The sequence below is a fragment of the Epinephelus fuscoguttatus genome, linkage group LG7 (assembly GCF_011397635.1).
Source record: "Epinephelus fuscoguttatus linkage group LG7, E.fuscoguttatus.final_Chr_v1".
Classification (NCBI taxonomy): Eukaryota; Metazoa; Chordata; class Actinopteri; order Perciformes; family Serranidae; genus Epinephelus; species Epinephelus fuscoguttatus.
Genome location: NC_064758.1, coordinates 23,405,268 through 23,645,002, shown reverse-complemented (window position 1 = coordinate 23,645,002; position 239,735 = coordinate 23,405,268). Strand labels below are relative to the sequence as shown.

The following is a 239,735-nucleotide window of genomic DNA, read 5'->3' as shown; positions in this document are numbered from 1 at the left end:
AATTCCAAATAAATCCACAGAACAAACAAACATTTCAAAGTGTTAACATTTAGTGTTTCAGCAACTTTCAATTTCTACATTTAGGACCACAAGCACAAAATGCTTAGTCTGTGAAAAGATCTAAGATTAATATAGCCAGCTTAGTCAAATGTATTTTCCACTCTGGGAGTATTTGCATACTGCTTCAACTCCACTGTGGGAATTCAAGTAAAGATAGTAAATACATGGATTTTATATTTTTGGCAACAGTCAGTGATGCAGCGTTGAATGGAAAGGTGGGCAAACTATGATCTGCAGTCAACAAACAAGAGGCAATATAAAGGATAATTGATTCAGGAAAGCATAAAAGTATAATTTCCCCTGTTGTCGTCACACATCTTGCATCACTTAATGCAACAGTAAAACTTTATGTCAGAGAGATTGATGTCAGGACAAAAATGTAGTTTAGGTTTCATTATGAAATATCTGGTAACAATACATACACACTCGCATGCACTTTTGATTTAGTTGAATTCTGCATTTTACAGTGTGACGCTGGAGTTAATCTGCATAATTCTGCTCAAGTGTGCATGGGCAGATGAGTAAATACATCGACACTAATTTAATTCATTGTTTGATTATCAGTTTTCTCCAGATGACACATAAACTTTCTGTTCTTAACGCTGCAGGCAGGCAGCTCTCCGGCCCGGCAGGCGTGAGGCTCACACACTGCGAAGACAGTAACAGTATTTTCCCTCACAAAGCTAATTGATAAAACTCAATCAAAGCCTCAGAGTTCTCACCAGTGGGTGACATGTCAAATAGGCTGCCCTGTGTGACATTCTCACATTTCAGGGTTCAAGTAGAGGCCGCTTCAGATCTGCTCCATTAAATGCAGATTGAGGCTTAATCTCATTCTGTAAGTCTGTTCACCATTACAATGTTAAGAGTTTAAATCCAGGCCGGGAACCTGTTTCTCATGTAAATTCCTAGTTCCTCACTTATCTGCTGCTCCCTGTTTCACAGACTGTGATCCTTAAATAAACATACCCCGAGGAGGAGCCAGATAAAGTTGGAAATAAATTAACTTGAAAATGCACACCTTATAATTAAGTTTGAACAGAAATGTAAAGGTTTTTGAATTCTACTTGGCTGTAATTGTTAGGAAAAAAAGGAATGAAAGCCGGTGAAGACAATCACTAAACTGTACCATTTGGTTCAGGCCTTTTTGAAGTTGCTGGTGTGAAAGCAGAGCAGGCAGTGTATCTTACAGTATGTCCTTGACAGAGAGACACCTCAGTTTGAAACAAAAGATTTCTCCAGACTCACAATGACTTCATCTGCAGCCAGCTAGCAAATCACACAGATTGTGTTTATTTTAGGTGCAGAGCAAAACTGAGCAAATCTGAAAATCTGTGTGTTGGAATTAAGAAATGATAAGAATACTTTTCCCCCAAAAATATTTACAGGACCAGATTAATTATTAGATTTAGCAAAAGCAACACAAGATGCTTTTTGATGAATTCTAATTGTCCAAATGTTTCCTAATGCCTCTGGCTTGAAATTTAACAAAATAATTTCAGAGAGGCTAAACATCTGCAGGTCCGTAGCTACTACAGTTAAAATAAGACACAAATAAAATACATAGATTTTGTATGATACAAATCCCCTCTGCAAATATTAACAAATGTGATGTAACTCCAGCAGCACTGAGGAAAGCAGTCTATTTCCAAATTAAAGTGAACATTTAGGATGAAAGAAAATGGTAGTAAAGGAAAAGAGCGCGGAGGACATGAAAATAGGAGTGTATCTTGGAGGCAGAGGTATCTCTGGTTTATTACGGAGCAGAAGTTGTTAATTACCCTGATTCTTATTTCCTGTCCCCTCTCCCCCACGCCACCCCACCCCCACTGTACTGCCTCCCAGATGAGTGGCTTTGAAGTGCAAAGTACTCTCTCCTCACTTTGAACTGTGAAAACAATGCTCATGTGGTGGTGCTTACCTTCCCCATGTTACCTCATTTAAATAGACCTGGATACTGCTTCCACAGTTTTCAAGGGAAAACTCATTTCCAGAGAAAGAGGTCCCTGTGTTCATTAAACAGCTGGTGAGATTGCTGGTAATCAGGCCCGCTCCGTCATACGTTGCAGGCTGCTCTGACTGGGTGGCTACCAGCAAATTCAACTTCAAAACTACAGGCTTAATCCCAACAAGGCGATGCAGACGCTCTCGTGTGTCTATTTCGAAAAAGAAAATACATCCAACAAAAAAAAACAAAAACAGAACAGACACTAAAACAGGTATTTTTGTGATAGTTTAATGTTCTGAAATCTCCTGATCCTGGAAGAGTTTTTGGTCCTTTTGCCCACCGTAAAAAACAAATGGTGTTGTTTACGTTGCAGACATAATCTTAAGCTCAGAACGTAGAATATGCAAGCGACTTCTCAAGCTGTTTTTATCATGCCTGGGGGGCAGTTTAAAAGCCTCAGATCACTAAATTGTCCCAGCTGTCTTGACCATCTGCACTCAAAAAGGGCAGCCACGGAGGAGAGCGGCTTTTGTACTGGTGGCCATGTCAAAAAGCCAATTTTACAGCACCGTGCTGACTCAATGGCCCTCATGTGACAAATGTGGTCTAATGGATGAGACAGACAGCATGTAAAAGCCTGCTGCTAACTGCAGTGCTTCACTCTTTAACCATTCAAATCCAAGACAGGACAAGATGGGGCGTAATTACCATGACACTCGGTCTCATTGGGATGAAGAGCAACACCAACAGCTGGACTTTACAGTGCAACAATTTGATACCTCATTCAGGAGTCTCTTTCCTGTTTCCTATTCAGTTAGAAATGTGTGTGTCTGTGTGTGAGTCTTTGAGAGGGAAGTGCAGAGAGATATATTGCAGAGAGATCGATGTTCAGGATCAGGCATCCTGTTGTAGTTCATCTTGTGTGCCTTTGCTCAGTAGTGTCTTGGAGAATTTGCAGATCACATTGATCATGACGTGATGTTGAAACTTTCCACCTCAGTCACAATGTGTCATTTCTTACGTTGTGCCACGTCATCTGTGCAGATACATGTCCTTGCACCCACCTATTTTCATGTCGGCTCATTCAGAAATTGAAACTAAAACTCATTTAAAGGTCCAGTGTGTAGGATTTACGGCGATATATTGACAGAAGTGGAATATAATATAAGAAGTATGTTTTCCTTAGTGTATAATCAAATAAGAACTGTCATGATTTTTTTTTTTTACCTTTGAATGAGCAGTTGTTATCTAGTTAGGGAGAGCATCCTGGTTCCGGAGTCCGCCATGTTTCACGGCCAATTTTCAATGGTAGCCCAGAATGGACAAACCCAGCACTGGCTCTACACAGGGCCATTTGCATTGTTGCGTCGGCCACCTTAGTTCGCAGAACCTCTGCCATGACATAAACAGTGTTGGAAAAACGGATTTTTAATGTGAAACTGCTTCATTCAGTGTTTTTACCGGCTTATATTACCAGTTCCGTTTGTTTCATAGAGGAAGAGACCTCTGAGGATTATTTGGCTCCTGGTAAAAATCTCCTGAACATCTGGATCTTACATTATCAGAGAAAAAAGGTGCGCACACATTGATGAGTGCTGGGTCAGCAGCCATCTGTGACGAGCCAAACACCATTGTAGAGACACTTCTTTTTTAACATGACCTGCTATATTAAGTTTTTTACTGGTTTAAATCACCTGAGATCTCTTTATAAAACAATGCGTAGGATCTATACTAAAAATGTACGTACTGACAAAAGCCAAAAGTGACATGTGCTAAAAATATTCAATAGTTTCTACAATCAGATTTCCACCTTACCGTCTGTGTCGCCAGTTACCCGTCTCCAAAAATGTTTGTAAGTATGAGTCAAAGTTTCTCCCATTAAGTCTGTCTTTATACATCACAACGTTGCCTCTTTCAGGCCCTGTTTTGTGCATATGCAGTGTCTAGAAATGAGACCCCTGGTTTGTTTATTGTGAAGAGGAAGAGACCTCTGCGGATAATTTGACTCCTGGTAAAAATCTCCTTAACGATGAACACTGAAGGATTCCTAACCAGGAGTTCACACTTGGAACATGGGAGAAGTTTCAGCTGGTTGAAATATGCAGTTCTCACCACCACACACTGTTCTTTTAACCTAAAAATGATCTCTGCACCTAATATCTTCCTACATATTATATTATTTGTTCCTAAGAAACATAATTTGTCTCTGAAGGTGATGAGAAAAATAAAGACCTGTCGTCTTCTTTTACTAATCACACAGGGATATTGTGCAGATATTTCAATTTAATCCGTTATATGAATACATACATTTTTGTCTCTAGGACGAGTGTTTCAATCTCCAAAAACACCTTAAACATCAACTAATAATTTATTAGGCTAATTCGTTTTTGCTTTATTTGCTTAAAGGGATTTCATGTAAGGTTTTAAGGAGATATTTTAAAATTTGAAAACAAAATAAACTGGTAAATTCTCACATGCTTACTCATAGGAAAAATTAAGGCAGAATTGCAATATTTTTGCGTTACTACTCAAGTGCCTTAATATCACAGCAGGATTCTGTGATGACTCCCACCCCTGCGCTACAGTTTACATTGCTAGGTGTGTGAGAAGTGTAAAACCACAATAATTCCCTCATCTCTTGTCCATTAGCATGTACGAAAACCCCAAAATCTCCAGTCTTGGGCAGACACAGGCAGACAGCACGCATCTCCACTTGTCAAAGAAAACTTTTATCAATACCAAGAGCACTTGAAGTTTGTTTGCATTTTGTTTTCCAGCACTCTTAACAACTTCAGAAGTCAGATCACAGGAGTATCTGATCAAAGCGCTTCGTGGTTAGTTCTGGAAACACAGGAGTGCTACGCCACGCTTTGATACTCCACATCAATATTTCAATTCAACAATCACTTGACATGCACCCATACTCCCAGAGACGAAAGACGAAAGGGGAGAGAGGGAGAGGGAGAGATCCAGGGAAGATGGAGGGGGTTTGGGAAGTACATATAAAAGAAATGGATTGAAGAAATCACTGCCTTATTCACCTTTGTGGCAATGTTATATAAAATGTACTGAGATGCCCTTCACACTACCGATGTAATCTAATGAATGTGGCAGCCCAAGTCAATAAGTTTTATCATGTAACAGATTTTAATCGACGAAATGTTAACGTGTTACCTGGCAACTTCGTGTCATAAGAGGAAACCACAAACCTGACATTTTTACTTTTTGTTTAATCGACTCCAGACTCACAATAAACTCTCTTATATATATATCAGCGCTGGAGCTAAAACACTTGTCACAGACTGAAAATTTGAGCAGAGGATGTGTTTCATGTTTTATCAAAGGAAAGTAGTACAGGAACTCTGCAGTGATAAAGATGAATACAGTCCATCTGCCAAATGTCACTTTCATAGTGCTTCATAATCATTTCATCATCTCGACAGGATATGACACGCTTTGAAGGTTTCGGCCTATAAAATATGGCGTTTGATCTGAAAAGGAGACTTGTGGCAAAGTTGCATGAAAAGACATGTAGTCAATCAAGAGATAATACGTGACACTGCTGCCAGTGAAGCCTGGAGCATGGTTTACAGCAAACTGTGTAGCAGAGAAATAAATGGAGTCATTTAGAGCCAGATAAAGGAACAGTTTCACATTTTGGGAAAAACCCTTATTTGCTTTCTTGTCAAGATGAGAAGACTGATACCACTATTCTAGTTATCTGGTCAATAAGAAGCTGGAGGCAGCTGCCGATTAGCTTAGCTTAGCATGAAGGATGGAAACAGAATGTAAAAGGTAGCTTGACTCTTGCTAAAGCTCACCAGTTAAAGGACACATATTATACTTAATTTCAGACTCTTATTTGTATATTGGGTTTCTGCTTCTACAAGAACATGTTTACATGCTTTAATATAAAAAAAAAACCCATAATTTATTTTGTCTGTGCTGGAACAAAGCAGGTCATCCTCTGTCTGACAATGACATGCTTTGTTTTAGCACCAGTATCTTTAAGCAATCCTCTTGAAATAGCCCAGTATGCTCTGATTGGTCAGTGTTTCCAGGTTTTCTAGCACCTTTGCATCGTCATTGCAGGAATGTGATCTAAAAATCAAGGAGAAATTATCAACATTGCCAACCAAGATTGCATGTTTCCCTGATGTTAGCATGTAGCTACCCATCGTAGTAGGCCTACTTGCAGCAGGGAGTGACTGCAACAGAGTATAGCAGCGCTTTCAGCCATAAAAAAAATCACTGATAAATGCTTTAAAACCTAAATCTTCATAGCTGGACATGCTCGAGCAGAAATAGGATCGGGAACAGGAGAAATTGACAACACTAGGAACCAAGAATACAGGTGTCCCTGTCATTAGCATGTAGCTACAGGCAGCAGTGTAGGTTACGCAATGTAAACACATTGCATAGCCTAGCATGCCTGGAGCAGATGATCATATAAAGAAATTTGTCACAATCTGACATAAACTCTTCTCAAAATTAGAAAAACAAAACAAAACAAAAAGGTGGATTAAGAGTCTCAGAACAGTCTGAAGAGGGGTTTGCTAGCATGGATTACTATAAGTTTACGTCAATTTTTTTTAAAACTTTGTTTAGTATGAACATCCAACATTCAACATTGTAACATTATATGACAGAAATTAAGGAAAAGCACAATGGGGCCCTTTACACAACCAAAGAGTAAACATGACACATGTTGTTTCTAGACAGTGTTTCTAGACTTTTCAAATGTTATTGGACCAAATCAAATTCCATGTAAGATTTTTTTTTTTTTTTAAGCAGTTCAGCCTTTTTTTTTTGATAGGACAACCAGGAAAGGTGGGTGAGAGAGGGCAGCCGTCATGCAGCAAAGGGCCACAGGTCAAAATCAAACCTTTACTACCATAGAAGACTTATCTTACAGGCGCACAGTCTACCAGGTGAGCTAAATATCACCCTGACAAGTCAAATTCTGATAGTGATGCAAGTCATTTCACAGGGTTGTGACGCTCAAACAATATATCCACTAATTTACGGACATCCTTCTCACAATATAAGTCTATGGGAAAAAAGTCTCTGGCCCAGTGTCATCACATGACAGAGTTGAAAGTTGTAATTCGACAGTTTGGCCTCTACAAAAATTAGCTCCATAGTGTAGCACACTTCCTGGTACACTGGTTAGCAGTATTTCTTACCTGGGAGCAGTTACTTGCCTAAATTTCTGGTTGCCTGGTAACCTCACAGTGACGAAAAGACCTCATTAAATTAAACAAACAAGATACATGTTTTGATTAGTGTGCCATAGACATTATGTTTGGTGGATTTTGTGACTTCTGGACAGAGCCCCCCTAGATGTTTCCCCTTATTTTCAGTCTTTATGCTAAGCTAAGGTAAGCTAAGCTAAGCTAAGCTAAGCTAACCAGCTGCTGGTTCCAGCTTCATGAAAAATGTACAGACAGGTTCGAGGTTTCAATCATATAAACAAACCATGTTTAAACATTTTTTTCAGCAACAATTTAATCTCTTTATAGATGCTATATGTTTGTCTAGTAGTAGTTTAGGTATATGTATATAAATGTATGTATTTTCTTTTACCTGTACATAATATCTGTCTGCTTATCTTTGTCTAACTTTGTTGTCTTTATTTAGTCATATGTGTGTATTTGTTATATTTGTGGAGTCAAATGATTTATGCTCCACATACTTAGCCATTAAAGTTGATTGTGATTGCTGTTTAATTAAAGACACTGACAGCATGTCAGATGTCTGACATCCTCTGTGAATTTCCTGTTAGTGCTTAAAGTATCCACTGTCGCACCCTTTCTGAGCACAATACATTTATGTTAATGCATATCCCCAACACAACATTTAAAATTAATGATAACTAATTTACCAGGAAAAAAATGAATTGTTTATTCATAGGGTTTGCTGTGTAAATTCCCCAAAAAGATGAATTCCCTGCAATTGCCTGTCGGTGCAATGCCACATTAAATGAATAATAAAAAAGCAAACGCAGAGACAAAAGGAAAAAAAGAAACAATGGCATGATCAATCATGAAGCGTCTCCAAACGCATTTAAACAAATATGAACAGAGGTAAATAATTAGCTGTAACACTTGACAGTGTCACTCACAGCCGTCAGCACAGTGTGGGTATTGTAGCATGCAGGGACCCTGATCTTATGGCTTTGTTCAGTGGCTGTGGGAGATGTGAGCACCTGTCACAGTGATATTGGCGTCTGATCTAAACTGTACTCAGATGGGACCGACTCCAGAAGGAAATGGAAATAAAATCACATGAGTTATCAAAAGAATGCATTCTCACTAATGCTCTGTATCATGATTGTGTTTAGCCCTGTTTAACCTCACAAGAGAAAATGACTCGCATATTATTGTTGTGTGTGCAGAGGGCCGTGAAGTAGCATTGGGAAAAGAAACCAAACCTAGAAAGTCATAGAACCCATTTCATAAATATTACCCAGGAAGCCCCAGCATGCCATCTGGGATGAGGGACTCACGTCGGTATGGTAACCGGATCTTATGGCAAGGCTCCAGCTGAAATCAGAAATGCAAAGCAGGAGCAGAGATACAAGGGCTACATGTGCAGAGGAGTGCCGCACAGCCAGAGCAGTAGATTTATTTGTAAACGTACGCCTGTGATGCCACTATCTGTTAAGCCCCTCAGTCAGCTCAGCCTGCGTAATGTGAGGGGAAGTGTCACCCTGTCACCACCATGCCAGGGATCAGCCTGCTGTTTGTGTGTACTGCGAACCAAGCCAAGCTTTGAGGAGGAGGGGAGAAAATGACACAGAGGCTCTTTCATCTAATCCTTGTGGTGTAATTTGCACCTCAGTAAGTTTAATTGATGACTACTGATCAAATGCTTGCCTTTGAAAATAAAATCTTTGGGATTGTTATTTTCCCCTTCAACCTGCAAAAAGAATTCTTAATGCACCTGATGAGAGGTTTCCAACTGATGGATCAGTTTTTGAGAGTTTGAACTTTGGTACAGTATATTGAGCAACTCCTGCCAATATCCTGTGTGTATTTCCTTTATTCAATACATTAACTTTAGAACAAACTTCATTAAGCAAACTTGGATAGGGGAGACTTTTCTTCCTCCGGCACGCAGCAGCAGTAGCATATGCACCTGGGTTCTGTGTGTGCGGCTTCCTCCAGAGATCCAACCTGAGCATCAATGTCATTCAGACAAATGGATAGTGACAGGCCAAGCTTATCAGTGTCAACGTCAGGCTGCTCTCCGGGACTTTGATTCCGCACTTTTCCCACAGCTGAACAGAAGGTTGTGCTTTGCAAAACAAACCAACAAACAGGGAACCTGAAGAGTGTGATGAAAGAGTAAACAACATGGCCCAGTAACATGCCCCACAACCATGACACTTCCTAAGTAGGTTACCATGGAGGGTAACCCAATTTAACACGTGTGTCGGATTGTAGTCAGAACATGCTGAGCACTTCAGGAAGTTCAAGCCGCCCCGGCGCAGTCAGGATGATGAAGATTGATCCGTCTCAGGACCTTGGCCTTGAAAAATCAAATGGGCCCACCACTAATGCCCCTGCACGTGTACAAAGCAGTTCATTATCAAGAAAAATTATAGGGAGTCAATCTATTGATGTTGCTTAACTAATTGTAAAGCAGGGGATTCAAAAGCAGATGTTGCATTTCAAAGCAGTTGTGAGCAAGGAGACAGGTTATGATTTATGCTAAAATGTGTGGCTTCAAAGCGTCGAACGCGGCTTCTAAACAAATTGAACAAGTCAAGCGCTATTCACCCAGGACCAGGAGGGAGCCCAGTGCATGTAGATCAGAGGCGCACGGCTGCCGCTTGTAATATCACTCAGTGGAGGAGGGGTCCCACTGGGGGGAAGCAGCACAGAGAGGCTAACACTGAGCACTGCTCGCACAGAAAGGAATTATGTACGAATGCAGCTGCAACACCTGCGCAGAAACTCCACCCCCCCCTCCGCTACCCTCCTGGAGCATCATCCACACAGGGGGGAGTGGAGAGGGGTGGGCAGCACCTTGAGACTTGACATCCTTTCTGTGGATGGCACTATTATTTGGGAGGAGATCGAAGAGTTGGTAGAAGATGCGGGGCCTATGTCAACATACTGATGCAATTTTAGTAAACATGGATAAAACCGGGTTACTTGTTGGGAAGATTGGTGGATGGGGGGAGGCTTTAAAATGTGTTTATTGCTGTTGTCTGCTAAATGAGGCAGGCTGGGTGAGATGTCTTTGGGAAAACAGATGATAACTGACTGGACTCTGATCTCTCAGTAACATCACAGGCCAAACTCAAACATTTGGAGTAATAAAGAAGGGAATTCAATAAGTGGGAATGTTGAGAATCATAATTGATGAATTGTTTTCTGTGTGTAATATATAGCCTACACTTACAAGACTGAGTATATTTGTAAATGATACATCCTGTGTGAAGAATTGCAAAAGGTGTAAAGCTTTGGTTTATCATCCTGAATTTTACATTACAGACGTGTTCCTCCTTGTTGACGTTGCCATACATGTAATAAGACAGACTGCACGGACTTCTCTCATAAGTCATTTTTCCGTCTGTTTTCTTCTATTTGATGCAGCCTAAATTGGGACGGGAGAAACGAATTGCTAAATTTTTAATTAACTTCATAACATCTGCACTTGTGCTTTGAGAGAGCAGCGAGATTTCCTTTTAACCTATTCCAGCACATTTGCACACCAAGGTAAATCTTGATGCTGGCACTCTTACAGAAAGGAAGAAAAAAAAAAATCAAAAATGGAAATGAACTCTCACTTGTGTGTGCAGATCAAAGAGGCAGAATTATTCAACTTTTTGCCATTGCTTGATCTTCAAAAAAGAAGAGAGGAAAAAGTAGGGGAGATCTAGATGGATGAATCAGTTTGAGTTAGAGTGTTCTTCAGTTGTTTTATGAGCTTTCATTTTCTCATCTGGTGTATTTACTTGTACATCATGGCTTTAATGTCTGAGTGCTGGGCTCTTTCATGGCGCAGGTAAAACAAGCATACGCTTATGTGCTGCTTGGACGATACTCCAAAGCATGTTTTTAAAAAAATTGGATTCCCTTCTCTCTCTCAATTAATTTTACTACTTTATTTTTAAGTATATAAGTTCTCCTACCACTAGTATTTGTTTAAAAAAATACTAATTAAGACTGAATGACTGGAATAAAATATTGGTGTTTATTTTGTAGAGAAAAAAGAAATGCAACTAAGTGCCCTGAATGCAATAAAATAACTTTGTGCATCATATTTTGACCAGGTATTCATGCATAGATAATTAACCAAAGTGCCAGCAGCTCTTGTGTTGGTGTAGATTTCAGGGTGGACACAGGGGACACATCCCATGCGCATTTGTCCGTCCCCTCAATAAAACCATAAGGGTAGCAGAAGACATTTATTTGGACAAAATTAAAGACATTTACACCATGAATTAATGCCGAAATTAGTGCATAAAAATTCACCATAATGCAGGAAACTGAGTGTTAAATGCTCAAAAATTTCCGACAGAGGATCCTCAAACCCTCCATTTTACATGTGTCCTCCCAATGTTGAAATAAAACCAACACCCTTGAGCACATGTATTAAACACACCCAATACAGTCTGGATGCTGTTGAAGGCAAAATGTCAGACTGCAGTGACTTTATCCTTGTACACTCATGCTGCTCATAATCTCTGCTGACAAAGACCAAAATATTGTGGTTCGCTTAATGCTGAAATGACTGCTATGAGTTTCCTTCACTGCTACTGTTAATATTACACTGATTATATTTATTTAATATGGGACATTGTGACAAATAGTTTTTGCCTCTCTGCTGTAAAATGAAGCGTTAGGTAACTGAAGGAGAATGTCATTGCTTCATTGTGCATTTGTGTAATTTGAATGTGAGTTTACTGAAGTACATCAACAGATTCAGAAGGACTTGTCATTATCGTTCCACCCAAATTCTTACTTCACGTGGTAAGGTAGCACACAGTTCATTGCCACCCCACTAGAGAGGGCTGTTGAGAAGGCAACACAAGCTACTGTGCTGTTAAAGAACAACATAGGATCACTTCCCAACAGGGGTCAAATATTTACATTTTCACATACAGATATATTTTAAGGAAGTATTGTTTGCTTCCAGTCAGCTTATTAAACGTGACTCCTGTCAGTTTTGATACCTTCCCCTCTGCTGTTACAGTCTTTCAGGGTGAAATTGGAGCAGGTAGTGAGTCCAGCCCCCCCTTCCCACCCGGTCGCAGGCATCTGCACGGGCAGTCCTGACTGATGTGGGCGATATCACAGCACACCAAAGCTCCTTTAACAAATCTCCCTTTGATACAGCACACACAATAGTGTCTCTATAGGAAACCCCCTCGCCTCTGTGTGTGTGTGTGTGGGTGTGTGTGTGTGTGCGGGGCAGAGTCTCAAACAAGAAAAGAAAATGGCACAGCAGAAAAAAGGGCCTGCTAAATGAGACAAAGCTGGGTCTGGATTTAGAGGAAAAGACAGTGGTGCATTTGCTTTACAGTATCTCTCCACAAGAGGACACTGCTCCCATACTGTATCTACTCTGCGCTGGTCTTGTGCACTGTTGCAGAATATAAACATACGCTGGTCAATAAAAAGACCAGTTGCATGTGTCACCTGATCTTAATGTAGTCTAAATAATAATTTTGTATAAAATCTTGTTGAATCAGTGTATTTCAAGGGTACCAATCCGTCTCTTAACTAGACAAATGACGTACGACATAAAAAATGATGGCTGCAGATTCGTAATGTAAAGATGTTCCCAAATAACAATCCATCAAAATAAATGAAGCTGTAATTAATGATTAGAATTATATCATGGTGTTGTTTATGCATAAAAAGACTCACATGGAAATGAACTCTAGTAACCATTAGGTTGGCAAAATCAATATGTAAGTTCCATCTCAGTCTAGTCAAGCAAGTGACGCTGATACATTACACTGGTGTCGCTCTTTCTGAGGTTTCTTCCTTTTTTTGAGGGTTTTTTATTGTAGTTCTTTTCTGAATCCAAGGTTTAAGGATGAAGGGTGTTGTGTCCTGCACAGACTGTGAAGTCCTTTCGGTTGAATTTATGATTTGCAGCTTTAGAAATAAAATTGATTCGACAGCAGAAAGTTTGAGTACTTCAGACTGGTACGAAACTGCTCAGCAGTATTTCCTGTGTATTTTTAAGGAAATCTCTTGAGTAATAAAGCTCCCACAAAACATTATTGTTCCTATTTATATACTGTGAGGCCTGTGGCTGTAAGAATTTTAGTAATGCAGATGTTGGAGAAAATCATGCAGAAAGCTTTGCTTGTTAAGAAGCTGCCGATTTTAAAAGTGACGTAGATGTCATTGAGTGAATTTAAGATGTTTTGTTAGATTGACTGATTGATTTTTATTTGTGTCACACACACTTACGTGTGCACAACCCTCATGGGATTACTCTAGACACCATTACCATGACGTTGCAGTAACAATCCAAAGTACATGTTATTTAACTACTCGGTCCAGAAACAGAATAATCCGCCCTCTATCCCAGGCCTGGCAAAGAAATCCAGCCACAAAAAGGTTCCCTTTCTGAAACAAAACTCAAATATTTCATGATCATCCAAACAAAAGAAATCAGCATAGATAGAGGTAATTTTACTGAAAAGTACATTCCTTATGTCTTCACTTAGGGTGGCGTTAAACCTTTCAGTCTCCAGATTTGGCAGATTAAAGAACAGTGTCCTTTAAGCCTCACTCATTCACTGGTTCATCCTGGCAATGTGTTCTGTGGTGCCTCTCATATATTATTCACACAAAACATCTGTCAAAGTAAATGTGAAAACAAGAAGTTTGGAGAGGTTTCAGTCATGATCAGCCTCTGGACACAAACTACATCAAAACCATAGACTGTATAAAAAGACATCTCTTAATATACAGTCTGTGATCAATCCAGTTAGCTTTGTGTGGCGTACTTGTGACTAAAACCACTATAGGGGGACTAAAATTAATGTTGCGTAAATTATAGTAATCTGGATACAGTGTCTGACAATATAATTCATTTTTTTATTAATCAATTCAGTCAAATATGAACAAACTGTACTGTTATTGGAACTCAACAAATCCACAGGCACCTGGTAGCTACACATTCTTATACCCATAGCAGCAATTTAGCAACCACAGCGTTACAACTAAACACCACATCGTTACAGTTAAACAGACATATTATAAGCCTGCCCATGACCTCTAAAGCTTTCAGCTTCATTGCTGACCCTAGCTAACATGTGTTCATATGACACAATTTCTATCATAGAGACCTTCCACTTTTCAAAGTCTGGAGGTGATGCACTCCTCCAGACTTTGAGGATCAGTTGAGCATATTTGCCATATTTTGATACATTCTGCAATGCTGTGTGGTCTCCCATAAGGCATAACCTTGGTGATTTAGGTACCATCATACCCAACCACTTGCCTATGTGATCCACAACTTTTTCCCTGAATGGATTAACCAGTTTACATTCTCAAATTCCTGTTTCCGTCTGACATTTCCAACATAAATTATTTGCTAGTAGACCCATCCTGTACAGCTTAGAGGAAGTAAAGTAAAACGTATGAATTTATTTATACTGAGTAAATTTTCCCCTCGCCTCCTTTACAGTATATATTTCCCAGTGTTTGATCACACCCTAGGTCCTTCTGCCAAATGATCCTCAGATTTTTAGAAATATCTTTTGGTAACCCACTAAAGATTCTGTAGAACATACATGTAGCTGCCCTGTGTGCTATACCAGGTAATAAAAAAAACCCATAATACTGGGTTCTTACATTGAATAAATTAACCCTTACTGATTCATTCTCTGGTTTGTAAATACTTCCAAAAATTACCTCTATAGTCCAGATTGTATTTTTGCACAAGTTCCAAAAAAGACATAAACACTCCATCTAAGTACAGGTCACTTATCTTATGAATCTCTATTATAATCCACTGATAACAGTTAACACATTTTTTGCCCATACCTATGGCTGGGTGATGTCACAAGGAGGAATATGATTATCTCAGGTGAGACACACCGCACATCCTGTGTACTTCTCTCAAGTTTATTTCTAAAAACACACAACGAAGGAAGTTTCTGTTGCCTGTTGTAGGAACTTCAATCTGGCCTTTAAGCTTGACAGGCCTGTGTCGTACTGTGCTGCCAACCCCCCTGCAGAGGGACTCTACCTAAATTTTCCCACAAAACATACAAAGTCTCCTTTGTTTGCCAGCAATTAGGCTAAATCTGCACGGTCTGGGTACAGAATCTTTACACTAAAACATTTAATGTATTTAACATCCACCTATTTTAGCAGGCTTTTTTTTTTAGCCTGCATGTCTCTCATGATGCATGTGTGTGTTATATGTTGTTGGAATCAGTGTCACTCTGTTTATATCATACATTGGACTTTACTACCACACATAATGTAAGGTTGCTGCATCATCAAGCAGAAAAAAGCTTTATTTATTTATGTCTGCTGATTGATGCTTTATTTATAAGAGAGTCATCACTCTCACTGATATGACTGTATTGCTGCTCCAGCATCTGTCACACTTAGCTGATCAGTCTACAGCCCTCATCAATATAATGTACTCAGTAATACCTTGCCTTGCATTCATCAGGTTTCTCCACATCTCTTATAACTACTCTGATCATGTCTGTGTGGTCTGCAGGCTGTGAATTCCCCTTAATTGCTCAGAAAATGTGCAGTTCTTTCATGCATCTATCAGTGTTTGCAGAGCTCCTTTCCACAGCTATGGATATGTTTAACAATAAAGAGAAAAAAAATCAGGAGAGCCTCAACACAGCCAGTACAGGGGGGTAAGGGGTGGGGGAGCCCCCAGGCTCTTGGCTTTGTCTGCCTGTTGAGTGGGGCCATCAGATAACAGCCAGGACAATGGTCCTCCATTCTGAGGGCTCTCTTAAATGAGCAGGAAGCGGCGGTGAGCGCCGAGCGCAGGCTTCTGGTGGACTCCCTGGGGTCTGCTCAGCCCTGACGGAGCACGCCACCGCTGAATGGCTGGAGAGCACAAGAGGAAATGAGAAGCTAGTGGCCACCCAGCCGGTGCCACGGGTGCCCTTTGATGCTGAATAAGTACGGATGGGAGCAAGGGAAAGGTGATGGAGAGGTAAGAGGAGAGGAGAGGAGAGGAAAATAAGGAATATGAAACAAGGCTTCCAGGAGTGGCATAATAAAAACATAGAAGCTGATAAGACACTGTACATGTATCACTTCCGAGGAGAGTCATTGTTACATACTATTGTTCACTGTCAGGTTTATCAGTGATGATTTGACCTGGACCATTTTATTTTAAATGGTGTCATGCACAGCAGTCACCTGGCCTTTGTTTGGATCATCTCTCAGCCAAGACCCTTGCAGCACACTGTTTGTGCTACTTTGGCTTGACAGTTTGAATTTCATGCATGTGACACTGGTTTAAGATAAAAAGGGATGCAGGTCTCAGGAGGTAAAAATAATACTAATAATAAAAACCTTACAGTACATCCACAATACCTTTGTTTAGTGCTTTTTGTACTGGTTCTTAATTTTAGCACAATGTAACACAAAAACAAACCCGTCTTTCTTGTTTCACTTTTGGCACGGACATTGCAGGAAGGTGGTCTGCCAATGTGCAGAGTACAGTTCCGGGTCCACGTCTGTCTGCCCTCCACCCCGCTATTCTCAGCCTGGTACGTGCTGCAGAGGGTGTCTGGTGAAGCTGCAGTCCTGTGAACCACTCTACAGAGCACTCAGGCTGATGACTGGAAAATCCAGAGTTGGAATATTACTGAATGGTATTAGTGACGATAGGGGTTACATGTGATCACAGCTCCAACAGAATACTGGCCTGCACTGTGAATATTTATTACAGGAAGATTAAAAGACTATTTTTTTTTACTTGCAATAAAATGTAATAGACAGAAAATAATGTTTTGGCTCCTCCTAGACCTCCTTACTTGGAATAAAGAATTAATTTTGGTCCGTAGATCTTCATCATATCATTAAATGGAGGGTGAGTCAAGTGTTTTGAAAGTAAGAAGTGCAGGAATATCCCTGACCACAAGCAATTTCTCATGTCTAGTGTGGGTGAGATGCTTTTATTCAGTACTTGAAGTGGTAGTCTTGAAGATTTCATAACTGGTTGATTTGGCTACACCTGTAGTTACTACTGGTGACAGAAAATAAGGTCTAATACTACAGGTCATAGAGTTCTGGGGGCAGCAAGACAGACAGTAATTAGCCTTTTTCTGTCATTTTGTCAGCAACTGTGACCTTATTTTAAGGCAGCAAATGGCATGAGTCTGCAGACAGCAGGGCACAATGAAGGAAGTTGGTTACCTCGCAAAGTGGGAGGTGTGCAGCCTGTCACGTGCAGCTATTGATCTAACAGCTTAGGGAGGCTGCCTCTGACTGTTCTCTTACTCCCTACAATATTTCAAAGTGATCAGCTGTCAAGATAATGTAGAAAGTGACCACTGTCTTGTTCTGTAGAAATATTTTTTTTTTTTCAATAAATCACGTGCCAAGCTGCTTGAAAAACACATTGCAGAGCATAGCGTTAGTTCAGGCAGGACACAAAGTCAAGCTCAGCTCACATCCCAGCTACATCAGCTGATCTCAAACAACCCAATCAACTGATGGAGCAGCTGACTGATCACATGATTCCTTTCTATGCAACACATTGGCAAATCTCATTCAGGGCACCGTAATTAAACTGCTCTGGCCTGCCTACTGCTGCTGCTTCCTCTGTAAGCTCTCCACCCCAGCTCCTCCTTTTCATGTTGCGTCTGACTTATCATTTCTCTTTGTCATTGATATTTGCTCTGTTCTGTTTCCAAGGGGGTCTTTGCTGCTGCTCTCTCTGCCTTAAGCTTTCCATGTAGGCGCATGGAAGGGCAGAGAGGTTTGCTCTCTCTGCCTCAGGCTTTTCTCGTTTGCGCATAGAAGAGGCATTCTGTGCAGGCCTAGGTAAGGCAGAGGCCCCAGAACAGAGCCATACCACAAAATATAATACTGCAAATGGAAGTTTTTTTTGACTAAAGTAATGCTAACTGAACTAACCCATATCTATGACCCTTATCACCATCGATAACAGCAATTTAATGGCCTGATAATAACATTATTACTGTGTTACATTTACATCAGAATTTAAAAGTCACAGCTGAGAATGACATCACACCCTTTTTAAATACATTCAGGTAAAACAAGTGGGAATATCAGCAGCAGCTATACAGGGTTAGTTAGTGTTACCCATTTTTAACAACACATTATGTATTCTGTTCATAGAAAAACCATAGCAACATTCCAACAGATAGAAGCTGGACAGTACTGTGTCTACAACTGATTTAATGAGACACAATCAAGACAGTGCCAATAGACAATCTATTACTGCAGCTTTCACTACTGTTGATGTGCAGAGCGGCCATCTTAGATTGTGAGGTTGGGGTTGGTGAGGTTCCTACGATTTTCTGAGTCAGAAATCCAACACCAGGGGCATTCTAATTAAACTTGGAAATTCTGACTTCCCAGTGCCAAAGGAATTCACCATATGTATGTGTTTGTCTTTTGTCTTTGTCCTCTTTGAGTTTGATGAAAACACAGCAGTGCTGAAACCTTGCTGTCTCTGTGTTTGCACAATTTGCACTGCAAATCAATATGTGTGCATCAGTCCTTTTTTTCTCCCTTGGAAGATTTGCTAGATGGCCTTTGTAGAAACATTCTGTTAGTGTTACTGCTGCCGGTAAGTAAGCTAGTTAGCTGAACATGCTAACATTTGAAGCTTACATTTGAGCAGATAAACACCCCTTAATATGCAAGAACAGACCACAAGGATCACTGTGTTGGTACATACAAATTCAAATGACAAAAAGTTGTTGAGTCAACATTTTTGGGCAATGAGCACAGAATACCTGCCGTGAACTCTGTTGAGGTGAACCTTGCTGCACCGGTGATTCTCGAGGACCCACTTCATCAGAGTCTCACGCACATGGCGAAATAATGGAGTCACTACAGTGGATCAACGCAAAATCCCATCCTCTTCAACCCCATGACTGTTTCACAGCCTTTAATATTTGGTTCTTTATGCATCTTTTCAGACAACATAAATCTGTTAGTACCCTACTATGCAGTAATTTACTTACATTTATCAACACACCACTTTCAGATGCTGTTTTCTAGCCCACTATTTTATGTGTATTGCATCTGGGACTAATTATTCTTTGCTAGTGTACATACACCAGTTGTGAAGAATTTACAGTAGGGTGTTGCCCGAGGGCTTTAAATGAAAACATGGGGAAATGTTTCTTTGCTGTGTTGAACACCAAAAGTGAATCTAGTGCTGACAGCGGTGCTGAGGTGAGGCAGACAATGCAGCAGCGGCTCTTACAATGTGGTTCAAGGCTGTGTCGCCATTGTGTACTTGAGCTGCACAATGCCTTGGCATGGGCTAGGAAGTGACACATCCCATAACCAGGGCCCTCTGTGGGTCAAAAACAGCTCCATTACATGGTTTAGTAAATCTAATTGTTATTGTGGAGATGATTAAATGGTGGAGCAGAACTGCTGTAGAGCATAATGGCAGATTTTGTACAAAGAATTACATTGCATGCCTCATCTCTCAGCAAGAGGTGCAAATGTGACTGTCAGAAGTGTCACAGATGAGACTAAACACAAGTTTGTTTTTTTCATGTGTGGTACCATATCCTGACAGTGGCCAGACAGGACAGTGACTACTAGCCAGGAAAGGGAGGTCAGATGGGATGCCAGGTCTCACCTTTTGTTCTCTTTACATGATAGACCGGCTGCTCAGGCAAGACGTTGACCTTTTAATTGTCTGTTTTGGTGTGTCTGGTCTCCAACATGGAAGAGCAGAAGAGATAGCACTCTTTAGCGTGCATTCCCTCTACCAGCAACCAGTGTTGTGAAAGTTACTGATAATAATTAGTCACAGTTACCAGTTACTTCTCTCTAAAGTAATTCAATTACTCTACCAATTACTGCACATAAAAGTAATAAATTATGTGGGAAAGTAACTTTTGCATTACTTTTTAATAGCTGCTAAAATTCTCTTATTTAGGCACGCGTAGCTATAGCATTTTTGTGTTTCTGTGGAACAGTGAGATAATACAACTGTCAAATAATATCTATGATTGCACTCAAAAAAAATATCAATAGATATGTTGTGGCCTATTAAATGTAACCTCTACAGGTACTCGGACAAACAAGTGATTGATTTAATGCTTCACGCCATTTATTGTGCTGCAGTAAAGTCGGGTGAATACTGATGTGCCAAATCAGTTGACTGGCGGGTCCTGTGGCATTCTGAATAACGTTACATTATTAAAAACTTACAGAAACACTGCATGCAACAGTCCACCTTCCACTGTCTCTTCCCCTTACTCTGTCTTTCTCTCTGCGTCTCTCTGAAACACACACAGGACAAGACAGAGGGGCTGAGCGCTGCTCACCTAAGCCGTGCATCACAGGTGATGTTATATCACAAGTGGGAAAAAATCCACTGACTTTATTGTCTTTGTCTGCCACACAAACACAGCAAGTAACCAGCCCATTTAAATTTCATTAATTGTGACAGCATTATTTATTTGAAAAAGTAATCAATTGCATTCCTGGTTTGCGCCAAAAGAATTGCAATTACAGTAACACCCACTGCTAGCAGCACAACAAGCAGTTACTGTTCATAATCCACCCTCTGCTTAATCAGAGGGAAATGATCATGTGCTTAATCAAGGTTAAAGACATGACATCCTTAAGTCATCATCTTTGTTGCTACCTTAATGAGAACATAATACTTACTTGTGGAGGATGCTTTGTGAGCGCACACTCAGACAGTTCCTTGGGGAGCCTGTGGATGTAGGCGGGTGCTGCCTTACCCGCCCAGGAGATGCACGACACAGATGTTTGATGAATGGACTTAACTAGTGCAGAGTAGGTGTGGTGGAGGTCAGGAGATGTTCATCAAGAATGAACAGGAAATCACCAACTCACTCTGAAAACTACTGGACTCACGCAAAGTTAAAAAAAAAAAAAAAAAGTAATAATACTCGAAACCTTCACGCTTTACAAGCACAGCCTCAGATGAAGAATTTTCAGTGTGAAACAGGCAGAGAATATCTCCACAGATCTTTGACAAAAAGTAATTGGATTTCAGTATGTTGCCCTGGGAAATCAAGACATGGCTAATTACAGGTACAGTAAGAACAGAAGATTTAGCAGTGTTTGAGGTTGGTTAAACAATGTAATATTTGTTTGATTATTGTATTGCCTGAATAATAGGGCCTGACAAGCTTCCATAATATATACACTTTTCAACACACATCAAAGGGCTGTTAGACAAAATCCCCGGGTTGTGCTCGGCTCTTAACCCCTGCAGAAACTTTGTACAGCGTGAGTGACAAATTACAACAAATTCATGAGCCGGCAGGAAGAATTTGTCTCAAAGACATGAATCATGACCTCAAACAATGCAAATAACTGGACAGCACTATGAGGAGAGGCACTAATTGATGGAGAGGAGCAGCTAACGGAAAGGGATGGGAGAGGTAAGGAGACAGGGACACAAGGAGAGGCTTGGCTGCCAGCGTTCAGCCTCATAGGAAAGGTCATTTCCAAAGTAGCATGCCATGGGGGGTCGGGACAAGCATCCCATAAAGCAGATAAAGAACAATAGCAGGAACTATAGGCCACAAAATGACTGGAGCCTCTCCCTGGACGAGAATAATAGAAAGACCCTGTAAGATCAGGACACACACTCAGCGTGAAGGCGACAGGGTGGATGAGATATTTTTATAATGTGATTAATGCTAATGTAACAAGCAGAGTGGGATCATGAAGTATGCTGCCAGACATAACTGCAAGCCTCACAACACTCCATAAGTGCTTTTTATGAGTCTAAGAATAATTGCTTGTCTTCCAGGAAAATGCTGCACTTCAGGAACATTAACAACACTGAAAATGAAAACAATACATACTGCGGGGTAACAGAAAAGTATTAAAGATTCTTTATGCAACATTTAGCACATTAATATAGCAGCTAACCACTATTTGCTGTCTAAAGATATAATGGAGTTATGGCGTCCTGAGCAAATAATGATATCCCGCTTCCGCTGTGTGTGTTTGAGCTAATCTAAACTTCTTTGGGGATGCCCATTCTTTAAACAGCCCAAAAATCTGAAGCCCAGTTAGTCGTAAAAATGTCCCAGTGGACTAAAAGCCCATTTCTGCAAAAGCCCATTATCCCCAAAACAAAAGCCAATTCCTCTGAAGTCCTGTTTCTCCAAAAATACACATTTACTGCAGCTAGACAACCCAGTTGCAAGAAAAAAAATGTTTGTGTTGTACATATCTGTAAACCATGGGTGTGTTACATTTGTAAGCAACACTGTGGTGACTGTGTAGTTAACGTTAGGCACAAAAAACACTTGGTTTGGGTGGGGTAAAGACCAGGTTTTGGCTTAAAATCACTCACGTTTGGTGGTACAATAGCCTGGTCGGTAAAAATACACGGGTATGGTGGCTCAAATGATGGAGAAATGTCAGCACTGTTGCTGTTGTTTAGCGCTGTTAATGGAGTTAGGATTGAAATCCGCTGCTCGGGCAGTGGCTTGCTGCGTAAGACACTGACAAAAAAAGGTGTCCTTTCATGTTGGCATAATATGCAGCTGGTCTCCGTTATAGTTTAACAGGGCCTGGCGGCGTCGAGGGAAACACGGCTGGACACGAGTGAAAATATAGGCAGCGAAAGTCTAAGTGGGGTGGGTGGGTCCAACAAACACTGACCCTCATCGGGAGTGTTGTGTTGTATCAACATAGTGCATTTATTTTGAAAGAGACTGTATGTAAACTGCAAATTTCCTGTGAAAACGGAGGTGTATTTTGAAATAAGACAATACACGTAGCAGGCAGAACTTGACACAGTGTCCCAGAACATCAGCAACCAACGCACCCGTGGTACCTCGCACGTCCTATCTGGACATGGAAAGTCCATGACCAAACGTTGATATGTGACAAGGTTGGAGTGAGAATGTGTTGTCCAGTCAGCTTATAGGCCTCTGAATTTCACATAGAGCCCCTTTACTATTCATCTGATTTTGCACGTTTAAAAGCTTGAATTGATCTCATACAGTGTGACTTCACATTTAAAATATGCATGTTCTTCAGACAAAAATGCCCAAATCACTTGACACATTTTGTGTCCACATAAAGGTGTTGATACCCTGTGTGCTGTTGCTTTCAAGATAACTGAACTCATGCTGGATTGGAGAAATGGCAGAGCTGTATACTTTGTGTCTCGGTGTGCCACTCAGGTATCCCCATTTTCATTGTTTAAATTTATAAAGAGCTGTCTGTGTTATGATGGAGCTGAAGGGTTTCGTCTAGTTTGGGGTTAACACTCCATATCCTTTTTCCATTCAACGCATTGTTCCTTTTACCACTGATTAATATCTTGTTTAAACAGCCCGCAGACACACAACGCCGTCTGTATGTGCATAAATCCTCTGGAGCTGATCAACACAATAGCCCACATTCCTGGCATTTAAAGGAAGTCCCTTATATCACTGCATCTCCTCTCCACCAGAGACATTCTAGGAATATGACACTGGAACAAAAACAACTTCTACAAGCAGGTCTGTTTATTTCATTTAGTTTAAAACATTATTAAGACAGGGACACATGACACTTAAGGTGGTGGTGGTGGTGGTGGGGGGGGGGGGGGGCCTATCCAGTGGTTTACCTTTGTAACGCATCACTGGACCTCTCACCTACACCCTGTTTGACTCCAGTTACATAATTAGCAATGTCTTCTCTCTCATGGAATAACACCATGGACAAAATCTCCTTCAGCATTAGCTGTTGTTTTTCTTTTTAATTTTAGAATCAATAATGGTCATTAAAAAGAAATGGAGACATTTATCAGGGTTAAATCATTTGACCTGACTCCAGCAATGTCGCTGTATGTGGGATTACCAAACACCCCCTGCTAATTATGGCTTCCTCTGGGCTGATGAGGTGACACATTGTGTGAAAATAAATATGATTTCATATCCGTTAGATTAAAACTGCACTAATGAAGATTTATACATTAACAATGAGTCAGAGGTCTCTCGCTGTGATGAACTCACAGTTATTATCCAACTCTGCACAGCTGTTTGTGCCCTTTTAGCTCTTATTTGATGCAAATTTGTTGTATGCTTTAGTCTCACCGCGCTCGTCAATACCATTTCCAGTGGCAGCCCAGATAAACCAACAGTATGCTCCCTGCCCAGTGCCCATTGACAGACAGACAAAGTGAGCATCCAGTTAGTTCATAAAGTCAAACATCTTCCATGTGAAGGACTCAGACATTTTTTCTCTGGAGTTAGAAGTTGGGTTACCATCCAAATGCAGTGCAAATTTTAACCGAACTAGTGGAGCGCCAGGTCAAAACATGCCTGTTTGGAACCGGCTGATTGCTTGGCTTGTAGTATTGCTGCTTGCTCATCCAAACAACTTCACACTTGATATTGCAATTCTTTGGGTCCTGAGCAATACACCTGTCACCTGCCATGACATAGTTGTATCACAAAGCCAAGTGTCATAGCTACTTGCGATCAGAAACATTGGTTAAGTACACCCTGGTTCATGGGAAAAAAACACAAAACGTCTCCTTTAAAGTAGAGTGAATATTGGACTTATATTCATCAGATATCCAGAAACACAATGCTTAATGAATGTTAATGTTCCGCATTGTCTGTTAGATGTTCAAGGTGTTTGCTTACAACTTCTTCAGGTATTGTAACGTTGGGTAAACAAACCCATGTAGAGATAGGACTTGCTGGTAGCCATGGGTCACACACGCTGGCATACACACCTCCAAAATCTTAAACTGTGCATTAAGCAAGTTAACTGGTAGATTCAGCTCCTGTTGGTTGGAAACAGATGATAACAACACAAGCATAAAAGAAACATTTGAACGTATCTGAACCTTCTTGCACACTTGCCTGTATGCAGCATAATTCCTGCTCAAGTTAAGTTCACCACAAATTTAAAAATAATATTTTTTTCCTCTTACCTGTAGTGCTATTTATCAATCCAGATTGTTTTGGTGTGAGTTGCCAAGTCTTGGAGATAGTGGCCATAGAGATGTCTGCCTTCACTCGAATACAATGGAACTAGATAGCACTATGCTCAAAGCATCAAAACATACATTTGAGAAACATTCCAGAAATCATGACCTGGTTACTCAAGATAATCCAGACCTTTTTTAAGGAGTTTCATATAGAAACAGTCTGGGGAACCAGACTCGCCAACTGTAACACAGCACAGAAGGAAGCGTGCATCTACTCACGATTGAGTGGCTTGTGCTTCTGACAGAGAGAGATGTAAGCATTAACGGCATTCTCTTTGGCTGAACTGTAATGTTAGCTAGCTCAGTGATGCTAGGTGAGCTAGCAGTAGATGCACGCTTTCTTCTGGGTGGTGATATAGTGGGAAACATTGATCATGTTTGTTGGGTTGCACCTGACAAGTTGACAATGCCAGTGAAATACACTGTGTGACTGTGTTCATGTTAGCTGGCTGGAAAGACGATAGCATCAAGGTAAATACAGATTCACAAGTGTAATATTAAATGCTTTGTCATCTTTGCTGTACATTTGAACGTGTGGTACAACACATTTTGAATGGCTTAAAATTCTCTGCCCTTTTATCCTACGTCCCATTCAAGCCAAAGTCCTTGGGCGTCATCTTGGGGAACAATAGAAAACGGTGGCATTGGCTGCACTTCCTCACGTAGCCATATGAGAGGTTCATTCACAGCACCCATTACTGGGCTTACATCAGAGATAAGTTTATTTTTATATCCACCAGTGAGACTGGACCTCTCTTGAGACTGTGATTTCCTCTCTGCCCAAGGTTTTTTCATCACGTGATGGTATCCAAGCTACATTTTGCAAACAATACGTTATGGCCAGTAGACACACATATCATGTTTAATCTTGTATTTATCCAAAGCTTCCTTGTATTCACTCTTGTCCAGCATAGAACAACATCTCACTCATCACATACAGTCTCTGATCAGAGTCAAGGTGTGGTTTGATCTATGAACCAGGCTGCCATGTGTGATTGAGTTTCACAGGGGTCTCATGGGTACCAGACTCCTTTTCCTTGTGGCTACACAGTTTAAACACCCACCCATTACAGACATCCATCCTTTTCGGAAATGAACTCCTTGCTAACAGACATGGTTTGAGGTTACACCTCGGCTCCACCAACAATAGCACTTTGATCTCTTTAGGCATTTCACAGTGGTATACATTGTATGACTTAACTGTGCCTCCTCTGAGCTTGTACCTCCCGCGTAGCTCTCTGGAGGACATAAGGGAGGGTAGGACTGTGCAGTGCAAAGGATTGTGTGTGTGTGTGTGTGTGTGTGTGTGTGTGTGTTTGGAGGGAGGGGTTGTGATTGACGGAAAGGAAGATTGCATTCCTGACTTTCTACTTTCTGTAGAAAAAAAATCCTCCCCGCAGTAGGACCCAGAGGATATTTGCAGGGAAAAAAATGGACCAGCACACCTTTATGCTGTCTGAGGCAGGACAAAGATGTGAAAAAAGTTGGCCAGCACTGTAACAAAAAAGGTTGAGCTATGAGCCATGTCATTGGCTAAGAAGAGTCTGACAGGAAAATACAATGGCTCTTGAGGTCAGGGCAGAGTCTGCTATAAATGTATTCCAACAGACAACACCTTTACTGACTCTACAAGAGTGCTTGCATGGTGAGCTGTCATTGCTCACCTCTACAGGGGAAATATGAGCGCTTCTGTGGCCGTGTACAGGGATATTTACACAGAGGACCGCTTCAAACAGGCCTATGGTTCTGATGTTAACTCAAGTGGAAGTTTACGACTCCGGGAAAAACTTGCCGGGAGTTGCAGGTGTTCGAGGCGAGCCTGCCTTCACCTGTTGAGAAAGAGAGTGCCTATTTTCAGCTGGCTGCCAAGATACAGACTAAAGAAATGGATTTTAGGAGACACTATAGCAGGACTGACTGTTGGTATTCTTCACATTCCCCAAGGTGAGTTAACATGAATATCACCAGGATCAAAGTACAGTTTATCACTTGCTGCGAGTCACACAAAAGTAAAAATAAGGCTTGTTTTCTCTTACTTTATTCCAGTATGTAAATTCTAGGGGAGACTGGGGATGGTTGATACAGACTTTATAGCAAAAAACATTGATTTTTAGGATATGACAGTCATGTTTTGGGCCAAGTCTCTATCTTGATCAGTACAGATACTGTTGAAGCTGGAATTATGTAACCTTTTAAAAGGCATAAAATCTAACCCTTATGACATCTAAACACATTTTACATATCTTACATATTTTTCAGTACGCCAATACAGTTAGTGAGAAGAACTGAGGGTTTGCTTGCACATGTAGTGAGGTGAGGCATGGAGAGGCAGTAAAGTCTGTCCCCAAAGAATACTCTGCCTCAGACACTGAGCACTGCAAGAAATTTCAAAACCTTTGAGAAACAAGATCACCTGTGTGGGCTATCACTGCAGTTGAAGTCTTCAGTGTGCAAAAGGTTGTCTTGACTGATGTCCTGACTGAGGCTGAAGACTTGTATTTTGGACTTACTCCACGTGAGGTACTGAGCATCTGACACTGTACAGGTTAACGAGTCAGACCTTAGTGGAAATTGATTACATGTGTATATATCAGTATTCCATGTGTATATTTCGCAATGGTTTTATTGTCAATTCTTCACTTGTATTGTTACAACATAGATGGTGGAAACATTGCCATTTATCGTAGATAAATACTAAATAAATAAAGATAATATAAAGAGATCAATTCTTTGTTGAGAGCTCTAACACAAAGAGTGACACAAAAATTCAACATGTTATAGCTGCTAAGACAACATGTGTTACAACCATCCCCGGTCTCCCCTAATTATTAAATCATTTAATTTTAGAATCAATTGAGCAAGGATTTTAAAAAAATATTATTAATACCTAACAATACTACTACTGCTTCTACTACTACTACTACTACTACTAATAATATTAATAATAATGAATAATTACAAAACTACACACAGCCATCATGTATATGATTGCAATTATTAATACTGATAATTAAACAAAGAATTTAGTATTTAATGACAACAACTATGAGGCTAAACTGTCAAAATTTACATTATTGTCTGTATTTGTTGTGGGGTCAGTTATTATTTTAAGTTACCTTTGCATGCATCAGCTTACATAGATACAAATGTGTTGGCTGATAAACTGTCTTTTTGAATGTCTTCCCTGAACAGGCATGGCCTTCGCCTTACTCACATCTGTCGCACCAATATTTGGCCTTTACACCTCCTTCTTCCCAGTGGTCCTCTATATGATTTTTGGCACAGGTCGTCATGTGTCCACAGGTAAGATTTGTGTCCACATAACATCTATTGTATATTCTATACATTTTAATCACCAGGGTCGATGTCTTTGCAGTATGGACAATACTATGAATGGTTATGCCTGCATCCTGAGCTCAATGTGCCAGTTCTTATGTTTTCAATTTCAATTTTGTTTATAAAGCCCAGTATCATAAATCACAATTTACCATAGAGGGTTTTACGGCATATGACATCCCACTATCCTTGGACCATCACAGCTGAAAAGGAAAAACTCTCCCAAAAAACCCTTTAACAGGGAAGAGCAACTCTTCTGGTACAGACAAACGTTTTCTACTGTCACTGAGATGATAGGTCTGTTCCCAGGTACCTTTGCTGTGGTGAGTCTGATGACTGGCTCTGTGGTGGAGCAGCTGGTTCCCACTCCTCTGGAGATGAACTCAACTTCATCTGAAGCAGCCGACTTTGAGGCCCAGAGGATTGGCGTTGCCTCAGCTGTGGCACTCCTCTCAGGAATTATCATGGTAGGAAAGCCTATGGATTAAACACAAATTCACAAAATGGAGTAATAATGCAACTAAGATTGTTTTTGTTAAGACTTAGAAGGCTTGATTCCCCCTCACAGCTCATGGTATTATGTTACTCTCTTGTGCCGCAGCTCTGTATGTTTGGTCTTCAGCTGGGCTTCCTCTCCACTTATCTGTCAGAGCCAATTGTTAAGGCTTTCACCAGTGCTGCTGCCTTCCATGTTACCGTGTCACAGCTGCAAAGCATGCTGGGGCTGCGGCTCCCTCGCTACACTGGGACCTTCTCCCTCTTCAAAGTAAGCAGCGTTACATGATGACATATTGATGGTTTAATCCAACATGCTATTATTTGGGCATTTGGTGCTGTTTGCTGACAGCTCACTGACTCATGTGTTCAGACTTTAGCATCAGTGATGGAGAACCTGCCTCACACCAACATGGCTGAGCTGCTGATCTCCGTGGTGTGTTTGGCTGTCCTGGTGCCAGTTAAGGAGATAAACATGCGTTACCGGCAGCGCCTACGTACACCTATCCCTGTGGAGATCCTCACGGTTAGTCAAGTGGATTCATGAATGTTGATGATACATTTACTAATTACAGTTTAATCAGTGTGTAACAAGTCATGGTGTTGTACTTCCTTCTTCAGGTAATTATTGCTACAGGTGTAGCCTACGCCTCATCGCTGGACTCTACTTATAACATTGAGATAGTTGGCCACATCCCAGCAGGGTAATCTTTTAAATGAAAAAGAAAAACAAACCTCAAACCACTGATGAACTCAGTAGTTTAACTTTAAATCCTCCTATCCTCAGATTCCCAAAGCCACAGATGCCTGCCTTGCACACCTTCCCTGACATTGCCGGAGACACAGTAGCCATAACATTTGTTGGTTACGCTGTGTCCGTCTCACTGGCAATGATCTACGCCGACAAACATGGATATTCCATACATCCCAACCAGGTGAAGTCTGAGAATCTCACAGCTGCTTGTGGATATATCAGATTCTCAGCAGTCTGTTAACATTTTGTGCTCGATTTCAGGAGCTCCTGGCCCATGGTATCTCCAACACTGTGTCTTCATTTTTCACCTGCTTCCCCAGCTCAGCCACTCTTGCCACCACTAATATACTTGAGAGTGCCGGAGGACACACACAGGTAGCGTACATGATATACAGCAACTCCTGTGTGTCACACTCACAAGCCACTCGTCTGTCCTTTGGACTAAAGGCACAATCTGCAATTCAAATGTAACCAGAGGGTTCACAGCAAGAAACAAACAAACAAAACTGAAGCTTCTTTGCTTATGACGTTACACATCAGTGCACTGTCCAGATGGACGGCAGCTGGAGGCAAAGACTATCAACATTGCACAAATGTCTATGATTTGCGCTGTTTATAATCAAATTGCGAAAAAAAAAACAAGGGCCACTTTATGCCCTGAAAGTAGTAGGACATAAAGAGGAGAAGTAAAAAAAAATTACTGAGAAACAGCAACAGATGTGGGCCTAAAACCTCCAGCGTCAGTCTGGAGGAATGGAGTCAACTTATTTCAAACATAACATTAACAGCATTTCACCTGATCTATGTCAATGCTTGACCTAGCAGGTAGAAAATAGTGAGTGTCAGCTGACAGCGGTGCATCCTTGTACAGAGTTGAAATATAAACAACAGTTATACTCAGGCACATTTACTCACCCAGCCAAAAGCCATCATTTTAGTTGTGGTTCCCCTATATCTGATACATGGAGTACATGGATTATTCACTTCCTGCTCTTCAACTGAATTTCACTTGTCATAATAGTCACGTAATGCGAACATGTAATTGGATTTTGGAACCTGTAATCACTCCCAAACTGATTAAAACGTCCTTTAACATACACACAAACACTAACAAGTAAATTCAAGTTAATACGTTTAGTAATGCTTTAAACACAGCAGCTGAGCAAGCCTGTTTGTCCAATTATGATCAACAGAAAATACAAAATTACATTCAATATTGTGCATATGTCTCCTCTTCATGTATGTGAATGTACCTCAGTTGTATAGGGTCAGAAAAGTATAGATTGGGGGTGTACAGGCTCCAATCCAACTGTCTCAGGATTTGCTTGCATGTTAAACTTCCATATTGTCAATGCACAAAGCTTTTGAAACACACTGGGATGTCCAGTAAGGAATGTATGTTGTGTGTGTTCCCACAGCTCTCCGGCTTGTTCACTAGCCTGGTTGTTCTGATTGTCCTGCTGCTGATTGGACCGCTCTTCTACTTTCTACCAAAGGTACGTTTTTATGTATGTATTTGTATGAGAATGAGAAAAACAGAGGGAGAGGGAAGGTTCACTCATCTCATCCTTTATCTTTCTCCTCAGGCAGTCTTGGCATGCATTAACGTCACCAGCCTCCGGCAGATGTTCCTGCAGTTCCAGGGTTTACCTGAGCTGTGGAGAATCAGCAAGATTGACTTTGTAAGCCAATAGATTAATATAGCAGTATAAAACATACAAGTGTATTTTGCAGTGTGGTCCCCATGCATGAAAACACAAGAGAATAAAAGGGAGATAGTTAATTAGCTCCCCAGCTACCATTAGGTCAACAACTGGCCCATAAAACACAGCTAATTGGGTTTTTCAGTATCTTCACATTTTGGGTTATATTATCCTGCTCAGTCTGTGGTCAGTTGCTAAACATTGAAAACTGTGCATAATTCACCTCATCTGCAGTAAAATGCTATGTGCTTTCAGCAACATTTTACCCCTACTTATCTAATTTGCAGTTTAAGTGGCAGGCAACCACTTGAAACTAGAGTTTGTTCTTGTGATCAGTTTCTTGTGATCATACTCAGTTAAGTATGCGTTATTAGTTGGTATCAGCCTCATAGATATGGGTTAGGGGGTGCTGCTACATGGAATAGTTTGTTCAGAAGACCGCGATCGGCACGTTAAATGGCTGTGTTTATTGTTATACAAAGGTGGAGAAAATCAGGTGACATAATGTTAATTTAAAGAGTAAGAGAGTTTGCATCAGGAAGTGCCAGTTGTGGTGGACAGTGCAAACACACACAGGACTTTCACCCAGTGGACTGGGGTTTGTGTTGCATATGAAACCAAGAGTCATTGAGTTTTTTTTAACCATTGTTTATTCTGGGAAAATTAACTGAGCATTAAGCTCTTTTACAGCAATGCACTGCGTTCACATTCAACGGGCTCAAGGGATGCAAATATTGCAATAAAGTGATGAAAAAGTCCACAAAAACAAATACTTAGCAGCAATGTCTATCAAGAATTATAAACAGTAATAAAAAACAGTAAAAAGACAAAAAAGTTAAATAATAAGAATAAAGTCTGCCATAAAGGACAGACACATAACAACAACAACAACAATAATTAAAAAATATGCAGAAAATCATGTCTGTCAACTGACCAAAGCAGGAACACTATAAAACAACCATATCATCTGAAACAGTGGTTCCCAACTAGTGGGTCGCTGGTCCATTTTGAATGGACCACAAGTGACTTGCGAATATGTCAAGTTTGTTAAAAATTTTTAAGTACAGTGAATTTTCAGTGCAGAGCTTTTATTTTGAAGTGCAATTTCCCTGCTGTAGAGTGAATACTTGACAGAGACAGCAAACTAGCTCAACAACAAGGCCAAACACAAGTGTGACGCGGAATATATCAAACTCTGTGGACCTTAACTAATGACTAAGGAGAAATCTGGACCCTGTGGCTGGACCAATTGGGAACCCCTTATCTAGCATACACTTGCAATGACCTAAGGACACACACCTGTCTTATTAAAATAACTCTTGTAACTTGTTCAATTTATTTGGTGCGAAAAAACTAAAAGCTAATTTATGGAGTTCAGTACTGATCTGGTGCTCAAATCTTACGCAACTTTAAGTGAATCCTAATGAAACTGCTCCTGATGCCAACATGGATTTAATGGGCTGATAACTGTGTTCTTAACTACTTCTCAGTGTAGCAATATTCTGCTAACCCATGTCTATGAGGCTGATAAGCACTAATAACACCTCTTGAATCAAATGATAACATTCAAAATGGGTGGGTTATCTGTAACACGAGTGTGTATTGGTACTGTAGCAGGAGTTTTGGGAGTTTGCCATACACTTTGACTCCTTGTTGACAAATCAATGATGCACGTGTCTTTAAACAGTAACTGCTGTGTCACAGTTGTAAACTTATGTAAAATAAACACTCTCTCAGTCAGTGAGACTTAATCAGGCCACAGGATCATGAGCTCATAGAGCATGGGTTCCACCCACTGATTGCTTGGCTGGAATTAATCATAATTTTCACTGACGTGCTTCCATTGTTAATTGTTATATGCTGACATAGAAATAAATTATTGTGGCCATGTCTTTGTGTAGATGGTTTGGGTGGTGACCTGGCTCTCTGTAGTCATACTCAACGTGGATCTTGGCCTAGCTATCGGAGTGGTTTTCTCAATGATGACCGTCATCTGCCGCACACAAAGGTACATTTTATTTCCTCTGCACAAATAATATGATTCAGTCTAGCTATTGCTCCTGCCAAATGCTTTACTGAAAGAAATACCATGTATATATAACAAACATGAACTGAGATCACTAATCTGTGGCATGTAAAAGCATCTTATAAAGCTCCAGTAACAACCAATAAAGACATTGAGAGTTTTGTGTCTGTATTTGAGCTCTAACCTAAAAGTCATTACAGAGAAATAAAGAATCACTTCATAAGTGCCATATGTTGATCATATGTTATGACTTGTTCAATTAAAATGGATGACCCATGTTTCAAACAGGGCTGGTTGTTCTGTGCTTGGTCGGGCCAGCAACACGGAAATTTACAGACCTCTGGAGAACCACAGCAAGGTGAGAGGGTGCGCCTATTGCGTAATACCTGCATTTCAACTTTAATTTGAGGCACATTTAATCCTCATTTTTTATTCCAACAAGTGATAATTATAATCTCAGACATGATGCAGCCTGTCCTAGAATGAAGTTGGAATGAATCTGTATTTTCTTTTAGTGCTATGAGGTACCTGGAGTGAAGATCTTGACTTACAACGGGCCTATTTACTACGGCAACCGCAGCTTCTTCAGGGAGGAGATGAGCAGGCTGCTGGGCCTGACGCCAGAGAAGATCCGCAGCCGGGAGAAAGCTAGGAAAGCCCTGGAGAAAAGGGAGAGAGAGACTAACGTCAACACTGTGGTACGACTACTACAATCACTGACTAGATTGAGTTTATAAATGCATAAAATTTATTATGTAATTTAGTGTACAATTTAATATTTGTGCCTTTCTTTGCTCCCTTCACTGTTGTTTAGGAAAGAGGGATTGCAAACACATCGTTTTCCTCAGAAAATGAGTTCTTTAAATCTGGTAAGTACCGACAACATTTTGGTAACTAACTAAATATGCATAGTCCCAAAAACTACAGGTTTTGAATCAGGACATATCTTATTATCTGTAAATATCATAAAGTGTGTAGACGTTATTTGACCATTGCAAATTACATTTTTGTGATTGCTCTATTTAAATGTTTTTGTAGACATGTGCTGCAAATATTTTCAGGTTAACTCTGATTATTAAAAATAATAATAATTCCCTTTTTTCTTATAATTTCAAGCTTTCAAAGTTTTGCTTTTGTTTCCTTTTTCTTCCCTGTAGAAGCATCTGAGAGCGATGTTCAGTCCGTGTTAATTGATTGCAGCAGTGTGACGTTTGTTGATGTTGCTGGAGCAAGACTCTTTATACAGGTAAGTCTGCTACAGCAAGACATCATGCCTCAACCTTCACTGCATAAGGTTCCCTCCATTTCTTTGTGCACTGTGGTAACATGGTCTGTTTCTTTTGGCTTCTTGCAGATGTGTACTGAATGCCAGAAAGCTGGAGTTCATGTATATTTGGCAAACTGCAATGGTAAGGCCTTTTCATCTCAATTATTCCTTTCCTAATGGTTGCATTCTTGGTTTATAATATTTTTTCCACTTGTGAGTACTCATCAATGATTTCTATCACCCACAGAGAGCGTCTTAAAGATCCTCACATCAAGTGGTTTAATGACCTACATGAACCCTCAGCATATTTTCGTCACAATTCATGATGCAGTGATGTTCATTCAACAGCAGAAGGTAAGCTAGAAAGCAGAAATTTCAACAAATTTACAAAAGACTGATTTTTTATTACATAGATTGTCTTCAACAAATGTTACACCTTCTGCTGTCTGCCACAGGAAAAACCTCCAGAGAACACCACAACTGTTTGGGTATGAGCCAGGAGGATACTGATGAGTCATGCTCACATCAACCGAGTGTCTCGGACTACAGCGGCAGAGGGCAGTGGGACTTACACATTTTGTTTTATAAGTAGAGACTATGTCTCTCAGCTTTATGGCAGTGCTCCAGCGTTAAGTCTAGACTTCACTATATACCAGTGTTTTGAAGACGTAGTAGCCTGTTGTAGCACAATGTCCTGAATTACTATTCTTATTTAATTATTCATTTACAGTGTTACCAGTTGTCTCACTGATATCGGACTCACCCATGGCACACTTTAATGCGATATTAATAAATGGTCATAACATCAGAGGGCTTTAAATCAGGAAGATGCCACAGACAATCTCCTGATTTTTAGTGTACAACAATAAAAATACATAATTTTTGACTTTAAAACTGTTTATGATGGATGTTAATTGTTTGTCTTTTATTGTCTCATATGCTGGTCAATTAGCACAGTGATATTTATTTAGTTTCTGTTCGTTGTTTGCAATACAGACAATTATAAAGTGCACTGAATAGTTTGTTAAAATACAATGTGTATTTATATGTTTTGAAATATGTGCTCCAATATGCAACTATGTACAGTAAATGCCACCCCATACTGTCTCAAAATGTCTTGTCTTTTAACTCCATAGAGACTGCATTGTATTGTATGAATGACTTTTGTATTTGTCAGTCACTGTTTCATCCAGTGGCTGTTTTTGACAATAAATATATCTCCAAAAACAGAACGTCTTGGTGAATCAAACAGAAATTTAATAAATGTCAGAGAAAATTGAGTTACAGGTTTCTCCATCAATACTTGGGTGCCGTGGTTATTGAGAATGAATAGGTTTTAGGGGGAAACTCAGTGTGAGGAATGAGAAGCACGCCACTCTGTCAGATTTGGAAGAGAGAAGAAGAGCAGTCTTTGTATTTGGTGAGGTACTGTGGACCTGTGTGTCTGCGCTGATATGAAAAATGAAAAATACAGGAGTCAAATGACAACAAGACATGATTTTTTTTTCCACAGCTAGGAGTAACAAGGAAAAGATCTCAGGTCATCAGTCCTGCAGAATTCTGGAATTCTATTTAACATGCAACATCTTTCTACTGCATCAGGTGACACGTTTCAATCCAGATGCCAAGTTTGTACATTGTAAAACAAGTCTGCAAAACCTACTGTTATGAGATGCTAAAGATGTGCTCCATCAGAGGTTGTAAATGCCAATATAGTAATTGAAAGTGATCTTACCTCACCACCATGCTGCCCTCTGCTGTCTGACAGTAAAAGGTTTCTGCTCCCCACTGCTCATCATCATGTTACCTTGACCTGATAAAACTATATGTAGTGTGAGTTCAAAACCAGGACGAAGAAGAAGAAAAAAAACCCTAATTATTTCCTTGCTTGATGTTGGATGGCCAAGTTATTAATTTTTTCCAGTGCATATTTCAAAGAGGCCTCTAGACACTGTACCCTTTGGGTTTTCCCTTTAAAGCTCAAGGAGTGTTTCACTAATTGGCAGGAAGTAGTCCACTTCAATTAGAACATGGTACACAAGGCTCTGGCCAAATGTTTACTAAGCCAGATTCTACTGGCAGACCTACTAACATGCACATGCACACACACACACACACATGCACATATCCAAAAAGTAACCCTGCTAACTCCTCAGGGGAAGTGAGCAATTTAATGACAAAGCTTTGATTTACCTATGAGGTAACATGTACCTGTTCTTGCAGTTATAGTAGCGGACCCAATCATAATTAAAAACAACTAAAAAATGTAACTGAAACAGTTGAATACAGTGGAGTCATATTTACAAGGGAATAAAATGAAGTATTTTTTATTCTTTTAATTGATGTAATTTGTACAGAAAAACAGCAGGCATTGAAATGTAGTGGGAAACACAGACACCGTGCTCATAATCAGTACAAAATACCACTACTGCTATTACCACTGCTACTGATTACTACTACTACTAAAATTAATGTTAATAATAACAATGTAATGTTCCTCATGACAAAGCAGAGGATCACTCAACTTGTGTGGCATTTTTTTTGATCTTTTGTTTCCATCTTGTGGTGAAACGTTGCAATGACAACAGGTTGTTTGACATGGAGGGTCACGTGACTTTCTAGTGACAGTCAGCTGACACAGTAGATTAAAAAAAAAAAAAAAGGAGGTTTAATTGCTTGGTTGCGTTGTGTATGGCACAGCTGCCAAATCATATTTAGATAAAATTGATAGAGTGGTAGATAAAGCACTGAGGATATGCACTAGGGCAATGAGGTCAACACCAATTAAGGCAATATAGGTAGAATTAGGAGAAGTACCATTAGATCTAAGAAGAGATAAAAGGTATGCTTACATATTGGAGTTAAAGAAAGAATGGGAAGAAAGTGGGATAGGACATCTAGCAAGTCATTATATAAGGCAAAAGTATTATAGTTATTTAGATATATATACAGATGGGTCCAAAGATGAAAAGGATAGAGAAGACATAGGAATATATATACCATCAATGAATATTAATATTGGAAATAGGATACCTGTTCAGATGTCAGCAGAAATGATGGCAGTCATCATAGGCCTACAGTGGGTGGAGGAAGTAAGACCTGACAGAGTAGTATTCTGTGTTGATTCAATGGCAGTCCTTCTCAGTATACAAACTACCACTTCTAACAGAGAAGATTTAATGCTGGAAATTCAGCAAAGTTTGTTCAGATTATATAGGATTAGGGTGGAAGTGCAACTTTGTTGGGTACCTGCCAATGTTGGAATAAAAGGTAATGAAGGAGCAGATAAAATAGCCAAAAAAAAAGCAATTGGAATGAGAGACATTGTAGATATACACCTTGGCAAAGGAGAAGCTAAAGCAATACTCAAAACAAGAAATAATGAAGAAATGGCAAGACAGATGGGACAGAGATAAAAGCGGAAGGAAATATTATAGTGCTCAAAAAACCATTCCTACACGGGGAGTGTATAGAGGCAATAGAAGGGAGGAGACTGTCCTAACAAGATTAAGATTTGGCCACACAGGTCTAAATAAAACAATGTTTTTGATAGGAAAAAGTACTTCAGATGAGTGTTTGGATTGTAAAATAACAGAAGATGTGGAACATATATTGATGCACTAACTAGACTAACTCAAAAGATAGGTAAGGCAAGTAGAGAGTGGAGTCTTGAGGGTATTTTGGGAACAACAGGAAATGGGGTACAGGACACACAGAAAGCTATAGTAGAATATCTGAAGGAGACAAGATAGATTATGTTATAGAATTTAAGGTTAGTTGAAGGTTTTTCTTTTTTAATTAAAAATGAAGGATTATTAGTTAGGCAACCAAAGATGTACAGTAGTTCAGTTCATACTACATACTCTGGTACCGTAGGTAGCGGTATGCACCTAATAAGCGATGGTTGCAACCCGACATGAAACCAAAAGAAGAAGAAGAAGAACGTTTAATTGCTTTATTTATCCCTGTTTAACACCCCAGTTCACTTTCATATAGTGACAGGTGACGTTCAATACAAAGTCAACAGTCAGTGTGGGTCAAAATGCCAGAACAGGTTTTTATTAAATTCAGGGTCTCTAACAGCAATATTATTAAAGCAATTAAAAGTGATCATCATGAACAACTTTCAATACATATCCAATAATTAGACATCACAGGAAACATGTCAAATCATAATCTATATTCAGTCCATGGGCTGACAGGGTTCTCAGACGGTGGATCCACGGTGTTCTCCCCTGTTACACATCCAAATGACCTGCTCTTGGGGAGAGGGTTACCTTCTCAATCCTTACATATCTTGAAGAGGAAATAGGATGATTAAATTCAACAACATGAGCTGCTACTGGAGAATTCATGTTTTTACATCTAATAGTACTTCAGTGTTCAGTGATACCAGTTTTTAATGCTCTACTGGTCTTTCCAGCATACAATTTAACACATGGGCAAGTAATCAAATACTTAACAGATTTCATAGAACATGAAATAAGTCCTTTTATTAACCAAGGAGGCCCAAAGGACAAACATCATTAAAATAAAAGGAATGCATATGGAGCCAGAGTGTGCGACACTTGTTTTCTACAATCAAGTCTACTGCCAGTGATCAGCACCTCATTAGAATTTTTGGTGTGTGTTGCATTTATATTTGTAATATTAATAAACATTCATAACTTTTCTCTGTCTCTTCCTCTGGACTGTGAGGACCCTTTACAAAAACAAACAATATGTTGTTGGCAGACCCATATATTGTAGTTGTCATTTTTGCTATTACAAATACAACAACTTCGATTTAAAAAAACCCAGTAACTCAGGGTGTGTTTGCTGCCTTAACAATGAAATCTATTTAAAACACAAGGTTTGTTTGGATTACAGGGCAAGCACGTGCACAGGGGCACTGACAGATGAAGGGTGAGGCTCTTAACAGCTCAGGCGATCTCACCTTGATTGGCCAAATTTTGTCTGGATCCCAGTGTCCTCCTGCTTCACGTGTTTGAATCAAATTCATGCACACAGCACACCATCAGAGAGACATTTAATACCTGTACTCAGATTTGTCACTTAAGTAAAAGTATCAAATCCCCATTGTACAAGGAATTCAAAATCCTACTTGAGCAAAGTAAAGAAATGTTATCAGCAATAATTACTACCAAAGGTATTCCTTAAAAAAAAAAAGCTTTTTCATTTCATTAAAATATGTTTGGCAATGCATTTTGGCCAAAGACCTTTCTGAGGGCATTAAAACTGTTACCAGAATATTATTTAATAATCAGGGATACAAAACAAAATCAAAATTCAAACAACAATAAATATCCATCCATCCATCAACCGCTTCATCCTCTTGAGGGTCGCGGGGGGGCTGGAGCCTATCCCAGCTGACATTGGGCGAGAGGCAGGGTACACCCTGGACAGGTCGCCAGACTATCACAGGGCTGACACATAGAGACAAACAACCATTCACGCTCACATTCACACCTACGGACAATTTAGAGTCACCAATTAACCTAGTCCCCAATCTGCATGTCTTTGGACTGTGGGAGGAAGCCGGAGTGCCCGGAGAGAACCCACGCTGACACGGGGAGAACATGCAAACTCCGCACAGAGGGGCTCCCACACCCAGGATCGAACCGGCAACCCTCTTGCTGTGAGGCGACAGTGCTAACCACCACACCACTGTGCCGCCCACAACAATAAATATCTGAAAGTCCAGATTTCCAGATTTTCTGTTCTGATGGCTGTTCTTTGCTCAGAAATATGGATGTTAAGAGCTCAATTAGTTTGCCCTATAGAGTCATTTCGGCAAGGATGGGTCAACATATAAACCACAATATTTCACTTTATAAGCTGTCTAATGGAAATGTTTTTTTTTCCAGATAATGGATGTTTGAAGCTCCCACAGTTATAATAAGTATATCATATTTGGCCTAATGTTCAAATCTTAAGTCACTAGAGAAGTACATCAATGAGTAATTCAGGCTTCTGGACAGATTCTACTCACATTATAAAAGGATAAAGGAGGCTCTTTAGTGATCTCCTGAAACACTCAGCATGTACGATGGGCTGTTTGAAAGCCAGTGTTTCAATATGTGATGCAAAAACATTGTTTGCAAAAACTCAAACCGTGTACCCTGCAGTTTAACCACTGCCATTTAACACCGCTGTAATCAACTCAGTGAAAATCCCGCTTTTCTGTATGTTGGACCACAAATTTTTCACGGTCCTGATACTTTGTCCTTGACCAGCCTCCAACCAACCAGCTGGACCCAGGCCTGCCCCACTTACCCTCACCCTCACCCAAAGCCTCTAATACTGTCAGCCCAGGGCGGACCCTGGATGCTGAATCAGCATTCACATCAACAAATATTATGATAACAGTTGCAAGAACAATAATGTGAATGCTGAGTGCAGAAGTCAAACCCAAAGGTCATGGTGAGAGAGACAGACTCAACGCTAGTGTAAATAATCCTGGCCAAACCTGATCATCAAGTTACATAGCTTTGTACATCTCTACCTGCAGATTCAGAGACCGTCACAGCCACCATGACATTTTCCCAGACAACCAAACATATACACAAATCATAATAGTAACAGGTTAACATCAATTATCTCTGGTATGGAGACACCTCAATGGAATGCAGGCACGGTCAAAATGTTTTGTTACTTGTTTGACCTTGTAACACTGTATGTGTGTGTGTGTGTGTGTGTGTGTGTGTGTGTGTGTGTGTGTGTTATCATGAAAAAACGTGGTTCAACAACAAAGTGACTACAGCTGTCTAAGAAACATAACACAGCTGTACTTGAGTTATACCATGGAGACGGACACCTTTATTGTTAAGCTGTAATAATTTGCAGTCCAAAACCTTTTCATATGTCTTGTTTTTTTAATTACACTGTAGTGTGCAGGAAAAGTCAGTCATACGAGGAGATATGGCACTGACATGAGAAGGCAAGGCAAGTTTATTTGTACAGCACAATTCGTACACAAAGTAATTCAAAGTGCTTTACAGAACAAGAAAATTCATTAAAATCACAATACAAAATAAAAACATAAATAATCATTATAAAATGAACTTTAAAAGAGAAGAGTGCAGATAAGATCCTTTCAGTCATATGCACAGTGAAATAGAGCTGTTTTGAGCCTAGATTTGAACATTGTCAGAGTAGAGGCCTGTCTCACATCTTCAGAAAGACTGTTCCAGATTTTAGCTGCATAAAACTGGAATCCTGATTCCCCATGTTTAGTCCTGACTCTGGGCACCAGCAGGAGGCCGGTCCCTGAGGTCCTCAGAGTCCGAGATGGTTCATATGGCACTAACATGTCAGAGATGTACTTTGGTGCTAGGCTGTGGAGAGACTTGTACACAAGCAGAGCTGCTTTAAAGTCTATTCTCTGAGCCTAGGGGAGCCAGTGTAGAGACCTGAGCACAGGACTAATGTGCTCGTACTGGCTCTGGTCAGGACCCGAGCAGCAGCATTCTGGATGTACTGCAGCTGTCTTACGGCCCGTTTGGAGAGGCCAGTGAGCAGGCCGTTACAGTAGTCTAACCTACTAGAGACAAATGCATGGATAAGTCTCTCCAAGTCAGGTTTAGACACTACACTACTGACCTGTTGGATGCAGTGACAGAGTGAATCCACTGGTCCATATTCACCTGCTGTCAGTGAAACATAGATCTGAGTGTCGTCTGCATAATTGTGGTAGGACACATTATTACTTTGTATTAACTGGCCTAAAGGCAGCATATAGAGATTGAACAGAAGGGGTCCCAGGATTGACCCTTGGGGCACCCAACAGGTCAAGGCCATGTGGTCTGAGACACAGTTACCAATTTCAACAAAGTACTTCCTGTCTTCTATATAGGACTTCAACCAATTTAGGGCAGTGCCAGAGATGTCCACCCAGTCCTCTAGTCTCTGTGAAAGGATCTCATGATTGACAGTGTCAAAAGCAGCACTCAGATCTAGCAGGACTAAAACTGAGACTTTGCCTGCGCCAGTGTTCAGGCGGATGTCATTTGTCACCTTAATAAGAGCGGTCTCAGTGCTGTGATGGGGTCTAAAACCTGACTGGAAAACATCAAAGGAGTTGTTCTTTAGGAGAAAGTCAGTAAGCTGTTGGTAAACAACTTTCTCAAGGACTTTGCCTAAAAACGGCAGATTTGAAATGGCCGGTAGTTGTTCAGTACTGTGGCATCAAGACTGCTCTTCTTTAGGAGAGGCTTTATGACCGCAGTTTTCAAGGCCTTTGGGAATGTTCCAGATTGTAGTGACATGTTAACTATGTGAGCGAGTGGTGGTAACAAACTGCTCAGCACAGACTTTAGAAATCTAGTGGGTAACACATCGAGGCAGCATGTAGACGAACTCAGACTGGTGATGATCTCTTGGACAGTTTTGTCAGTTACAGGTGCAAAATGAGTAAGCTCTAAGTGTCTAGGTGGCTGCAGGGTTGTTATTGGTGTTGTGGAACTGATGGCATTTTTAATGGTCTGAACCTTGTCGCAAAAGAATACTGCAAACTCATTACACTTAGATGTGGAGATCCGTTCCAACGGCAGTTGAGCTGGAGGGTTTGTTAATCTGTTCACTGTTGCAAATAAGACACGCAAGTTGTTACTGCAGTTTCCAATAATTTCCGAAAAGTACCTCTCCCTTGTTCTACGTAAGATCCGGTTGAACACGTACAACTTTTCTTTATAAATTTCATAATGAACATGAAGCTTCGACTTGCGCCATTTCTGTTCGGCCCTCCGGCACTCCCTTTTCTGTGCCCTGACCGAGTCGTCATTCCTCCATGGCGCCTTCTGCTTATTTTTAACCATTTTAACCTTCACAGGGGCAATGGTGTCCAGAACATTCAAAACACTCGAAGTAACAGAGTTCAACAAATCATCAACATTAGAACATGAGGCATTTTCAAAGTTTATCATTTCCATGAACAGAGCACCTGTGCTGTTATTTATGTGTCTCCTCCAAACAACTGCAGGACCAGCCAGTGGTTTGGGAGAAACAGACAGGTCAAAGAAGACACAGAAATGATCAGACAGAGCAACATCAACCACATTGACGTTTGAAATATTAACCCCCTTTGTAATGAGCAGGTCCAGAGTGTGCTGCGCTCTGCTGTGGGTGGGCTCACACACATGCTGAGACAGGCCAAAGGTTTCAAGGACAGCACTGAGCTCTTTAGCATTTCTGTCACAGACATTATCCACATGTACATTAAAATCACCTGTAATGACCAAACCATCAAAGTCTGTGCATACAATTGAAAGCATCCTGGTAAAATCATCAATAAAACTTTGACGGTGCTGGGGAGGCTTGTATATAACTACATAGAGTATGGACGGAGATTGTTTTAGCTCCATTTTAAAGGATACATACTCAAATGATGAAAACACCCCAAATGACAACCTGTGCATAACCATATGATCTCTAAATATTGCACAGACACCTCCACCCTTTTTGTTTTCTCGTGTTTCAGATTCAAATTTGTAGTTGGGTGGAGCTGATTCCGTTAGAGAAAGGACTGGGTGATGTCATTACAGCTACCACAAAGGTACACAAAAACTGAAATGAGTAAAATATTATGTAAGATAAATGTCACAGAGATGGAGAGTGTGCAGAATTTTTAAATGATACATGAACTATAATTCCAAAACAACTAGAAGGTGCAGTGGACATATTACTTTGACTTACTGCACATATGTTCATCTATTTGGCAAAAATGATTTCAATACAGAAGTCAATTACACTGGCCTGATTGGCTTCATTATTTTCTCAAATGTTACATTTAAAGAACTAAGTGCGAGCTTATCAACAGTTCAATAGCTCCATTGTACAACAGCGTAATTAAAGACTCAATTTACAACCCTTATTATCAGTTTACTTGCACAGCAAGACATGCTCACACCATTTTATCATATTGCACTTTAGAGACAAATGCACAAACACAGTATCTTTCACAACACATTCAAAGAATGTTACAAGCATAAATGTTACCTGAGTAATAAACCCTGAGAATGCCATTGGCTGTGTTCCCATGCAGACAAAATGTATTGAATTATATTAATAAGCCTGGAGCATTAAGGGGCGTTTTGAACTGTTACAACATGTTTTATATCACAAAGCTGCAAATGTAGAGGCTTATTTAAAGTTACACTGGCTCCATCACCAAGTAGTTTTAAATCTAGTCTGTCTGCAAGCCTCTTTCTTTAAAGGAACCAATGCAGCAATGTTTTACAATTCAGGAATAGGAAGATGCAGATAAAAAATAAAATCATTACAAAAACAAGGCAATTCATTTCATGTGTCATATAACCCTCCAATTTCTTATGAATATATGTATCATAAAAATAAATAAATACATAAATACATGTTGGGAAGAGGAGGAGCTAAATATGATCATTGGCAATAATTCATAATTATTAATATTAATTATGGATTATTAAAATATTTGATTAATTAATTAATAATTAATTAATTATTACATAAGCATAATAATCAAATTAGCTTACAGCGGGGCACCACCGGGAAAACCGGACCAATGATCACACATAAATTCAGTCTCAAGTTTGTTCACTTAGGGAGCTAATTCTAGGGAGATATCAGCAACTATAAGATGAACAGGAAGGAGTGGAGCTCAGGCACTGACTTTGTCAACCAGCTTCATCACAGTATACAATGAAAAACCAAAGCAACTTCTCTTTGCAGTATAACAGGGTTTATTCACACTGATGACATTAATTTACAACCAACATCAACATTGCTCTATAAACCCTATCAACTATAAAACATTACTGAATCAACCAGCAAGCATCAAGAAGGGTGTGTGTGTGTGTGTGTGTGTGTGTGTGTGTGAGAACGTGGGTGAGTGAGCGAGGATGTGTGTGTGTGTGTGTGTGTGTGTGTGAGGGAGAGAGAGGCGTGTGAGCGTAGCAAGATGGCGGCTGTGACGCAGCAAGCTACGTCACGCTATGGCGGCTCGCCAAGAAAGCACGCGACTCAGAAAAAGGGAGGGGAGCCGGTAGAGAGGGAAGTTCGAATTGCTCGGCTCCAAGTGTAGGTTAGTGGAAGAGAGGAAGAGAGAAAGTAAGCACTCAGCAGTGTGGTCACGCAGGCGGTATTGAGATGCAGTAACCCGTCTGTGTTACGCAGAGACGCGCTCGGCTCAGCTGGTGAGCGGCGTGAATCTGGACATTGAACCAACACAGCCGAAGTACTGATCAATCCCGCGTGCGGGGCGACACAATAGCGGTCCGACGAGGTCGGATCACTACGTATTACAAGCAGACACAAACGGGCAGGAGAATAACAGACAGCAGCAACACAGGCAATATTTTTACAATAACAATGCAGCCAAAATCGGACGCGGTCCGTATCAACAAGCCCTTACAAACTTAAAGAAAACACACACTAACTACTATCTGCCCAGAGCTAAAGCCTCTTACTGTTGCAGAAGGTGGAGTGATGTGTCGGTCGTTCCTTGCGCGTCCTTTGTTACGGCAGAGGTGAAGTGGTTAGCGGCTCACAGCGGCTAACGGGTCCTCGGCGAGGGGGCAAGTCTCTGACGAGGCGAGTTAATTCCGGCTCGTAGCGGGGAATCACTCGGGGAAAGAAGGGGCTCCTTGTCCTTCTTCTTGAAGCAGGCAGTCCTCGTTATCTACCAAACTTCGCATCCGCGGGCATCCGGGTGAGAGGGTCAATCCGTGGTCTCGTACCGGGCTGCTCTGTGTTCCTCGGCGCACAGAGTGAGGGAGAGGAGATCAGCTCGACCAGCGAGGGAAATCCGTAGGCCTAAAACGCGTCTAACTGTGCACAGTAATAACTCTTTCTAAAGCGTTCGCCACGTGGGACGAGTTGCTAAGCTTTAGGAACAGTTGTGGGTACTTCTATCAGCTATGAGGATCACAGCCAGAAGCGTTTCCCTCAGGTACGCTCTGTGATGATATACCCCGGCGTGACGTCACCGGTGCGGGGTTGGCCGTGGCGGATTTCACCCAATGGGAGCTGTGTATTTCAGGGGACCTCTGCTGGTCAGCTGGGGTGCTGTGTTGGGGTTGAATCAGCTGATTCACACAGAGAAAGGGGGTTGACTGATTCCTTTGTTCTTTTGGGCGCCAACATGTGGTCTCAGGCTTTGATTGTTACATGTAGGCCCAAAAGTTTATGGATAAAGTGTAGGCCTTTGTTATAAATCCTTGTACGGCACAACATACATAATATACATTTTGCAACAAGGACTACAAATGTAACTGTGACGTGACGTTTTTTTATTATGAAGCATAATTGGGTTGTGATGTTATGTTTCAGATAAGATGCATTTACTGCAGTGTTTTTTTTTTTTTGGAGGCATTTGTGTCCTGCACTAAAGTATTTTTTTTCTTGCACTTGAATATTTTTGCCTGGACAAGATGCATTCAAGAGCTCTAAATTAACTCTACATAAGTGATTCCCAACAGGGGGGATGAGAGAGCTGATAGAAATTATGATCTTCTAAAGAAAATCTAAAACACATTCACAGTAGTGATAAGATGGAAAATCAATATGATTTGTTGTCAATATGTATGTTTCCCAGTCAGTATTTGACTCAGTTACAACACCTTAACAACAAGCGGTATAAGATTCGAAATGAGCAGACAAGTTAAAATAGAACTGCTGCTTTAAGTGGCTGTAGTGCAAACGCAACCTTGAACATAGTGGGAAAATAGATCAAGTCTAAACATGAACAATTACTGGAGCACTACTTAAATCTTTTATCAATTCATGCAGCAACAGATATGTTCCACCACCACTGTCTCTTTGGTGAATTACAAATAGACAGTTCCAGGAAACCCACCTTTGAAGTCACAGTACTTATGGAAGTCAACTCAGTGCGATTAAAAACAAAAAGAAACATGATATTTTCAGTGCATTTTGTGAAGGGCAATATTTCATGTCTGCTAGAGAAAGGAGGATAGGATACTTTTTTCTATACTAAAAAATTGTAAACTGTTCATAGAACAAAATCTATCCACACAGTCTGTTTAACAGCAAGTGCTAACAAACTGTAAAACATAACATCAATTTCTGCAGTCTTAACCTGAAAACAAAAATTTCTCAAAATTCTCCAATGTCCAGGTAAAGTAAAATCTGAGGTTTCTCTCTAGACAAATTATACATGTTAGAAAATACTTGTTGAAAATGTGATCGAATTTGAACTATAGAGTGCTGCGTTGAGCTTGAGCCTGAAATCATGTCTCGATGATGCACTGCCATCTTTAACATGACCCCTTCCCAATTTTTAGAAATTATATTTAAAAAATGTTAGAGCACATAACATCAGTGTTGTTTTATTCATCCCCTGTGTGTGAGCGGTGAGTTTGCTACATTCAACAAGCCCTCTTGGCTCTTTCAGTCAAGTACAGTTTTACATGAATAAACATCTTTGTTAAATGCCACAATCTTATATACATAAAAAAAATAGCCATCACTAATGTATCTTTCAGTCTTTCAGCCTGAATTGGCAACCCTGCCTGCTAGCAGTTACTGCTCACTGCTGGAGGTGTGTGCTTAGTGCTAATGCTAGCTGCTGTTAGCTTCTGAACGAGAGTCTGTCGTAACTGCAGTGGTTCTGATTCTTCTGCTTCTTTTTTCATGATTTTAAAACCTGATTTGACATACTTTGAATTTTTTTTAATCAATCAAATTTGTCTGGGAGGTTAGTGACACATTTTCTGTGGTGTGACAAACTCATAAAACATATCTATTTTTTCTTTACCTGGACTTTAAGGCAGCAAACAGACATGTGAGGGGCCAAGTTTCAGTGACTTGTTATGCACTTGAACCTGTTCTTGAAGTAGAAGACTTCATTAGAGATGTCATTTTGGGCAGTGGATGATGCATAGCGGAATTTGTCATAGGCCTTTTGTGAGACTGTTTTACTCCAGGGTAGTTTGATCTTTGATGCGTGGCTTACGATGATGTCACTACAGGAGCCAACGTGGAGGGAGCCCAGAGCGTCGATGAAAAACTCTGCAATGCCAAAAGAAGATTTTGTTCTGGATTTACCCTCGAGTTGTTTCTTTTATATCTTTCCAGTCTGAACCAACAAAACAGTGTTATGACAGCTGTACTGCATAGAGAAAAGGGCTAACATAGCTGCTATGTTAACATTTGACAGCAGATGTTACAGTCAGACTCACCCAGATGACCGCGCCGTGCCAGGCGGGGATTAAAGCCCACCTGCTGCACCTTGTCTGTCCTCCCCATGAAGAAGTTGATGCAGGCATCAGCTACCACACAGTTGGGAAATCCCTCGATCACATGGTGGTAACCAATTCTGATATGCAAACAGTCACCGTCCTCTCCTCCTTCCTCCACAGAAATGGTGTGACGGTATGTGGCAGTGTAACCTGTAATCTCTCTCACCGCACCACCCACCTGAAAACATTCAGACAACAAGAAAGACATGGGATAAAAGCGTGTAGATAAACACTCACAGACAAAGTCATGTCACACAATGAGTGACTATAACACTGTAAAATAAAATGTGAGAAAAGAAAACAAAAGCAGCCTGTAGCCAAGAAAATGAAAGGGCTCGACACATCACTCCATGCCTGAAATATTTAGGTTGGAACAATCTGTTTGCACAGGTGGCATGACTCACTCTCTGTATTCACTTTTTTAATTCAAATACGAATAGTTACTGTGACAAGTAAGGCCAACAAGCAGTGACATGTCGAAAATACACCCAAATTTAAAACTTGGGATTAGTTCATTGACATGTATTCATTTGACAAAATGAACTGACTGATTGATGTATGTTAGGCCACTAAGCCACCGTCTGAAACAAGGCACCAATATGAGTCAACATCAGAGTTTAGTTTCATTTCTAAAGGAAACTTGACCCTTACAAAACCTTCTTACCAAATACAGAAACAAGAAAGTGGTTGATCCTCACAACACAGACTGTGGCAATGTATGTACATGCATGTACAACATTTGAACTTTCTGCTCAGATCATACGTAGCAGGACTCGCTCATATTTCTCTTTTTGGCTCTATACTCCAGCACATGGATTTGAAATGAAACAATGACTGTAAGATGTATGTGCTAACTTTACTGTATAAACATATTATGTGTGTTGGAGCATGTTCTCACCCAGGACACTGATGGCAGGACATTGATCCTAAACATACAGACAAGGCATTTAGAGGACTAAAAAAGTCCTAGTCCTCCAGAGCATGAGCAACTGAAGGCAACAGCTGTGGCATAAGGCCTGGCAGAGCTTCACCACTGAGGTTCTCAAGAATGTGCAGATATTAATAGGTTGTAAACCTCAGGCAGGTAAAAAGCAGTTCTCTCTTTTAATGTAAGGTAAAGTTTATCTACATACACCAATCAGCCAGAACATGAAAACCACTGACAGGTGAAGTGAATAGCATCGATCATTTCATTACAATGCAATGTTCTGCAGGGAAACCTATGGTCCTGGCATCCACCAGCAAGGTGAAGCACCATGCCCAACTGCAGAAACTGCTCAGGAATGATCCAAGTAACATGACATCGATCTAGCTTTCAAATTTCCCAGATCCCAATCTGATCGAGCATCTGTGGGACAAACTGGTACCCCAAGGTCCTTTGTCCAGGCCTTGATGGTTCAGGGCCAAGTCCAATCTACGGTAGAGCTTCTGACCTGTCAAGGCATTGAGACAGGACCTCTGGGGGTGTCCTGTGTTGTTTTGCACCAAGGCATTGTTGATGGATCCTTTGAGTCCTGTGGGCTGAGAGGTAAAGTACCAGCATGCCCAATGGGTGTTTGATCGGATTGGGATCTGGAGAATTTGGAGGCCAGGTTGATGCCTTTACCTCTTACTCACATATTCCAGGCCATTCCTGAGCAATTTTTATGGTGTGACATGGTAAATTGGGCACACTGCCATCAGGGAGTGCTGTTGCTATGAGGGGGCATATTGGTCTGTACTGATGTTTGGGTGGGTGGTGTATGTGTCAGGACCCAAGGTTCCTCAGAACATTGCATTGTCATAAAGTTTTTAAATGTTTAAAATTGTCCAATGAACAGCCAGCATGCTCAGTCACCTTTGGTTTTCAGTTTTGAGCATGGACTGTACAAAATAATAGATGTAGCTACCATGACACCACCCATACTTTTCAGAGTTTGGCATTTTCACTGTCGCCATCTTGGTATTTTGGAGGCAGAAGTGACCATACTTGGATACTTGGACAGGGTGGAGCTGTGTATAGGCGACAGATGGAGCTGATTCATAGACTGTTGCAATGCTGGGCAGACAGCCCGTCTCTAGCTGCCACACCTTTATCTTGCTCTGTATGTTATTTTATGCTCTGTGAGGTGACCTCGGGTGACTGACAGGTACCTTTTTAAATAAAATGTATTATCATTATTATTTAAAATGCCCAACTTTTAGCCTTTATAAAATGTAAACAGGCAAATTATATAACAATCCACTCCCTGTATAGTTATCATGAATGTTCAGAATGGCTCCAAAGACCAAAATTGTATTTGTACCAGACAGGAAACATATATTTTCTGCTGTGAAGTTGAGCAATTTAACATGGGTGTCTATAGGTACTGACTGGCTTCTGGAGCCAGCTGCAAGTGGCTCTTCAAAGACCTGCAGTTTTTTGCACTTCTATGTTGCCTTCATTTTTTTTTTGGCTCTGGAAGGTGCTGCTTAGTTTTTACCAAGGGACAAAAAGCATCAGCAGACCTTAAAGACCGGTCCTTAGAATAGGAGGTTAAAAGTTCATGAATGTATCTGGTAGCTTGTTTATGGAGAGCTTTGTAAGTGCTTAACAGAATCTCAAAATGAATTCTGTATTTTACCGGCAGCAAGTGAAGCACATGCAGGTCTAGGCATGCATGAGCTCTGTGAGAAGAGTTGCAGCAGAGCTGTGCAGTGGCTTTGTGAATTTGTGATGCTGTCAGCGTGTGGTAAAAGCTTATCAATGCAGAGTTATGTGCACATTCTTGATCCGAGTTTGTATGGTCAGGTGGGAGGGAGTAGAGGGGAGGGAACTGAGTAATTGTGCACTTTTAAGTTAGTATTTATAGATCTAATAATATGCAGTCACTATTAAAGCAGTAGACATCTGCCACACACATTGAATTGTCTCTGGGCATGCAACTCACCAGGTCCAGAGTGGTCTTCTCTAAGATGTCCACCATCCTCTCCAACTTGGTGTTTGCAGTGAAAATGAAATCATCATCCACCCAGAGCACATACTTGGTGGTCACTTGAGACACTGCTAGGTTTCTTCCTGCAAACCATCCCTGTGTACAGTAAATGAAGAGGGATGAACATATATAAACTATGTTGGTCAGTCATCACAATGCATGATTTAACAATTCTTTACCTTTCCAAAAGGCATGATGTAATGCTCAATGTGAGGCCCAGTCACTGGCTGAGGATGTTCATTATCATCTGCTATCACTATGGTGACAGTGGGATAGTGTTGTCGTATACTGTCAATGAGGTCTTTGAGTTTGTCGTAGCGTAGAAAAGTTTTGGTGGCGATGGTAACAAGAGCACTAATATTGTACTCTAAGTAGAAACAAACAAAAAAACCCACACGATCAAAAAAACATTCAATGTGGCATTCAAACATTTTCCATTAAATAAGATTAATAATGATATAACTGCTCACAAACCTCTTTGATATCCTGAGTTGTAAAGGTTAGGTATGATTCCATGTCCAACTTTAATGCTGAAATATGACTGGTGACCTTCAGTTGCAAACTGAACTGCAGAACAAAATTGTGACAAACAGATGAAGCAGTACATATTTTGGTAACACTTTACTTGAAGGTATCTACATGACACTGTCATAACTATGACATGAAACTGTCATGAGCTTGTCATAAACATTAAGTACATGTCATCAACGTTTATGACTGCTGTCATTAAGTGTCATTTGTTTTTTGTAATGACAAGTTGACATTGTGTGGGTTGTCTTGATTATGACAACTTGACATTAATTAAAGTGACTGTGATGATCCCTGTGTCATCTAGGGGTGTGTCTGCTGTGAGAGTTTGTCAGGCCTGTCTCTCCCAGGCTGACTTGATTGCAACTCAGTGCACCTGGGCCTGGTGCACTCAAAGTGATAAAAGCTGTGCTCACTCATTCACTCACCTTCTGCTTCTCCCTACAGGCCACCACTCTGGTCTGGTTTGCTAATGTTTTAGTTTCTTTGCTTTGATGCACTCTCCAACACACCCATCATTCAATACTCACACATAGCACTGATATCACTGACATTCACACCCCATATGTTATTCTTATTAGTTATTAGTTAATTTGGTCTAATTTGGTTTGATTTGCTTCTAATCAAATATCTTTTGTTAACCGTTCATCATGGTGTGTCACCCTTTTGTTATGGCCACTTGAGCCAGGTCGTAACAGTGACATTATCAGAAGTTGTCTTTGTCATGACAAGTTGACATTAAATTTGTTATTGTCAATGTATGTAATGCCACTTTGATTAATGTCAAGTTGTCATAATCAAGACAACCCAAACAATGTCAACTTGTCATTAAAAAAAACCAAAGGACACTTATTGACAGCAGTCATAAACGTTTATGACATGTATATAATGTTCATGACCGTGTCATGTCACTCTTACGTAGATACCCTCAAGTAAAGTGTTACCATTTCATGACAAGCTGTAATTACCTATGCACCGCAGTTGATGTTACTACTTTAGTTATGGTAGTTATGTTTCCAGCTAATTCAGAATGCAGCAGCACGTGTACTAACAGGAACTAAGAAACGAGATCATATTTCTCCTGTTTTAGCTTCTCTGCACTGGCTCCCTGTAAAATCCAGAATTGAATTTAAAATCCTACTGTTAACTTATAAAGCTCTAAATAGTCAAGCTCCATCATATCTTAGAGAGCTCATAGTGCCATATTATCCCACCAGAACATAAAATTAAAATTGACTGATTGATATATACTAACCAACTGACAGACATAATAGACTGTATCTGCATGTAGAATATTTCACAAATTAAAATATCCCTGTATTGCTTAATGCTTCCTTAAAGGGGACCTACTACGCTCATATTCTGGTTGTATTTTGGGTTTCTAGTAGAACATGTTTACATGCTTTAACACTTTATTTTCCTCACACTATCTGTACTGGAACACTTGTATTCACCCTCTGTCTGAAACACACCCTACCAAAAAAGCCCAGTCTGCTCTGATTGGTCAGTGTTTTTGGGTTTTCTGCATCGAACACCAGCACTGCAACGGGGTAATAACTGTAACAGAGTAAACTGAACTTTCTACAGTGAAAAATTAAGACATGTTCCAGCAGGAAGTTTACAAGTTAGCTTCTGCAAACATTTGCAGCAAGATTCTTACAGCAGACAACCACTTAAATGAACGACAATCTGATGTCATCTTGTAGCCAAAGTAAAAAACAAACACTGTTGTAAGCAAAGTGTTCAGAGTGGTTTGAGATTTTTGCTGATAGGGATTACTTATACAAACATTTACCTCATTATTTGAAACTTTGGCCACATTTAATATCAACATCCAATGTTGCAACGATATAAATATGACAGAAAATGAACACAAGCATAATATGTCCCCTTTAACCCATTACCATAATGTCTGTTGAAGTGGAAGCAGACAATGTTCTTCTGTTTTATTGCACTATGACGTGGCTATAGAAGAATGATACCATTAGCATTTACACTGGTTTCCTGAAAGCTTTGCTTTAATGCTGTCTGCCGCAGGATCTGAAAATGAAGAAGCTTAGGACGGGTGGATTCACTGCTTAAAGAGAGTGTGACCACTGAGCAACCAAAACAGAAAGATGATAGCACCTTTGTTTTCCCTGGTAGCTTTTGGTTGCTATTCCAAGTAACCATAGAGTAGTATTACTGTAAGTTCTTTGCGGTTACAATCCCATCCCCTGAACCAGAAATGGCAGATCTTGGAACAATCAAGGGAAGTGTGGTTGCTCGGCTCTGAGGAAAACAGAAAGCGACGCCAACAATAATACCTCTTGAAATTCTATGGAGATAAAGTTGAAAAATGATCTGTTTCCACTTCAATAAATTGCTTATTGGTCCAATTTGTTGTGTATTACCACTGAACCCAAGGCTTAATAGGTAAACATGACATTTTACTTTTCGTATTGAGATAGTAACCATGTAATAACTTTACCCGTGTCTGCTGTCTTCGGATGGAAAACAGTGTTTGTATAAGTGACAAACTGCAGCTGCCCGTTTAAAGCGGAGAGACTGGGACTCGACAGTGTCATGTGCTTCTCCCCTGCTCCTTTAACAGAGACCTTGTCCACTGTGGCAGCAACATCAAAAGTCCCCAGGGTTGCTGTCAAATGCACCTGTTGCAATAATCACATGGTTTTGGGGAAAAAATAAACACAACATTTAACATTTATACAAAAGTGGGTACGTTAACCACAATCAAAACGACAAACTGAAGAAATTACCGTATGGTTTGATCCTGTTTTTTCTTTAAGACCCAAACCTATGGAAAGAAAGCAGTTGTTACTGAGGACATCAAGATGGGATGATGGTGACCAACACACTTAAATAGCAAATGAAGCACTAAAAGCAGGTAAAGATGATTTGTTTCAGCTTTGATATCATGTGTAGTGTCATGGTAGATATGCTGTTACCAGGAATGATGATCGTTTTGAGGGGTCGCACCTCCACACCCTGGGTAGGATACTGAAGAGGACTGTTGGCCTCAGCAACGATAAGCACATCTGCAGGATTGTACGACCTTTACATACAGAACATGGAGAGGAAAGTACCTGCATTGCTTCGTCACTGTGAAATAAACACCTATTTATTCACTTTGAGTACCTAATTTATGCCAGGATCTCTCACTTTATTAGTGATCTAGAGGTACTGCATTAAAATCAGTATCAAGTAGCTCATACGTTGAATTGATGAAATCTTGTTACCCTTAAGTTGTACTGTGAGATTTTCTATGACCTGTATGAGAATAAGCTCTGAAATGTGAAGATTTCCTGCTTTTGTTACTTCTCTCATTGCACAGGCCCAAAGACTGTTGAACTCATGAGCCCCTGAACTCATCACTTGACACTGTCACTGATCTGTATTCCTTTTTACAATTAGGTTATTCATTTGCAATTACTGTCTACAGCAAATTTCTGTTACTTTCTTTTATATTTTATTTATGTTACATTTTATCCCAATATTTTAAAGGTCTACAGTGTAAGATTTAGTGGCATGTAGTGGTGAGGTTGCAGAACTGAAGCTTCTCTGGTGTGCCAGGTGTGTAGGAGAACTACAGTGGCCGGCTCGAGAACGAGAATGGTTCCATCTAGAGCCAGTGCTTGATATGTCCATTCTGGGCCACTGTAATACAACATGGCGGACTCTGTTGGAGAGGCACATACATTCTCTCTCTCTCCCTCCTTTTTTTTTAACTCTAGTAATGTCCTTTTCATACATATTTTATTAGCATTGTTGGTAGACGTCTCAGGTCCATAATTAGATGACAGCTTCTCTGTAAAGCCCCTTTTTCCACTGCACAAAAAACTGCTAACATCTGGCTTATTTAATCAGAGAGGTTACAATTGGCATTCACACCCACGGCATTGATAGAAACACATCACATGGGTGAACGTGTTAATTTTAGCCCTGTGATTCAGTAACATGCCACAACAAAATACTGTCTGTCTTTGTTTGATGTTTGAAAGAGAGACTAAATATGAAAGAGATATATAAAAAGTAGTAAGCACCAGTGCTTAATTTGTAAAATTAGAAGTAGGGGAACACTTTGGGCCTCTGAGAGAGCAGTGTTCTCCCACTTCCAAAAGTGGAGGAACACTTTTTTAAGCGGCACCCGAGCTGCCTCACTGCGCGACTCCGAATGGAATGGTTGTGACATCTAGTGTTGTCACCGTACCAAAATTGGGACCCACGGTACGATAGCTACCAGTGAAAGTATCACGGTTCTGAGTAGTATCAGGATACCACAGCAAAAATGAGGCAGATGTGCCTTTTGTCATTTATAAAAAGATAAATCACTTTTCTATAATACATCAATGATATTTCAATGGAATAAATTACTTACTGACTTATTCATACTTCAAAAACAGCATCAATGAGTGATTAACATAGGGGGGTCAAAATAAAATAAATAAATAAAATAAAAATCAACCAGCCACCCTCCTCCCCTGACAAGTAAATAACAGTCCCTTCATAAGTAAAGAACAGTCCCTAAAGTGCGGTGAGGTTTGTGGACCGTTACCTGCCACAGAGAGAAATGTGAACGGCTCGTTTCTCCTCTGACACGCCACATACCTGTGTGCCACCATGGCTCAGTTGTCCAGGTACTACTGGGCAGTCATGACACCAAGAAGAGGAAATTACTGGACCTGGAGTCGGACTCGCCGGTAAGCCATTATGTTGCGGCGCGGAGCACTAGGAGCCTCCGCCGTATTTGACCGCCGTATCCTGTCTGTGACCCCCGTTCAACCCACAACCAGCAGGATTTGATTTTCCTTTCTGCTGCTGAAATCTGTACTCACACAGCGAGCTGAATGATTTAATTTGCGCGCACAAAACTATTTTTAGTCGCAAATGCGAGTAAAATGCTCACAGGTAGAGCTCTGTGGAAAACAAATCACTGCCGACAAGTAAAAAGAAATAAATAATAACTTTCACTGCTCAAAGATACTCACATGCCTGGAAAACAAACCACTACAGCAGCATATTGAGTGCCAGGGACGGCGCATGGACACTCACCGTCTTGCGATTGGACTTTGAACTATCATATGTAGGCTACTGTGGAGTTTTAGTACTGCGGTCTACCATTACCAGTATATCCTGCAACACTAGTGACATCAGCCAATACTGTATGTAGTTTTTAGATGCGAAAAGTTCTAGATCCATGCAAATTAGTTCCGGAACGCACCAGGGCCTTTTCTGAAAAGATCCTGGTGCGCGTTCCAGTACGTACAAATTAAGCACTGGTAAGCACTATAAGGTTTTCACATACATCAATGCTGCTTTCTACTGTTTACTGACCGTGATGTCTAATGTCACACACCAAGGCACCAAGGCATGCTTGTTTGCTTCAGATCCTTGTGCACAGCTCTGGTCTACTGGCAATGGTACAGGAGTCTATAGCCTATTTCTTAGCAGGTTTACCTGTGTTTAAATAACCTACGTACACATGCCAATTTCTGTGGTTTAATTGTTGTGCATATGATAATAAAGAAACTGAAACCTGAATACCTTTAGGAATGCTTGTCAGACACGTCATTTTGAGTAACAGGAAATTGTGGCAACTTTCTAAATTAGTAATTGGACAACATGACATGGAAATAATTATTCGCTCCGCTAATACTGAGAATCTGGAAGGTTTACATGCACCCATGTGCATCTAACACATAATCATGAGGTTTACCAAACCAGAAGCTTCCTCGGGCTACAGGACAGATGTTTATCAAAACCCAAGTTATAGAAAGGAAGTGATGCTGTTTGTCTAACTAACTGTCAGTTTTCCAGTCATACACTTGTTTACATCGTTGCACTTGTGAGTTGGGGTCTTGGGCAACAAACAAGCTTTGTTTAGTAAATTTTGCTGAGTAGATGTCATTTGACTACTCATTGTATTATATAATGACGAAAACTCTGTCTGTGGGCGTGTCTGTGTGTGTGTCTGTTCCACGTGTTTCTCCTCACTGACTTGGTCAGTCCATGTGAAATTTGGCACAGTGGTAGAGGGTCATGGGAGGATGCAAATGAAGCAATAATACATCAATTGGCCAAAGGGGGGCGCTATAGCACCCGATTGAAATTGCAAACTCTGAATGGGCATATCTCATGCCCTGTATGTCGTAGAGACATGAAACTTTGCACAGAGATGCCTCTCCTCACGAGGAACAAATCTGCCTCATAACCCATAACTTCCAGTTATATAGATTTTCCGCCATTTTGAATTTTTTGAAAAACACTTCAAATCGATCTCTTCCTAGGAAGTTTGACCGATCTGCATGAAACTCGTTGAACATAATCTAGGGACCAATATCTAAAGTTCCCTCTTGGCAAAAGTTGGAAAACTTATTAAAACTGAGCTTCTATAAGGCAATGACTATTGCAGAGGGCGTGGCTCATCACAAAAATGTGTATAACATCTCAAGGGTTTCACCGATCACCATGCAACTTTGTAGGCATATGACCACACGTAATCTGAGGGGACCCCTCCATTATTGACCCCATCAAATAAAATGGGGGTGCCAGAGAGCTAACTTCTTATCTAGGCCTAACTGCCATATCGATTTTTACTAAACTTGGTAGATATGTAGAACAAGATGCCTCAAAGTGACTGGAGAAATTTAACTCTAATTGGCAACTGGGTGGCGCTATAACAACAGAAAAATGCTTAAAAATGGCTAAAATGCGACCGATCGCTGTGGCTCCCCCTGTGGCCCAATGTTGTTGTTTTTTTATTCTAATTTTTGGTATGACTAAGTCATGGTATGGTATGCTGTACATAATCACGGAAACTGTCAGTGTGTCATTCTGTCAGTGAGTCATTCTGTCTGTCCCACATTTTTCTACTCACTGACGTGGTCAATCTATGTGAAACTGCACACAGGCATTGAGGAGTGGCATAGGTAGAAGGTGACAAAGCTACCAATGGGTATGGACTAGTCTAACTTAATTTTGTAACTCTGATTAAAAGTTGAGAGCAACCAGTTTAAGTCCATGCAAAGCATCCACTGGATACCTATTATGCAAAGAGCATTGCAAATAATCTCTCAGTGTGAATTAACTTAGAAATACAGACCAGCAAGTGTGCAGGCAAAAAATTCAAATCAGGTGGAGACTAGGATAAGGGACAGTAACAACAGCAAAGCACATGTCAGTGTACAACTAAAAAGTGAGTGAGGCCTTTAAATAGACTGTTATGTTAGTGTATTGAAATGATAGCTGTGTGGTAGGTTAACTGTCAACTGATACTGCACAGCATGACTCAAAGGGTCTTGCCAAATTTCTGTTATCCATGACTAAACCTTGTGTGTCCATGGGAAAGTCCGTATCCTGTAAAGTAGTTAATCATTGCATTGAAGGCAAAAGTTTTATGTGGTGAGGCAGACAGTTACTTGAGTAAACAAGAGGATGTTCACTAAAAGTCATTTGTATCATCATTTGAACTTTACCTCCTCTGAAAGCTTCTGTACTCCTGAGCTCTGTGATGCTTTACGCCCTCTGGGTCAGGATGGGACTCTAAGAACGCAAGGTCAACGTTGTGGGCCCACACACGTGGAAATAGTAGATTGGCTAACGGCAGGTGAAAGGTCTCCTCATCAGCCAGACACACACATGTATTTTGAGCCAGATGACTGTCAGAAAAAAAAATGGCACTGAGTGAGGTGGTATAGATAAAAATGAGAATTCAGAGCAGAAGTTAGACATGTTGAAGAATAACACACCATGCCACATCATCCTTCAAATGGTAGGCAATGTCGTGATAGTCACTGATGGTGTCTCGCATTTTCTCTTCGAGAAGTTTTTCTATGTGACCCCTCTGTCCTGGCCGTATGTCAACGCCTGAGCTGGTCCCAGGGCTCCAGGCACAAAACAGGGCAAACAGCAGAAGCCCAGTGACCAAAATCACACACTTCTTTTTGGTGACACGCATCTGGAATGGAGAGTAAAGGAGATGTCAAAATAGTACACATGGCTAAGTAAAACCAAGGTGGGGGGTTCCTTCCTGGTGGAGCAAAAGATATGGCTGAGGACTCTAAAATCCTGGAGCCAACTCATTAGACTGCCATGTCATGTGGGGGATTTAGGTTTAGTTAGTTTTAAATTGGGTTTAGTTGCAGTTGCTGTCCATTTTGGTTACCCCTTGTGTATTACTACTCCCTCGTGCGTCATTTTGACAGGTTAGATTGTTCAGTAAACACCGACAGGGGAAGTAGAGATTAACTGTCCAACGGTGATTTTTTTAAAACAAAAAAATTGATAGGTCAGCAGGTTCGGATCAGCAGTCAGAGACCCTTCAGTCAGCTGAAATTCTTCAAGTTGAGGAGTCTTTTTTTGTGTCTGACAGTGTGCACCTGTATGGTGTACATCTGGGGACGATTTGGTCCCAGCTGCAGGTGAGCACTCCTTGCTTTCATGCTGCTCCTGTACAGGCAGCAGCGGACCCAAACCAAGGGCTGAGTCAGAGTGAGACAGAGGCAGCTTCCTGGAAGAAGAGGGGTTTGTTGCTCAGAATCCTCTGTCTTCTGCTCAGAAGTGGTGAATTTACAGCTAACAGCAACCTTATATGACATAGTCTCTGGCTTTTGCTTGATAAATAGTGTTGGCAAAAAATGGTGTTGCTCTAAACTGCACATGCAGCCACCATCTGGTACGGAGTGGGGCTGACCAAATGACAGCCGGCTCCACCTCTGCTCAGTCCCTTCCTGCTTTCTGTGATCATTTACTGTGTTGCAATTCAGTCAAATATAGTTGTTATGATTTACATATCTTTCTGTTTCTCATATGAGACAACAGAGCAAGTATGGTGCTTTCCCTTACAGGTGTGCACATATGGCAAGGCTTCTTTAAATTGCAGTACTTTGCCAGTTGAACAATGTGCTGCAACCTCCGTTTTTTTACTGGGTTGTGATGAAAGTCTAAATGACAGCTAAGCCTCAACAGAGCTTAAACCTCACTTTTTCATCATTACTTTGAAGTTTTTTTTTGTAACTTCACACAGGAAACACATACATTATAGTGACTATCCTGATTTGCATGAGCCACTCAGCTGGGTGTGGGTGAAAACCTGTTTTAAATTAAATTGAATAGGATGCTAAGACAGTATTTACTGTTGCGTGAGGTTCCTGTTTAATTAAGAATTCATGTTAGAGCTGAATTATTATAAACTGCAAATAACACTTGCGTGGTGATATAAAAACTGGCTTGGCTCTCTGGTGTGCTGTGCGAGTGATAAAAATCATGTGAACTCCCTTCACTCATGCACCTTTGCCCCACATACGTTTCTTCTGCCACACTAAACTCAGTTGCCATGCCCTATTGATTTAACTTGATTTAGGCTGGGCAAGTATAAGCAGACATAAATACAAAGACATAATTAATGGCTCCTACTGTGTTGATATGTGTTATCTGATGAGTTGCTACATCTGTCAAGCTGAGCATACAGTGTATGAGCTGAAACCTTTTTTGAGCTGCACGACTCATTTTTGAGTTCAGCTGTGTCGAGTTTTGTTTTGCTGTGCAGGGTACAGGGGAGAGCAACAACCGTTCATGGCCCACTTAACTGCTCCCGACCAGCCAGTGGACCTTGAGGTGCATTTCTGACATGTCTGCTGGCATCAGGCTTTCACACAGTTGAAGCACAGCCATGAGTCAGTGCCTTTTACTTTTTCTCAATTAGTCGTGACACACAGACCTGCAGCTCGCATCCACAGGGCAGAGGAGAGAGATGGAGAGAGCAATGTAACCTGGTTGCTACTTTTTTATAGAGTCCCAACCTCATGCTGCTAATGGCCTGGGGCTACACACCATTATCCAAAGCTTGACACCCAGAAACATCCCAAAATACTAAGAAAATGATTAAAAACAGGAAGAGGGCAGTGTCTCTGCAGATACAGACACTGCCGCACAATGCTACTGGGTCTTGTGGTACTTTTGTGTTTGTCCATTGCTACACTCGCTAGCCACTTTATTAGGTACTCCTGTTCAACTGCTCATTAACACAAACAGCTAATCAGCCAATCATGCGGCAGCAACAGTGCATCTAGGCATGTAGTAATGGTCAAGATGACCTGCTGAAGTTCAAACTGAGCATCAGATTGGGGAAGAAAGGTGATTTAAGTGACTTTGAACATGGTTGTTGGTGCAGTGTTTCAGAAACTGCTGATCTACTAGGATTTTCACACACAACCATCTCTAGGATTTACAGAGGATGGTCCGAACAAGAGAAAATATCCAGTGAGCAGCAGTTGTCTGAGTGAAAATGCCTTGTTGATGCCAGAGGTCAGAGGAGAATGGCCAGATTGATTCAAAATGATAGAAAGGCAACAATAACCCAAATAATACCTCGTTACAACCAAGGTCTGCAGAAGACCACACTGGACGCCACTCCTGTCAGCTAACAACAGGAAACTGAGGCTGTGATTCACACAGGCTCACCAACACTGGACAATAGAAGATTGGAAAATGTTGCCTGGTCTGATGAGTCTTGATTTCTGCTGCAACATTCAGATGGTAGGGTCAGAATTTGGTGTAAACAACATGAAAGCCACTTGGCCAAAGCAGCCGAAATAACGGATTTCGGGTGGCTGGGCTCAGACTTAGAAATAGGGTAAAAAGCTTGGACATCCGGAGCTTGGAGTACAGCCGCTGCTCCTTCCTGTCAAAAGGGTTCATTTTGAGGTGGTGCAGCAGTCTGTGAAGACACATAAACTTGTAGCCTATGTATAAACAACAGTTGTAGGGACCAGGGATGGGCAGTATTTCTATTACTTGTATTTAAAATATGTATTTCAATTACATTTGAGTATTTTGTAATTTGTATTTGATAAGGCCGATAAAAAGCAAATGTAATTTGTAACAAAATACTTTTGAGTGGAGTAATTTTGTATTTAAAATACTCAAAATACTTTCTCCACGAAACACTAAATAATATAGATATATGTATAGAGCTGCAGGTCGCTGCTAAAGAGAAAAAGAAAAAAAAGTATTTTCTGTATTTAAAAATACAAAATACTTGTATTTTATTTTGACACATTTTCTGGCACCAGTATTTTGTATTTTGTTTTGATATATTTATTTGAGGGGTATTTTGTATTTTGTATCAAAATACATTTTGATGTATTTTTGCCCATTTCTGGTAGGGACTACTATTTAATATATTTTGGCTGATAGAATGACTAGTTCTCAAACTCACTGGCTGACACCCTGTACATTCTAGACCTTACATTTATGCACCAAACTGTACCCCTTTAATCAAACTCTTTATTAAATACCAATTCAGTGTTATATTTTGAAGCAGTGAAAAGAAGGTGAGCCACTTGAAACCCTTTCGATTCTTCAAAAATAGCGGATCATAGCGAAATTGTCAAGAATATGACGACAAAAACCCCCGATGAAACCAGAATTATAACGCGATATGTCAGTCACAGCATTTCTTTTCATAGCACACACGCGCGCGCACACACACACACACACACACACACACACACACACACACACACAAAAAAAAGACACAAACAGAAGAAACATTTCTTACCTTTGTTGTTTCCCGTGGGATAAATATTTCCTGCGTCTTCAAGTCAACTTTTGTTCGGTTTTTCAACTGTCTTGTGACAGCTGTGTGCGTGACACTACACAGGCGTGTTCCAGTGGGTTCTTCTGGGTCCGGAGAGCTGAGGCGGCTCAGAGCCACTCCTTCTGTGCCACGCGTTGATGCTGTCACTGGCGGAATCAGAGACCAATTGTCGCGTGTTGGAGTGATATTTGTGTCACCAGTGGAAGTAGCTATAGATTCATAGTTTAGCCAGTTTTACCGGCTGACACGGAGGGATAATTTAGCTATCAACACAGACCCTCCCAGCAAAACCAGACGTATTAGGATGTGGTCCGGATGCAGCATAACAAGCCATCAGGTGTCTATGGTGCGTCCTGCGTCGTAGGTGTGGAAAGTTTAGACCTGTTTAGAAATGTCTGGAGGCCTTAGAGGCTCAAACGGCGTGCAAGTTGAAAGCCCCCTCGACTCAAAAAAATTAGATAAACTAACAATTAATACTTTTAGTTATTTAGTCGGAAGTTTTACCCCTTGACATTCATGTGGTCTTAAATTGTGTACTTACAAACATAATTTTGCGGCTACTCTTAGTCAAGATGAAAAATACCTATTCAGAATCTTGAGAATCGCATCACTGAAACATATCTCCAAAGATGGAAAAAACTATCCCCAAGATTTAATAAAACAGAATAGTATGGCTGAAGAAGTTAATTTCATGTAGAAAGTGACTCATAAAATAAAGAATAGGGAAGATGTGTTTGAGAAAAGGTGGCTTATAGAATATGGGAGACAATAACTATACTGTTATATTATGTAATGTATAAAAATGTGTACAGTTATGAGCTATTGGAATTTATTAGTTATTTTCTATTATTAGTTAACCTACATCTCTTCAACTGTTTAGCTATTATTATTTTTTATTTTTTCCCCTCTATCGTTATTATACTGTGAATGTATTGGTTGTTTAGATCTTTTATATTTTTCTTAATTTATTTTCCCATTAACTCTGATGGAAAATTTTCTTTGTAATGAACTGGAAACTAAAACGCAAATAAGCTGTATACATGAAAACAGGCTTGAAAACCCCCCCCAAACAAAAGTATAATTTTGTGGCATCACAAATAGTTTGAAAGCCAATCATGGTCCAGTTTGCAATGTGAAAACCTCCAGTGCAGATGCACTTTTTAGTGAAGTAAGAGACACCCTGTAGTGGCTAAACTTAAGAATAAACAAAATTTGCATGCTCACAGATTCACTATTTTTTTTAACTAGTCAAAGATCCACTGTGGAAAAAATATAATATAATATAATAAGTATGATTTTTGTGTACACTCACCTGAAAGTAAGAACTGTCATATTTTTGTCATTTTAGAATGAGCCTTTAATATCTACACAGATAGCAGGCCCTCGTCCTCAGAGATCGCCATGTTGCACTGCCATGTTTCTACAGTAGCCCATAACAGACAAACCAAACACTGGCTCTAGAGAGGAACATTTGTGTTCTCATGTCGGCCACTGTAGTTAGCAGCCCCTCTGCAGTGAGCAGCGTCACAAATTCCCTAATGTTTAATTAGGTGTGTAAGAGCCAAATATGTCCTTTCACTCAGCAGACATTAATTGTGTTTACCACCACTGGGTGGCGCTCTATTGGTATTTTGGGCTTAGTGTATCAAGGTAGGAAGGACATTGTAGCTGTCAGGTGTTTGACCCCAGAAGGGCAAATGGTTTTTTGACCGCTGTGGCGTGGAACAGTGTTCGACATGCTGAAAGTTGTGTGTTCGGTTTTGGCGGATAAATGAACAAATGGACATTTATTCACCTTATTGCATGCTGGTATGAATAAATGCAATAATTGTTCTGCAAATGGACCCTGCAGTTCAGTCTCTGAACACAGCACAACCAAGGAAGCTGTGGCATCAGCCGAGGCAGGCGCGTCAACCAGGTCAGGCCGGGTTAAATATATCAGCGGCTGCAAGTAATAGACTGCTCCTACAGGAGGTTTTTACTGCGGTGGTACAGTGGTCAGTATTGTCGCCTCACAGCAAGAGGGTTGCTGGTTCAAACCTAGGGTGGGGGGTTTGCAGAGATGCATGTTCTCCCCATGTCAGTGTGGGTTTTCTCCAGGTACTCCTGCTTCCTCCCACAATCCAAAGACATGCAAGTTAGGTTAAGAGGTGACTTAGAATTGGCCATAGAGGCACCATGGAGCATTTTTAGTGAATGTGAGTGTGAATGGTTGTCTGTCTCTATGTGTCAGCCATGTGATAGTCTGGCGACCTGTCCAGGATGTACCCTGCCTCTTGTCCAGTGTCAGCTGGGACAGGCTCCAGCACACCCGCGACCCCCAACAGGATAAGCGATTACAGACAATGAAACAAAAAAAGAGACCTCTGTGAATAATTTGGCTCCCGGTACAACTTCCTGAATAATGAACACTGAAGGAATCCTAACTAGAGTTCACACTTGGGACATGGTAGAAGTTTCAGGTTGCAATCTGCAGTCCTCACCAAATAAAGCAAAATCAAATCAGACACAACATATTATTTCAATCAAAGTATCTTCTTATGTCTGAAAACATGTCAGGAGGTGATCTTTTGAAAAAAATTGAAAGATTTCATAATCACACAAAAAATAGGCCATACACACACCGGCTTCCTGCAAATTAGTGTGGGTTCCACTTTCCACTTTCCACTTCTTTATACTGCAGTTGGGGCTGTTAAGACAAAATCAAGAGGGCTGCATTTAAGAGACAGCTTGCATTGATACTCTCCTCTAAGGCAGTCTTGTTACTGTACAACATTGTGAAACTTCAGTTGCAGTCAGGATTCAACCACACTTTCAAAAGATGTTTTTTTTTTTCACTTTTACCAGTGCAGCTTTCGGAACAATAATGTAATTTCTGTATCAGTGTTTAAATCAAGAGACAGTCCCTTTGGATGGGAAATTCTCTCTTCTGTTGCTTTGGGTGATTAAACAGATGCAGTCTTCCTGTTGTTGATTTTGGCCTGTGTCTTGCTCTTTTAGACTTTCCAGTTGGCCACAAACTGTGTGTGTGTGTGCCTGCCCATCCTGTCCATGTGGCTTCCTGAAAATTTGACTACGTCTCTCCTATCAGAACTATGTCGGTCAGTTCCAATGCTCCGTGCAAAGTAGAAATAGAAATACAGCATGAATGGAAACAAGAGATAAAGATGAAGATATAAATAAATACTAAAATAGACAATGAAATAAATAAAATAAAATATTAAAGTAGACATTAAAATAAAATAAAATATTAAAGTAGACAATCTGAAATAGATACAATATACAATGAAATGGTTGTAGCATTATAAATGAATTCATCTTCATGTTAGCGTTGAGATGAGCCATTTGGAATCTGTCTGTGTTTTATTATTGTTTTATTTTGCTGTTTATTTTCCAGCTCAGTCTGTGTTTTATTATGGACTCAATAAACATGAATCCTGTCTTTAGTTGACTCTGTTGTCTTGACTGTGTTTGTGTGCCAGATTGATTGATTGGTAAATATAAATCCTGCCTGCTGTGTGTACTCTATGTAAACATCCAAAAATGCCTGAAAACAGATTTTTACAATCTGGAGAAACTATATTCACAATAATAGATGGGTACAGTAAATTCTAACTGTTTAATGCACTTTATTTCATAATTAAGTTATAGAAAATTGTTAAAATGCAAATGCTGTTTTGAAGCAACACTGAACATTTTTGGTATTGTGTATTTAGGTTTATATACTGTTCAAATGCATAATTAATGGTCGTAATTTTCTTTTTTATCTCTACAAAATAACCAAGATATGTTTATAATGTTAGCCGCAATAAAGTTCAGACTATTGCACTGTATAGTTTATTATAATTGTGCACCTTGTAAGTCCTCTCTGTAGAGCAAACACAGTATGCTTGTATTTTACACACATTTTTCTTCCATTTACAGAATGAATGCAATATTATTCCATGACTCTTCAAAGATGAAGAGGGTAAAATTATCTCTCCCAGTAGGTGCCAGTGAATATTAATCAGAATTTAGTAGTTTGGAAGACAACATGCTGCTCGCAACCCAGCAGAAACAGAGCAAATGGTGGTGACATACAGTATGTCAGGAAAGATACACACCAGGAAACTAAAAGAACCCAGTCAGTTATCCATCCATTTTTGTAACAGCTTATCCTCTTGAGGGTCACGAGGGGCTGGACTCTATCCCACCTGACACTGGGCGAGAGGCAGGGTACAACCTGGATAGGTCACCAGACTATCACAGGGCTGACACATAGAGACAAACAACCATTCACACTCACATTCACACCTACAGCCAATTTAGAGTCACCAATTAAGCCTGCATGTCTTTGGACTGTGGGAGGAAGCCGGAGTGCCTGGAAAAAAAAACGCTGACACGAGGAGAACATGCAGACTCCGCACAGAGGGGCTCCCTCCTGGGATTGAACCAGGAACCCTCTTGCTGTGAGGTTACAATGCTAGCCACTGCATCACAAATAATCGAACGCTGAAATGTAACTATGATAGTTGGATAGTTGGATTTGTGTAATGTTTGCTGAAACATGCTTACTCTGTTTCATGCATTCATGGGTTGTTCCACAACAGTACAAAGTTGTCGTTCAGACAAACAAAGTTATGATTTTATTTATGTTTTTCACTTTCAAATGGCATGAATTTGAAACTGAAAAATTTTACAATATTTTCTAGGGGTACTGGATGAAATTTTATTTAAATTTAAAATTTAAATTTTGAACAGTAACCCTCTTTTTCTTACCTTTATGATATGGTGTTGCTTTAAGGTTACACAAAATATATATTTTTTGAAAATTTCTTTAAATTATGTTTACATAGTCTATTTTATTACAGAAAAAATACAAACATTTTTTCAGAAACTGGCATCATAATGTGTACCATAAAGAGGTATTTACATCAGCCATTCACCATCTATCCGTTCAATATATCATTCCTTTGCACTATTTGTATGTGTTTACAGTTCATAGACACACAACTTATATACAGATATATGTTGTTGTTGCTTTATGTATAACCTATATTTATATATACGCCTATTTATAGCATACTTTTATGTACATAATAGTTCTATGTTTGTTTTTTCATCCTTGTTCAGCTTTGTTTTTAGCTTATTTAGCTATTTCTACTGTATCTTGCTGTAGATTGTTCTTGGGTCTGTGCATCAATAGCAGTTTAAAAGTCAAAGAAGTCAAATTCCTTGTGTGTGTGTATGTACACATAGGCTACTGGGCCAGTAAAGCTGATCCTGATTCAGATTGATGCATTGTGTTTAGTGCTTGTATTGTAGTTTATATTGTGTCTGACTGGCATACACCCCCAAGGTCAGGAAATAAGCACATAACATCACAGCAGACCCTTTACACCCTGGTCACAACCTGTTTCTACTTCTCCCCTCTGGTAGGCGCTACAACACACTGTCCACCACAACAACCAGACCGAACCAGACACAGGAACAGTTGATGATGAACAGTTAAATCAGTCATATGCTGCCAATCACCCTGTAACAACACACATGCAAACCCATTATAGACTGTTATAAATTGTAATGTTATTGTCGGCAACTTCGGTCACTTTCAATATAAATCCTGCATACTGTGTAAACATGTACACATGCAGGTATTGCACATTATCATCCACTTCATACAGTGTATCATTTACTATTTATCTATTTGCACTAATTATATGCTTTGCAACATACAGAACACCTGAATAGTATTTAGACATTTTTTATTTTTTTATTTTTATAGTTGGTCTTTGATGCTTTTTATATAGCCTATATTTATATAATATTTATAGATTTATTATTATTATTATTAGTAGTAGTAGTATTTTACATAATAGTGCTGTCTATGTTCTCCTTTTATGTGTCCAGCGTTGGTGTCCTTGTTCCTGGCTGTTGCAAGTGCATGTGAAGGTGTACAGGTGGAGATATAAATTTTGTAGGCGTTGTTAGGGTGACATCTAGTGGCCAAGATTAACAAAGCAACAGCATTTCCTCTCTTTCTTTAGCTCTGTCTCTCAGCATGTTTAAATCACATATTTTTTTTATAATAATCATAACAACTACTAGTATAAATCAAACTATCAGTTAACTGCAGTTAATGCATTAGATTAAAAGAGGTGAATGGCTACTTCCGTATTACGTCACCAGCAGCCAGCCAATGAGAGCCCGCGTTTCCAGAGCTTAGCCCGTGATGCCGAGTAATGTAAAACAGTACAGTGGCTTTCTTCTCACTAATCATGCCATTTGCTGACGTAAAATCGGGACGACTTCAATCGGCAACAACACAGCGGATCAATGTGACCAGCATGTAACGACATGACTGACAGTGTTAACGCGCTTGTGCGGGTTTTTCAGAAACAGGAAATATTTCGCTTCTAAACCGAGGTGCAAGCATATCGTGCCCACAAATGACTGATGTCCCAGCAAAGGTAAATGACACACATATACGAGTGTAGCTCTTCACCATAATTTTGCAGGCGCACAGCTGCGTGTGTGTGTGTGTGTGTATTGGCACCAGCTGTATAGACAAAGGTCTGTGTTGCACATGGCCTTAATTCGCTGTCGCAGCACACTCAGTCATGTGTCTCTGGTATAAATGGATGTTATGGCTTGACTAGGGCGACTGGATTGTCGCCTTTTTTTATTTATCGTCAGGATAATGAAGGGAAGCATAAACTATGTAGAGTATATTTCTGTCAAAAACATCTGTTGTTATGTTAATCGTTAATATATGTCTCAGGGCTGGGGTCTTTAACCTCATCCGTGAGGCAACAGTTAGATGAGATGTGGCAGTGACACACTGACACAGTGTCAAGTGTGAAGTCCATGTCCACAAAGGACTTATCTTAAGTCCTCGTGCTAAACTAAAATAAACTGTGAAGGACTTTATTAAAATCATATATTGACTCATTAAAAAGTAGGCCTAATCCCTCTTAATCAAGTGTGCCATCTGCCAATAGGTGTAGATTTCAGGGGACGCAGAGGACACATCTCCCCCTAATATTTAGAACATGTGCATTTGCCCCCTGCAAATACAAAAACACAAAAGAAGCAGAGGACTTTTATTCTGACAAAATGAAAGACTTTTACATCTCGGATTGGTGCAGAAAAGGCACAAAATGGTGCATGCAAATTAACCAGGATGGAGAAAATCAGGGGTCTCCTTTATAAACATTGCCTAAGCACAAAGCAATTGCTGGGAGAAACTTTGAGCCACACTTACAAACATTTTTGTGACAAGAAGTTGGGCAATGCAGATGGTGAGGTGGAAGCCTGACTGTTGAAATTGTTGAATATTTACACCATTTCTGCCTTTTGTTCATACATACATTTTTTAAAGCTCTTTTTTTTCATCAGCATTCTATACAAGCAATACAGTTGTTACATAGCTCACACTGTAAATATTACTTTGACCATTGTACAAAGTTTTAAGCTGATGTAACATCTATAACATCTATAAACATACCTGTTTGACTACATGTGCACTCACGAGTAAATAGAGAAGAGAAAAAGGAGGATATTGATGTTAGAGTTCCCTTACTGCATTAACAAACTCATCACAGGACTCCACCTCATTACAAATTTTGCTTTTTGCAACCTCAGTGCACATGTGATTTGTTCCATCTCATACAGTCCCCATATTTTTTTAATCCAGATGTACATTGGAGTTTTAGAATTCAATTATTTAATTGTGATATATTTAATTGCAGCCCCCAAGAGGATTTGTAATAGATTCATTTTTGCTCTCCCCTCAAACCCTTCAGGGATTGCTCCGAGAAGAATCACCCTTGGATCTCTGGGAATATTTTGTTGAAACACTGCTCTCAGGCCATCTAACACATCCTTTGGACCAAAAATATGAATGTGGTTTCCAGTTTGTGGGCCACATTTTCTCCAACACTTGTCTGAATTGGAGGAGCCCCTTTAGCTGTTACTTGTGGGGTCCAGAAATATCTTGTTATACAGATATTGGAATTAGTTGTCAACTGTGCGTCACTACAAATTTCCCTCCAGGTGTCTCATATGTACATTTATAGTATGGATCCTACGCATTGTTTTATAAATGAGACCCCAGGTGTTTGATGCTCAAAATTTTCTGGCAGACAACCCCCAACCCCTGTTTCATATGGTCCTCCTCAACGTTGAAATGAACCTATGTGTTTTCTTATTTCTTCCTTTATTTGGTGTGTTCGGGATGTTACTTAGTACAGCGTGCAGATGAGGTTGGGACTTCGTATTTAGGTAGCGACCAGTCAACCAGTACTTAGAGGAAGCTACAAAAATTGCAGATATTCATTAATGTGTTAAATCACTGTTACAACACCATTTTACTGGAGGACACTTTCTGATTTACAGTAAGTCAAGTGAAAGTAATTTAGGCTGGGAACAGAAATTCATATTCACATTAACAGAATCAGTCACTAGCTCAGTGTCCGTGTATTGACTCTAACACTCTTCAGTCGAGACACTTTCCATCTTAGTGACACAGTTGTCTGTTGTTTTAGATTTTCCTGTCCAAATGTATTTCACTAATGCACTTTAGTTTGTTTAAAGGCAACATGTCTGTCTGAATATGAGAGGGCGAGATTAGGCTCCAGGGAGCAATGCTTAAAACATATTGAAGTCTGGGTTTAAAAAGTGCATCCAATATCATTTGAGTGAAGTCGAACCACATCAAGTCTTTTCATTCTTTATGCACACATGAAACACATGTCTCATTGTGGCAGCACCATTAGAGTTTATTGTCTTTTCTGACTCGATGATTTGTAAAATAATATTAAAGCTACATTAAGAGACACATTTCGGGTTTGTCAGTCCATCATATCGATCCTGTTGTGTTGTTGTGTTCCCATGTAGACATGCTGTAACTGGGACATCACGGTGCTGGAGACAGTCTCACCATGAAGGGCTCCAGCTCCAGATGGGCCTTCTCCCTGGGCTTCTTGGTGGGGGGCTGCAGCATGTACTTCTTCCTGCGCCAGGTGTGGTTTGAGAGGAGCTACCCCTTGCTGTCAGAGACTCAGGGAAAAGCCACAGCGGTGTCGGAGAGAACAACCATCTGGAGGAAGGAGGGAGGTGCTCTAATCAGCCTGCTCCACCCTCACCATGCAGGTGCTTTACACTCCCTCACACTGGAACTCTGCAGATAAATAATTAAATACATATGAGGTGACAAATAGAGTTTATTGAGCGTATATACTGTATGTACGGTCTTTCTATGTTAGATAGACAAACAGACAGACAGATAGATAGACAGACAGATACTATATTCATTCCTAGGGGAATATTTGCATGTCATTTGCATGGCTGAACTCATGGGATTTGATATCAAAGCCAGAGGTGGGACCAAGTTATTGTTCTGCAAGTCACAAGTTGTCTCAAGTCTTTGCAATCAAGTCCCAAGTCAAGACAGGCAAGTCTCAAGTGACGTCCTAAATTAAGACTTACAAGTCCCAAGTGACGTCTTGTGTGTTTTTGTATACAAACAAAATTATCTTTCGTCATTTTTCTAACTGGCACTCAGTAAGGCAAAGTCAGTTCTTCTTGGTTCTCCTCCACAACTTGATTGGATGGTGTCGTCTTTTTAATCTGTGGGCTTGGGGGAAAAATATCACGTATTTTCAAGTTCAAGTGAAGTCCCCAGTCATTGGTGTTAAAGTCCAAGTCAAGTTGCAAGTCTGATTTTGTCAAGTCTAAAGTCATCAAATCTGTGACTCGTGTCTGCCTCGAATCCAAGTCATGTCACTCATGAGTCGTGAGTCCACACTTCTGATCAAAGCTGAATTACATCTAAGCTAATTCCCTCTCAATTAAAACCTTGTACCCATCATAGCTGGATGTAAGATCCATCTAATCTTGTTGTCAACCGATGACTGAGCCATTTGAGGTCCTGGATGCTCGTGATGATGGCAGTGGGGAAGTGGAGAAAAGACACTAATAGACACTGACAGAGAAGATAGGGTGTATATTATTGGCATGGATGCTTTGATTGATTTGGAAGTAGCCTTGGCAGAAGATGAAAATGTACACGGAGGCCAAAAAGAGAGGGGTCTTGACTGATCCTTGCCCATTCTTAGTTACTCTTATACTGTTACTCTTATACTTGCAGGTTTTCAACCAGTTTTAAATCAAAAACAACGTGGGCAATATGTGTCAATGAACTGTGGTAAAACTTCCCTTCATCTTACCAGTGCTGAGATCTCCCTGCTCATCTCACTGCTCAAATCTGATAACAGCATCTAGCGGATTTTTGCTGGCTCTCGGGCTGTTGTTTGAAATACAGATTGTACCTCCACATTCTTGCATGCCTGCTACCTTGGACACAAAGAGTATAGAAGGGGATCAAGAGAGAGAGATGTCCTCTTCTCTCTCAAACTCAAACCAAAATGAGATCCAACTGTAAAATTAGGCAGCACTGATTAAAAAAACCAACTAATTCTGTTACTGTATTGCCTTTTTCTTACCAAAGATATCTTCAGAAACATATTTTAGTGCACTGTTCGTTTGTAAAAATTGAGACTGAAATACTGAGATCAAATTATAAAACTAAGCAGCGCTGATCAAATATGAACTAAGATTCTGACTTGACCTGACTTGACAAGGTTATCAGAGTTTTTTTTTTTCAACTTTCATACCTGTTTCAAAAGGCAATGAAGGGGAAAAAAACACAGGATGAATGTGGGGTACACTGGATGGACATGGAGAAGTCATGCTGATGTGTGAGGTGTGCCATACCTGATAAAACTACACATACAATTGGTCCCCTGCACACCAGTTAACATTATGTACTGTTCTGCTTGCTGTGTCCCTCCAGATGAAGACAGCCGGGCGGCAGATCTGTTGTATCAGAAGGTACGTGTTCTCTGTTGGGTGATGACAGCGCCGTATAACCTGCAGAGCAGGGCCCGCCATGTCAGGGCTACCTGGAGTCGCCACTGCAACATGGTGGTGTTTATGAGCTCTGAGGAGGACCCAGACTTCCCCGCTGTGGGCCTGGGCACCAGGGAGGGCCGTGACCAGCTCTACTGGAAGACCATTCGAGCCTTCCATTATGTTTACGAGCACCATGCGAGTGAAGCAGATTGGTTCCTTAAAGCAGACGATGACACCTTTGTGGTGGTGGACAACCTGCGTTGGATTCTGTCCAACCACACCCCTGAAGAGCCCATCTACTTCGGCAAACGCTTCAAACCCTACACCAAGCAAGGCTACATGAGTGGAGGGGCAGGCTATGTGCTGAGCAGAGAGGCCCTCAAGAGGTTTGTGGAAGGTTTTCGGACCAAAGTGTGCTCACACACCACACCTGTGGAGGACCTAGCGCTGGGGCAGTGTTTGGAGAAGATGGGCGTTCTGGCGGGGGACTCCAGGGACACTTTGCAGCGAGAAACATTCCACCCGTTTGTGCCAGAGCACCATCTGACTGGCAAGTTCTCCAAGAGCTTCTGGTACTGGAGCTATTGTTACTACCCCATTGTTGAGGCAAGTCTTTTCACTTGTGTTTTATTTGTGAGTTATAGTGCTGTGAGATGGCACTACAGTATGAGTTGATAGAGATGGTAAAAGCAAACAAATAATATCATACCTTTGCTTGAAATGCTTTAGAATGAGGCGCTCAGGGGAGTAAAGCTGCTTTCACACTGCGACGCAGTAACTTGTCACCTCGAGTTATTTCAATGAGGAGAAGGCAGCAGAGGGGAGGCAGTTTCCAACACAGCAGTAGGGGTATGAAGCGGCTGCTGCCCACATGCACACGCACAGATTTTGCTCTGCCATGCTGAGTTCACCGTGTTGAACTTCTGCCGGTTGCTGTGGCTTTGGCTGACCAAATAGCGGGTGTCATGATAGCAGAAAGAAGACAAAATGGAGGAGCTGATGATGTTGGTGTCTGAATACCCAGAGTTACAGTGCCAGCAATTTATGAGGACAACCAGAAGAAAAATAGCACCTGGGTTAACCTTTCCACCAAACGACAGATGACTGGTAAATTGTCCAAATATGTATTTCAGTGACACCTGCCAGCATTGTCCAAGGCACCTGCCTGTCATCACAGCCAGGGACTGAAGTGGCAGCAGCCAATTTAAAAAATACTTTGCTCCTTGAAGAATCTCCCTTGCAGGTTGGCGGTTGTCAGGGCGGTTACCACACCGCAGTATGAAAGCAGCTTAATGGTTAAGATGCATACCACATAGCCGCAACATGACTAATGCGAGGGAACTTTTGTTGCATCTCATACCACTGTCTTTCCCCATATTTCTTATGGTATTGTATTGTAACAATGTGAGAAGTATGTGTCAGTGAGCTGCGACAAACTTCCCTCCATCTTATAGCGCCCAGATCTCCCTGCTCACCTCTCAGTTCAAATTTGTCCACCAAGGACACAGAGTACAGAAGCCATTTGAGAGAGCCACCTCCCCCTCTCTCTCAAATGCTGTCCAAACTGAGATCAAACTATAAAACTAAGCAATGCTGATCAAATATAAACTAAGATTATGCTACTGTATTGCCTATTTCTTGCCTAAAATGTGTTCAGAACCATACTTTAGTGCACTTTTTTCTGTTGTAGGTTTTCTACCTCATGTAGCACCAATGTCAACATTATTTGCATCTTTCTACTGCATACACAGCCCAGTTTTATAAAAAAAAAAAAGACCATCTCCCCAGCAGTGAAATACTTCTTTAAAGCACAAGGTGGTTCACAAATAGCTCCGTGATAAGACAGACATCCTGTGGAGTGGATTAGCCTCATTAGAAAGGTACAAGTCAGGTTAGCCAGACATGCTACAGAGGGGGTGAACCTTTTAGTTGAAAATCCTTTAATATAATTAGTGTACATCAGCACAAGTGAGACAAATTATTCTTTTATTTTGAAATGTACGGCAGGGCCCTATTCACTACCTGAAAATGAATATTGTGCAATTCACTGCTTATTTAGCTTTTGAAGACTTAAACAAGATGTAGGTGTTTGTATACCCGACTCATCAGAGGGATAATAACCAAATAAATTAATATGTGATTATCTCGCATAGTCAAAGAGAGTGAGTGAATTGAAACAGAAATGAGTATGTTTTAAAGTAGATGATTGCAGCAGAGACAATGTCCTGTCAACAAAGGGAAAATTGGTCAATTTGTTGCAGATTATGCAACTAATTTATTGTACTTTGCAATTAAAATGAGACAGGTTCATTACTGATCCTGTCACATCCTGACTGTCAGTGTATGGAGCGTCTTTGTGTTCTGTCTGTGAAAGAGAAACAAGAAAACAAATTGTTTTTTGATACTAAAGTAATTAGTTTTTTTTTTTATCAGACTGTACAAATGGAAATTTGTGTTTTTAGAAATGTCAGCATGTGACACTTTATAAGGACTTGAAGGTGTGGTGGCTCAGGAGGTAGAGCAGGTCGTCCACTAATTGGCAGATCAGTGGTTCGATCCCCAGCTCCTTGTGTGTCCACGGGCAAAATACTGAAAATTGCTCCCAATACAATCGGTGTATGAATGTACCGTCTGTGTATTATTGTGTGTGAATGATTAGCCGGCGGCACCTTGCACAGCAGCCTTGGCCACCAATGCATAAATGTGTGTGGGAAGACGAGAAAGGAGCTGTATAAAAGCGGTCCATTTACCATAAGGCTGCTGATGTTATATATTCCTCTCCTTGTGATCAAAAACAAAAAGACCAAAGCAATAACTTTGTGTCACAAAAACAAAGAACTTAAAAATGAGTCACACTGTTGCACTGGGTAACAGCCTTCATCAGGGTGAACGTCGCTACTTTAAACTTACATATTTGGTCCTGCTGCTGTCGCGTGTATCATCCCTTGGCTGAAAATAGTTCCCAACAAATTGTTGTTTGCATAACATTTGCTAAAAACCTCAGTGCCCAGATGTTTTCGGAAAATTACACTGTATTTAGCCATATTTAGTCAGGTGTGCTGCAGGCTTAAAGCTGAGTGAACTAATATATTATTGGTTTTGTTTTTGATTTCTAGAATGATCTCAGTCTTATTCATTAAATCAATGCTAATGGAAAATGCAGTCATGTGAGAGGTGCTACATAGAATAGATAATAATAATTATCATTATTTTTTACATGGATTTGCATAGTAATTGCAACAATTTAGGGAATTGTTAGACTTGTCATGCCAGTGGAATTGTTAGCACTTCATAAAATGGAGACCATATTTACTTACAAAATGTTCTTGAATCTCTCCCTCGGGTTACATTAGTTTGAAGTTGTCAGTGGGACTGTTCACTTTACAGGCAGCTTCTTTGTAGTTTATTATTACTTAGTTTCTTTTTGTGCTGGAAAGTAATGTCAGTAAAATCAGTGAAATCTGATTGCAGTTTGTCGGATGTCTCAGATGTCTAAATGTCTCATGATTATTATTGCCAAACTGCACCATGTAGCATATGTGGCAATCAGATCTTGTTTTAAACTTGTATCTTTACGTGTGTGTGTGTGTGTATGTGCCATCCTGTGTGCTCACGTGTTTTTCTGTGTGTTTGCATGTGTGTTATTCCTCAGGGTCCACAGTGCTGCTCTGATCTAGCAGTATCTTTCCATTATGTCGAAGCAGAGCTGATGTACACACTGGAGTACTACACTTATCACCTGAGAGCGTACGGCTACAGGCCACGCTACCGGCCCCCCTTACGCCCGGGTCTGAGCCTCGGCCCACTGGCAAAGACAGCCGTGACGGTGGGACCTAAACGAGTCCAGGAGGTGACAGATGGAAGGAATCGCTCATCTCCAGCAATCTCTGGTGGTGGAAACCAAACTAAAGCAAAGACTGAGCCAGTGAAAGTGGCGAATGTGAGCTCTCTCATCACTGAGAACAGGACGGCAGTGACTCAAGGCAGGCACCGCTGACTCTGTGTTTCAGTCGGGGGTGATTGTACATGATTGTGCCAGAGAGGTGTAACCTATTGCCCTGCACATCATGTCAGCTAGTGTTTTCTTCTGACAGGTCTTCCTTGATCCGATCATGATATTTTCCAGCCAGTTTGACACTGTCAGCACTCACAGTGAGAGTTTGACAATGATTCAGTGGCAGCTCTGTATGGCTTCGCTATTTCAACCAAGGTAAACTTTTGGTTTAATTGTGTTTGACATAACCAGCATTTTAATGTGTGAATTTATGATGTTACACAGTCACAGATGTGTGTTTGAAGAGAAGCAGGAGGAGGCACATAGAATTTTATTTTAATGTATTTCACCAGCACCTGGTCTAAGCCAATAGATTTTATCATTTTTAATTCATTGTTTTATTTTTCTTGAAATGGAAAGCGGCAACAAATGTCAGTGTGTGTGTCAAAACTGAACCCCTTTTCTTCATGGCCTCTTTGCTTCTCTGGTGTTAAATCTGATGTTCTGGTTTTCAACATTTGAAATTAATAAATTTAATTAGTTGAAATTAAAAGTTCATTGTTTTTTTTCCCTTTGTGACTGTTTGCATATTTTCTTTTTGATTTCCTTTTAAACCCTCTGCGGTTAAAATACAGCAGACTCTAAATCCACAGCAAGCAGTGAGACATACTTTTTTTAAAAAGAGAAATGCAACAACTGTGCTTTGAAAAATGTGTCTTATTTTTACTTTTGAGTGATGTGTGATGCTCTAATGTAGAAGTGCGCACTTGAAACCACCTGTAGTTCTTTCTGAGAGCACTGTTGCTTCTGATGAACACAGTATTGTACAAAACTACAATGAATCCCTCCTGTCAAGTGATTTTATATAACTCAAAAATAAACAACGTAGCAGGTGTGATTAAACGTCACTGTCGAGCTCGATGAATCACTCATGAACAGCTGCAGGAAAATGCACCGACATTTGAAATGAGTAGATGATGTATAAAAAATTATGTTTATTTTGAACGTTTGAAGAAAAGAGAATAAGATGATCAACAAACAATGTATCGGCTGTCACTACTAATCAGGTTTGTCAGTGAAAAACAAAATACAATCTGTGTAGTTTATGGTCACTTTCATTAAGCCAGCTGGCAGGTTTACAGTGTGAATCACGCCATGTAGTCATTTCCATCAGACATGTAGTTCACTGTGTGTGTTCGCTGTGATCTTCTGTCAGTGTAACCAGATGAGAGAGTTGCTTTGGTATGAATGTCTACAGCCCCTGAAGAAACCTGCAACAAAACACATCACATTTGTATATAAGTATTATGCCTGCACTCATGCATTATGTGAAACAACACGGCAAAAACCAGGCCAACTGGAGCGTCACCTTTTAGTAATGAAAAGCATACAGTGGAAATATATATAAAAAAAATGTAATATGAGTGAGCAGTGCTTTTAAGACTTGAACACTTCTGTGGTTTCATTTCTTAGTAGCCAGGTTAAGTGTTAACTTTATTTTTCCAAGTAGTGGAGGTTTTCCTTATACTGAGTGAAAAAGAAGAGGCACTCACCTCAGCCTGCACTTGTTGAGAAAAATGCCTCTCCTTTCTGGATACTCTCTCCTCCAGGGACCATTATCTGTGAGAGCAGACATAGCCCCATGAAGACATTTTCTCTGCATGATGAATACCAGGGTAAATCTTGAATCTGAATGCCCACAAAAGCCGAAAGGGCTACTATGGATACTTGATGTTTGTAAATTACCACACTCACCAGACTCTGAGTTTCTCCTTCCCATTAGACCAACAAAAATGTCATGCATTTCCCCTGAAGAGAAGAATGAGATCCATTCAGTCTTATGTTTTATGATTTTAGGTAATTTAAAGTAAGCAAGCATTTCATACAATCACTAAATCACAGAGCTCTTACTTTTTTGTGGCGACTCTACTTCATTTGCATCTGATAAAAAAAAATGGAAAAGAAAAAAGAAAACAAAGCTTTGGTGATCATAAATTACTAAGTCCAAAAAACAGAGCATTTACAAGACAAAGTAAATTGCATTTTTAATCTTATTTTTATTTTTCTATTGTTTGTTAATTGTTCCCGTTAATTGTAGTTTGTTTTATTAATAATTACTATTTTAAACTTCTAAATGTAGTCAGTGGGAGACTCACCGGCATTTCTTCTTCCCATCAGACCCACAAAGCTGTCATAATCCAAATCGCTATACCTCTTCAGAATGTTCCGCTTGAGGTTATCCAAGCCTGTGGTCTGCTGCAATTATGAGAGGCGAAAATAAACACATAAATTAACACACAAATAAATAATCAGTTTCTGTTAATAGATGCTGTGAAAATCAACTCTGTCATTACGCGCCAGAAAAACCTACATCTGATGATGATCTGCGCGATGCGGGCTCCTCGCATCTGGACTGGCTGCATCGAAGTTTCATGATGAGGAACAGAGTGACCAGCAGCAAACCTCTCCTCATTTTCTAAGCAGCACCTGTGTGAGAAAATGTACAGTTATTCTGTTTTAACCATACAGGCATAAATATCGCTGAACATCAGGACCCAATTGTACCTGTTGCGCACAGCTCGCTGCGTAATTGGTGCGTAAAAGCGCGCGGTTGCTAATGATAGTTCATGAAAGGCATTTTTAATGTAAGTAGTAAATGAGTCTTTTGATTCTCTTTATGTATCCAGCCAATATAGGAAAAAAAAGACAATTATGTCACGCAGTCCCCTTGTGTTTCCTCTCCAAAAAGTCATGATAAAACCCTTAAATCCACTTCGTCATGACAGAAAAAGAAAACTGTTGAAACTAGAATAAATCTAACATTTTACCTTAAGTATTTTTGAAAAGTATTTTTTCTTTACCTGTTTTCTGTCGAGCAGATAGTTTGGTAAGAGAGTCAGCTGCGTGCGCCCTGGTGCAGAGGAAAGTGGGAACGGATAGATCCTGCACTGAGATCCGGTCAGTATAAATGAGGCGTCCACGCTTTGGGCTAATAAATGATAGCTGGATACCTACGTAACGCCAATCAGCAACTGGAGCGTAGGTGGAGTATCAGGGCTTATATCACGTTGTGCTGAAGGCTACGTAGAATACTTATTGATGGTCATGATGCTGCTGCTGAGAGCTGTTGCCTCCTCACCAAACGCATGCACACACCATAAAAACGTCTGGGCAACGTCACGAGGACAAAGGTTCGTGGTCTCCAGCCCGTCTATCAACATATTTCGGAATTTTCTTAAACATTAGGCTCCAAACGCAGAGGGCTTTGGCAAAGAGGAGAACAAAGAGACATGACAGTAATGACAACTAATGATATTGTTTGACTTAATACCTCAACTTGTATGTTCAAAGTACAGCAGTTTGATTTATCCACCTCTTTGTCACTGTATGCTGTAGTTTATCGACACAAATAAGATAGGGTCAAATAGCAAACCAGCCTATAAAGCCACAAATGTATGAGCACTGCATCTTTAAGCTTCCCTTTTTTCTTTTTACATCTATCTGTATGCTGAACAAGGGTGGAGGTGTCATTTCAAAATTGGGCTGGACACATTAAAGTGGGATTTTGGAGTCCTCCCCCAGGAAATTAGAGCATCAAAAGATTAATTTTCTGCATTCTGGTGAATTTTAATGCATCAATTTGTGCCTTTTCCTGGATCAATTCATGGTGAAAATGCCTTTAATTTTGTCAAAGTTAAACTCCTCTGCCACTTTAATGTTTTTATTGAGGGAGACAATTTCACATGTTTTAAATATAAAGTGGGATTCTGGTGATTTAGTGAGCACACTGAGTGGAACAATAAGAAAGTTCTCTTTTCTAATCTTAGAGTTAAAGTGAGTCAGGTTTATGACATTGCTCCAAGATGCTTCTATGGTGATGGCAAGAATAACCTGCATGCCAGTATCTTTAAAGTCAATCACCCTCATACATGAATTATACACTAATAATTTTACGCATGATCCATGATGATGAGGATACAGAAAAATAGAGGTCCATGACAAAAATAGCAAATTTTCAATCTGATTTACAAAGCATGTTTTCAGGGGAGCTCATGTTTTATGATGAGGAGCCAAGCTTCCCCTGGCTCCCCTGTAGTTGACATCATCCTCACATGCTCCTTTAGGTGCCCTCCGCTCCATTGACCAGTCAGCATGGTCACTGTCAAGATACTGATCTTTTTAGGAAGCAATTATATAGAAAGCAGCTGCCTCTGCATGTCACTATAGATGACGGTGATGTATGTGACTAGATAGGCTGTGTGTGTTTGACGTGGACTGGTCAATACCCGTTCATACAGATAATGTGAAATGAAACATTTGTCATCAACATCTGGGCAGGTTTTGGTTAGTTAATGGAATAACAGGCTCGTTTGTCACAATGCTGTCTGAATTGAAATGAATTAAAATGAAAATTAAAATGTGTTTGAGACAACATTGAAGAGCATGACTCAGTATATGGTGTGTTTTTATAATAATTTTATTACTTACAAAATAAAACATCATTGTGAGCTAAGGACTCAAATCAACAAGTGAATATTATCAGGACAGATAGACAGGCTGAGTTGTCACTTATGACTAAAATGCAGATGTGATGTTTGGACTGACGCATCATCATCATCATCATCATCATCATCATCATACCAGCACTGACACAATGAGTAACACGAGATTCAGAGGGTCACTTGAAATCGTTTTCATGGCTGCTAAATTCTCTGCTAAACAGCTTTGACAAGTGATGAGATGACATGTCTGTTTTGTTGTTGAGTGTGTGACACTTCTTTGAAATACATTTACCTCCGAGCAGCACAACGTGATTTAGCTGCTCTGGCATTGTACGAAGGTACTGTATCATAAACACAGGCTGGAGAATGACATTTAGTATTCATCTAAATCCTGAAAAGATGTTTCTGTGCGTCATGAAAAAAGTATTTTCCCTACATCATTAACAACTGGAAACAACTCAAATTTAATGCTCCTACCAAAACCTATCATTTTTTATTGCAATTACACAAGCAATTACTCTTGTGCTTGTGTTTGCGCACACGTTCAGAATGCAAAGAAGCATGAATATTTCAGCAAAGCAAAGTTTGAGATCATAGCTGTAAAACAGGCATGGGGAACTACTGCAGATATCAATGGCTGGTGGCCTCTGGAGCCTGAGGCCTGATAGAAGAGGGTATGTCACCAACAACAAAGCACCAGGCATGAATCCAAACAGTGCATTTCACAAAAGGTTAACACTGCTATGTTTTAATAATGACTTCCCATTTCTATATTTGTCCTGTTCCTGTATGTAGTAGCGTGGGGTTTGCAACAGTGCAGGGGTTCGGGTTGGGAGATCTGACAGAGGTGGGGGAAGTCATTAATTGCATTTTTACATTATTGATGAGTGTTTTTTAAATCCCAGTTGGTAATCAAAGCAACCCTGTTTTTGGACTAACAGAGCACATGGAAAGAGTGCCAGGGGCCGTTTATCCACAATGTGCCATGACAGGGGAAGCTTCTCATCCGACTGAAAGGCGAATGCATATTGGGTCGGATGTGCTGCAGGGTTAGATAGACGTCCTGCCATACATCACAGGTAACCACATGCCTTACGCACTACTGAACAATATGACATGCACCCTCTGGTGTATTGCATTTGCATGTCAGTCATTACCTGGACACTGCACACTTCTTATGCCACCCCTCAGAGCTGTGGGCAGCTGTGTAGGTGCTGACAGGTCAGCAGCATGTTCACGGTTGGCTTATGCACAGCAGGTAGACCATGGTGGCTATAGGTAGACCAGTATGAGACAAGAAAAAAAAAAAAAAAGACACAGCTCAGCCTCGAGCTAAGATGATTTCAAATGAAGGAAAACTGCTGCTGATGGGCGACCAACACATTCTCACCCCAAATCATTATGCTCTATATTGCTGCTTTATCAGCGACCTTTCACATCTACATATTATACGCTAGGTTCCCCTCTGCACCTGCTGTTGGTGTTTCGGGATCCCACAACCAACACTGGGACATCAACAGAGGCACATAGTTAAGTTTAGAAATAAACATCATGGTTTGGATCTATATTCATATGAGCCCGGTGTCACTTTGAAGTCGTCGAAATCTGGCACTTGAGCAGTAAAGGCAAATGTCCGAGTCGGGTGGGATTGATGGTGGATGGGTCCAACAAACCACAACTTTCCCCCGAGAGAGTGGTGATTGCGTCCTGTGAGATTATAAAGCCAAACCCCTAATCACCTGCTTTTGCTGCCTAAACCCTCTGTGTGTTTGTCGCTGAAGAACAAAAATGTCATTTCGCAGCGTTAAACCGACGTAGTGTGTTTATTTTGAAAGCGACTGTATGTAAACGTTAAATTTCCTGTGAAAACTGAAGTGTATTTTGAAAGAAGACAATGCATGTAACAGGAAGAACTTGACACAGTGTCCCAGAACGTCGTCATATGTGAATGTGGAAACCAAAGGTCAATATATGACGAGGTCGGAGTGAGAATGTGTTTGTTCATACGGGGAACAAACACTGGGCTCCCAGGTCATAGTCTGGAGTTTGTTGGACCCATCCACCATCCCTCCCCCCTGCCTTTTCCAACTTCTTACTGTATATTACATCAGCCCCTTTTACACTGCCAGATTTTTGGCGAATGTTGGGCTGTTTTGCAGACAAGCTGCGAGCGTTTAGACACACAGAGCTGGATTGGCGAATTGATCCGAGGTGCCCAATTTTCTGCCTTGCAGGGTAGACATATTGGCGGAACCTTTACCCAGGTACTGCCCTTCAAAATATGAACTGATGCTGCCTGTCCGCGTGTCATACTGCCACGACTGCCATCCAGCTGACCAGCAGTGTATCATAACACTGATACACTGTAACACAAAAGGTTACGTCTGGCCATGTTACAAACTGATGCCACCTGGCGACATCTGACGCTGACATCACTGATAAAGCAGCGGTATCCGACAACTTCGGAATGGGAACGGGCGGTGTGACATAATGCAGCTTGGCTGTGTTTGACACAGGAAACAATATGGCGACTGACTGGTACAAATGATCTCAAAATACAGTTTAATTGTAAGTGAAGATATGTTTCAGATGTTTGTTTTTAAGTGAGAAAAAGCCAACACAGTAACAGAGTCTTGATTCACATTTTATCACTGCTGCTTAGTTTTAATGTTTGATCTCAGTTTTTTAAGCCTCTGTTCAGGGCACTGAAATATATTTCTGAAGACATTTTAGGCAAGAAATAGGCAACACAGTAACTGAATTTTGGTTTATGTTTGATCAGTGCTGCCTAGTTTTACTGTTTGATCAGAGTTTGGTCGGAGGTAAGAGACAGTGAGAGAGGGACGGGTCTCTCTCTCTTGATCCGCTTCCATGTGCCTTCTGTCTGTGGTGGCGGGCATAGAAAAATGTGGAAATAAAATATGTTGTCCGAAGAACAGCCCTAGAGCCAGTGAAAATTGTTTGAGTTGGGAGACAAGCAGGGAGATCTGGGTGCTGGTAAGATGGAGGTAAGTTTACCACAGTTTATTTACACATACTACCCACACTATGATGATACAAAGCTGGTTAAAAACATCAGTGTGTCTCTTTTAATGTTGTAAAAATGTCAAATAATGTCATTCGACAATTCAGATGTTTCTCAAACATTTATCTGCATGTGTGTAAAGAGCAGGCTGTCTGAATATCAGCATCATATAATATTTCCTCTGGTTTGACTCCTACCTATTTATGCTGCTTCATTAAATCAATTTGCCCATTAATCCTCTTATTCCTGTGGTTGCTTATTGAATTAGCTGGCTCAATAGATTAAAATAACCTTGCCTGGAAAACATATGAGAGAGAAATAAAAAGGACCCAGACTGAGGCAGAAGGATATATTTTCTCTGTGTGTCTTTATGGACACATCATGTTTGTTTATCTTACATCATTCATTTATTTCCCCAACATGGCTGTGACTGTAGAGGCCCACAAAAACAGAAATCACAGTCTGGCAATCCAGTTTGTTTACTGTCCATGTAAGGGCATGAGAATGCAGATTAATTATTCTGTGTATATGTGTGTCTGATGGAGGAGAGCAGCAGATAAAGCCTGAAGTACAGTCACACTGTTATCCCTCTCCTGTCTCTCTAATGGAGCTGCCAATCATCCATTTGTGCAGGCTTTCATGGCCTGAGAGGGAGAAGACAAAGTAAGTTCCACCCTGGAGTTGAGAGGGGACAATGACGCGACCACCCTTATATGGAAGAGACGTTATGAAAGAAAAAGCGACCAGAGGGAGACGAAAAAGGAGAGTGTGCGAGGGTGAGAGAAGAGAGTGAGATCGCAATTACGTGTGAGAAATTGCAGGGTGTAGATCTAGCTATATTTGTATACAGGCTGGGGTCGGATGCACAGCTTGCAATCTCTGGCCAAAAAGTCCAAAGGGGATTCTGCATGTGTGAACACAGTAACAAGGAAACAGTGCTTCACACCGTCAGCAGCCGTCCCTGCTGTTCACTGTTGCTTGTGGCGACATGAGGACTAAAATAAGCAGATCTAGACGATTCCAGGCCTCTCCACGGTAGATCATGAGATGTACCTGTCAATAATTGAGTTAATGGGCTCTAATCTAATGGGGGAATTTAAGTTAGAGTCCACTTTATACTTCTCCTTGGGGCGTGCAAAATGACTTTGATGGATGCAGTTTTTTTATTCCACCCACTCCTCCCTGATCTCTGACTCGCCAGGTCCTGAAGTGTCACTTCCATCTAAATGTTAATTTGAAGTCTGTTTCTTTAAGACTGGCATGGATGCTGACATGCTTTGAAAGTCTATTTGCATTAGACCACGTTGGGTGTGTGAAACTGTGAGTTGTGTTGCTGCTAAACCAAAACACATTCTTTTTTTTCCCAGTGTTTTCAAAAGAGCTCCTAAAAGTGTTTTTCTGCTCCCTCCTTGTCAAAAGCTTTTTGTCCCCTTTAATCTTCTCTCTGTGACGATGGTTGGCACTGAGGATCATGGGAGAAAAAAAGACTCTGATGCTGTTTAGGCTCTTGAATCTCTGTTCTGGCCTGTCTTATAACAGTATTGCCTATTTTCTACTCCTCATGCAGTGAAAATACTCTAAAAGATACATTAGCATCCTGTTCATCACAGAGGCAATCACTCTGTTACACTGTGTCCTGCCTACATCCTTTTATTTGTGCTGCAGCTGATCAAAATGGGCGCAATCAGATGCTTCAGTTGTGTTTTCAGCACTAGAGATGTGTTCTGTATCCTGAGAAGGTGTCATTCTAAGTTTGTTGAAGAATTTCTGCTTGTTGCCAAAAGTTTTTGCTTTTTAATTTGACAGTTTATTATGAAACAACGTTCAAAATGTTTCCTTTGCTGAGGGGTGCTAAATGTTGCGGTGACTGCTTCATACAAATTTATTTTCTCTGCCATTTGGTCATTACTCTACTGCCCACTTTTATTTTTAATCTTGAATACTGAATTTATATATGTATATATACATACATATATATATATATATATATAGTGAACAAAATGAAATTCAAACAGTGGTGACACTGGTATGAAGGACTAAAGCAGAATTCACTTTAATGACAGCCATAACAGGTAAGTAATCACAAACAGATCAATGACTGACAGAGAAGTCCTCAAACATATCCTTACAAGCTGACTGGATGATCATTGAGAGGGACAGATTTGCTGTTGTTGTTGAAGAAATACATTTTACATTTTTCCTGCTTGAACTTTAAAATGTTATATTTATGTTTATGTCTGAATGCAGTGCTAACAACCAATGCTTAATGTGCAGTCCTCCCACTTAGTTGTGTTACATGGTCAAGAGAAAATAATTTGGTTGTAGAGATGTTCAGTACCTGTACAAGGAAGTGTTTTACACAGAATCCATCACCGCCTGTTCAGCACATTTATTTGTTATATTGCCTTTGTTTTTATAGATTGCATGTTTTATTGTTTGATTGCTTGATTGTATTTTGTGCAGCACTTTGTGAATTTCATTTCTGTGAAAGCTGCTATATCAAATAAATGTTGGACTTTCACACAGGAGCCTGCTGTTTGTTTCCTGTGTGATTTATAAGCCAAACTGTAATGTTTCTTTTTCAAACCTAGCCATGTGCTTGTGTTGCCTATCCCTAACCTAAAATAAACCTAAAAACAAAGTGTTTGACCTATGTGGTAATTTTATTTTAAAAAGGGCTGTATGCATGAAACTATACATTTCCTGTGAAAACGCAATTGTATTTTGAAAAGACGCCATGCATGTAAAATGCGTAAAATGACTCGCTGTCCCTGAACTTCCAAAACAGACCCAGGAGGGTACCCAGCACGTCATATTAAGATGTGTAAGTTCACTATCAAAGCAATGATATTTGACAAGTTGGAATGGGAGTGTGCTGGACTGCTGCATTACCTCATGTTACCTGTGTCTTGGCCAAAAGGTTGCACCTGAACACACCACAAAGACTACAGCCATTTCATCTCCATTCCTGCATGACAGGAAATAACTCTCCATACTAGCAGGCGGCGGTAGTCTGTATTTGTCAGTCAGAAAGGGAAAAATAGGAAATTTAACGGGATGCATTTAAGATGCTAGTTAGCCAGTTAGCACACTAAGATTGTTTTGATCTCCTCTCGACTTTAGCCGTTTGTTTGCTTTCCTCACTTCTGTTTCTTTTCTGTGGCACTGAACTGAACAGCCAATGAGAGAGATTTCATTCTTTGACAGGCTCCGCCATCTCTGACAACAAGAAAAAAAGTCGATAAGGACCAACAAGGGCTGACTCGTCCCAAAGGTGCAGGACACACTGCCAAAACTGGGACAATGGACTCTCACCAACGGCCCAACGCTGACCCGGCTGACTACTTGGTATATCAGGGCTCTTTGAGCTGAACTGAATAAAACAATCAGGGTTAGGGTTAGGGTTCATATCTGCAACTTGACCATCTGTGTGTTCATCTGTGTACTGAGCTGCCAAACAAGCCAATCAGAAGCTTTGTTATTACATCTGAAATGTTGCAGTAGAAGTCACTGAAAAATGAGTGCTTCTCAAGGAGTTATGACCGTCTTAAGAGACCAGGCACTTAATTGGTATTTTGTATTAAATCCATGTTGGAGGTGTCTATTCTTGGATCTCAGGATGGATGATGGAGATGTAAAGTAGGCTGTGACTCATTACTTTGGTGTCAATGAGAGCCGGCAGTATTGCGATTGAGCTTCTGTGACACCTGAATATTGCACTGACGGACCATGCCCGGACTTGACCTCTCTCTGCTGCTTATTTCATTCTGTCCCACCTGCTCATAAGATTGTGTCAAGGGAAATTATGGAATCATGAGATCAAAGTGTGTTACATAGTGACTGAGACAGAAATAGGAAACCATGAAACACTTCATGGTCACATTATTCACCCTCTGATTGAATTTGCACATTTGATATTAGGAATTTTGTGATTTCCTCCTTCCTGCTTTGTGCGCGCAAGTGCTCTTCTGTTTCTGCATGGGTGTGAGCGCACAGCATACCTTCACAGAAGAAGTAAACATTTTTAAGAGAGAGCACCGCCACACATAAACATACAAACCAGAGCTGTGATCACTTATTGTACTTTTACCATTTTTAGTTATTTTAATGTTAATATTAATGATGTTAATCATTAATATGTTAATCTTATGTTAATCTTATTCAATGTCAGGATCAGAAAAAAGGTGCTCAAACGTTAGCAGGTGCTACACTAGTGTGCTAACGGCACCAGAAAAACAGTCATTTGTAATGTGAAACTACTTTATTCAGTGTTTTTTTCTGGTTTTAATCACTGGGTCTGTTCTTTTTTAGAGAGAGGATGACATCAGCGGATAATTCAGTGTCTGGTAAAAACCTCCTAACAATGAACACTGAAGGAATTCTTATTTGGAGTTCATGCTCAGCGTGTGGGTGAAGTGTCAGTTGTTCGCAATCTGCAATCATCACTGTTCCTTTAAGTTTATTTATGATCATGATTCCATTTGCTGATTACCTGCAATGGCTGCACCTGGTTGCCTGTTTTAGTGTTGCTGGTTATTTTTATTTTATTTTCAGCAATATGTTGGGGGATGTGGAAGGATGTGTCCCCCACAGTATATATATCATAATTACAGCCTAGATACAAACACCTAACAACCTGCACATGTTTTATTCAGCTGGGATGTGACCAATACCCATGAGACAATGTGGAAAATTTCCCATGACAGTGCTGGAAATACGAAGGGCCACATTGATCGTAGCTCTTTTCTATTTCAATAACATCAGCCAGTTCCTGAGGGGGTTGGATTAGTGCTTTGTTCTTTATCTGCTAATATTGTCAAAAGGTTCAATGATGCATGGTGAGCTTAACGAGGTTTCACTGTATGATTGTCCACTGGCTGCAGCCCACTGTACGCTTATGATTGCTGTATTTCAAAACAGAATTCATATTACAGATTGCTTCAATGATAGGACAGGACCAAAGGTGAGTCCTGCATAAAGGTAATTTCAAAGGCAATAAAAAACTTGCCTATGAATGACCGCTGGCATTTTTGTGCTCCACTTTGTCTCCTCTCACAGGAGACCAAGTCAATGAAACACATTATTCATGGAGCGCTCACCTAATTTAATGGCTGTATTACCTTCAAGAAACAGCTGTTATTGCTTTCATGGCTGTATGAGGGGTCAGCTATTGATCAACTCTGACACACCATGACACTTCTGTTGCTCTTGAAGGCAAAGCTACAGCAGCTATTGACAGCAGCGGCTCATGTTATCAGTGACTCAGAGGTCTCCTTGCTGGGGTGACATCAGAATAGCTTCAGGTTTTGTAAGTTTGATTTGACGTAGTAGTAGATACTTAAATGTTATGGATTTTAAAAAGGCATAATAAATAAGAGATACACGAGGTGTAGACAAAATTATAAAAGGACTTTATTACTTATCAGTATCAGCAATAAATCAGTCATATTAGAGTCAAAGGGGTCATTTGTAGTGATAAACCAAGGAAATCATTTCTTTTGATAAGGTTATTGTGCAAACTGAGTCTATATGACTGTTAGATATATAGGACAGATAACAAAAGACAAGCTCAGAAACCACCCTGATGAAGGCAAAACAGTTGATACTGTACAGTGATTTAACATATGCAGAGACCAAAAAATAAGGTAAAAGGGAAAAAAAATACATATACATACAGTACAGGCCAAAAGTTTGGACACACCTTCTCATTCAATGCATTTTCTTTATTTTCATGACTATTTACATTGTAGATTCTCACTGCAGGCATCAAAACTATGAATGAACACGTGGAGTTATGTACTTAACAAAAAAAGGTGAAATAACTGAAAACATGTTTTATATTCTAGTTTCTTCAAAATAGCCACCCTTTGCTCTGATTACTGCTTTGCACACTCTTGGCATTCTCTCCATGAGCTTCAAGAGGTAGTCACCTGAAATGGTTTCCACTTCACAGGTGTGCCTTATCAGGGTTAATTAGTGGAATTTCTTGCTTTATCAATGGGGTTGGGACCATCAGTTGTGTTGTGCAGAAGTCAGGTTAATACACAGCCGACAGCCCTATTGGACAACTGTTAAAATTCATATTATGGCAAGAACCAATCAGCTAACTAAAGAAAAACGAGTGGCCATCATTACTTTAAGAAATGAAGGTCAGTCAGTCCGGAAAATTGCAAAAACTTTAAATGTGTCCCCAAGTGGAGTCGCAAAACCATCAAGCGCTACAACGAAACTGGCACACATGAGGACCGACCAGGAAAGGAAGACCAAGAGTCACCTCTGCTTCTGAGGATAAGTTCATCCGAGTCACCAGCCTCAGAAATCGCAAGTTAACAGCAGCTCAGATCAGAGACCAGATGAATGCCACACAGAGTTCTAGCAGCAGACCCATCTCTAGAACAACTGTTAAGAGGAGACTGCGCGAATCAGGCCTTCATGATCAAATAGCTGCTAGGAAACCACTGCTAAGGAGAGGCAACAAGCAGAAGAGATTTGTTTGGGCCAAGAAACACAAGGAATGGACATTAGACCAGTGGAAATCTGTGCTTTGGTCTGATGAGTCCAAATTTGAGATCTTTGGTTCCAACCGCCGTGTCTTTGTGAGACGCAGAAAAGGTGAACGGATGGATTCCACATGTCTGGTTCCCACTGTGAAGCATGGAGGAGGAGGTGTGATGGTGTGGGGGTGTTTTGCTGGTGACACTGTTGGGGATTTATTCAAAATTGAAGGCACACTGAACCAGCATGGCTACCACAGCATCCTGCAGCGACATGCCATCCCATCCGGTTTGCGTTTAGTTGTCATTTATTTTTCAACAGGACAATGACCCCAAACACACCTCCAGGCTGTGTAAGGGCTATTTGACCAAGAAGGAGAGTGATGGAGTGCTGCGGCAGATGACCTGGCCTCCACAGTCACCGGACCTGAACCCAATGGAGATGGTTTGGGGTGAGCTGGACCGCAGAGTGAAGGCAAAGGGGCCAACAAGTGCTAAACACCTCTGGGAACTCCTTCAAGACTGTTGGAAAACCATTTCAGGTGACTACCTCTTGAAGCTCATGGAGAGAATGCCAAGAGTGTGCAAAGCAGTAATCAGAGCAAAGGGTGGCTATTTTGAAGAAACTAGAATATAAAACATGTTTTCAGTTATTTCACCTTTTTTTGTTAAGTACATAACTCCACGTGTTCATTCATAGTTTTGATGCCTTCAGTGAGAATCTACAATGTAAATAGTCATGAAAATAAAGAAAACGCATTGAATGAGAAGGTGTGTCCAAACTTTTGGCCTGTACTGTACATAAAACATAATCAAACAAAAGCACTATGTCAGGAAATAAGCAATAATATAATGATAATAAATTAAAAAAGCAAAAAAAAAAGCAAATTACTTATACATTATTTCATAGGATGTAGCTAGATACACTTATAAATTTAAGTTTACATTATATAACAGCTAGGTATGCCATATCAACACACATGATACCCACATACCTGATCATACATGCTCGTACCCATGAATGTGTGTGTACCCAAACATAGACACATAGTTACCCATGTATTTATGTCAACGAGTACAAGAAAACACTTCTATGGTATCAGTCTTATTACCCCAGCTGTCATATAATCAAAGATCATTGGGAACGTCTTCTTTTATACATCTCAGCCAATTTCCCATCTTTCTTCAAAAATATCACTTAATTTCTAACTCTTATGGGGATTTTTTCCATTTCGAATAGCTCCTTCACGAGATCCTTCCATTTAACATTGGTTAAGTTATCTACAGCCAGTTCCTTGTAATTTGTTTATTAATTGCTACCCTAATTGGGTACTGGAGATTAGTTGAGCAACATGTGTTAATTTTGTTGGTTTTGTAGCCCACAACTTTACTTTTTAGTTCTCATCTTTCTTAAAACTTAGAATATATAAATATAAACTTCATATCTGAAACTCACTCGCAGAGGAGTCCTTACATGTAAACGAACATTTGTACACATTAGCCTGGTACTGATATCACTTCATTGGCTCTCATTACAATCCTGAATCACATTCAAAGTCCTGCAAATAGAGTGGTGCAGGAATGAATCCTAAAAACCCAGAAAGGAGTTGGCATTTTAGCCCTCCTGGTTCCTTCGTCTTAAAGCCAATGGATTTTTTGAGAGTTATTGATTTGGTGTCTGAGGTCTGTGGTTAAGAGACTTTCACTTTTTGTTCTACAACTGCTGTGGAATAAAGAGACTCAAAACACAGGATTGGACATTTGAGGGTCTACTCACAAGAAAGACAAAGAATTGGTACATCATGACAAATTATAGTGTCTGACAAACAAGCCGTATCGGTTGGCACACCTACAAGCTTTCCTATGCACACATTAAAAGGTTTTTCCTGTCACTTAAGCTGCTGTTTCCTGTTATTTAGATGACCAGTTATGACAACAATTGCCTCTACCCACCTACCCAAATTTGGTCAGGTCATCTACACTATACAACAAAAACATGGCAGTAAATACTCCATTGTGAATTTTGAAGAAGTGGTTGCTCACAAGTTGCTAAATTAAACTACAGAACATCATCAGCAGCTTTACAGCCCTGTTGTTGTGGCGTCATTAAGTCAAGTGACTGTTGTGTGGTTCATTCATAGCCTAACATTAGCTTTTTACATCTGGCGATTGCATTTATGCTTTAAAAATTGTAAGGGTGGTGTTTATTTGAACAAATTATGTAAGTATCATAAACTTTTGTTTGCCACAGAGCATTCTGCAATAGTCCAAAACCTAACCCTAACCCAATGAAAAAATCCCATTGGCTTTTTGTCTAGGGAACCAGGTGATGCTAACTTCTGAGTTGGCCTACAAAAACCATAATCACGGCAGCACCCTGTAGTCTATAAAGCACATAGTGATGTACCTCAGTACATTTCTGAGTCACTTATTGTGTATAACCCAGTCAGGCCTCTCAAGTCATCAGGCAGAGGTTGTCTAGCTGAACCCAGAATTAGATCTGGTCCGGTGAGGGTGCATTCAGTTACTGTGATCCTGCTCTCTGGAACAAGCTGCCCAATGACTTGAGATCCATCATAACTTTGTTCAAATTCAAAAGCAAGCTTAAAACGTTTCTATTGTCCCAGGCTAATGGCTAATTTGTGTGGTGTGTGCGCGTGTATGTGCTCATATTTTGTGATAGAGCAGCAGTTTGTCTTTCATTGTTTTGATGGGAATGACTCACGCTCATACTTAATTTTTATTTGTGTGCTGTTTATGCTACTGTTCTCACATTTTTTTTAATATTTTGTCTTTAAATGTGACTTTATGTGTAGCGAATTGTGCCTCATAAATAAAATTGCCATGGCTGTCACCATCCTTTGTTTTTAGCCGCAGTACGCTACATGCACAGCACCAAACAACAAAAATGAGTTAGGGACAAGCTGGTGAACATAGTGGAGCATTTGGCAGCCATATGTTTCCCACAGGAGTTGATGGAGAGACATGTGGCTCCAAATAAATGCTAATTTTGCCCTGTGTTTGCTGGATGTATGAAAAGCCAATTGTTTCTTGACAGGTTCACCATAACAACTTCACAAGGTGATAGTACATCAGCATTGTGCACAACTTGTTTTGCTGACCTCAAGTGTCAAGTCACAGGCCTGTCGAAAACCTAATTCTCTGGTGACATGTGGACTAATGTTAGCTGAAGAAACGCAGCCCCCTCATTCATCTAAATGGGACCGCCTCACTGACGCAGCATGGGCACCAATGCAGAAGGCTCCAGCAAAAAGAAGTTGAGCCTGGCTCATCTGTTCCAGAACGTTCAGTGATATCATCCTGCAACATAATGTGTTGGCCAATGGAATACATACAAGTGTGCACTCCTGGTAGATTACTTTGTAACTTGAAAGCCATATTTCTACTGTTTACCCTGCAATCATTTCTCCTGATGGTAAAATAATTGAAACCGTTATAACTTTACAGAGTGGTCCTGTCTCCTAATATAAACACTGTTGGTGTCTGATAAGCCTTCAGACCAGACTGGATCAGATTTTGTTATCTTACACTAGCACACTCGCAACACACTTTTGATCTCATTGCAGTCTCTTCCAACACATTGGAAGATGTGGAGTTAACCTCAAAGACCATGGATAGTCTCAGTTCTTTCTTTAATTTTAATATGCTCATAGTTAATTGGAGGATTTTACTCATGATTACAGTGCAGTAGGAATTTTCCAGGAAGGCAGACTCTGGTGGCCATTGGAGGAACTGCAGCTTAAGTTGCCTCCACGCCTCATGATCTTTGTTACTGTTACTTATTAATATGCCTGTCTGTTTGTGGACAGGTTTTATCAATGTGATAATGTCACAACCATGCAAGATGCAGCACTTCATGAAACTTTACAGGTGAGTAGTTGAAGCCAAAATGAAGGCAGAGTTTTTGGATGGGTGTAAGCCGAGCAAGGAGGGGTAGGCAATAGGGAAGGGGCCTTTGTCCTGATCCACATTTGTTCTAAGTCGTGGATCGCTATATTGCTGCTGGAGTGATCCAATCAAAAATCATCTATAGTTTTAAAGCTGTGTTGTTGTTTTATGCTTCGAACACACATCAAAAGTCTCTTTAATTGAATGCTGCTACGTGACATTTATATGACCCTATACTTTTATAAGTTTTTGTAGTTGTGACTGAGTTGTTCAACACCCTTTTTCATGAGGTGCTCTAATTATTTTGCCAAGTCCCTGTAGTTGTCATGGAATACAGTATAAGCAGAGGTGTCAGGCTTGTGTGTTGATATTGAAATGAGCAGCATCAAGATCACAGCTTTGTGTTAAGTTGAGTACTTTAGGTTTTGAAGGTACTGCAGCCAGTCACAACTGAGAACCGTTTTGTGTATGTTTCATATGTAATTGACTGTTCACGTGTACTTGTCTGTGTAATTGTGCATGCTCCCTCTACAGCATTTTCATTGTTTCTCCTCAGTGATTATGTGCGAGGAGCTTTTACTGTGTCGTCTTCCATGGAGCCAAAGACAGATAAAAGCCCCACCAACTCCACCCACTCAGCACACACACACACACACACACACACACACACACTCGCACAGAAACACACTCGCACATACTGATGACTGATGGCCCTGGGCTCTCCTCTGTAAATGACAAGTGCCATCCATAACAGGCAGGCAGGGGCTGGTAAAGTGATTAGGTTCATAACACACGGTGTCTTGGTAAACACAGCTGGCACCACGTCTGTCACGCTAGACATGAAGGCAAATTGCTCAGTCCATGCAAAATTATGGATCGTGTTTTAGGTTTGTCTTAACAGAGGGTTGCTGTCGACACGGCAGATGGATGGACTGCACCTTTGTTCCACCTCACTTACTGTAGAAACTGGGACTGTCTGAGCCAGAGGATGTCAGAGACGGCCAAGTATGATAAAAACTGATAAGATTCTCGGAGGAGGACACTTAATGTCTATTGTGAGCATAGGGAGCACATTATAAACTCGTTATACATCACTATCTGATAATTACACGCTCTATAATTCATTATAAATCTGACTGACTCTGTAATGAGATTCTTATCTGACAGTGTCATGTCCTGTTTATAGAAAATGTACTTTTATTTGCTTTTGATGCAGAATGAAGTCATACAGAGTCAAATGCAGCTTGACTCATAGTTTGAAACTGATGAATCCTTTTAGATTACTGCCAAATATATATCTGACTTATCAGTGGGAACATCAAAATAAGAAAATATTATGTAATAATAATGTAATATGTAATAACACTATTACCTATACCTGTGCTTTTCCTGCTTGTACAGGCCAAAATGTCTGCTGTGACAAAGGTCGTTTTTCTTTATCATTTAAACATCTACATACCCATGGTACACCCACACAATAATGTCACTTCTTTGCCTAATTGAACAACGTGATCACATCCTTACTTGTCATATTTTGCCGCTAGGGCGGAAGCCCCCAGTCGTGACTACAATGATGCTGGAGGCAGCCTATTGTGTTGTTTCTTGACGTAGAAGGGGTCAGCAATAAGACAGATTCAGCTGTTGGAGCTGGGCAACAAATGTACTTGGTTATGGTTAGGAAAAGGTCACAAGTGTTGCTGAAGAACACTTTGAGAGTTCTCTGAGTGGCACAAATGCAGCAGTAAGAAGTGGGTTGACATTTAGGTTATGGCAATAGAATTTTAGGGTTATAGTTAGAAAAAGACAGTGATTGATGTTTGTGTCAGCGGTTAAGTTTAGGCTACAAAACCTCTTGGTTATGGTTTGGAAAATATTGCATATGTCACTGAAAAACACCCGGCTTTGAGTGGCACAAACGCTGCAACTAACACTGATGTTTGTTGGTCTTGAGCACCAGTCTCCAGGGGCAAAGTCAGGTGTTTGTTGGACCCCATGCTCTTTAAACTGCATCTGTTGCTCTGGGCATCTAATAATTACATGGACAGGTTTACATTGGAGTGGGTGCATCTCACACAGACACCAAAAGGTGCCCCCAGTGTTATTATAGTGCTGAAGACACCTCCCAAGCAGTGTTTTGATGCCCTGGGATTGAGACCGGGCTGCATTAGACCTCTTTTAAGGATCTTGCCCCCTAATCTTTTCACATTTAAAAGAAACTAAGCAGTTTGTCAGCCAACTTTGAAATGTCACAGCCATTTAAATTTCACAAGGAGAAAATAAGCTGTCTCACCTCCATCATTAGTATTTTTTAGTGTTTTTGCAACTGTGAGTAGTTCCTTCATTTCCTTCGTAATTTACATTGCGATACAACAGGGTACATCAACGGCACAAACAAAAATCTTTTTAATCTACCTTTTCATAGCAGACGTTTTTTGGGGTTAAAGTGCGATTTATTAATTACATTAAAGTAAAAATGATGAATTAATTCCAGGGCTTTGGTGTTGTTCATGCTGGCCTACTAGGATACATAATGGAATGTGCATTATTAATAATGAAAGCTCATTTCCGTTAAGTGTCTCAGTATATCTCTGCTCAACTTCAGCCTGAGCAGAGGGCAGATCAGCTAGAATAACGTAAAACACCTGTGTAGGTGTGGTAGTTTAAAAAATATGGAAATAAGGGAAGTGAGAAATATATTATGATGACATTCACAAAGATACAACTGTGAAGTGAACACGACAGTGATTATTGTATCTTTTGTTGACACTGAAAGGTGTAACACTGATCAATTGGAGTTTGTTTCAGCTGAGTGAAACATGTCTGACAATATGGCAATAATTAACCTTACAGCTGAGGTTTGCCCTCCTGAGACACAGCAATTCCTATTTGTCTTCTGTGGGGGGCAGGACACTAAGGGCTTTAATCCAAAACACCATACATGCAAGTCCTGATTTAAAAAACATATTCTGGGCTTTGTAGTGTTGTAACACACATGGTATGGGGGTGTGACCAGCAGAGCACACATCCTCTCACAATAGGGGGGATTGCAGCCAACTACAGCAGTTATGGAAATAAGTGATCAAATTTATCAAGACATATTGTTTCTGTTATTCATTGGGAACAATGTTTTATATTTATGAGAGTCTTAAATATATGATATTATGATTTTCGCAGAGTACTTAAACCCCTGTCCTTTGTGAAGGACAGTGGGACTTGCCTAATACTGAGGAAGAGTCAGATATAGATTATTGTCTTGCAGACACACACACATATACACACACACTTTGTATAACCAGCTAAAAACATGCGCCATGCCTTTAATATTACATTTCTTAAAAACTAATTTAATTATGTATTGAAATAAATGTTATGTAATAGTAAATGGACTGTAAAACATGTTTTGTGTGGAAAAGTTTGACCTAATGTCCACTATATTGGGACATTTATAAAACATAAATAACACTTCTGAGATGAAAAAAAATAAATAATAAAATCTGTGACATGATAAATTATGTAAAAAAGAAAAAAGAAAAAAGAGAGAGGAATCAACATTTTAAAACCTTCCTTCTTTAAAACCTAAACATCAGCAAATTTTCACATTTTACTCCCTCTTGCATTTTTAGGCACTTCCTGTCCTTCATCTCAAAGTTTAACACTCTCAAGGTTGGTATTTTGAGTCTTTGTCAAAATCCAATTTATTACCTCAACTGTGAAATTTATTGTGATATTTGATCACAACAGAGTGTGAAAGTGAAATATTGTTTTGGACCTGGGGAAAGGAAGACTCAGGCATCAGGGGACAGAGGGATAATTAGTGAGTGGCTGTCACAACAGGATACTGTTGAATGACAACATTATTTGTTCCCTTCCGCCAGTAACTCATCATCTAATTAAAGGTGGCACCCTATCTTTCACATTACATCCAGTGTCTGACCATCAAGCCTCAGTGACAATGTTTCCCCCGTCTCCCACTAGCCCCACCATCGTTTTCATCACCATCATTTCCTGAAATGCTCCAGGGTTCACACTGCATGTACTGAGGGAGACTTAAATAGAATATTCATGGAAGGACATCTGTGACTCACTGTGACTTTTGGGTAACAGCATCAGCAAGGACATGTACAGTATGGACAGTAGGGGATCAGCTGGGCAGAAGCTTCAATGCCAGAGGATTGGTGTGTAAAAGTTTTTTTTTTGTTACATGTAGATAGAAATAAATGACATGTCTAGATAAAAATAAAGATTATGGAAGTGTAAGAGGTATTCATCTGCTGCTGTGCTATGTTTTATCATTTTTCCCTTACGGTCTGTTTGTCTTCCTTTCATTTCAAACCTGCCACTCCAGATCATCTGGTCTGAAGGCGGCTTAAAACATCCTGCTGCTTATCTCCTGATTTGTCACATGCCTCCTGTTCTATATTTGTCTTTAGTATCTGTGTATGCATATGAATATACATTATCCCAGTATAGGCCAGGGTATTTGTTTGCCTCATAGCTGTCTATAGGTTGCTGACTTTAGGTCTGCTGGTAAGCCTTTTTCACAGCGGACATTTTTACATGACACAGGTGTAAACAATAAAACTAATCATCAGGATCTAGGTAGAGTACATGCTGGCTCACTGTCACACTGCTGTGGCTTACTGGGACACTTGAATAGAACAGAGTCATCGTTAATTTTATCAATAAAACCTGTGTAAGTCAAAATGCTGCAAAAAACTCATTGACAGAATAAAGACTGTTTGGCAGCCACACTATGAAACATCATGCAGGAATTTAGTGGAATTAACTAATCTTTTACTGAACATAAATGCAGAAATGATTGATTATTGAAATTATTGACACTCCAACCAACCTCAGCAGGCAATTGGCTGACATGTGAGGGTCGTCAGCTGATTAAGCTCACCTGGGCCCTCAGGCTATTAAGAGGCCGTTTACACGTAAACAGTGATTTTGATAAACGGAGACATCTTCCTTTGTTTGTGCCCTTCGTTTACACGCAAACGGAGATTTCTCCTCTGAAAACGAGTCTTTCTAAAAACTCCGGCCGGAGTGGAGATTTTGGAAAACTCCGGTTGCGTGTTTGCATGTAGACTGAGATAAACGGAGATAGACGGAGTTATAGGCAGCCGACGTCACAGTATGCGCCGGAACTGCGCCTGTGTCAAAAGTGTGACCTATGTTGCTATAGTGACAATGGATACATGGAAGGCTCGAGCTTCTCGTTACACTGCCACCTACAGGTTTGGCATGCTCTTGTGTATATATACACGGGTAAGTGTAAACAAAGAATTTTTTGAAAACAGAGACGGTGATATGTCCGTTTATGAAAATAGCCAGCAACGTGTAAACGACCTCTAAACCTGGTGCATGTGTTAGCTCAGTTACTCCCTTCCTGCCGCTGACATTCACTCTGCATTGTTTTCCTTTTGGTTTGCACCTTTAATACCTCCACAGCACATTAATCACACATGCATGTGCTGCTTTTATTGCTGACTATAGTGGCTATTCAATTTCAAATGATAGCCACTGCCGCAGCAATAAAAAAATAGTTCTAATGCACCTTTGTTGTAGAAACAGGCACCATTGTTTAAAACAATAAAATAAATTTAATTGCAGGTTGTTGGAGTGAAAGAGAGAAATAGGTGACAGATGTATAACAAAAGACGCTTATAGATTATTAAACAATGAAGAGCTCAAACAAGTAAAGCTACCACCCCTTTTTTACTGCATGTTCCTCTGCAATTTCCCTTTGTTAGTTATACCACACCCTACTACTACAGGTTCTGTGTCTTTGCTGGTAGATTGCAGCATATTTTGGCGTGTTACCACCACCTGTTGATCGGTTGAATAGTGTAACACCATCGGTATGTTTTCACAGCAGCCGTTTTGAAAAAGCACAATGACTCTGTTTTATTGAAGCATTCTAGTGAGAGTGACAGTGAGGCAGCATGCAAGATGCCAGAACCCAGAGTTTTTTTAAACTATGACAAACTTGTTTTACTCCTAAAAATGATAAAGGAGGACTGGCCTAGATAAACTAGACCTGACTTGTTGTTTAAAGCCTCCTACAGACTGTGAGATTTTAGCAATATTTAAGTCCCGTGCAGCTACACTGTGCAACATGGATCTAATAAACCTGGGTGCGACATAAAATTTTTATGTATGCAGACTGTATGTTGACAGAGCCTGCAACATACAATGCAATAGCTTCCCATATTAGGAGCCCAAGGATGCTGCACGGGTTATTGCTTCTCCAACTGTGGAGCCCAACACAGAGGGTCACACTGGGCACTCTATATCCTCTTTGCTGGAATCCCACACATTTCTTTTGCCTCCATGACAAACTGCTATCTGCCTCTTCTTGGGGAAGTGTGCCTGTGCGTCATTTCATGCTGCATTTCTATTGGTTGGTTAGTAAATGTAGGTGGTAACAGCAGTCACACAGTGAGATGGTCATCACACATTTCTGACACTGTCAGAATTTTATCCCAGGCTGTCGCAAGATTGTCTGTTTGTTTTACATCTGGTGCTTGTTTTTTGTTGACATTTTTATTTATTTATTTATTTATTTTTTAAATGTGAAGCTCTTTTTGCTACTGCCTTGGCCAGGACTCCCTTACAAAAGAGATTTTGAATCTTAACGGGAATATTACTGGCTAAATACAGGTTCAATAAAATATAAAATGAAATAAATACTGTTACAGTATTTTGTTGTTCTATTTTGACTTGTCTAAGTTTGTTGTCATTGTTTATATCATGATTGCCAGTTTTTAAATGCCACTGTTTGGCTTTTACACACCTTCCTAACAGTCTTCCTCTAATGAAGTACATTCAGGTTACACTTGAATGAAGTGTTTTCTATCTCCCGTACAGTAAGTCTGAAGAGAACTTAAACTCCTTAAACTCTAACATCTGACAGATATTTTAGAAACACATTAATTTCATTCCTTTTCTGAAGTCATGTTCCGGCTCAAGGACAAAAATCGGTGTAAGCATACTGTGTAAATTTTCATCCACCACACACTTTTATTGAAAGGTCTTCATTCACTGCTTGAAAACAGTTAATTAGATTCACTGCAGCCATGGCCTGTGCTGCGTCAGTGCAGAAGAGCAATTTGCCTTGACCGCCTACTCCGGCATGAAGGACTGCAGACCATTCTCTCACAATTGTGGCTTTTGTCTGGAGCTGCTGCCATGCCAACACAACCGAGCCACCCAGCTACTGCCAGCTCAGCCCTCTAAGATGCCTTGTGAGAACAACATATTGGGCAACTGTCACTTTAGAGCTCTTAAGGACTAAGCATAGTCAGCTCAAGGTTTCCCTAAATTAATGCACCTAAATGAATGTTGTATGACATAGTCCCCTCATATCCAGAGATTAGCTGAGGGTATGTGGCTATTCTGTGTGTCCTCTGAGTGGGAGTTTGGTTATTGGATTGACTTAATTTCCCTAAAGAGGACAAGATATTAGTCGGAGGACTGATCGTTTTATTTTATATTATACCCTATCAAGGGGGCATTGATGAATGTCTGTCACAGCAGGTTGTTGCCTTTCATCAGACAAGTAAGAGCACAAAAAGATAAAAGCCATGAATAAATTCAGTGATTCAGTCAGACAGAATGAAAGAGGGAAGTCAAAGTAGCTAAAAAAGGAGCTGTTTTCTCAGACAATCATCAAACACTGTTGTGTAATTCTGGAGAATATACACAGGTGTAACACCCCACGTAGCTGCACAAATTTTGATAATGACATCCAACAAGCTGAACTGAAAAGAGCAAGCGCTACAATTGGTCTCCATACAATTTAGTGAGTAGTTAAGGAAATGGGATTATAGACTCATTTGCTCTGCTGTGTCCTCGCTCTCTCTCTCCTCTCAGACTGTCTGCCGAGCCTGGACTAATTATCTTCTTACTGATGCACCTGAACCTGCCAACTCATGTTTGTGGAGACAGACAGGAGAGCACACGCATGGATTAACCTTAGCAGTAACACAGAGATTGATCTGCTTTCATGCTGATAATGCTCCTCGTCCATCCCAGTCTGCGTCTGATACGGCATCATGTGTGGGTTTTGACTATTTGTATTGTGATCACATGCGTCAGCAGCTGAAATGCGGCACGGAGCGTGTATACACACTTTAGCTCAGTGACATCTATTTGCTCAGAAAATACCTCATAAAAATTAATGGTTATCATTTCTTCCCCCCCAATCCATAAAAGCTTTTAAAAGTTTTTCTATTTAAATTCATGTAGTCTGAAGAGCACACCTCACCTCTTCCATTTGAACGCTAACCCTTCTGTCATTTTCTGCATTTAGATCATTGACTAATACTCCGTAGATGGTTCACTCTTCTTGCAGACAAGGTTTTGTTTAGTCACTGTCAGTCTCTTAATATGTTTAACATCTACAGTAGAATATTCTTTTCAAAGCTTAGAGGTCTAGTGTGTTGGAGTTATTGGGATATATTGGCAGAAATGGAAAATAATAAGTATGTTTTCTTTAGTGTATAATCACCCGAAAATAAGAATCACTGTCTTTCTGTTACCTTAGAATGAGCCATATATACCTTCATAGCTGGTCCTCATTCATGGAGATCGCCATGGTGCACTGCCATGTTTCTACAGCAGCCCAAAACAAAGAAACAAACAAACACTGGCTCTAGATAGGGCCATTTGCATTTTAGCGCCAGCTCCCATAGATAGCAGCCTCTCCGATGTGCCAAACAGCATAGTATAGTGGTATAGTGTCTAAACCTGACTTGGAGAGACTTATCCATGCATTTGTCTCTAGTAGATTAGACTACTGTAACGGCCTGCTCACTGGCCTCTCCAAACGGGCCGTAAGACAGCTGCAGTACATCCAGAATGCTGCTGCTCGGGTCCTGACCAGAACCAGGAAGTACGAGCACATTAGTCCTGTGCTCAGGTCTCTACACTGGCTTCCTGTGGCTCAGAGAATAGACTTTAAAGCAGCTCTGCTTGTGTACAAGTCTCTCCACGGCCTAGCACCAAAGTACATCTCTGACATGTTAGTGCCATATGAAACATCTCGGACTTATTATTTATGTTTTTATTTTGTATTGTGATTTTAATGCATTTTCTTGTTCTGTAAAGCACTTTGAATTACTTTGTGTACGAATTGTGCTCTACAAATAAACTTGCCTTGCCTTGCCTTGCCCTAGGAAAAACATTGATATTTAATATTAAACTGCTTTATCCAGTGTTTTTACCTGTATAAGTCACCATCTTGGTTTGTTTTGTAGAGGAGGAGACCTCTGCAGATAATTTAACACAGGGGGAAAACCTCCTAAACAATGAATTCCAAAGGAATTCAAACTGGTAAAGGTTCAACGGGCTGCAATTTGCAATCCTCACCACTAGGTGCCACTAAATCCTACACATTACTCCTCAATATTAAGACATTTTTGGTTAAATATTCTTTAACATTTGGTAAGACAAGAATATGAAGGTGTGGTAAACATGAAAAAATTCTTATCTCCTGCTTTTTGATTTCTACAGTTTGCTTGTAATTCTACTGCAAATGTCTCAGATCTCAAATTTGCTGAACTTATTTCACCCTGAAAACATTGTGTTATCTAAATTAGATTGGAAATCTGTGCATTTTTTTGTGTTTTATCTGTTTTTCCCTTGTGGCAACAAATTTAATTTATCCAGGTCCAGTTAGCAAATAACTGTAAAACATTTGTCTCCTTTTGTCAAGCAGATAAAGACATTCTTGCCTTCATATCAATACCAAAGTGTCATATCTTCCCTTTGCATTTAACATGTGTGATGGAAAACTGTGTAAATAAAGAAGGAGCCAGTGGGGAGGATAGAAAGGGAGACCGCAGAACCCTCTCCTCTCCTCTCAGGTGCAGACTTCCATTTAGAGATAAGTGCAGGTACATATCTCAATCTCTTCAGAGTCCATTTGAGGATCCCTGTCTGACCATCTCTCTGTGTTATTGCCACATCTCAATGCATGGAGCTCTCAAGAGGAGAGCTGCTGTCTAGTGCAAAACCAGGTCTGTGCCATCACGCTTTTACTTTCAGGAATTGTGATGTATAGAAATGGAAAAAAAATGATGATGTGCTATAAAGAGGAATGAGCAGCGTGAGGGCTCTTCCTGTCCTCTCTTCATCTTGTTAAGATAAAACTAAACTAATTAATGGTATAAACACCTGGCACATTAAGATGCTGTGGTGGAAGAATGACAAATTCCACATTAAGAGCGATCTATTTTTCCACTAGGATGAAACCACATGAGGCACTTTGGTATTTATCTAACTGTAATTGGGCAGTTAATTATGTAAACAGACTTTGTAAAAAATATGTTCATTAAATACAACCTCAACTGATCAAATCAAATAAAAGTGTATTTCAAAGACATATTCTGTAAAATGCAGTTCTCTCTCTGCACAAATGGAATTGTTGTCTAACAACACAGTCAAGTCCCCACATTTCTAAGCAAGTATGTAAATATGAGACTTGCTTAGATAATTGTACAGATCTCAGAAGAGTTAAACCTTGTACATACCTGAGACTGCAGCACTTCAGATAACTGTCTGTAGACACTGTCTGAAGATCCATCTCTGACTAGCGACGTTTGACGTTTTTTTTTTCTATAAGGTGCTGCAGAATCATACGGGTCATTTAGTTTCACAATGTCTGATGACCATGACAGTAAAGAAAGAATAGCATAGCAACCATGTGTCCAACCTGCTCATGGCCTTTTCACTAATCTATGTATCGTTCTTTCATACAAGTTCTCAGAGCTGAAAGGGCAGCTCTATATAATGTACTATATATGTTTCGAACAACTGGCGCTAATGAATTCTGCTCATATCAGCGCTGAATGACCTTGAACACCAGTGTTTTGATATGATACAACAGTGGTTCTCAACTGTTTTTTGTGTCAAGGACTGCTATTGATTCACAGTAGGCTACAGATTTTGCTTCATCCATCTGAAAACATTTTGTCTGTAAGATGATATGATTTAGACTAGAATTCTACAGGTGTCGACTGCAGCTGAGGAGCTACCCATGGTGGAAATGAAACCTATGATCAGAATAGTCACTCTTATGGCTCTTACCCTCACTGGGCTCACTTCAGAAGGGAATTGAATAGTGAAATTAAACTATTCTCCATTTTTCTGTGGAACCCCTGGAATTTCGGAGGACTGGTTGAGATACCATACAACTTTATTGTCACTTTGCCCTGAAGTTCATTCTATGTCCTAAGGCAGTTCCCTCAATAAATTTACGCACAGGTTGAACATACAGTTACACATGTGGCACTTCTTTCTATACAAAAACATGTCAAAAAGTCATGACAATTATACATATCCCATTATATCCTCTGGATTCTGATCACAGAAGCACAGATTTTGCTTGGTTTAGCAGCAGGATAGGCGGATGTTTAAAAGAATATCTCAGCCTGTAGTATTTAAATAGGTTACATCCTAAGCATTGTAGTGGTGCAGAAGCATGCTGTGTGAATAACCGTGACTGCTTATACTTTGCAGAATGATCAGCTCTTTTTCAGCTTACATTGTTTCAGTGTGGATCAACTTGACAGTAGGACCATCTAGTGGCCGAGCTGTGCATTGCTACAAGATGCAGAGAACTGCTGGCAAGCTGTCACTCTGTTTGGGAATGCTTGAAAAAAGAAAAAAATCTCAGGGGAACAATATGACAGGAAGTCAGCCACATTCTCCAGACAGTACAATGCGGCTCTTCATCAGACTGTACAATGCAGCACCAGTCAGCCAGCACTCCTGCGAGCTGCATCTGCTGCTCACAAGGGAGATTCAGCCTGATTGCAGCTGAGATGAGAATGACTCTTTAAGAAGTTACAGTGTTTGAGCTCATGTTTCAGCTGGAGCCATATAATCAAATGGAACAAATACTCAATTGTTCAAACTTTTAAAAATATTTTAAATTGTAGTAAAGATCCCAAAGTTTTTTTTTTTTTCAGTTTTTGTGTCATAAAGGTGCTACATAAAATATATGTTTTAGCACTGAGGTCATTGTCAGGGATGGTTTTGTACTGAACTGCATCATACTGAGAGGTGTTCTCATGTATGTAAATATGGATGACAAAAAATTAAAAACATCTTCCTGTATAAAAAGTCCAGCAAACTTGAACTATGACCTCAGAAATAAAAATAACTGAACTTACACATTTCCAACAACGTAACCAAAAATGAACATTATTCATCAATTGTAATAAGATTATAGATGTATAGATTGTACAGGTGTATCTAAGAAAGTGTGCATAAGTGAGGTTGAATTGTTGAAGAATGTGTATAAAATGATGCACAATACATTAAGATTATTTCCATGAAGAATAAGCAGATGCTGCCAAAGAGTGCGAGAAATGTATTTATTTACCTTAAGTTAAACTTTAGGCAGTGATGACCAACCTTTTTGGCTGGTTTCCCCTTAAAATGAAGCAGTGTCTGCCTACAGGTTAAATCCATCTATGAGTTGAGAGTTTCATAAATTACTTTTAGATGGCCTGGGAGGTAATACTTTCACTAATAAAAAAAAATAGACAACAAAATTCACCTTCTTTTGCCTCCCATTAATCATCTTGCGAGCTCTCCAAATACATCTTGTGAACATTTAGAGGGAACCCACTACAGGAGCCACTGCTTTGCAGACAACTTAGGAGAGACATTAATGTAAAACAGAGATACTCAACTTGCTTTGCCTGGGGGGCACGTTTGCAAAATGACAGGAGGCCAGGGGCCAGTTAATAAACAAACATTAATTATCTTTAACAGTACATATAATACAGAATGTGTGTGCTATCCTATCTCATCTCAGCAAGCAAATCTAGTCACAGCCCCGCACAGACAACCTGCACATGTCAGGTGTACGCAGGGTCATTTCTAGAATTTCAGTACACCTCTGTCGAGGGTGCAGAACATCCTCACCTGGCATTTTTTTGATGCATTTTATGCACCCTGGCACCTTTTCTTTTACATTCAAAGTACAGAAAAATATTCCAGTTTGAATCAGTTTATTTTCAGTGTGAATTAGAAAATGGTTGCTGGGCCATCCGGCATGCCAGATTTGGCCCGCAGGCCGTAAGTTGGGTATCACTGATGTATAAGAGTCATAAAAATGAATATAAAACTTTTTTTTTTTTTAATTCACAGTGGTGTTACTTAGTTGGGTGATCAACAATCTTTTCTTTGTTTGAAATGCACAGAGGCGAGATTGTGGTGATGACATCATCGTGGGACAAATCCTGAAGCTTTTCCATGGACAGTTATTAAAGGGCCAGTGTGTAATATTTGGCATGGTTTATTGTCAATCTGAATCTGAATCTGAATATTCTACCCATTAATATGTTTATACAAGTGTTTAATCACTACAAAATAAAATTCGTTTGGTTTTCGTAGCCTCATAATTATGCTTTTATATATATACACATATAGCAAGGGCCTTGCTTTAGAGAGGTCGCCATCTTGCGCTGCCATGTATATACGGCAGACCAAGCGGACAATCCAGCCAGCCAGAGAACGCGTTTCGCATGTATAAATGAACCAACGAAGACAGCGGAAGGAAGGAAGAAGGAGGAGGAAACAGCAGAGAGTGTTAGTAGTTCGTCGATAGAGAGTAGTGAAAAGTTTTTTTTAGTTATGAAGTTTGCGAATGGACCACACTTAACATGCAACAGGAGAGAATGAACCCGAACCGTCATCTGCGAGGAAAAGAAGACGCAACTTCACTCCTTGTGATGCACTCTCTGCGGCGCTTTTCCTCCTGATGATATATCTCCCCAAGGATGGCAGCAGTAGCACCGAATCCCATTCTGTGCATTCAGCCTCTCTTCTCAACCGCTCAGTATCAAACACATGGAGTTCCTCATCTGTATGCTCCAGCTCAAACAGGTATGGTTCTGGGTCTGTGTCCGCTACAAGAAACTCTTCAAAATCGCGTTCAAAGTCGTCCATTGCAGCTACTATAGTCCGGAGATATTGCTAGGCTAAATAAACAGCTGAGCACTGTTTACCAGCTATGCTGTCAGTCAGTGTGCGGGCTGGAGATTGGCGGAGCAGAGAGGGGATGGGGGGTCCCCACTCAGTATGGTAAACGAGTATGTGTGTATGGAGTGTGTCTGTTACGCCAGACGAGTCAGAGTTTTGGACGGAGTCTTTTACCCCCCTGGAGTGTTACCGGAGTTTCTGGAGTGCTCAAATAAATTGGCCTTTTTCCCGAACGCTCCTCTGGTCTCCTGCTCGTGAGGGATTCATTACAATATCGTAACATGGCTTAGATTTCTAAATAAACATTCACCTCATCGCTAGATAGACCTACTCCTGAAAAACTCGTGCGCAAGGCTTTTTGTCCCTACGAGGCCACCGTCATTTACCCGACAGGAGGGGTGAGAGAGTGAGCCCTGCAATCTAGAATTTGACCACTGATGTCACTGTTTTCAACCCATTTTACACACTGGCCCTTTAATAGAAAAACTCACTAATTTATGAGAGTAATGGTGAGTTTATGGGCATTTTATAATTCACAGCTGGAAGGACTGCATTTACAGCATTCAGTTTTTTTGATGCCGCTCTAAAAACAACATCTGTAAGTCAGTCACTAATTTCCTGTCAACAGACAGATGACATAATCGCTGTTTGTTTGTTTATTTGAGGTTTTACCATCCAAAATAATCAAACTAACTCTATGTTCATCTGTTTTATGGTGGACTTTCTAATGAAACACAACATATATATAAGTGAAATATGTGTGTACTATAACAGTTAGAGATACTGTCTGACACATTTCTTAGTGTTTTTCTTTATGACATTTGATAAAAAGGTGTTTGACCATACAATGATTCATAAAAACTCTGACGACGTTTGTTTCATTTAATGATTTATTGACATTTACTTTTTTTTCCCACCATGGTTTCTCTTGATACCAATAGTATTTACCATAAAGTTTCTTTTTCATTTAAATTACATTTATAATGTTTTACTCACATACACATTTATTGTTTAATTTTCTTATTGCAATAAACAAGAGTAGCCAGAATGAGTCAGGTATTGCTACAATTCGCCATACAAACTCTTTGTCCCCTCTGACAATGAAATTCAAAAATAACTTTATTGGCAAGACAAAATTACACCATAGCCTCTCCATCTCTCCATCTCTCTCTCTGCTCCGGGAGAGGCTGAGGGCAGAATAAGGCTAAGGCTAGTAGCCTAAACACAGCTAACATGAAACACCTGCCCAGAAAATAGGAATCTAACATTTATTTCCCAAACGTGAATAATGAGGATGAATTAGTGGAGATGACCACAGTATGAACATATCTGTGGTGTGCTACTTGACTGACCTACCAAGGACAATATTGCAATACTTTAATTAGGTTGGGTCATTGATCAAACCTCTGCTAGAATCCAGGACAATTGATCAGTCTTCCCAAACCAAACATGTGCAGGTTTCTATCTCCATGATTGTGTTAGGCCACTTCATAGCTCCAGGTTGCCTCTGTCTCTGATTGGTGGGAAGTGGGGAGAGAGCAGGTCCCAACACATACTAGAATACATATGGTACACACACCAACTGGAAGGAGAGCACGGGTCCTGGAATAGTATCTCACTCACAAAATGAACTCTGCAAAGAAGGTTTCGTTCAGCAACAAAAAAGAGCACAACGGTGGAAGCTGACACCGAGCCAGCTTCGTCTTTAAGTAATGGCATTGATAATGTTCCTCAGGATTTTCACTTAAACACATTTCTCACACACAGAAAAAAACATAATGCAACTCAGTAAGTCCAACTAAAAAAAAAATAAGCCTGTTGAACAATTCTAACTTTAATCCCTTGATACCTGGCGTTGTACCCTGTTCCCCAAGCAGAGATTACCATAGTAAAAAGGCCCTTTAATATGAAGGGTCGGTCCCTAAGCCCAGCTACTCCTCTGTCTCTCTCTGCCCCTCGCTCAATCCCTTCAAGGGCTTGTACTCCTCATGGAAGAACAGAAAAGTCTGTCAGCTGGCGTGCTCCCAGTTTACACATGACTCCAGACAACATGTCACAACATGTCACAATGATAACAAGTCACTCTGATAAAAATTGCTCATTGCATTGCAATATTCAGACAAAGGTAAGACATTAGAGCTCATTGCTTCTCAATGAAAGGGCACAGTGTACATCTCGTTCAGAAAAGGATGATAGTTTTCAAGCTGTCGAGCAAGATAGGTCTGCTGCTGCTGCTGCTGCTGCTGCTTAGCTAGCTTTTGTGGCTCCCCGCTGAGTCAGTTGGCCTGTCAGTCTGTCTGAGTCAACACTTATATAATCCACCATCCAAAAGTCTTCTTATCCCTTCATGAATGCGGTTATTAACTTTTCCTACCTACAAAAATATTTTTATTGTGTTTTGCTCTTTTTTAATGTGTGATATAAATGCAAACCAACAGTCCAAACCAAACAAAACAAGGTGCTCACCAGTCTTTGTAAGAGAAAACAAATCATGGTGCGTTTCATGGCTTTCAGTTGTAAGACGGGAAGTTATCGGCCTTGAGCTGGATGTCTCGGCCCCCTGCCCTGGGCGGCCTCGCTGGGCTCCCGGCTCGGTTGTCACTCCAGCTCAAGATCATTTTCTCCAAGAATGTATTTGGCTTTCATCTTTCTCTCTTTAATGTGTTCCCTCGGAGCATTATGGTTGCCAGCGTCAACGTGCCCTCTGCTATAGACTCGTGTGAACCTTTGGAGATGGGGGAGGTGAGGAGGAGGGATAGGGCAGCAATGGAAGAGTTCAACCCAATGATGCAGAAGCCTGACCCTGCAGGATCTTATTGTGAGGCTGCATGCAGAAACAACAAATACATGAGTACATAGGGTCGCACCTAAGTCATACCTCCCCACCTACACAGTGAATCAGCCTGTGAATAAAGACCAGGGTGATGTAAGGATGTCGATAACTGTCCTTGTGATGGCTTAATGTGAACAGAAGTCACACCAAATACATGAACTATGCTCTCTCCAGTGCAGTATTTCTCATAACAGTAAATAAAGGAACAGATTATTGCCATCAAACACAATCTAAGATGAAGATAGGGGGGCATGTATCAGATACAGCAGTACAGTATGTACCAATGTGTGACTTCTGCTGCTTTTCCCAACCCTTTCTCCTTTAGTGAGGCCCTTCTCTGACTGATATGGAGGCTGGCAGATGTGCCCTGTGGCGTTTTTTGTCAGTGCAGTCTATTTTAAAACACAGATTCGTTTGGGCCTGTATATGTCTGCATGCTGCCTGGGGTCAATCCATCCACTGACCCGTGCCAGCCCTCCTCTCACCTCACTGTCTCAGGAAATGACAGGGGAGTGCAATCCCCCACAGTCACTTTTCTGCTCTCTTAACCTCCCCCCAACCATCAGACATGTTCAGATGCGGCTACCACCTGCCTGTCAGCCCAAGTCATGTTGTATCTAGCGAGGACCTAGTGTCACAAACTGAAGAGTCGCTGGCCTCTGGCGCAGAAGGGGACACGTACAGTACCGTGGAGGCCGCCACAGCTACATGTGGCGCATACAGCAAAGACCGATTGAAGCAGCTACCCTACTGACATAACATTATTGTCTTGGTTTTTGAGGTGCATAGGATGAGAAGAACACGTTGAGCCACGATGACAGGAGGAAACCAACCTGGCCCAGAATAATTATGTAACACTACATGTGGTTTAATGTTTCTAGAAAGATGTGCATGTGTTTCTTCTGTGGCTATCGAGGCGGCCATGACAGGGCCACAGTGCAAGGGACAAGGGCCAGGGGTGGTGAGAGATGTACAAGGGAGTTCAATGCATAATGAAAATCTCTCCTCTGCTCATTCCACCTGCGGAGCACTCAGAAGTCTTTGAAATGTAAGGAGAGTTTCAGGTAAAGGGAAGAAAGACATATACTTCTACTCCTTTCTGCTGCTCCTTTGCCTTGTGTTTCTCTCAGTTCAATATTTAAATGGTTGGATTTTTTTCCTCCCTATCAATTGCTGTTTGTTGATCATGTTTGTATCTTCACAGTGTGCTTTTGGAGTGGCTGTTCCTGACTGGCCGAAGTCAGAGGGTGATGTGTCAGTAAGGGGAGAAGAGGATTGGCCCATGGGTGGTGCGGATGGGCCCGGGCGCGGGTCTCAGGATGGCGTGGCTGAGAGGCGGGCCTTGCAATAGGTGATGGTGCGGGTGGGGCGCAGGAGCTGCTGCACGGAGAGCCAGTGGGTTCGAGGAAGCTGCAGCGGCCATTGCTGCAGCAACAGCCAAGGGGCTGGGCAACAGCCCTGCGCCCAAAGCTTTGGTGAGATCCTTGGAGAAGGTCAAAGAAGACTGCAAACAGAAGGGGGTGTGCAAAAAGACACAAGACACGAGAGAGGGGGGGGGGGGTAAAATGATTAGTTCCAGAAGGTCAGCACATGGAGGGGAAACAGATATAGACTTTCGTCTCCAGACTCTTTTGATCTATCATAATGCAGAGGTTTCAGGCCAACTGAGTTAATATTTTCAGGAGAAGGACACAGCCAAAACCAGAACAACTGGCTGGCTTTTGCAGGGCTCAAATAAACATGCTCTAAGTACTCCAAGGCTTTGCAGACCTCATGTTCTTCATTATCACTGTCTATCTGATCTGTGGATCTCAGGTTTGCTGACTGTGTCACAGGAGGAGTCAGAATACAACAGTGAAAGGTTACCGTCAGATCAGCTCCCCTGTGCTTCTTGTGTCGGCTGAGGAGGGGGTTAGGCTTGCCCGCCATGCCGTCCCGGTGCCTTCGACTTGATATGTGCTGAAAGGAAGCAACACAAGAGCACAAGTTATTCTAACTTTACATAAAATAAATAAATATTTCCCATAATAGACGGTGATTAGACTGCACAGTGTTGGGACTGATTACATCTTGAGACTCTTGAACATTTTTGAGACTCTGGATTTGATAATGTCCCCTAATGAAAATGTTCTGTAAATCAGTTATCATGGCGATTACAAATGTTCTCACAAAATGCTTCTTGCAAGACTTACAAAAAAGCCAATTAGCCAGGAAGTTATGTGTTGGATGTTCCATATTTTCTAGTGGAGGCCCACCAAGCCCACCATTTCATATGTGTCCTTCTCAATGTTAAAACAAAACCTGTATCCTTGCACACACAGGCATCATTTCTCCCTCCATACCTGTTTGAGTTGCAGTTCAGAGTTGACCCGCACATTGCAGATCTCACAGTGGAAGGTTCGTTCCTGAGTGTTGGGGTCCACCGGCCCCCCTCCCTGTTCTCCAATGGGCTTGGGGCCTAGGCGAGGATACGCCTTGATGGGGCCCAGCCCGCTTCGTGCCTCCAGGATAGTTTTGTGTTTGGTACCTGCAGGCAGACAGACACACACAGGCAAAAACGCGGGTCAGCACTTCCATTACCCAAGATGAAATTACATATTTAGAAGCTAATAGAATAGAATGAAATAATACAGAGGAGATGCATCACTATTTATAACACGAGTCATGCCGCTTCGACCTGTCTGAAATAAAATTAGCCTGGACAGCATTTCTCTGGGACAAATAACAGTGATGGAGAAACAGTGACATTGACGAATATCAGAGCGTGAAAGAAAAGAAATTGTACCACTTGCTTGATTTTCCAATGACTGACCACATATGCACAACATAAAGAACATGTTGCTGTATGAAGTTGTAATGGTAGTTTTTTACCACTAGAGGGCTGCAGTCAGACAGATGTGCAGCTGGAAGATGAACTCAAAGCCCTCTAATATTAATACTACAGTAACCGGTTGATGATGTTTGATTCGGTGGAGTGGGTGAGATACGATCATACAGTGTGCACTGTCGTAGATCATATCACCACATGTGCCAACACCGAGACAGAGCTGGACTGCTGAACCCTCGCTGTGAAGACCAATAATTTTAGCTGTAAATGTCAAAGTTTGAAAATTTAAGGCTGTGTTATTATGAGAAGCAGGTTCGTCTAGTCTTAGGATGGATTTGCAGTCAGACATTTTCTGTGCTTATTATGACACCTGTACCTTTTACTGTTTCAGTGAATATTTATGTGATGAAACAGCACTAATTTGAACAGGTTGTGTAAAAGCCACAGCTCTATCTTTTGATTTACTGTGAACAAATAAAGATGTGTAAATTCTGAACACTTGAGAACCATTAATACTGCTGAGCAATGTTGTAATCAAGACCACTTTATCCAAGGCCAAGTCCTGACCAAGCCCAGAGTGTATCGAGACCAATACAAGACCAAGACTTCGGGGGGTTGAGACTGAGTCAAGACCAAGACTAGTACTTGCTCTGTACTAGTCTTGGTCTTGACTCATGTCAATAAAATGTAGAACATACAAACCGCAGCAACTCCTCAAATTAATCTAAAAGAACCACATTCCCATAAAAACACCCGAAGAAAATAAATGAAGTTTACGCTTCAGTCACCTCTCTGATTACCATACACTGTACAGGCATTACAGAATTGAATTTTATGTGTGGGAATTTTCATTTGTTGTCCATGAGCATCATGAGTTACCATGAGTTTTCCACAAACAAACTCTAAGGAACTGAAATAAGCATTTATTTTTTTTTATTTTAATTTTAATTTTTATTTTTATTTTTGTTTTGCACAGGCAATTTAGTGATATCACTGCAGTCGCGGTCTTGACCAGTATTGAAACAAAATCCTCTTTGTCTGAGACTGTGACAAGACCGTGTAAAAATGCAGTTGATTCCGGGACAAGATCAAGACCTTTAAAAAGTGGTCTTGAGACCGATCTTAAGACCACGACTGATCTCGAGTACTACAACACTGCTGCTGAACAATCAAAATAGGAGCTTGTGTCATTGCAGATGGGTGTGTCACACAAAACAATTACATCAGAAACACAACAGATTTATTTCTTGGCAAAACTAAGTAGTACATAGTTACATGTGAACTCTTAATGGTCTGCTCTCCAGAGTCAGCCCAACGCCCTGCTGTTAATCCAGTCAATTCCAGCCAGAATAAATACTAAGAAAATATTCAGCTGTTCAAAATAGATTCTGCCAGATGTTGTCAATAAAAGATGACAATCTACAAAAACAAGTCACAAGAGATTCTAAACTGTGGGGATGCATGTTTCATACACTTACATGAAATATTTCTATACGCAGTGTTTTCTAAATTTAAAAAAATCCCACTCCAGGGGGCTGAACTTGCAGAGTAGACAGCATACAGAGAGGTTCTCCAGCACATTACTATCCCTTTCAAGTGGTCTGCAAAGCAGCAAACCAAAGAGTGCGCCAAAATACTTCCTCATTAAATAATCACACATTTTGTTCTTGGCTGAAAAAATTAGTCATGGTCCTCTGCCCCCCCGTCGACCCCTGCTCCTCCCTGCTCCCAAAGTAAGGCATCCCACTGTCTTTGGCTCTGACTTTGAGTCACTCTCTGAAATCCCTTTGAACAGAGTTAAGGTTACAGAAGAGAGAGGAATCGCCAGGGTGGGGAACGTGGAGGCTTTGGGCTCCGCTGGGGAGGAAGGGGCTGGAATGACGGATTTCGCTTGTGGCCAGAAATGTGCTCTCGGGGTGTCTGTTTTTGCCTTTGTTCTATTTCAGTCTGACAATGGATGGCCCAGTGGATTTTTTTTTTGCCTTTGTAAGGTTGACTCATAGTTTACACCAACACACAAGCAGACAAGGCACATTTGAAAACACAAAAATAGGCACCGTGCTGACAGGAAACTGTTGAAATAACATTAGATTCACTTTCTTTTGGTCTTTTCTGCTGTTCATTCTGTGCCACGCACGCTGCTCATGTGTCTGCATGACATGTGCTTTTATTTTTGAACCACGCTAACATGCACAGTTTTGATTTTGAGAATGAGTGAGGGTGATTGTTTCCAGATTGTTTCCCTCATAGAGTTTCAGCTGTTTCAACTCTTTGTCATTCAGGGGTTGAACTTTGGAGCCAAATAGCAGACAGCAGGCCATGGCCCGGGGTTACGTTTAGAAGCTGTTACACACTATGTGTGAAATCTTTTGATACTTACATGGGCGTGTACATCGTAAACATGCTAGCAGGCAGATGTGACGGAAATTTATTGTTGTGTAGTTGGTAGACTGATAAACAATTAATCAGCGCACGATAAGGCATGAATTCCAAAAGCCTTTTGGAGGTTAATCTAACAATAATGGCGGCAGAGATTGCACTTGTATTGATTAATACTTTATCCAACCTTAAGAGGTATTTGTTGGCTGCTTTCATGGCTGAGCTGGCTGCACCAGGCATTACTCACAGCAAATGGGATACAGTTACGCTGATGCGAGGTCAGTCCCTCATTGTCTGTGGCGTCTCTGTAGTTTTTCTTTATGTGTAGGAGAGTGTATAAATAATAAAGAGTGGAGGTCAGCAGACACAAACTGTCGTCACAGGGACACAAGGTCGCAGGGAGAGCTAAGTTGGTAGGGTATGAAGGATTAAAGCAGGCAGCGGGGACCTTAGGGGTATTTGGAGCCCTGAAAAAGTGTCGTCATGTGTGAACACTGTCTGACAGACTGTTGAAGCTGGTATTGTGGTGAGCTCACCCACATAACATATTTTTCTCTTATTCCCTCATGCAGTGGTTACTCGCATTAACCATCTTCCTCCACAACTTTTTCAAGTGGAAGGCTTCGGGCTATGTGGACCAGTTTTTGTGCTGCGTGCTGCAAATGACAAGACAAATCATGAATTTTTGAGTGGGGGAGTTATTTTAAATAATCATGTCTTGTGTGGGGGAAGAAAGTGGGGTGTGTTGGCAGAGTGCTGCATGAGAGAGCGGACACACACACACACACACACACACACACACACACACACACACACACACACATACATACACACAGGTGAGGCGCTATTACAGAGCTCCTGAAACCAGGAGATCAGTGCTCGGTTACATAGGTCGAGCCCGTCAGTGTCAAACAGATCAGTTATCTGCTGATCAGTGTACTTCTCAGTAGCTTCTGCTGGGGCGAAGTCAAGTCATTAACAGAGATGGTAGCACTTACAGTATGGGCTGTCAGGTATATTTGTGCATCTTTGTGCAACTTTGAGGAGCCTAATTTGTGTAGCATTATACAAGAGTAAGTGTCTCCTCCTCTCCAAAACAAACGGACAGGATGACTTAAACCAATAAAAACACTGAATAAAGCAGTTTTACGTTACTGGAGTTTCTCCAGCGCTGATCAACAAATCGCAGATGGGCTGCTAGCCCAGAACCTGCTAATAAGCGTCCATTTTTTTCTTTCTGATGACCTGAGATCCAGATGTTTGGGACGCTTTCACCAGCAGTCAAAATGTCTGCAAACCTAGTGATTTAAACTGGTAGAAACACTGAATAAAGCAGCGTCATTGTAGAAATCAGTGTTTTTCCAATGCCGTTTGGCTTGTTGCAGAGGGTCTGCTAACTGTGGTGGCCAGTGCAAAAACACAAATGGCCCCCTCTAGTGCCAGTGTTTGGCTGATCCATTCTGGGCTACCGTAGAAACATGGCAGACTCTGCGGACAAGGCCCCGCTCCCTATAGATTTAAATGGCTCATTTGAGGGTTATGAAAACGTGGCGATTCTTATTGCCAGGTGAAGAAAGAAAACACACATATTAGCCTATGTTATATTCCATTCCTGCCAGTATATCCCCTTAAATCCTACACACTGGACCTTTAGGTAGGCTACACAGATGATTCAAATTCCACACAGTTTGTTAAAATCAGCTACATTATTCTAGACACCTGGTATTGCAACAACTATAATTACTCATTAAAAAAACAAGTATCCTTCCTTCAGTCATGCTCTAAAATAGTCTTAAAAGCAGCAACTGCAGTGATCCCTGGTGCGCATGATTATTATTTTAGGAGTGTAAAATTGTTTTCAATTATGTAGATATCCCACGTCATTTCAACACAGTGCTGTTAATCTTTTAATGTTGTGAAATAAAACTGTGATTTTCACTGAATTTTGTCGTTTCCATTGACCAGTATTTGGTTTTCTCTGAGGTGTCTTCTTGTATTTACAGTATCTAGAGGTATATCACATTAACAACCATTGCACATTTTGTTAATATACTTTCATTATACTTTTCACGATGCAGGATTTTCCAAAAAAAACATGGCCTCTAGACTCATACAATCGTAGGGCTAATCCCTCCCAATGAAGTGTGTGGTGGTGTATTTATCTGCAGACACCCTGCTCTCTGCCTGTATTTTCTTATTTTCTTTTTATTTTGTTATGTTCAAGACGTTCCCAGGCACAGCGCAGACAGCCAGACTGTAAGCAGCCGGAATTCAAAAGGAAGCTCCAAAAAAAATCGTGGACACAGCACTGAAGAAACGCAAACATACGGAGGCAAAGTGCCAAGCTGACAAAGCCAGGGTTGGCTTTCACTTTCACTTTTTCCTGGCAACACTGTTTACAAACAGTACCCAATAATTCCTGCATACTGCACCTTTAAATCCCACTTTAGACAGTCATAATATTTAGAAGTTGCTTCATCGGTCTTTTGTGGCCAAAACTCTCAGACACAGAATGTGACACATTTTGTTTCCAGCAACAACAACAACAACAGTATGGTTTGAGTAAACAGAGAAGAGGCCAACTGTAGCTGAAAAAATGAGGGAAAAGTTCCACCTCCAGAAACACATATTTCATCAACTTAAGATCCAAGAACGTCACAGTTAATCCAACATGGTTTGATTGCCAGTAAATTTCTGGAAAGTGCAGAAGTGGTAGAGCAACTTCAGTGTATCAAAGCTCACAGATTAACTCACCTTTGTTGTGGGCCTCCAGCTGTGACAAGGAATTGACAGCCACCTTGCACAGAGAGCAGTACAGCAGCTTCTTAGCCTTGTCCTCCTCCGTCTCTGGATTGGACGGGCTGCTTGAAGCCGTGGCGCCGGCGGCTCCTGAAACCGGGGGTCCAGATCCGGACTGCTCTGAGCTGGCGCTGCCAGTGCCGCAGCCTGGGGAGGATGAGGATGGGGGGATCAGGGGAGGAGTGGGGTTAGGCAGGAGGGGGCACACTGAGGGCACGGGGGAGTCCATGGGTGGGGTAGGTGGGGTGGTAGGAGGGAGAAGGGGCCCCGGGGCCAGCAGGGGCCCATTTAACTGGGACAGAGGCCGTGTTTCATCTGCAAGACAGAAACAAAGAAAGACATGGAATAAATGTCAAATGCTGTACAGAAAAAAATCAAAGAACTGATTTTGTGGTCCAAAATGTAAATAACTGAAACAATAAAGTGTTTTACTATTGACTTTATCGTCTTTAAACTCAGCGCTGAAGCAAACTCCCTCTGACATAAACTCTCTGCTATGTCAAACCACATCGCTAACCACTCCCAGTTGAATGTAGAGGGCACGGTCTGCTGCGTAGATCAGACAAACCAACACAGAGCGCTTGCAGACGGAATTGCTTTTAATTTCTACTGTATAGGCCATAATTGGTAACAAAAAGTTCCTTTAAATTTAAATTACATACTGTATAAAGTGGATCAGAGGAGGAAAACGTATGTCCCATGTGCGTAAAAGCAACGGCAAATATTTATTATGTTTCTAGGCTTTTTGAAGTTTTCGGATCAGTCTGTCACTGATGTGGTCTCAACTTATTGAAATGTTTCCGAAGGGAGAAATGGGAAACAGATACCACAGCCTGTGAATGTTTTGACTCTTTCCAGCACACCTGTTGTTTTTGGCTGAGCAAAGTGGCACTTGCTTTGTCACAGGGCAAAGAAAATATCATTAAGTGAACTCACCCTTGGCTCATGTTCCCCTGTGCTTGCTCTCTGAAGTTTTAATTTCTTATTGTTGCCTGTGTTTAATTGCATGGTCTGTACTTTTTCTTTTTTCCATCACATAGCATGTTTACACATACATTTCCAGACACATGTTTCTGGTCAGCCACGCAATGCCTTCGGTATTCACTAAGCAGTGGGTGTTGGCTGAAAAAAGACCCCCCTAAATTTGGGTGGGATATTCAGAACTCCCCCCCATCAGCAGGGACCAGCAGGCCCTTCTCCAAACTCCACAGGATGTAGCGCCGAGGGCAGACAACGGAAAAGCCCCACCGGATTATAGTATTAAAGGGATAACATGGAGCATTTCTGTGAAGAAAACAAATATTGACTTTAACTGCTCAATTTCCTTTTACGGATTCCCACATGCTTTGTCATTCTGTCACATGGCAGAGTCCATAGGGGTCATGATATATTTATGTTTCGGTTCCACCCTGTTAGTCTCATGTGACAATATGATCAATTGTGCAATGTGTAATTGCTCTGGTTACTCCATTGCATCATCTCTGATGAAGATGCCATTGTGAATGCTTTCCATTCCACTGCTATCCAAGATCAAAACTCCTTCTTTCCATACTGGAAGTTTCCAGCTGCAAAGCTGCTGACTGCATAGCGTTTGTCAAACAGATGTTTTCTTAAAAAGAAAAAAAAAAAAAAAAATTTCTTTCTCTGACTATATGCCATCGAGGAGTCCATAAAGCAGGTCTGCATCAAAGTGCAATGTGAGGGTAAGTGCTTTTTGGAGAGGTTTGTGAGTCATAATATGCTTACTTTGCCACATCACTGCCTGTGCTGGTTAAGTTGATTGAGGAGATTGTACCTACAAGTACAGGAAGGCAGAATGATAGCTAAAATAGCTCTCTCCAAAGAACTATTTTGTTATTGTTGAATTTCGCCCACATGCAGGCACATAAACACGCACATGACTTCGTTACAATGCCGAGAATCAAACCCAGAATCCACAACATCCATAACATGTGGTTTGAGTTAAAATCAAGTGGGAAGGAATAGAGGTGGTTGGCCAAATAGTAATGAGGGATTTCATGATCCATGATGGCCTGGAGGTCTGCCTTTCCAAACACATCCAGTCACTGTTTCACCACAGTGACTGTCTCCTACACTCATCCCCCTTAGAACAAGTTCAGCTTGAGGCTAACCCTCTCGGGGCCTCCGCAGCCACAGTAATTCACTGTCTATCTTAGCAAACCAAAATTATGAATATCCCTCTGAGCAGCAGAGTCTCTCTTTTTATCATATTTACTGACTAAAATGGAAAGCATGAAAGATTCATTCTAGATTTGCGATTCTCTCCATGTAGCGGAGACAAATTGCTATATTTTTCTTGCCCCGAGAATCCCACTGACGGACTTGAATCTCCAGAAACTGAGGATGTGCTGTAAGCCTAATTAAACATTGATAAGGCAGTTAACTGACCTTCTCCCCTGCTCGCTGGCCTCATAGCCAAACAGAAGAAGGCATTATTCACTGGGAGAGGTCAGCAGAGGGAGATAACTCAGTCCAGATGCTTTACACTATAGCCTGGTGTGTCTGCATTGCCATAATCCACCTCAGGAAATTAAAGCTATGTATAGTATGCAGTCCATGGGGAGAGGTTTTGTTGATAAAGCCGTGGGATTTAATATAGACTAATTCAAATTCAGACCAAAACCACTTCCGTTGTTTGCTGCAAGAGTCAAAGTTCATGCTGATTGAGTGAGTGTAAAATCTTCTCCGGTCTGCGATAGCTTCTTGGAATTGAAAGGAAAACATCTGACTGCAGAATTACAGTGGAAGGCAGTGTCTTAAGGAGTGCCTATGCAAGCAAATGTTTCTTATTGTACAAAGAATGTAAGTGATTCCATAAGGGTCGGGAACCACACAATGAGTGATCTTTTTGTTGTTATGTAAATGTAAAGTTGTAAGCAGAACAACAGAGTTACTGCTTTAATCAATCCTGGGTGTAGGTGGAACATTATGCAAAGGGAGATGCGCTTTGTACATCTCAAATGTTGAATGAATGTGGTACAATTTAAACAGATAACAGAGGCTTGGATTATTGTGAGTCTTGATTATTGTGAGATATGGTTTCAGCAAACATATCAGAAGGTTTAAAGGGACAGTGTGTAAGATTTAGGGGCATCTAGTGGTGAGGATAGCAGAGTGCCACCAGCTAAAACTTCCCCTGGATAGAAGTCCTTAAATGGTCATCAGGATGTTGTCATCTTGAGGTGAATTATCTGCAGAGGTCTCTTCCTCGCCAAAACAAACAGACCAGGTGATTAAAACCGGTAAAAACACCAAATACAGCAGTTTCATATTACAAATTTGTGTTAAGGCCAAAATACAATCGCGCTGTATGACGCGTGTCAAAACAGACGCCCCCAGTATTCTCTATTTACAAACTCACACTGGTGCCGCACCGCGGCACTTCTCGCTATTGTCCTATTTTACAGCGTTGCCGCCCTTGAAAAAGTGCTTCTTTTTCAGAGAAAAGCCTATTTTGTACTTCCCAGCTCCTGTAGTAGCAGCTCTGTTGAAGAGCAGAGAAGAAGAACTTTATCTAACGTCATCTATCATTTGCTTTACTGTTGTTGTTATCGGTTGTTGTATATTTGAGCATCCTGCCTTGTGTGTTTTCTTTCTCTTCTTCCTCATCTTTTGTTCTAATTGGCGGTTGGCAACCAGCTACTCACATTACTGCCACCTAGCGGAGTGGAGTGTGCAATAGAATTCCGGTTGACGCGACACTTTCTGTGTTTGTTGGGGGCGCCATGTGACGCTGCCGTCATGTGACGCCGTCGGTGTGTTTTGGACTTTACTCCAACACTGTTTGGCAGACAGCACTTATAATGTGTGTTTATCTTTTTTCTCTGATAGCACAAGGTTTTTATCAGATGCTAAATTATCTACAGAGATCTTCTCCTCTCCAAAGCAAATGGACCAGACAGATGACCCTATCCAGAGCCACTGTTAAGTTTGTCCACTATAGGCTACTGTAGAAATACGGTGGGGAAAAATGGCGATCTCTGTATATGAGGAAACGCTCACTATGTAGGTTAAAATGGCTCATTCTAAGATAATAGAAATGATTTTTATTTTCAGGTGATTAAACACTAAATAAAACATACTTGTCATGGCATATTCGAATTCTGGCCATATATCCCCCTAAATTTAACACACTGGACGTTAAACACTGGCGTATTGAGTGTGTGGGTATGATAGTTTGTAGGTGGGTATGGTCCTACGTGTGTGTGTGTGTGTGTGTGTGTGTGTGTGTGTGTGTGTGAGAGAGAGAGAGAGATCACCCAAATGCCCATTCTGAATGATTAACGAGTTGAGAAACCCAATGCTGGCCCTACAAGAGCCAGACCCTCATTCATAATGCAGTTGGGTGCTTTTTCACAAGTCTGGCCTGCATCCGAACTCTGAGTCACACACACACACACACACACACACACACACACACAACCACACTCACACATTCACACATTCACAGACGCACAATTATGTGTATTAGATACTCGTGTTGGTTATTTCAGGTTGATTTAATCAAATAGCTTACTTAGAAAAAAAAAAATAGTGGATTCCCTGAAAACTCCAAGACTTACAGCAAACACAGACGGAACATGAAAAGCATATCAGCTCCGTGTAACTCGACACTATAGTCACCTCACAGCCATGCAACCCTAGCCCTCACATGAAAGTCATCTGTTTAATTGACCTTGGGTGTGTGCACGCCTGCCAGTGTTTGTGTGGACTAAAGAGTGCCATAATATGAGGGTGGTTTAAACAGGGCCCTTCATTAGAGTGGGAGTGTCAGACAGCAGAGGGATAAAGAGGAAGGGAAGGAGGGAGGGAAGAACAGAGCTTCTCTCCAAGTAAACAGCTGTCTCTCCATCACCCGCAGGCTCAGCCAAACCCTCAGCTCACTAGGCCAAATCCCCCAAAGCCAAGGGCCTCCTCTTTGGGGGCAACTCTGACCGCAAACCCTTTGAGGGCTATAAAACTCGTGGCCTGCTCTCATAGACATAAGGTTAAGGAACCAACAGCACTGCCATCACTAACCTTTCACTGTTTTAGCCTTCAGCAAGGTCTCAGTGTGTCCTGTTGATGGCCATCACTGTTGACTGCATTTGATATGTTAATGAGAAGTGATGCAGTATAAAAGAGAAGGTCATCACGCCAATGCTAGACTGTACTTCCTCTGTGTTATATCTAAATGTCTCAGAGGATGGTAATATTGCGTAAAATCCCAAATTAACAAACAGACCATTCACAGGAAAAAATCACTCAACAACAAATACTTCTCTGTGTTTTGAGAGATTTGCACTGTGGGAAATGTTTTCCTTGCCCCTCCATCTGTATGATTGCATGTGCCTGACCACACTGTTTATGTGTGCGTATGTGTGTGCATGCGTGTACAGCCTATGTGTCTTCAGAGTAACTGCCCCAGTGTGACCTGTGTCAGCATCCACCGGCCAAACCACAGCGTCCGTCGTCCAGACTCTGCTTTCCCAGTTGAGGCCATGCACAGCTGCCTGAGATCTGTCCCCCTGCTAGCGAGCAGAGGGACAGGATCTCACTGAGGACAGGCATACTCCACACACACAGTCACGCAGACCTTGCAAGCCAGCGAGCATGCAGGCAGACCAGGAAGAGACAAGGTTCCAGGGTCACGAGAAAGAGGCTTGGATGGAAAAAGGCATTCTTTCACATGTTGCTACTTTCAGATCTCGGTCATGGCAGGCTTGTTTTGGCTCCTCAAGCTTTTGGAGTTCGCCCCGGGAAGTCTCACTAATGGCGACATGCCTGGAGCTGATCTCAGATCCCCCATGAGGGAAGGAGAGTGAAAAGGACTGGCCTCTTACTATTGTTATTTTCTAATGCACTAAAAAAGAGTGAAAGGCAGTGAAATACTGAGGCTTTTGCTCTGGTGTGTTGTTGTATTTCGGCCTTTATTGGACCTGTGTTTGATCTTTTCATTCATCATGTTTGCTCTGCGCCCTCCCGTCAATAAGGTGGAAATGTCTGGTAAACAGTCAGCTCCAGAAACCTTTGTAAATGTCACCAAAACATGGCCGGTTTATTCTTTGCCTCGTGTTTGATCCAAGGACAGAGCGGTGACACTGAGGGAATGGAAAACTCTGGGTGGAGGAAGGAGAAGGGCAGAGGCACACAGCAGTCTCCGAATTATAGCTTGAAATAGGAAGATGAGCAAGACAGGGAGAGAGAAAGTAAGACTGAGACAACTGAGACAGAGCTTAAGAGATACTGCTAAAGAAAGAGCTTGCGCGCCTTGATCATGCCCTGGGTCCTTATAAACTAATAATTGAATCTTCCAAGAGTGAATTACTTTTCATTAAAGTCCGATCAGCTGCTGTCTCTGTCCTTTCAGATGCTGGCTGAGATTCTGGTTGAACTCTTCCACAGTGGTGTCATCTTTATTTTTTCTCTATAAGTCTTAGCACTGATTACCACCACCCAGCGCTCAGGCAACATCTATTTTGACTCTGTGGCAAATGGTGTTGCACTTCTCAATAACTCACTCAGGAGTAACATATGCACACCACACTGGGGTTCCATGAACAGATGCCAAGAAACTGCCATATGACAATGTGTGCGCCAACTCACCTGCTCACAGTCTAAATGGATGGACACCGAACTAGTTTAACATTACCCAGCTGATACAGTGATAATGCTTCTACTTTGATCAACCTGTCACGATGCGGGACACCTGATGTCTGGTTAGGTTAGTTTACTCCTCTCTGTGCTACTCAGATGTCAGCTAGAAAAGATCAGTCAAAGGCAGTGTCTTGGCATCACTATTGTCGTAAATTAAAACAAAACAAGGCTGTGATATAAACTAATGAAGCAAAAATACCCTTTATAAGAATGAACATTTATTTATTCGTGTGTGCTACTGTACATACCCTATCATGATTTGTGTTCTAGCACATACTGATCGCAATGAACTGAATCAGTCAATAGTACATGCAATGAATACATACTGAACATTGTAAATTTGGTGAAAAGAGCAGCATGTATGATTTAGGGGGATTTAGTGGCATCTAGCAGTGGAGACTGCAACCAGCTGAAACTTCCGGTTTGGATTGCTTCAGTGTTTATTGTTCCGGAGGTTTTACAGAGAGCCGATTAATCCGCAGAGGTCTCGTCCTCTCCAAAACAAATGTACCAGGTGATTAAAACTGGTAAAAAGATAAAGCAGTTGCATGTTACAAATAAGTGTTTCTGCGCCACTGTTTGGCTTGTCGGAAACAGGCTGCTAGCCCAGCACCTGCCAATGTATGAATCCAGACGTTCAGGAGGTGTTTACAAGGAGCCGATTCATCCATAGAGATCTCTTCCTCGACAAAACAAACAGACCAGGTAGTTTCGAGGCAGCTAACTACAGTGGCAATGTGAAAATGTGGATGGAGCCACCAGAGCCAGTTTTTGGTTTGTCCATTCCGGGCTACTGTAGAAACACGGCAGACAACATGGACAATGACTCGCTCCCTACCTATATAAACTACTCATTCTAAGGTAAAAATAACAAAACAAAACATGATGATTCTTATTTTCAGGTGATTATGCACTAAAGAAACCATACTTATTATATTATATTCCATTTCTGCTAATATATCACCCTAAATACTACCCACAGGACCTTTAAATTTGTGCTGGCATTTCAATAAAGGCTTTTCAACCTTATTGAATAAACGGGGTCAGACTACTTCTGTTTTTAGCCTGATCTTCCCTTTAGTCATCGGAGCATCAGCTGTTTTCGTTAAGCATTTGCCAGAACTTTCTAAATGTAGCTGCATTTAGACTGACTTGCACCCACAGCTTTGAAGTTAATTTAATGTAATTTTCTGTGTCCAGGGCTAAAGAAAGAAACGTATTGCTCCATCTGTGTCCCACTTTTAAAGTAACTTCTTGAGTATTCTGAATTCAAACACGCTTTAAATAATATTACAAATAGTTATCTCACATTGTTGTTTCAAGTGTTTTTATTGTGAAACATTATTTTCAAAGAGAACAATATATGGTTTTGCCATGTTTATTTCCATATAAACATGGGCATATTTTGAAAATAATAGGTCCCTGGGAAAAGATATGCAAAAGGCTCCACCATCTCTCCTACAAGACACACAGACGTTGTGGTAATCTGCCTCTATTGTTGTTGTTTTGTGTCTCTCAGGGACATCTTTTTGTAATTTTGTATTCTTTTTGGTCATTGTGTGTCCCTCTGAGATAATTATGTGTACTGTTTGGTTGTTTTCTTTCTCTTTGTGGTCATTTTGAGTCTCTTCCTGGGTGGTACATTTTAATTTAAGTGACATGTTGCCCCTGGGTCTGTGTCTAGTACGCCCCTTCAGTAATCTATCCATGCGTATAGACAAACATAATGTAAAAAGACACAAATAGAACACACTGAAAATAAATAAATAAACATGGGAAAAGAATAATTCTAATAAATAAAAAACATAATAATAATAATAATAAGACAACAAAGAAGGTGATGTAAAAGAAGACAAAGAAGAAGATGAAAATGAAGAAGAAGAAGAAGACTGTCATATCAGCTGCAAAATGCATTTGCCTACATATCAAATAAAAGAAATACACTAGACCTCTAACCCATAACCAGCCTCACACCCGCCCCTTATCTGCCCCATCCCCTCCACTGATGTTACATCAAAATTAAGTAGATTATTAAACCATCTAAAGTCGTGGCACCTTGAAGTTTTGTTTAATCTTTCCTGAAAGAATGTGAGTGGATATTTGAGACACTATTGTCAGTGCAAATAGGTTGTGAGGTTTGTGTAAGTATTGTCGGCCATAAGCTTTGACGCAACCACGCCAGACCACACAGAGAGCTGAGATGCTTACAAGAAGAACAACACACTGCAAAGTCACTGTGATTAGACGCCTTTGTTATTCTTGCATATTTTCCATTCCTGTTTTTTCCAGCAAAATGATAAGCCTCTAAACATCCTGCATGGATTGAAATGATTATTTCGACAACAAAACTTGCACAAGCACTTTTTCTGTCTCCAGTCCCTGGTAATATTTTCTGCTGTCTCACCCGCTTTGCTGGGCTCGCTGTCTGGGGCAGTGCCAGGGGCACCGGGCGGAGACGGGGAGGAGGTGGGGGGCACAGTATGAGGCTTGTCCCCCTCCTGAGGACGACTCTTAGAGGTCTCGATGCCTTTGACTCTCCTGGCATGGCGGTTTCCTTTGTAATGGGCTTCTGCCTGGCTCTATAGAACACGGGAAAAAAAGACATGCTTATGTTGGAAGTGAACACCAATGCCAACAGGTGAATAAAACATTGCGGGCTGGATTAGACTCAATGTGACAGCCACACACACATGCATGCATGTCATTATGATCGCATGTTATTCAATACACTCTGGGGACCGGAGCCACAGACAGCAGGCAGGTTTACAGTGGATGGATAAATGGATTACAAGCTTGGGAACAAAAAAATGCAGTGATGGAGACATGTGAGACCTGTCCGTCCCCCTTGTCCCTTGGTCAACCTATTATCAGGTTTTTAAATTAACAATAAATTATCGTGTGGTATCTTCAGACTAACAACACATCTCCTTTTGGATTATCCATTTGTCTACATAAGGCACAACTGCTCAGCTCAAAGTTTTGACATACATCCCCCGCAGTCTAAACCTCTACCCACACCCTGACAGTTCTTGGCTCCAGCTTTCATTACTACAGTCATACTGACAGACATGCCAAGGAAGGTTGAACCAGGGGTCAGTGAGATGCCACACTATCTGCCTGGAGGGCCCATAAGTCCCGCGCTGACACTACCCTCCCCACTACAACAACAACAGCATTATCACAGCATACATTATCAGTGGAAGGCTGGGGTACGTTTTCTCCTACAACATAAATACTGTGAATGCCTTCAGCTGCTCACTGACGAGGGTCAGTGAGCCCTTGTGTAGCCCCTGACTTATACATATGTGCATGGTATTGTCTGTAATATCTCATAGGAAGATAAAGTGGGGGTGCGTACTCTGAGTCTGGATGTTTTCAAGGACTGGATATCATCCTGCATTCCTGCAAAGTTAAAACAATAGCACAGAGATCTATTACAGAAGCGAATGTAGCTAATCTCATGATGAAAGACTGGCTACTGGCTAATGTGTTTGTTCAGAGAGTAAACAACAGAGGCAAGTCATTCGTCAGGAGACTACCAGGACATCAGGGGAGTCTGTCTCTAGTCCGTGTATGTTTGTGTGTCAGAGGAATGTGAGTGTGAAACAACATGGCGAATGAGTTGCAGGGTTGCTATACTGAGCTGTCGTCAGCGGTCTAGCTTCACAGTGTGGTGACTGTGGAGCAAACACACACACACATGCCCACACACTTAGGTGGGCAGGGGGTATTCATGTAGCCCATTTACCATCTGTTTTCCATTCTTTATCGCCCTTCTATCATGGTTTAAGTGTCCCTCAAATAAAAACACAAATAGGCTCTTTACTGGTGCAGACACATTATATCAGTGCTGCACTTGAGTCAGATGGCTCACTGCTGTCCCCACAAGTATGTTGTTTGAGCAGATGTGTCATGTACTCTTCTGCGCTGGCCAAATAATCTCTGTATCAAGGGGCCAATAATGAAGACGATTATTAAGTGGCTGGATTACAGTTGGTAGCCGGGGAGAGACATGGCCTTGAAGAGCAGCTAACAGCTGTCACAGGTGCTGAAAGGCTCTGAAAACTTAGGACATCGCACTGACCACAGGCTCAGGAGTGGAGACAGATTGGCAGGGGACAGGGGGTGATGAGTAATGTTCATGAGCCCAGCTGTGTATGTTTGCTACATGTAGCCTATGTGCCTGATGGCATCCAGGACGTGAGCTGGCACAGTAAACTAGGGACAGTAGCTTAGAGGATCACATGTTTCTTGTAAATCATGGTGACAAACTGGGCTCTAGATATAGCAGACCCTCTGTAACTGTACCCTGTCAAAGGGGTCTTAAGAAGCTGCTTTAGCAAAGCCTGCAGATCAAGGTGGAGAGAGCTGTGGGTGCGAAAGGGTGGGGGGGGGGGGGGGGGGGGGTCGGGGGAGAAGTGATCTCTCAGATGAAAGAGGGAATGAGGGGAGATAGAAAGGTATATGGTGGTGCATGGCGAAGCGGCCACAGAGGCTCTCTTAACCTCTCCAACCAAGCCAAGGGGATCAATTGCCAAGCAGCTGAGTATCAGTGTGAGGTCCTGGGTGGAGAGAAGGGAAAGAGAATCAAGGGAAGATGAAGGAGAAATGGTGCACACCCAGGGAACTACTAGACAAGGAAGGTGATGTAAAGAGCTGGACTGAGAATGGGAATGATATAAAAGAGGCAAAAATTTCAGAGAGAGGAAAAGCTGCAGCGCATCAGCCTGCGATGCCTGTGTTTCATTATGCAGAGGGTTCAAACTGATCAAGTGCTTTCCAGCATGACTATCATTCTGAGGGGAAAGCCGTGGTGTTACAGCATAGCTACAGCTGCAGCTCCAGATGAAACAAAGAGGAAGAAAAAAAGGAGAGGAAGTTAAAAGTGAAAGAAAATAACAGATTGACTGGAACAATAAACAAGCAGGAAATAGAGTGAGGGGGGAGCGAAAAAGGAGGACTGCAGGGAAATAGAGAGGAAGAGCATAAGGGATGCACATCAGCCTATGGTCTTGCTGCAGCAGCTGTGACGTTGGTCAATGCAGCGCGACAGAGCCTGTGACGTCACTAATGCAGCACGCCACCAAGGTTATTCTGCATAAACCACCGTTTAACACCTCACGCCACCACACGACGCAGGGACAGTGGGGCACAAACCCCCCCAGATCCTTTACTCCTCTCCAATCCTTCCCCTCCAAGTCTCCCCATTTCCCACTTTCCCAAGATGCACTGGGGCTGTCAGAGCCAGACACTAATCCATGCCCTTGACGAATGCATCTTATAATAAGTAGTGGCAGGCAATTTTAGGCATTTCCACACTGTAAATAATGCAGCATGAGAGAGGGAGACAGATAGAAAGAGGGGGAGAAGGTTGCTGGGAGAGAGAGAGACAAGCAGAGAAAGAGAGAGGCAGAGAGAAAGATCAAATGGGAATGCATGAATGATGGTAAAATGATGCGTGAAATGAGGGGAGCATGGGGAGCAGGAAGGCAGAACTGCATCCTTTGAAGACAAATACATTGATCACAACATTACATCGTAAGCCCCCATCGCTTCCTTTGACCTAAACAACCCAATCAACCCACAGATGGCTAAAATAAAAAATGGAGAAATGTCAAAATCAAGGGCAAAATAATCTCTCTCTCTCAAGATGAAGCCCCAGACTGGAAAAATGAAGCGGGGAATGCAGCACAGGATTTTTCAAAGTGTTTCCCGCTGTATTATTTTCACCCATGAAATATTCCTCCTGACTTGACATTATGTAAAAGAGAACAATGTGGGTGGGGAGTTGTTCTATAGCAACATAAAGGACAGTTTTTCTCCAGTTGAGCTTAGTAGGACAGCACAAATTACACACAGCCTGCTGCAAGTTTGACATTGCTGATGTACTGCAGTGTTTGTGCTTTTTTTCCCCGAGTGTATACTGGAAGTGAAAGTTACAATGACAGCAGAGGGGTGGTGTAGTCCTGCATATCATAATGCTAAAGTGTGTGCATGTGTGATGTGTATATCTTTTATTTGTCAGGAGCCAGAAGATAAGTAAAGGCTGCAGTATCATCCATCATCTGTAACTGCTCATCCCATTCAGAGTCACGTGGGGCTGGAGCCAGTAACAGCTGACATTGGGTGAGAGGCGGGGAACACCCTGGACAGGTCACCAGACAATGACACAGAGACAGACAGCAATTTAGAGTCAACAATTAACTTAATCTGCTTGTCTTTGGATTGTGGGAGCAAGCTGGAAAATCCGGAGAAACCCCACCCTAACTTGAGGAGAAGGTGCAAACACCAGGACTCAGAACTTGGAACCCTTTGCTGTTAGGTGATAGTCCTAACCACTGCACCACTGTGCCACCAAGGCTGCAGTGCATGTCATCATTTGATACCTCCCACACACGTGCACAAATAAACATGACATAAGCTCCAGTGGGGAGACCAAATGCTCTTAAAACTTTAAACTCTGCTTTCACATTTATTGTTCTTTCTTTATTTTAGACAGTTTTGAAAAATCATACCATTATGCATCTTACAGTAACTGAGTTTTTTTTTAAACTTAAACTATTTTTTATGATGCCCTATTGGCCAGGTTTCTTTTGAAATTGAGATTTTCATCTTAATGAGATTTTTTTCCTTGTTAAAGGTCCAGTGTGTAGGATTTAGGGGGGTGTATTGGCAGAAATGGAATATTATAAAATAACTATGTTTTCTTTTGTGTATAATCACCTGAAAATAAGAATAGTTGTATTTTTTTTACTTCAGAATGCACTGTTTACATCAACATAGTGGGTCCTCGTCCATGGGGTCTGTAGCCAAGAACTCACAAACCAAACATTGGCTCTGGATAGGGCTATTTGTATTTTTACGTCGGCTACCATAGTCAGCAGCCCCCTGCAATGTGCAGTGTCAGAAAAAACACTGCTTTTTTAAACGTGAAACTGCTTTATTCATTTTTTTCACTGGTTTAAATCACCAGGTCCATTTGTTTTGGAGAGGAAGAGATAATATAGCATCTGGTAAAAACCTCCTGGATGTCTGGATCTTAAGTTATCAGACAAAAAAGGTGAGCACAAATTAGCAGGTGCTGGGCAAGTGGCCTATCTCTGATGAGTCAAACAGTGTAGGAGAAACACTGATTTGCAACATGAAACTGATTTATTTAGTGTTTTTACCACTTTTAATCACCTGGTCCCTTTGTTTTGGAATGAAAGAGACCTCTGCAGATAATTCAACTCCCCATAAAAACCTCCTGAACAGTGAATGCTGAAGGAAATATAACTGGAAGACGTTTCAGCTGGTTGGAATTTACAATCCACACCACTAGATTCAACTAAATCCCCCTAAATCTTACACACTGGACCTTCAAATAAGGAAACTAAAAATAAAACTCAGCCAGTCATATCTGGAGCCGTTTGCCAAGTGACTCCTAGTGTTGGCACTGTGAGTAGATGGGATCTGTCCAGGATGGGGCCAGACTATGGTCAGATATCACTCACAGGTTCATGTCAGAAAATGACAAAAATCAGAAATGATTCTTTGAGAGGTAACGTGCAGCATACTGGAAAAACAAATTCAGTTTATGTGCACACATATTTTACCAATAAAGCTGACTCTGATTCTAAACATATCACCCCACTCTCTGCATGCTCTCCAGTCAGAAATGCTCTGCCTTGCTTGACAATAAACAGCATTTGGTTATATTTTGGGCTGTATGTGAGGGCAAAAATACAGCAGAGTTTGTACACGTGAGGAGCATCTCTTGGAACTTCCTTTAAAGCTGTCACTAAAACAACATTTTAACTACTAGGTTAAATATTTGAATTCTTTAAATTCTTCACAGATTTACTGTACATCCTAACATTATCCATCAGGATATGTCTTTAATAGAGAAGCCACTCTTTGACTGTTAGCTGTGGCGCTCAAAGTATTTCATCATATAAACATCTCTGTCTAACTGCTTCCTGCGCCTATGAAGATATATAGCAGAGAACTCTGCAAGAAACAGGCTCAAGATTACAGCCCTGCAGATCCCTGACCACATAGAAACCATGATTGTAGATCTGAGGAGTATATATAGCACCGGTCCACTCCTTAATGTTGTGTATTGTAGATGGATGTACGCCCTGGCCCTGGAGTCTGCACCGCTGAATAGGGAGCATCACAGCCAAATTATACGCTGCGCAGATGACATTTGGCACTGATGTCATGTGTCTATCTTATTCATCTACAGCAAGGACAAAAGACTTAAAATGGGTTGGCATCAACACACATAAAATACTTCCATATGATTTTTTGTTTTCTTTAATTCGTCATCAGTCATGTATGCAAGTCACCCATGGGTGTAACGTGCCATTAAACTCCCATTATGAGTTTATATATAAACTACACCATATGGGCGAACAGATGAAACTGCTCTTGAAATGAATTGATAACATTATACAAACAACTTGCTGCAGTTAATTCTAAAGAAATTCTGTCTTCATGGCATGCTTGTGTAAAATTAACTTTCCACATGTTGAAGATCTTAATTAGGCTTTGTCAGCGTTGATGGGCAAGGGACGAGAAAATCCCTTTGAAAACGCAGGCAAACGCCTTATTTCTGTCTCTCCCTCTGCTTCTGCTGCAGCTCTTGAGACTTTGTGCTGCAGTGATTATTGCTTCTGTTAACTCCACACCGTCTGAATAAATTCCAACCGGGTCGCAACTGCCAAAACACAGCCCAAACAAATGTACCACATCCTCCGTGTCAATACTCGGGAGAGTAAACAGGATAGAAAGCCTAAACCATGCCTAAAGAAAATGTGTACAAGGTGAGAGGTGTATGTGTATAAACAACAAGATACAGCATATTTAATGCCACATGGGAAATGGAGGCATTATGAAAGACAGAGGGAAAGAAACACTGTGTATGTGTTGAGATTGTTTTTTCTGTTTCTGTACCTCTGAGTTGAAGCGAATCTGGCAGACATTACAGGAGATGACTGGTCGCTTTGTCTTGACCAGTGGAACTCCAAAGGTGTGGTTGATCACGGCCTTCTGCACCGGATCCATCTGACAGAGAAAATGACAGGGGAGGAGAAAGAGGAATCTATAATTTATACTCAGTTACTACTTCTACTACAGGTCTGTGCTCCAGAGGACCCAGTTATGTAATGGGTGAATGTGTCATGTCCTCTGTCTCGGACGGTAGAGGCCAATGCAGAGTAGAGAGGTCTACAGTTTTTCTGCCCAAGAGACTAAACCTTGAAGTCAAACTGACCACATGCAGGGGTGGGTAAATTGCAAAGACCAGACCATGTGACGCAAGTCACATGAGTTGATTCAAGTCAGATTTAAGTGGCAAATTTGAGGACTTGAGACTTGGTTTCGATTTGAGACAGATGACTCAACAGACTTAACATTTGTTTATTAAATATTTGCATTTTTCTAGATTCTGAGAAGTTCTGTTTTGTTTTTGAAACATGATTGGGATTATAGAGCAATGCACGCAAACCTGGCAACCTACCAGGACTCTGCAGACCAGCACAGGCCAACGCACAAGGCAGCTGTCATGGAGGAGGCTGATCCAAAAACAATAAAACTGGATTCAAGGATTATTTAGTGATGAAGGTAGTAAAAAATGAACAGTGGTATGCAAGTCTGAAGCTCAAAAATCAGCAAGACAACCACCACAACATCCAACTTCATCTGTCACTACAAAACCCACAAAGAAAGGTTCATGAATGTATCTTTTTAGTTAACTTATTAGCTTATTGGCTGGTCAAACTTAGCTAGAAAGCCAACATTTGACCAGATCACCAGAATTTCATGACTTCACTTGTGACTTGCTTGATTCTCACCGCAGTAACTTGGGACTTGATTGAGACGTGAATGTTAAGACTTGACACGTGCTTGTGATTTGCACGTGTGATTTACTCCCACCTCTGACACAGAGGACAGTATGTCTGTCTTTATGTTCAGCAAACAGTGATCAACAGTGTGTTGCTACAGTCGAGACACCTGTTGCATCCTACCCGAGCTCAGGCTTCTGATCCTGACCAGGTTGTAGCTTCACATTGTCCAAGAGCAGATTGTTTCAGCTGGGACGTCCATCATCTATGTGGTGTTAAGCACCTCCATATAAATTTAACTGACTTGCTTTAGCAGCTCTATCGGTGGCTAAGCCACCCACTTAAACTCTGTCCCAGACACAAAGTACCCTGCATGTACTGATCTAGAAAGGGCCCCATTCCAATTATTTATCTGTGTTTGAAGCTGAATTTATCTTGTGATCATTGGTAATTGACCTTTGCACTAGTCTGGAGTCAATGGCTGATGTGGATTTCCACCACAGACAGTTGTCTGGTGCTATGTGTACAGCTCAAGCAGGCAAAATGTATAAGATGATGTGGCACTGTATGGGTGCGCAAAAGGAATGAAGAGAAACAAAAGTCCTGCCCTGGGGGAAAAAAATGGATACGATGCTGTGTGTTTTGAATTCATAAGGCAGTGAGGGAATGTTCCAGAGAGTCCTCCAAGTAGTCTAATGCAAGCCTGTTGGTTTGGAGAGCCCGACAGACTGTAAATGACTCAATTTGGCTCATCACTACATTTAATTTGGCTAATCACCAAGCTTTCCCCTTAAGCTGTCTTCCTCCCAGAGCCATAGCTCCATCTAAAACGCAAATGGTTCAAGATTCTGGCCTGAGGAGTGGCGGAGAGAAAAGAGCGGCTAAAATGAATACTCTCATAACTCAAGCACAAACGATTTGAATTTCTGCACAGTGCTTGTTACTCGGCAACCGCAAAGAAACAGGGTAAACAGTGAAAGAAAAGAAATGGGGAGGAGGCCCGAGACATTTAGCTGGGTGACAGGACGGTACAGAGACACACCATCTGGAGGAGCGGATGAGTGAGAGAGGGAGAAGAAGATGGATTGGGACAGATAGAAAGAGAAAGGGAGGGAGAAACGGGAAAGAGCCAAGAAAGAAGGGAGCGAGAGGGAGAAAGAGGCCGGACATCCTAACATCGCACATTCTTATCTCATTTGGCTGTCTCTCCCATACTCCACGTTCCATGACTCCTTCTGTTTCTCTCCCCAGAAACAGCCTTAAAGTAGGCTCCACTGCTGCTGTGAATTCAAATGGATAGAAAGAGGGGGGCGGATATTGAGCAATGAAGATGGTGGACAAATACTATTTGAGCAACTGCATGAATACCTCAGCAGTGACTATGCATGTCCAGCTAAAGACAACAACACATAAAAGATATATATATTTTGTCAGATCTTTTAAACTCCTGTCCAGTGTCACTCCAACTCCAACATTACAAGCAAACACACCTGAAGACCTGTGTGTTGAATACTGAACATGGTTGTCCATGTCGTGACCCATCATCAATTTCAAAGAGCTCAACAGGCTCGTGGAGTTACTGTACACATGAATCATGGGCTTCTCTCCAGCCAGTCATACAGTACTCTGGGTGTGGGTCAGCTACGATCCATCTAGTCTATTCAGCTGTTAAAAACACCGCCCAGCTGCCAACAAGCCTTTTTGGACAGCAGCTCACATGGCCTCTTACCCAAATGTTCTCCAAAACATGTCCTCATGAAATAGGAGCCCAGCATTGTGATGTAACTGAAAAGGGATTTTCCAAAACTCACTCAAGTTGACCAATGTTGAGAAAATCCAGTTGTCTTTGGCAGTGTTACATGCATTAATAGCTTATGATTAAACTCTGTAATCTGATTAGAACAAAAATATTCATCATCATCATCATTAATAACTGAGTTAGTTTTGAAAACATGTCAGAGTATGGAGCTGTTGGATGCGGTTAGAGCCCTGGCAGATGTAAGTGAACCACACAGACCACTGACTTTAGCATCACTCAGCGGTCACGTCAACAGCTTCACGGGGCCTTAAGACCCAAACACACTAATGCCTTTTGTTAACACAGAGCTTGCTCTGTGGAGAAACAGCCCCAAAGAGCAGCCGAGCATCTCCTGGCACCGCACAACAGCATGCACCTTAACTCACACACATCCTCTTTATTTAACAGTGTTTTCTTTCACGCTCACTTCTCTCATTTTTCAGTCTTTCATGCTGTCTTTGTTTCTGCTCTCTTCTTCTACTGTGTTTGATCAATTCTCTGCAACAAAACGTTTGGAGGGGCTGAATTCCAGCAACGAGAAATGCACTGTTGTGTGACTCTCTGTGGGACCACTCTGGCAGTCACACTGAAGTCTGCACTGTGCCAGATAAAAACAGCCTTTGAAGCTTGTAGTTCTGCAGTACTTCTGAGTCGTGCCCAGATTAAGACACAGTTGGGTGAAGCGAAAAAGAAGCTCCAAGCATTTAGGTACTCACCTTCTTCTCCTCTGTATCTGAAGAAGCTTGGAGCTGCATTGGTCCTCCTGTGTGTGTGCTGCCGGCCAAAGTGTGTGTTTGAGCCTCAGCATGTGCAAGATTGAGGGTGTGTGGTGCACCTTCCTCACTCATTCAGCCCCCTGGTTGGTTGTCAATGCTGAATACAAACTAACTCACTAAGAAAACAGGACTTGTGCCTAGTGATGCATTGCCAGCTACGATTTCTTTGTTTTCCCTCTTTTGGCACGCTCTCTGCTTCTCTTTGAAATGCTGCAAGTGAAGAAGTGTCTGCTGTGAAGATTTTCTCAAATCTTTGCCTCACTCTTTCTTTATTCACTGACACATCACCTAACAAGTGCCTTTTCCTTTTGTTCAGCCTCCCTCTCCTCTCCTCTCCTCTCAGCTGCTTTCTCTCTCTCTGCCTCACGCTTCCCCGTAGTGCATTTCCCTCAGCCCGCTTTCCAGTTTTCTCCTCCCCTTCTCTCTCTCTCTCTCTCTCTCTCTCTCTCTCTCTCTCTCTCTCTCTCGCTCTCTCTCCCTCGTCTTCATGCATACTCGATCTGTCCAGATGCAGCCTGGGTTGTGTGTCCCGCACTCCTCCTGCTCGACTCGCCCCCTCTTCCCCAAGTTCACACCATCTATCAAATGTCATCATCCGCCGCTGGAGCTGTTGCCCGACCCACCAACCCCCAACCGAACCACACACACAAAAACACACACACACCCAAACAGTACTCTTCTTCTCTGGTTTCTTGCTACACTGGTTTGAAGACATATGTGATGCCTTGCAACCAGACATCAGTACGCATGAGATCTGATAAAGCCCCAAAATACACTTTAATTTAATTACTATTAGCCTGAACATAGGTGTTGATTTCGGGAGGGATGTTCAATATTTAGAACATGTGTATTTGTACCCCTCAATAAAAACATTAAAGCAGTAGAGGACTTTTATTTTGGCAAAATTAAAGACATTTACACCATAAATTGATGCGGAAAAGGCACAAATTGGTGCATAAAAATGTCCAGAATGCAGGAAATTAAGTGTCTGATGCTCAAAAATGTCTTCTGGAGGACCTTAAAACCCACCATTTCATATGTGTCCTCCCTTATGTTGAAATGAAACCTAAGTCTGAACCTGAGTCTGAAACCTGTAGAGGCAACAGGTGTGATGAAATGTTTATTAATCTGCTGGAATAAGACTATGGAATACGCGTTTTTTAGGAGGACAGTGAAAGAAGGCATAAAAGAAGTACGGACAGCAGGTGAGATTCAACAAGTCTGCACATGACTTTGCATCATCGCACGCCTTCATTGGAAATTCCTGACTATGCAGCCTGAGCGCGCCTACATCAGGGCATGCATCACAGCTCAGAGGTGTGTGAGAGTGCGTCTATATCAGGACCAGCTGCTGCGGATAAATAATTCAGCCATGTCACTGTCTAGAGGCGCATCGGGCAAGACAGGCAGGTAGAGGACAAATCACATTAGAAGACCATTAAAGCTGTATATGGCTTCAGGAGGGGCCATTCCTCTGCTATGAGGCTAATAACCCTCAATGTGAGTCTCATTAAGACTGTACAAACTCAGCACAGATCACTTAATGAGAGACAATGATAGAATAACTAGCTGCTAGCTTAGTGCAGGGACATTTCTCAGCGTTACTGCTGCTATAACGCTGTGTCTTCATTTGAATAGTGTGCATATCATATATTTATCACAGTGTGTTGGTGCAGACAGGCACCGGGAGGCATCTAAGACGCTGGAAATGGTACCTTTAATGTGAAATAATCCTAGATCACCCTCCATTCATACAGATAAATAAAAGAGATGAGACTCAAGCAGAGTCATGCTCCGACTGTTTAAACATTCTTCTGCCTAAAAGCCAAAGAAGCCATAAAATATTGTCAGCGATGTAAACAGAGCTGCAAACAGTTACTCTATTACTCTAGGTCTTCCTGTAAACTAAAATAAGCATAACACTTCTGGGAAAGCTGAGGGCCGTGACTTCCTGCATAGGAAAACATCAAGACAGAGCCCTCATTAGCAGCAGCAAGTTGTATCTTGTATGTTTGCATTTATATATATATATAAAAGATGCATTCTAATACTGTACTATGCATGCCACAGATACAGAAACTGAGGCTGATGCTTCAGGCATCACATGCTCTTCTACTAGACCTTTCAGTCAAATATCAACTGTACTATCAGGATGAGCATATCAGTAAGTCATTTCTCCATTGTTTTAATGCAGTGCAGTTAAGGCACTGAAGTACTGCCCATGTGTACGTGCCAATATGCAGTGGAGCTATAAGGTCACACTGTCCTCCAAGCCTCTCCTATGGCCCCATCTCCTGGCCACAGGGCTGTAAAACACCACCCATTGCTGGCTCGCAGTCATCAGCAGCAACAGCTATTAACATTCACAGCGTCCCTGTGGACCTTCAGACGCAGTTAACGTTCTGAAGAGGAGGATGGGGAGCAGAGCGGTGTTAGCGAATGAGGGAGAGAGCGAGAGTTACAGGGGGAGTCTTCCAGGGGCTGCGAGACAGAATGAAGAAAGAGAGTGATTTCAGGGCTGTGCTAGCAGACGCAAGAGTGGAAACTGAGTGCCTGCGTAATTTCGGTATCTCTATTAATCCATGTCTACTGGGTGCACTGCCATTTTAACATCAGTGAGAATGCTTCCACTTATGTCATGGCCCATGGAGGGCTATTAAAATGACTGTATCGTTAAAATGTGTTTAACAGTGTCTGGACTCCTGATACTATCCCCATAGTGCCATACATACAAAGCATGTGCCAGATATTTTCAATTAGTGATAGATGATTGCTATGTCGCACATTTCCAAACTGTAGACAAATATACCAAGCAGACACACGCAGAGAATAACTCATGTTGCAGACATGCTCCGAGAATAGCATCGCCCCACATACAGTACATACAAAGTTCACAGATTTTACATATTGCTGACGAGAGATGTGTTGACGCTCCCTAATGGAGTCTGGAGCAACAGGCGGCACATTATGCTGAGTTGGTGAAATGCTAAGTGTCTCTACGGTCTAATCTAAATGATAAGATGTTAGTCAGGGCCTGGGGAAACAGGAAGATCCCTCTCCGTTAAAATAAATACCACATCAAACAGGCTGCGGTGTTTGAAGTACACAGCTATGAGGATGGCCTTAGAACTGCTCTTTCATTCTGTGCTTTGAATTAGGGAATGGGACTGAGCGTGTTTACATGAAATAATACAGTCTTAGGAATACCCTGCTTCCCTTGTAGTGAGCCTGTCTGACACAACATGCATTCTTGATGTAGAAACAGCAGGACCTCAGAAATTTAAAGACAATTTAAAGCCTTGTAATAAATGTATGTCTACACATCTACAAGTTTCCCAGATTTTGTGAAGAACCTGGTCCCTCTTGTGTGTTTGTCTTATTGCACTGGGTGAGATAAAGGAATGCTTCACCCCCAGATGCATCATTTGGAAGCGACAGGCATGGGTGAGTAACAGCAGTACTCCTGGCCAAAGAACGAGCTAGGAGGTGGGATTTTATTGGAACACACAAGCAGAGTTCAAATGCATGTGCTTGCCCAGGCATGCTACTCATTCCTGCCTAAGCCTGTTTTAAATAGTAATGTTTTAGTGAAAATTCATATGTGACTTTGATTGTAGATCGAATCATAATAGTACACAATAATGAACAAATCACATATACACAATAGAACCTATGGCTTTTTGTGTAATTTATCCTTGATAGTCATGCATGTGTGTTAACTGTCTTTGGATGAAGCAGTTTTATGTATATTTTATGACTGTCAAATAAATCTATCTGTCTGGATTTGTAGAAAACCCCTGCGCCATGTATATAAATTCACAGCTGAGCGAACACTGCCTCAGTTCAATAGATTTTTGGCCACCTAAGGAAAGGCCCACCTAGAATAATCAATATCAGTTTAGGTGTATGCCACATTTAGAATATTTCCACCGCTTTACTTTGCCCTCAGACAGTGATTTCTGACAGGGAACTAAAGCCATTATCTCAAAGCTATCAGACTCTATTGACAAAAACAGTAATTTTACATTGCAGAACACAGGAGTTGCTGGTACCACTGCCTCAATCACTTAGTGTGTAAGGTCAAGCATAGAAAATATTCCACTTATCAGTCCCTCCAGGGGCAAATTCAGCCAATTCTGCCCAACCTTTCAATTTTGTCCGATCACTGCAACTTTACTGCAAATTTGACAGTTCAAAATGGGTGTGCACAGCTTATCGAACCACTAAACCCTTCTCTCTCTCTCTTAGTTTATCATGAGACTACTGCTGCCCCTGGGAAAGAGTCTCACACACATACACACAGTGACAGCGATGACAGTTAGCATCACTCTGCTTACGTTTATTAACAGGTGTAATGACTTAGTTGAGCCATTCTTGTGTCAGTGTGAGCAGCACCTTAATGCAAACATGCGAGGCCTTTTCCTGCAGCACAGAGCCGGCAAATTTTAATATCTTCCATGGTGAGGATGCTTATCATTTCAGACGCATAACAAAATTTAACAAACCACTGTAGAACACTGGACAGAGATTACTGAACTGAGTAATTGTTGCAGCTTTTTAACTGTACAAACTATAAAGTGTCACAACCACTGTCAAGCTGTCAGGGACAAAAAGGGCTCTCCCTCACCTGGCAGTGAAGCTGCCAGGGGGCAGGGCTCCCACTCACCTGATGCTTAATATGCACATGATAGTCCTTCTCTCATCTGATGCCAGAACTACTCGTCTGTAATGTAGCCTGTTCTTCCTCTTGATCACTGTTTTTATAATCAGATCAGCCTGTTTCATCCTTGTTGTCCTTGCTGTTGCCATCTTAATCTTCCTGACTGGCTATGACATATATTTATATATATGACGTTAGACCAGCAAAGATTTTTTTATATTTTATATTTAGATTTTTTATAATTTATTTTTATATTTTATTTTAATGCATCATGTCATGATGAAAATGTGCATCCTATGTAACTGTAATTTACTTTTACAATTTTCACTTGCTCCTGCAATTTCATTGCAAAAAATGCTTAGAAATATTGCGACATACAACACAATTTAATTGTTGCAAAAATTGAACATTTCTGCAACAATTAAACTGACATTTATCTTTTTTAAGATTATGTTTTTTGGGGGCGTTTTGCCTTTAATGGACAGGATAGTGTGTGAAATGGGGAGAGGAGAGAGAGAGTGGGGGGACGACATGCAGCAAAGGGTTGCAAGCCTGAGTCAAACTCGCGACCGCTGCAGCGAGGCATCGCCTCTATACATGGGGCGCCGGCACTGACGCCCCGATATTGATCTTTTTAAGAGAGAAGATTATTTTAAGAGAATAAAATACATCTTGCTGGAGTCAAAATGTACAGCAGTACATTGCTTAGCTTCCATGCCAGTAGATCTGGTTTATCGAAGACACTAGCAAAGCAACACGGCACATAAAATAAGCTTAGTTCGGACCATCATATTTAACTATTTATCTTTAAACGTCACAGTTATGGCTGAAAATGACATCAGAAATAAGGACGTTTGCTTATATATCTTGTTCTTGTTATTGTGACTTCAGTCTACACTGCATGAGTTGTGTGAGTTTGTAAACAAGTGTTTTGATATAGTTTTGCTGTTGTTTAACGCGGCCCCCAATTATTCCAATTCATGAAGAACTTTCTCCACTTCCAGATGCTTCATTCATCATCGAGGCAAAGTTTTTTTCACCAATTCAGCGTAACACAGAGAGAATAACTTATATACAAATGATCATTTTGAGGTGAAGTATTCCTTTAAAAAACTGCAGTGTGTGCATATTTGTTTGTTTATATCTGTGAGTCTGTGTCAGCTCTCACCGTGTTGAAGTTGTGAAAGAGGCTCATGCTGTGCGGAGGAGGGGGTGTCTCCATGGGGAACTGTAGGAAGGGCTTCATGTCCAGGTGGGGCTGGATCATTGTGGGGGTCCGTAAGAACGTTGGCACCGCCGCCCCGGCCCGGTTTATACCTCCTGCACACAGAGAAAGAGAGATAGATAAATAAACATGACATGTTCTTACAACTCACATGTGTAAAACCTAATTAAAACAGCTGCCATGTTTGTTTTGACAGTTACTGGTGATAAATGTCCCTGGTAACACATTTAAATGAAGTATAAAATGGAAATAGAGGGACAGAGAGAGAAAAATGACTTGTGCAGCTTATTACTGATTGCGTGATGTTGTTTCCTGGAGTCTGCCACTGAATTCCAAAAAGCACAATGCGCCATAATTGCACTGCAAAGCAATTATTTCTCTGCATACAGAGCAAAACTATGTGGCACCCCAGTGGAACACATAATCTCTAAACTGAGAGAAAAGGCAGCATTTGGGCCGTTAAGGACGCTTGAATGATTGCTGTGGACACACATTCTGTGTTTTCCTGACAAGATGACAAGACTGAAGCGCCATAGTGCAGCAGCACTGCTGAGCACAAATACTGTGATACTGAGGGTTTTCTGGGCTTTGTAGTATTCACATCACCGAAGCATTTCATTATACTAAAACATTCACATCAAATGAAGCAGGAATGCCACAGAGAAGAAAAGAATGCCACAGAAGCTGTGGGGATTTCTCTTATCCATCTGTCTGTCACTTTCCTCTCTTCTCCTCTCCTCTCCTGGGAGACATCTGCAGCTTGATGATAATGACTTTCATCTCAGCGTGCGTTGCTTTATGTCATCCTGACTCGAGCACCAGAGTTAGATCACTTGGTTGTGTCCAATTATGGAATGAATGAATCATGATGGACTCTGATTCCTTTACTCACGTCTGACACATGCTCCCTGGCTTTGACTGTATCCAACATGCTGTTTGAGCAGATTTTCACAGGAGTTTAAAAAACACACAGTCACTGCAAGGGTATCCTACACACACACAAATATACACACACCTGTGCACTACCTCAATGTTTAATTCTCTTCTAAAAGCATGCGAGGCTGTCATAATGATACACGGCTTCCTATTCTCGTTGTTGCTCCCATCTGCCTTCTCTCCCTCTCCTCCTTATCCCCCCTCGTCTCCTCTTTAACCTCTGTCAAGGATGATAGTGATGGGGCCCACACAGCAAAACTCAGCCTCAGCAAGCTCTTAGATTAAGCCTCTTAATATCCGCAACTGGATTTCTGTGGCTTTCAAATTCCCCCGAGACTTAAAGCTTTGCCGCTCTCCTTTTTGGGATTGCTCTAAGCTACTCTCTCGCTCCGTTACTTGCTGTCCCTCGCTCTGCTTCCTGCTGCAACTCCCTTCTACCTGCTTCAACACTGTCACATGGTAATGTGGTGCATTATTTGACACCTCTGCGTTTTCATCAAGCTTTACGTCAACGGACTGCGATCAGAGAAAATAATATGGCTGCCGCACGGAGGAATATGGTGTTAGCAGATGCAGTCTCCAAAGTTTGGATTAGAGGGAGCGGGAGAGAAAGAGATAGAGGGAGAGAGATTGACTTTGTCAGACTGAGTGAAAGTGCTGTCTCAGCTGAAGCCCAGCTGCCTTCTGCGGCGCATCTGTGGGCCTCGAGGTGGAGAGCACTGCATCATTATCTCTAGTTGGGCATGTAAGTTTCTTCCACTGAATAAACCGCAGATATACACATGCACGCACATGTATGAATGCATAAAGTCATGGTCAGACACGCAACTACTTTTACACCATGAGAAACAAGTGCCTGTTGGTTTTCCAGCTGGTGGATCGTACTCATCGTCTCATCATCGAAGGCTGACTCAGCACTTAACATTTCAGTATAAATTATGAGAAGTAATATTTTGTGTGTTTTCCAAATTAGAATTTGTTGTGCTTTCGTTTGAAGTATGCACAGTCAGAAATTTGTCAGAACAACAAACATCCAGTCAGTCTTTTTAAGCTGAGCTCCTCCTAGATGCTGTTTGTTGTGATGAGGGAGGATGGGAGGTCCTGTAGCTGCTCTCTCCTACACCTCCATGACTGATGAGGGCAGCTCCTCCTCCAGGGCTGCACCACCAACAACATGACTAATGCAATGCCTCTTGACTGCATTTATCATGACACTATACCGCATGTTGATACATGGTCTACGTTTGTGTCTGTGACTCTTTGTGCAAGCACGTGTGTGCATGTGTGTGCGTTTTGCTTGGAAGGAGTGACATTGTTAGCTGAAGTTGCACAGCAGTAATGTTTGTAGCTCCCCAGTGAGTCTGCACTTGAACATGGAGACTGTTACTGGCAGTGGGTCGGCCAGCCTCTGGCAAGCAGACAAACGGAGAGATTGGCTGACCGGGGAACAGAACATGTCTCTGCAGCAGCAGGGGGAGCTTAGATCTGACGAAGTGAATGGAGCTGAAGACCAGCGAGGAGAGAGGAGCAGTTGTCCTTGGAGCAAAGACACAATCTGTCCCATCAGGGACACTATGTGTGCCTGTGCGTGCGTGCGTGTACGTGGAGGCATGTGTGTGTTTGTCAGTGTGCATAAATCAGAGTGTGGCTGCTTTCTTCTCCCTGTGTATAATTACCCCATTAATTTAAACCTCTCTTCAGGGACCTTCCCACAGTGTAAATCAAACAAATCGTTGTGCCTGTGTGACCTGCACAAGTTTTTGCGCATATGTGTGTTTGTGCAGTGTGTGTGTGAATAAGTGTGTGTTTGTACAGTTTGTGGTCCCACCAGGCGCTACTCTGCACAATGACAAAATCTTGCATTAGAGCCAGAGCTAATAAAATGTTAAGTCATAAGTGTTTCATTTTATAAGAGACTGTTTTGTGACAACAGAACGAGATAACCATATGACACAGTAAAACCACAGCCAGCGCTACTGTACACACACACACACACACACACACACACTACAGGTTGACTGTAACACTACTGCTGAATGGATGCTTTGATCAGTTGACAGATGATTAATTGACAACACATTAGATAATCAAGTAATAAGCAACTCTGAACTTTCACTTGTTCTCACCTTTTGAATGTGAGGATTTCTCTTTATATCACTGCAAACTGAATACCTTCAGTCAAGCAAAACAAACCATTTGAAGACATAACCTTGACTGTAAAAATTGTGGGAGACAATTCTCTATGAACTGATCAAAAAAAATATTACAGATTATATTACTGTCATATAGAAATAAGCCTTCAAGTCTTAACTCCATGTAATGCCATATTCCCCCTCTCTCTGCTCTCCCTGCTGGCTCTTGGAGCCTGATCTGTGTGAATGTCTGTGGGAGAGAGAATGACAGACAGACTGGTCTGCAAGAGCTAAGAGGACTCGGACAGTGATTTGGATGTTGTTAAACCCTCTGACACGCCAGGAATCCTACCAGGCTCACGGGGGCCATAATCAGACCTCTTAAACAGCCTGCGGGACACCACCAGAGGGATCGGTGTTGCAGCCAGTGGCTTGCTTGAAGTGTGTGTGTGTGTGTGTGAGAGCTTTAATGGTTCTATCTTTGTGAGGGCCATTTTGATTTTGGGCCTTGAAAATAATGACTTCTTTGGTTAGAATTGTGATTTAGGTTTATGGTTAGGGTGAGGTATGTAGCTGTAATGCGAATGCATGTTAATGTCCTCCCATTTATAGAAGCATTTATATATATGTGTATGTATGTGTATGTATGTGTGCATGTGTGTAAGCACCTACACTTTCACAGGCAAACAGGCAAAAGCCCATGCTCGTTCATATGTTTTGTTTTTGTGGTTCTTGTTCATTCTGTCTTTAAAAGCCAATAAAAAAAGAGAATGAAAAGCATGCTTACACTGTCCTTAAATATACTGAGAAAACTATGAAAGAACAGTAAGAAAAAGAGACCGACAAAGGACAAAACAGGCTATCTGCAGGTGGAGGCAGAGGGGAAAGAGTTAAAGATGGAAACTGGTGCAGTATACACAGAGTGTAGGGTGGGGGAGAAGGAGGGTTAAAATTAGAGAGCAGGCAGAAGAGAGATCAAAGGCGGGAGCGACTGATTCTCCTATTTGGAATAATTCGCCAGCCTGCATGGCCCTGATAAATCTGCTATTGGCTACATCCCCGCCTTCACTTGGGAAATACATATACTATATACACACATACACACAAATCAGTGCTCCCAAATCCTATTTCTCCATGTGACACATTTTAATTCCCTAACTTTATGTGAGTGTGTGTGTTGGGGGTTTGTACAAGTCGAGGAAAATAACCTGCAGTTAAAGTGTAAGTAACAGATGGAGGATCATAGCATTTTCATATGGTTCCTGGATGAACCTGTGTTTCCCACCTCATGCAATGATCATGATTTGATGCAGTATCATGATGAGCTCAGACACTGTTCCAAACTAAGAGACAGCCGCATAATTAATCACACATGGAAAGCAATATACTGTTTTGTATATTAAAAAAATGTTATTTCATCAATGCTATGTTATGTTGTTATACTCATACAGGATTGTAGTGAATGTCTGACACTAGAAACTGAAGCTGATAGAGGAGGAATCTTATGAACATCACCATCGGGTGTTTTCCTTGTCTACGACGCAAGACAAAAAAGCTGTTTCTAGAATCTAGGCTAAGAGAATCTTTTCATGTCTTGAGATTATCTAACAGGCTGTGTAGGTTGTGCCACACTGTGTTCAGCCTTCTTTCCCATGGGCGTTGGGTGCATTCAAGAGAGAACAATGGGAGCAGGGTAGTTGGCACTGGGCACGCTGGACAGGCACAGATGTGCCAGGGTTGTTGGCAGCAAGGCAGAGAGAAGAAGGTGGTAGCAGTCCGGCTGCCAACTTGCCTTTCTGCCCGGCCGTGAAGCAGGCACCTGTCCTCCACATGGCCCAGAGGGGAGGGTGACATCAGAAGTACATACTCAGTCTATAGTTGGTGCTGGTGATTTGTTTGATGTGGGAATATTACCGACAGAGATGCTAATAAGATTCAATACGTTTGATAATACAGGTCCTGACTGGGATAAACATAATGAAATGACAACTAAGAAATATATTTTGGCATCTCAAAGTTTTGTGCTGCGCAGCAGCTTTAGTGATTATCTGTGCAGCGTTCATAATTTACTTTATCGACCTAGTGTGTGCGCCGCATTGAGATTTCAGACTAACTGCTGGCTCTAAATCCTGAGAAAACCTGCCCTTGGCTTATGTATACATTATTGAGAGAACTCTGAGTCAGTGAGATGATTTAAAGAGACTGGGGGGTTACACTGGGAGCTTCCTCAACATATCCCCCAACATATTCTCCCTCATCAAACCTCTTTTTTTCTCTCGATCTCTCTACGTCTCTCTCTGCCATGCACACAGAACAGAGTACATCAGAGTCGTACAGTAGAAACACCATTAGCAGCTCCTCAGACCCAGTCTGACAGTTCAGAGGATGGTGGCTGTCTGCACACTGACTAGCTAATGGCAGAGATACAAACTGGGGTTGCCAGACAATTTCATAACCACTGAGCTAGGGACTTCTCGTGACCTAAATGACTGGCTTATTATTACTACAGTGTTTGTGGTCAGGCGAAGCTGACTGATTTCTCTGTTATGTCCCTGTGTCTGCTGTTTCATATGGGTTGTAGCGTGTGACAAATGGCTGGCCATCTGTCTGTCTGTCTCCATTTCTCTTACCATCTCTCTCTCTCATCTCTCACTCTCGTCCGTTCCTTGCCTCCCTCATGATCGGCTCAGTGTGTATTCCGGGCTGAACACAGCTGTGCCCAGGCCTACAGGAATAGCCAATTCATTTCAGCAGCAGAGGCAGCGAGCAGACATAGGGTACAAGAGGGAGACAGAATGAAAATTTGGCCCTGTTCCATTCAGTATTCCCTTCCAGTCTCGGGCCCAGCAGGACTGTGTGCCTCCCTTTCACCTGACCACAAGCGCAATCAACAGGATCACAGGCCTGGCCAAAAGCCCTGCACAAATGCACAAAGAAAAAACCACTCACACACCACGGTCGGGAGATACACGCACACATAACAGGCAAGTGCATGAACACACACATCAAAGACAGAAGTATGTGCACACACCAAAAGATTTAATTCACTTTTTTTCTAGCACACCCTTACACCTCAATGCACCCACTTTTACACATATAGAGGATTATCCAGCCAGGCCCATGAAAGGCAACATTCCTCTGACTCACATGTCTCTCTGCCTTTAAACCTGGGTCCATCATGAAGCAGTTGACTCCGTTTTAAGTTTGCCTCTACGCATCCACATATACACACTCACATTCATTTAAAGCAGCCTGATGCCTCACCTGTCACCTCAAGATCCTGCAGCACAGAGCACTGCGCAGGTCGTTAGCCCTGAGTGTTTGTCTGGCGGCTGTATCCTGAGCTGCTTACCTTCCTGAACGCTCCCCTTCACCGCCTTCCAGCAGATAGCTGCCTCAGCCTCTGCTAGGAATGAATTATGAACTCACAGCCTCTGACTCACAGGTAGTGATGCGCTTCATCAGAGAACGCACTGGATGCAACAAGACTCACACAGTGCTGGGAGTCACACGGTGAAGCTTTCCACCTTCATGCCAAGCATGCAAAACCTCCCCCCAAAACCCAAGCAGGTATGACTCTAAGTGCCCACAAGAGTGTGCTGCCGAGCCCCTCTGTAAACTTCAAAGCAGCCACTTCAAGTTCTTATTTTAGAGCCTGAAAAATGGTAATGAAATATAAAAACCACATGCTCCTATCAAACTTTATCGCCCCCATCTTTTCTAATCATGGTATGCTAATTTCTAGCTTCCTATGAAGGTTAATACATGCACACAAGGTAGGTGGATGCAGATAAAGATCTGTTTGATTTGCTGCCTGGAACTGCTGGTGTTATGCTACGCTTTAATGGGAGGATTATGCAGGGGGAAAGCTAGGAAAGCTGAAACTTGGTTCCTTGCCTCAAATGCCAATTGGCGTCTCTGTTTGCATTCGTGTTGCATGTAAGGTATGTGTGTGTGTCTTTCTGTCTGACAGTGTGTGTGTGTGTGTGTGTGTGCACGGGTGTGTGTGTCAGATAGCAGTTATGAGAGCTTAGTTACAGTGAAATGATGCAGGGGTCGCTGCTCAAGACTTTAGCACAGTGCTAAGTATTAGTCAGAACATGTCTCAGTCCTTAATCCAAATGTACGCACTGCAGTGAGACTTCTAAACACACACACACACACACACACGCACACACACACACACACACACACACACACACACACACACGTATAAAACTGCAAATAACCCCATAGTGTACAGTGCGGTGCCAGATATGTAACATAATGAGCTATATAAATGGCCTACAAATGAATAATGGCTTTGTTTGTGACATTTTTTCGTTTACGTCAGTGTAAGCTCACTGCACAGGCAACATGTTTGCGTCTGTGTACATACTTATGCATCAGAGGGCGGGTGTTACACTTTCCCCTCTAATTGTAGGTCTTTCAGATTTTACCCAACCTACCAATTTGGAGAACAGCAATTTTACTAATTTCACTGTGCTGTAAGGTACAAGTAAAGTACAGACTGCAGAGTGTGTGGTATTATGCTCGGTGGTTGGGATTTCAAAACGGCAACAACAAGAAGGTCAGACAAAGTGAAAACAGTTTCTAATGAGTGATCAAAGCCTCCAACAGCTCAAGTCTCACATGCATAGTTTACATTTTTAGGTGAAAGGACAGTGTGAGTTCATCGTCCCCCTCCCATCCTTACACACACACACAATCTGTTGCCCTTTGCAATCTGATCAGAGAGCTCACTTCCAGACAGGTCCATTTCAAGAGCCGCTTCTCTTCCAAAAATTATTGCATGTAACGAACAACACCAGACACGCACCAGCTCTTCAAAAATAAAACACACTCATATACACGCGACACACAGATAAGGCCGAGTAAACCTTCAGTCTCTCCCAAAGGGGAATATTGTGCGTAATGACAGAGTGGATGGAGTGGTAATGACACCCTAGTGAGATAATATGACAGTGGCATGCCCCAAAAAGCCCCCCAAAAGATCCTACCTTGATCTCTCCTAAGTAGCTAAATCAAGGCTGGGAGGGTTTAATTGCCAGTCTGTCTCTTTGGTAGACACAGAGGAGCTGACTGGGGATTCCAAGAGAGACTAGAGAGAAGAAAGATGGGAGCTAAGGCAGGAGGTATGATGCAAAAATAATGGGATGGAATGAGGGTGAAGACAGCCTGCCTCTGATACCCCTGCCTACCTTGCCTGTCAACCCCACAATACAGTGTCCAGACTACACACCAGGGCCAATGCACGTGCTTGAGCCACAGAAGCAGATGCACGCCCCTTTAATCCTGCAGATAAATCTCCTGCTGGCTCCTCGTCCGGCAGCAACTGAACTTTTGGAGGCTGTTGGCTTTTGTTACTTGTGGGGTGAGGGATTGTGCGCTGGTACAACACACAAACACAGGGACATGCACATACATGCACATGGATCTAGTGGGCTGATCTCTCTTGAGTAGGTTGTGACCTTCCTGATTCATACTGTAGATATGTTGCAGCGATCAGCGCTGCAAAGCCAAATCCTTTGACTCAGTAATTTTCCCTTTCTTTTTTACACAGGATCTGTATTATCTACTCATCCAAGGGCAGTAAAGGTGGGCTGGTAAAATGACACAGCTCTATTCCTTCCCTCATGACTGATATCCTGTTTGACTCTGGTTCCACCTTAAATCAATGGCAGCTCTGATAATGATGATACTTTGGGAGAGTAGCCGTATGTTGGGCTTCTTGTTGCAACTTGCACCAACCCATTCAGGACAGGATTAATAGACTTAATGAAAATATGTCTGAATTGGCCTCAGTCTCATTACATTCCAATGTGATATTTATCTCCATAGCACCTCGCGTGATGAAACCGTACCATATAATTAAGTCTGAACTATAGCGCAGGCACAAAATGATTTTGCAGTGCAAGACTCAGCTAGCGTGCAGCCTGTGTATGTGTATATGTGTGTGTGTGTGTGTGTGTGTGTGAGTGTGTGTGTGGTGACGGAGAGTGTTTGTGCTGTTTTGAGGTCAGTAATGACAGACAAATAGCTGTCAGGGCTAATGGGAGGGGACAGCCAGGGATGATGGGAACACAGAGAGAACAGCACAGCGCAGCTCAACACAGTCCGACTGTGGAGACAAGGCATACAGCGCTGCTACAGTGTTCACACAGAGAGGGTCACAATGAGAGCACAAAACAAACACACAAATATGCGCAAACACACACCCCTGTGTGGTTACCCTTGTCAGGGCACTGGCTTACATCCATTCCCTAACTTCAACCCGAAGCACTAACCCTGACCCACATGGTTACATAGCTAACCTTATTTTATGAAACCTTGATTCTAATGTAAACCTGGGCCCTTAAATGAATACTCCCCAAAGAATGTATGACTTTCTTAGAAATAGTCATAGCCTGTAGGCATGAAAAGAAGCTCTGACAAGTTTGTAGCTTTCTCTTCACAGAGAACGGCAGCTGTAGGAGGCAGGAAAGTGGATTTTGCTGTGGTACGAGAAGTTTCTATGGATGTCTGATACATTTTGCTGTGACTCACTGTTGGAATACATGGTAGCTTCTGTGCATTTAAGCTGACAATATAAGCTGCAAAGGAGCAAGTGACAGGTGAGAAGTATTTGATATGCATAAGATTTTCAGTGGAGTTTTCCTTTATGTCTCTTCTATATTTCCACACATATGACAGCCTAGATAACTGGAGGGTACACACAAACACAGGAACACACACTGTAATAGTTTTTTGTGGGAAAACTTGTTAAAAATAAGCGAGTAGATAGATAGTAGATATGCCTTTGTGTTGTTTTTTTTTGTCACATTCAATGTTATGGATAGGCTGGTTATTAACAGGTTAGTAAACAGTAGAAAGCAGCATGGACTTACATATTCATTCTCTCTTTCCAAATTGGTGCCAACTAAGGCCCCAGTCACTGGTTGCAGGTTGCAAAATGTGAGGTGCACCACACTGTCTTTTTTTCTTTTTAAATTGAATGCCACGACTAGAAAAATGCTTGCTGCACCTTTTTATTGTTGCCAGGCAACCACCACATCATGACCTTACACTAACCCTTCCTGTGTAATCAATCTACCTTTTTTTTCTTTCACAGTACTTAGTATTATTAATTAGTAGCTAGTTCCTAAAATGTTCAAGCAGAGGGTTCTTGTAGCTCTGGCTAAGGGGTGAGAGGCTATCAGCAAATAGTTTGTTGGGCACAGGGAAACAGATCTGCGTGGGTACAAGACACTAAAAAAGAAGGGTGGATCACAGGGAGTACCACCAGTTGGTCCAGGAGCTTCACCTCGATGATGGACGTTTCCAGGCACATTTGAGGATAGCTCGGGGGCAGTTTGACAACCTGCTATCCAACATCAGGCCGTATAGCTCTGGGTATCCAGCAACTCCTACCACAGGTTTCTCTTCCATTGTTTACCAAGTGTTAACTTGTTGTGGCTATAACAGAAGGCCCACCTCTCCAATCATCCAAGTGGACAATGGAAAAAAAAAGCAGAGACGACATGTGGCACTTTTCCGCTCTGAGTTGAAGTTTTTTCAGTTCAGAGCGCTCTGGCAAAATGCTAGGCGCTTAGAGTGCAGAAACACAAGGCGTCTCGCAGTGAAAATAAACACGAGCAAAAAGCTTCATTCACATTAAATACAATTACAAAAGGCCACCTCCAACTGCTAAAACACTTTCTGTGTGATGATCAGGGCCTAAATTTTGAATGATGTTGCTTGGACAGAGATGGACGGTATTTTGTGGCGGCCCGTCACTGCATCACAGCATCACAGTAGCTGAAATTAGCACATCTACTCAGGTGTCGAATTTCCATGACCGCCGATTGAAGCTAATCAGAGCTGGAGCCAAAGAATTCCCTCACTACTGCAGAGTCATTTGTCCCAGGAGTGAATGCCAATTGTAACCTTCCCCATTAAATATAAAAGCCAGATATTAGTGGGTGTTAGTGGGTTTTTGTCCAGTGGGAAAAGGGCTTTACACATTATGTGGGTGAATTATGTTAGCCTACATGTACATGGATTTAGGTCTACTTTAACTGTCCAGCAACCGGTTTCATTAAAGGGATACTTTTCTGATTTTCAGCTAGCTTTGTATTCTAACATTGTGGGTAGTATGTGAAAATGAACTGTGGTTAACTTCTCTCCACCTTACAAACAACCAGATCTCCCTGCTCATCTCTCAGCTCAAATCCACTGGATGATACATTTTTGCTGGCTCTAGGGCTGTTGCTCAAAATACAGATTGTACTTTGAGAGAGAGAGCGACCCGAAGTGCTGATCAAATACAAACAAAGATTTGGTTGCTATATTGCCAATTCTCACCCAAAATGTCTTCAGAAACATATTCTACTGAATTGCTTGGCTGTAATATGAGGATTTGTGAACAGGGAGTGGGTACCATTCTGTTTCTTGTACTGTAAAAGCGGAGGCTGAAAATACTGAGATCAAACAGTCAAACTAAGCAGTGCTGATCAAAAACAAACCAAGATTAAGTCACTGTGTTGCCTATTTCTTATCTTAAATGTTTTCAGAAACATATTTTAGATTACTTATAATAGGAAATCATTTGCAGCTGGCCGCCATATTGTTCCTGTGCCAAAATGGTGAAGCTCACATTTCGTCACCCACCAGCAGGAGTATTCATTGGTCCTGTTGGGTGCAGATCATTCTGGTAGTTGTTGGTTTTCTAACTATTTAGCGAATGCCACAGCCCTTTTCTCTGTTTTTTTTTTCCAGGTCATGTAGCACCAGTTTCAAGTATTTGCATCTTTCTACTGCATAGACAAGCCAGTTTTTTAAAAAGAACTTATTTCCAGCAGTGAAACTTCTTTAACCACACCTTTGTAGGGAATAAACTGACAGACTCTATCATCCAGCAGCTACTGTAAAAAGAGAAACGGCCTCCCCTCCATCTCTGTCCTCTTTTAAATTCCCTGCTGTCTGCTCTCTTTCTTTCTCAGGTTTCTATCTTTTTATGTATTTTCCTTTTGTAATGAATGCTCCTCCCTTGGCCGAGGGCCAGTCAGGTGTGTAAGATGATCACAGAGTTGTCCAGTGGAGATGTGTCTGAATGTCTCTGGCTGTAGGCGATGTCTGACTCAGTGATGGATGGACTGTTCGAAGGAGGAGGAACCAAAGCATTGCTTTGTTGTGTCTGTTGAAAGACAGTGATCCACTGCAGTGGAGGGAGATTAGACTTATGGCATTGGTAGAAAGAGGAGGGAAAACGCTGCCTGTATATCAGGACACTGCAATGGGGAACAGAGGGATAAAGAGATGGGAGGGAGAAAACCAGAAAAAAAAGAGGGAGAGAGGGGAAGAAAGAGGACAAGGTGACATTCTTCGCCTGAGAAGGCAGCACACCAGAACATGTTCTGCCTCTATCCACCTGTCCTCTGTTGTCCGTTGTTTTCCTCCCTGCAGCCTGTTCAGATCCACTCCCTCTTGTTCCCTGCCACCCAGCCCCCACCTAAGCCCACATTTCTCCCTCATCTCCTCCCCTTCTTCCCATGTTCGAGGCGCTCGTCACACACCCAGGTAGAACAATAGCCAGCGACTTTATTCCCATGCACCTCCCAGAAAGCTGTGCCCTCAGGTATGGAATTCTATCACTCAGCCAGAAAAAGGTGGATCAAGCCAAATACACTTTGAGGGATCGCAACAAAGGCACCAGATTCTCTCTGAGATAAACCCCCTCCACTCCGCCTAGCCAAGGGAAGGGAGAAGAAGGAGGAATGACGGGTTGGTTGGAAGGGGGATGTGGGGTTTAAAAAAAATATATACCTGTAGTCTTTGAAGAAAACCCCCCATAATGTACCCCTGACCAGTGTTTGCCAGTTCATTTCATTGACTTCTGTTCCCCAAGGAGGGTAGAGGGCAATCCTCTATCAGGCTAATAGAGTGGGGGAGGAGACTTTATGTGGTTGACGGCCACTGCTTTCATTTCAGCCCTGCAGTGTATTGTCTATGAATATGGAGTAGCCCAACAAACGAGCATGTCCTCTAACACGGTGCTCTCTGTTCATCCCTGGGCAATCCAACCACAGACCAATCTCTTTAAGTGCTAGGGGGTCTCTTCGGTAATGTCACTTGTCATTGGTGTGACCACAAATGACACTTTTGTTTAAATCAGCATCCATCACCTCCCCTTGCAAAAGAATTGCTGGCAGCTGGGGAGGTGTGCACGCTCAGAGACTCAGGGCATGCTACAGAGAATTTTTAAAGGTTAAAACTACATCTGAAATTTAAAGCGCTGGGTTGAAATTGTGCGCCAACATATCATAATTGAAACTTTGTGAGTGAAACACACACAGAAAGGTCCCCCCATGGATGCTAATTCCCCTGGTATAGCTCATTATATGAAAGAAGGAAACCTCCTTGAACCAGACCCGAGCTCATTTGTCAAGGTAGAGATCAGTGTTTTCCCTCTGTTGTCTCATACATAGAAGCTAAGTCAAGAGCAAGCTTTATGCTTTTTCATACCTCCTCCCACACCTTCAAGTTCAGCTGAGGCATATTCAGCATATTTTTCCATGATAGCAGGTGATGCATTATTCAGTGAGCTCTGGTTGATCTCTGCTGTAATAAATCCGTGGTCTATAGACACGTGGACATAAACCCGCACACACTTACACACAGAAACTTGCATTCTCCAGTGTTGATGCACGATGAATAAAAAGGAAGTGAGCATCTATGAATCACACCCCCGTGGAGAGATCTTAAACAAAGCGTACCATGGATGAAAGGAGCGCTGGGCTTTTGAAAAGCTATCCAAAGCAGCATGGTAATGAGAGTAATGAGGATATCAGACGAACGTGGTGCAATATGCTTGTTTAATGTGACAGCTGAATTACATCAGAGGTTCACCCCTGTGAAGCAAAAACACTGCTGAAGCAAATATTCTGTCCCATGGCCAAACCTTTCCCCTGCTCGCATTGACATTTCGGGACACCGTACTGTAGACACGGTCATAGAAGTGTTCACATGCATAACAAAGCCTACAACAAAGGTGCAGGGACACCTGGCAATGGGCAACAGTGGTCCATAGCAGGTGGATCATAGGATCAAAGAGGCTTAAAGGGCAACTCAGCCTGTGAATACAGTTATACATAGGTGTAAATTTCGGGGGACAAAACCAGCCATTGGAGGGGCACTTTCTGTGTACTCCTGATGGCGTCCCAAGCCTGGATAAATAGTGAGGGTTGCATTAGGAAGGGCATCCAGTGTAAAACTTGTGCCAAAACAATGATGCGCAAAACAAACATGTCTGCCATACCGTATTGGTCAAGGCCTGGGTTAACAATGACCGCCTCCGGTGCTGTTGACCAGCAGGATGCCAGTGGAAATTGGACGACTGTTGGTCAAAGACCATCAGGAGGCAGATGATCTGCTGCGGCGACCCCTGAGGGGAGCAGCCGAAAGACAAGAAAAAGAAATTTCGGGAATACACGTCCCCTTTAATAGAAGTACATTTGCATTTGTCCCTTCCAAAATGTTGTGCATAAAAATTCACCAGAATGCAGGAAATTAATAGCCTGGTGTGTCCAGACCCAATTCGCAAAACGTGAATGGGTCTGGACACGGAGTGCATATTTCCTCTATTCCCGAGGGGCGGTATCAACGGCTGTCACTCAAAGTGCCCCTTCACACATTTGGAAAGACGGAAAACCAATCAGAGTAAACGAAACGTGTGACGTATGCTAGCACAACGCCACTGTAAACAGACCAGCAAGCTGCAGCGGCGATGAGCTGTGATGATGTCTGGGAAAAAGTGTTGCCGTCTTTGCGGATTTCCTCCTCACTGTGGACTCGGAGTTGCATGACTGTGATTCCCAGCTTGGTCGCTTCCCTGACCTGCTCCTCCATGAGAGCAACTAGTGGAGAAACAACAATAGCCACTGGGTTTTCTCTGAGTCCCATCTTTTTCCCAATCAAGGGAGCCAGTTGGTAAATTAAACTTTTACCAAACCCTGTAGGAAGGATGGCAAACACGTCCTTTTATTTCAATAAAAGCTTTCAGTGCAGCTGTTTGCTCTGCTTTTAAAGAAAATGTACATTCCAGTTCGTTCAACACATTTAACATTGCAGTTTCAAAATCAGTAGCCATGTTGGTTGTTTACAAAATACATTCACTCCGCTCCTTGTCCCTCCAATACTGATGATGTGATTTCAAATAACCCGCCCCAAAGTAATAAATGGACGTGATTGGCCCGGTAAGCTTTAACCAATGCCAGAATTTGCCTTAATGATTGCATGGCCAGACTGATCTGCGGAACGAAATCGAATATGAGCGCGCAAGATCAGGATGGTTTCACCAGGCTAGGAAATTAAGTGTTTGATATTCAAAATTTTCTGGCGGAGGACCCCTAGACCACCCGTTTCATATGTGTGCAAAAGCAAAGGCTACGCTCTTGCAAATGTTAAACATCTTCTGTGGCTCCGGAGGGAGTCTCAAGATCTCATTTTGGGTTTGGATTTGGGTTTACTTAGAGACTGGAGCATGCAGACATAGATGAGGCCGCAAGGGTCCAATAAAAGGATGATTAAGTTGCATTATGGGAAAAATATGTTTTTGGACCCATACTAAGAGCTTAAATTCAGGATACCTCTACTACATAAATTTTGACCATTCTTTTTCAATCTGTCTCTTGTGAGTCCACCAAAGCAATAATTTGTGATTTTGGAAAATACATGCATCCGCTTTCTGGTGGAGCGTTAGATGAGAAAGCTGATACCACTAGAAGCCGAGGCTCCAGTCAGAAGTGGGTTAGCTTAGCTGAGCACAAGACTGGAAATGGGGGACACAGCTAGCCTGGCTCTGTTAAATGCTAACAGAATCCTTCTATTTGCTTATTTGCTCGTGGAAAGCTCTGTAATTAACATGGTAGGCTACAGTTTATCTGGTTTGTTTAATCAGTAATAAAAGGTGGTGGTGGGGGGTTAGGTTGCTAGGCAACCAGCAAAAACTTACTGGTCACAGGTTTTGTATTGATTAAATATAATGTGTTAATTAGTGAGTATTAGAGGTGCAGGCAGGCAGATTTTGTCATTGCTGGACAGAGCGTTTATAGTCTTTGTGCTAAGCTAAGCTAACCGGCTGCTGGCTGTAGCCTTATATTAACCAGGAAGTCGTGACAGTGGCATCAGTTTTCTCATTTTACTCTCTGCTGGAAAGAAAATAAATGTATTTTCCAAAATGTCTAACTATTCTTTTAACCTTGAACACCTGGTATCACTGACTTTTGAGCACTGTGATTCAGTGTTTATAGACACACAGTAAATATAGTGTTTAAGTGTGTCTCAGTGGGCGAAGAAATAACAGTTCCTGCTGGTAAATCCTAAACTTTGTATGCAGCCGTGCATCAGGGTTTTGACCTTGTGTAAGACCTGGAGGTGACCTTGTGCTCTAATTGCTGAAGTGAAAGAATACAAATGCGTGTGTGTGTGTGTGTGTGTGTGTGTGTGTGTGTGTGTGTGGATGAGGGTTGGGGGACAGAGGCCTTATTGGACGGTGAGAGCAGAGGGAGGAAGATTGAAAAAGGTGGACAGGACAGAGTGCTGACTTGACATAATCTCTTTTTGTTTGTCAAATGATTCAGGGGGTTTGCACCCTCACGCACCCTGCCTGTTCTCCTCCTCCCCCTTCTCCTCACAACCATCCACCCCCCGCGCCACCAGCGCCACTATTGGAGAAGGGAAGATGAGTAAAAAAGAGGGACGATAGACCTGAAATGTTTAGAGAGCACGGAGGAAGAGAGGAAGAGTTCAATGCCGCGGCTTAGGTGCTGCTTGCCTTTGCAGCCTGGGCCTCATTGTTATTATGATTTATTTTTTAATGAGCAGCGCTGCCCTCCCCTCTGCCATACAAAGGCCTGATTGAATCTGGCGTTCCATTAGCATGTTAAAGAGGCCCAGCTTCATCTGTGAGCTGCTGACTGACAGTGGATATCATCTCTGTAATTGCTTGGTATACTGGAGCCAGAGCCAGAGAGGGAGAGACTGTAGGAGAAGGGGGGAGTTGAGGAAAGATAGGGAGGGAGGGATTAGGATTTAAAAAGAGGGGAAGCAGGAATCGAGCTACATCTCTGTATATCTCAATTTGGAACGGTTGGGACCCCATGCAGGGAGCTGGGAATAGTCTGTTTGAATGAGGTTTTTTTTTAAAGCTACACTTACAGCTCATGACACTTATCAAAGCAGAGTTTCATAACAGAAGCCCTGCATGTACGGAAGCTGTTACACAAGGAAATTATGTCGCACAGATTTTATGTTTATTAATGTTCCAGCCTGAGTAAAGCACACACGAGAAGATGTACCGCTGTACTGTAAGGACATGACACTGTACCTGCCACCTTAATGTGACAGTGTGTGTTTGCACTTCTTGTCAGCTCTGCACCACATCTCACCCCACGTCCTCTGCCCCCCCCCCACCTCTGTACACAGAATGTTTTTGCCTTTCCTCTTACCCCCTCCTCTCTTGTCGTACTCACTCTGTTCTCTCCAACTCTTTCACATCTACTTCCTCATCCTCTGCATCACTGAGCACCTCCTCCTCCTCTCCCTCCGTCGCCCTTGCTCTTCTCTTCCTCTCTTCCCTTTCTCTCTCTTCCTCTCCTTCTTTGTACCCCCCCTCCCCCCCCGCTCCCCCCTCTGCAGTAAATGGTAATTGAACAAACAGTGTGGTGGAGAGCTGCAGAAAAGATGGTTATCCTAACTCCACATGCCATGCATCCAAAATTAGCCCCCCTCCCTCTCCTCCCCTCTCCCCATCGCTCTGTTCTCCTCTACTCTGCTGTGACAGTGTGACATGTATGCAGTCCCACAGCATTGTCAGCCTTGTGTATTAATATTGGAGGACAGCCCAACGGTACCATGCTGAGTGAAGTGTGCATGTGTGTGTGTGTGTGTGTGTGTGTGTGTGTGTGTGTGTGAAAGTGGGATGTGCAGCGCCAGCACATTTCAAATCCTGAGGACACCAGGTGACAATGAAGGATGTCAAGCACACAGAAGTACTCATATTCCAAATCTGCACAACATTGCAAAAGGGGAGTTCATGTTGGGCGCTGCGTGAACTGTCCGGATATAGCTGCTGTGTGAAGTTATTTAAATAAAGTGTAGTGTCGCACAGCAGAATGAAATATGCGGGAGTGATGGGGCTGCCACATTAGAAACGACAATGCACAAAGCTCATTATGTCGCAAAGTCTGTTTCAAATAGACTGGATAGAATTACTAATGACACAATTAATGTGCTAGGTTAATGCTTTCAGGTCTTACTGTCACACAAAGCAGCTTAATCCGTCAACCGCAGGCTGCTATCACAGATTTATTTTAATCAGAATGTGGTTTATGTAAACAAAAATAGCTTAGCTGTTCTAACCATCAATAATCTTGCAGATATATATATATATATTTGACAAGTTCTGGTATGACAACGAAGAACAATGTAATTTGGGGTTCTCTGACACACAAGGGTGTAGGTTTCATTTCAACACTGAGAGGGGGGACACTTGTGAAATGGGTTTGGGGGCCTCTACCAGGAAATCTTGAGCATCAAACACTTTATTTCCTGCATTCAGGTGAATTTTTATGCACCACTTTGTGCCTTTTCTGCATCAGTTTAAGGTGGAAATGTTTAATCTCGTCAAAATAATAGTCTTTTGATACTTTAATGTTTTTTATTGTGGGGGGTGTGGGGGTGGGACAAATGCACTTGGGGACGTGTCCCTTGTGTCAACCCTGAAAGCCAACACACAAAAAGCTCTGACAAACTAAAAATGAACATGTCCTTTCTTCTTAAGAGTTAAAAATGTTTGCTTTCAGTGCCAGAGCGCCATCGGACATGCCTCATAAAAGTAAATATGGATTTCTAAGTTTAATTTAGTTTAAAGAAATGCAGACGCCAATTGCTCAGTGAGTTTCACATGCAGTAAACCCAGGAAACCTTCTAGTGCTCTTGAACATAAAGAGAACGTTCACCAACAACATCATTCAAGTACACTTAATCAAAGCAAGGAGAAAAGGTATATTGAAAACCATTATTGAATCAGATATGCTCGTGATTTAAAATGACAACCGTTTGACCCCATCATGACAGAGATAATAAAAAACCTGCTGATATATAGACAATTCAGGACCACTATGGAAATAGGTTTTGACTTTCAATGTTGTTATCCTGTGTCATGCTTGAGTTTTAAGCATAACACATTTATTTAATATGCTGTTTGCATATGCTGGACTGCATGCTCATGTTTCACGTCGGCTTGTGTCTTATTTATTTGTCTGTTTTTTGTTGATATTACAAATAGGCTTTACGATATTTATTTTATGACAGGATCAAAACAAACTAAAGCAAACACCAGAAGTAAACCTTTAGTTACACTTTGGATGCAAAAACTGGAGGAATATCAAGTCAGTATCTGTCAAACCCAAGAGGTACACATTAGAGTCCAGACATGACAATGACCTTGCTCTTCACAATGACGTGTCTTCACATCAGGTGTGAAAGCCAGGTAGCAACACATTATTACATGGGCACACTGCCATTTCACATTAGTCAAACCAGGTCCATTTAATTCAAGCAAACATCTTTAGGAAAATCTCCACCTCACCATCCTACGACTCTCCTTTGTATAAAAAAAATCACACTTGTATCCATTATAATCATCATCTATTATGATAAAAAATAATTTTTTTACAAAGCACTAACTGAAGGGGTCTTGACTTGCTGCCAAAAGAGACTAACACCTGAACACTGTGTACCAAAGGCACACTCAAACGCACGCTCATGAACACATGCACACACACAATATAGTCCTCTCTACCCTGCAGGCACCCCCTCCTCCACTAATACACCATGAAATCTCTAACACTCACAACACATTTACATGACATTAACGCTGAAGTGCTACAAAATTGGTGCCTGAATAGCAACTGCAGAGGTGCATTGTTTGTGTGTGCGTGTGTGTGTGTGCGTGTGTGTGTGTGTGTGTGTGGGTGGGTGTGTGTGTGCACGTGTGTGTGTGTGTGTGTGTGTGTGCGCACGTGTGTGTGTGTGTGTGTGTGTGTGTGTGTTTGATAGCAAGCAAAGCACAACAGGAGCTTCAGCACCCATTTACATTGTGCTGATTGTCAAAAACATCATTTTACCAATGGCCTGTAAAATGGAGAATATTATTAGTATGTGTGTGTGTGTGTCATAATTTGTGTGATTGAATTCTACAGATTTGAGATGAGACTACAGTCAAGTCCCCTTCTCTGATTGTAATGATCTCCTGTGGTCTCCTGTGTGTTGCTCTGGGATTAGCATGGTAATCATGGAGCATGTTGACACACACTGTTAGTCAGATTGATGTGTTTGTTTGAGCCGTGCAGAGCTACACAGCTTTACACACCGACTGACTGCATTAGCCACTTGCTTCTAATCTGAGACTTAATGGCTTTCCCCAACGATGTTGTTCCCGTGCACAATGTTTTATTCAAATGCTTGCTGGGTCCGTTTGTAAAGTGTTGAGATCTATCACTGTTACTTTCCCTTACACAAACGCTCTGTCCAAATCAATGTAGCCACGTCTGAAGAGGTAGTTTATCACCAGCAATTATTCTCCAAGTAATACCCTCTCGTCTGTCTCGGACCAGGCAAATGGGACAAGTCAGAGTTTCACATTCGATGAATATTGATGCAGACCCTGAGGCCAATGATGGCATACTGTATGTACATGTGTATGTTTGTGAATGTGGCCACAGAGGAGGACGAAGAGGATCAGCTGGTAGACTGGGTTGTATCTGCAACAATACAAACCAGGCATTCTCACTCCCAACTCATCAAATATGTGTCGACTTAGTGTCACACACATAGACGCTTGATCAGTAGCTCTTGGCGCCTGATATTGATGCACTGACGCACCATTTAGTGTCTGTAGGGACACGCACCAGCCTGTGTCATTATTAGAGGCTCCAAGCAACTGATGTAATGAGCAAGAAAGTCTGCGTAGGGTGGGAGGGAGGAGTGGTGAATGGGTCAAACTAACACAGGACTTTCAACCTTAAAACTGCTGTTTGTGTCACATGTTGAACTGAAAGTCAATGTTGAGTTATTTTTACTGCTAATGTTGTATTTCTTGTAATGTCTGTGATGTGTATGAGGTGACATACTTCATGTTACATTATGAATGTAAGTATTTTAACCCAAACCATGACCTTTTCCCAAGGGTCATAACGCACAAAGCCTACAGTCAGCCACTGGTCAATGTCAGGCCATAGGTGAGTGTCTGTCACCCTAGTTTTTTGTGGTATGTCCCGCACTGTTCACACTGGTTGGTCATTGTCTGCTTTTTTGGGGGCCCAATTTAGCATGCTGAATCAGCATTGGAGACAACAGAGCCCGTTGGTAAATGAAATGACTCTGATTTGCAGTTCAGCTTAGTGCACGAGGAGAGAAACAAAGGTGATGAAAGCAACAAAATGACTGAAGTTAAGAAGGCTTGAGATCAAAACAAACTTGCTATATTAGATTCGATTTTTGTTTTAGCCTTTGAGGTCTTTAATAGAAATGGTTCATAACTGTTTGTGTTACTGTTTGCTAGTGCACGGTAAATATCATTTGTTTTTTCATCAAATGATAGTGTTGTGTTGTTAATGTGCAAACTGGCTGACTGACATCATGAATCCATGCTATCAGTCTTCTGCTTTCCCTTTTTTAATGACTACCACTGCCTGCTGGACCGTTATTCCCTCTCACGCAGGTGCAGAACATCCGTGCTTATTGGCCATTGACTGTTGTCTTTGATGTGTGTTCATGTGCAAATTTTTGTCAGAGACAGAGGCTATTTGAAGCCACTGGTTCTTTGATGTCAGTTTGGTGTCTGGGCTTTAAACCTGACTAAGTACTTTTATTGCCTAAACCTAATAACAAGGTAAACAAGGTTGGTTTACATTTATTTTGAAAAGAGCCTGTACTCATATGAGTCCTCATTTTCTGTGAAAACATAAGTTTATTTTTGAAAAGACACTATGCATGACGCACCATCCTTGAACACCCAAAATTGTATAACACATTTTCACTCCAAACTTGTCAAATAATAAGCGGCCCACACATCAAACTATGACCCTCTAGGTACCCCTCTTGTGTCAAAGAGCCACAGGAAACACGCAGAGTCTTCATTTCACTCCCTGTTTTTTGTTGCTATGATTTTGAAAATGTGTACTGTGCTTAAATGTCATGCAGATATATGAGATTTGAACACATCTGTATACAGTCATGGCATCAGAGTGAAAGACTCTTGACGTTCTCATTCTAGGTATGTGTGGCATGCGTAGCCAAATAACTAAAGGCATCAACTCTAAGCTCATCCACTTAGTGGCAATGATGTAGTACGTATATGCAGTTTACATGCTTGTACATGTCACTGTGCATGTGTACATCAGGCCACTGACACTGTGGTGGAAAGCCTCGGTGATGCAGACAGTGTACGTTTTTGTGCTAGCTGCTGCTTCGCTGCTGCTAAAAGGACAGACAGATGTGACGCTACAGTGACGATGACAACAAACCATTATGTAGCCTTTCCTGTTTCTGCCCTGCATGCTGCACACATCCCACGCCCACCCCCTTTACTCTCATCTCTCTCCTTCTCTCTCCGTCTTGCTATCAGAGTCTCAGACTGCAGCAGCACAGGGCAGTGAGATGGAAAATACAGTGATTGTTTCGGACGAAAATAGAGGAGGCTCAGCGAGAGGGAGACACAAAAAGAGAGCAGGAGAAGGCGAGACGGAGTCAAAGGATGACATAGAGAATGGAGGGAAGGTGGAAAGAGAGACAGAGCATTAGAGCAAACCATTTCTAAGGTCACTGTGTGGCTACACAGGCTCGGGGGAGACTTGTAGAGAGTAACAGCTCCTCTGAGAACTCCCGATTTTGTGTGTATTTGTGAGTCAATAGGTAAGAGAATGGAAAGGAGGGAAAGAGAGATGGAGAGAGAGGGAGAGAGAGAGAGAGCTGGGCTGTACCATAAAGAGTCTCACCTTGTTCTGCACCATGCACACACAGCACCCCAGCTGTCATCCAGCTTCGCTCTCTTTCTCCATCAGGGCCGGTGGGGACATGCATCATTCATGAGCAGGGACTTATTTGGCTGCGTCATCTCCTCACATAACTGTCAATAACTTTTTCTGGCTCTGGCTTCACCTTTACTCAGACAGCAGGGTGCACTGGATGCACAGCAAATGTTTCAATGATAAATAGTTTTTCTTTTTGTTTGTTCTTTCAAGACACGGTGCAAGCTGCAGGACGCTGCTTTAACACTGAGTCTTTGGTGACAGATTTTTAGCTTAAGTTTGAGCTAAACTCCAACAGAAGTTACGACACTAACAAAATGATTAATATAGAAAACTTTTCAAAGTATTAAATACAAGTAAAATCTGCACTTGTCAAAATGTCAGTTTATTTAAAAACTGAATCCACTATAGTTATAAAGGCATTAAGTGGATGCAGATGTGTCCTTTTCTCTTTGAAATTAAAACACAGCCTTTTGGAAAAGAACACTCTAATATTCATCATAACTATTGCATGAAAGAGAGAGCAACCACATGTAGAGAGGGTAATATGAAAGGGTAATTATCTAAGAACTGGCATGTCCTGCCCCTAGCACCCTTTTTGCCCCGCCTGTCCTCTTCCCTGAGTGCCTGTGTCGCAGCCTGCTGTGAGGCTGCCTGCTGTGAAGGTCACCCTCCCTGCAGCTATGGATTACACAGGCGCGCACAGTCAGGCAGAATACGATATTGCCCTTGAGGGGAGGTCTGAGGCCCGGGCTGGCAGAGACAAGTCCACTGGAACTTCTGGACCCCACCGGGACCAGCCAGCATGATAACCTAGCTACTTGTAGTCAAGTGTTGAAAGGTAGGAAGGAGCAAAGCTGGCACAGCAACAGGATATATAAAGATGTAAAAGTCATCTATTTATCACGGTGCCGAAAAATAGACATCAGTGTGCTACAGCTTTGTGTCTGTGGCTTCTGTGTACTGTATGCTCACCACCAAATGTGTGAAAAGAAAGAAACCCTCAGGTATCAGAACAGCATTGATGGGCCAACAACAGCCCTAGATGAGTCACAACGCTCCCAACAGGCACAAGAGGGAACCTTATCCCATATTCTTCATCAGGTGATATCAAAGAGCCTTCAAAAGAGCATTCTTCACTCAGTTTTTCTAGCCTGAATTCAAAGCGAGGGGGTGGCACCTTTTATCCCGCAAAATGGTGCAATGAGGGTCAGTTTTCCTTTGAGTGGGACAGGAGCCATTTAACAACGGCTCTCTCTGGAGTCATGCCACTGTTTAGAGGTCGGAAGAGACAAAACAATATACGCGTGCACATACACACATATACACTTGGCAGATCCCGTTGTCCTTTGCTGGCTCGGCTCTCCCCGCTGTGACCTTAATTTGTTCTGTCTTGAGTATGAGTGCCCACCGGGCAGCTGATGCACCTCAAGGGAACAAACTGACAGGATGTGTGAGCATTATGTACATGTGGGTTTGAGCATATGTGGGAGAAAGACAGAGATAGAATGAGATAGAGAGAGGATGGTAAAGACTGAGACAAAGACAAATTGTATGTATAGGTGTGCATGTGTTGTGAGTGTGTGGTTCTCAGGTGAGCATACGGCTATGTTCACAGGTTTAAGCAGAGGAGACAGGAATGGGAGAAGCTGAGGCTGAAAGCACTGGACGCAGGGCCACCAATAAAAGCCAAAGAACACAAGCTGTCTCCCTGCCGGCTAATCCTCTAATGAAGATTTGTGGCAGTGGCTGGCCAGTGATTATTGGCCCAGCACAGAGACAAAAACCATCTTCGGTGCTACTGTAAATACAATCTCTCACATTTACGCAAGCCATCATGGGCACAAATGAGAAAATTTAGGACGGAGGCAGAAACACTGCTGTTAGAGCGTCTATGAGCTGGCTACTGCTGTGCTCTGACATGCTGCCATACCCCCAATGCTACATTAATAAGCAATCCCATTACAAGCCCGAACATTAACCGACATTATTCAGATGTGAAGAATGCAATGTGAAGTCACTTATGTTTATGCTGTTATTCCTGTCTCATCGGGCCAATTGCACCACTCCCAACTATGCTAATTTTATGGAAATGTGTGTTTCCATTCTTCTTCTCTGCCTCCGATTTGTTACATTTCATCAGTGCTCTTTTGAACCACATTACCAGCCACTGTCTGAGTTTCAGTGTTAGCTGAGAGCTCTGTGGAAGCAGGAGTTCATCCATCCGTGTATCCCAATATACAGACTGCTACTGCATTAGGGGACACTGGCAGCGGGGGATTGAAATTTAAGTCGATGCTACAATCTCCACACTTGGATCTTCATATACCCTCAAGCACAAAAATCGCTCCACTAAATGTGCGTAAGAACTAAGCAGCAACTTTCCAGGGCTGAAAAATGGAGCTAACAAGAAAATGCCGCAAACCACAGTTCCTCAAATGCCCACTTGAGGCTGTTTCTGGAAGCGAGTCACTTCCTATAGAGCCCCATGCTAAAATGCAAATTTTACAGCAGATATAAACATGATTACAGCCTGGTTTCTTTAGCTAATTTCCACACTCATGACAACTGTATGGGGGGTGAATTTGTATCTAATTAGCCCATTTAAATGTTATTAAAGTTTACAGTTATGCATAATTAAGGGCACTTTGAGTGGCAGACTGTCTTCTAGGCTTTCCCATGGGCTGTAATGCCACATTCAGCTTAATACGTTTTCATTTTAACACAGCCTTTTAAAATGAAAACAATCCCCCCACACACAAAAGTGTTTTAGTACTGCCTCAGAAATAACCTCTGTCCAAATGAACATGCCTAGAAACGCATATCACATGACTGTGTAAACAGGTGTAAACAGGAAGCAAATGATCTACCCTGGGGTTGGTTGCTTAGTTACAGAACATACTACAGAGATGGTAAAAAAGTAAGAAATGAGACCTCTTTGCTTGGACTGACGACAAGGTGGAGTTGTTAATGAGAGTAAGCCTAAGTAAGGTGGTCAAGGAGCATTATTCATCGCCAGACAAAGCCATAGCAATGGGAAAGGCATACCCACACAACAAGGATGAAATCACAAACGGTATGTTGCCCTAGCTATAACGTTTTGACTTGACAAGCCGTGACTGATGAGAGCCAAATCGGGAAGGGATTCTAAGTGTCTGCGTCATGCGTGGCTGCCCATTCAGATTAAAACACAGACCTGGATTTTTTAAACTAAAACAGGGTCAGCAGTGTTTTCAAAGTCCTCCATTTCCTGGATTCCAAAACTCTGGAGTAATGTTGAAAGTTAGGTCTAAATGTAGCAATAGTGTGTTGTAAAATAAAGGTATATTAGTGTGGATGTAGCCCAAGTCAGATCCACCCCTCCCTCCTCACCAGCTGGCTTCAAAAATCTACAAACCAATGCGTGACGTCACGGTGGTTATGTTCAGTAGGTGACAACTGACCTTGAAGGAAATCAAGAGCCTAAAATACAACATATGACAAACACCCGGAAACAAGATACAAACACAGTAGCACAACAAACATAGTAACATACTGTAAATGGCTGACCTCAGATACCACATTACCCCTGTGTCCCTTATAGCCTTCTAATCCACACCTCTGGCACCTCACCCTCCTGATCCTCCCTTTCTCCTCCCCCCGCTCCCCCAGGCAGGGGCAGGGAGCTGTGGTGCAGGTCCTGGCAGAACCCCTTCTCACTCTTTCTCTCTCTCTCTCTCTCTCTCTCTCTCTCTCTCTGAGGGGCAGGGCCGCTTGTTCAGGGAAGAACTTTTGTGGAGACAGGTGTGCATACCAGACGCCTGCACTAAGCTCCGCGCCACGCAGATCCCATAACTACCTGCTAGCAAGGCTTCCCCGGCTCTTATCCAACGCTGAGCTAAACCTTTTCCAAAGAAGCCTTCTACTAGCTGTGTAGCTACTGTAGCTGTCAATGGGCAAGACGCCACAGAGGGCAGGTCTGAGCTCAACATACTGCCACCTTTTTATCACCAAGCTCTTCTGCATCCCATCAACCACTATGCACACTCCAATAAAACACAGTGGAACAGATTTAGTTTGCAGGGGGAAGGCGTTAGGGGTGGAGATTTAGGCTATTTTGAGCTGTTCAAGTAACATTAAGGATTAAAAGCTAGCTCAAGGCTTCTTGGAAGCAAAAGCTAGTCGTACTCATTCAGTCTGTGTGCCTGGCTAACCTTATAGTAGTAAGGTGAGAGGTGTTGGGATAGATGAGGTCACCAGCTTAGGAGATGTCCTTATGGCAGTAAGTAAAGTTCATGCAGGGCTGTAGGGTGACATTCCCAACAGTGTGTCAGACATACTGCTCACATTTCTCCTTTGCATGAGTCAGATGATACAGAGAGACTTCAGCTCAATGCATTGCTGCATCTATTCCTCCCCGTAGGCCAGCTTTAACCAAAAGATCGTCACCCCACCCCATATCCAGTCTTTCTCTTCTCGCTGTTTGCTCATTTCCTCTCTGCTTTTATCCCGTCAATGCACCCTTAAGTCTCTCTCCTCCTACACTACGCGCTCAATCCCGCTCTCCCATTCTTTGGTTGCTTCATCAACTTCCTCCTCCTCCTCCCCTTCAGCTTCCTCCTCTCTAGCCATGCCCCGATAAATTGACCTTGCTGCATCTCAAGGAGAATTGATTTCTCTTTTGGTCTTTGTGTGAAACCCTATCTCAACGGCACTCAGAGGAATTTCCTCTTTCCCCCAGAGCTGGATGGAGCTAATTCTCTTTCATGAGGACACTTTTCACTCCATTTTATCTGTCTGCCTTTCTCTCCCCTCCTCTCTCTCTCTCTCTCTCTTGTTTCCCCCTCCTCTTCTACCCCTCTTCTCTTCTGAGCACACAGAAATAGAGCAGGCATGATTAATGCAACATCTATCGACGCCAAACGTTAGCTTTGCTCAACCTTTTTATGCTTTGCTGCTATTTGGGAAATTGTTATTCATGCACCCTCTAATGCTGTTACTGAATTATCACATTAGTGTATCAATTAAACAATTTGACTTTGTAAATTTGGTGAGCAGGAAGGAGAAAGCAGATTCACTGAGTATGCATCTCTTATATTTTCATAAATCTGACATAAAGCATTGTGTAACATGGTGCTATGTCCAGCCATGCAGCAGCAGATGGTTGCATTTAAAAAAAAATGCTACAGTGCATCTGCACTTGTATGACGTGTAATTCTAAACCTGATTATGTCAGTATACATTGCTGGTCTTTGGTCTCTATTTGAGTTAGTATTTGATATTTTAGTTTAAATGATAATATAAAATGCTAGATGCTAAATGACACCAGACTGCCGCAACTGTCTAGCTCTCTAAAAGGCCTTTCTGTTGTAGTGAGAAGAGGAAAAGAAGGTTGAGCACACTTTGGTGCAAGGCAAGCATTTAGTAATAAAGCCAAAGCCAAGTAATAAAGCCACGTCTGTAGACTTTCATCAGGGCAGTTGTTTGACATAAGGTAATCCAACACCTGTGTGGGCAAAAGAGTGCACCTGTGAGTCCCATGGGAAATATAGGACGTCCTAAAGAACAATGTCACAATAAAAAAGAAAAGGCGATTGACAATCAAGATGTCAATAAGATGCATCAGAATTAAAGTGTAAGTAGTGCAAAGACATCTGAAGTGGATGACAATAAATATTCAACATGATAAAGGCAACAGTGCCTCTCTGCAAACACTAGAGAGCTGCAGTGTGAAGAATCATCTGTGCCTCTTTCCACTTTGTGATCAGAGTGACTGTTGAAGCATACAGAAAATTTTCCAGGCTTCAACTCCCAGGTGTCTTGTAGCCCCAGGATTCCCAGTAAGTAGTCAGCCAGGCTGCCTTGGTGAATGCACTAATGTGACACCATAATCACGCACAGGTGCATTTTTGTGCTTCACGGAGCAACAGCAGCAGACTGCCGGTGGTGGCAGGTGCCAGCACTGGTGTGTGCCATGTAAACTGTACATTTTTATTCGAGTGTATGCGAGCGCTGCATCATGTTTACATTCAGTGTGTGTTCTGAGTAAGAAAAGACCTCATCACTCTAATTCACAAAATGAAACCATGCGTAGTCTTGCGCCGTTCTGGCCTTTACTTTTAGTGAATGGTCTCTGACAGAGGGCACTGCAGTGAGGCCAATGAAGCAGTGGGAGTCAGAGCAGAACAGACACCTCCACCTCCCTCTGCTCTGCAGTGTTACACACACTGATGGGCCACACACACACACACACACACACAGATGCACTCGCAGACACAATGGGTTGCCTTCCCACCAGTCCAATAACAGGCCTATTCATTAAAGTCTCTTACAGACGGTATTGACAACCTGCTGACACACAGTCACTCCAGCATAAACAAATGGAGCAATAGAGGAGAGCGAAGGAGGGAGGGGAAGAAGGGAAGAGACCTGTTATAGAGGCTTTTTGACTGAGGAGTCCTCTCCGTAAACCAAGAGAGAGCAAGACTTAGAGAAAGAGGAGAGAAGAGAAGGATTGCTGCCACTACTGCCACTTTTATCGATCCACATACGTAGTCCCACATCATTTCACACACACATATACACACACACACACACACACACACACACACACACACACACACACATAGTAGAGTCTCCCTTCAGATGAGTGTCACATTAATTTTGCATCCTAGGTCACTCCTGAGATATGTGGCCTGTTCTAATTACGATTATGGGAATAGGTCTTCCTCAGCGAGCTCTGTGCCACATAGAGGAGCTATTGAAAGGTGAACTGGGTCAAGTGCAGTGAACTATCTCATCACACAGCACTATGTCACAGCCATCCATCCCACTTGGGAGAAAAAAATATTCCCACTGAATAGAAACGGGATATTCTGCAAAACAACACGGTGAAATATGAAGCTAGTGGCCCTCTTGCTAGGAAAATAGGAAAATGTAAAAAGTGCACATTGAGTTTTAACTAAAAAGTCAATTTAGCTGCGTTTGTAGATTGATTAAGTGAGATTTCACAGGTGCTAATTGCTTATAAAAGTTTAAATCTCAGTATTGCCAAAGCATTAATAAGTAGCCATGCATAAATTTGTTCAGCGTGTTTCACTGCAGAATTCTCAAGTTTCCGCTGCACAGAAGCATTCCAGTTATATCTTGGATATGCAAAGAAGTCTAACGGAACAAACTGTGCCATGCATACCAAATATCTGGCTCATTAAGGAGTTATAATTACTGTGTCACTTTGACATAAACACAGAGAGCAAAGCAGTCATGGAGAAAATGGGGGGAAAAACTGCTGATGTGCTCAAAGATGTATTCTCCGGCGTCCTTTCTGAGCTGACCTCTGGAACCAGGTGAGTATGTGCAGGCTGTTAGAGGAAGGGGATAGATGGCTGGATGAATGGAATGAGCAATAGCTATGCAGACAGGTCAACAGAGAGACAGACTTTATGAAGACAGATGAGGCTAGAGTGGGCACACAAACACAGAGACAAAGAGACAGATAGACTGCATGGCCCTGAGCTCAGGAGGTCAGCTCTGACTCAAACAGACAAGACAGATGAGACGACATCCAAACATGAACCGATCATGACTGAGTGCCCCCAAAAAAAAAACTTTGAGATGAAGCTAACAAAGTGGAATGTCCCAGGCGTGCTTGTCAGACCGTCATCACGCAGCATTTTGGGTGACAGTGAGAGGACGTGATAGACATGTCTTATCTGAAAGCGGATTCCATACCAGGAGCTCCCTCAAGGCATCAGTGAGCTGAAAGCGTAGGAGGATTTTTTAGACAACATGGCGGCTGATCACAATGACACCACAGTCAGTCGAGAGGCTCTACGTCAACGGGAGCGCGGCGATCATGTTCTCCATTAGCTTGCCATTGTTCTCTCGCTGCTTGGCTCCGTTCTCTGCTCAGATAGCGCGCACATGTTTTAATACGCAAACACACACAGCATCAGCAGCAGCCCCATACCCCTAAGTTGGTGCAGAGCCCATGTCAGGCAGAGAGCTAAGCTGGCTGCCCACAGCTCTGTATAGAGCACACTGTACAGCACAACCACACATCCATTGTCATTATCAGCATCAGGACTGTCATCGCTATCACGGCGGCCAAAGACCTCTGCCAGGGGCCCGGATTGCCTACAAAGCTAGTTATCATGGACTTGTGAATACAACGTCAAGGACAGAGCTGCAGTGGGAAATGTTGTCTGCTCAAGGTCATACAAAACAAAGGGCAGGAATAGACTTATAGCCATACAAATACAGCTGGTAATGTGGTGATGTGGTTTACACGGTCATACACACACTGTGAACATATCACACACGCACACACACACACACGCTTTATCATTAATTTGCTTTTAATGATATATATTGCCATTTGTCAGAGATATGTTATCACAACCTTGCAGATTTAGATCACCGAGCTGATTCAGGAAATTTGCTGATTGGAGGTCCAGATCAGCCAGCGTCAAAATTGTAAAGGTCATTACAATGACATTACCCTTTTCAGAGGAGGAAAGCCAGAAATGTCAAATCGCTCAGCAGCCACATCATCACGCAAATGGAGCAGAATGTTAGGCACTGGAAAATCTCAATGTTCAGACAGAAATAATGGGAGATACCTATCTGAGTGACAACTTAATGAGGAGAAGTCTAGGTCAGCTTTTTTGGCAGGTGTGAAGGCGGAAGATTTTATAGACCATTAGATGTGATGAAAAACACACAGATTTGGTATATCGGAGCTATAGTACATTATCTCTGTTTAAATACCGTTCAGTCTGCAGTAAAAAATCAGCCCTAGATATAGCGAACTGATAGTGACAGCATTCCTGCAAAGGCGGAATTCACTGTGCTGCACAACATAAGTCACATTCCATCTTTTATTACTCCTACCACAACTGCAGTGCTAAACAGTTACAATACACACACTGTAATAGCTACCTTAAGCTCAAGCCATTGCTCTTATAAGCAAGCATACCTACTGTTTGTTATCATGAGACAGCTGTGGTTGAGGGCACGTCCTGGCCAAATATCATTTACGGGAGCAGCTACCACCTGCACCCTGATCAAGACGGTGCTTGTCTAACTGTTAAATGAGGCTTAAGTCAGGTAATTGTTCCCTTTTGACCAGTGGCAGAAAGTGGAAATGTAGCCAACGCAAAAATCAGACAGGCACAAAATGACCATGTTAAAGACACATTGAAAAAAAAAAACTTGAGAGAGTGAGAAAGTTAATTGTTATAGATGTGAACTTTACTGACTCGCTTGGAGGCTTTAGCTCACAGGAATACATATCCTTCAATGTGCACGCTTCAAAACCCGCACACCTCAGTCTACATGACTCCCTATAATCATTAGAGAAGTCTGCTTGAAAAACATGCCTGCCGGGAGAGCAGAGGAGCAGAGCTGCGCCTGAATCAGCCCAGGCATGCGTTAAAACAAAGTGGCCTCTCCAGCAGAGAACATAGCAACACACACACACACACACACACACACACACACACACACACACACACTTAAAACAAAATGCACACACAATAACCTCACACAGTCTCAGACATACACAAATGAGAAGACTCTAGAACACTTTCGCTGTGTTGCATTTTAAACACGCACATACACGTTCCTCCTTTCCTATCCACACAGCAGCACTCCCAGGGACGGTCATATCGCTGGACTTACAGTGGCAAGCTCCCATCCCCTGTATGAATGTACAAGCTGAGTATGTAGAGCACTGAGACCACACAGAATCCCCTCTGTCAGACATGGCCACTATGAGACCAGAATACTAAAGAAGAAAGTGCTGGCTGACTCAGAACAGAACAACCCTGTATAATAACTAAAAGCTACACTGTGCTGCAAACTGACGACGGAATCTTTTATGTTTTTCTTTTAAAAATGCCATTTGTGTGATGACCTGTTTGTCCATCAACTGTAGCAAATCCCTTAAATAAATACATGTATTCTCAATGTTATAAATATTTTGAAATCAGTCATCAGTCACCAATATGTTGATTTGAAACCATCTTTGTCACTTCACCTCTTCAGGCAGGACATGAGAACGGTGGAGCTGGGTCACGTGACCAAACAGCCCATAATGATACAGACCAGATCCAAACACTTTGACCTTCCCTGTCATCACTCACACCTGCCATATTAACAGCACACAATTATTGTAATTACAAACACTAACCGTGATTTAAAGGTTCATCCCTGGCGCTTAGTATTGACAGATGTCTGTGTGGAATGGAAACCGAGCAGAGCACACTATTAATAAGAGCTGCTGGTGGCCAGGTTTAAGTAGGGATTAGTGATCCAACAACATGATTGACCTCTCCAAAATCCCATGCACCGTGAAGCGACAACTCACCCAAAATCATGATGTGTGTTGCCTTTGGTGTCCCTGGGTTGACAAGTGCTCCCTCACTGCCCCCCGTCTCGCCTGCTTTCGCCAAGGGACAATGGCTCCAAAATCTCTTCTCAGAGTTCCTCTCCACTCTCCAGCAAGAGGCAACTCAGAGAGGCAGCGCTAGATGTGAGGAGAGACTGCTGCTGCTGCTGCTGCTGCTGCTGCTGCACATGCCGTCTCATACGCCTGCCCTCTCCAGGTGAAAAGCTGAGTTTGTGTATGAGAGAGAGAGAGAGCGCGCACGAGTGTGTGTGTTTGTGTGTGCGTGGAGGAGGGGGTCCAGCGTTTCTGCAGTTGTGGCTCAGGTAAGCCTGAGGACAGTATGGAGGGGGTTAGAAGCAGAGGAGAGAGAGAGAGGAGAGGGGAGTCAGAGAGAGGAGGGGGAGCCTAAAGTGTGACAGCCAATCACAGGGGGAGGCTACAAAGCCAAGATCTTCTTCTCCACAGCAGCCAGGAGGAATTGCAGGGGTCTCCAATAGACAGCTGACAAGCAATTTCTTCTTAAGTGTGTCATTTCACAGGGAGCTTCAGAGGGAAGGTCTTCAATGGACTGTAAAGTCGGCGCACGCTTTGGTCTCTCTCAGTAAAACACACACTCCCTTTCCCACTCTGGCTTTCTCTCCCTCTCTCTGCTTTTTGTTTTTGGGGTTGGGTATAACCTAAAGGCACCTTACATGCCTCTGCTCTGATTGGTGGCAGCCTCAACCAATGGGAACAGCGGCAGACACTTGTCATCATGCAGAGTGGAAGTCATGAAGGAGAGACAGAGCTTGACTGAAAATGCCGTCTCCCCCCCAACCAATGTTTCTCTCTTTGATTTCCCATATTCTTCTCACCCCTCTCCCCCGTACGCAGAGCTTGACTGTCACATCTGTTCATTGTGTTTGCTGTTTAGCCCCCCCTCTCTCTGTCCTTTGACTCCATGTGTATGTGGACTTGTTAAAGGGTTAACCTTTTTATCTGTGTGGCTCTGTCCTTCTCCCTTTTTCTCCCTCCATCTCTTAACCTGCCCAGGCAAGGTTACGCATTCTATCAACCTCTGTGTTTTCGTCAAAGGGATGGAATTTAGACTGGGAGAGATGAAATAGAAAGCGACAGAGCGGAGGAAGCAGAAGAAGGAGGGGCAGAGATTAAACTAAATACAAACTGACAGAGGGATGAAGAGACGTGGAGTGACAAGAAGGGACGACCGGGAGGATGCAATACAGAGACAAAGACAGAGACGGACACAGAAGAGGGGCTGCAGTGAATTAAACTGTGGAGCATAGCAATGCAGCCCCTCAGTGAAGAGGAGCTTCACAGCCAGCGTCTTATGGTCGACTTCCTCCACACCATGAAGCCACTCAAACAACGTCTGCTGTCATGTCCGAGCACAGCTCTCTCTCTCTTCCTAGTTGTGAGGAGGCAAGATAGCCAGAAAGAGACTTTTGAAAATCACCCAGCCACAATGTTACTGAGAAGCTCAGTGCTTAAGAGAAGGCTTAACAAAGCTGTCAAAAAATTAATCCCCCTGGGCGGGCATGCTTGCAAACACACAGATACAAACACGTGAGCCCGGGGCTACAGAAAATGCTGCCTGATGTTCATATTGCCTCCTCTTGTCCTGCTCTCTCTTTCCCTTTCTCTTTTCTATCTCTACACCCCCCCCACCCCCCACCCTTCTCACGCTCTCAGGCTGAGGCTGTGAGTCACAGGGTGTTGGAGTGAATACTAAGGAGGCTGGCTGACACCTCCAATACCTCTCTGCACAGCAGCTCCACTGCACACATTTAAGCCATTGTATGTAAACATTGGTAGACTTAGGGGCCACAAACACCCACACAAATTCTTACAGATTGTAAGTTCGGGTAAAATCCACTGACTCAAAGCTGCTGGTGTTAGCGAGCATATGGTGGCTCTTAACAAAGGTGCATAGAAATCCTCCCACTTTCACAGCCACCACCAAGATCTGACACCTGCAGCGGTAATAAATACGCAGTTGTACACAGAGAATAATGAGCTCACAGATGTGGAACAAACATTTTATAGTGCAAAAGGACAAGCACACAGATTAGAGAAGGAATTTCAGCCTGTGGCTCCTTGGATGAAACGCACACATACACACATAGTGTCTGCAGGAAATGGACTGAGCGTTGAGAATATTAGTTTTTGAAAATGGGACACCAGGAGCTGGAACAAAAGTTATCATCAATACAGCTATGCGTGCAAGTCCTTCCACAAGCATTTGTGTGTGTGTGTGTTTGTGTGTCAGCAAAAGAGCTGAGATAGGGTTTCCTCATTAGTTGTGTTGGTATCAATAATTCAGAGCCAGTCCTTGTTGGCGTTCAATGGGCCGAGTGCTAATGTGCTGTCGGGCCAACGGGGGCCCAGGGCCCAGCGCCACTTTAATGGATGTCATGATGAGAGGGTGAAATCGGAGCATGGAGATCCTGTATCATCCATAGGTAAGAAGAGGGAGGGAGGACAGGGCAGAGGAGAGGAGAGGGGTGAGGAGACAGGGGTGGGGCGAAGGCCACTGGGGGGAGGACAGATGGCATTGCTGGACAGGTATGGGAGCAGAGGGGTGATGGAGAGAGACTGGAGAAGGAGTGACAGGAGAGAGGGGAGGAAAATGGGCTATTAGGTCCCTCCATTTGCCTTTGGCTACAGATCAATCATTCAGAGGATGATGTGCTGACCTATATCACCTCTGGATGGGCGGACATCATGGGACACATGTCAAGTGGCCACTCGGGGTTTATTTTAAATGAATAATGAACTAACATTATTTCATTTGGAATCCACTTGACTTGCTAGAGGTACTTCACACACAAATGCCTCTTCAAAAGTGACAGGAGAAATGGAGTACATGGTAATGCTTTATTTTACAGGTCTGTAATTTCCAAATATGCACCTAGAGGAACGGGGAAAACAGGATTTTCCTTTAAGGAACTGCCCTGTTCAAACTTTTTGTTTTTTATTGTTCATATATATTCAATGGTGTGATGAATAAAGACAATTTTTGCATGTTCAGCTGACCAGCTCTGCCCTGACCAAAGAATTCTTAGCAAGATATAGGAATTAATTAAGTAAAACTGTTTTTATTTTCCATATAAAAGCACAAATTTACATTTTCAGTAAACTTTTTTAGGAAAAGGTAAAAAGTGCTTTATCATTTTGAGACAATTTTGTAGTATTAGGAATGTTTTTTAACCTTTCTTTCAGGATGCTAAACCAGGGAAAAGGAACTGGCTAATATGTACTTTTTTTTCCCTGTGTATCTACACCCCATTGCTAAATAAACAAGTAAACTAAACTGAGAGGAAACATTCTACTTTAGCATAACAATAAAAAACAGGTTCCTGCGAGGCAGAGGAAAAAGAGACACAGTCAAGTATGTGTTTTGCATATCTATGTGATGATAAATATGCAGTGGCTCTCAGGTGAAAAACACCAAGACAAACTAGACAACATCGAGTGAACTGACCATTCAACCAGGAGAGCTTCATGCTGATCCAAGCCTCGGTGTTTTGCACCATATATGGTGATGCTGAGGCTGAGGAAGATCAGTGGATTTCGTCCAACATACATGACTTTTTCACTCTGCTGCTTGAGCATCACATTACACCTCAGCCACCTCTCCACCCACACACACACAGACCTTTTTTTGTAATTTGTGAGGACATTGTATTGACTCACACTCATCCTCTGGGGGCTTGACCTTACGCACTGTATGGCCTTTGCCCTACCTTTACCCTATGTTTAAAGGGACAGTCATCTCCAAAATCAAAAATGCATACTTTCCTCCTACCGGTAGTGCTATTTATCAATGTAGATTGTTTTGGTATGAAAAAACGTATATTTGAAAAGCTCAACAGCAATGCCTCTCTCCAGAAAACATGAGCCAATTAATCAAAATGACCCACAGATTTTGTTGTGAGCAGTTTCCCCTAGGAACTATTTTCTTTCTACAAAACTACACCTGTGCTGAAGACAGCGTGCATCTACTGCTAGCCCACCTAGCACCACTGAGCTAGCTAACGTTACAGCTCAGCCGATACACTTCTGCACAGTGATACATGTAGCTTGGTAGAAAGAAAATAGTTCCAACATGAAACTGCTCACTACAAGGATTGTTGATTATCTTAAGTAACCAGGTCATGATCTCTAGAAAAAGTCATTGCTGTTGACTGACCCTCTAATGTGAGCCTAATTCTTACCATAACACTGAAACCAGCCCTTGAATAAATAGAAGACACATTAAAGGTGAGGTCCCAGTGTGTAATTAATAGAGGTGTCTGAACACATATGGTGTCAAAGCTAAGAGACAGGGGGCTCAATATTCTGGACACCACCACTAGCCTGGATGGTGATTAGTGGTTAGTCTGTGCTGCCATCCACTGGTGTGAGCCTGTAAACACATCCTGGGAATCTGTCTAAATATTCCAGTTTAAGAAACCCTGCTACTAGACAGCAGTCTGGAAAATGGAAAACGATGCCATGTAAACTGAGAAGCTAACATGCTCAAGACATGTCAACACTACAGTGTATGGTCAGCACGCATAGGGGTAAATAAGGGGACCGAACAGACATGAGGCACAGCTGGTATGTGTCAGACTGAATCAGAAACACCTTACCCATGCAGAAAACTATCTGTATAACAGACCTGACAAAGCTGCTGATGCCAGTATCCTTACTGGAACTGTTTTTATGGACAGAATGGTGAATTAGACAGCCAGAGTGCAGCAGGTCAAATGTGAATGACTGCTGAGTGTGAAGGACTTATCAAGACTAAGCCTGCTGATGTGCAGCAACAGCCTGCGAGAGGTTTATCAAACCTGAGGGAGAGACATCAAACTCCCCTGTTCATTTAATGCTATGATCCGTCTTCCTCATTCTTTCCTGCAGGGGAAAAACAGAGTAAATCTACACTCAGTGAAATCTGCCAGGCAGACTGTAACTCACTTCCTCATAACAGCTCAAACGTAGTGTCAAAATGCAACTTCTGTTGATCATAAATTCTACTCAGATTTCATGAGCCAAGGCCCGCAGGCAGTGTGTGACTTTCCAGAAACATTAGTTCACCCTTTTCTTCTTCTACAGTTTGCTCGCGTGGTGTCATAAAAAGGTTTCTGTTGATACAGAGTCTGCACCTAGGTCATATATCATGCTTTGGGTGTCTCCTGGCACTGTGGTGGTGAATTTAGAGACTGTCTATGAAGGTCAGAGGTGAGGGGGTGAGGCCAGCGCTGGGCATCAGCATATGTGCACCTCATTTTTATAAGGTGGCAATGCAGTTAACACTAACAGATAATAAATTACAACTTATTATACTATAAAGTCTTTAAAGGAATCATCTCTATATTCACCAAATATTGATCCTGTTGAGGTATGCAGGGATACTTCAACTCCAAAATGACCATTTGTATAACTCACCCTGGGTAACACTGAATTCTTAAACAAAACTTTGTTTTTCTCACAGGCCTCCATGATGAATAAAGAATCCAAAACAGAGATAATTTTTGGTGAAATTAAGTAAAAGGTGAATGTGCTCTGCATACAAGTAGCGCGCCTGGGCAAGCTCGTCTGTGTTCTGCTAGTCCATGCCTGAGGCTGTTTGTGTGGAAATGCTGTAAGATTTAAGCGAAAATGCATGTGTTTATGAAGTACTGATTATATGACTGGATTAATAAGCTGTTTGAGAATTTGTAAACAGATGTTTTAATTTAGTTTTGCTGTTGTTAAAAGCAGTTGCCTTCTACTTCAATTTACCAAGACTTTTCTCTTGAGGTAAGCAAGAAAAACAAAGTATTCTTCAAGGATTCAATGTAACATGGGATGAGTTATTGATATATAAATGTTCATTTTGGGGGTGAAGTATTCCCTTAGGAGCACACATAGCACATTGCAAGCCAGCTCAGTATGAATGAGAAGACCTCTGCATTCCCCTTGAAGTGGCCTGAGCCTGCAAGTCTGACAGTTGAGCATATCAGTTTGCAACTGTGAGGGATAATCATCTCACTAAATTTAGACTATTGATCAGGTGTGGACATGTGCAGGAAATGTGGCCAGCTCTACAGCTTGTTTCCTGTGCACTCATTTCTTCCCTAGGAAAGACTTCAATAAATCAAGATACATAGGTTTCAATTGTTGAAAATGAAATGAGATTTTTGTTGCCCTCTATCAGCGGTGTCAAACTCATTTTAGTTCAGGGTACACATACAGCCAACTACTGCATAATAACCTATAAATATCAACCCCTTCAGATTTTTCTTTCATTCTGAAAAATGTCACCCATTTGCAAAACAAGGAAGACAGAAAAATTATGTGCAATTTCAACAGTATGTCTTAGTTTTTCCACTTTCAGTCAGTCTACTACTCACTTTCATTACATTTTTACTTCATAATTTTCCACAAAAGTGAAAGCTACTGGAGAAGCAGGTCAAGTCGTCCCCTGCCTTACAAAGCATTTACAATCTGAAGTTTTGTCATCGCCTCAGCAGCAGGGTTCCACTAACATTATTTTAAGATATAAGTCTGATACAGACTCTTTTGTGCTGAAGCTGCTGGTTGACAATATTCTGTACAGTGTTCAATATCTCAAAATGTGACCATAGAAAGTATCTATTGTTATTTCAGAGAGCTGTATTCTGGTCAGAGTTGAAACGCCTCTGAGGCAGTATTTTACATGAAGTATCTGCTTACTGTTTAAATTGCTCCTGAAACCTTTCAGCCTGCACATGTGCATCAACATCAGGTGTGCAAAGTCATCTAGTGGGCCGGGTTGGACCGTTTGGTGGGCTGGTTCTGGCCCCTGGGCCGTATGTTTGACACCCTTGCCCTGTATACTAACTGATGGAAGCCATGCATTGAGAAAGTACAAATTTCCTCAGGAATATATAACTGGTTGTTATAAATAAAGACAATCCTTCACATGTCCCCATTTCTTTTTCTGATTTCTGTATGTTTCTCACAGGTCCAGTGTGTAGGACTTAGGGCACAAGAGATGAATCAAACACTGGCTCTACATGGGGCCATTTACATTTTCACGTTGGCCACTGTAGTTCTCGTATGCACTTTGCACAGGGGAGTAGTTTCAGCTTTATAATCTTACTACTAGATGCCACTAAATCCTACACACTGGACCTTTAAGTATTGTCAGATACTAATTGTTTCACTTCATTCTTATTCAATGATTCATTGATTACTAAATCAAAAGAATATTTATTGGGGCATCCAGTGGTGCCCAATGTACAGAGGCAGTGTCCTTGCCACAGTGGCTGCCGGCATTGCCCCTGCTCTCTCCCCTTTCAGTCCTGTCATTAAAAGCCTAATAAGCCACAAAAAATAAACTTAAAAAGAAAGAGATGAATATTTATCAACAAGTATTTTGATAATCAATTCTTCTTTAAGTTATATAAATATTTATATTTATATATGTGCCAAACATTTGATGGTAATTACAGAATTAAGGAATCATTAGTTGGGCCCTATTTACCCTTCATATATATGTATGCTTTAGCAGCATGCTTTTTGATGAAAACACCCCATCAATGAAGCTTCACAGACAGAAAAGAAATAGGGAGACTGATGGTTTTTTGTGGATTCCTGGATGTGTGTACACAGGTGGGTGTGCCTGTCCTGTGAATCCACGCCTGCCTACAGAGATGGAGAATGTTGATGTTGACTGTCACACTCTCGCACGTCCCTGACACTTTTCCACCGGCACCAGAGGACAGGGCGTTCTTCTTTCCAACCACATTCAGATCACACATGTACGCCATAACCGCTTGCAGTTCGTGCTTGTTGAAACTTCACTACAATCATTTCTGTTATGCTGTCACCAGACTAAATTCTTTAGACTGACACATTCCTAGTCATTATTATGTAGTGCTGTGTGTATCCAAGAAGACAGCAATTTGCAGTAATTATCTCCTCCATAGATCACAGTCTGTTGCTAAAGCTCAGACATTCCTCAGCTGAGAGTGACGTGGCAGATGAAAAAAAAATCTCCATGGAAGTCAAGAATCAACTACATGCAACACTTCTTCACACACTTATCAGACATTTCATGTCCTATTTTGATCTTGTTTTGTTCGGGCAACAAACTAAAAATGATGTGCACACTAACATGAACAAATTTCTGTGCAGTATGCAAGCCTGCACACATACTGACACAAGATAAGATCAGATTCACCCCAAATATGCAGTGTTCAGTCTGGGTGTGAGGCCAGCAGTAGACAGGTGGAGCTGTCAGGACAGTTGTCAGCTCCACAGAGACATGTATATATATATATGAGTTGAGGATGAAGACTCAGTATGAAGATCAATGGCTTACACACACACACATTTGTCCAATCATTCATGAAGCAACTGCAAATTTTTGCTCAGGATCAAAGCATAGGTGTAGATTTCAGGGGGGATGCAGGGAACATGTCCCTCTCAGTGTGCGTGCATTTGTCCCACTGAATTAAAACATGAAAGTAACAGAGGTCTTTTATTTCAATGAAATTAAATACATTCCCACCATAAGCTGATGAACAGAAGGCAAAAACTGATGCAGTTTTGACGCTCAGAATTTCTTGGGGGAGGACCCCAAACTGCCATTTCATATGTGTCCCCCACAGTGTTAAAACAAAACTCACGTTCTTGTATCAAAGCATATCTAAAGCACCAAAAACTTGCACATAATCAACCGGCTGTACATGGGAGCACAAAAAAGAGATGTGTTTCTTGCTCCCCACAGAGACACCACTGCATCATTTTAAGTGCAAGCAGACAGATACAGCAGCAGTAAATGGTAATAGGCTCCCTTCTTACCTGTGCTCCACATTGATTGCACCTCTAGTCCTCCTGCTGCTCTTACTGACTGAGTCCAATCCCCAGCCCTATACAGGCACACTGACACACAACTATTTCCTCTGTGAAATCCTTCCCAGCATGAAACTGGCCGAGGGTCGGGGGGGGGGGAGAAAAAATGACCAGGAAGATCCTCAACTGTTCACATTAATTTGAAAAGATTCCAAGAGCTGTGAATGCAAACAACACAGCCTTACGCCCACGCTGGCAACATACAGGACATGTGGAAATAGAGACCAAACACACATTGCCTCTATCGCCTCCCCTCCACCTCTCTACATCCTATCTCCTCCCGCCCTCTCCCTCTCACTCTCAGCCCCATGTGAAAACAAAACTAGAGTCCAGTAGCTAATTGTGGCAGAGCTTAAAAAGTGACGGCAGATGTATCAGAAGCAGAGGAGAGCAAGGAGTTGAAGGCAGTCGCAGGGTGGCTATGAGGGGAGGAAGAGTCAAATGTCAATGAAGGCATGAGGAGTAAAAGTGAGATAGAGTAAACAGAGGGAAGAGGAATATCAGCCTGTGAGAGGATGGACAAAACTGTCTCTCATAAAGGACCAACCACTGGGCGAGGGAAAGTAACAGAACATTTTAAACCCCTTTAAACAACCTTTATACAGGCCTTTATTGCTGAAGCTCTCAACTACATAAAACTTTTCACTGGTGAAACCTACGAGACGACCACTTCCTGCTCAAAATGTGGGACTGAAAGAGGACAAATGGACACCTATCATACAGGGATGTTGAGAGAAACGGTGAAAAACAGCGAAAAAATCTGAACGTAGTATGTACAGTATATGACACACACGCGTGTAAATTCAGAGCTGGATGTTATTCTGCACTGTCTTCAGTAAGCAGCCACCCACCATGGAGGCAACTTGGAGCTACAGTAACATGAACAAGCCAATTCGCCCCAGGCACACTGCTCAATGAGCCCCGACACTGCATCACCTCTAAGGACCGCCGACTATAAAGTGTGATAAACGTACAGTATAAAAATCACACACTCTCAGTCTCATAAGCAAGCACACTGCGTTTCAACGCTCCCCCGAGGCACTCTGCAGGAAGATAAGGTTAGAAGGGGAAAAGGACAGCAGTTTACAGTTGTAAGCACATTTCAGCACCCAGGGGCCTGAGGGGTTGTGTTACAGGGGCACACTGCGCACCGGGTCTGTCCCTGTCTCTCACAGTAATAAACAGGCTTGTAAAGTTAACACCATAAACCATTAAACTGGTGCGTTTTCTTGCTTTTATGTTTGTTTTCTTTTGCATTTCATAAAACTGCCCAGCTGATAACTGGAATTCAAGCATGAAAATTCAATAAGAATATCTTCAATAAGAATGCCGGATCATGTTTGTGGCTTTGCCCACCCTACTTGGTCCCTACTCTGGCTTTGTCATGTATTTAAATTATCTGTGAATTAGTGGAAACCATGTGATGAGGCACAACTTTTAATAATTAATAAGTCATTACAGACTTTAACAGCCTCCTTTGGATAGCTCACTGCAGAACGAGACAGGAGGAGAGAAATAAGGAAGTTTTCATCACTACAACAAACAGCATCCTTAATGTTCTCTGAATTACCAGAAGGGGGAGTAAAGTTCCTCCACTTTCCCAGTGTTACATGAGGGCTGCACATTTTATGTAACCTCATTGCTTCAGGGAATAGAGGCAGGTGATTGATAAAATGTCATTTCATGCTTATGGACAACAGCATCCCTAAGGATATGGGAAGTTGGTGCTAAAAAGACTGTAACTTTGGACCAGCTTCTTTTTTTTCAAACTCATACTGTTGAAGCCTCATATCATCTTTAGCTGAACTTTGGTTTTTAGGATTTACTTGAAACATTCATGTGTCACATGCTCATGATATGTGTGTTAAATGCAGGGTGGCATTCTTGAGGTTGTGCTAAAACAGTGTGCACTAAAAAATGTTTAGATTATTTTTAAATATAGGAATTAGAAAAACAGATATAAAGAATAATTATTCAAAGGTGAGAATTTTTACATTTAATATATGTATTAAAATGCTGATATGTATATGGGCCTGTTGTGTGGATGGGATTAACAATGTTTTTAGGTACAGTTTGTATAAAAGTAAAGTACATCTAGAGCAATCTACATACAGTATGTCACATGCAGAGGTCAGAGGACATTATGTTAAATTTAACACTTAGTCAAAGAGCAGCTGCAGTGTTCTCTGAGACAGAGAAGGCCCCTGGTATGCCACAGAGAGAGGGAAAAGCATGACTCTGAAATGAGTTGAGATCCAACAAGAAGAATAACTGTGATGTCTTATATTTGAGGGCCTCTAGAGAGGATGGCTGCTAGAATCAGCAGATCAGTTTGTACTGGAAGTGCAGCTGAATACACATTGTTGCATGTAATGTAATATAATGTCTGTGTTGCATATTTTCAACTCATCGGATGTCCTGGCCAAATTAGGGTGTAGCTCAGGGGTGTCAAACATGGGCCAGAACCGGCTCACCAAAGGGTCCAATCCAGCCCACTAGATGAGTAGACTATATAGATTATAGGAGCAAGTTAAACAATGTGCTTCCTACTTGATACAGTTCTGTGATATAACAATGAAGACCTACTGTGACGATATTTAAAGATACTGAACATTGTGCAAAATATTGTCAATCGGCAGCTTCAGTTCAAAAGAATTTGTATCGGGAAATGTGTGGATAAATGCACATGTAGTGACAGTGAGAAGTAGACTGACTGAAAAAACTGAGACATACTGTTGAAATTACATTTATTTTTCTTAAGACATCTCAGGCTGTTCATCTGTTTTGTAAAAGGATGAACATCTACAGATTGTACTTACCACTTGTACTTGTACTTGTACCACTTACTACTTGTACCAACAAGGGAAGATATTGGAGCTGATGGTACTGATAGGTGTTATGATAGTGTGATGGTTTCATTGGTCTGGCCCATCTGAGGTCACACTGGGCTGTATGTATTGTGGCCCATGAACTAAAATGCGTTTGACACCCCTGGTGTAGCTCCTGTTATATGTAGAATTAAAGCATTTGTATTTTGCTTCATGAAAACAATTGGATCTATAGTGCAGCACTGAGACAGACTTACCTGTAGTTGTCACACATGTTGAAATACCAAACACGTTTGAAGTGTAAAGTAAGTCGTAGAAATGAAGTAGACCACGATAATTTAAAAAGAAACAACTTCAAAAATAGTTTAAAAGGGATATGGTTGCAGTCAGAGAGCTGTACTGTGCCTGATTTGTCCTTTTTTTTCGACGGACCCCGGTGACCTCACGTACATCAGAGCCCCGCCCACTTGAACCTGCGCAAAGTTTAAAGAGCCAAAACTGAAATCACCTGCGGAAAAGCGCATGCGCCGTCGATTCATGCCCACATCTGCACCACACCGTGAAAGAAATTGGGTTAAGTCCTGTTTTGCGGTAGATATGGCCAGTATTGACGTCTTGACCACCAGGTTTTACTCCTATGACAAAATGTACAGTCAAGATTTACGTGAGCAAAGCTTTGCAGACTGGCCGTTCAGAGAGGAGTGTAACTGCACACCTGAAAAGGTAAGAAGGCCGCTGTGCTGCAGCTCAGAGCCTGTGTAGTGTTGATGCTTCAGAGCAGTTGTTGAACAATGAAAAGCTTTCAGAAATCTTCATGATTGATAGCTCACTTTTAAAGTGCAGTGGCACAATTTATTTAATCGAGAGTGGGATATGTCTGCAATGAAAGCACCAGTGGTGGAAGAAGTACTCAGAAGTGGCAATATCACAGGGTAGAAATGTTGTTACAGAATCTAAAAAGTAAAAGTTCATAAAAGCACTGGCATCAAAAAGTACCAAAAGTGAAAGTACTACTTTTTCTACTGTGTTACACACTGTTGGGTAGCTCACTCCATCGTAATACATATCAGTAGATTTATATTTTCTACCAATAATCTGAATCTGAACTAATGTGGTCAATTAAATGTAGTGGAATAGAAGTATAAAGTAAAGTACGTACGAGTGCATGTGCATCAAAGTTGTACTCAAGTACAGTGCTTGACTAAATGTGCATTCCAGCTCAGGAAGGCACTTACACTTAACAGGTGAGACAACCGAGGTCAGTCTGGGCTCATGTGTGAGATGTGTTCTCTACTTTGACAGACAGCTCTTACAGAAACCTGAATGTACATTTACCTGCAGGACTTTTGCTGATGAGTAATTATTGATATACCCTAACCTTGTTTACACTCGCAAGTTACACATTTTTACACTCCAGCCTTTTATCCAACGCTGTGACAGCTCGTGATAAACGGTTAAGCAGGTGTCAGATTCAGTTTCGTTGCATCAGGTGTCCAGTGCACAGAGACTTCTCTTGCCCATCCTAGTCGTGTCATGATGGATGGGCTGCTGACACCTCACTTGATGAGAAACGCTATATGCCATGTTACCAGCTCTTAACCCCCCATAAGCCAAGGGGAGGCCATTTGCTGGTTTCGTTCTCACTGACATTAATCCCCCTGCAGCTCTGGTCTTTTGTTCCTGCACTTGTCATATTTGTCATCGATTATCAGCTCATAAAATTCAGTAGTTCAGTACAGTATGGGACAGACATTAAGGTGCCTGTTGCTGTTTTTGTTTGTCTTTGCAGATGGCCAAGGCTGGGTTTGTCCACTGCCCCAGTGAGAATGAGCCTGATGTTGCTTGCTGTTTCTTCTGTCTGATCGAGCTTGAGGGCTGGGAGCCTGATGACGATCCCTGGTGAGAAAAGCAAGACAGGCTCTTACCTTCACCGAACTTACCTTCATGTAAGATTTGAATTATGCCAGTAGTGTAAAGGAGTACAGTATAGCTTCAGATCTGAGACTCCTTATCTGTATCACTCAGTGTTGCCTACAGTCATTACAAGACTTATTTTGATATTCAGTACATCACTGTAAAGAATGAAAGGTGGCTACCACATAAAGCTGAGTATTTTTAAAAAGATGCAAGTATGGTAGCTCTTTATTAATCTTAATCTGTATGGTGCTCATGGAAACTCACTCAGTGATTGGAGTGATGCTCTGGAGATGTGAAAGTTTTTCTCCCACATGTCACTCTGGGAATCGTCCCACCATCTGGTGATTCAAATGGACCTGATCCAAAATCGTCTTCTCTGGCGGACCAAATTACAATGAGCATAGCAGACGGCACTGTTTGTCTGTGAAGCGGTGCAGCAGTACGAAGTGTAAGTGTAAAGTAGTAAATAGACCAAGCAGTGCTGAAAACATGTATCAAACTGTTGGTCTGCCATTGTTGTTACTGTTTCTGGTGCATGCTCATACACGCAGCACCAAGGAGATAATGACATCATCTCCCAAATGCTTCATTTCACACGTCCACACAGATACAGATACATGAGTTCTGAAAAATCTGCACCTCAGAAGGCTTTTTTGTAAGCTAAAACTGCTGTGTAGTGAGTAGAGGCCAACACATAAAGGATAATATCAATTCACCAAAATATCTGTATGCATGTAGACAGGGCCTAAGATGGTGCAAAAATAATGGTAAACATTAACAACTCTCTCTCAAATGCAAAAAGTAGAGTGCTGACCTGAGTCTTGTGATGTCATGAAGTATAAAGCCTGGAGTTTCTGCATAGACAGTGAATTGAGAAATATGTTATAGATGTCACTGAGAGCACCCAGGGGAATGTTCTGAGTATATGGGTACATTCTCTGTTTCAGGACTGAGAACACTAAAACAGAATAAAGTTCATGTGGGTATAAAAAAGAAAACAAGCATTCCCTTCATTGTCTAGCAGCTTCAGACTTTCTACTTGATGACATCACACGTTCGAGACTTACCTCTCTGGTTTCTGACTTTAAGAGAGTATCTCATGTTCTTTCCTAGGCCATGGAAATAACATTGGAATTCCTAATTAAGCTGGTGTTCCTCTTTAACAAAGGATTCCTCTTAGTGTGCCACATTCAGATGTTGTGCCCTCGGCTAATTTCTTCTATAACATTTTCTGCCCAGGTCTGAACACGTGAAACGCTCCCCGAACTGCGGATTCTTAACCATGAAGAAAGACTTCACGGAGCTGACTGTGGCTGAATTCTATCACATCGAAAAGGAGAGACTGAAGGTCTACCTTGTAAGTGTCCCTGCTGTCTGTGTAGATTGTGTGCAATGATGTGAGGTTACGCTTAAATACTTATGCAGTGGTTGTTCCACATTCTGCCTCTTTTTCTAGAGAAAGGTTTGTCATAAGAAGATGGCATATTTGCGGGATGACATAGACCATACGCTCGAGAGCCTTAAGTCTCGGTTGGACTCCATATGATTTAAATCAAGCTTCCTGTCTATCTGTTGTGATTTTATTGCCACATTAATATAAGTGTGTGGCACGAGCAAGTAGTCTTGACTCAATATTGCAGTTAAAAATATCAATAAAGTTGTGAGGAATATTACACTTTGCTTGTAGTATTGTCTTTAACCACAAGATGGTGCTTTAGTACTGAAGCTGCAGTGCTCCCAAGTCACAGACACACTTTCTGGAGTTCCCAATCTTACTCCAAACCTTCACAAAGGCAATCTGAAATGAAAGCGCACATTGAGCAGGATTACAATGTGGGCTATATTCCCTCTTTTCAAGCAAATACTTACCATTTTCCCGAACGTGCCACCATCTCTGCCACCCCTTTTCAAACCTTGACCCTGGACAGATGGCCTGAAGCCCCTCCCTTTCAATACCAACTGTTGCCCCAGTAACATCTGTTACATATAGGGGGACAGTGTGCACTGAGAGGGCTCACCAGGACACTTGCCTAACCCTGCGAGCAAGCCTGAGATTTAGCAAACCCTTAAGGATGCTGCTGCTGACAATAGAACTTGTGGAAAAGGTGCTCATGCAGTAAACACTCCATGAAAGCTCTGTCACACTGTAATGCTTCACTGCTCTTATTTCACATTTCAAGTACAAAGGTTTAACACTAATATTTGCTGAAGTTGGTGTAAAGTCTTGGGAATTTTATGTCTTTTATGTAGCGGAAAGAGAGGATGTAGGGTTCAATTTGTGTGAGTCTCTTTCTGTGTCTGATGGGAGGTTTGGGTGGATGGAGTGCAGGATTAAAAGATGCTATCCCTTCTCCAACCTTCCACTGTTCTGGATTAATGTCTAATGTAACACTCTGGCCACTGAGCCCAGATCAGCTGCTTAATTCTCCTTTATCCGCTCGCTGCAGAGCAAAATGAAGAGAGGCTATTTTTAGCCAAAAAAAAAAAAGTAAAATACCCATAGGTGATGTAACATTTCTAATGAAACCGTCATGCTTCAGTTTTGCAGGGTGTTTTTTTTAATCGATGCTGTTGCAAAATATTCTCTTAGTTATAGTTCGCTGCCAGAAGTGTTCATTATAGCTGCTGCCTTGTCTGAAAAGAAACATCCAATAAATGTACCACATAAAAATCCTGATTGGTGAGCTGATGAGATGATAGATAAGTGGTGTGGTATTCGCTTAAGTATGCAGATTATAAGGAGCGTGTTTACAGTAATTGCTAATGTAACTCTAATCAGGGTTTATACCTCCATCCCGTGTCAATCCACTTATTCATTTGTGCTCCAGAAAATGAACAAAGAGAACGGCATGGCGTGACTTCTATCCTGAGCGCCGCAGATGTGATAGATGGGCTTATCTGTGGGAATGGTGCAAAACTGTTGATTTTATTGGATCATAACGGAGGTGGGAGCTTCATATGTCTATCCCCTGCCCTAGTTTTATAGCGCTTATTAGTATATACCCATCAAAATGTATTTAGAATTAGTCATTAAGCTAAAAGGAATCTGCATTGCACTGCTGCACATGGATTTGGTTTGCTTCTGATCTAATTAATACACTGTGACAAAGGGCGCACCAGAGGCCTCTGCTGCAGTTTTCTAATTAATGAGTTTCTGCTAAACAAACTGTAAACAGTGAGTGTAGCAGATGGACAAACGGACAGATGTTACCAACAGAAAGTTTACAACCTGAGCTTTCCATCAGGCCCCATCTGTTGCTCCTGCGCCCGGTACCTCCCTCTACCCTCCTCCAATGCTTCTCCTCATCAGCTTCTACCACCAAACCCTCTCCCCTGATGCTCCATACACTGCGCTGCCCTAAATGAGTGACATCAGCATTTACCCTCTCGCCTGACCTGGTTTAACCCTTAATTAATAGTGGCCATATCACAACAGCATATCACATCTGAGCACTAAGGATTTAAACATCTTCCTCACTGTAATTCTTTCTAATTCTGCTGGCTTGTTACACTCTGAAAAGTGTTAATGAGAATACACAAAGCAGGATGAATGATTATAAAGGCCAGCTGACAGAAGCCTGCACAGTGATCCCAAACTAAAGCCGTGTAAATGTGTCTACATCACGCCGAATTTACGGACAGATTACCAGAGCAAAGAGTCTCCCAAGTTACACTCTTCCTTGCATTATAATTAGGAATCCCCTTTTCAGTCTTTCCTCTCCCTCCTCCACCTCCTAATGTTCTCCCACGTCTCTGGCAGTAGGGCACGCTGGCTGCTCGCGCTCTCAGACACCACAGCCCTCCTACCTTGGCTGTTTTTTTGTGCCCTGTTCGAAAGGGACCTCCATCTGTCCCTACACTCAGCCCATTGTGGTGTCCCAAAGCCCAGCAACTTCCACAATGCAGTGGGCGTGCAGGAGGGGGGGGAGCAGGGTAAACACGACAGCATCCAGATCCCATTAGAAGCTCTTTAACTCCTACACCCTAATACTCTCAGAGAACTCTGGGAGGAGAAGGACCACCCCTTATCCTCATGCACACAATGTCACCTTTTACACCCACTCCCATAGGTAATGAGTTCGTGAGCTGCCCTCTTTCCTCCCCTCCCATGTACATCGCTTTTTTATTCTCTTGCATCGGTAACACAAGCTGTCACGTTATGTTCTTTAGTATTGTATCTCTGACCATAGTAGCATAATTATTTAGACTTTCCTTAAATTTTTTACATGAAGGACATGGGTGTTTTTATTAAAGGAGATGCTGACATAGAAAACCATCCTTAGATATTAATTTCTTAAAGCTGGAATTCATTTTATCCCTGTCTCACAGCTTTATAAACGACAGTCTAGCCTGATGTGACACGATAATAGATGGAGCCAGGTTCAGGAAAAGTTGAGGTTTTATTAATTTATATTTAATTGCTTCCACCATGTTGACCATGACCAACCCATCATTTTCCCATAGCACCAGGCCCCGCACTCTTTCATTGTTTCGTTCTGTCTTTTCCCACATCTCTCTCTCCATCCATCTCCTCAGTCTTTCTTCTACCAGCTGCTCCCCTAAGTCTAGGGCGTCTCCGTTTCGGGGTGCTCCACCTCTCAACCTGGGCACTCATATCCCTGCGCTCCCCACCGAAGCGTGTGTGTGTGTGTACATGTGTGTGCATGCGCGCTGTGGCCCAAGAGGAGGAGGGGATCACTGTGTTCACTCCAGCTTAAAGGCAGAGGGATTACCGGCACACAGACACTGATTAAAGCCTTCCAGCCTCCTATGGCCCCATTAATACAATCTTAATCACAATGCTTTATCCCTCTATCTAGCTCCTATGGATCAGGACCTTTTCATTTTAGTGGGAACACTCTTGTTTGGCCAGTGGATTAAGTATGCAGCACACAGAAACTAAAATATAAGCACATGAGAGCGAGAGGGAACGTGATTAAGCTTCATTCTGAACCTCAAAACTTTATCTCACATTTGGTTTCCCTTTTTGTCTGCGATGCCAACCCCCTCTGCCAAAATGAATAACATCAAGGGCTTTATTTATGTTGCCATTAAGGCTCGTGCTGTTGGCATCTACTGTAGAATGTGTATAAAGATAAAACCACAAAGACCATAAAAGTTTATGAATCAAGAGCTGGAGTGCCTCACCATTAACTCTCATGTCTTTTTGACATGACCTCACTCCCCCAGGGGACTGAGCCACAGGTCGCGCTCTGCTGCCTGCCGTCTCGGCCAAGATGGCATAACAGAGCATGTGTTCCCTTCCCATAAAGAGACCTTCATGCCCTTGTCATATATGAGAGCCACTTGATACACACAATCTTAGGCCTGTCTTGTGAAGTCGGGTTTTTTTGCAGCACTTATTTAAATATAAAGAATTCATTTTTTAAAAAATCATTTTAACATCATAAATGTTCTTTTTTGCACCAGTTAAATATACAATTTTAAGCTAATAAAATGTGTTTCTTTTCTTTATCTTCTTAAATTGTTTCATCGAACTCCCTCTACGCGGCTATGCCCCAATCTCCATAGACTGTCCTGCATCTCTGTGTTTTGTAATCTTGTATCCAAAGTTAATTTACGTGGATTATTTCTATATCCACCCACTCATGTATTTGGACTCAGGAGGATAATCCACATACCCTGCCCCCCACTGTTATTGCCGTAACAAAACGGCAAAGACACAAAGAGGGTGTACGCCGGCTAACTCTGCCGGTACTTTCTCACAGGCCAAATGTCTGCCTGTGTGTAAAGCTATGTGTCATTCCTATGCCAAGGCTGACACACGGGAGCACAGAGGACAAATCTGTGAATGGGGAGCAAGGACCTTTAGTCACCTCCTTTGCCCTCTCCTTCTCTTCCCTCTTCTCCTTTTTTCCCCCCAACACACTAATTCCCCTTTTGCTCTCTCATGCTCTCACTCTCTTCTCTCTCTTCTCTCTCCCCAAATTGGCCCAGCTGTCCATCAGCCCCCTGCAGTTCCCCCAGCTGTCTGCCCTCCCCAAATGAGAAGCCCCACAACAATACAGGTCACAGGTCAAGAGAAAGAACAGGCTGCGTTCACAATGGACCAGTGGCGCCCAGTAAAACAATCATTCCCTTTTTCCTCCTGCAGCCTTTCTGCACTGTTGCCAGAGCTGGAAAAGACAAACCTTTTGGAGAGGTAGCTGAAGAGGCGGGGGGAGTCCTCTTGTACAACAGCCTCCGAGGCACCTTCCCCTTTTCACAATTGCCTTTAAGGACCACAATGATAAACACACTCGAACACACCAGCTCTTGCTCTCACCTCTTCATCTTTACACCCTGCCACCCCGCTCTTTGTTAATTTCAAGTGCAATCATGTCCTTCAGCGCAACCATTAAAGTCAAAACTGAGACTTTTGTCATTAGTTGAGTGATATAAATGTGTTAGGAACCTTGCCAGTTTGAGCTGATATAGTCCTTTCCTCCTCAGTCTCCTCTTAAAACAGTTTTTTATGTGATGAACTGTGAGTTAAGCTGACACTATTTTCAAAATAATACTGAAAAAAGTATATGACCAATTGATTTATAACATTGATATGCTGCATCTCTGAGCAGAAATCTGGTGCTTTTCTCTCTTCTCTCTCTTAATGTGGATGAATTCTTTGGAAATGAGTTCTTGCCCTACAGTGTTTTGGCATGAGCTAGATGGGAAAATGGGACATGTGGGAGAGAGAACGAACAGCGGAGACTCAGAAAAGCCTCTGTGACACATTCACCTGTTCCCCAGAGCTGTTTTCCCATGGCCCATAACAACAGCCTCCTGCCTGACCTGATAGAAACCCCGCAGCAAGCCTCTGAATGACATCATACACACACACGCACTCAAAGATCCTGCAACAGATCTATATTGCCACAAAGTTAACCTTTACTCCAGCAACTTAGGCTTCATTTTTATATTAGTTTGTCCATGTTAGTTATTGTGAAATTAAACTGAGCCACTTAACATTCATTTTCTCATTCATTTACACTGAGATTCCATCTTCAGTTTTTTATTGATGTTTGTGTAATGGAGCTTTTTCATGTAACGATAAGAGATTTTCTTACACTGCATGGTAAAATTAGAAACCTGCACTTAATAGCTGCCATATTATGTAAAAATCACAAACACCTGAAACTGAACGTGAACAAAGGGAACTTTAATAGGGTGAGTGTGATATGTGATGTGGCATTTATTCCCCTGTTAAGTATAATAACAGTAATGGTAACTTATAATTTTGTTGTAAAATAATTAAAATTATCCTTCTGACTTGTGGTGCCTTATGTAGCATATATGGTCTGCCATTTATATCACAATGTAAATACAATGGGAAAATGCAAAAGGTTGTCTATTTTAATGGAAACCTTTCTACATTATTAATATTCAAGTGGTATCTACTTGATGTATTGGAGCTGCATATTGGTAACCTCAGCTACACTGGGAGACATGAACTCTCTGTTGAGCTGATATTAAAGGACAAGATGACATAACAGAAGAAAACACATGGCAAATATCGTTACTATGGAAATAGCATATAATATAAGAATATTTATTCAATTAAGTGCGAAACAGCAACATATTTACAACAGTACAGTATGACAAAAAAATGTGACACCAAATGAACACGTACCTGAAAGACCTGAAATAAATAAATTAAATACAGTACAGCTGCTAAGTGACTGACAAAAACTGTGCTGAGAACAATATAAAAAAGGACAAGACGTTATCAAAATAAATATTAAATACAGATATAAATAAATGCATTGCTTTTTCTTATGGCCAGGGGGACATTGGCTGTAGGCCTCAGTGCACAATTTAGGTTATGACCTTTTGTTCAATTTTGTTTCATATGCAGATCTAACAACGTTATCCTGTTTTTGTTCGACTCCTACACTTGAAACACTTGTGTGAATATCAGATTTGGTAAAATAATAAACTTTGTAGCAACCAAAGGGGGCAACTTCTTCAGAAATAATCAGAATCCAAATAATATATTCTTAACAAAAAAATAATAAATAGTAAAAGTTATGGGTGCATGTTTGTATCAGGTAGATTGAGTTGAGGTGGTGAGTCTGTCTCTGAGCATTCAGTGCTCTCCCAGAGTACTAGACAACATAATGCAAACCATTTTCTCTATACAGTCAGTACCACGGTCATCGTTTTTACAGCAGTTCGTTCAAGAGCAGTGTGTCTCGCCTGGATGCTTTCACAGCAGAGTCAATCACTGGTCCTCTCAACTGTTCATGGTCACACTTTAGATGGTGCCCATCTGAGAGGTGACCAGGTGAGAGGGAGCAAAGGAGTCAAAGGCCACATCCAGGGGCAGCTCATAGCGTGAAGCTTGAAAAAGTGGGTGGCCCTGAGGCCCCCCTGGTAGGCCGGCAGCCGTGGAAGTGGAGTAGTGGTGGGATGAGAGGTAGTGGGCATGGTGGCCAGGGTGGGGCGTGTAGTTCCTCTCTGACTCACGGGGAGAGGGCTCCTGCTTCAGGGCAAAGTTACCGCTAATGCTCAGTGGGGGAGTAAGGGGCCCATCATATGGCGGGGTGCCGCTGCTGCACTCGTTAGGGGAGGGGTTATCATATACAGGCCCTTTGAATCCCTTCATATGGAGGAGGTGAGAAGCCTCTAGGGAGCCGTAGGGGGGGCTGGGAAGGCCTGGAGACGGGTAGCTAAGGGGATGGCCAGCCTGACTCCCCACGCCACCCACCCCAGGGCCTCCGCACTTGTCTTCCAGCTTGTTGAGCATCATCGGACTGGGTCCCAGCTGCAAGCAGCCGGCCACAAGGTTACTGGTGGGCTGAGACAGACCTTTACACAGCATCTCCACAAAGCCATGGCTTTCTGGGGACTGACCACTCTCAAGCACCTCTGACAGAGCCCAGATGTAGTTGCGTGCCAGCCGTAGTGTCTCAATCTTTGAAAGCTTTTGTGTCTTGGAGTAGCAGGGCATCACTCTGCGCAGATTATCCAGGGCGTCGTTCAGCCCGTGCATACGTGAACGTTCCCTGGCGTTGGCTTTGACCCGCCGGGCACGAAACCTCTCCTGTCTCGCTTTGGTCATCTTCTTCTTCTTAGGGCCTCTCCTTTTGGGAGCTTGTTCTCCATTTGGTCCAATCTCCTCGTCATCCTCCTCCTCCTCTTCTTCCTCAATATCCTCACTGCCCAGTTCTGCGCAGGAGCGGACTCGGCCCCCTACGGTCAGGCCATGGCGCCCCCTCATCTCTGGGCTTACCTCTCCGTCCTGTGAGCTGCCATCGTCCTCCTCCTCCAGCCAGCCGAGAGAGCTCACCAGCTCACTCATGTCTCCGCTCTTTCCGTATGGTTTGGTCATCATTTTGGATCTGAAAGAACACAGCACAAAGAAGTGGTCAATCAACAGATACAACCTCTAAATGTTTAATATCTGGAAATGTAAATGCAGGATGCTGCTTCCTAAAATGTATAGGCTACATACGGATAAGGTTTTACATTGTGATTGATTAAGGACAGGAACAAGAAGCAGTGCGTGACATAGTGATTGGCAACTCAAGTCCCATGAAACAGAGAATGAGAGCTCTCATTTCAGCACTGCAGTGTGGACAGCTCATTCTCTGCTCAGGAGCTGTTTGCTCTAACAACATGGCAAAGGAGGAAACCCTGTGATAATTTGAAATTATGATAGTGTGATATTGTGATATTAAGGAGTATGTGGCTGTTTTTAGAATGAATGGTCCCCTGCTGTTATGATGTAGTCGCTAAAGAGACGCTGTCAATCTGGGACACGACGGGATTTACTCAGCATATAAAGCTCCAAGATTAAATAGGCAACATCCAACTCAACACACATGTGGACAAGCCGCCCACATCTCAGTTTTTTTGATATTGTTAAATCTGTTACATCTTGCAAAATGAATGCATATTGCCCGAACGTTAAATAGTGTTACTTTACTTTCAAAGTCAGACCTCAGACAGTTTGTTTTTGTTTTGGGGGAAAACCCGTCCCAGTTAATTATTGCGCACTGATGCGTAAAAGTGGGACAGATTGCTGTATATTATGAATTCAGCACTTTAGACGTGTAACTGTGTCTGGATTATACCACTAAATATAATCACAAGAACGCTGCAAATAATGTTATTTTAGTTAAGTGAAATCGACAGTAAATTTTGTAGATGAGCTGTAGTGGACTTTTTTTCTGTCTATTGGAAGGCAACAAATGCGCATGTGCTGCAATTAGGAGCACATTTTATTAACTAATAAGATCTATTTTAGAATAATGATGTAAACTCACCTGTTTGGATTTGATGCTCTCTCTGCGCAAAATAACAAAACGACCAGGTTAATTTAAGAAGACCTGCAACTGAGTGATTATTCCAGAGTCGCTGCGTTTCTCTCTTTGCGCATCCGCCAGAATCCAAAACTCTTCCGCTTCCTCAGATAACCATGAGTGCGCGTGGAACCTTCATCACCAAATGGCACGACCGGGCCGCTGGTTTTGCCTTTAGCCGGGCAAGCCCCTCCCTCAGGCGCCCCACCCACTCTCAACTCATCCAAACGCGCGTGGCGGGCTCGTGGCCAGAAGTTTCGCCATGCAAAGAGAGAGAAAGAGAAAGAGAGAGAGAGAGAGAGAGAGAGAGAGAGAGACCGGGTGCGCGTGTGGACGGTGCGTTATTTGTAAATTGGGAGGTCCTGAAACATTGAGAGGGTTGGGGGTCAGTGCAGAAAATGTGCACACATTGAAAACGCATTAAATGATGTTGGACACACCAGGTATGCCAGGAGCATATCGAGTGATAACATTGAGCTTTAATAGACGCACATATCTGCCCACATCCTGGCACTTGTACGTTTTCATCAGCCACAGATTATTTCCCTCACACCGGACAAACTCCTTATTGTTTAGCTTCATCTCATTCTAATTATCAGCCAAAAATATTTAGGATAGATAGACATATTCTTCATCATCCTCTCCCTCTGAGATCTCCTCACCTTGCAGTTTTGTAAGATGATATTGTTTAACCATAGTTAGGAATTTTAGCCATCTCACTGCACAGGTTATAGCAACAGCAACAGATTTGAAGCCCAGTATTTTTGTTGTCCTTACATTTAGGCCTAATCTTTTTGAACCCTTCATGTCACACAGTCTAAGGGGTCACAGATTTTGGGGTGACGCCTGTCTCCACCATGTTAAATCCTGCATAAAGCCTATATGTTCCCCCTTAAAGCCACATTACACATCGTCACACTTGAAAATGAGGGACTAACGAAAAAAATCCATTATTCAGTTTTAATTCCGTGTGTTAACTATCTTAATCGATTGTCTGTCTCTTCATTAGTCGGTTGGATTAGGAATTTTCCACTTAATTAAACACAGTGTAGGCCTGGACTTCGCTGCGTAAAGAGACGCTCTTCCATGTGTGCGTATTTAAGTGATTTTGACAGCTTAGTGTGCGGAGAGCAGGTGTGTGCGCTGTCCACCCACTTATTCAATTGTTTTCTTCCAGTTTTAGCGTCATATTTTGCCCCTAAGGGCTATCTGATTATTGAATCGATTGGCGCAGTGATGAAAAAACAGGTACTGTATGGTGCGCTTAAACCCTGACCCAGGCGGGGAGCTTGTAAGTATTTAGGCTGTAAAATAGGCTTTCAATAGATTAATTTTCAAGACATGCTTGCTAATTTCCTGTTTGTAGTTTCATTTGTCTGTCCTTTTTGTTTTCTCGTTGTTTTTTCAAAGGTTCATTAACACTTTGACACTGACTTGACTTTTCAAAGCAATCCGTGCAGGTTTTAAAACATGGCCTTTATTGTTTAAACACTAATCGTATCTCAGCATTGCGCATTTTCCTCAGTTTGCACTACAAATACCACGGCATAATAAACGGCCGCCGGTCCTCGTGCGTGGCGAGCCGCAGCGCAGCGGGGGTCTATTGTCATCACTGGCCATTGACAGCCGGGGTCTCGCGAGCCGCACGTGCCCCCACATTGATCCCATTGTGCGCGCGATTGCGCACAGCTGTGTTGGAGACTGGGAGAGAACTGAACTTTGCCAACAGCACCGTGGGCTCTGCGCGTTTCTGAGTGTGCGGTGTATTTCCATGTCTGAGAAATAAGATATGGTCACGTGACTAATCTGCAACATCGCTAAAAACAGGCACTTATCCAACGATTTATTGAACAGACCCTAACAGATGGCTGGATATAGGAAGCGTTGGGGGTGGGGGCATCTGTTGCTTGGATGCTCACGCGTCACCGCTTGCCCCCAAGATGATGTCTCGTGCTGAAACAGCATTTATCCACCACGCTAACGGCCCTAATCACTCCTGGTCAGTGCACTGGCCATAAAGGCATGTGGACACAGAGAAAGACAGCCCTCTCCTTTGTGTGTGTGTGTGTGTGTGTGTGTGTGGCCCCATGTCATGTGTACAGCAACAACTCTAGACTAATGTGATGTGCCCAAAGGTCCCCAGGTACATGCACCCCTACCCCCCAAACACATACACACACTACCCCAGTGTCCCATGAGTGAGAGCATGGCCTCTACCACACCTGCAGCCTGCATGGGGAATTGGAGCCTCGCAGTCTCTCACAATCCCCATCGGTTTCCCAAATGACTGAGTGACTAACGGTGAGGGAATTGTGTCCTGCTCCCATTTAAGCAGTAACATAGATAGCCAGCCTTCTGGAAGAGGTCACAGTGGACACATCTGATGTGAAGCAACTTTTGATGAGTTTGCACGATTTTAAACTGGATACTCCAAAAATATTTGTTAAAAAAAACACTTTTTACAAAAGTCATGCAGCCCATTACTGACCTACCATGTTCCTCCTAAGAAAGTGTTTAATAGAAAAAGATTCAGAAAAAATCTTGTGGGTATTGTGTTTTAGTTTTTGTGACTGAGACTGTCTTAATGTAGAACTGAGCTGTCCAAAATAAGTTTTTGTTTATAGATCTAACCAAATGAGTACCAGTCTTATATTAGCTATTTAAGTGCTGTTGTTGCTATTAAAGGGGGTAACCCCCATCCTTACAAAAAACACTGCCACAAGTGAGTTGTCTCTCGCTCTGGTCCCCGGGGACTCCGAGTGGAATGGGAGGGATTCGTGCGCTGTGCTGACAGATGGGTCCTTGTTCCTGTCTTTTTCTTCATCTCTATCTCCCTCTCCCTCTTTTGCTAAAACACAGACACACTCACACACACCAAGACTGAACGAATACAATAGGAATTAAAGCTCTACACACATGCTCCCTGGATCGCTTCTGAAAGCTGAGCCCCTTGTAGTGATCATAAAAGATGGAGAGAGCGTGGATTTGCAAGAGGGGTCGGTGGGGTAAGGGGTGGGGGTGATGCGGCACAGGATGGTGAGACTAGAGAGATGAAATTGTTTTGTCAAACTAAAATTAAAAGTTTGGTTGTGTCAACCATCTGTGTTTAATTATATATATAATTAAGTTTTATGTTTAGTGCTTTTGACAAAAGCAAGTCTGTCTTTTGCACATGCACTTTGACTATTTACAAGTTATTTCTATTTTACTGCAAAGCTTTACAGTAATTGTGTGTGTGTGTGTTTGTGTGTATGTGTGTGTGTGTGTTAAGAAGTCCCAGGGCTCAGTTCTCTCCATTTGCTGCTCACTGAGGCTGACTATAGTTACATAGCAGACTTTCCTGCGGGAGAGAGTGACAGGCCTACTGACTCTGCTGCACACAGGGGAACATCAGTGGTCTAACACACACACACAAACACACACACACACACATAGTGAATCATAGGTTAAAACCTTGATGACTGATTCTTACACCATCCACTTCATTTTTCATTGTTAGACATTGAAAAGAGATATTTTAGACAAGTCTAAATGTTGAATCATTTTAAAGTTGAACCTGGAGTCAAATACTTTTTCTTCATACATGTTTTTCTCTGTGTAAATCAAACAATAATAATGTTTTCCATTTTTGACTTTGGCCCAATTCTTGAAAGGGAATTTATTTAATTTTCAAAACTATAGGTTCAAATCTTTGAACAATCAGTTTCTCGTTTGTTCAAGCTAAGTGCAAGTGTTTTGGCACGTGTGCAAAAGATTGAGTACAGTTACCTACAACTTGCAGAAAAACCACTTGCACATGGCTCCCTGATCAAAACTGTTGAGTTGGTTCAGAATGAAACTGTCATACCCCTCACAACTTCTAAGCATGTATCATCTAAGCCATCACATGCAAAATGAACCATTCAGTCATCAAAATCCATCAGATATACATTTATATTCCATAAATGTCTATGACAGGGAACAGAGTGGTGCAGGAAAGAGTCTGCATGTTTGCACTGCTTGTTCCCTCGTCTTGAAGTCAATGGGTATTTTAAGTGGATTTTTGGTTGGATGCCTGAAATAAGGTCTGTGGTTAACATAAGCTCAAGAGACTTTTACGTTTATTTCTGCAACATAAAGTATATCAGTCAATACCCCACTTGTGAATTCTGAAGCTTTTATATCTCTTGAAAAAGGCCATCGCTTACAAGTGGTGAAAAGCGACTACAGAACTTCATCACGCGGAGCACATCTCTGCAGTCATGTTGTGGTGGGGACCTAAAGTCATGCGGCCATAGTGTTTTCATAGAGCCTAACATTAGCCTTTTACCTCTTGTGATTGCATTTACACTGCAGAATTACTTGCAGGATTACTATTGCAACAACACATCATCGCATCATCAACTAACCTGTCTCAAGACGGTCTAAACCCAGATCTCGTTCCCAATTAGTGGGTGAACAATCCAATGCTTGGTGAATTCTGCTTCACTTGTGAAGCTTATCTTGCTGAAAAAACATGTAAGTATCAAACTGTTTTTGCCACAGAGTTTATTTTCTGCAATAATCCAAAATCCAATGAAAAATATTATTGCCTTTTTGTCAAGGAAACTCGGGCGGTGTTACCTTCTGGTATAGCCTATAAAAAACCATCATCCCTGCAGCACTCTTTCTTAGAAATCGGCTAAATTGGCAGTTTACCTGCCCAGTGACAGTAATGAACCAAAAATTACTCAACCAATTCTTTCTTTCTTTCTTTATTTTGACATGTCAATTTGTGGCAAATTTTCTGTTCACTGTATATGACTTTACATGAAAAATCAAAGGTGAATTTTCTGTTTATAATAAATGTAACACACTCCTACACAAATAACTTTACTGTATGTGTGCATAAAAATGTGCACAGCCTTCTTGTGTAGCACAGTAAGCGGTCAGTGTCAACAAAGAAACAGAATAAAACAGAGATTTGTATACAAGAAACACTTCCAGAGTTGACTGCTAGTGTGATAAAACATCTAAACATTTTTACAATATGGCTCACATGATGACAAAACAGCTTTCATTTTAGTGGCATTGGCCAGTTCCCTGACACAATAGTGTATCTTGGGTGACTTACAACATTTTGCAGACATGCAATGGAGTTTTGATGTCCCATTAAACAGTTATGACAATGGCACTCACAGTTTAGAGAATGTTACGACTGTTTCAAAAATTGAGCCAAAGCGATTGAGAAATTCTGTCATCATCATGACTACAGCATAAATGGAGTTTTACAACTGCAGGTTTTCACTGTGCCACCTGCAGCCAACATACATTAAACCCTTGCACATGAACACACAAGGCGCACGATTGCTTCAGACCCAAAGAAGCCATGTGGGTAAGTGGAAAGTTATATTTATCTGTAGAAATGTAATCTCATGTTTTGACTTCAAACCAGCATGTACACTTTTTGGCAAATGGCTAGCCATATCCATAAAACTGAGATGTCAACAACTTGTGCTTCACAAAGTGAGTCTTGATAAGATCTAGCAGCATCTCATCCAGGCAATATGAGCAGATTGCATGCATCTTATTCCTCTTCCTTTGGGCTAATGGATTTGGAAAACATTCCAATCGGGCAGAAATGTAGCTACAGAATGGGAATCAGGCCTGAGGGCAATTCTCACTAAGTAGGGAGAGAGCCATTAAACAAAGGTGCCTGTGGTTTCATATTCAGGATACTTTACAACCTCCGTCCCAGGACATCAACAGTGTTTTTGGGTGTGCTGTTAGAGGGGGCAGAAGAGGGGGAGGAGGATCCATCTGCCATGCTGCCGCTCCTCAGGGAGACGGGCATATCCCAGGGGTGTTTTGGAGAGAGAGGGGCTGAAAGGATTACACCCAACCACTAATCAACGACGGTAATCTGTGGGCCCCCGTGCAAAATCCCCTCCGATCCAAACAACAATTTGGGACAGAAGAAAAAAACTCAGTGTACAGGGACGTCTAACTGATGCGGAACAACCTGACAAATCCAAGGACAAATACAGGTGATTTTTAATTGGGAGAACTGACTGTGGAGGTGTGATTGGCAAAGAGCCATGGTGTCTGTGATCAGGTGCAAGTGTCCCACAAGTGGCCCAGTCTGATTCCCAGTGTGACCATTATGCAAATACAGCAACTAGACAAGCCTGCAACATAAATTAGTCTAACGGATAAAAGCACTTTTCTAATCAATTCAGATTGTGAAAGGTTTTTCTTGCATGTTGGTGTCTATGACCAAACATAACGTAGGAATATTTCACATGTTTCACATAAGCTTTTTAATTAGACATACATTGTATTTATTTGTCCATGTCTGTAGACAGGAATAAGAAGTTGTTTTTATTTGTAGTCCTGAAAATGAACTACTTATCAGCTGATTCCATGCTGTCTCAAGGTGAGCCCTGCAGATTGGTCTTCCCTGAGCTTTCCAAAGACTGGCACAGCAGGAACCAACACAAGGTGTAGCTGCTGAGCTGTTGTCCTGGCAGGTTCTCTCCATCCGGTAAAAGAATAGCAGGGAATCAAGTTGCCACTAGTTTCATGGTCCCTTGTCAGTATGGTTTTGATGTCTGGGGCCTGGGTGGGGTCTGGATCTGGTAGTGGTGGGTTTAAAGCTCCACAGGACTATAGAAGAAGCTGCCTAATGATGGTGCCAGTCCTCCAGGGCATAGGGAACTGGAGCATCCTGGCCTGCACCTCCTCTACCTCCTGCAGTATGCCCATTGGCTAGGCAGCGTCTAAGCTCCCTATCCCCATAGCCTCATTGTTTAGTGGGCCCGGCACTGTCAATATTAAGCCTGGCTAATGTGATCTAGAGGCAGCTGGAGCAGCCCCGATTATTACCATGACACAGCCGACTGAGGGGTGTAATATCATTAAAAATAAATCAGGTGGTTTGGAGATTTGCTGTAGCAGGGGGGACTTTGAATGGCATTAGGTGGGAGAACTGCCATAATTTCATTAGTCAGTTGGGGCACCTCAGAGGATCTGTTGAAACATTTCCTTTAAGTTGGGGAGTAATTGAATTTGCTTTCACAACACTGCACACGAAATGAAAGAAAGGGAAAACGACGGTGGTAATTTTTCCAATTAAGTGTCTAATAATTTAGGAAATTAATTTCAGCCATGTTAAGAACTATGCAGACGCCTGAATATCATAATAGGATAATATTTCAATTTGCTAATTGGTATATATTGTAGGTAATCTATTTGAGAGCAGACATATAGGATATTCCCGTTGTTATTATTAGCCTCTTGTGGTGGATTATTGTTGCAAATGATGAGGAAAACGTGAGGCGCTGCTAATCTTCTTAAAGTGCTTGCCACTGAGCTGTCTGCTCGGCAGACTCATCAGCAATCAGCTGGCAAGTGAATAGGCTGCAGGCTGACAGGCTCCATTAACATTTCAGAAATAAAATCATAAAAAAGATACTCTATATTGTACCTTTTATTTCTTGTTATTTTGATAATGGGCTTAGTAGGGTTGACTTTGTTGGGGGCCGCCTTTTCCTCATTTTGCATGTTCGATCCGCCATTGAAGCGCCAGAAGTGCCGTTGGTCTCGCAGCGAGGGTCTTATGTCGCTATTGTTTTGACGCTCGAGCCACATAAACGGTAATTTCAAGGCCCATTGAGCGCGCGATGGATTGTGCCCAAAATCCACTGACGAGTGGATAGCATTGATTATTGGAGGAGCGGGTAGAGTGACGCCAGAAGTTGTAAATCTGTCTTCAGATCTGCACAGTGATGTTAAAGTCAATAATTTTTACATCGAAATACTAAATGCTACTTTTAAATAAAAGTGCAAAAATATTATCATCAACATATACTTTAAGTACCAAAAGTAAAATTGTGCAGAATGGCTTCTTTTAAGGATATTATTTAAGGATATTATATTATTGTATTACAATCAACACATAATTTATTTGCTGATTATATTTTGAATTATTAATGTGAATCTGCAAATTAACCAGCAGTAAAAAGTGCAGTTTTTCCCACTGTAATGTAGTGAAGTAGAAATATAAAGCAGCAGAAAATGAAAGCACTCAATGCCTACAAGCACCTTAAAATTGTACTTAAGTACAGTTGAGTAAATGTACTTTGTCTACTTTCTACCACTGGATGGAGGGGCAGGCAGACAAATCATCATCGTTATTATTTTTATCATTAAAATGCTGTTTTTCACAGGGTCTCTGTGTTGTATCAAAACATGCATGAGGCTGACCTGCGACTCAATTAACTGACATTGATTTTTTTATTGAGTTGAAGCAAGTTGAAGCCAAAATCTTTATGGGGTTCTGACTTCCTGTTGTACAACAGTGACATCTGGTGGCACAATTTTGAACTACTGTGCCTTGGTTGTGTCACTGTGCAGTGGGCCAATGATGTGCGTAAACAGGTGGTGGAACAAGTATTTAAATCCTTTACTAAAATTAACTTTAGTAAAATTATGTAAGTATTATTAGCAACATTTACATAAGGTACCAAAAGTGTAGAAAAAGTGGTGCTTATCTGTGTTTTATTGCAACAATTTTGGATTATTATTACTCCTGCATTAATGTGTATGTTGCATTTTACTGTTTAACACTGTGCTAGTTTTAACTGTTGTTTAATCTGTAGGGATGCATCATATTCTACAAGATCATCATATTTGTGGCAGCACTGTCCTGTGAAAACCATGTACCTTTAAAACATCTAATTCTCATGTGCTCAGGAAAAACAACCATTTTTCAGTTCTGTGATGATGCACTTTCCAGCTAACATGCATCAAAAAAGGAAAAAAATGATCCGCACACCGATAGAGCTCCCATTAATCCATGATTTATTTTCTGTCAAGTGACGTTTCGAGCAACGCAGGCTCTTCCTCAGACTTGTAATAAGATACAACCAGAAACGCCATCTTTAAATACCCACCGTGATCAGTGAGATGAATCACAGCTGTGTGCAAACCAGACATATAAAAAAAATTTAAAAAAATACAAAGATGTATTCATATAAATACAATAGTCCAGCATAAACATGAAGAGTGACCTTGAGTACACACATATCTAGAGTACACATATATGTAAAAAAAAGTCACCCTACATAAATATGAAAGTTCACATCATATAGTACAAAACCAGCGAATACATAATAGCCCAAAAAGTCCATAATAGAAAATACAGAGACATATTATCCAAAATATATAAATACAATTTACATATTTTACACATACCCCAAAGTAGAAGTACTCACAAACAAGGACTCAGGCTTAAAGCCATCATATTGTACTACCTATAAGAGGCGCCTCTTATGTAAACTTTTCGTCAGGGAAATAGAAACTCCTTACACTTGCACTTTCCAGCTAATCCATTTTATTTGTTTTGTTTTAAAGTCTATTCAGCTGTAGAATAATGTTCCAAACCAGTAAGGGAACACTTATCATAAAAACACGAGAAAAAAATAATTCAAAATCTCCAAGAGATTTAAGAGATGTGGATTTCACTGGACAGGGAGGGTATGAAAAATGTACATCTGAGAAGTAACTAGTTGTTGAACCTGTCAGACAAACAGTGGAGTAAAAACATAATATTTGCCTCTTTGTGATGTGGTGGAGTTGAAAAACAAAGTTGCACAAAATGGAAAATACTGTATTTAAGTAAAGTACAAGTATCTCAGATTTCTGCTTTGTACTTGAATAATTCTACTATTGGATACCACCACTGGTGAAAGAAGAACTACAACACCAGCATGTATATATATATATATATATATATGTATGTGTGTGTGTGTGTGTGTGTGAAAAGGTGAAGAGGTGAAAGTATTTTGGGTAAAATCTAGTTAAGTATCAAAGGTTAAAGTACTTGTTATGCAGCAGAATAAACCCTGTCATTGTTGTATAGTCATATCAGTTATTTGTGTTTATGTTTCATGTGTAAAAAGCACTGTAATGACATAGCTGGTTGTATTCTTAATCTGCAGAGTAATTACACAAAATAACTAGCTGACAAATAAATATGAAGTAAAATGTATGATTAACTTCTGAAACCTAAGTAGATTTATAACGTAGCATAAAATAGAAATTCTCCAGTCTGATGGTACTTGATACAGTTGAGTAAATTTGCTTAATTACAGTCAATTTGTAAACCACAAAACTAAATATGCATATTGCTGATGTGATTCTGTCACAAACAATGGGCACATAACACACTTGTTAAAATATTGCAAAAACAAGGGGCATAAAAGAGGAAAACAAAACAACAACATCGACATTTGGTGACAAAAAAATCTAAAATGAAATTGAATAAAGCAATGTTTATTCTTTGTATTTTCTCAAAGGTTTATTTCTCATGCATTTTGAACCATTCATATGTGTGACTACAAGCCAAATGGCATCATTTGCTACTTTTGGTTAAAACTAATAAAGGTAATCAAAATTTAAAAAAAAAAATAATAAAAAAATCAAGAGAAAAACACACTAGAGTCTTAATTAGGCTCTGATCATGGTGAACTGTTTCACATCTTGTGTCCTATTGGTGAGCATGCAGCATCAGTGTCAGCGAGTCTGCAGGAAACAGGAGGAAACAAAGAGAAGATCTATCTATTCTAGGACGACCTATTATTAGCTGCATAATGGTTTGTAATGAGACACAGAACATATGACTGTCCTTAGTCAGGCTGATATCTGTGTGTTGAGTTTGACACAGAAACCCTTCACATTGCTGCTTCACTCCCACACACACACACACACACACACACACACACACACACACACACACACATACATGTCTGACCCACATAAAAACATGTGCTTGGAGTCATACAGCTCAACCTGCTCCTTTCTACATCTATCCCCCTCTTTATCCTACATTCAGGCTTTCATCTCTACTCCTCCTACGCTTTGCTTCACAAATTCATTCACATGCTATTCCATATGTCCACCTCTGCCTCATCCACCTGCCAGTCCCTGAGCATCATCAGCATCATCAGCATCATCAACCTGCTTCCCTCCTCCCCTCCACCGGATACCCACAACTGACACACTTTACTTCAAAGCTCGATTTCTCCTCTCAGCAGCTATAGAGGCAGCTGGTGCAGAGATCTTAAATAAATTTGTGGCTGTCTAGGACGTTAGGAATGGCTCCTAAAAGAGAAGCCTCCATTAAGAAGTCTCCTTCACCAGTGACCCAACCAAGACTGGGTCCTCCTTTCCCCAACCTCCCTGCGGCTCCTGCAGCTCCAAAAGCGGAGCAGAAACCCAGGATGCTGCGTCCTTCGGATTCACCATTTGACCCCAGTACTTTGGAGGTGAGTGGAGTGACTACAGCATGCTTTTTGTGACAAAGCTAATGTGGGGCATTTATAAATTTGGACTATGTTTAGAAACCTTATGTCCTATTAATCTTATTTCAAATATAGTGTTTAGTAATCTTAGCCAAGATAGTGAATCATGGCTAGAGATAAACAATAGTAATTTGTTTGTCAGTTAGTTCTGTAAAAACATGACTCACAGATTATTTGCAAAGTAACTCCTATATTATTCTGGATAATAAACTGTTAGCATTAACCTAAAATGAGAGTGAATCTAAGCTAAGCAGTAGAAATGGGGCACTGAGAGTGAGGCTGTCGCTCAGTCAGTGGCCTCCTTAGGGAAAAACAGGCTGTTTCTTGCCACAGTATGTGCTATTTCTTTCATCAGGAAGGTGGCTCCAACAATGAATATGACCTACACATCTGTGATTATTATAATTATCATTACAAGAAGCAAAATATCTCTGAAAATCTCTGATTCAAAACCCAAAGTAAGGAAATTGTCAGTCTTCACTTGATTAATAATTTAGAGAGTTTTACTTGCCCCATTTTTCAAAGCCACGAACCAGCCGCAAAGAGAGCAGACCTCCTTTAACGTCTTTCCAGTGATTTAGATAAAAGCTTATGAGATAAGTCATAGATATAACCTGACCCACCGATTATTATTGGCCATCACGGGCATATAAAAGATATAGTATTGTAGCCTATATTTTGGCAATAGCAAATGTTGGCTGCTGACCAATACGGCACTTAGCAAAGAGAATGAGGTTATGTAAAAACGGTGTTGTTATTTCATAGTTTGTCCAGCTGCAAATTCTGTACATACAAAGATGTAGGTTTTGTTTCAACATTGGAGGGGCACAAATAAAACGAGGGGATTTGAGGGTCCTCAGCCAGAAAATTTGAGCAGCCAAATACTTAATTTCCTGCTTCTTTCTTCATAGTTAATGGCGTAAATGTCTTTTATTTGTAAAAATGAAAGTCCTCTGTTACTTTCATGATTTTACTGGGGGAGACAAATGCACGTGCTCTAAATAATTGAGGGGGACATGTCCACTCTGTGTCTCCCTCGATCAAAGTTGAGTAGCCATCAGAGTTCGCTCAGACTTTTATTCTATACACAACCTCCCAAATGAGCTTTTCTCTATTGTAGTGTTCTCAGTTCTGAAACAGAAAACGTACCTCTATGCTCAGAACATTCTCCTGGGTGCTCTCAGGATCATCTAGAACAGTGGTTCCCAACTGGTCCAGCCACAGGGTCCAGATTTCTCCGTAGGTCCACACAGCTTAACGTCATACTTGCGTCTGGCCATGTAGCTGAGCTAGTTGCCTTTCAGCGCTCCTCAAAGTCAAGGATACTTCCTTGGTAGGATGGGTCCTTCCAAGTCTGGTCCTACAGAGGCTAGGCAAGACTCCCTCCTAGCATTTGGTAAACACACATTGAAACAGGCTAGCAAGTGTGCAGGTGCCTGTCATTGAAGAGGTCCTGCCTGTAATCCCAGCTAATCACATGCAATGAATTGTGGGTAATTTATACCAACTAAGGATACACACATGCATCCATGAAAATTCTGTGAATGAAGGACTTGGTCCTCAGCAGAATTCGAAGGATCATTGACATTGGAGCAGTCCTTCGGCAGGAACTGATGACATAGCCTCCTTGAAATTCAGCTATTTAAGGATCCTTCCTCAACTCTGAGAAGCACCATTTGTCAAGAAGCTCACGCTACAGCGTTTTGTTTTGTTTTAACAAACTTGACACATTCACAAGTCACTTGTGGTCCATTCAGAATGGATCCATGACCCATTTTTAGACCATGACCCACAAGTTGGGAACCACTGATCTAGAACCTCTTTCCTACTTTACTGTTTATGGAGCAGCTCCAGACTTAATGCTTGATGATGTCACAGATTCTAGTTTTAGCACTCTAGTTTTTGGATTTTGACGAAAGTTGTTCATGTTTACTCATATTTTTGGACTGTCTTAGACCATAGGAATAACATGTATACATTTTGAAAATGGGCGTAGCTCCCCTGTTAGTATATATAACTGACATACAACATTTAATTAGAAAATAAAAAAAAACATAAGTAAATATATGTAGTTAATTTAGTGGGTACTAGCAACACTGACATTACATAAGACAAAACCATAACTGTATTCTTAGGTTCTGGTGCTCTCAAAGGCCGATATACTGTAGGTCAATCAGATAAAATATTTTACTGCAAAGATGTGTTGAATAAACTCAGTGTCTCAAACTATACTAATGCCCACCTTAGACTTTGTATTATGTGCTTTATCTTTGGTGGTGCTTTGGCTTTGCTGCCATTCTCATGTGCTTTAAATGTTCCACTGTGCCACTGCTGCTGCATGATTTTATGGAATGAGTCTGTCCCATTTAGCCTGTGAGGATAATATGGGCCATGTTAAGACATCCGCTTCTGCTCACAGTGGGACCACAGACAAGACAGGAGGCCAGAGCTCCTGCTAAGGAATGACAGTGCTTTAGCCAGGCTGTTAAGGGATATGGCATCAGTCCATGATCTCAGAGGCCTAAAGTAATCCATCATTCCTGCGCGGCCAGACACTCACATTCTTATTGCAAAGCCGAGCAAAGTCATTCAGCGCAATCAGGTATTTATTTGCGCAAGTGGGGTCAAACTCACCAAAGTCAAACACACATCGACGGGACAAATATCCTTTAAAGCATCTTAAAAATCATGTCTTAAGGAAAACACACATCCCTTAACATAGTGTCCATTGGCACGTTTATTACTTTGCAAGGTTTAGGGCAGGCTGTTTGAATGAAACAAATGTTAAATATCCCGTCTAAGCATGTTTAAAGACAGAAAATATGTGCTTGGAATAATAATTTGTGCCTGATATGGTTTTTCAACAAAAACAGTGTACCTTGCTAAAAGTTCTTAATCCAGAAAACACGTATGTACACTATTTAAAAAGTTTTTGACACACCAAGTCCTGAGAGAGCCTCGCCTGTTCTGTATATTCATTGGAGGTTTCAAATTTCCCTTTCACACTAGTTATTATGACACAAAACCATGCTTGCAGGTACATGCCTAAAACTAAAGATTTAAGGTGAGCGCAAGAAGCTAAGAGCATTCTGAGTGGAGGGAGACTTTAAAGGGACAGTTCAGAATTTTGCAGCTGTATGGGATCCTTTTACATAGACAGTATATTACACACACAAGATGTCAGTCGACACACTCCCAGTTTGGAGATGCAGGCTGAAGACTGACATGGAAGCTAAGTGAACTACTGTTCTGGAGAAGTCAGCAACAAAACATATTTTAGCCCCTGAAAAAAGTCCCACCGGCTTTTTCTCCACCAATTCAGCATGTTCAATCTGCATTGGCAAAAGTGGAGCCCACTGGTTAAGCTTTGCTTAACTAAAGACTGATGACTTTCTCCCTGATTTTGTGTTTAGATGGGTGGACACAATTTCAGAGTTTAAAAAACTCCCTACGTTGCAGAACCAATAGTAAATCCGCAGGGCGGTCCTTCGGTGGCTCGCTGAACTCTTGTGCTCGTAAACATAGTCTGACTAGGAACACATGTAGCAGTACAAAATGGCTCAAGTCGCTGTAAGTCCTTCATTTCCACAATCTTGTGGACTGAGCACACGTTTGATAAAACGGAGCTAAATCTCTCGGCATCCATTTTCAAGCTCTCTGTGTGTTTGTGTCCTTGCAGACGAGAAAAGGGGGAGCGCACATTTCCAGGAGGGCGTGTCCTTTTCAAAAATGCAAGAGGCGTTGCTTTGTTGCCGGCCATTTTCGCCGGTGTGTTAAACACACTTTAGAAAGGAGTGTCCCCAGACTATCAGAAGGCAGAGATCTCTGATTGTCTGGTGGCGAGACTATTTCAACATTGGATTGTATTGTTGATGTGCAAATTAGCATCAAGATGTTCTACCGGTTTCCCTTTTTTAATGACGATTACAGACGACCGCCATGTCCTGGTATGGAGTATATCCTCTCACGCAGGTGCAGAACATACGTGCTTGTTGGCTGTCGGTTTGGTGTGTTCATATGCAACTTTTTGGCTGAGACATAGCAACATGAGGCAATGCTAGTTCTCTGCGGTTGGTTTGGTGTGTCTGGGACCTGGGCCTGTAGAGTTGAAGGACCGCTTATGCCGCTTGATCACCAACTTAGGCCCTGATCACATAGGATGCGTTTAGTAGCTGGGGGCACCTTTTTGTAATTGATTTTAATGAGAATGAAGCTTTTTTTTTTTTTTTGCTCTAAGTGCCTGTCATTTTTGCCAGAGTGCTCTGAATGCCTCAAGTTGAAAAAACTTCAACTCAGAGCAGAAAAACTCCTGACATGATCTCTGCGTTTTTACCATTAGCTATACGGCCCGACGATAGACAGCAGGTTGTCAAACTGCCCCAAGTCATGCTAAAACATGCCTAGAAATGGCCATCATTGAGGCGAAGCTCCTGGACCAACCGGTGGTACTCCCTGTGATCCATCCTCCTTTCAGGGTCTCGTGTACCCACACAGATCTCCGTTTCCTTGCGCCCGATAAACTATTAACTGATAGCCTCTCACCCTCAACTAGAGCGACAGCAAGTACCCTCTGCCTGAACATTTTAGGGACTAGATACTAGTTACTGTCAAACGAATAAAATAAGTAAACAGTACATTGATTACACAGGAATGTTAGGAGGTGATGGGGGTGATTGCCTTGCAACAATAAAAAGGCACAGCAGGCTTTTTCCTTTTTCTTTTCTTTTCTTTTTTTTTACTAGTGACATTCGGTTAAAAAAAAAGCGTGGTGCGTCATTCTGCAGGCTGCAAAACGTGTCCTGTGTGATCAGGTCCTCACACTGTCATGTCTTTCCCCATGAAAGGGCATTGGAGTTCCAGAAAGAAAAAGAAATTAAAGCAAACTGAAATTTAAAAAAATAAATAAATAAAATAAAAAAGAAACAGAAAGATGGATTACAAGAGGGGGGGCGGGGGGGGGCGAATTTGGTGCTACGCCCCTGACTGTCAATCGCAAGCCTTACCTAGAGCTGTATTCCTATATAAGGAGTGTTGCTGTTCGCCCTCCTGCTAGGACGTCCTGCGTGCTCTACGTGATGACGCACGGCTGTTAAGGTTTTCTTACTCTTCCCTGCTCTGAGAGCCGTCACACATTCTTGGGTTTGCCAACGCCTCGGACACACCTCAGCTAACATAGTCATGGTGGGTTTATTTTGTTACACTTGACGACCTAATTAACACTGCCAATACTTTATTGTGTATTTAGTTAATGTTTCGAGAAAATGTTTTAACTTTGCAAAGATGTTGAAGTTGAGTTTGAATGTCTGAAGTGGCTCGCGGGTTGCTAGCGGAAGTGCAACTTTTGAGAAGCTAACGTTAGCTTGCACTGTCGATAAAGTTAACAATCACATAATAAGCTAAGTAATGCCACCAAAGTGCCCGCGGGTACAGTAATCGTTGCAGAATGTGGTATTGGTAGGGAAGAGCTGATTTAACTAAATCGAACTATCTGACAAATACGTTACTAAAGCCACCGAAGTTTACTCAAGCTAGCTTTGCACTGCGTAGCGAAACGAGCCGTTTTTTTTTTTACAAACCCTAATTTCTCTTTGAACAGTCTGACTTCTCGGAAGATCAGATCCTTGGTGAGTTTTGATTTTGTGTTGCCACATTTTCCACATCTTGCTTGTTTTTGCATGCTTTCATTCTTGCTTGGTTCAGACCCTTTGCCCTGGATTTTCACTGTCACCCTGCTCTATGGCGCCTGTCACAGTAGTTTTTAGGTAAGGTTTTCCTCCTTTGTTTCCGTACTATTTCATCACTTTCCACTTGCAACTGCTTGTTCTTTCCAGATTGAATTTAACATGGATCAGATTCATGGTAAGTCAGTGAAATGGGAACCGCCTTAGCACAAAACTGATGACTGTCTCGGAGTGTTTAGGATGTGATCTGCATGGTAGATTTGGGTAAACCAAATGTGTTTTTAAATGTGAATGAGAGTGGCTTTGCACTGTTGTCAGTCAGTCATATTGTTGCATAAAACGTGATAATACTTAACCAGCTTTGACCGTGTGTTGCAGCGTTTTTGTATAGGGTCAGTCGTGCATTAGCAGTATTACTAAAGTTAAAAGTGGCCAAAGCTCGTATGTGTCCTCATAAGTCTTGTTCTGTGAAACTGTAGTCATCCCTGGCTGTGTCAGTTTGCCATAAACTTTGCCTGTTATCTTCCAAGCAGCTCATCTCAAAGAGCGTGCCCTTTTTTGGTGCTGGATACAGTGGTGGATGGTTTTTGTCCTGGGGCTGGTTTGTTTAATCACAGTTGACATAATAGGCTATAGCTCCTCTCACTCTCCTCCTACTTTCCTCCACTCCTCTAATACCAAATATGGTGTTGGGAAAAGTGCTCACTCGCCAGAGGGGAAGAGGCACATTCCTCAGAACAGGAAAAACTGCACAACAGTGCCTGAGCTTTTTTGGGAAATAGCCTGTCCCATAACATTAGGTCCAGACTGCTGCCCGGATATTGTGTAATTTCGACTCCATGTCTTCCTGATTGTTAATTCTTAGCTAAGCTTTTTGTTTGGCTGTTGAGTCTGACTAGAATGCCTGATCAAAGCTACATCAATCAACCTTGTGATCACTGACAAGATTGAATCATTGCTGACAGGTGATAACACCTAGGTAATTCCACTTGAAGAACAACAGAAGTGCTCAGTACTTGGTAATGTGAATGCTTGACAAGGCTTAGGTAGCTCACAACCTTATTGACTCTTCAAGAGTACTGTAAAATATCACTGTCAAAATGAAGTTGGCAAACAGTACGGATGTCAGACGATGTTTTGAAAAATGTTTCAAGTCAACTGCAGCATCATTCTCATTCTCATCATTCAGCATCAAATAGACCCTTGCTGAATCTGATAACACTAATAACTGAAACAGTGTGAACTACTGACACATTAATCTTGTCATTGATTAGATTAATTGAACTGAAACCAATAAGTGAAACCAATAAGTTGCATAATGCACAACGTTAATGTTTTTTAACCAAATTAATTTGTTTGTCTGGTTAAAAAGAAAATGAGGGGATTCACAATTTTTTTTCTAAACTTAGCAGAGCTTATGGTGTTTTTGTTTTATAGCCTGCTGACAATTAACAAAGCTGAAACCACCAGTGAATTTCAGACAGATGTGTTGTTTATCAAGTCAAATTGTCAAACATTTTTGTTTATTTCAGCTTTTCAGACAAGATTTGCATGTTTTTCAATGGTTTATATCAATAACAATGCTTGTGTTTTTGGCCATTAGTCACACAAGATAAGCAATAAGACCAAATTTTTAGAAAACTGAGTGTCAGATATACATCCCTTACTGTAATCAAAGAGTTTAAAATAAGAGTTTGAAGTCTTTTCTAATGTTCTGTAGGAAATGTTGTCACTTCTGTTTAGACCAAGAGCACTGAGGATGGGGTTGGCCGTCTTATTTCATTTTATTTATTTATTTATGTACTTATTTTTTTCAGATAATAAATCTCTGAAAACAGTTGAGCCCTTGTAACATTTTCCTTTCCTTTTCCAGAGTTTTTTTTAGAAACATTTTTTTCCTAAGATATATATCCATACCCATTTTTTCTGGTCCTTTATTTTATTTAAACACATTTCCTGTAATTCACACAAATTTAATATATTTGAAAACTAAATACATAAATGTTTGCATGTTAAAATTACAATAACAAGAGAGCATGTAGTGTTGCATTGGAGAAGTTGTTTCCTTTTGTTATTGTCAGAGTTCAGTGAAGAAGTCATTCACTGACCAGATGACTATCACCAATATACAGTATTTCTGAATTGAGGAAGTCAGAGGGATGTTTGCAGTGTCATGCAACAGAGTACATAGCGCAAGCTGTTGCACCACACTTTACCATGGAAATGGCAGAAATACTTACTTAAAGAATTTCAGATTTTTTGGAGTGTTTGAACAAATCTTGCCAATATACAGTGCATGTGGGATTGCCCAATATAGGTGTAAATTATCAATACATCTACTATTGTGGATAGAATGGCTAGAGTTGACTTGGCTGAAGTGGTATATAAAAACCTATGCAGAATTGTGCGTGTGGTTATGTATTTCCCGCCTGCTCACTTAAAAGTTAGACCAGATCATGTCATAATCTGTGCTTTCTCTTGTCTGCTTGTTCCTGTTTTTTTCCATCTTTCTAGTGCTCTTCCTATCTCCATATCATTCCTCCATACATATATGCTAATCTCTTAATTTCAACAATAATTCATACTCTTACTCTAATAAGTCATGCGTCTGTGTACCCTACAGAGTTTAAGGAGGCTTTCCTCCTTTTCGACAGGACAGGGGATGGCAAGATCAACTACAGCCAGTGTGGGGACGTCATGCGCGCCCTGGGACAGAATCCTGTCAACGCTGAGGTGCTCAAGGTCCTGGGCAACCCCAAGGCAGAGGGTGAGAGGAAAAAAACCTTAGTGGGAGACTTTCACTGTGATGAAAGAAACAAATCTGCTGTAATTCTAATCTGTCTGTTGCAGCGTGGTGTGTGTTGCAGTTGGAGGCTCAAACATGTTATTTGTCATTTAACGTTATTTATTCTGTCCTTTTTTTCAGAGATGAACACCAAGATGTTAGATTTTGAGCAGTTCCTGCCCATGTTTCAGGCTATTGCTAAGAATAAAGATCAGGGCTCCATGGAGGATTTTGTGGAGGGACTGCGCGTCTTTGACAAGGAGGGCAACGGCACAGTAATGGGAGCAGAGCTTCGTCACGTCCTCACCACACTAGGCAAGTTACATTTTTATCACTCTTGAATCAATACAGTTATCTGACTATTTTGAGTTGATTTCATTTATGCACACAGTTTAATTTTTTTTCCACTTAACCTGAAAATATTATAATCCTCATAACAAATAGCATTAGTGCAAAATTGGTTACTGTAAATTGAATGTACATGGCATCAAAAGTATACTATATGCTAGGGTTGTCACGATACTAAAATTTCAAACTCGATATCGATACCCAGGAAAATATTCAATACTCAATACCATTTTCGATACAGCAGCAAAAAAATTAAGAGGCATGTCATTTTTTTAAATAAAGATCAGAACAGTAACATCAATGATAACAAAAAATCCCCCCAGAATAAATAACCAGAAACAAGATCTGTCCATACAAATGTATTTATCTACAGCCCAGTTTATTTTCTGTGCTTCTGGTGAATTGGCACCATATTTTCATTGCTGATCAGATAGAGTTGGTAGTTTAGGCTCAGGATGCTCCTGTTTCTACCTCACTATGTGATCAGAGAACCAGGGGTTACGGGAGAAACCAAACATTTTTTCAGCTTCAATCTGTGACCTTACAGTAAACATAACTTTTCAGACACACATAATTGTGTTGTCCTGTTAAACTAACTTTGTTTATTAATGTTACAGACGGGCATGACTGATAAAGTTTTCTGCTTAGCTCCCACATTAACGTTAGAAGTTATATTTTAGTTTGATGCTGGCAACACCAGCTGCTCAGCTGCTAGTGAAGGGAGGGGCTGTACCTGCTGTCTGCAGTGTGCTGTGTTCACTTCACTAAATATTTCCAAAGAGCGCTTTTTCCTTTATCATTTTTGACCGAAACTGGCTGCTCTGATCCTCCTGCAGCCGCACTGGCCATATTACAGCAACAGAAATGTGTGCATGCATACACAGCGACAACAACAAGCCGGGTTGCAGTGAGGGCTCTATGCCTGCCAGACGCTGCCTGCACAGCGCGTGTCTGTTGGACCCGTCGCACGCACCCGACAGGCGCTGAGGTGGCATGCACTGTTAGTATCGATACTTTTGTAAATTAGTATTGTATCCGGATACATTGTTTGAGTATTGATACTTTTCAGAGTATCAAAACTTGACAACCCTACTATATGCATGTTTGTAAATGAATTTGGCGTCATTGGTTGAGCAAGTGTATTTGTAGTACGAGTGTCTTGTGAAATCCCTTATCACATTTTTAAAAAAAAAAAACACGATAATCTCACTCATGTAATATGAATTAACATTTTTGTTTCATTTGCAGGTGAGAAAATGACAGAGGAGGAAGTTGAGACGCTCTTGGCAGGACACGAAGACACAAATGGGTGCATCAATTATGAAGGTGAGAGGGAAAGAAATGAACAAGACAAAAATGGGACACGTGATGATGCCTCAGACACAAATTACACTGCATGTGTGTGCTGTATTGACGTGAAATAATGTGTGAAAAAGTAGTTTCAGATTTCTGTTAATCAGAGTTATTTTATGGCAATCATTGGAAGCACCCTTTTTAACTACTGAACTGCCACTACAGTAATGCTTGCTTTTGTCTCAATGATGAGGTAGGTATCTATCCATGTCACAGTTGAATGTCTTTTATGTGTCTTTACGCTTATGGTCAATTGACCACTCTAAGAGGCCGTGTATAAATGTCAACTGCTGACAGTGTGTTAACTGTTCTTCCTCTGCAGCATTTGTCCGCCACGTCATGTCAGGCTGAGGGCCGGTACGGGCATTTGGTATACCATGAGATGACATCTCCAGGCTTTCCTGCATTTTAGTTTTTAAATAATCCATTCTCATTAGGCTGCCCTAACACTAATCAGCTGTAGCTGCACTGTTCATATTTACAAGCGGGAACAAGGTGCTGTTGCAAAGTAGATTTGCCCCATAGGTGCCTGTGGGAAAGCCTGGCGGTCCCTCTCATCCTTAGTCCTGAGGCTTTGACCCATGTATAGCCTCCTGCTCTTCTGTCTCTCTCTCCTGCAGCCCTCTGTCTTGGCCCCTGGCTGCAGCATGCCCCTCTGCATGTGTCGGGGACTCCCCTCAGTTTATACAGGGATATGGTGGATACAGGGAAGTGACTGGTCGCATTCAGGGAAAGCCTGGTGGCTGCCATTGAGTTATTTGAGCTGATGGGTTTAGGAGTCTCGAAGCAGCTCTTCTAAACTCATTTGCATGTCTTCGGTGCTAATTAGATTGTCTTTTTTCCTCTGTTGGTGTTAGAGGTGCTGCTCTTTTCACAGACAGATGAAATAGACAGTTCATTACATCGGAGACATTTTTTTTTACACTTCAATATAGCCACCAGCTTTGAGAGTAGACCAGTCCCTTTTTCTACTAACCAGAGAATTGCAATGAGTCGCTCTTGTGCTGATTGTTTTCTCCTCAACTGATGGAAGCTGAATTCGTAGCTGGCCGCTCTCTGACTGGACTGTAGCTCCCTTGATCTTCTCCCCTTTTTTTCTGCTTCTCAACTAGAGGAAAGCATACAGCGAGGATGGCTTCTCTAACCAGTTCCTTCTGGATCACAGACATGGCCAAATGCTTTGGCTAAATAGGAGATAGAGATGATTACCTCACCCATTTCTCTCAGTACCCTCTTCAATCCCTTCTTTCCTCTGGGTGAGCAGAGTACAGGAGATCTGCTTCCAAATACAGTGTCTCCCACCCAGGCTCTCCAAAGCTGGATGAGGAGGGGGCTATAGCGCCTTATGCTGTAGTTGGAGTTGGTCTCTGCCAAGATTTAGACCACAAGTCTCACGCTTGTCTCTTTCATCTCTCTTTTACAGAACTGGTCAGGATGGTCATGAACGGGTGAAGACGAAGAACATCCAACTTTTTTTTTTTAACCCTGTCACATGCACCCTGTTTTGACATTAGCTTCTACATGCCCCCAACTTTTTCCATGGATTAGTTTTCTACATTTAATTTAAGAAGTGCCTTTACATTCCCCACATCAGACCACTTTTCACATGCGTGACCAACTTGTATGCATTCAGGAGTCTTAATGCTTGCGTTGTTTGCAATAACATTCCAAGATGCAGCTCTTAAGACATAAATTTATTGATATACTGTAAATGTTGATACTTGTGTGTCAATATTTGATGGGACAATAAAATATATGGTATATACAGTATACATAACTGTCGGCAACCTACTGTATTATTGGCTAAGACTTGCTTTGGCTGAGGAACGTGTTCCTCTGATCCTGTGGTAAATCAGTATATTTAAAGCCATACTATCATGAGGTAGAAAGAAACATTTCAACGTGGTTCCCATGTTTTTAAGTCACCCAATTATGTTGCTGCATTAAATAAATGTTTTTTCCTGACACCTCATCATCTGTGTTTTGAGCAGGGGTTTTTTTCCATTCGATGAAATAAGGTGCAAAATGTGTCACTGACTTGTCTTGACACAAGAGGGCAGTGTTGCTGCTGAAATCTGGTATGGTAAAGGGGCCGCTTTACTGTCACGATATTCAGGAGTCATATCTTGATCTGTTCTTTATACCTTTTCTTTCTTTTCTTTTTTTTTTTCTTTTTTTAAACTAAATGTCGAATTGAAAGTACATCATGAGTGTAAGCTGTGGTGCTCAAGTCAATATAAACTATTATTGCCTGAGACAATTTAGGGTTTCTTTTACTGGTTGCATTTGTTAGTATCATTGCAAGCTCAAATTGTAGCCCAAAAATATTTCATTGTGCATATTTTGTAGACATGCTGTAAATGTTCTGAGTAATGATTGGGTGACAAAGCACGAGGATATGAGCAGTAGAAGGCTGTTTGGTGGCTTCCTGACCTTTTCTTCATTTTCCTCACAGGCAGCCACAACTATTTCCCCTCATTAGGCACCGCAGCTATTGGAGTGTGGAGCTTATGTGTGTGGGGTAGGGTTCAGGAGGGTGTCATAGTCCACTGCTGAATAGGTTGTCCACTAATTACTCGGTGTGTGTGTGTGTATGTGTGTGGTCGATGGAAGTCAAGGCTATTGATTATTTTAATCCTCCTATTTGTGAGTCTGTGATCCTCGTGGCTCTGCATTCGACAGGGGAATCACTAATGGGCCTCAGCGCAGCCTGTCTCAGACCTCTCCCCGTCCAATTAACTTTCAACTGGAATCTGCCAGGAGAGAGAGCCGGGGGCTGGGCCCAGGCATGGCGCGGCTACATCCCTCTTTCTCCGCTCAGGAGCAACAGATTCGCCAAATCCTTTAAGTCTAGAATGCCATCAGCTCTCTGCTCTAATTAGACACTTTCTTTTGCCTGTAATCTAAGAGGTATTCAAGATTTCATTCTCTTTAACATGGAGATGACATCTCTCTCTGCCTGGTTTAGAAACTGTTAAAGTGGCGATACTGACAATTATGATTACTTGAATATACTGGTGACATTAACTGTAGAAAATGACGTGAAGTGTGGGCATATTCACCAAGTGACTGTGGTTTCTCAATCGTAAATAGTTGAGACTTTTCAGCAATGTTAGGTACAATTGCTTTTGCGCAATTATGCATTGTGAAATGACACCCGGAATTGCAATATATGCAGTGTTTTTAACTCCTGTCAGGCCATGTTTGACTAAGTTTTTACATTTCTAAGGAAACTTGGACTGCAAATTTTTCCCAAAGAGCTCTCTCTTTAAGGTAATTGTGAGCCAACTAAATAGCAAAAACAGCCTTGAATTCCTGTGATCTTTCATCTTTTATTTGATTAAAAAAAAATGCTGATTATTAACACAAAGATAAAGGAACAGAACAACAGGTTTGGTTTGCAGTCAGCCAATGAAATGAAAATTAATCAGCAACTATTTTGATGAACAATTTTTCATCATTTATCAAAACAAATTTCATCCAAAAATCCACAAGCTCCAGCTGTACAAATGTGTTCATTGGCTTTTTTTCTTCTTTTATATTCCTCCTTTGTCTTATATGGTATTAATCTGAGTGTCTTTGGATTTTGGGGTGTTGGTCAGATGCAACAACATGTTTTAAAAAAGTCAAATTGCACTCTGGGAAATTGTGATGAAATATTAACATTTTAAAGTTTATTTTTACCAAACAATTAATTGATTATTCTGAGAAATAATAGATGAATCGGTAGTGGAAACAGTGATTAATTGTAGCTCCTAGTTTGCTTAATCAAATTTAGGAAGTGACTAAGTGAGGTATTTTATTTTCCAAAGCACTGTAAATATAGTTTTTGTATTCAGAAATATAAATTCACTCAGGCTAGATAAGCTCGTTTGTTTGAACATGAAAGAGCAAAGCATAACTTCCGTAAAATCACTGTAGGATTATCAATAAATTGAGAGAATTGTACCAGTAATATTTAAAGCACAAATTCCCTGGCTGTATTTGTTGTTATTGGTGTCCTCTCTAACAAATGATCTTGCTTGAAAATTCTGATGAACAATATCGATCCTTACCAAACCCTGAGCCAGTTTGGTTTGCGCAATTGATCACCATATTGTTCTATTTAAAATGTATACATCCACTGGATTTTGTAGATCCTGGGTGTATTATAAGCCGAGATCAATATAGCGATATTAATGTTTGTGTCTTAGACAGTGTCTTAAGACATATTGGAAATCCATGGTGTAGCAGGCAGTGGCTGTAGTCAGCTTCGATCTCGGCTGTAAGTCCACGCAGCCATGTCATATATCCAATTCTCTACAGTCAGTCCAAGTGGTCACTTCAAATAAAGCTGAACCAGGGTCTGCGTGTGTTTATGATGGCAGGGTGTACACGCTTTTATTCAGCCCTGCCTCACACACACGCCAAAACAACATGCAGGAACACAGACAAGGTAGGTATAGATACTTTAATAGCAACTTTCCACTCAGCCTATATTCAACATACCAGATAGCCCATCTCAGGAGTACTGTTTATACATATGATGATACTTTAACAGGGTCTCTCAAAAATAAAGTACTAAGTAGGTATGGCAGTGTAATTACAGTAACGTGCCTGTAATGTATTGTACAACATTTAATGTAAGTAAAACACTGCAGCTGTTACTTTTCACTGCCTCATTATATTACAGTATCTATAGATCCACTCACACCCACACACTCACTCACACACACACACACACGCACACACACAATATTGTCAATAATGCACTTGGCAATTTAAACTTCATCACACACAAGTGCCATCCATAAAATGTGTTGCCCTGTAACATGTTTTTTTTAATCTCGCTATGTGATGTCCTGCGTCATGATGGAAACAGGAAAGAAAGGTCAAACATCTGTGTTTATTCAGATGGCCTTGTTTTAATCAGTACGGCCCCGATGCATGGGGAATCACAACAGGGGTTTAATTTCATCTGGTGTAATTCACTTTAGGGAGAAATATCTGTTACAGTGATGGGTTGCAAAATGTAGGCAGGCCATTTCGATCAGAGGTCACTGGGATGGAGAGCAGAAATGTGTAAGGTAAAGACTGGAGTACAGCAGTTGTGTGTTTGCCTCGGCTTAGTCGTCTTGTTTAATGGCACCCTCAACACCATTATTGCATTAAAACACAATTAGACTGATGGTGTTTGTTATATTCTAGTCGTCACAATGTCAGTTAATATGGAACACATTAAAGTATTTTAGATATTTCAGAGCCACAACGTGCAATTGTTATGTGCACCTATACTGTACATCTTCTGATATTCATATTTGCACAAAAGGCGACAATAGTTGCAGGTGCTCGTGATGATTGGCTCAAAATCACACAGCTCGGCTTAATTCCACTTATCTCTGATTTTCACTCCATCCACGCTTCTGTAGTCTGTTGTAATCTCAGGATGTCTGTATGTGTTTGCTTGCATTTGTGTGTGTGTGTTTTTGTGTGTACATGCAGGCATCGTGCGTGTGCATGTCTGTGTGTGTGCATTAATTTGCATACGTACATGTCGTGTGGATATGTGTGTGTGTGTGTGTGTGTGTGTGTATGTGTTGGTGTCCACTCTCCGTGGTTGAGGATTAGATTCAGTCTGGGTAGATGAGGAAGCCGGAGAAGGTGCTGTACTTGTTTGTGTTCCCTCCGTGGACCTTCCCTCCGTCCAGCTGCACACACACCTCATCACCCACGTCCAAATGCAGGATCACACTGTTGGAGGCGTAGTCGTAATTCTGATCAGCGTCCTGAGCAATGGCGCTGGCTCTTACCTGTCAGCCATAGAGGACATACGCATTGACAATTAGAACATGGACGAAACTGAACAAACACTTGCAAATGTCACGGCCACTTACTCAACAGCTCCAGGAACTCAGCAGCTCTGAAACCACTACATCTCATTCTGTTTCTCTGAGGCTGGGTCACGATCAATTATTAACAGCCCTCAAATGAGACACTCGTGAGTATGACATCACCTCTGCATTCATGCTGGATGAACATATGGATGGGACTGTGACCCGTGACCCCACAGGTGGACTGTTATCGACCGGCTGGGGCTGGGGGCTCAGGGCAAAGGAGCGGGGATGGAGATCTGATTGGGTTGTGGAGATAAGCGGACTCACTGGGGACAACAGGTTGTCTTTGGGGAAACTAGCTCAGCTGAGAAACACCATCACTATCCGTACCAGCTATTGACCTGTTGCTTATGATCCTGGGCCAGCTCAATATGCATGATATTGAGTGGGTATGCCAAAGCCAGACAGTTTCACATTTGCATGCTGTGTGCGAGTTTGGTCTTATTGACCCAGCAGCAGTGGATCTTTACTTGTTTGTTAACACATTTAATTGGGTTTACTCATTGTAGACATTTAAATACACATGCCTGGATTGAGTTACGGATGTAGAGGAGACACACCACCCTGGCAACATGTATCACTGCATTATTCAATGTTAGATATTTAATGGCATGTACATATCAGGGGCTTAGAGTAAATAGTAGCATATAGATCTTTGAAAAGATTCCCTTTGCGTGAAGTCTCATGAAGGAGCAATTTGGTTTAAAAGTGTAATCTAAAATGCTTTTTTTTTCTTTTTTTTGCTGTAGATAGATGGATAGATGGATAGATAAAGTATAATCGTACACTACGCTGCATTCCTAAAAACCTCCTAAGCAGGATGTATCAATAATTCTGGTGTAGCCGCTCCAATCATCAGACATATGTCAGCCATCAGTGGCCTTGTGTCTGGCTCAGTGTCCATCTACGGTGGGAGCACTCAATCTGTGTCAGCAGCTAGACAAGCCACGCATATCTCCATGACAGCCACAGAATATGATCTGCAACTCAACTACCATCATGTCATACCCATCACTGGGGCCTCTTTCTCCCCAACGAGCACGCATCAATTTGAAAACAGTCAATCACGGAGCAACAGAGCCTGAATTACTGTAACAAAAACAAAAAAAATGCTCTTTTCCCCATGTGCACCTATCCATTTGCCCCCCCGCTCAGTTTTCTGGACCCTATCTTAAATTGAACGTAGGTCATGGATGTTGCGTCTAACACACAGCATGTTGGTGACCAGTGGTTATGTCCCTGTCCAGTCTAAATCAGATTGATTAAAGGAGCTGAGGAGTCGATCTCCTGAGGCTTCACAGCTCAGCAGCCGCACAGTAAACCAACCACAGCTATTGTTACACTACTATAACAGTCTTGTTTCATTATATTCCAGATTCTGTTTTCCACAGGGGTGTTTTTAGGCAGAGGCAGCATAGAGTGGATCTGCCAAAAACAGCTATATTTCTCACCACAGACCAAGTCAGCTTTTCCCATTTTAATGTAGGATAAGTGTGCACTGTAGCCACATTAGGTAGGAAACTTAAACCAAAACAGATTTGAACGAAACATTGTCTCAGCAGGGAAAACAAGTGAAAATCAGATACACTAACACCTGTTTCTCAGCCTGTCTAAATATGACACGGACTCTCTGAGATGGGGAGAAGTGAAAGGCATGAAGCACAGACCAGAAACCTGAATCACTAAAATCATGTATGTAATTAATTTATACAATAATACTACTATTGTAATGTAAATGTATACCAGTAGATAAACTCATTGCACCCCTATCTAAAATTCTGTTTATGTACTAAATTGCCACATAAAGTAGGGTTTGAAATGAGTGTAGCAGAATAAAATTGATTGAAACTAAAGCATCATTAAGTTCAGAGCACTGAGGGGCAGCAGTCGTAACGTGGCCTAGAGCAACAAAATGGTCAAAAACAACCCTGTCTGTTTATTCAATTTATTTAACCTTTGTATAACTAGGATAGGTACCAGTGAGATTTAAAACCCCCTTTTTTTAAGGGGCAAAGATAGGCAGCAGCACAAGATAAAAACAAGTAAACTCTATACAATGTATTACATCGCCTTGTGTTTAAGAGGTTGACAAATAAATCAGTAACAGGTCAAATTATTTGATCCCTTCATACGCAAATGGTTCAGATGGAGAAATAAGAATATTCTTATGTAATCTGACATCCTTTGTATTTGTATCTGTTTATGCCCGTCTTGTTCCATCAGAGGAAAATCAAAATTCATGAGAGATAAAAAAAATATTTTGTCTAACAGTCCATTGGTGGCAGGCAACATTGAGCATTTATTTGTCATATAATCAGAGGCGTACAAAACATTTTTTGTTTATGTTTTGGGTGCTCTTGTGATACCCAGACTGCCCAATTAGTATAATTAAATACTGAAAATAATTCACTCTTTCACAGGTCCCCATAAGACCATCTCTCAAATAACGACAACAATCCATTGTCATCTGTAAAGGTTATATTGTTGTTCTGCTTGACATGTGTAGTGACAGCCAATATCACATTTGCATCTTTGGCTGCAGCTGACAGTGATGCTGTTGTTGAGACTTCTATCGACACAAGGCATATGTCATCCTGCTCATTATTTTGGCCAAACAGTGTAACAGAGGGAGATGTAGGGAGATCTTTCCCCCCTCAGGCCTTCTCAGATTCTCATGACTTAATGCATGAAAGTGCGCTTGGATACCGTACGACAGAGTAATATTCATCAGTCAGTGTAGAGATCATTTTACCAATATATGATATATGAATTGGTGCTTCAGCTGATGTTCCTGCGCGTGAAGGAATAATACAAGCCATCCATTAATGCAGATGCCAGACAGAGAGGCATGAGGGAGCCGTGGTGGGATTAGGACAGGCAGCCGACAAGAGGAGATGGATACGGCTGGAGGACACGGGCTGATCCGTGTGAACCAGGCAGCACACTGTGCTGATCCTGGAGCTGGAAGGGTTGTGAGCCGTGAGGCAGGGGCCCCCAGGGTTTGCCTGTGGCTGTCTCTGTCTCCGCCTAGCCCTTTCATTATAGGGCCTCCAGTAAACACGCCTGGGAGCAGGGGGGGCCACAGGCGAGGAGCAAGGAGTTGGGAGGGGATGTGGCGGTGTGGGGAGCAGCTGCAGTGTCATTTTCTATACAAGTGGAACCGCAGCACTGACGAGAGACAAGGATAGACAAAAAGACGAGAGAAAGGGGGGAAAAAAACAAAAACAAGGGCCAAGTGGTTGAGGAAAGGGGAGGGGTGGGGTCTAGAGTAACAGACTGATCAAGCGAGGCTATTTTGTGAGACCGGTGAGATGCGGGGGTATATGAAGTCTTGTTTTTATCTGTGGGTCTGTGCTCCACTGGTAATAAAACTGACAGGATTCATTCACTGTGATATACTGACCTCTTAGAGCGGAGACAATAGAAAAGTAGCTGTTAAACTTACCTAAGGGACTCCAGCACATGGCAGGAGCGTTGGGGGCGGGTGGGGTGGACGATGTTGTGGAAATAGAATATTTATTGAATAGGTTTTCCCTCTCCGTTGGGAGCCCGGGGATTACATGGCGACAAGCGACAGCAGCATTGAACCGTACCTTAGATTGTATTACCTGCCATTCAGTATTAACAGTCTGCAGTCTGCTGCACTGTAATGGTCACAGTGTGAAAGGGATTGACTTCTTTTAATTTTATGTTTCATCAGAGGCCCTTTTTGATGTTTTATTTAGAACTTTTGCGTCCTGAAAAGACAACATTAACTTCTCTTCATGGAGCATATTCTGCTCACTTTCTTGCTCCTCGCTCTGAGGCTAATTATATTTCACCTGTATCCATGTCTCTGTACTGGGGAAGTTAATACAGGTACCGGTCATTACAGCGAGTGATGACATTTTAACACTACTGTGTGTGAAATAACTTGACCTTTAACTGAGCTATTAAAGGAGTCTGTGACAGGTGAAAAAACAAGGGGGAGATTAAATGGGAGCCGAGCCAGTATCTATTTGTCTACATTGCACATTGTATTAAGAAAATTTAATATAGATATATACAGAGGTGCACTATAGGAATATAAATGAGTAGGTGAGCAGCTCGCATACCAGTTAATGAGGGGAAAGGGAGAAGTTCTGTTGAGAAAGTACGCATGACGTATTACCAGCCTTCACAGCATAAAGCATGCCGACATTAGCATAGACTGTCTTAATAACATTTACTTCCACGCTGGAATATTAAGTAACATACAACTCATATATCCTTGACAGCAATTTAGGAACAGAGTGATTAAACATGTTTATAATGGCAGTGGCACAAATGAGAAGTGCATTCATAACTATTTGTTTTGAACCAGGCTAAATCAATATTCAATCATTAAGTATCATAAGGATGTAATATGGATTCATCATCCTCCCAAACTGGGTTATCAAATTTGTCACTGTGTGCCTTCTATTTCCTAACCTTGCTTTTAAGAATTAACAGGGGGGATAGGGTGTAACAGTGTTAAGCACATGTCCCCCTGAATACTTAGAACCTGTGCATTTGTACCCCCATTAAAAACAATTACAATTTAAAGACATTTACACCATCAATTGATGCAGAAAACGCACAAATTGGTGCATAAAATTTCATCAGAATGCAGGAAATTAAGAGTTTGATGCTCAAAATTTTCTGCTGGAGAACGCCTAAACCCCCTGTTTCACATGCACCCTCCCCACCCAATGTTGAAATGAAACCTACGTCCCTGCTCGAGCAAACATCCTCATCACACATTTGAATTGTACTGTAAGTCAATTACCGTTGCATTACAAGCATGAAAGCAACTGGAGTGTGACCCCCCTTCAATTGCAAATCCCCTGACTCCGAAACCCTGTCATGCTGCAATGATTTGTGAAAGTTAGATTGAGGTGTGAGCAGGTGGGCTTTACAGAGTGGGGATTTAGACAAGGTAATAGGTATTGGATCTACAGGAATCCTGTGGAAGCCCTGCCACAGTCAGCACATCCTCCCTGAGATCCTGACATTATACCACACTCATGTCACATGGCATGAGTTCAACAGTCAATGCAGCGTGCCTATTTAAATATCATTTGCAAAGTACAGGCGTTATACATCAACAATTCCCAGACAAAGTCTGTTGGTATTTTGAATTAATTAATTCGTTTTTCAAACACCCCCTATGTGCAGCTGGGGCATAAACACAGCTTGTAAACCAATTTCATCTCTTTCTCTGGCCGACCTTGATCGCTTGTCAAGCCGAGACGTGTTGAGTGGGTGTCCATTGGTCATCGTGCCTGATCTCATCCTGGCCTTCACCACCAGCCTCCCTGATGCCTCGTCTACCAGCCCACTGTCTCCACACCTCCATTAAGTCATCTATCTTCCTCTGCTCCACCCCTGATCTTCCCATCAACTCACTTGTCTTGTTTTGCTTTCACCCTTTCTCTGTCTCAGAGTGGACGTCTCGGCATGTCTACGTCACGTCGGGTCTCTTGCGTTTCATTCATCCTCCAGAATGAGTCGTGAATCTGTTAGACTGGCTGCCTAACAAACCCAAAGTTACAAATGACCTTATCTGTGAAGGTGTAAAAGTTACAACACAAACGAAAAGGGAAGGTGGCAAATTTGTGGCTGTGGGGGGGGATTAAAACAAACCCAGTGGGCTGACAAAATATCCAATAAAGCCTCAGCACCTACGGCAATAGTAAAACAGGCCGTTTGATTCTACAGTCAGAAATGCAACCTGTCAGACATACTGCCCATTTAGTAAACCCCAGCTACTGACTGACAGGCAGAGCACCTGCCTGCCTCGGGGCTTCAATAACTCCAAACATGATCAGGTATTCTGCAGCACTTCATATACACTCCATTTCCATCTACCAGCAGCTTTGTTTGGGAAGAACCTTGTTAGGCGAGTGCTCTGTTTAACAGAACTGTTTAGGGAGGCCACCTGATGGGTGTCAGATGAACCTGGGTGAGGTTAAATGATTGAGTTGAGTGAAAAGATAATTAATGGAGAATCAATGAACAAGTTGGGGAGGGGTTAGGAGAGGAAAGTATAGCGGGTGTTCGAGGGATCTAATCTAAGATGTATAAATTATTTAGCAGGCTAAGATGACTTGAATGACAATATAGGATGTTAGGGCAGGCGGCGTTAAACATATACACTCACTTTTGTGGCAAATATGAATGATTTTAAACATTTAGTTTTACATCTCACCAAATCAGGTCTAAAACTATTCAAAATCAGCCTTATTTACAACTGTGGAATTGAACCATACAGTATGTATGAGCCTGCATTAGCCTGTGTGCACATGTTTAAACAGTCCTTGGTGCACCGCATGTCTTAGAGAGTGAGGTCTGAGCAGAGAGCATTTGCATTTGAAGTCCTTGATGAATGAATGAATGTAAAAAGCAACTTGAAGAATGTTTCCTGAATTTGGAGTCCTCTGATGAAATCCCTGTGATTTATCCCACCTCTCCGCTCCTCTTCCCCCCATCAGCCCCTCTGTCTTTAATTAGTGTCTGGGGAATGAGGGAGTGGATGAGTGGACTGTCAATTTTACATTCATTATTTATTTAGCTGAGGTGTAAACTGACTGGTCCACGTACTGACAGACATTTCTCCTGTGCTCTTTTGCACTTCTGTTTAGGCGATAATCAAGCTCTGTGTGTGATACTTACTAATTAGCCTGTTCCTTTTGGCGGCTGCATTCTGCCACTTGTCATTTAGCCACAGAACATGTGAGAATGCAAATATCCGTAGCTGTGATTTTAGACTGTATAGCATGAATTCCCCTTAATGAGGGGAAAGATTGCTATTTCATTCTTTGGCTGTCATGTTGCCACCTGCTAAGTGGAATGTGCTCTGAATCTGAAGAGCTCAATGTTACCGAGGTGAATGCAAGTCAATGGTAACACAGGACGGTCAACAGTGGGGGAAAAAAATCTGTTGCGTGGTCGTGTGTATGCATACATACAAATACGTACATGCAGACCCTCTATTGTACGCACACCTTCATGCACACACAGACGAACACACACACACACACACACACACACACACACTATTTACTGACCAGTCCGTTCTTCTTCAGGTCTGCCCACATGCTGGTCCCATCACCACCTCTCATTAGAACATGGTAGGTGAAGAAGTAGATGCCAGGCAGAGGACAGGTGAACTTGCCGGTGCTGGGCTCATAGTAGTTACCTACATTGGTCACCACATCATCAAACTTAAGTATTTCGCTCCCCTCGTGCTGCTTGCGTAGCCCTGCGTAAAAGGCGATTTTGGGAGTGTAGAGTGAGGGAGAATAGCCACCAGGACCTGGACCTGGAGGCCCCTGTGGCCCAGGTTTACCAGGCTCTCCAGGGGGTCCACGTGCTCCTTGAGGGCCAGGATTCCCTGGAGGCCCACGCAGCCCAGACTTTAGCTTCTTCCCAGAGTAATCCTGGGGCGGAGGAGACACAGCTGTCAGCTCCTGGCCAGGCTGAGACGTAGCGTAGGGGTCACATACCATCCTGCAGCTTCCAAGCATTTCATAATGGCTCCCTGCATTTCCGGTGTTCCCCCCTTTGGTTGTGTGGACCAGCAGGGGAATGGCCACCAACAGTATTAGAACCATGGCCACACCTACAGCAGCTCCAATGACACGTTTCCTGCGGCTGAGCCGTGAAGCGGCCAGCGTCAGGAAGTCCTCTTCCCCCTTGGCTGGAATCGTGCCGGCCAGGATGAAGCCTCTCACTGAACCAGTATGGTATGAAAAGGTGAAGAAGGATGTGGAGAGGAGTGGGAGGAAATCACTGGACTAAGTATGAGAGAGAATGCAAAATGGAAGACAGCCAGGAGGGAAACAAGTGGATGAGAGGATTCTTGAGAAATGATAAAGACGTCCAAGGGACCAGGAACTCAATATTTAAAAGCCTAAAAAGATGAAAACTTTACACACCACTGTGTCTAAGGATATATATATATAAAAAAAACCTGGATGTCTCAGATTTGTGGTGACACACGGCAAAAAAACATAATTTATCTGATGAAGTCTGTATCACCTTTTTTCTGACTTCCCCTGTTGTCCTCCAGTTTATTTTTCAGCATCAGACAGAAACCATGACTGGCACTGAGAGGGTTGTTGTGGAAGCAGAGCTTATTAGAAGTATGCTGAAAGGAGGACTGGTGCCAAAATCAGCTCATTGAGGAGGGTGTGGAGGTATTGTTTGTTTTGCTGGATGAAGTATGATTTACAGTTTGTTTTTTTCTCTCTCAAAGAAAAATCTTCTTTCAA

General features: G+C 41.7%; 9 protein-coding genes across 16 annotated transcripts; 4 read left to right on the top strand and 5 right to left on the bottom strand.

Moving 5' to 3' along the window:
- Positions 1–26,603: 26,603 nt before the first annotated feature.
- slc26a10 (solute carrier family 26 member 10) lies at positions 26,604–36,008 on the top strand. The gene is made up of 18 exons (XM_049580750.1): positions 26,604–27,121; positions 28,370–28,480; positions 28,823–28,980; positions 29,115–29,279; positions 29,382–29,534; positions 29,630–29,712; positions 29,796–29,943; positions 30,024–30,137; positions 31,181–31,258; positions 31,349–31,444; positions 33,367–33,473; positions 33,780–33,849; positions 34,007–34,189; positions 34,306–34,360; positions 34,649–34,737; positions 34,846–34,900; positions 35,006–35,112; positions 35,214–36,008. The coding sequence occupies exons 1-18, from the start codon at positions 26,857–26,859 to the stop codon at positions 35,250–35,252; spliced, it is 2,076 nt and encodes a 691-aa protein (XP_049436707.1). The 5' UTR covers positions 26,604–26,856; the 3' UTR covers positions 35,253–36,008.
- A 10,505-nt stretch (positions 36,009–46,513) lies between these two features.
- b4galnt1a (beta-1,4-N-acetyl-galactosaminyl transferase 1a) lies at positions 46,514–64,360 on the bottom strand. Its single transcript, XM_049581067.1, has 11 exons — positions 64,038–64,360; positions 60,226–60,434; positions 59,953–60,135; positions 55,426–55,532; positions 55,237–55,274; positions 54,948–55,128; positions 52,424–52,516; positions 52,129–52,316; positions 51,905–52,045; positions 48,936–49,173; positions 46,514–48,765 (listed from the first exon to the last, which is right to left on the bottom strand). The coding sequence occupies exons 2-11, from the start codon at positions 60,432–60,434 to the stop codon at positions 48,554–48,556; spliced, it is 1,590 nt and encodes a 529-aa protein (XP_049437024.1). The 5' UTR covers positions 64,038–64,360; the 3' UTR covers positions 46,514–48,553.
- A 5,920-nt stretch (positions 64,361–70,280) lies between these two features.
- On the top strand, positions 70,281–79,447 carry c1galt1la (core 1 synthase, glycoprotein-N-acetylgalactosamine 3-beta-galactosyltransferase 1, like a). The gene is made up of 4 exons (XM_049582268.1): positions 70,281–70,525; positions 72,954–73,208; positions 74,911–75,575; positions 78,622–79,447. The coding sequence occupies exons 2-4, from the start codon at positions 72,998–73,000 to the stop codon at positions 78,964–78,966; spliced, it is 1,221 nt and encodes a 406-aa protein (XP_049438225.1). The 5' UTR covers positions 70,281–70,525; positions 72,954–72,997; the 3' UTR covers positions 78,967–79,447.
- A 567-nt stretch (positions 79,448–80,014) lies between these two features.
- Positions 80,015–82,102, bottom strand: tac3a (tachykinin precursor 3a). Its single transcript, XM_049580928.1, has 7 exons — positions 81,825–82,102; positions 81,335–81,450; positions 81,120–81,219; positions 80,875–80,904; positions 80,719–80,772; positions 80,517–80,583; positions 80,015–80,234 (listed from the first exon to the last, which is right to left on the bottom strand). Exons 2-7 carry the CDS (start codon positions 81,434–81,436, stop codon positions 80,216–80,218), a joined length of 372 nt encoding a protein of 123 aa, XP_049436885.1. The 5' UTR covers positions 81,437–81,450; positions 81,825–82,102; the 3' UTR covers positions 80,015–80,215.
- Positions 82,103–111,792: 29,690 nt separating this feature from the next.
- Positions 111,793–192,226, bottom strand: znf385a (zinc finger protein 385A). Of its 3 annotated transcripts, none has more exons than XM_049581544.1 (8): positions 192,138–192,226; positions 146,619–146,770; positions 137,327–137,437; positions 130,794–130,968; positions 121,688–122,047; positions 116,070–116,254; positions 115,594–115,686; positions 111,793–115,231 (listed from the first exon to the last, which is right to left on the bottom strand). In XM_049581544.1, exons 2-8 carry the CDS (start codon positions 146,715–146,717, stop codon positions 114,983–114,985), a joined length of 1,272 nt encoding a protein of 423 aa, XP_049437501.1. In that variant the 5' UTR covers positions 146,718–146,770; positions 192,138–192,226; the 3' UTR covers positions 111,793–114,982. The 3 variants fall into 3 exon arrangements, with proteins under 3 accessions (XP_049437501.1, XP_049437499.1, XP_049437500.1); XM_049581542.1 differs by lacking the exon at positions 192,138–192,226 and adding an exon at positions 180,164–180,709; XM_049581543.1 differs by lacking the exons at positions 146,619–146,770; positions 192,138–192,226 and adding an exon at positions 140,731–141,173.
- A 192-nt stretch (positions 192,227–192,418) lies between these two features.
- On the top strand, positions 192,419–195,584 carry birc5b (baculoviral IAP repeat containing 5b). The gene is made up of 4 exons (XM_049580995.1): positions 192,419–192,603; positions 193,670–193,779; positions 195,037–195,154; positions 195,254–195,584. The coding sequence occupies exons 1-4, from the start codon at positions 192,478–192,480 to the stop codon at positions 195,341–195,343; spliced, it is 444 nt and encodes a 147-aa protein (XP_049436952.1). The 5' UTR covers positions 192,419–192,477; the 3' UTR covers positions 195,344–195,584.
- A 5,852-nt stretch (positions 195,585–201,436) lies between these two features.
- Positions 201,437–206,413, bottom strand: neurod4 (neuronal differentiation 4). 4 transcript variants are annotated; one of them, XM_049580889.1, is made up of 2 exons: positions 206,324–206,413; positions 201,437–203,138 (listed from the first exon to the last, which is right to left on the bottom strand). In XM_049580889.1, the coding sequence occupies exons 1-2, from the start codon at positions 206,371–206,373 to the stop codon at positions 202,052–202,054; spliced, it is 1,137 nt and encodes a 378-aa protein (XP_049436846.1). In that variant the 5' UTR covers positions 206,374–206,413; the 3' UTR covers positions 201,437–202,051. The 4 variants fall into 4 exon arrangements, with proteins under 4 accessions (XP_049436846.1, XP_049436850.1, XP_049436847.1 ...); XM_049580893.1 differs by lacking the exon at positions 206,324–206,413 and adding an exon at positions 204,764–204,779; XM_049580890.1 differs by lacking the exon at positions 206,324–206,413 and adding an exon at positions 204,066–204,269.
- A 14,058-nt stretch (positions 206,414–220,471) lies between these two features.
- On the top strand, positions 220,472–227,561 carry zgc:153867 (uncharacterized protein LOC337226 homolog). Of its 3 annotated transcripts, none has more exons than XM_049580451.1 (7): positions 220,472–220,603; positions 221,019–221,046; positions 223,727–223,870; positions 224,030–224,203; positions 225,485–225,562; positions 225,912–225,946; positions 227,013–227,561. In XM_049580451.1, exons 1-6 carry the CDS (start codon positions 220,601–220,603, stop codon positions 225,938–225,940), a joined length of 456 nt encoding a protein of 151 aa, XP_049436408.1. In that variant the 5' UTR covers positions 220,472–220,600; the 3' UTR covers positions 225,941–225,946; positions 227,013–227,561. The 3 variants fall into 3 exon arrangements, with proteins under 3 accessions (XP_049436408.1, XP_049436410.1, XP_049436409.1); XM_049580453.1 differs by having other exon boundaries at positions 225,912–225,959; XM_049580452.1 differs by lacking the exon at positions 225,912–225,946.
- Positions 227,562–229,535: 1,974 nt separating this feature from the next.
- c1ql4a (complement component 1, q subcomponent-like 4) lies at positions 229,536–239,256 on the bottom strand. Its single transcript, XM_049580455.1, has 2 exons — positions 238,530–239,256; positions 229,536–231,378 (listed from the first exon to the last, which is right to left on the bottom strand). Exons 1-2 carry the CDS (start codon positions 239,073–239,075, stop codon positions 231,199–231,201), a joined length of 726 nt encoding a protein of 241 aa, XP_049436412.1. The 5' UTR covers positions 239,076–239,256; the 3' UTR covers positions 229,536–231,198.
- Positions 239,257–239,735: the final 479 nt, after the last annotated feature.

Bases quoted from the DNA above. Each gene is read 5' to 3' on its own strand.
- slc26a10 (XM_049580750.1), top strand. From the start codon at position 26,857: ATGAGCGCTTCTGTGGCCGTGTACAGGGATATTTACACAGAGGACCGC. The intron at 29,713-29,795 runs GTAATCTTTTAA...TCCTATCCTCAG, and splicing joins GTTGGCCACATCCCAGCAGG to ATTCCCAAAGCCACAGATGC. The intron at 31,445-33,366 runs GTAAGCCAATAG...GTCTTTGTGTAG, and splicing joins GAATCAGCAAGATTGACTTT to ATGGTTTGGGTGGTGACCTG.
- zgc:153867 (XM_049580452.1), top strand. The intron at 221,047-223,726 runs GTGAGTTTTGAT...TGTACCCTACAG, and splicing joins CTCGGAAGATCAGATCCTTG to AGTTTAAGGAGGCTTTCCTC. The intron at 225,563-227,012 runs GTGAGAGGGAAA...TCTCTTTTACAG, and splicing joins TGGGTGCATCAATTATGAAG to AACTGGTCAGGATGGTCATG.
- znf385a (XM_049581542.1), bottom strand. The intron at 122,048-130,793 runs GTGAGACAGCAG...TCTGTCTTGCAG, and splicing joins CAGCGAGCCCAGCAAAGCGG to ATGAAACACGGCCTCTGTCC. The intron at 115,687-116,069 runs GTATGGAGGGAG...GCTTCCTTTCAG, and splicing joins CTGAACTGCAACTCAAACAG to CACATATCAAGTCGAAGGCA.
- c1ql4a (XM_049580455.1), bottom strand. From the start codon at position 239,075: ATGGTTCTAATACTGTTGGTGGCCATTCCCCTGCTGGTCCACACAACC. The intron at 231,379-238,529 runs GTCAGTAAATAG...TATGGCTGACAG, and splicing joins ACCTGAAGAAGAACGGACTG to GTAAGAGCCAGCGCCATTGC.
- neurod4 (XM_049580889.1), bottom strand. From the start codon at position 206,373: ATGGGGATTGTGAGAGACTGCGAGGCTCCAATTCCCCATGCAGGCTGC. The intron at 203,139-206,323 runs GTGTGGTAGAGG...GTGTTCTTTCAG, and splicing joins ATTCCCCATGCAGGCTGCAG to ATCCAAAATGATGACCAAAC.
- c1galt1la (XM_049582268.1), top strand. From the start codon at position 72,998: ATGAAGGGCTCCAGCTCCAGATGGGCCTTCTCCCTGGGCTTCTTGGTG. The intron at 73,209-74,910 runs GTGCTTTACACT...GTGTCCCTCCAG, and splicing joins GCTCCACCCTCACCATGCAG to ATGAAGACAGCCGGGCGGCA. The intron at 75,576-78,621 runs GCAAGTCTTTTC...GTTATTCCTCAG, and splicing joins GTTACTACCCCATTGTTGAG to GGTCCACAGTGCTGCTCTGA.
- b4galnt1a (XM_049581067.1), bottom strand. From the start codon at position 60,434: ATGCGTGTCACCAAAAAGAAGTGTGTGATTTTGGTCACTGGGCTTCTG. The intron at 55,129-55,236 runs GTAATTTCTTCA...TTATTGCAACAG, and splicing joins AAACAGGATCAAACCATACG to GTGCATTTGACAGCAACCCT. The intron at 52,517-54,947 runs GTAAAGTTATTA...TTTGTTCTGCAG, and splicing joins TCCGAAGACAGCAGACACGG to TTCAGTTTGCAACTGAAGGT.
- tac3a (XM_049580928.1), bottom strand. From the start codon at position 81,436: ATGAGGAGAGGTTTGCTGCTGGTCACTCTGTTCCTCATCATGAAACTT. The intron at 81,220-81,334 runs GTAGGTTTTTCT...TCATAATTGCAG, and splicing joins CGCGCAGATCATCATCAGAT to CAGACCACAGGCTTGGATAA. The intron at 80,584-80,718 runs GTGAGTGTGGTA...CTGCTCTCACAG, and splicing joins AAGGAGAAACTCAGAGTCTG to ATAATGGTCCCTGGAGGAGA.
- birc5b (XM_049580995.1), top strand. From the start codon at position 192,478: ATGGCCAGTATTGACGTCTTGACCACCAGGTTTTACTCCTATGACAAA. The intron at 192,604-193,669 runs GTAAGAAGGCCG...TTGTCTTTGCAG, and splicing joins GTAACTGCACACCTGAAAAG to ATGGCCAAGGCTGGGTTTGT. The intron at 193,780-195,036 runs GTGAGAAAAGCA...TTTTCTGCCCAG, and splicing joins GAGCCTGATGACGATCCCTG to GTCTGAACACGTGAAACGCT.